General features: G+C 45.1%; 1 protein-coding gene and 1 long non-coding RNA gene across 4 annotated transcripts; both read left to right on the top strand.

Moving 5' to 3' along the window:
• Positions 1–47,066: 47,066 nt before the first annotated feature.
• LOC106610785 (AT-rich interactive domain-containing protein 1B) lies at positions 47,067–278,253 on the top strand. 3 transcript variants are annotated; one of them, XM_014210355.3, is made up of 22 exons: positions 47,067–48,691; positions 80,536–80,727; positions 101,148–101,297; positions 114,731–114,853; positions 195,693–195,948; positions 205,531–205,617; positions 210,217–210,429; positions 220,953–221,268; positions 239,322–239,468; positions 247,160–247,278; positions 257,386–257,489; positions 258,691–258,852; positions 259,007–259,216; positions 259,507–259,717; positions 271,757–271,901; positions 272,081–272,259; positions 272,778–272,904; positions 273,014–273,133; positions 273,243–273,318; positions 273,444–274,341; positions 274,459–274,589; positions 274,815–278,253. In XM_014210355.3, exons 1-22 carry the CDS (start codon positions 47,435–47,437, stop codon positions 276,726–276,728), a joined length of 7,137 nt encoding a protein of 2,378 aa, XP_014065830.3. In that variant the 5' UTR covers positions 47,067–47,434; the 3' UTR covers positions 276,729–278,253. The 3 variants fall into 3 exon arrangements, with proteins under 3 accessions (XP_014065830.3, XP_014065828.3, XP_014065832.3); XM_014210353.3 differs by having other exon boundaries at positions 101,145–101,297; XM_014210357.3 differs by lacking the exon at positions 239,322–239,468 and having other exon boundaries at positions 101,145–101,297.
• Positions 173,830–181,720, top strand: LOC145857998 (uncharacterized). The gene is made up of 2 exons (XR_014378703.1): positions 173,830–177,815; positions 178,397–181,720. It is a non-coding gene; the product is annotated as an uncharacterized LOC145857998 (long non-coding RNA).
• Positions 278,254–288,358: the final 10,105 nt, after the last annotated feature.

Raw genomic sequence — 288,358 nt, 5'->3', positions numbered from 1 at the left:
ACCAGTTGGGAAATTCATAGATTAGGGCCTAATGAATTTATTTCAATTGACTGATTTTCTTATACAGTATTAACTGTAACTCAGTAAAATCTTTGAAATTATTGCATGTTGCATTTATATTTTTGTTCAGTATATTTTCTATAGTCAAAAGTGGACTTAGGCATCAATAGGTGACCTTTTTAGAAAAAGTAAGTTCTCCAATGTCTTTACGGGTAATATTGGTGTATTACAGTATTTTCCATTAAAGACGGCCGTCGGCTAATCAGCCGGTTACAGATATATTTTCAACCGGCTACTTTTTCCACTTTTTAACTAGGCTACTTTTCATTTAAAATGTTCAATTCACCAGTCTGTCGAGCCCTCTAGAATGAACAATATGCATCTTCTAGCAATCTATTGATAGGATAGGTGCCTGTCAGTCACAAAGCGAGCGATGACAGGGAAACGCAGTCTGCTGTCGGTCCCACCTCCCGGTACAATTTGTGTGTGCTGTGGTTGGTTGGAGTCACATTTCTTTACACAGAGGAGGGAGAAAGCATGATGCTCATGAATTTGCATGTGCCATGTACAGTAATGTGGTAACCTAACGTAGCAGGCGTTAAAAAAACACCTGAAACTAGATCCCCTACATACTAGTCTTAACGAGATTGGGAAAACTGTCGAGAGGTTCTCTTCTGCACTGCTCAACCAATCCAGTAAATGGGGGGGAGGAGTTAAGATGGAGTGTCGCCTTAATGTCCAAAAGCAGAAGATGAGTCACAGGCTCTCTTTCCATTTCTCATGAAAACCGGAACATCCGGTCGTTGGGGGCTCTGGCTGGGCCACTCAAGGACATTCAGAGACTTGTCCCGAAGCCACTCCTGTGTTGTCTTGGCTGTGTGCTTAGGGTCGTTGTCCTGTTGGAACGTGAACCTTTGCCCCAGTCTGAGGTCCTGAGCGCTCTGGAGCACATTTTCATAAAGCATCTCTCTGTACTTTGCACCGTTCATCTTTCCCTCGATCCTGACTAGTCTCCCAGTCCCTGCCGCTGAAAAACATCCCCACAACATGATGCTGCCACCACCATGCTTCACCGTAGGGATGGTGCCAGGTTTCCTCCAGATGTGACGCTTGGCATTCAGGCCATAAAGTTGGTTTCAGACCAGAGAATCTTGTTTCTCATGATCTGAGTCCTTTAGGTGTCTCCAAGCGGGCTGTCATGTGCCTCCTACTGAGGAGTGGCTTCTGTCTGGCTACTCTACCATGAAGGCCTGATTGGTGGAGTGCTGCAGAGATGGTTGTCCCTCTGGAAGTTTTGTCTATCTCCACAGAGGAACTCTGGAGCTCTGTCAGAGTGACCATCGGGTTCTTGGTCACCTCCCTGACCAAGGCCCTTCTCCCCTGATTGCTCAGTTTGGCCGGGCAGCCCTATGAAGAGTCTTTGTGGCTCCAAACTTCTTCCATTTAAGAATGATGGAGGCCACTGTGTTCTTGGGGACCTTCAATGCTGCAGAAATGTTTTGGTACCCTTCCCCAGATCTGTGCATCGGCACAATCCTGTCTCCGAGCTCTACGGATAATTCCATCAACCTCATGGCTTGGTTTTTGCTCTGACATGCACTGTCAACTGTGGGACCTTATATAAACAGGTGTGTGCCTTTTCAAATCATGTCCAATCAATTGAATTCACCACAGGTGGACTCCAAGTTGTAGAAACATCTCAAGGGTGATCAGTGGAAACAGGATGCACAAGAGCTCAAATTCGAGTCTCATAGCGAAGGGTCTGAATTCTTATGTAAATAAAGTATTTTTGTTCTTTATTTTTAACAAATGTGGAACATTTCTAAACCTGTTTTCCCTTTGTTATTATGGGGTATTGTGTGTAGATTGATGAGGACATTTGTTTATTTAATCCATTTTAGAATAAGGCTGTAACGTAACAAAATGTGGAAAAAATCAAGGGGTCTGAATCCTTTTCCATTTTTGTGTATTTTATTCCTCTTTTTAAACTCTGCATCGCTGGGAAGGGCTTGTAAGCAAGCATTTTACGGAAAAGTCTACACCAGTTGTATTCAGCACATTTGACAAGTAAAATGTGGTTTGATTTCTTGTGTTCATTTAAGTATTTGAATGACATAATGTCTGGCCTTTTCAAATCAAGGGCAGTCACAGACTGCTTATAATTAAAGAATAATAGTAATTTTCTGAGTCTAGCACGGAGACATGAATATGCAGCAACTTCTTCAGCTCAAATCGAAATTATGCTTATCGGGTACCTCACCTCACAGAAGGTGAGAGGTCAGTCTGAGCAGGCAGCCAGCATTTCTCTACATAATTGAGAGGAGTTTTGAATTAATTGTATAATTAATCTTGTCAATTTAAGTTACACAGAAGTCTGACCCTGAATTAGGCAGTCTGGAATATTCCAAATTGCCTTAATGTGAAATCTGGCTCCATAATGCACTTTGTTCTCTCATGATGAAATGAGGCAAGTTATTAGCAGAGATAAAAAGTGCATGCTGTAATAACCAGTTATTAGTCCTTATCACGCTGTGCCTTTATGTGATTCATTTCCTCACAAAGTAATTCAAGTATTTTTTTAAAGGACGGCTTATTTTATTAGGTCTATGTACATAAATGAAAGTCAAAAATAATGTGCTGGAATTTATGAAATACAAACTAAATGTAACATTGAACAAGATGAAAACTTACAAAAAAAACTTTGCAGAAATAATAGATTACTTTCACTGTGTTTGTTGAGTAAAAAAAAGTGCTAGAAGTGTTGTCTGCTCCACCTCCTCTCTTTCTGAACATACTTTATGGTTCTTTAGCATGTACACCATGTCACTCAAGTTTCATATCAATATTCAAACCCTGCCTACATCCTCTTCCCCCTCCAGCCCTGGCTCCCAGCCCTCAGTCTGGACCAGGAGAGAAGAGAGCACTAGCAGGCTGCCTAGCGGTTAAGAGTGTTGTTCCAGTACCCGAAAGGTGGCTGGTTCGAATCCCTGAGCTGGCAAAGTGGAAGAATCTGCTGTTCTGCCCTTGAACAAAGCAGCTAACACCCAACAATATGTGATGAATTGGACGTTGATTAAGGCAGCCCCCCGCACCTGTCTGATTCAGAGGATTAAACGCGGGAGACACATTTAGGTTGAATGCATTCAGTTGTGCAACTAACTATGTATCCCTTCCTCCCTTCCCTGTGGAGGGGGACTCAGCAGGGGCAATAAAAACTCAGCATGCGAACACCCTGTCTGCCTAAACGACACCCATTATCACCTGCTTAGCAGTGATGGAACACCACTTGTTAGGCCCTGTGGCAGGCAGGCAGCTTCAGAGTTCTGGGAGGGAGGCAGGCAGGGTCACATTAGTGCCTGGATCTCTCTGGTCATATTGGGTTTCTGTATTTTGGAAGCCCGTACTATACCACGGGAAACTCAGCACCCCTTAAATTTAACAGCCTCCATAATGTGGAATCATTATCTCTAATGATGCACTTGTGTTAACTGTCCGAGTTTTGGTTTTTGAGGGAAGGCTTCTGCAAACCCACTGGGGGGGGAGATCATTAGATATACTGGTGGTGGCCAGGCCTCAGTGCAAACTCTCCAAGCAGTCTGGATTCTAAACTGTGTGTGTTGTAACTGTGGGTACACTGAGTATCACATGCTTCATTGAACATTTTATAGGACACTTGGCTCAATAGTCAGTTCTCACCGGTATCTCTCCGCCAAATCGGTTACTGCTCAGTGTATTGAACATTTATATATGTCAAGGTCAAAACAAGGTCTTAACAGCATGTCACACATCACTCAATCAAGTATAATGTTAGAGTCCAGTAGGGCTGAACCCATTTAGTCGACTGGTCTATTTTTTGGTCGATAGGCTGTTGGTCGACCTAGATTTCTTTAGTCAATCAGTAGCAAAACAACAACAACAAAATATCATTGTGTACAAGACACCTCTCTGATTTGCACTGAGTGGACTGATCCGTTGTGGAGTCCATTACTATAAGATGTGCTACTATGGTTATATTACGTAGGAACAATGGTGCAACACTAATACAAATAATATTATTTTATAACAAATTCTCCCCCGTTGGATAGTGGTTGCTGTCTGCGGTTCTGAAACACATCACTGCGCTGTTGAATGTTGCTATGTGCATAATAGCAAAGATAACCAGTATATTGGTGTTGAGAACAATGCGGCGGAGACAGCAGCGGAATGAGGAGATGAGAAAACAGCCCTTGTCTTATTGTCTAAGAAAGGTGAGGAGAGAGGAAACCCCAACTTAAATAGGTCTATAATCAATAGCCTAACTGTTAGATGTGCCTGGCTTGGGACCTCCGGGTGGCGGGCCGGATGCATGCAGGCTGACTTCTGTCTCCAGTTGTACAGCGATGGGACAAAACTGTAACTACCAATTGGGGAGAAAAATGGGTAAAAAGTACTACTACTACTAATAATAATAATAATAATGTGCCTGGCTTTATAAATCATGCATATATATCTACCACAGGTGCTTAGTGTCACCGTAATTGGGGAGGACAGGCTCATAGTAATGGCTGGAACGGAATAAATGGAATGGTATTCCATTTACTCCATTCTAGCCATTATTATGAACTGTCCTTCCCTCAGCAGCCTCCTGTAATATCTACAGTGTTTGTTTAATAGCCTACTGATTCCGTGAGCACCAAGCCTCACACAACAACATGTCAAGTAAACGATTTCACAAATTCGCTGTTTTAAATCTTTGCTTTGCTGTAATAAAGGCTTTACACGTTTTTTAGTTGTTGTACATTTTCAGAAAAATAACATTTATTATAATAATAATAATAACTCTCCCTTTTCTTGACCTCCTTATTGTTATTATTGTTATTCTAATAATAAGTAATGTCATTATCATTAGTAGGCTTAGTATAGCAGCCTTGTATAACCACCATGGAGCTGTAGGCCTAAGAGCGCATCCTCTTTTGCATGTTATTTGGGCATTAATACGAGTCACATATCAGTTTGCAAACAATGTAAAAAATATATATATTTTTGATTTCTTAAGGTAGCTCCTAGCTCAGTGTTTTCTGTGGTGGCGGGCCAACCAGCGAAAAATACAGAGCGTAGGGGTTGGTAATGTTCTCTACTTGCACCGTAATTGGCTCAGTGTTTTGTCACTCGTGGGGACACTACGTCGTCGCAAAATCTACGGGGAGAGCTCGAAAATTCAAGCCCCTTGGGTGCTGCTATAGATTTACATTAGAAGTGCCAATCCAAGAAGGCTCAAGGTCATTGGCCACCGATAAAATGACATCAAATCACGGTATATCTACCGTAGCTTTGATTGGACTGATCATGTCAACATCATACTTTCAAAATCTTAGCTAGCAAGCTAGACAAGCAGTTATCATCATGAATCATCATGAATCAAGTCGACAATCTACTGGCAAATCCTTTTCAATCCTTGTCATATGAAGAGAAATTATAGATAAAACGTATCGGGGCTCATCGGCCACTGGACATAAACATTACACAAGTTGGAAATCGAAAATTCAACAATGAGTGGTTTGGAAGGAGTCAGTGACTAACTGCAAGCATTGCAAAGCAATCCCTAGCCTGCTATTCACTGGAGAGGGTGTATGGTCTAAGTCTGGGTTTAAGAGTCTATTTTCTAAGCTTAAAAGGATAAACATTCACATGCAACACCATGGGCCAGAAAAGGTTGAATACATTGGCCATGTTGTCAACCCAGCATGACTTCTGCTGCATTCAAAACAACTGGAACCTCAGAACTTGGAAATCTCAGACTTCAATGAGTTCCTTGATGAAAACCTGCTCCAGAGCGCTCAGGACCTCAGATTGGGGTGAAGGTTCACCTTCCAACAGGACAACGATCCTAAGCACACAGCCAAGACAACGCAGGAGTTGAATATCCTTGAGTGGCCCAGCCCGGACTTGAACCTGTCAAACATCTCTGGAGAGACCTGAAAATAGCTGTGCCGCAACGCTCCCCATCCAACCTGACAGAGGTTGAGAGGATCTGCAGAGAAGAATGGGAGAAACTCCCCATATACAGGTCTGCCAAGCTTGTAGCATCATACCCAAAAGGACTCGAGGCTGTAATCGCTGCCAAAGGTGCTTCAACTTAGGACTGAGTAAAGGGTCTGAATACTTATGTAAATGTAATATTTCCGTTTAAATGTTTTTAATAAATTAGTAAAAAATTCTAAAAACCTCTTTTTTCTTTGTCATTATGGGGTATAGTGTGTAGATTGATGAAGGGGAAAAAAACAATTGAATCATTTTTAGAATAAGGCTCTAACGTAACAAAATGTGGAAAAAGTCAAGGGGTTTGAATACTTTCCGAAGGCACTGTATGTATACTGTGGCTAAGAAAGTAATACTAAGTGTCACGACTTCTGCCAAAGTCGATGCCCCTCCTTGTTCGGGCAGTGCTCGTCGGTCGACGTTACCGGTCTTCTAGCCATCATTGATCCATTTTTAAATTTCCATTGGTTTTGTCTTGTCTTCCTACACACCTGGTTCCAATCCCATTCATTACATGTTGTGTATTTAACCCTCTGTTTCCCCTCATGTTCTTGTCAGAGATTGTTTGTTGTTATTTTGCTCGTGTTGTTGGATTGGTGCGCGACGGGTTATTGTACCCATGTTTATTTTACTATGTACTTTGGTTTTGGAGTTTGTTTTTACTTTATTAATCTACTCCAGTTACACCAAGTTTGTTTCTCCTGCGCCTGACTTCCCTGCCACCTACACACACGATGTGACACTAAGTGTATGTTGTGTAGTAAGCTGGTAGTAGTTCATGTGCCTCACCCTAATAATTTGGTCCCTTTCCCCCTCATAACTTAGCCTACTGTTCTGACTTGGTGGTGCAGATGTAGCCGATAGCCTGTTTTAGAGAAATGTCATCATCGAATATTGTAAGAGCTTTCATTGTCTGCTTATATGCCCCCTTTATTTATCCTACGGGTCTGACTTGGTGTACAGGGAGAATACTGTAAGAATGGCCCACATTCTGAATTCTGTCACTGTACATTTCAAAAGTTCTGAACAATAGATTTATTGACTACGTTCGTCTTAGCTCGCTCAGTAATGTATTAATCGAAATTACGGGTTGACGCTCATCGTTCCCTTATGCCATAGTTTGTACATTTCAATTGTCAGTAGAAACCACATTTGTTTAAGCAAGTCAGCCATATCAGCTATGTTTTTTTCAAAGGGAGTAAATGAGGCTGAATGAACTGTTTCGCTGCCAGACAAGGCTCCGCTGATAGCCAGGTGTAGCGGTTGTAAGGATTCACTCCATGGTAATGAAACGAAAGATCTGCTGTTGGGACAGATTTATGTAGGCCCTAACAGTTTGTGGGCACCGTTTGTCACTGTTATAGTGCAATGAATTATTGTTTAGTGTTGTGTTGTGTAGTGGCTTTGCTGGAATGCATGTCAACATTTTGGGGGGAATTTGTCCCACCAAGATTTACATGCTAATATCGTCACAGTATATGCTACTGTATCAAACAATCATTCATTTGTTCATGTCATCACACAGAATAGGAGTTGTTTACTGATTTGAATTGCAATCAAGCATTTTAGTTTTAAAATAAAATAAAGCGAGCCTTAATTAATTAGCTTAAACAAGAATTAAACCGTTTCATTTCAGAAATTGCATTCACGAATGAATGCGACTGTTTTTAGTCTTTGCTGTAATAAAGACTTGACAAAAAAAACACAAGACTCTCTGGTATGCTTATAATGTATTTAGTGTTGTTTACATTGTTCCAAATGGTCAGAAAAATTATATTGTGATCTATACAGCACCTGTTTGGCACGCATATGTACTCAGCGCTTGCTCCTTAACTTATTTTTCTTGATCTCCAGTATTTTCCACAACTAGTCAAATTTATTCCACACATCTGACTTCCCCTTTACCTCATGAGCAACCAGTAAACATTCCTCCATTTCTGCATCCATTTTGCTGTTATAGTGTTTGGAGTTTGTTATAACCAATTTATTGATGTGATTATGATATGTTATAAGTCGGGCCCTACTGGTCACGTAAAGAGAGCAAGGTTTGAGGGAATATGAAATGTTTTTCCTAAACAAATGAGGGACTTCAATATCAGAACCTTTCAGTCAGAAATGGCTGTAATTATGTCGCAGCTTCAGCAACAAGCACAGCGCTATAAACACTGTTGATGTGTGGTGGTCGCTGCAGCAGGGAGGAGAGAGAGACAATGGGTGCTAGTCACACAGTCACTCAGTGTCTTTTTTTAAACACAGCGCAGCAAGTCTGAGCCAGGTGGCACAATGAAATCAATTGCTGGTCGGACTCCCACTAGTCATTTGTGTGTCTTAATTATTTAATCAAACAGTGTGCTTAAAGCATCAGACAAGCTCAGTGAATATAATGAATTTGATTAAAGCACATAGGATGTGTCTATATATGGAAAAATACACGTTTAAAAATGTGGACCGATTGATTGGTCGAAAGAACAGATGATTCTTGGTCGACTAAGATTTTTTTGGGTCGGGGACAGCACTATGGTCCAGCACACTGCATGACAATTCCAACAGGCAACCTATTACCTGTGGAGGGGTGTTGGAAGGTCAGTAGAACCCTCCATTATGCTGGTTGTCATAGGAAGCCTAAAAGGGTACAACTTTAGCAGAGGGAATGGCCTGATATATATGGCTGATGTTGTTTTATAAGTCAAGTCTTATACAAATCTACTAATTGGAACCTACTGATTTACTGTATGTTTTACTGTGTTTTACATCAATGCTATTGTTTATCTAACTCTAATGACAATGATTTGAATCTGTATAAAAAATGTATGCACAGTCGTCTCTCTCCTGGAAAGCTTGAAGCCCCTGGGGTAGGCCTATCTGCAAGCATTTTTATTTTTTTATTTTTATTTATTTCACCTTTATTTAACCAGGTAGGCAAGTTGAGAACAAGTTCTCATTTACAATTGCGACCTGGCCAAGATAAAGCAAAGCAGTTCGACAACATACAAAAACACAGAGTTACACATGGAGTAAAACAACATACAATCAATGATGCAGTAGAAAAAAAATAAAAAATAAGACTATATACAATGTGAGCAAATGATGTGAGATAAGGGAGGTAAAGGCAAAAAAATGCCATGGTGGAAAAGTAAATAAAGTATAGCAAGAAAAACACTGGAATGGTAGATTTGTAGTTTGAAGAAAGTTCAGAGATAAAATATAAATAATATGGTGCAAAGGAGCAAAATAAATAAAATAAATAAATACAGTAGGGGAAGAGGTAGTAGTTTGGGCTAAATTATAGATGGGCTATGTACAGGTGCAGTGATCTGTGAGCTGCTCTGACAGCTGGTGCTTAAAGCTAGTGAGGGAGATAAGTGTTTCCAGTTTCAGAGATTTTTGTAGTTCGTTCCAGTCATTGGCAGCAGAGAACTGGAAGGAGAGACGACCAAAGGAGGAGTTGGCTTTAGGGGTGACCAGAGAGATATACCTGCTGGAGCGCGTGCCACAGGTGGGTGCTGCTATGGTGACCAGTGAGCGGAGATAAGGGGGGACTTTACCTAGCAGGGTCTTGTAGATGACCTGGAGCCAATGTGTTTGGCGACGATTATGAAGCGAAGGCCAGCCAACGAGAGCGTACAGGTCGCAGTGGTGGGTAGTATATGGGGCTTTGGTGACAAAACGGATGGCACTGTGATAGACTGCATCCAGCTTGTTGAGTAGGGTATTGGAAGCTATTTTGTAAATGACATCGCCGAAGTCGAGGATTGGTAGGATGGTCAGTTTTACGAGGGTATGTTTGGCAGCATGAGTGAAGGATGCTTTGTTGCGAAATAGGAAGCCAATTCGAGATTTCACTTTGGATTGGAGATGATTGATGTGAGTCTGGAAGGAGAGTTTACAGTCTAACCAGACACCTAGGTATTTGTAGTTGTCCACAAATTCTAAGTTAGAACCGTCCAGAGAAGTGATGCTGGACATGCGGGCAGGTGCAGGCAGCGATCGGTTGAAGAGCATGCATTTAGTTTTACTTGTGTTTAGGAGCAGTTGGAGACCACGGAAGGAGAGTTGAATGGCATTGAAGCTCGTCTGGAGGGTTGTTAACACAGTGTCCAAAGAAGGGCCAGAAGTGTACAGAATGGTGTCGTCTGCGTAGAGGTGGATCAGAGATTCACCAGCAGCAAGAGCGACATCATTTATGTATACAGAGAAATACATAATACAGAAGCATAATTACATGTTTTTACGAAATTACCTTGCTACGTCCGCTCTTTTGTCGTTCGATTTAGTTACGGCAGTAGCATGAGAAAATAAGCGGTAAAACATCTCCTTCAGTCAGTTTGTGTGGATGCCAGCTGTATGCATTTTCAAAGGGGCTTTTTATGCTGTGACGTACAGTACCGCTGAACTGTTCTCCATAGATGCCATCTCTCTCTGGGAGAGAACTGCTATCCCAGCAGAACACTGTCACCCAGAATACAGATGGACAATCTGTCCTTGTGCACTTCTGAAGTACACTCACATGGATAGCTCTATCTTGTAATGGGGAATGTACTTTCTTTCCAGAATATGAATAAAATACATAGCGTTTCCATGAGAATATATATGAGAAAGTTTTGTTGTTCTGTCTCTGTAGTCTGTGCCAGTCCTTCTCTCCTCCACCCAGTGCTTAGTTCTCACACAGGGTCTGCTGATAGCTCATAGCTGTGGTTTGCTCTCCTCAGGCCAGGGTGAATAGTTTCCTCCCTCTTCTTAAAGAGCGCATCAGGACCTTATTTAGGCCCTGTGGTAGAGAACATCATCCCAGGCTGAGAATCCAGGCACTGTGACCCAGCATGTCTGCCCCGTGACCACTGGCATGTTGAGAACAACCTCTCTCCCCTCTTCCCTTACGACATCCAGTGCTAATTACGTATTATTCACATATTATGCCCATTTTATTCCCAAACCAGGCACCCTGCTGGTATCCATTGGAATCACAGTGCACCTAACTGTCTTTGGCTTTATTTTTCTCTTTTGTGTTCTCTTCGATTGTTCTGGGAAATCTTGTAAATGCAAATGGGGCCAAATAGAATGTAATTGCTGCTGTGTGATGATTAGGAGAGCAAAATACTGATTTCCCAACCGTAGGGTCAGCCCGGGTTTAATTAGGGGAAGCACAATCAGTGTCAATCCTCTCGGTCTCCTGCATGCCTGCCTGTCTGCCTGCCTGGTCCGTGCCAGTACAGTCACACTCCCTTCAAGAGGGTCGCAAGAAAATGGCTGCTGAAATAAATAGGAAAGGAGAGCAGCAGTGGCCTATTTTGTCCTCAACAGGATTGTTTTGGAAATTGAACTTCTGGAGAAGCAAAGGCCGGTCTGCTGGAAGAGTTCAGGGGTAATGAACAGGCCTGTCTGATGGAAGAGTTCAGGGGTAATGAACGGGCCGGTCTGATGGAAGAGTTCAGGGGTAATGAACGGGCCTGTCTGATGGAAGAGTTCAGGGGTAATGAACGGGCCTGTCTGATGGAAGAGTTCAGGGGTAATGAACGGGCCTGTCTTATGGAAGAGTTCAGGGGTAATGAACGGGCCTGTCTGATGGAAGAGTTCAGGGGTAATGAACGGGCCTGTCTGATGGAAGAGTTCAGGGGTAATGAACGGGCCTGTCTGATGGAAGAGTTCAGGGATAATGAACGGGCCTGTCTGATGGAAGAGTTCAGGGGTAATGAACGGGCCGGTCTGATGGAAGAGTTCAGGGGTAATGAACGGGCCTGTCTGATGGAAGAGTTCAGGGGTAATGAACGGGCCTGTCTGATGGAAGAGTTCAGGGGTAATGAACGGGCCGGTCTGATGGAAGAGTTCAGGGGTAATGAACGGGCCTGTCTGATGGAAGAGTTCAGGGGTAATGAACGGGCCGGTCTGCTGGAAGAGTTCAGGGGTAATGAACGGGCCTGTCTGATGGAAGAGTTCAGGGGTAATGAACGGGCCTGTCTGATGGAAGAGTTCAGGGGTAATGAACGGGCCTGTCTGATGGAAGAGTTCAGGGGTAATGAACGGGCCTGTCTGATGGAAGAGTTCAGGGGTAATGAACGGGCCTGTCTGATGGAAGAGTTCAGGGGTAATGAACGGGCCGGTCTGATGGAAGAGTTCAGGGGTAATGAACGGGCCTGTCTGATGGAAGAGTTCAGGGGTAATGAACGGCTTGTCTGATGGAAGAGTTCAGGGGTAATGAACGGGCCTGTCCGATGGAAGAGTTCAGGGGTAATGAACGGGCTTGTCTGATGGAAGAGTTCAGGGGTAATGAACAGGCCTGTCTGATGGAAGAGTTCAGGGGTAATGAACGGGCCGGTCTGATGGAAGAGTTCAGGGGTAATGAACGGGCCTGTCTGATGGAAGAGTTCAGGGGTAATGAACGGCTTGTCTGATGGAAGAGTTCAGGGGTAATGAACGGGCCTGTCCGATGGAAGAGTTCAGGGGTAATGAACGGGCCTGTCTGATGGAAGAGTTCAGGGTTAATGAACGGGGCAAAATAGAAAAAGGTCTAGCTACTGTACAGGCTTAGACATCCCTCTTTTTAAGAAAAGCTGCTTGTGAAAGGCAGTGGGGAAGCTGAATAGGACAGTCTAACAAAGGACTAGTGTCATCAGACTGAATATCATACATTTTTTGTATACTTGCCTATGGTTAATGCAAACAAATTGTGCACAGCAGGACAATAAATAATTTTACGGCAAAAAAAACATCAAGAAATCCCCTAATACTTCTCCTCTCACTAATACACATATTGAAAACAGTACCGCTAGGACCCAGGTGCACAGATGAGTGAGAACCGCCAGGTAAAATGACTGTGACCAATCTTCATGATTATCCAATCAGTGTTCTGAAACGTCAATTGTTCCCAGTCGATAGATAATTAAGGGGGATAATTGGCGGTGTATACTCTGTGGACACTAGAGTTGGTGATGTTCCATGCCTTGCCTCAGCATCCAACTCACGGCATTCTGCCCTGCTCCCCGCCTGCCCCACCCTCCCCTCTTTTTTTTCTTTCTTCATTTTACCAGGCAGGTCAATTAACAACACATTCTTATTTACAATGACGGCCTGGCAAGAGTCAAAAGGCCTTTGGCAGGGGGTGAGGTTTGAAATAATGTGTAAGACAAGCTGGAAAACCTAGACAGAACACACTTGGCAACAGCACAGATACATCAGCAGACAGACCGTGTAAACAAAGCATCAAGATAAGAGAGACACCACCATGCTGCATCAAGATAAGAGAGACACCACCATGCTGCATCAAGATAAGAGAGACACCACCATGCTGCATCAAGATAAGAGACACCACCACACTGCATCAAGATAAGAGACACCACCACGCTGCATCAAGATAAGAGAGACACCACCACGCTGCATCAAGATAAGAGAGACACCACCACACTGCATCAAGATAAGAGACACCACCACGCTGCATCAAGATAAGAGAGACACCACCACACTGCATCAAGATAAGAGACACCACCACACTGCATCAAGATAAGAGAGACACCACCACACTGCATCAAGATAAGAGAGACATCACCACGCTGCATCAAGATAAGAGAGACACCACCACGCTGCATCAAGATAAGAGAGACACCACCACACTGCATCAAGATAAGAGAGACACCACCACGCTGCATCAAGATAAGAGAGACACCACCACACTGCATCAAGATAAGAGAGACACCACCACACTGCATCAAGATAAGAGACACCACCACACTGCATCAAGATAAGAGAGACACCACCACACTGCATCAAGATAAGAGAGACACCACCACACTGCATCAAGATAAGAGAGACACCACCACGCTGCATCAAGATAAGAGAGACACCACCACACTGCATCAAGATAAGAGAGACACCACCACACTGCATCAAGATAAGAGAGACACCACCACACTGCATCAAGATAAGAGAGACACACCACCACGCTGCATCAAGATAAGAGACACCACCACGCTGCATCAAGATAAGGGAGACACCACCACACTGCATCAAGATAAGAGACACCACCACGCTGCATCAAGATAAGAGAGACACCACCACGCTGCATCAAGATAAGAGAGACACAACCACACTGCATCAAGATAAGAGAGACACCACCACACTGCATCAAGATAAGAGAGACACCACCACACTGCATCAAGATAAGAGAGACACCACCACGCTGCATCAAGATAAGAGAGACACCACCACGCTGCATCAAGATAAGAGAGACACCACCACGCTGCATCAAGATAAGAGAGACACCACCACGCTGCATCAAGATAAGAGAGACACCACCACGCTGCATCAAGATAAGAGAGACACCACCACGCTGCATCAAGATAAGAGAGACACCACCACACTGCATCAAGATATGAGTGGTAGGTACTGTAGCCTAGCGGGTAAAAGCATTGGGTCAGTAACTGAACGGTCGCTGGTTCAACTCCCCGAGCTGACTTTTTGAAAAATATGACTGTGCCCTTGAGCAAGGCACTTAACCCTAATTGCTCCTGTAAGTCACTCTGGATAAGAGCGTCTTCTAATTGACTAAATTGTCAATCAAATCTATTAAATGTCTGGGCTTTGGTAAAATGCCTCTGTAGCATTAGCCTGGAAAAAGACTGAGTAATTGGACTGTAATTCCTTTCCAGCTATTAGCCCGTCACAGTTTGCTGTTCGTCTTGTTTCTCGCCCCAACCGCCTTAATTCATTCATTCACAAACAAATCACATCTCGGCCCGGGCACCTCAAGTTCTCGTGACAAAATATGGGCTCTCATTTGGCTTAATAATTTGTGGGTTTGTCAAGTTTTGTTTACGCTCCGAGGAACAGCTACTGCATGGATCTCGTATATATCTGGCCCAACGAGGCAAATCAGTTGTGCTGTATTGATTTAGATTGACTGTGCACTCCTCCACCTCTCCACCACACCCCTCTGCACCTCCTTCCCCACACAGTATGCATTCATCTGGGCTTAGCCCTAGCCTTCAGACTGGCTCTTATTCAAAATCTCGCAGCTCCCGGGACACAATTCAGTCCCCATCATTCAATATCCCCATTATCAGACTCATTAGTTCAGTCATTGTTTTGCTCTCATTAAGGAGAGATCCATCGTCTCGGACGCCTCAGAATTAACATGTCACCCCACTGCTGCTTCTGAAATATCAGCAATACGCTCTAAGCATAGTCTGAGCACATCCTACTGTGTGTGTGTGGTGTGTGTGCCACGTCGACCTTGAGTTTGCTGACATGCAGGCCTCTCTAGAAACCTGCTGACACACTTCATGCATGCAGATGTGTATACCCCCACCCCTCACACACACACGCACACGCACACACACACACACACACAGAATTGCACAAACATCAACAGTAAGACAGGAGATGGCGGGCAGTGCAGGTTTAAGATGCGAGGCTGGTCCTTGTGTGTGTGTGTGTGTGTGTGTGTGTGTGTGTGTGTGTGTGTGTGTGTGTGTGTGTGTGTGTGTGTGTGTGTGTGTGTGTGTGTGTGTGTGTGTGTGTGTGTGTGTGTGTGTGTGTGTGTGTGTGTGTGTGTGCTGTGTGTGTGTGTGTGTGTGTGTATCGATCCTGTGAGGGCTCTCATGCCCCTTCCCCAACAGTGGAGGCTATTCATCATGGAGGACATGACTGGGGGCTGAGCCACCTCTCTCTGTCAGGGTAAGGCCGATCTGGGCTAGGCTGGACTGGGTGTTTCACAGGAGCTGGCTGCTGACATGGACTGGCCCACTAACTCATCTCAGAATGCACTGTCATGTGTTAACTCGGTTTCTGTTATTTGTGCACGATGTGGGTTTACTTTAGTCTAATGTAATTGGAACGTGGCATTGAAAATCCTTCTCAAAGAACCATCCTCCTTAATGCCCTATGTCTAAAAAGAATAGAGTATATTCATTTTGTCTTCAGCGTTATTTTGCTTGGATTTACTGTATGCATGTCTCCCGCAGTCCCTTCATCACAACCTGCCACACCTTCGTAGTCTGTCAGGCTCTCCCAGAGACGCTTTGATTGCTAGCGTCTTCAGGGGCCACAGGGAGACATTTGTCTTGCCTGTACACAGCTGGCCCAGGGTTGGCGGTGATGAGGACGGAGCAGAGCGCAGAGGGAGCGGAGCGTGGCCCGGCGTCAGATGTGTTCTAAATAACTTTGACAGAGGAGTTTTACTGTCTCTCAGGGCTGCAGCTAATCTGATGTGAGGGAATGACACGCTGAGGCAGAGACAGGACACAGACAGAGAGAGATAGAGGCAGACATTCAGCTGGTGGGAAATCTGCCCTCTGAATCTCTCCATCTCTCTCGCTCTTTCCAGGCTCGCTTCCTTTCCTGCCTCTCCCTCTCCCTCGCTCTACAGATGATTTGGGAAGTTAGCCTTTCCCTTCCATTTATGAAATTGATCACGTATTTTCTGTCTCTCTCTCTTTCTCTCTCTCTCTCTCTCTAGACGCTCAGCTGGTGGGAAATCTGCCCCCTGAATAGGATTGCAAAACTACTGGTAATTTACCAGTTACCGGAATATTGGTCAAATTTGGTAATTATCAGGTAATCTATCTGTTAACTTTGGTAATTTATACTTGAATATGTACTCATATATGGTATACATTTTTTATATACTTGTCCATATTGTACATGAATTTCCAGTGGATAGACCATATGGTTCATGAGAAAATAGCCTAATTAATTAAAAAAAACATCTAATCAACAATGGCATTATTTTGAATTAACTCTGAAACTCTTGACTTTTTTCAAAACTGCCACCAGTTTGGAGCCAAAACATTTACAACAAAGACATATTGACAGTAAAATAAATAAATATATCAATTCCATTTCATGCTGAAACCCTCATATTTAACATCAATAGTATCCACTAAGTTGATGGTTTATATTTGGGATAATGTTTAACCGCTTTGTCATTCTATTGTTTATTTAAAAATCATCTTATTTTTGTATTTTATATATTTTACATGTGATAATGGCACAAAGAGGGCCAGAGATAATTAGACACCTGTGATAATCTGAAGTGCCCAAAAAGGTCACTAGATGTCATCTGATAAAATTCCCCCAAAAACTTGAAAGTTACCAAAATGATGGTTGTTTACTGGTAAACTTTTAAAGTTTCCAGTAATATACCCTCCCTTTGCAACCCTACCGCTGAATCTTTCCCCCCTCTCCCTTTCTCTTGCCTCTCGCTCTTTCCGGGCTCGCTTCCTTTCCTGTCTCTCCCTCGCTTTACAGATGATTTGAGAAGTTAGAGCCTTTCCCTTCCCATTTATGAAATGATATTTTCTCTCTCTCTCTCTTCCTCTCCTCTCTCTCCCCATAAGTCCATGTGTATCAGTGTTAATGTTGACACTTTATTTATTTATTCTAGTCTTATTCATTTTGACAAAAATATCATTAAGTCTTATTCACATTTTTGTCATTTGAATAATTATATTGTCAAAAGGACGAAAATAGTGGGCCATTTTAGTAAAATAAATGCCCTTTCATTTTAGTTACATTACATTTGTATTGCCTCATCAACCTGTAGTAAATATACATTTCTGTCCATGTCCGAACACCCATACTAGCATACTACAGTGCATACTTAAACTGCATACTATGTACTCATCGTCGCATACTATTTAACACGTACCGTTTAGTAAAAAGTATGCAGTATGCCACGACCCCAACATAGTTGCAATAAGCAATAAAAGTAACAAATTACAATAGTGAGGGGGTACCGATACAGAGTCAATGTGAGGCGGCACCGGTTAGTCGAGGTAATTCAGGTGATATGTATATGTAGGTAGAGTTAAAGTGACGATTAGTGATGCACCCCAGGTTATTGGTGAAATTTAAGTAGCCTAGTACACACACCAAAACTTTAAAATCAAAAGGCTATTGCACAGAAAAACGTGGACAGTGCAATGCAAATTCTGAATAGCTGGACAGCAACATAATAAACTGAAGCACTGATCATTGAGAACGAGACCAGAATGATTGTTAAGGCTTGATCCATACATGTAGTAATTCAATAGGTAGCCTAGCCTCCAAACTAAAACAATCCATATTTCCTAATCAAAAGGCCTGATTTACATGACATCAATAACGCAGCCACATTCCGAGTCCCCGCAGCCGACACATTCTGAAATAAAAAGATGGTTTAGTATTTCATTTAAAAGCTCTGACGACAGCAAAGAGAACAAGAAACCCTTTTCAATGAGAACAGAAACAAGACTTCTGTTTTCAAAGATGTAGCCTACGATGCAATACTCATGATCATTTTAAGGAGAACAAAAACTACTTAGCCTGCATTTGAATACCACCGCAGAAGTTTTGCTATTTGCCATCTTCCCAATTAAGTAGCCTAGTTTTGTTGTTTGGCTAGTTAAAGAGAACTAGGGCCTATCACTCGCAGCCCACCTCTCCAATGCATTCTGGAAAAGTGTGCATCGAATTCTACTAGACGAAGAGCTGAAATGAGTATAACATCCTGGCTTCTAAATCATACTTGATTTTTCGACAAACAAATACGAATTATATTATATAAGAATTATCTTGCCATGTAAATTTCCAATTCAGCCAGAGAGAGAAAGAGAGAGAGAAAGAGACACACACAGTGAGACACACACAGAGAGGGATATACACAGAGAGAGAGAGCGAGACGCAGGGAGAGAGAGACACACAAAGAGAGAGAGAGGCACACACAATGTGAGAGAGATGCACACAGAGCGAGAGAGACAGAGAGAGAGAGAGAGATACAGACAGAGAGATAGACAAAGAGAGAGAGACACACAGAGAGAGAGAGACACACAGAGAGAGAGAGAGACAGAGACACTGAGAGAGAGAGAGAGAGAGAGAGAGAGAGAGAGAGAGAGAGAGAGAGAGAGAGAGACAGAGATAGTGAGAGACACAGACAGTGAGAGACACAAGACAACAGACGGTAGTATGGGTTACCGCAAAGTAGTATGTGTTGCACCTCCATCACTCGGTCGAGTCATTGCCATTGTTATCAACAACGTTCCACAGACGCCGCAGCCACATAAATGTCCAAAAGTAGAACAGGAGCTAATGACTGTTTCGCCCAGTGATGTAGTCGAGTCACTAAACCTCGAGTCCGAATCGAGTCCCAAGTCCCCTGTGATTGAGTCCAAGTCCGATTCACCAATGGTTGAGACATGTGTCCTGTTCCAAGTGCTCAAGTCTGAGTCACTGGGTCCACATTAACTCAAAGATATTTACCCAGTCAGATATAGCATAGTGGCAAGAGGAATTTAGTCAATAAATAGCTTGCTATTCCTTTCTTTCTGTGCCACCAAATGTTTGCACATAGGCTACTGGCAATGTACCAGGGCCACGTTCAGTTGAAAAACCTTCTTGAATGTTGCAGATAGAAATACCACGAATAGGGACGACATTATTCCTTATTCAACATGCCAAAGGCATGTTTGTTCTACATAGCATATTTCTATCTGAACTTTCCAAAATGTTGCGTCCTGCTGAATGCGCCCCAGGTTGTTAGCTATAGCTAGCTAATGAGGTAACATGACTGAATAGGGTGTAGCCTAAACAAATGGTGAACGTTCCGGTCCACAATTAGCCTAGTTTTAGAACGGCCCGCAATGTGCTTTATAAATGCAAAATGCGGCCCACCAAAGCACCATAGAAAGAAAAAACTGCATGGTATTATGGGCCATGTCTTTTGAACGGTAGCCTAACAGCAAGAATCAAGCCATTTTCGCTGCGGAAAGACTCCGGGCTGCGGGCCGCCGCCAGATATTCCAGGCTGCGGGCCGCCGCCGGAGACTCCGGGCTGCGGGCCATCGCCGGAGACTCTGGGCTGCGGGCCGTCGCCGGAGGTTCCGGGCTGTGGGCCGTCGCCGGAAGCTCTGGACTGGGAACTGTCGCCGGAAGCTCTGGACTGGGAACTGTCGCCGGAAGCTCTGGACTGGGAACTGTCACCGGAAGCTCTGGACTGGGAACTGTCGCCGGAAGCTCTGGACTGGGCAGGCACACTGGAGGCCTGATGCGTGGGGCTGGCACAGGTGGCGCCAGACTAGTAACACGCACCTCAGGGCGAGTGCGGGCACAGGATGAACTGGGCTGTGAATACGCACTGGTGACACAGTGCAAAGCGCCGGCGCAGGATATCCTGGACCGAGAAGGCGAACTGGAGACCAGGAGCGCTGAGCTGGCACCACCCTTCCTGGCTGAATGCTCAACCTAGCTCGGCAAATGTGGGGCGCGGACACAGATTGCACCGGACTGTGAATGCGCACTGGCGACACAGTGCGCATCACCGCATAACACGGTGCTTGCTTCTTCACTCTCTCCTCACGGTAAGCACGGGGAGTTGGCTCAGGTCTCCAACCTGACTCTGCCAATCTCCCCGTGTGCCCCCCCCCCCCACAATTTTCTGGGGGGGGCTGCCTCTCACACTTGCCTCGTGGCTGGTATAGTGCCTCGTAGTATCGCTGCTCCACTCTTGCTGCCTCGATTTCCTCTTTAGGACGGCGATACTTCCCAGCCTGCCTCCAGGGTCCTTTCCCGTCCAATATCTCCTCCCAAGTCCATTTGTCCTGCTGACCACACTGCTTGGTCCTTTGGTGGTGGGAGATTCTGTCACGGTTGTCGTAGGAATGAGCGGACCAAAGTGCAGCATGTGTGTCGTTACACATTTTATTTATAGTGTGAAACTATGCAATACATAAATAAACTGAATGACAAAAAAAAAAAAAAAACGTGACGCAGAGGTGAAACATACACTACTCAAAATTAATCTCCCACAAACCCAGGTGGGACAAACACCAACTTAAATATGACCTCCAATTAGAGACAACGATGACCAGCTGCCTCTAATTGGAGATCATCCCAAACACAGCCCAACATAGAAATACAAAACTAGAACAACCCAACATAGAAATACAAAACTAGAACATACAACATAGAAAAACTAAACTAGACAACCCCCCTGTCACGCCCTGACCTACTCTACCATAGAAAATAACAGCTTACTATGGTCAGGACGTGACATGGAGACTTGGCTATGTTGGCTACAGAACCTGTATAGCAAATGCAGTGGGAAAAGTGATAGGGTTGAGCGAGATTACAAATTCCAAGACAGCCTACTTTCCTATAGCCTACTCAAGCTAGAGAAAAACATAACTAGATAGACTGTTTAACTATTAAACTCAATGCTGCTATTGTTTTTAATTTTGTAAATCCGCTTGTATTTCTTAACCAGGCAAAGGCTAGCTAACTAGAAGGCTGGTGGTGATTGGTTAGCTAAGGCGAAGCAAGAGAGTCGCCTGCACGATGTGTATAATCGGAGGCAGAGCCGGAGCAGCACCTGTCTGCCCACACTCATCGCTTGCTCCCCCGCAGCTCACCAGCTGATGTAGGCTGTGTTTGACAGGTGTGACACCGCCTTCCCACAGAACTGCACTGAAAAATAGGTGTTTGACAAATATTATTGTCAGTATTTTTGTTGACGAAGTTAACACTGTTGTAGATGTACCCTCTCAGCAGACTCTGAGAGTCAAATTCCATCCAGAGAGAGCAGCTATGTGGGGAGTTTTTAAAATTCATAGCAGGGTAATCCTTTCTCCCCATGGGATGACTGGCCCTGACATTCCCCCTGTATCACCGCCGCTCGCCCTTAATCCGCACCCGTGCCCTCGTATCACAACTAAGGACAGGCTCTGTGGTTTTAATGGCTGAAGTATTGTCATTGTGTGTCTGTGGTTGGTGTGGTCAGACAGGGAGATTTAAAGGACCTTGAGTGCCTGTCTCTGTTTGCATGACAGACTGTTTCAGGGCATGTGTTAGAGGGCAAAGGGAGAATTATGGTTTTACATTAAATGGGATGACAGAGGCTGTCTGAATGACAGAGGGAGAGACTCAATTGTGTTCGTGTGTTTGTGAGCGTCTTTCAAGCTTGAGTGTATATGTGATGCACACACAGAGAGAGAAACTGAATGAGATGGTGAGCGCAAAAGAGAGAGATGCCTGTCCTTGTGCCTCCTCTCCGCTCCTCATGCATCATTACCTCTCGCCAGCAGGCTGCTCCCTGGGAGTCTGTGAGGAGAACTGTCCTCCTGCAGACGGGCCGGCCTCAGCACTGCCCTCCAGAAATTAATCAACACACAAACCCCATGAGCACCTCCAACGGACAGACTGGCCACCATGTCTACGCACGCGCCTGCAAATTAGACAGTCCACTTCACAGTGGAGGAGGGGACGACACGAAAAAGTTTGATGGGGGACAACATTTTTCTTGCAAGTGAAGAGAGAGTGGACATTTACAGTAAAGTGAGTACACAGGCAAACATACTGTACCTCTTGACAAATCCATATTCAAGACAGCTGAGTTCAGATCTCCCTGAAGTGATTGATTACCAATGGTAGAGTGCGTATGAATCGGCTTGTCTGTTTTAAACCTGTGACAGACTGCCAGGTGTGCCCTCACCCAGGAGACATGCCCAGGGTAACCGGGCAGAGTGCATGTATGCCAGTTTGGGTACAGAATGACTTGTCATTGACAGAGAGAACGTGAAGATCCCTGATGCCTGTTGGTGACATGTTCTGGCTGACTTCCCTCTCCGTCTCGATCCCCAGGTCTGTATTCACACTGAATGTATAAGTGACCTCGTGTCTCCGGGTGATGGACTCTCTGGCAGGAGATCAGAATATGAAATGATTATATTATTAAAGCTGTACCTTTGACATTGTCCTCTGGTAATACGTCTGTTGCAGCTCATTTTTCTAGCATTGATTTAAATGCATGCAGCTACTCTTATCAGTGATCTGAAACTGTATCCCCAGACATCATGTAGGAAAGACATTGGCTAACTCATGTTCAAGTTTAGAGTTTAGTTTGGAGAGATTATTAGTCACACGCACAGGGTCACAGATATAATTGCGGGGCACACTGAAATTCTTAAGCTCTGAGCTCCAACAGTGCAGGTCAAAAGAAGAGAATGGGACAATAATATAGATCTGTAACAATGATGAATGGGGCGGCGGGGGGGGGTAAAAAGCTATTGGCCAGTCTTTCAGTTTTTGCCATGATGCTCCTGTACTGCCCGCATCTGAGTTATGGAAGCGGGGGGAGAACCGGTTGTGGCTTGGGTGGCTGAGGTCCCTGATGATCTTTTTGGCCTTCCTGGGTCACCTGGTGCTGTAGGTGTCCTGGATGTCTGGCAGTGTGCACCAAATGGTGCATCCGGCTGAGCGTACCACCCTTTGTAGAGCCTTAAGGTCAGCAGCAGTGGAGTTGCCGTACCAGGCTGTGATGCAACCTGAAAATATGCTCTCGATGGTGCTCCTGTAGAACACTATGAGGGCCCTAAGAGACGGGACACATTTCTTCAGTCTCCTGAGGTTGAAGAATCGCTGTCGTGCCTTCTTCCCCATGGTGTCCTTGTTGATTTACCCTTCCAGCTCCTCGGAGATGTGTATTCAAAGGAATTAGAAGTTTTTGACCGTCTCCACAGTGGCCCCGTTGATGAGGATAGGGGCGTGCCCAGCCTGGTTCCTCCTGAAGTCCACAATCAGCTCCTTCGTTTTGCTGACGTTGAGGGAGAGGTTGTTTACCTGGCACCATGTCGTCCGAGTGACTATCTCCTCTCTGTAGGATGTCTCGTCGTTGTTGGTAATCAGACCTACTACTTTCGTGTCGTCAGCAAACTTGATGATGGAGTTGGAACAGTGTGAGGCCACACAGTCGTGGGTAACCATACGGAATTGTTATATATGGAAAAATACTGTATGTATGTTACTTATGTTTTAAATGGGCATATATGATGAAAACACACAGTGCATTCGGAAAGTATTCAGAACCCTCAACTTTTTCCCCTCATCAATCTACCCACAATACCACGTAATGACAAAGCAAAAGCACTTTTTTCAACAACAAAAACCTGAAATATCACATTTACATAAGTATTCAGACCCTTTACGCAGTACTTTGTTGAAGCACCTTTGGCAGTGACTACAGCCTTGAGTCTTCTTGGGTATGACTCTATGCTAAGCTTGGCACGCCTGTATTTGGGGAGTTTCTCTCATTCTTCTCTGCAGATCCTCTCAAGCTCCGTCAAGTTGGATGGGAGCGTTGCTGCACAGCTATTTTCAGGTCTCTCCAGAGATGTTTGTTTGGGTTCAAGCCCGGGCTCTGATTAGGCCACTCAAGGACATTCAGAGACTTGTCCCGAAGCCACTCCTGTGTTGTCTTGGCTGTGTGCTTAGGGTCATTGTCCTGTTGGAAGGTGAATCTTCGCCCCAGTCTGAGGTGCTGAGCACCCTGGAGCAGGTTTTCATCAAGAATCTCTCTGTACTTTGCTCCGTTCATCTTTGACTCAATCCTGACTAGTCTACCAGTCTCTGCTGTTGAAAAACATAACCACAGCTGCCACCACCATGCTTCACCGTAGGGATGGTGCCAGGTTTCCTCCAGACGTGACTCTTGGCATTCAGGCCAAAGAGTTCAATCTTGGTTTCATCAGACGAGAGAATCTTGTTTGTCATGGTCTGAGAGTCTTTAAGTGCCTCTTGGCAAACTCCAAGGGGCTGCCATGTGCCTTTTACTGAGGAGTGGCTTCTGTCTGGCCACTCTACCACAAAGGCCTAATTGGTGGAGTGCTGCAGAGATGGTTGTCCTTTTGGAAGGTTCTACCATCTCCACAGAGGAACTATAGAGCTCTGTCAGAGTGACCATCGGGTTCTTGGTCACCTCCCTGAGCAAGGCCCCTCTCCCCCAATTGCTCTGTTTGGCTGGGCATCCAGCTCTAGGAAGAGTCTTGGTGGTCCCAAACTTATTTCATTTAAGAATGATGGAGGCTACTGTGTTCTTGGGGAACTTCAATGCTGCAGAAATGTTTTGGTACCTTTCCCCAGATCTGTGCCTCGACACAATCCTGTCTCGGAGCTCTACGGACAATTCCTTCAACTTCATGGCTTTGTATTTGCTCTGACATGAACTGTCAACTGTGGGACCTTATATAGACAGGTGTGTGTCTTTCCAAATCATGTCCAATCAATTGAATTTACCACAGGTGGACTCCAATCAAGTTGTAGAAACATCTCAAGGATGATCGATGGAAATAGGATGCACCTGAGCTAAATTTCGAGTCTCGTAGCAAAGGGTCTGAATACTTATGTAAATAAGCTATTTCCGTTTTTTAATTTTAATACATTTGAAAAAATGTCTAAAAACCTGTCACTTTGTCATTATGGGGTATTGTGTGTAGATTGCTGAGGAAATTGTTTTATTTAATACATTTTAGAATAAGGCTTTAACATTACAAAATGTGGGAAAGTCAAGGGGTCTGAATACTTTCCAAAGGCACTGTATGGTAATACACTACATTACCAAAAGTATGTGGACACCTGCATTCCAAAATCATGGGCATTAATATGAAGTTGGTCCCCGCTTTGCTGCTATAACAGCCTCCATTCCTCAGGGAAGGCTTTCCACGAGATGTTAGAACATTGCTGCAGGGACATGCTTCCATTAAGGCCTGGCTAGCAGTCGGCATTCCAATTCATCCCAAAGATGTTCGATGGGGTTGAGGTCAGGGCTTTGTGCAGGCCAGTCAAGTTCTTACACACCCGTCTCGACAAACCATTTCTGTATGGACCTCGCTTTGTGCACGGGGCCATTGTCATGCTGACACAGGAAAGGGCCTTCCCCAAACTGTTGCAGCATAATTGGAAGCACCGAATCGTATAGAGTGTTATTGCATCCTGTAGCCTTAAGATTTCCTGTCACTGGAACTAAGAGGCCCAGCCCGAACCATGAAAAACATCCCCAGACCATTATTCCTTCTCCACCAAACTTTACACTTGGCATTATGCATTGGGGTAGGTAGCATTCTCCTGGCAGTCGGACTGACAGATGGTGAAGCATGAGTCATCGCGTTTCCACTGCTCGAGAGTCCAATGGCGGCAAGCTTTGCACCACTCCAGCCAACGCTTAGCATTGTGCATGGTGATCTTGGGCTTGTGTGCGGCTGCTCGGGCATGGAAACCCATTTCATGAAGCTGCTGATGAACAGTTATTGTGCTGACGTTGCTTCCAGAGGCAGTTTGGAACTCAGTAGTGAGTGTTGCATCCGAGGACAAACGATTTTTACGCGCTTAGGCACTCGGCGGTCCCGTTCTAGGAGCTTTCCTAGACGTTTCCACTTCACAATAACAGCACCTACAGTGGACCGGGGCAGCTCTAGCAGGGCAGAAATGTGATGAACTGACTTGTTGGAAAGGTGGCATCCTATTACGGTGCCCTGTTGACAGTCACTGAACTATTCAGTAAGGCCATTCTACTGCTTATGTTTGTCTATGGAGATTGCATGGCTGTGTGCTCAATTTTATACACCTGTCAGCAACGGGTGTGTCTAAAATAGCCAAATCCCCTAATCTGAAGGGGTGTCCACATACTTTTCTATATAGTGTATATGTATCCACACATATTGGTACATATATGTTGAAATATACAAGAATTGGCTGTATTCAAATGTTTATTCCTTTTACACAGAGTACAAACCATTATGAACCTGCTCTTTCCATGACATAGACTGACCAGGTGAATCCAGGTGAAACTATGATCCCTTATTGATGTAACTTTTTAAATCCACTTTAATCAGTGTAGATGAAGGGGAGGAGACAGATTAAAGAAGGATTTTTGAGACAATTGAGACATGGATTGTGTATGTGTTGCTTTCAGAGGCTGAATGGGCAAGACAAAAGATTGAAGTGCCTCTGAATGAGGTATGGTAGTAGGTGCCAGGTGAACCGGTTTGAGTGTGTCAAGAACTGCAATGCTGCTGTTTTTTTTAACGCTTAACAGTTTCCCGTGTGTATCAGCAACGGTCCACCACCCAAAGGACATCCAGCCAGCTTGACACAACTGTGGAACGCATTGGAGTTAACATGGGCCAGTATCCCTGTGGAACGCTTTCGACACCTTGTAGAGTCCATGCCCTGATGAAATGAGGCTGTTCTGAGGACAGTTCAGCCATTTGACTGTTTTCAGCAGTTCCCACAGATGAACTCATGAATCTCATTTTTATGTCTCTGCCTGCAGTTTGAAGATGATTGAAGTTAACATATCGTTAGCTTAGCACAATTGCTGGAAGTCTCCCGGTATAGTAGCCAGCAGATGCCCATGCGCTCACAGACGCCATAGTGAGACAGATACAACACTGCGATCTCTATGCGACAATGGGACAGAGAATGAGGACGTGGATAGAATCTTGTTTCCTATGATTATCAGTTAAATTAACGATTTATAAAATATTGATTACTATGTAAAGCTTTGTAAGACTATAAATGACCAACCACCGAGCTTTGGAGTACTTAGAAGGTGAAGTGTACATCGGCTGATGTAAAAAGGGCTTTACAAATATATGTGATTGATTCATTGATTGATCTAGTTCCCTGTTTTTGAGAGGAGCAGGCTACTGTGGGAGACTTCCAGTATTTGCACTAAATTAACGATATGCTAACTTCAATCATCTCTAAACACGCATGCAAAGACAACCTAAATCTCAAAATCTCGCAGTATCCCTTTAAGCCATGTCAGTGTCTGGAATAATATCCACCATTGTTTCTGCCATGAGTCATTTATTAGTTATATTAGTTTTATAACAATATCATGACGATACCCGCACACTGTCAAAGGCTCATTTGCAATCAATGAACAAAAACCTACTCACCAATTACTGCAGTCACTTTTTCAGGATCCAGTCAGTCTTTTTTCTCCCCGTTTATCTTTACCACCTACAATTGTTCAAATGAAATAAGATCAATGTGTCAAATAATTATCCAAAGTCATAATGACACAGCCAGATATTTACATTTGAGTTAGGTCTGAAGTAAAGATACCTTAAAAGAAAATTACTCAAGTAAAAGTGAAAGTCACCCAGTAAATTACTACTTGAGTAAAAGTCTAAAAGTATCTGGTTTTAAACGTACTTAAGTACAGTTGTGGAAAAAGTACTCAATTGTTGGGTGTCAGGGAAAATGTGATGGGGAAAATGTGATGGAGTAAAAAGTACATATCTTCTTTAGGAATGTAGTAAAGTAAAAGTAAAAGTTCTCAAAAATAGAAATAGTAAAGTACAGATACATCAAAAAAATACTTAGGTAGTACTTCAAAGTATTTTTACTTAAATACTTTATACCCCTCATACATATAGTGATTTTCATATAGCGAGTAGAAAGGCCATTCACATCCGAAATAGTGTTGGTTTGCGTGAACAGCAAGTAGCCTCTTTTCACAGGCGATGTATCTCCGACACAACACCTGTTACGTTCGTCTGAAGGATGAGACCAAGGTGCAGCGTGGTAGGCAAACATTTTTTCCTTTATTAAACTGAACACCGTCAAAACAACAAAATACAAAAACAAACGTAAAGTTCTGCAGGCTACACAGATACCTAACAAAAACAAGATCCCACAAAAACCCAGTGGGAAAAGGCTGCCTAAATATGATCCCCAATCAGAGACAATGAAAGACAGCTGCCTCTGATTGGGAACCATATCAGGCAAACATAGAAATACAATAATCTAGAATGCCCACCCAAATCACACCCTGACCTAACCAAATAGAGAAATAAAAAGGCTCTCAACGGTCAGGGCGTGACAACACCTGTTATCCTTATATGTGCATTCTAAATTGGAGACCCCTCAAAAAATTACCCAATGTGATTGGGTCTTCAAACTTGGAGACAAAATTCTACTGAGCCTGAGAAAACTACTCCCTCACCCCAAAGGCCAAGCCCCTCCTAGCCATGATCTCAACAAAACGGAGCTGCTCTTCCTCCCATGGAAGGCCTGCTCGTTCCAAGACCTCTCCATCATGGTTGACAACCCTGCCCTCCAGACGTTCTTTGGGACAGTAATGTTCGAGACAGGGTGAATTTCGATCGGCAAAACACAAATAATTCACACAGATGCTGTAAAAAACTAGAAAGGACTGTAACTAACTACACTGAACGAAAATATACATGCAACATGCAATAATTTCAATGATTTTATAGTTCATATCAGGATACATTTGTTAGGCCTAATCTATGGATTTCACATGACTGGGAATATGGATATGCATATGTTGTTGACAGATACCTTTAAAAAAAAGTAGGGTCGTGGGATCAAAAAAACAGTCACTATCTGGTGTGACCACCATTTGCCTCTTGCAGCACGATACATCTCCTTCGCATAGAGTTGATCAGGCTGTTGTCCCACTCCTCTTCAATGGCTGTGAGATGTTTCTGGATATTTGCGGGAACTGGAATACGCTGTTGTACACGTCAATCCAGAGCATCCCAAACATGCTCAGGTGGATGGATTATCTTGGCAAAGAAAAAATTCTCACTAACAGGGGTGTAAACTAATTTGTGCACAACATTTTTGAGAAACAAGCTTTTAGTAAGTTCAATTGCTTGTCTTCCAGTGCTGTATATCTTTGGTAAAGGCTTGGTTATAGTTATATTGTAAACCATTCTAATGGCTTGTCTTCCAGTGCTGTACGTCTGTGGTAAAGGCTTTGTTATAGTTCTGTTGTATACCATTCGATTGGCTTGTCTTCCAGTGCTGTACGTCTTTGGTAAAGGCTTTGTTATAGTTCTGTTGTATACCATTCTAAAGGCTTGTCTTCCAGTGTTGTATGTCTTTGGTAAAGGCTTTGTTATAGTTCTGTTGTATACCATTCTAATGGCTTGTCTTCCAGTGCTGTATGTCTTTGGTAAAGGCTTTGTTATAGTTCTGTTGTATACCATTCTAAAGGCTTGTCTTCCAGTGTTGTATGTCTTTGGTAAAGGCTTTGTTATAGTTCTGTTGTATACCATTCTAATGGCTTGTCTTCCAGTGCTGTATGTCTTTGGTAAAGGCTTGGTTATAGTTCTGTTGTATGCCATTCTAATGGCTTGTCTTCCAGTGTTGGGTGTCTTTGGTAAAGGCTTGGTTATAGTAATGTGGTATACCATTCTAATGGCTTGTCTTCCAGTGTTGTGTGTCTTTGGTAAAGGCTTGGTTATAGTTCTGTAGTATGCCATCATAATAGCTTGTCCAGTGCTGTCTCTCTTTCCTGGGTGTTCCTACAGCCTCTCTGTTCTGGTGGACTGGATGGACACGGGGGAGTCGCCTTTTCTTTTCACCACCACACTGTGCAATTTAAACCTGCCTCGGGCATGTAGATATTATTCCCCAGTGATAAGAACCAAAATTAATGGAAATTGTTTTCGAGGGATCATTATTACCATTCTACTTTGGATGTGTTTTTTTCTTCTTCATATCACCACAGATTCTCTTCACTACTCTTTTTCTTTTTTCCCATTTGAGAAATGTACGCAGATTTTCCTGTTGGGGGTGGGGGTTGAGGAACCATCGTGTCTGCATGAGCAAATATGAATTATTATACTGATAATTAGTAATTGTGCTATCACTTTTATTTAACTTTCTAACTTATATCATCATGCCAGTTTGGTCAATGCTCAAAGTTATACAGTGTGTTTAGGAGCAGTCATGAACATTTAATACCTTATTTTTAGGTTGTGTTTTCCCTTCTACTGTGAGTGCATCAATGCATATAGCAACACATCATCCTCATGTCAGGCGATGGAATGACATTCCCTCCATACTGCTCTATGTGACACCTCTGGCTAGATAGATTAAGAGGCGTCTTTGCTCAAGGCCTGCTTGGGAAAGGGTAAATATCACCCTTGTTCCTGTGGCAGGGAAATACGCTATTTAAATGGTACGTAATATAATTGACATTTTCCAGTTCATTATGCAGCCCCTGACCTTCAGGATATATGACTGGGATCGTTCTGCAGCGTGTGTACTCACACTTCCCTCTAATGGGAAAAGTTTGACCTTGTCAGAGACGCAGGGAGGTCAGGAATGAAGGAGGCTGTGCTTCACTTCACTCTAGAGAGAGAGGAAGTAAAGAGGACGTAGTGGATGAGAAGATATCAATAACACCTAGAATACCCTTCCTTGAGAGATGTTACATGGCCAAGACATGCAAACATGTAATTTATTATGGAATTAAGTAGGTTTGATGGTACCAAAATGTCAGTCAAACACACATTTTAGACAGTTGTAGCATTCTTATTACAGTATAATAAGAAAATGATGTGTAAATAAATACAGTACCAGTCAAAAGTTTGGAATCAAGTAGTAACCAAAAAAGCGTTAAACAAATCAAAATATATTTTAGATTTTAGATTCTTCAAACCCTTTGCCTTGATGACAGCTTTGCACACTCTTGGCATTCTCTCAACCAGCTTCATGAGGTAGTCACCTGGAATGCATTTCAATTAACAGGTGTTCCTTAATTTGTAGAATTTCTTTCCTTAATGCGTTTGAGCCAATCAGTTGTGTGGTGACAAGGTAGGGGTGGTATACAGAAGATAGCCCTATTTGGTAAAAGACCAAGTCCATATTATGGCAAGAACAGCTCAAATAAGCAAAGAGAAACGACAGTTTCAAGAACTTTGAACGTTTCTTCAAGTGCAGTCGCAAAACCATCAAACACTGGGGCGGCAGCGTAGCCAAGTGGTTAGAGTGTTGGACTAGTAACCGAAAGGTTGCAAGATCAAATCCCTGAGCTGACAAGGTACAAATCTGTCGTTCTGCCCCTGAACAAGGTTCCTAGGCCGTCATTGAAAATAAGAATTTGTTCTTAACTGACTTGCCTAGCTAAATAAAGGTAAAACAAAAAACACTATGATGAAACTGGCTCTCATGAGGACCTCCACCACAGGAAAGGAAGACCCAGTGTTACCTCTGCTGCAGAGGATAAGTTCATTAGAGTTACCAGCCTCAGAAATTGCAGCCCAATTAAATGCTTCACAGAGTTCAAGTAACAGACACATCTCAATATCAACTGTTCAGAGGAGACTGCGTGAATCAGGCCTTCATGGTCGAAACCACTACTGAAGGACACCAATAGTTATTTATACTTTTACTTTTACTTTTGATACTTAAGTATATTTAAAACCAAATACTTTTAGACTTTTACTCAAGTAGTATTTTACTGGGTGACTTTCTCTTTTACTTGAGTCATTTTCTATTAAGGTATCTTTACTTTTACTCAAGTATGACAATTGGGTACTTTTTCCACCACTGGCTGTACATCTGAATAAGATTTCATTTTGAAATGATTGTAATTCTCTGGTGTGAAGTGTCTAGTATGTTTGACCTTGATCTTGGTTGGTGTCTGTGTTTGTCTGTTTGTGTGGTTGTGTACAGAACTAGGAAGATTATGCCTATTGGACCAATAGTATCTTCGTTCATTCAACTTCAAATTCATGTCATTGTCGTGTGTGTAGATGGCAGGGAAGTCAGGCGCAGGAGAAACCAACTTGGTGTAACTGGAGTAGTTTAATTAAGATAAAACAAACTCCAAAAACCAACGTACATAAATAAAATAACATGGGTAAAATAACCCGTCGCGCACCAATACACGAGCACATAACAACAATCTCTGACAAGGACATGAGGGGAAACAGAGGGTTAAATACACAACATGTAATGAATGGGATTGGAACCAGGTGTGTAGGAAGACAAGACAAAACCAATAGAAAATGAAAAATGGATCAATGATGGCTAAAAGACCGGTGACGTCAACCGCCGAGCACCACCCGAAAAAGAAGGGGCATCGACTTCGGCAGAAGACGTGACAATTCAACTGAACAAAATCTTTAACTGAATTTTCCTGTTGCAACAGCCGGGTCCTCCGGGGACGACCCGGAGGACGAGGTGCAGGGCGATCCGGATGGAGACAATGGAACTCTCACAGCAGGGAAGGATCTAACACATCCTCCACCGGAACCCAGCATCTCTCCTCCGGACCGTACCCCTCCCAGTCCACGAGGTACTGAAGGCCCCTCGCCCGACATCTCGAATCCAGGATGGATCGAACGGAGTACGCCGGGGCCCCCTCAATGTCCAGAGGGGGCGGAGGAACCTCCCGCACCTCTGCCTCCTGGAGCGGCCCAGCCACCACCGGCCTGAGGAGAGACACATGGAACGAGGGGTTAATGCGGTAATGGGGGGGAAGCTTTAACCTATAACATACCTCGTTCACTCTCCTCAGGACTTTAAATGGCCCCACAAACTGCGGACCCAGCTTCCGGCAGGGCAGGCGGAGGGGCAGGTTTCGGGATGAGAGCCAGACCCTGATGAGAGCCAGACACCGGGGCCTCACTGCGGTGACGGTCTGCGCCAACTTTCTGGCGCAGTACGGCTCGCTGAAGGTGGACGTGGGCGGCGTCCCATGTTACCTCCGCGCGCCGGAACCAGTCGTCCACCGCAGGAGCCTCGGTCTGACTCTGATGCCAAGGAGCCAGAACTGGCTGATACCCCAATACACACTGAAAGGGGGAAAGGTTAGTGGAGGAGTGGCGGAGTGAGTTCTGGGCCATCTCTGCCCATTGCACGAAAGCCCCCCCCCCCCGGCCGGTCCTGGCAATAAGACCTCAGAAACCTACCCACATCCTAGTTAACTCTCTCCAACTGCCCGTTACTCTCAGGGTGAAAACCTGAGGTAAGGCTGACCGAGACCCCCAGACGTTCCATGAACGCCTTCCAGACCCTTGACGTAAACTGGGGGCCCCGATCAGACACTATATCCTCAGGCACCTCGTAGTGCTGGAAGACGTGTGTAAACAGAGCCTCCGCAGTCTGTAGGGCCGTAGGGAGACCGGGCAAAGGGAGGAGACGACAGGACTTAGAAAAACGATCCACAACGACCAGGATTGTGGTGTTACCTTGTGAAGGTGGAAGATCGGTTAGGAAATCCACCGACAAGTGCGACCACGGCCGTTGTGGAATGGGTAATGGTTGTAACTTACCTCTAGGTAGGTGTCTAGGAGCCTTGCACTGGGCGCACACTGAGCAGGAGGAAACATAAACCCTCACGTCCTTAGCTAAAGTGGGCCACCAGTACCTCCCACTAAGACAGTGCATCGTCCGACCGATCCCAGGATGACCAGAGGAGGGTGACGTGTGACCCCAGTAGATCAATCGGTCGCGGACCACAGACGGAACGTCCAGATGCCCAGCTGGACACTAAGGGGGAACGGGCTCTGCACGTGACGCCCGCTCAGTGTCCACGTCCAGCTCCCACACTACCGGTGCCACCAAACAAGAGGCTGGGATTATGGGAGTGGGATCTATGGACCGCTCCTCTGTGTCATACAGCCGGGACAGTGCGTCTGCCTTAACGTTCTGGGAGCCTGGTCTGTAAGAGAGGGTAAACACAAAATGGGTGAAAAAAACGGCCCACCTTGCCTGGCGAGGATTCAGTCTCCTCGCCTCCCAGATGTACTCCAGATTGCGGTGGTCAGTCCAGATGAGAAAAGGGTGTTTAGCCCCCTCAAGACAATGTCTCCACGCCATCAAAGCCATGACGACAGCCAACAGCTCCCAGTCCCCCACATCATAGTTTTGCTCCGCCGGGCTGAGCTTCTTAGAGAAGAAGGCACAGGGGCGGAACTTAGGTGGCGTACCCGAGCGCTGAGAGAGCACAGCTCCTATCCCAGCCTCAGACGCATCCACCTCCACTATGAATTGCAAAGAGGGATCTGGATGAGCCAAAACAGGAACCTAGGTAAACAGAGCCTTCAGTTGCCTAAAAGCCCTGTCCGCCCCGGCCGACCACTGCAAGCGCACCGGACCCCCCTTCAGCAGTGAGGTAATGGGAGCAGCTACCTGTCCAAAACCCCGGATAAACCTCCGGTAGTAATTGGCATACCCTAAAAATCCCTGCACCTCCTTCACCGTGGTGGGAGTCGGCCAATTACGCACGGCTGCAATTCGGTCACTTTCCATCTCCATTCCTGATGTGGATAGGTGATACCCTAAGAAGGAGAAGGACTGTTGAAAGAACAGGCATTTCTCAGCCTTGACATACAGGTCATGCTCCAACAGGCGACCAAGCACTCTGCGCACCAGGGACACATGCTCGGTGCGTGTAGCGGAGTATATCAGAATGTCATCGATATACACCACTACACCCTGCCCGTGCAGGTCCATGAAAATCTCGTCTACAAAAGATTGGAAGACTGATGGAGCATTCTTCAACCCGTACGGCATGACGAGGTACTCATAATGCCCTGTGGTACTAAATGCTGTCTTCCACTCGTCTCCCTCTCGGATACGCACCAGGTTGTACGCACTCCTGAGATCCAGTTTGGTGAAGAAGCGCGCCCCGTGCATTAACTCAATTGCCGTGGCGATCAGAGGTAGCGGGTAACTGTACCCCACCGTGATTTTATTGAGACCTCGATAATCAATGCACGGGCGCAGACCTCCATCCTTCTTCTTCACAAAAAAGATAATCGAGGAGACAGGTGAAATGGAGGACCGAATGTACCCCAGACGCAGGGATTCGGAGACATATGTTTCCATAGCCACCGTCTCCGCTTGCGACAGGGGATACGCGTGACTCCTGGGAAGTGCAGCGTCTACCATGAGATTTATCGCACAATCCCCCTGTCGATTGGGTGGTAATTGAGTCGCCTTCTTTTTACAGAAGGTGAGATCAAAATCGGCATATTCGGGGGGAACGCGCACGGTGGAGACCTGGTCTGGACTTTCCACCGTAGTAGCACCAACGGAAACCCCTACACACCTACATGAGCACTCTCGTGAACAACCCGTGAGAGCCCTCTGTGGCCAAGAAAAGGTGGGGTTATGACAAGTTAACCAAGTTAACCGTGGTGCTGGTAGACCCAGCACCACGGGATACGCAGGAGTGTCAATAAGGAAAATACGAATTTTTTCCTTCTGACCCCCCTACGTCACCATACTCAAAGGAGCTGTGGCCTCCCTGATAAACCCTAACCCTAATGGTCGACTATCTAAGGTGTGAACGGGGAAAGGCACATCCACGGGTACAATGGGGATCCCTAAACTCTGAGCAAACGCTTGATCAATAAAATTCCCAGCCGCGCCTGAATCTACTAGCGCCTTATGCTGGGGACGCGGGGAAAAATCACGAAAAGTGACAGACACAAATATATGGGCAACAGAGGGCTCTGGATGAGAATGGTGCCTACTCACCTGGGGTGGCGCCAGAGCGCCCTGCCTGCTACCTCGATTCCCAGAAGAACCTACCCGGCACCGACCAGCAGTGTGACCTCTGCGGTCACAGATGGTGCACGAGCGGGAACCCCTTCCGGTCTCCCTGTGCACCCTCCCTCCCAGTTCCATGGGTAGAGGAGAGGGGGTGCGGGAGGATGGAACCACCAGACCCCGATCTGGACGTCCGCGAGCATCCAGCAAGTTGTCCAGCCGGATGTACAGATCCACCAGCTAGTCGAAGGTGAGGGTGGTGTCTCTGCAGGCCAGCTCCCGACGGACGTCCTCACACAGACTGCAGCAGTAATGGTTGATCAGGGCCCTGTGATTCCATCCTGCACCGGCTGCCAGGGTCCTGAACTCCAGGGAAAAATCCTGGATGCTCCTCGTCTCCTGCCTCACGTGGTAGAGGCGCTCACCCACCGCTCTGCCCTCGGGTGGGTGGTCGAAGACTGCCCGAAAATGGCGAGGGAACTCCTCATAGCGGTCCAACGCCGCATCTCCCCCTCCACACACAGCGCTGTGGCTCTCCCGGTGATGCACGAGACGAGGGCGAAACTCTTCTCACGGTCTGATGGAAGTGGGTGGACCGTGGCCAAATAAAGGTCTAATTGGAGGAGGAAACCCTGGCAGCTGGCAGTACTGCCGTTGTACCCCTGAGGCATGGATAGACGGATTCCACCGGGTTCATGTCCGGGGTATCTTCTCCTGCTGACTTCATAATTTTGGTCAGAGATTCTGTCATTGTCGTGTGTGTAGGTGGCAGGGAAGTCAGGCGCAGGAGAAACCAACTTAGTGTAACTGGAGTAGTTTAATTAAGATAAAACAAACTCCAAAAACCAACGTACATAAATAAAATAACATGGGTAAAATAACCCATCGCGCACCAATACAAATACACGAGCACATAACAACAAACAATCTCTGACAAGGACGTGAGGGGAAACAGAGGGTTAAATACACAACATGTAATGAATGGGATTGGAACCAGGTGTGTAGGAAGACAAAAACGGATCAATGATGGCTAGAAGACCGGTGACGTCGACCGCCGAGCACCACCCGAACAAGGAGGGTGTCACGTCCTGACCAGTTTAGGTATTATTTGTATTGTAGTTTGGTCAGGACGTGGCAGAGGGTACGTGGCAGAGGGTTTCTGTACAGCACTTTGAGATATCAGCAGATGTAAGAAGGGCTGTATAAATAAATTTGATTTGATTTGATTTGTTTTATGTGGTTTGGGGTGTGTGTGTGTTGTATTTAAAGGGGGTTTGATTTGTTAGTTCCGGTTTTTGGGTTATGTTCTATGTTTGTATTTCTATGTTCTTTCTAGTTCTTTGTATTTCTATGTCTAGGTTTGGGTGTGGACTCTCAATTGGAGGCAGGTGTGTCTATTTTCCTCTGATTGAGAGTCCTATATATAGGTATGTGTTTGGGGTTGTTAATTGTGGGTAGTTGTATTTCGCACTGCTAGTATTATTTTAGCCTGTGAAACTGTCGGTCTGTCGTTCTCTGTTTTCTTGTTTTTTCTCGTGTTCACAAATAAATATAATGATGAGCACGCAACCCGCTGCACCTTGGTCCTCTTTCTCCTAAGACAGCCGTGACAGAACTACCCACCAAACATGGACCAAGCAGCGGAGGAAGGAGCAACAACAGGTGAAATATCGTGAGTCATGGACTTGGGAGGAGATTCTGGCCGGAGAGGGCCCATGGAGGAAGTCTGGGGAGGACCGGAATCGCTACTGGGGAACACGGCTGGCGAGGAAGCCGGAGAGGCAACCCCAATATTTTTTTTGGGGGGGGCACACGGGTAGGTTGGCTGGGCGAGGATTAAGTCCCAAGCCAAATCCCCGTGTTTTTTCCAAACAACCATTGACTGGACAGGTCCCGTGCTTTGGGGTGATGGGTGCTGTGATGAGGCCGGGTATTTTCAGGCCGGTACGCACAGTACCAGCGCCATGCATGTGCCAGGGGAGAGTGGGCATCCAGCCAGTAGGGGTGATGCCAGTCCTGCGCTCGAGACTGCCAGTGCGCCTCTACGGTCCAGTGTTTCCCACTACACGCACTAGCCCTGAGGTGCGTGTCTCCAGGCTGGCACGTCCAGTACCAGCACCACGCATCAAGCTTCCAGTGAGTCAGCCCAGTCCAACTCAGCCTGTTCCCGCTCCCCGCACTAGCCCGGAGGTACGTGTCCCCAGGCTGGTACCTCCACTACCAGCCCCACGCATCAGGCTTCCAGTGCGTCAGACCAGGCCCGAGTGTCCGGCAACAGTGCCTCGTCCAGAGTGTCTGGCAACAGTGCCTCGTCCAGAGTGTCCGGCAACAGTGCCTCGTCCAGAGTGTCCGGCAACAGTGCCTCGTCCAGAGTGTCCGGCAACAGTGCCTCGTCCAGAGTGTCCGGTACCAGGGGAGATGGCCAGCGATCCGGAACTGAGTGAGTCTGCCTACGACCCGGAACCGAGTGAGTCTGCCTGCGACCCGGAACCAAGTGAGTCTGCCTGCGGTCCAGATCAGAATGAAGTTTACTGTAACTTTGAACTATGTGAGTCTGCCTACAGCTCGGAACCGCGTGAGTCTGCCCGCGACCCGGAACCGCGTGAGTCTGCCCGCGACCCGGAACCGCGTGAGTCTGCCCGCGATCCGGAACCGAGTGAGTCTACCTGCGGTCCGGATCAGAATGAAGTTTACTGTAACTTTGAACTATGTGAGTCTGCCTACAGCTCGGAACCAAATGAGTCTGCCTACGGCCCGGAACTGAGTGAATCTGCCTATGGTCCGGAGTCAAGAAAGTCTGCCTACAGTCTCGAGGACAGTAGGCCAGAACCTGAGCCACCTCCAGTATAGGTGGGTTGGGGAGGGGGGGTGTAGCACAGGTGCCGTCGTTGACGGCAGCCACCCTCCCTTCCCTCCCTTTAGTTATGGGTTTATTTTTATTTATTTATTTATTTTATTTTTTGAGGTGCATCACGTCCTGACCAGTATAGGGGTTATTTGTATTTGTAGGTTGGTCAGGACGTGGCAGAGGGTATTTGTTTTATGTGGTTCGGGGGTTATGTGTATTGTAGAGGGGTGTTTTATTTATGTATTACTGGGTTTTTGTGTATGTTCTGGGTTTTGTATTCTAGGTCGTATTTTCTACGTTCTGTCTAGTTTAGTTTTTCTATGTTTAGGTTTGGGTGTGGACTCTCAATTGGAGGCAGGTGTTTCTATTTTCCTCTGATTGAGAGTCCTATATATAGGTATGTGTTTGGGGTTGTTAATTGTGGGTAGTTGTATTTCGCACTGCTGGTATTATTTTAGCCTGTGAAACTGTCGTCTGTCGTTCTCTTTGTTTATTGTTTTTTCCATGTTCACATTTACTTAATAAATAATAATGATGAACATGCAACCCGCTGCGCCTTGGTCCTCTCTCTCCTACGACACCCGTGACAGAGGGGCATCGACTTCGGAAGAAGTCGTGACAATTCAACAGAACAAAATCTTTAACTGAGTTTTCCTGTTGCGTTTGGTTGTATTTTGAAATACTAAGACTCTCACTTATGGATTCAGTGTTAAATCCATCTCTCTCTGTCTCCAAACTTAATGAAAGAATAATCATATTGGAGTCTTTCATGGATTAGGGCATTTTGAATATGACTTGCAATCTCTCCCATTTGTATGAAACACAATGATGTCCACTGGCCGCTCTGTAGAGATAATCTTATTACTTGGTCTTCTTTTGTTTTTAGCTCCCTGCCTTTTATTCTTTATTAAAACATTTTGTTGCATTAAACATGCTAATTTGTAACTGTGCGTAATTGAGGTCCTGCTTTTAAAAACCTCTCCACATTTGTCAGAAGATTATGAATTTCATCCTGTGGATTACATTTTGGTAGAGTTCAGTTCCATGAAATGGACTTGGTTCCAATTATTTATAAGGCTGTTCAAGCTTATTAACGTAAAAAGAGCATTTGTCATAGCCAAAAGCCTTGTCATACTAAATGTGATGGTGTGCCATTTAGACTTCATTTCCCCTTTGGTTTAAATAATTGAGTTCAGTTCTGGTTTAGGGTCCAGATAACAGGTGGATGTTGATGATTTGCAGGTTGGCATTCTCAAACCGATCAGTTGATCAACATTCAGAAGGATCACGTCAACACTGTAGCTTGTGATCTTTGTCCCAAACATCTATACTTGTATGTGACTAGCTAGATTTGAAGTTGGCTAGTCCAGAATGGAGTGGCCAGCGTCCTATGGATGTTTGAACTGGTTTAAAAACAGGTATTACACAAAAGTCATTGATCATTGTATATTTTTATTTCATGGGTCTTAGATGTTAGGAAATCGGCGATGAATGTGACTGGGAGATGATAGCTCATTTTCAAACGGAAAAATAATAAGATGAAAAACGTCATATCTGGTGAGGACGTCAAAGCGTCTAGCTGGGTGTGTTGTTCAGGTTGTCTGTCTGGTTCACGTTGCGGCTTAACAAATGTTCATATGGATCAGGGAATCTCTCTATTCAAATATTGATCAACTTTAGATTTTGTGTCAAAACATATTTAAATTTTAACACCACCGCCCTGTCTCCTGTGGAGGGATGCCTCTCTTCCTGGTTGTCACTAGAGGCGGGGAGCGTGCAATTTCCTGATACCAGACTGCTTTCATATCCTTGGTGACATAAGTGCCAGTGTGATACAAAGGGGCTCTTTTTTAATTGTTTGGACAGATCACTCAGGGGAGAAGTCTTTGATTATGTGTGTTGGCAGAATAGGCACAGGCTTGCTGAGTGACTGTAGTGTCTGCATGTCGGCCTGCTCCTCTGCCACTCTGCTATCATTGATTGTGATAGGTTGATTGTTTCAGTCCTCCTCGCCATGGCTAAAGGGAAGCCATAGCCCAACCCCCTGACACAGTGGTGTTCATGGGCCTTCTCTTAAAATCATTTACATTAGGGAAATGAAAATGTCATGTTCTAAGAATGAACCAACTGGACTTACTTAGTCTATACTCAATTATCAGTGGGCCTAATTATCAATCTCATTTTGGATGAAACGGCTGACTGAGAAGACTGAGTACTGTATATGAGAAAAGGTATGAGAGCGTACCTAAAGATGAAGGCTTGTGAGTAACATGTGGTGTTTATGTCGACACCTGTTGATGCCCTATAATCCCTCCTGTCTGTCTGTCTAATAGGAGAGAGCGGAGCGGTCCATGTCATTAGTATTCTAACAGCTGAGCCCGTGTATTGGCTCTTTGCTCTCTTGTCTCAGCAGCACTGGGGAATGATTAGGTTGACGGGCAATAGGCGACGACACAAGAAAGCAACAACCCCTCCTCCTCTCTCCTCCGCCACCACTCCCCTCCTTCCCTTCAACGCATCAGCCTCAAATTACCCACTTGGCTCTGAATATTATCAGGCCAATCGTCTCTGTTGTAATTACAGTATCTGTGTCGCCTAGCCTCCATTAGCCTAACAAAAGGGCCTCAGAATCAGGCCACTTTCGGCAAATAACGGGAGCACACTTGACTTTTATGGAGAGATGGTCCCTCACATCTGACGCCATTGCCGAACAAAAAGCCTTGAATGCCTGGCTGTGGCTGGTGAAGTCTTCGGTGCTACCGTGAGTGAGGCAGACAGTGGGATTTAAACTCTGCTCTGGATGTACTGCAGTGCACACAGAGAGGCATCGGTATTGTACAGTAGGCCTCATACAGTGACAGCATTCTCTCCATGTTCTTTCATTCGTTTGACAGCAACACAAAAACAAATATCATCAAACTGTATCCTGGGCTAGCGGAGCTTGTATTTCAATCGCACTGTGTTAGACGCTGCGTTAGACGAGTTACTTTCTCTCAGGCTACGGAGGACACATTTTGTATTCTGAAGCGTGCCGTGTGTTTGATCTCAGCCATATCCCTAAGACATCATTGTGTAACACCGTAAAAGCAGAGGGATACAGACCGTATGAAATACCAAGGAAGTTATTCATAAATATCAGATGAGATCAAAACAGCCGCTTGCTCTCCTGCGGCAAGTTCCTAGGTCAAGCCATCGAGATCCCTTTGATTTGTCCCACATGGGCTGAGTGGTGGACTACACAGCAGGCCTGAAAGGAAAGTGCTCTGAAAGGATGGGAGCTCTGAAAAACATGAATCCAAATCTCAAGCAATCAAATTGTGTTCCTAATAATAAAATGGTAATAAAGCCAAAATGTTTCTATTTTGTTTCATTTTCTGATCATTTTTTAATTATTTATTATTCTTTTGTTTTGATTGTGTCCCTAGCATAAGCCCAACCTGAGGAGATTCATCTGCATGCATTCTCTCAACCCTTCCTCTCCCTCCACCACAGCTGCTGACACAAATTGGTGAAATATCACTTTGATCTTGCCTCCTGAACAACAAACAAAACACAAACCTAATTAGTTTCATTCAGAATCGTTCCAAATGCCCTGGTTTGTTATGAAAGTGCTCTATGACTTGGAGGAGTTGAAAACAGGAGTTGAAACAAGTCCCACGCCCTTGTATGGATTCTCTCTCTACAGCTAGGACCTTGACATGGTGTGTGGGCACTGTCGGCAGATGTGCCCTTAAACTGTTGCGTTACTATACGACCTTTGAACTCTAGGCTCCGTGTAGGCATGATCGCTCCAAGAGGAAAATGTAAATGAAAGACAAGTACCCATATTCAGTGTTTTTAAATCATGTCAGTAAACCATGCCTGTGAGGTATTTCACTTTGAAGTATACAGCGCCTTCATAAAGTATTCATACCCCTTGACTTATTCCACATTTTGTTTTGTTACAGCCTGAATTCAAAATGGATAAAATAGATTTTTTTCTCGCCCATCTACTATCCCATAATGACATATTGACACAAAATCTCAATACATTTCAAATTCAGGATGTAACACAACAAAATTTGGAAAAATTCAAGGGGTGTGAATACTTTCTGAAGTCACTGTGAGTATGGTATAGTACTGGATGGACTAAGCTGCAAACTCTCCCCATTACGTTTTGACATCAAAAGCAATAGAAGTTCTTCCCAGGCAGTTAAAAGTGGGCTCAGTTCGGTGGGGATCTTGTAAAGGCCGTCTTTGGATGTGTGCCTCTTGGGGGACACTTCACACAGTGCTCTGCACAGGAGTCTCTGTGAAGAGAGGACCAGTGACAGCCATCAAGGAGGGAGGCTGTGGGCTCTGCCACCTCACCGCATGGACAGGAACTCTGTTTCTCCTCTCACCATCTTTCTCTCTTTCTGTTTCTCTCCCCCTCCACTCTTCATGTGGAGAACAATTAGTGTTTGTATCGTTTGTACAGATACACTGAACATACTGAAACGTAGTCTTAGTATGCAGTATGGCACACATAGTCGCTTGTGGTCTCCCAGTCTGGTTAGGTTTTACTCACTTTATGCATTTTTTTGATCAAATAGTATGTCATGTATTGTTTATTGCATTCCACCTGCCTGGGGACTAAAGCTCCCTGTTTGTGGATGCAGACACAAACACACACATACACACACTCAGGTCCTCACTGCCTCCCTGCCTGTCCTTGCAGACTGATCAATGCAAATGCTGTTATTTACCCAACCCTGAAATTAAAAGACTATGGATCAATCTGACTCGCTTCCTCAAGCCAAGGTGTGCTCACAATGGCAAGCTGGCTTTTTACATGTGCTAAAAGACCCATAGAAACGGCTGCCATTTTATTCCTATCTCTTGCACATCGAGACACATGCAAACACCTCATACCCCTCTGTCTCCCTCTTACACATTCACACAAATGCAGGCGTGCACACAAACACACACACACACACACACACACACACACACACACACACACACACACACACACACACACACACACACACACACACACACACACACACACACACACACACACACACACACACACACACACACACTCACATACTGGCGCTGTGGAAGAGGGCTGCATCCTGAGCTGTTTTTCAGGCTGACCCAATTTCTGTGCTTGGCCAGGCAGGAAGGCTTGTGCTGCTGCTGTGCTGTGCTGTGTTCACTGCTGGGGAAGATCCCGGCAGATTCCCCCTGAACAGCCCCCAGCCTCCTGACAGACTAGAATAGTGGCATGTTATCCCCCCATGGATTCAAGGCCTACGCCTGTTTGTTTCTCTGTGTGTGTGTGTGTGTGTGTGTGTTCTCTCTCTGTCTGTCACGCACCCGCACACACACACACACACACACCACACACACACACACACACACACCCACACACACACACACACACACACACACACACACACACACACACACACACACACACACACACACACACACACACAGACACACACACACCACACACACACACACACACACACACCCACACACACACACACACACACACACACACACACACACACACACACACACACACACACACACACACACACACACACACACACACACACACACGTACACACAGACATTGAGAAATACATTAAAACCCAGATCTGTATTAATTTGGCCCCTCCCCTTCACTGTGTTTCTGTGAAATTATTGTTTCAATCTTGCTGCATCAGGAGGCCCTGAAAGTTATAAATTAAACATAAATGCAAATGCGCTGAGCCATTGTTCCTCTTCCCATTCAAACAGATCAGTGTGTCTGCGGATTAATGCGAGAACAGTGCGCTTGATAATGAGCAGAGTGGAATATTTTAGTTGTAAAGCTACCATGACACACCCAAAGCAACACTTTCATATACAAGAGCAATGTGTCATATCACCACATATTTCACCATGAACTATAATATTCTTAATGATCTGTAACACCCTCAAGATAACGCTGTTACAGCCAGATGCATAGCATAACAGATGCAGCTGTTTGCACATAAAATGTGGTGTTGTTTGCTGGATTCCGCCTCCTCGTATGCTCATGTAAGACAACAATAGGCAAAGCCGTTGTAATAAACAATACATGACACCATATGCATTGACAGCTTTTCTATCCTGACGATTTACATAGAAAATGTCCTTGCGAATCTTCACACACACACACACACACACACACACACACACACACACACACACACACACACACACACACACACACACACACACACACACACACACACACACACACACACACACACACACACACACACACACACACTCACACACACACACCAACTACACACCAACGTAAAGGTGAACTCTACCCAGGGTGTCCTAGAGTCACCTGATCAAGCTGTTTCTTCTCGGCCATCTGCTCTTGATGCTGTGATGTCTGGGCAGGCAGGCAGTTCGAAATGCTAGATAGAGTCAGGACTGTGTAGTTTACTATCGTGATCTAATCTCTGTTACTCTTTACCATATGGACCCATCAAGACTAATGGGGAAGAGACTCTATTGATGTATTTTGCTTTCACTTTTCTGCTTTCGAACGAGTGTCTGTTTGGAGTGTATGCAAGGGAGGTAAGCCTACCTTTCCATTATTCATAGTGCCATGTTATAAACAGTGCCTGAATTTCTATAAATGGTGTTTTAAACCGGGCCGTTGGAGCATTGAATGCTGATTGGCTGAAAGCAATGGTATATCAGACCCATACCACCGCTACTTGTTTACTGTTTTAATTAGTCTACTTGTGCTTACACTCTGTCTCCACCAGGGGTCTTTCTAGGTCCCTGCTGTCGATGGGAGCTGCAGATGACAGCGAGGGAGAGGAGTCTCATTCACTCGGAGCAGTCAGGTCAAAATGTCACGTTCAAAAGCTTGCAATGACATGGGATATAATGTACAGTACCCTTGCGTTTACGAGAAATGTGTTCCTCGATTGGGTGCCGTCATCCTCATCAGCGTCAATCTTCACCATTATTACCGTCATCCTCATCAGCGTCAATCTTCACCATTATTACTATCATCGTCTTCATACTTCTGTAATGAACCGTCTCCATATCTGTTTTATACAGCGTTTCCACTGTTAATAATTTTATACAGCGTTTCCACTGTTAATAATCTCATACAGTGTTTCCACTGTTAATAATTTTATACAGCGTTTCCACTGTTAATAATCTTATACAGCGTTTCCACTGTTAATAATCTATGTCAAGTGAGCTGCTCTCCCTCTACCTATGTAAAAGCCAAAGGATTCTCACATCAAAAGCTTTTACTATATTTAGCTAAATGTTACATTAAGTACATAGGCCCCGTCATTATTGTAGGGAACTATCAGGGAATAATTTACGCAATTATATTGTAGTACGAATGGTAAATGCACTCTGTTACATAGTACTTACTATTGTGAATTCTGTTTTCCAAGAAAATACAAAAAGAGGCTTACATCAGATAATCCACTAGTAGTTACTCTGTTCTAAAGGCCTGTGCACTGTCAGGTGCGACCCTTTATGTGTTAAATCGTTAGATAAATGTATACATTTCACCCAGAATAAAACAAGCTGAGAGAACAGACAAGGGAAACATAAAGGGACCTAAAAGGCAAGGGCAGTGACATCACGCATGTTTAAGTTTTGGAGCCTGTTCTACAGCAAGAGGATAAAAAGCAATGTGCTCATAACTGCTTAATGTGGTTACATTTCACATCTCGACTAGGGCAGTTACAGCGTGTGACTACATACTTATTCTGATGGCAACATTATTGCGCTCAGCAGCTCCTGTGGTTGCGTGTCTGTCTTTCAGAGCTGCAGAAACTGGATTGAGCCGAGGGAGAGTAGAGCGGAGTAGAGCAGGCAACACTCAAACCCAGATCTGGAGTTTTGGCTTGAATTTCAAATGGAGCTGCCCATCTTTAGAGCACACAAGCCACTCTGAGAGGTAGGCCTAGCCTACGTTCCAACATAATATAGGTATAAAATGAAACGTAGTATATTATGTAAGCTATTCCTCTTTTCAATTGGAATATTTCCTCCTGATACCATGCTATAATTCAACATTTGTCTATTGCAAAATAATAGTGATTTTCCTTCGATTGATAACATAGGAAACTCCAGTCCGGGTTTTCCTTGTGATGCGCGTTGGACCCTGGAGGAGGATAATAGCTGGTGGAGCCTACTCTCTCTCATGCCATGCTGGGCCAGAAGGGCTCCGGGAGACATGCACTTACCCATATCCGGGTTGGAGGAAAAAAGTTTCATTTAAACCTGGACGACAAACTTTCAGCATGATGCCTCACTGACAGCGCCACAGCCGCGGCTGTCAGCGACTCATTTCACCGCGGATTTTTACGAGCATTACAGCGCTAGAACATAGCTTCGTTTTTCAACTGAAGATTTTTTTCCTGCTTGACTTTTTCCTCTGTCTGTTTTTTGTGTGTGAGAGTGTTCTGCTCGTGGGTCAGTGTCCCTGTCTGAAATGTTTAAGTGACAATGGCTGCGCAAGTGGCATCAGCACCGACGACAACTAATAATAAGAAAAATAAATTGTCTGGCAGTTTGGGTCAAGAGATACATTCGGGGAAATCGGGAGGAGGAACTATATCGAGATCTGGAGCAATGCTTGGAGCTGGAGATGGGACTAACACAATGAATAATGTAGACCATCACCACCAAAACGAGCTCAACATGGTCAATTCAACTTCTCCGAATAACAATTCTGACACACGGGAGAAGGAGAGTGGAAATATCACAACATCGTCAAATTCGACGACCTCTCTGGAGGGAATGGAGACGGGTTTGATAGCAAACCATAAACAGAAAAATGTGAGTGGAGATCCCCCTCAGCACCTCACGCCGCCGCAACAGCAGTCACAATTTAACCCGTTTCCTCAGCATCAGCAGCGCCAGATACAAAGTAACAACATCAACAACAGCCAGGCGACAAGGGGAGAGAGTGAGAATCAGCACCACGGAGGAAAGAGGGGTGTTTTGGCGAGCCAGACAGAGCAGCAGATGCTGAGTAAAGGTGAAGGGGATCATACCTGTAAACCAGGGGAGCGAATGGGTGCCAGGTATGAACATGCCAACGTGGGACCAACGACCGACATCAGCAGCCAGCCCCAGAGCGTAGGAGGGACCAGCGCTATTTCAGAGTTTAATAACTACTATGGCACTTCCAGAGTAGGGGCCTGCTATGATCAACATGGCGGACAAAGCACTGGGATGGGGATGATGCACTCCTCGGGACCCAACAACATGGACCCAGTGCACAACTCCCACGAAGGATACCACAACAGTCAGTACAACCACTATCCTGGCTACCGGCAGGGCTACGGTGGAGCGGGCTACGGTATGATGGCCCCGTCCAGACAGGGCAGTAACATGCTGATTGGCCCTGGCAGCAACACTCCAGCTAGCCATGTCAAGGCTGCTATGGGAGCTGCTTCCTCCGGTTCTGGTGGAAGTGTTGGGGGCTTTCAGAGATTCCCAGGACACACTCAGCATCCCTCGGGAGCCACCCCAACTCTAAACCAACTGCTGACGTCTCCAAGTCCAATGATGCGAGGTTATGGCAGTGGCTATCATCAAGACTACAACAGTCCCTCTGCACAACAACAAGCTGGCATCGGCTTAGGCAAAGACATGACTTCACAGTATGGCTCCACAACCCATGGCTGGCCAGGGCAACAGAGAAATCACCCGTCCATGAGTCCTGGAAACGGAGGGCAAGGTATCAGCAGACCACAGGTGAGTACTAGTTTTACAAACTCAGCTGTAGCTCATTAACTTGAGAGGCACTCTGAGTCACACCTGTCATGAGCCGTCTGGCAGGGTTGTTGAAATGCACTAGGCCTAGGTTACATGTATTATTGCACTGTAATAACTTGTCCCTCTCGACTTCAAATAAATATGCTGTGTGCTGGTGAATATTGCACGTCTAATATTCATCGACAGGTAAAGTAATTGTAGAAGAGAATACTGTCTCGTTTCAGATCTGCTCAAGGTCACTCTTGCGAGAAAAACAATAGCCTGTCAGTCACGTATGTATGCAATACATTGTCATTCATAACATCTATTTTACACAATTAATGTATTAGTCCATGAAGCGTAAATATAGGCTTGGGAACTAAATATCATTTTGCGCGTAAAGGCGCGTAAAACGGAGTAAAATGATCATTATTAATATTTATTTGGTTAAAATCGATGCAATGCATTTGCTTACACAATGTGTTTATTATTTACCACCGACTTTTGAATTGAAGAGCTTTATTTGTGTTAGATATTATGCTATTATTATTTTTTAAATTAAAAACAATTAATGGCGTTGGAGATTCGCTCTCTTGCTGACGTGGTTGGAGACACGTTGCAAAACGCCCTCTGGAAGGACGCGCTGTATAGGCTCTCGTCGAATTATAGACTTTATTCATTAATATTGGTTTGAATTACAATAATGTCATATTGCTATCTTCAAAATGTAATATATTTTAATTATTAATCGCTGTTTGCGCAAATAGAATATCCGCTATGACTATCAAAGGCCAGACGTGTCTGTGTACCACGCTGTCCGCCTGCGCTATTGGTCTCCATCGCAAGGTTTGGAATTTGAATTGGAGGTAAAGTGGCTGTAATACTCTCCAGGCGGCTGCCTCTGAGTTGACATCAAATCTGCCATGTGATTGGCGCTCCATCTCCCCACTGGGTGCTGAGCGCTGCTAATGTAAATCGAGCTGAACCCTCTGTCCAGGTGCGCGACCCGGGGCATGGTGAGAGCGGGATGGACCATTCACAACTATGCCTACAGATAGAATGTCTTCTTCTAATAGGGCTGGTCGATATATCGAATGAATTCGATTCACTCGATTTTATGTTTTAGCGCAATGTTCCAAATTATGTTTAAATTTTTTTGTTCCAAATAAGGTTTTTCTTTTTGTTTGTTTTTATGAGCATTCTGTCTTTTTGGTCTCATCTTTGCTCCTTCTGTGCTGTGTGCACTGTGCACCTTCCCACTTGCACACAGACACCAAGCCCCTCCCTCCCCCTGCCACTCACAATAAAGATGGAGAGATAACTTCTTCCTTTCTGACAACAAGCAGTTTAAACTCCCCATTTCCGTTTTAGGTTTGGTCCGACAGAATGGGTCAAATGGACACTGAAACACAGAGACATTATTTTACAGTAATAGAGGAGAACTTAACCTTTCTAATGATACCCTTTTTATGTCTCAACCCCCAAAATGTAGAACAGAGCAGACCCTATGAAAACGAGAGTACTGTATGAATGAACATGTTGTGGAAAATTAATGCTCAGTTTCTGTTGAAAGTTAGAATAGCAGAATATACAAGGTGCCAGTTCGATATTTTATTGTGCTTTAGCGGTTTTGCTCTTGTTTTATCAGTCACTGACAGTCACTCAATTAGCCACGTCAGCTAACAATTTTTAGATTGTTAAGTTAGTCTAGCCAGTTATCTAAACTTGCAGTTATCATGGCCGAATACCGACCGGGTAAGCAGGGCACGTGCCCAGGGGCCCTGACCTACAGGGGGCACCCATTGATATTGTTAGTCACCCACTCAGATATCATGGCATAAGTTATGTGCAAAATGTGTAGAATTGCAGGAAATTTGCTTTAACGCTGCAAAAACGTACTTCCACCCCATGGCAGAATGGGTAGCAAATTCACTTTAAAACTGCAAAAATGTCTTTCTGCCCCATGGCAAAAATTTGTAGAATTGCATGAAATGTGTTATTAAATTGCTAAAATTTCTCTGTCGCATGCCAAAATGTGTAGAACTGCTGAAAACATGTTTTGAAACTGCAAAAATGTCTCTCTGCCCCATGGCAAAATGAATAGAATTGCATGAAATGTGTTATAAAATTGCTCAATTTTCTCTCTGCCACATGGCAAAATGTGTATAACTGCAGAAAACGTGCTTTAAAATGCAAATCAAATTTTATTTGTCACATGCATTGAATACAACAGGTGTAGACCTTACTGTGAGATGCTTACTTACAAGTCCTTAACCAATAATGCAGTTTTAAGAAAAATAAGAATTAAGAAAATATTTACTAAATAAACTAAAGTAAAAAAAAGGAATGCAATAAAATAACAATAACGAGGCTATATACAGGGGGTATCGGCAACGAGTCAATGTGTGGAGGTACAGGTTATTCGAGGTAATTGAGGTAATATTACATGTAGGTAGGGGTAAAGTGACTATGCATAGATAATAAACAGCGAGTAGCAGCAGTGTAAAAATAAATAAAAAGGGGAGAGTCATTTTTCTCTCTGCCGTCAAGAGGGGAGCGCAAAACAAAATATGCCCGCTTGGTGTGGGGGGGGGGGGGGCTTAAGGCCTCCAAAAGGCTAGAGCCGGCCCTTCACAGACTGTTTTTTGCTAACTGAGTTAGTCTGTGTTTTATAAATGTGCAATCAGCATAAAAATGTGCATTTATATAAGGAATTGGCAACTCGTTCTCATGCTGAGAAATAAGCATCCTCTTATCCAGGAAGGCCACTTGATTTCAATATCTTAACAAAGTGAACAAGCTATGTTGTTCAAACAGTTGGAGACAGACAGCAGGCCGTGTTCATAACAGTTCAACTGTTCTACATTGTTAGCAAATAGATCCACGTTGGCTAGACTTGAAATATAAAGATTAGCTGGTTACTCACTAGCACGTGGGCTTGTGCTTGAGAGATTGTTTGAGACCTGTGTTAAATTTCTATAATACCTGCTATAACAAGTTGGTCATTATTAGTGGATGTGCATCGTTCTGGTTAACTTTGTAACTAAAAGGGCATTTTCATAGACAGACTTGAAAGCCAGATCAGTGATTATTGCAAAAAAAGTAGGTTAAACAAAAATGATTAAATTATGCCTCCCGAGTGGCGCCAGCGGTCTAAGGCACTGCATCGTAGTCACTGCAGACCAGGGTTCGATCCCAGGCTGTGTCACAACTGGCCGTGACCCGGGAGTCCCATAGGGCCCAGCGTTGTCCGAGTTAGGGGAGGGTTTGGCCAGGGGGGCTTTACTTGGCTCATCGCGCTCTAGCGACTCCTTGTGGCGGGCCGAGCGCCTGTAGGCTGACCTCGTCGTCAGTTGAATGGTGTTTCCTCCGACACATTGGTGCTGCTGGCTTCCGGGTTAAGCGGGCGGGTGTTAAGAAGAGCGGTTTGGTGGGTCATGTTTTGCATGACTCGACCTTCGCCTCTCCTGAGCCCGTTGGGGAGTTGCAGCGATGAGACAAGATCGTAATTGGATATCACAAAGTTGGGGGTAAAATATAATTTAATTATTAGTGGGTCTTATGGTTGTGGAAGGCTTATATTTAGCCTAGGTATAATTTATTAGATTCTTCCTGACTGTTAGAAATGCAGTGTATTGACCTTTAATTGACCTTTAAAAGCTTATGTAGAGAAAACGTACAAAAAAATCTAGATCAGATTTTTAGGTCATATCACCCAGCCCTATCTTCTAAGCTATTGAATAAAGAAGAGTGGTATACAAACAGTATGCCTCTGGTTGTGTTATTATGTGTGAATGCATTTTTGTTCTCAATGATGCGCTCTGCTGAATATGACCCAGATATTTGACCCCAGGGCAAAGTGGAGGTGTAGCCTGCTCTCGGTCGGTCTCCCTCTTCCAAACAAAATGGTCAATTTCTGTAGTTCCCAGGAAGACCTGTTTGCATGGGGGGATTTGGATTACCGTTATCATTGTAGTAGCCTAGTAATTCCATAGTAATTATAGCCCATATTTTATATCTTAGACATGTCATTCAACAGATCATAAATTCTTTGTCTGAAGTAGTTTTACTACAGTCATAATTTAGGAAATGTGAAGGCCTATTTTGTGATACTCTTTATTACCACATGCCACAGTAGGTTTCATTCCAGAATTGTTACTAATATTTTGGGATGCACAACAACTGCTGTGCTATGTATCTACAATACATCACACACCGCACATTGTCATCCATTTTGTCTTACATTACAGTACAGGAAAATAATTCAAAGTCATTTGTAAGATTATGCCAGGTTTCAGAATAGCGATATGGTGTATTTATTACAATTTTCCATGCCATCCAAACATTATGAACTGCGGTGGCTATAATAATAGTTAGTCCTTGGAAGGTAATGATTGGATATGATACATACCGTAGCCGAGCTGTGCAGCCATTTAGATAATAAGCCTCTCCTTCAGCCTCAGAGAATAACGCATTTCAAATTGTAATTGGTAAATACATTTTAGTAATGATATTTGTCCCTATTATTTAAAGACCTCTGTGGGTTAAAGATTGGATAATGGGTGCAGAAAAATACACAAGATCATACACATTAATTTACAGGCAGAAGATATCTCTAGAGGATATAAATTCTAAAATATATCTTATTATTATAAAAATGTACAATATGTTATGTCCAGGTTGCTTGTAATTGAACTCAGGTTATAATGTATATATTTTCATACAATAGTATAATTAAGCAATAAGGCACGAGGGGGTGTGGTATATGGCCAATATACCACGGCTAAGGGCTGTTCTTGGGACGACACAACACAAAGCCCCGAAATGCCTTATTGCTATTATAAACGGGCTACCAACCTATTTAGAGCAGTAAAAAGAAATGTTTTGTCATATCCATGGTATACGATCTGATATACCACAGCTGTCAGCCAATCAGTATTCAGGGCTCAAATCACCCAGTTTATAATGTATTTTATTTCAACCCCAGAGAAGAGGTTGTATGTTTGCCGTTCCATATCAACAAAGATATTGTATACATGTGGAAAAACAGGTTTGTAATCGACTGTGAGCTGTACCTCAGTTCACCCACAGGGGTTTTGTGTCAGGACCAGTCTAGTGTGGATCCTCCAAATTGGCCCATGATCTGTGTTTATGCACCTCAAATTGTGTGTGTGTTTGTGTGTGTATTTGTTTGAACACGCCTAAATCAACTGTCGGCAGAATCTCTCTCTTTCAAGTTCATTTTCCCCACACTACCTCTCTTCAGGAGCTAGCTGTGTGAGGAGAACACTTTCCTCATTTACAAGCCTGTTTCCCTCTCTCTTTTCTGGCCAGCCACCAACAAACAGACTGGGACACATGCATGCACGCACGCACACACGCACACACACACGCACTACAGGAAGGTGAGCCCTAGTTGAAGCTGTTCTCTCATTTAAATGGCATTGTCCCGCATTTTCAATTACTCTGGCCAATTTGTTTGAGGAAACAGGAAGAGGAACAGAGAGCCTGTTCATGTAGTGGTCCATATACACAGGGCCGGTGCTTCATCAAATAGGTCAATCAGAACACCTTAGTCAATAAAGAAACATTGCTTATTTTATTTTCTGTCTAGTTATGCCTTTTTGTCTTCAGATTTTTTTACTCACTTATTTTCAGTAGTTTATGTGTGAGTGTGTTCGATTGTGTGTCCTTGTATGTCTGGCTTTATGTTCATATTCTTGCTTGTCTGTCTGGGCTTGTGTGCACATTATTTTGTATTTAATTGGGTGGGTGTTTGGGTGTGTGTTTGTGTGACAGCGCAGTTGGTTTCAGACAGAAGTAGCCTCGTCAGTGCTAGTATACCAGGCCAGCCTTAACTCCAGCGCTCACTCCTTCCCTTGCTCGTCCTCCATGCTTTGTTTATGCTGGTTTGTTTACATCTCAGGCTCTCCTCGCCCAGTTTAGTTCAGCCTAGCGCTGGCTGATTAGGAACAACACAGTGAAATGTTAATGTACTCTGTTGCTTCCGATAAGGGACTGATAGACGGCCCGGGTTTTCATCTTGCAGGATAAAACACAATGCTCAGGAGCGTAATTGGCAGCTAGGTTATCCCGGGACTGCCCGTGGTTTTCTTAAAATGCCAATTAATTCTGATTTGCCATAACAAAAAATTGACCAGTCATGTCGTCAACTGTACATATAATGAGCTGCTAATAAAATAATTGTAGCTTTTTGTTCGGGCCTGTGATGCACTTACAACAAACAGAGTCAAAGGTTAGCAGACAAATAACTTGAAGCAGAGCAGTTCTCTAATTATATACATTTTTAAATCGGTATTATTTTTGTTTGGGTTTTGGCTGTTTGGACCATAGGGTGCAACTTTATTCTACCCAGTATCACAGATTATTGTGAAATAGACACTAATTGCTTAAAATATATTTTTTGCATACAGTGCATTTCAATTACAGATAAAGACAGTAGGTTACTTAAGACAGAAACAATAAGAGCGAGGTTGGTCAGGGAGGATGGGTAGGTAGGTGTATAACGTGAACATCTAGCAACCCAAAGGTTGTGTGTTCAAATCTCATCATACATTTAGCTAATTAGCTACTTTGCAACTACTTAGCATGTTAGCTAACCCTTCCCCTAACCATAACCCTTTAACCAAACTCCTAAACCTTTAACAACTTAGCTAGCATGTTAACTAACCCTAACACTTTTTGATTTTTTTTAATTTCACCTTTATTTAACCAGGTAGGCTAGTTGAGAACAAGTTCTAATTCACAACTGTGACCTGGCCAAGATAAAGCAAAGCAGTGAGACACAAACAACACAGAGATACACATGGGATAAACAAACGTACAGTCAATAACACAATAGAAAAGTATATATACAGTGTGCAAATGTAGTAAGATTAGGGAGGTAAGGCAATAAATAGGCCATATTGGCAAAATAATTACAATTTAGCAATTAAACACTGGAGTGATAGATGTGCAGAAGATGAATGTGCAAGTAGGGATACTGGGGTGCAAAGGAGAAAAAAGAGCAATATGGGGATGAGGTAGTTGGGTGGGCTATTTACAGATGGGCTGTGTACAGGTGCAATGATTGGTAAGCTGCTCTGACAGCTGATGCTTAAAGTTAGTGAGGGAGATATAAGACTCCAGCTTCAGTAATTTTTGCAATTCGGTTCAGTCATTGGCAGCAGAGAACTGGAAGGAAAGGCGGCCAAAGAAGGAGTTGGCTTTGGGGATGACCAGTGAAATATACCTGCTGGAGCGTGTGCTACGGGTGGGTGCTGCTATGGTGACCAGTGAGCTGAGATAAGGTGGGGCTTTACCTAGCAAAGACTTATAGATGACCTGGAGCCAGTGGGTTTGGCAACGACTATGAAGAGAGAGCCAGCCAACGAAAGCATACAGTTCGCAGGGGTGGGTAGTATATGGGGCTTTGATGACAAAACGGATGGCACTGTGATAGATTACATCCAATTTGCTGAGTAGAGTGTTGAGTAGAGTTTTGTAAATGACATCGCCGAAGTCAAGGATCGGTAGGATAGTCAGTTTTACGAGGTTATGTTTGGCAGCATGAAAGAAGGATGTTTTGTTGCAGAATATGAAGCTGATTCTAGATTTAGTTTTGGATTGGAGATGCTTAATGTGAGTCTGGAAGGAGAGTTTACAGTCTAACCAGACACCTAGGTATTTGTAGTTGTCCACATATTCTAAGTCAGAACCGTCCAGAGTAGTGATGCTAGACGGGCGGGCGGGAGCGGGCAGCGATCGTTTTTTAGTTTTACTTACATTTAAGAGCAGTTGGAGGCCATGGAAGGAGTGTTGTATGACATTGAATGTCGCCTGGACTTTTTTTTAACACAGTGTTCAAAGAAGGGCCAGAAGTATACAGAATGGTGTCGTCTTCGTAGAGGTGTATCAGAGAATCACCAGCAGCAAGAGATGTATACAGAGAAAAGAGTCGGCCGAGAATTGAAGCCTGTGGCACCCCCATAGCAACTGCCAGAGGTCCGGACAACAGGCCCTCCGATTTGACACACTGAACTCTATCTGAGAAGTAGTTGGTGAACCAGGCGAGGCAGTCATTTGAGAAACCAAGGCTGTTGAGTCTGCCGAGAAGAATGAGGTGATTGATAGAGTCGAAAGCCTTGGCTAGGTCGATGAATACAGCTGCACAGTATTGTCTTTTATCAATGGCGGTTATGATATCGCTTAGGACCTTGAGCGTGGCTGAGGTGCACCCATGACTCACTCGGAAACCAGATTGCATAGCAGAGAAGGTACGGTGGGATTCGAAATGGTCGGTGATCTGTTTGTTAACTTGGCTTTCGAAGACTTTAGAAAGGCAGGGTAGGATAGATATAGGTCTGTAACCGTTTGGGTCTAGAGTGTCTCCCCCTTTGAAGAGGGGGATGACCGCGGCAGCTTTCCAATCTTTAGGGATCTCAGACAATGCGAAAGAGAGGTTGAACAGGCTAGTGATAGGGGTTGCAATAATTGCAGCGGATAATTGCAGCGGATAATTTTAGAAAGAGAGGGTCCAGATTGTCTAGCCCAGCTGATTTCTAGGGGTCCAGATTTTGCAGCTCTTTCAGAACATCATCTATCTGGATTTGGGTGAAGGAGAAATGGGGGAGGCTTGGGCAAGTTGCTGTGGGGGGTGCGGATCTGTTGACCGGGGTAGGGGTAGCCATGTGGAAAGCACGGCCAGCTGTAGAAAAATGCTTATTGAAATTCTCGATTATCGTAGATTCATCAGCCTTAGTGCAGTGGGCAGCTGGGAGGAGGTGCTCTTATACTCCATGGACTTTACAGTGTCCCAGATCTTTTTTGAGTTTGTGCTACAGGATGCAAATTTCTGTTTGAAAAAGCTAGCCTTTGCTTTCCTAACTGCCTGTTGCATATCGCGTTGGCTATTTGATGCTAATGCTAAGCCACATGATGATTTTGTGCTGGTCAAGGGCAGTCAATGTCACACCCTGATCTGTTTCACCTGTCCTTGTTATTGTCTCGCTTGTTTTCCCCAGTGTATTTATCCCAGTTCATCTTGTATGTTCCAAGTCAACCAGCGTTTTTTCCCGTTCTCCTGCCTTTGCTATTCTCCTTTTTCTAGTCCTACCGGTTTTGACCCTTGCCTGTTTCTGGACTCTGTACCCACCTGCCTGACCATTCTGCCTGCCTTGACCTCGAGCCTGTCTGCCACTCTGTACCTCCTGGACTGGTTTTGACCTTTTGCCGGTCCACGACCATTCTCTTGCCTACTCATTTTTGGATTAAATTCCAACCATCTGCCTCCTCTGTCTGCATCTGGGTCTCGCCTTGTATAATGATAGTCAAATCAGGAGTGAACCAAGGGCTATATCTGTTCTTAGTTCTACATTTTTTGAATGGGGCATGCTTATTTAAGATGGTGAGGAAAGCACTTTTAAAGAATAACCAGGCATCCTCTACTGACGGACTGAGGTCAATATCCTTCCAGGATACCCGGGTCAGGTCGATTAGAAAGGCTTGCTCGCTGAAGTGTTTTAGGGAGCGTTTGACAGTGATGAGGGGTGGTCGTTTGACCGCGGCCCCATTACGGACGCAGGCAATGAGGCAGTAATTGCTGAGATTCTAGTTGAAGACAGCAGAGGTGTATTTAGAGGGCAGGTTGGTCAGGATGATATCTGTGAGGGTGCCCGTGTTTACGGATTTAGGGTTGTACCTGGTAGGTTCCTTGATGATTTCTGTGAGATTGAGGGCATCTAGCTTAGATTGTAGGACGGCTGGGGTGTTAAGCATATCCCAGTTTAGGTCACCTAACAGTACAAACTGAAGATAAATGGGGGCAATTAATTCACACATGGTGTCCAGGGCACAGCTGGGGACTGAGGGGGGTCAATAACAAGCAGCAACAGTGAGAGACTTATTTCTGGAAAGGTGGATTTTTAAAAGTAGAAGCTCAAACTGTTTTGGCACAGACCTGGATAGCATGACAGAACTCTGCAGGCTGTCTGCAGTAGATTACAACTCCACCCCCATTGGCAGTTCTATCTTGGCAGAAAATGTTGTAGTTGGGGATAGAAATGTCAGAATTTTTTGGTGGCCTTCCTAAGCCAGGATTCAGACACAGCTAGGACATCAGGGTTGGCGGAGTGTGCTTAAAGCAGTGAATAAAACAAACTTAGGGAGGAGGGTTCTGATGTTAACATGCATGAAACCAAGGCTTTTACAGTTACAGAAGTCAACAAAAGTTAGCGCCTGGGGAATAGGAGTGGAACTGGGGGCTACAGGGCCTGGGTTAACCTCTACATCACCAGAAGACCAGAGGAGGAGTAGGATAAGGGTGCGGCTAAAGGCTATAAGAACTGGTCGTCTTGTGCGTTGGGGACAGAGAATAAAATGAGCAGATTTCTGGGCGTGGTAGAATAGATTCAGGGCATAATGTACAGACAATGGTATGGTAGGATGTGAGTTCAGTGGAGGTAAACCTAGGCATTGAGTGACGATGAGAGAGGGTTCATCTCTGGAGGCACCAGTTAAGCCAAGTCTCCGCATGTGTATGAGGTGGGACAAAAGATCTAAACTAAGGCATTTTGAGCGGGACTGAGGGCTTGTAGAGCTTGTGAAATAAAACAGTAAGAACTAGCCAAGACAGCAGTAGAGAGAGGCATAAAGCAAACACAGGTGTTGATCAGGAGAGCTAAGACAACAACTTTTCATGTGTATTACACGATTTTCATCACAATGCATTTCATGTGCATGCTATGCTTTTCCTTCTTTATAACGCATTTGTATACATTATACAAATTCCAATTTGTTGTGGCTAACTTTACCTAGGCTCGGGGTTAGGGTCTTTGCTAGGTAAAGCCCTGCCTTATCTCAGCTCACTGGTCACCATAGCAGCACCCACCCGTAGCGCGCGCTCCAGCAGGTATATTTCACTGGTCATCCCCAAAGCCAACTCCTCTTTTGCCGCCTTTCCTTCCAGTTCTCATAGTGTCTGTGGAGAGAGAGAGAGAGAGAGAGAGAGAGAGAGTGTAAGGCAATCGGAAAAGGATGGTAATATAGCGGCGAGCGACAGCAGCATTTGAACTCACACAGGGCTACTGAGGCATGGGGCTGACTTCAGAGACTGAGAGAGGGAGTTGTGAACAGGGGAAATGTCAGAGTATTTATAGCCCTCCATGTGAAACTTGCCCCAGCCTCTCCAAGTCAAAAGAAAGGGATGATTATACAGTAATATGTGTTTACGACCAGAGTGGTTGGTCGGGTGATTTCAGCCCCTCTCTCTCTGGTACCCTGGAGCTATCCTATTCCCCTCCAGCGGTGGGGTGCTGTGTGTGTGGCAGGCTGCCTGGCTGGCTGGCTGGCGGGAGGGGAGGGCTGGGCTGGGCTGGGCTGGGCAGGGAGCCAGGTCGGTGGCCTCACTCACCTCCCACAATCCCCCTGACCTTCACACATGCAAATTAGCCACGTGCGGCCGGTGAATGGGAGGAGAGCAGAGCACACACTACCCCCTCCTCTCAGAGGAAAAGGGATTTCTCTTTCTCTATTTCTTGTTATTGTTCCAGCCAGCCTGTCTCCCCCACTAGCCCCCTCTTGCTCCCCCTCTCCTCTCCTCTATTCTCTGATCTCCTGGGTGTTTTCTAAGCATGTGGTCCTCCAGTGGAAGGTTAAAGGGAGTCGAAAAGAGGGGATATTACCCCAGTGGGGCTGTCTCTACCTCTATATCCTCCCCTCTGCATCTCTCTCTTCCTTTGCTGCCTCTTCCTCTCTCTCTCCCTCTGCCTCAGTACAGGAGAGAGGCAGGGGGTTCATGGAGAGGAGAAAAGCGAGAGGTGTTTGTATGCTACAATATTTATACACAGAGTATATCAGTATCATTCTGACATCATCCCCTTCCCCTTCGCCCAAGGGGAGAATGCTAGATGATAGGCCGGCACTCACTTAGTGTGTGTGTGTGTGTGTGTGTGTGTGTGTGTGTGATGATCGGCACACTTCTCCGCCTGGCTGCTGTGGACTTTAGTTTGTTCGTCTGTCACATCCAGACATAGCAGTCTGGCAGGCAGTTTGTTCGTCTGTCACATCGAGACATAGCAGTCTGGCAGGCAGTTTGTTCGTCTGTCACATCGAGACATAGCAGTCTGGCAGGCTGGTTTGTTCGTCTGTCACATCGAGACATAGCAGTCTGGCAGGCAGTTTGTTCGTCTGTCACATCCAGGCATAGCAGTCTGGCAGGCAGTTTGTTCGTCTGTCACATCGAGACATAGCAGTCTGGCAGGCAGTTTGTTTGTCTGTCACATCCAGGCATAGCAGTCTGGCAGGCAGTTTGTTCGTCTGTCACATCGAGACATAGCAGTCTGGCAGGCAGTTTGTTCGTCTGTCACATCCAGACATAGCAGTCTGGCAGGCAGTTTGTTCGTCTCCATGACGTTTTATGTGTCTGATGAACAATATTCAACTGTTACTATTGTTTTGGTGACCGTATGTGAAGGTGATGATGATGATGATAATGATGATGATGATAAGGACGATTTAGAGTCTGTGGTGAGATGCAGGACTGTGTTGACCACGTCTGTCAGAACGGGCTGTCATTTCCACCAAGCAAGACTGTAATAATATCATCTAGATCCCCAACACACCATATGACACAGAAACACTGGCTGACTGGACATCAGCACAAAAGCATGAGAAAATATGGACGCCATGTCTCTGTAAAGTGAGCTCGCAAACAAACTCAGTAAACCCGTTCAAGTATTTCTGTACAATCTTGAGAAATAATTTGGGAGTAAGGGAAGGTTTTGTTTGAAAATACGCTTGCAGATAGATCAATATGTAAATTCACTAACCGGTTTGTACCTACACTGTAGTTACACTGAAAATATATTGTTTTAGCAGAAGCACCTACAACTGATTTGAAATTGAATGCAAAAGCAGAGTTTCTGGCATAGTTTGGCTAAAAGCTAACATGAAACAGAGACTTGCTGTAGCACTACCTCCCTCCGCCATACCATGCTGTGTCTTCTTGATGAACATCCATTGGTATTGTTGAATCAACATGTACAAAGGTTACCATAATGTCAGCTGTATGTTAGAGGGCATGCTGGTTGCTCTGATGTAGATGACATTAGCATAATCCATAGTTGGGCTAACAACGGGCTGCTCTGCCCAGTAGGGAGGCTGTGTCATGCTCTGGGTTAGAAGGGACCTGGGTGTATTCAGACTGATGTGGTGGCACGTGATGATCACACTCAGACACATTTGACATTTGACCTAAATGGAGTTGACTTGAAGAGAATGCTTTTAATACCAAAATCTCATTGTTTCTTTTCACTGCGTGTGTGGCTATTTGTTTATGTGTTGGAAATCACAGACATGCACATTTATCCCAGAATTCTGGAACATCCAGTGACATCGACAGAATTGCAGACATAGCTTTAGTGGTGGCTGCAATCTGAAGGGAAAGCATTTCTAGAATGTCTTGCCTCTGTCTCCCACTGTCCCTCTCATTCTCTGTCTCTCTCTCGCTCGCTCTTCTCTCTCTCGTCTTTCTCTACCCTTCTCACCCTCTGTCCTCTACTATCGCTCTCGCTCTCTTTCCTAGAATGTTGTCGACGCTCCTCTCCGTCCTCCTCCCCAGTCAGTCAGCCAGTCTTTGGCGTTGACCTTCAGCGCTGTAGTTAGTTACTGGATGACTGTGCTGCCTGCTGCACTCATTAACCATCAAAGATGAATAGTTCCATCATAGGAGAGGAGGAAATAAGACAATCAGTTCAATTAGAAATAGTTACGAGCTTGGAGGGCGAGAAGAGCAGGAGGACGAGGGGACCTGGGCTCTGGAGGTCCTTAGCCTGTTTGTGTGTGTGTGTGTGTGTGTGTGTTTGGCGAGTCACTGTGGTTTGGGGGTCAGTGGGAACACCCCTTGTTGACCTGTGACCCCTAACCCTCAGCCCTGTGGCATAATGAGCGCTTGTTAAAGAGAGGATGTTTGAAATGCCAGGCCAATGCCATCGCCTTAACGAACATCCTCACATTCCCTTCTTTTCTTAATTAGGCCATGGATTTCTATGCTGATTTGCACTTTCAATGTTTATGTAGTATGTTGGGATGTAGTAGAAATCCAGGGTCAGAGTCGTCTCTCTGTTCTTTACCAATCAGGGCCCCTTATTTGTACTCTGTTATGACTTGGGTCTGCTGTGAGATGCATTTACTTCATTTCTCCCTTCATATCTTCATCATTATGTGGTGAAATTGAAACAGCTGTACTCCTCTGGGTGTTGCACATGTAGAACGATAAAAATCATCCGCCACTTGGAGAAATGAGAGGGAAATGAGGCCGGGCACAAAGGAGAGGGCGATAGGGAAGTGATTGTGCTCCTAGGATGAGCCTTCTCCAATGAGAGCACTGCTGCTGTCCAACTGGGAAATTCAGGTGGGTCAATATTACATTGTTCAGAGTGGCACTAAGGAGCAGGAAAACGAAGAGGTTTCTGTCACTTGGCAGATCGATTAGATCGAGCAGAAGAATCTCAGATTACAGAAGAGGACACAGATGATGTCATATGTCCTAATGTATGGGTATTGTGGAGTCCTGTGAATGTGTGTTTCAGGGGTAAATAGTGCTTGAGAGAGGCCCTATTCTCCCGGTGTTAGGGTCCCCCTGCCTTCTGCCTGTGATGATGTTTAGTTGGGCATGTAGCTAGCTCTGGTTTCTGCATGTCGGGCGCCTCCGCCCCATCTATTCCCTGTTGGTTCCCTGCTCAGGCCTGTCACGTGTACCATTGGGCTAAACTATGGGCCCTGTGTGCATCCGAAAGCATTATGCATAATGGCCTTTCCACATATCATTCTCCCCGTGTTATGACACTTATTTTATGACTGCTTACATATCAAATATTTAAATAAACAGAATAGGGGCTGGTTGATGCCGAGGGGGGGAAAGACATTCATTTCCAAGCGCACAGGCTGCAGGCAGGCAGCGAGAAATAAAGAGAGAAGGGGGGGGGGCAGTGGAGAGGAGGGAGAGAGAGAGAGGAGAGAAAGGCTGCAGACGCGGAGAAGAGAAATGCTTCACTTGCCTCCAATCAAAGTGGAGGAGGACGTTTTTTTGCTTACGCCTCGCAGCGGCAGGCGGGCGGCGGCAGAGGGGCCATCCGTCAGCGTTTTTCCCCGGGCTGGGGCTGACGGCGGGCCCCAGTGGCTCATAAAAGCAGCCCAGCATAGTAATATCAATCGTGTGCCAAGGAGAGCGAGCGGGAGAGAAAGCGGAGGTAAAAACAGAATATAACACAACAATGTGTAAAAAAAGAAAGGACAGAGAGGGAGGGAAGGGTAGCAGACTGATTTATATATCTATCTTTTTTCTGGAGAGAGAGAGAGAGAGAGGCAACAAGGTCTTGTGGCTGAGCCGAGGTGTCTTGCGTCGGGAAGCGTTGGTGGCAAGCCCATTACTGTCAGGCTAATCTTAAAATAATTAATTGCGAAGTCGACGCTTTTAAAGAGTATTGTAATTGAATCCTAAATTAGGCCTGGGAAAGAGGACACGTCCTGCTTTTACTGTGAGCCTGCTCCCATTCCCTCCCTCCCTCCATCTCTCCCTCCTTCCCGCATGTGGAGGAGATAGAACGCGAGGCAGGAAATGCTAATGAAATGCATATTTGGGGGAAAAGGGCCATCTATAATTTAGATGTTTCTTTGAATTTGAATGATGTGTGAGTGCTGTGATTTATTTTACTTGTGGAGAGGATCATTCTATCAGGATTTTATTCTTGTAAACAAATGCGAAAAAAGGAGAATAAAAGTAGAGTAATAAAGTAAACAGAATGGAATGAATAAATTGAGTTTTTGTCATGAATAATTTGTGAGGGATGGAAGAGAAAGCCATGTTTCCTCAGAGAGATTGACATTTTGTTTTTATATTGTCACTTGTGACTGACTTGAAAGCTATTGGATATTGACCATAACATGAATTGTATATTATTTTGCTCTACACTCACACACCCACCCACACCACACACACACACACACACACACACACACACACACACACACACACACACACACACACACACACACACACACACACACACACACACACACACACACACACACACACACACACACACACACACACACACACACACACACACACGTTGAACTATCTGTAGACTCCAAGCCTACATCTAACTGAGGTATGTTTTGAGTGGAGCCCTCAGCCAGTGGTCCTAGTAGAGGAATGGCGGCTTGCTCAGAGCCTTTAACCTTTCTGGGAAGGGGGTTCCGCTAGAGGAACACCTGGCCTACAGCCAGTGAAATTGCAGGGCGCCAAATTCAAACAACAGAAATCTCAAAATTAAAATTCCTCAAACATACAAGTATTATACACCATTTTAAAGATAAACTTCTCGTTAATCCAACCACAGTGTCCGATTTCAAAAAGGCTTTATGGTGAAAGCACACCATGCGATTATGTTAGGTCAGCGCCTAGCCACAAAAAACCATACAGCCATTTTCCAAAGAAGGAGAGGTGTCACAAAAGTCAGAAATAGCATTAAAATTAATCACTAACCTTTGATGATCTTCACCGGATGGCACTCCCAGTACTCCATGTTAGACAATAAATGTTTGTTTTGTTCAATAAAGTTAATCTTTATGTCCAAAAACCTCATTTGAAATTGCCGTGTTATGTTCAGAAATGCATTGTCTCAAACAAACATCCGGTGAAAATGCAGAGAGCCACATCAAATTACAGAAATACTCATCATAAACATTGATATAAGATACAAGTGTTATACATACGATTAAAGATACACTTCTTGTTAATCCATCTTTATGTCCAAATACCTCCTTTTTTCCCGCATGTTTAGTCCAGTAATCCAAATGCACAAAGCACGGGCACAAAGTCTAGACAAAAAGTCATAAAAGTTCCATTTGAGTTCGTAGAAACATGTCAAACGATGTTTCTAATCAATCCTTAGGGTGTTTTTATCATAAATATTCAATAATGTTTCAACCGGACAATACTGTTTTTATTAGAAAGGAAAGGGAACGGAGCTCGCGCTCACGGCCACGCGCGTGACTAAACTAAAGGCTTTCAGCTGAGCACCTGCTTAGAGTGCTCTTATTCACTCCCCTTTCACAATAGAAGCCTGAAACAATTTCTAAAGACTGTTGACATCTAGTGGAAGCCTTAGGAAGTGCAATCTGACCCCACAGACACTGGATATTCGATAGGCATTCACTTGAAAACTACAAACCTCAGAATTCCCACTTCCTGGTTGGATTTTTCTCAGGTTTTCGCCTGCCATATGAGTTATGTTATACCCACAGACATTATTTTAACAGTTTTGGAAACTTTAGAGTGTTTTCTATCCAAATCTATATGCATATTCTAGCTTCTGGGCCTGAGTAACAGGCAGTTTACTTTGGGCACGCTTTTCATCCAAACTTCCCAATGCTGCCCCCTATCCCTAAAGAGTTTAAACTGTAAAAGCAGCTCAATGTGCTTCCATTTACCCCTGCTGCCTCCCAGATGGGCTGCCTGCCTGCCTGCACTACGACCCCTGTCTGGCCTGCTGGATCAAAGCTCCGGGACGGGGCTGCCCTCCATAAAACGTCTGCCTTCTCTGTGACTTGACAATAGTGTTGGCTTTGAGGTTAGATAGAGAGTTTGAGCTCCACGGGGAAAAATGGGAACCCTTATGGTGAGACCTAAACCATTTGTGTTGGGTGTGTAGCTTACTGCTGGGTCTGTATTGGGCGTACTGAGACTATTAGAATAAATAGTGTAAGACGGACTCCTCTCCCTATTATTCTCTTTCTATCTATGGATCAAACAACACATTCCTCCTACAGTATAAGTATTGCCAAGTGTCTGTCCACTGTCCAAGACAAATACACATGGTAAAATGAAACAGACTGAGCAGTGCAATTTAAGGATTTGCTTTGGAATTTCTCAGTGCTTTAATATGTCTATGCTTTAAAAACACAGCAATAAAATGTGTTATGGTTGAAGTCTATTAAAAGTAACAGAAATGAAGGTGATTCTTTCTGCCACCTAATTGTTTGTGCAGAGCAGGGCGCATATTGACAGTGTAAGTGTTTATGAATAAAGCATTAGTTAACTGTTCCACAGCCTTAGGCTTTAGTAGCCCTTCTTCAGGCTGAGAGGGGCCTGGGTGTGTGGTGGCTGGAGCCTGGGTGTGTGGTGGCTGGAGCCTGGGTGTGTGGTGGCTGGAGCCTGGGTGGGTGGTGGCTGGAGCCTGGGTGTGTGGTGGCTGGAGCCTGGGTGGGTGGTGGCTGGAGCCTGGGTGGGTGGCTGGAGCCTGGGTGTGTGGTGGCTGGAGCCTGGGTGGGTGGCTGGAGCCTGGGTGTGTGGTGGCTGGAGCCTGGGTGGGTGGCTGGAGCCTGGGTGTGTGGTGGCTGGAGCCTAGGAGGGTGGTGGCTGGAGCCTGGGAGTGTGGTGGCTGGAGCCTGGGTGGGTGGTGGCTGGAGCCTGGCTGGGTGGCTGGAGCCTGGGTGGGTGGTGGCTGGAGCCTGGTTGGGTGGTGGCTGGAGCCTGGGTGGGTGGTGGCTGGAGCCTGGGTGGGTGGTGGCTGGAGCCTGGGAGTGTGGTGGCTGGAGACTGGGTGTGTGGTGGCTGGAGCCTGGGAGTGTGGTGGCTGGAGCCTGGGAGTGTGGTGGCTGGAGCCTGGGTGTGTGGTGGCTGGAGCCAGGGTGGGTGGCTGGAGCCTGGGTGTGTGGTGGCTGGAGCCTGGGTGGGTGGCTGGAGCCTGGGTGGGTGGTGGCTGGAGCCTGGGTGTGTGGTGGCTGGAGCCTGGGTGTGTGGTGGCTGGAGCCTGGGAGTGTGGTGGCTGGAGCCTGGGTGGGTGGTGGCTGGAGCCTGGGAGTGTGGTGACTGGAGCCTGGGTGGGTGGCTGGAGCCTGGGTTGGTGGTGGCTGGAGCCTGGGTGGGTGGTGGCTGGAGCCTGGGAGTGTGATGGCTGGAGCCTGGGTGTGTGGTGGCTGGAGCCTGGGTGTGTGGTGTCTGGAGCCTGGCTGGGTGGCTGGAGCCTGGGTGTGTGGTGGCTGGAGCCTGGGTGGGTGGCTGGAGCCTGGGTGGGTGGTGGCTGGAGCCTGGGAGTGTGATGGCTGGAGCCTGGGTGTGTGGTGGCTGGAGCCTGGGTGGGTGGCTGGAGCCTGGGTGTGTGGTGGCTGGAGCCTGGGTGGGTGGCTGGAGCCTGGGTGGGTGGTGGCTGGAGCCTGGTTGGGTGGTGGCTGGAGCCTGGGTGGGTGGTGGCTGGAGCCTGGGTGGGTGGTGGCTGGAGCCTGGGTATGTGGTGGCTGGAGCCTGGGAGTGTGGTGGCTGGAGACTGGGTGTGTGGTGGCTGGAGCCTGGGAGTGTGGTGGCTGGAGCCTGGGAGTGTGGTGGCTGGAGCCTGGGTGTGTGGTGGCTGGAGCCTGGGTGGGTGGCTGGAGCCTGGGTGTGTGGTGGCTGGAGCCTGGGTGGGTGGCTGGAGCCTGGGTGGGTGGTGGCTGGAGCCTGGGTGTGTGGTGGCTGGAGCCTGGGTGGGTGGTGGCTGGAGCCTGGGAGTGTGATGGCTGGAGCCTGGGTGTGTGGTGGCTGGAGCCTGGGAGTGTGGTGGCTGGAGCCTGGGTGGGTGGTGGCTGGAGCCTGGGAGTGTGGTGACTGGAGCCTGGGTGGGTGGCTGGAGCCTGGGTTGGTGGTGGCTGGAGCCTGGGTGGGTGGTGGCTGGAGCCTGGGAGTGTGATGGCTGGAGCCTGGGTGTGTGGTGGCTGGAGCCTGGGTGTGTGGTGTCTGGAGCCTGGCTGGGTGGCTGGAGCCTGGGTGTGTGGTGGCTGGAGCCTGGGTGGGTGGTGGCTGGAGCCTGGGAGTGTGATGGCTGGAGCCTGGGTGTGTGGTGGCTGGAGCCTGGGTGGGTGGCTGGAGCCTGGGTGTGTGGTGGCTGGAGCCTGGGTGGGTGGCTGGAGCCTGGGTGGGTGGTGGCTGGAGCCTGGTTGGGTGGTGGCTGGAGCCTGGGTGGGTGGTGGCTGGAGCCTGGGTGGGTGGTGGCTGGAGCCTGGGTATGTGGTGGCTGGAGCCTGGGAGTGTGGTGGCTGGAGACTGGGTGTGTGGTGGCTGGAGCCTGGGAGTGTGGTGGCTGGAGCCTGGGTGGGTGGCTGGAGCCTGGGTGGGTGGTGGCTGGAGCCTGGGAGTGTGATGGCTGGAGCCTGGGTGTGTGGTGGCTGGAGCCTGGGTGGGTGGCTGGAGCCTGGGTGGGTGGTGGCTGGAGCCTGGTTGGGTGGTGGCTGGAGCCTGGGTGGGTGGTGGCTGGAGCCTGGGTGGGTGGTGGCTGGAGCCTGGGTATGTGGTGGCTGGAGCCTGGGAGTGTGGTGGCTGGAGACTGGGTGTGTGGTGGCTGGAGCCTGGGAGTGTGGTGGCTGGAGCCTGGGAGTGTGGTGGCTGGAGCCTGGGTGTGTGGTGGCTGGAGCCTGGGTGGGTGGCTGGAGCCTGGGTGTGTGGTGGCTGGAGCCTGGGTGGGTGGCTGGAGCCTGGGTGGGTGGTGGCTGGAGCCTGGGTGTGTGGTGTCTGGAGCCTGGCTGGGTGGCTGGAGCCTGGGTGTGTATTGGCTGGAGCCTGGGTGGGTGGTGGCTGGAGCCTGGGAGTGTGATGGCTGGAGCCTGGGTGTGTGGTGGCTGGAGCCTGGGTGGGTGGCTGGAGCCTGGGTGTGTGGTGGCTGGAGCCTGGGTGGGTGGCTGGAGCCTGGGTGGGTGGTGGCTGGAGCCTGGTTGGGTGGTGGCTGGAGCCTGGGTGGGTGGTGGCTGGAGCCTGGGTGGGTGGTGGCTGGAGCCTGGGTATCTGGTGGCTGGAGCCTGGGAGTGTGGTGGCTGGAGACTGGGTGTGTGGTGGCTGGAGCCTGGGAGTGTGGTGGCTGGAGCCTGGGAGTGTGGTGGCTGGAGCCTGGGTGTGGGGTGGCTGGAGCCCGGGTGTGTGGTGGCTGGAGCCTGGGTGTGTGGTGGCTGGTGGCTGGGTGGGTGGCTGGAGCCTGGGTGGGTGGTGGCTGGAGCCTGGGTGTGTGGTGGCTGGAGCCTGGGTGGGTGGTGGCTGGAGCCTGGGAGTGTGATGGCTGGAGCCTGGGTGTGTGGTGGCTGGAGCCTGGGAGTGTGGTGGCTGGAGCCTGGGTGGGTGGTGGCTGGAGCCTGGGAGTGTGGTGACTGGAGCCTGGGTGGGTGGCTGGAGCCTGGGTTGGTAGTGGCTGGAGCCTGGGTGGGTGGTGGCTGGAGCCTGGGAGTGTGATGGCTGGAGCCTGGTTTGTGTGTTGGCTGGAGCCTGGGTGTGTGGTGTCTGGAGCCTGGCTGGGTGGATGGAGCCTGGGTGTGTGGTGGCTGGAGCCTGGGTGGGTGGCTGGAGCCTGGGTGGGTGGTGGCTGGAGCCTGGGAGTGTGATGGCTGGAGCCTGGGTGTGTGGTGGCTGGAGCCTGGGTGGGTGGCTGGAGCCTGGGTGTGTGGTGGCTGGAGCCTGGGTGGGTGGCTGGAGCCTGGGTGGGTGGTGGCTGGAGCCTGGGTGGGTGGTGGCTGGAGCCTGGGTGGGTGGCTGGAGCCTGGGTGGGTGGCTGGAGCCTGGGTGTGTGGTGGCTGGAGCCTGGGTGGGTGGTGACTGGAGCCTGGGTGGGTGGTGGCTGGAGCCTGGGTGGGTGGCTGGAGCCTGGGTGGGTGGCTGGAGCCTGGACATGCATTAGGCTTTAGGCCAGCTGTCACTGATTGCTCAGCACCACCAGCCCATATTCTCATCCAGCTTGCTGATTGATTCAGAGGTCTTAAGTGATTGGAAGCGGCCTGGGCTGAGCACGCTCACCTGGGGTGGCCTGGAGAGGCTGTGGGAGTCACAGCCAGCCCATTTCCGGGGCACTCCTAGGTCGACCAGCCCATTCAGCCAGGGGCACAAGGCTTTATGAGGACAATCAACCCCCTGACGCTTTTGCCTTGTGTCGCTTGGGAGGGGGGTGACGGGGGGACCAGGTTTATTGTTACACGCACACACACACACACACACGCACGCACACACACACGCACGCACGCACGCACACACACACACACACACACACACACACACACACACACACACACACACACACACACACACACACACACACACACACACACACACACACACACACCCTCTCCAACCCCCTCTCCATCCAGCCTCAATGTCTGAATGCAGTGTGCATTGCGATCAATTCACCAGCCTGCTGTTGCCTCATCCATACAATGCCCTGGCAGTTATACACGAACAGCAGCCAGCGCATTTATGAAGGAAAATAAAAAAAAAGAATGAAAATATATTATTTTCCAATTAACTTTGTAAATTTCCCGCTGAGCTATCAGACAGTCGCTGTGAGGAGTCCGATAATGAAATCAATTTGGTTTAAATTGTTTCAGGTGACTTTTAATGAGTATCTAATAGCCGCCTGAGGATAGAAGGTCAGGATATCTGTTTGTTGTTTTAAAAGTAATTGATGGCTCCGCTGAAAACATGGATATCCAGAGAGGACTGGGCTGGGGCCCAAAACACAGAGCACGACGACATTCTGCCATTCCCCGTAGAGAATTGGTGATTCTCTTGGACCGCACCATGGCTTTGAATGCCGTACTTGAGAAGTGATGGAACGTAGTACGCCAAATGGATTGATGAATACCTAAGGGTTAAAACATTGCCATTATAATTAAGGAGCATGTTTTATACTGTGGTAGTGCGCAGTCTTCCATTTTCCTAATCCTCTACTTGAGGCCATGCTCGTCTTGCTCTGTGGTTACGGCGGCAGCTGAATAGCCTGTTTATTATTACAGCTAGACACAGAGAGGCTGATGGATGAAGGAGAGAGTGTAGTTCTGCCCAGAGGAGCCTTTAGCTTCATTTGTGTATCTATTGCTCCTCTTAATATTCACTTATGTATTTTTCCCCTTCTCTGAACACATTACCGGGGAATAGCCATTGCTAATTCATAAACACGCTTGATAATTCTGCCTCATTTATAGTTATTGGAGCCGTAAACTATTACTTCCCCTTCCAGACCATTCTATTAGCCTAGATGGTAATTCCCCTGAATAACTAGTGTATATTTAATATCAGTGTTTATGGCGGGCCTGGTCTCTAAAGAGAGAGAGAAAAAAACACTGCAGATTTTTTTGATAAACAAATACAGTGAGGGGAAAAAAGTATTTGATCCCCTGCTGATTTTGTACGTTTGCCCACTGACAAAGAAATGATCAGTCTATAATTTTAATGGTAGGTTTATTTGAACAGTGAGAGACAGAATAACAAAAAAAAAAATCCTGAAAAACGCATGTCAAAAATGTTATCAATTGATTTGCATTTTAATGAGGGAAATAAGTATTTGACCCCCTCTCAATCAGAAAGATTTCTGGCTCCCAGGTGTCTTTTATACAGGTAACGAGCTGAGATTAGGAGCACACTCTTAAAGGGAGTGCTCCTAATCTCAGTTTGTTACCTGTATAAAAGACACCTGTCCACAGAAGCAATCAATCAATCAGATTCCAAACTCTCCACCATGGCCAAGACCAAAGAGCTCTCCAAGGATGTCAGGGACAAGATTGTAGACCTACACAAGGCTGGAATGGGCTACAAGACCATCGCCAAGCAGCTTGGTGAGAAGGTGACAACAGTTACTCGCAAATGGAAGAAACACAAAAGAACTGTCAATCTCCCTCAGCCTGGGGCTCCATGCAAGATCTCACCTCGTGGAGTTGCAATGATCATGAGAATGGTGAGGAATCAGCCCAGAACTACATGGGAGGATCTTGTCAATGATCTCAAGGCAGCTGGGACCATATTCACCAAGAAAACAATTGGTAACACACTACGCCGTGAAGGACTGAAATCCTGCAGCGCCCGCAAGGTCCACCTGCTCAAGAAAGCACATATACATGCCCGTCGGAAGTTTGCCAATGAACATCTGAATGATTCAGAGGACAACTGGGTGAAAGTGTTGTGGTCAGATGAGACCAAAATGGAGCTCTTTGGCATCAACTCAACTTGCCGTGTTTGGAGGAGGAGGTATGCTGCCTATGACCCCAAGAACACCATCCCCACCGTCAAACATGGAGGTGGAAACATTATGCTTTGGGGGTGTTTTTCTGCAAAGGGGACAGGACAACTTCACCGCATCAAAGGGACGATGTACCGTCAAATCTTGGGTGAGAACCTCCTTCCCTCAGCCAGGGCATTGAAAATGGGTCGTGGATGGGTATTCCAGCATGACAATGACCCAAAACACACGGCCAAGGCAACAAAGGAGTGGCTCAAGAAGAAGCACAGTAAGGTCCTGGAGTGGCCTAGCCAGTCTCTAGACCTTAATCCCATAGAAAATCTGTGGAGGGAGCTGAAGGTTCGAGTTGCCAAACGTCAGCCTCGAAACCTTAATGACTTGGAGAAGATCTGCAAAGTGGAGTGGGACAAAATCCCTCCTGAGATGTGTGCAAACCTGGTGGCCAACTACAAGAAACGTCTGACCTCTGTGATTGCCAACAAGGGTTTTGCCACCAAGTACTAAGTCGTGTTTTGCAGAGGGGTCAAATACTTATTTCCCTCATTAAAATGCAAATCATTTTATTACATTTTTGACATGCGTTTTTCTGGATTCTTTTGTGTTATTCTGTCTCTCACTGTTCAAATAAACCTACCATTAAAATTATAGACTGATCATTTCTTTCTCAGTGGGCAAACGTACAAAATCAGCAGGGGATCAAATACTTTTTCCCCTCACTGTAGCCTCCTATCCTCCCTGGAGCAATGGAGTTATTGTTGTGTTTTTCCCTCTTTCATATGGCTGGGGCCGTCCAGCTCGGCGTCTCGTCTCTCCAGCAGCATGCCTCTCTGCCTGGCCTGCCTGGCTCTCCGTCTCTGACTGACTGGGAGGAAAGGGGAGCACATTCCTCTCGTGCCACGACTGCCCTCCCTTACATGAAATAACTGTGTGGCGGCTGAAGCTCTTTCTCAGGGTTTCTGCTGACAGGAAGTGAAGAGTCTAGCTCTCCAACACAGCGCAGGCCAGCTCCTCAGAGAGGCTGGGAGAGACAGGCAGCGTCCGCCTCCTCTTCCTCCTCCTCTACATCAATATCAGCTCTCCTGTAAGACTCCTCAGACACCAGCTAGCCGGCCAGACAGCAGAGATAGGTCTCATCATCTATTTATGTGGCTCTGAGGATTTAATGGTAGAATGAATGGGTGCATCTGCTGGCAGTGGCACTACCATTGCAGACCTGGCATAACACTGACAATTCATTACTGTTGACTGACTGGCGAGGGATACAGGATACTGGCATGGATCTGGTGTGGCGAGAGCTGGGCTGGTTGTTGGCAGAATCTTCGTCCAAGTTGTTTGGGTCCAAGCTGTTTTGAATGTGTCTCTTTCTGTTAAGTTCTTTATTTGTTTTCATTCTGTGCTGGCGTGTGTCCGTCGTCGCACACCTCTCGTTTTGTCATTGAGCTTTTTTCCCCCCTCAGTCTCAGTCTTTTTCCTGGAGGAAAAGAGTTCCTGCCATCGTCTGACCCCAATCTCTCCTCAGACAGATGAGCTCCCCTCCCCTCCCTCTCCCCCCCTCGCCCCCCTCCATCCCTCCTCTGTTGCCTGCTCTAATGACGGCTGCGTGCTCGCCGTGAGGAACCAAACGCTCAGCCACTTTTCCTTAGCGCAGGGGGGATGCGTTTGCAGACGCACAGGGATGTGTTGTAAATATTGGTGTTAAATGCGGAGGGCACTCTCACCGACTGGCACCTTAGCAGCCTCAGCATCCTAACACCAGGGAGAGCAATTACCAGCATGATCTCAACACAATAGTATGATGTTACTGCTGCTGCCTGCCTGCCTGCCTGCCTGCATGACAACACACTCTTATCTGCCTCCTCTCTCTCTCTCTACCTCTATATCTGTCTCTCGCTTTCTATCTCGTTCTATTCTCTCTCTCACTATCTATCTGGCTCTCTTTCTCTGTCTTTCTTCTTCTCTCAGTCTCTCCTCTCTCTGTCACTCTCTGTCCCTCCCTCCCTCCCTCCCTCCCTCCCTCCCTCCCTCCCTCCCTCCCTCCCTCCCTCCCTCCCTCCCTCCCTCCCTCCCTCCCTCCCTCCCTCCCTCCCTCCCTCCCTCCCTCCCCCTCCCTCCCTCCCTCTCTCTCTCCCTCTGTGATAATTTCATGCTTCTCATTCGTAGCCGGCCTTCATACCTAGCTGCCTGTGCCACCCAGAACTGAGCCTGTTGGGCTGAGCAAAGCCAATTTGCCCCGCCACGACTCCCCATGGACCATTCACACGCTCACCGCTGACATTTGTAAAGAGACGCTTTGCAGCGCGGCGAGGGTTGATGTGTCAAGCGGAATGAGATTTTGTATTTATAAAGATTCACCGACAAACTTTCAGTCCTGGGAAAGCTTGTGCTTCTTTACACTGCCGGGGAACGTGGACCACACGGTCAATGTTGTTGTCGGGTTATTTAACCGTTTACCAGCAGAGCACGGTGCAGTTACAGGCTGAATGACACAAGACCGTTCAGGCTAGTAGTTCAATATCAGTGACTGTGTAAAAGACTGGACAAGAGCTTTTACCTGTATTTATTCCAAAGAATGCATGTATTCAACATTTGCTGTCAGATTATCCTTCACTGTGTATTTTGCTGTCATCGTGACTGGGCAACGAAGAGTTAACCTGCCTGCTCCTCTCCTCTCCGCTTGATGACATCGGTATTGTCTTTGCATCCATGAAATTAATTTTCTAATCTTAGTCAGCAGGAGTGGGGAATTTGCACACATTAATATGGAAGTGGATCTCTCCTCCCCTCCCCAACCCTGCAGTCTCTTCCTCCCTGTTCTCTTCAGTATGAAACAGCGGGCCGTAACCGTCTGTGTTTCGGGCTAACGCAGCGCTTTGTACTGCAGGCACAGCTATGTGGTTTCATAGGAAGCGGCGGATTTTGTGCTTCTTTACTTGGAAAGGATGTCATTCAGATTATCTGTTGTTTCTGTGTCTGCATGTCAATTCTCAGGGGACAGGGCATGGTGCAATGGATGGAGAATGATATCCGTCTACAGTATAGCTAATTACATTAAACATCGGTGATTGGTTCTCTTTGTTTCTTGTGATGTGCACATAGTGTTATTATACTCGTATCCAGTATGATGTATGGACACATGCTCACTATGCTGTGAGGCTTGGGACTGGACCCAAGCAGCCAACAACAGCTAGCCAACAGGGCTTTTCTCTGGGTGGGCTCAGACCTCGCTCCTCTCCCTCTGGACCATCCATCCAGCTCAGCCTTGGACCAAACCCATGCCAGAGGAGAGAGGATAAACACAGGTTAGCAGCTGTGGCTGGTGCCACAATCTTTCTGTTGGAGGGAGGTGGTGATTTGGTCATCTGTGTGGAGGACAGGACAGGGATGGTCACTGTGACTGGTCTGACTGCAGTGTCGGATCCATGTGTGTGTGTGTTTGTGAGCTGGGCTGACACACACACACACACACCACACACACACACACACACACACACACACACACACACACACACACACACACACACACACACACACACACACACACACACACACACACACAGAGAGAGAAACACACACACACACACACAGAGAAACACAATCACACACACAGACACACACACACACACGCACACACAGAAACACAATCTCACACAAACACACACACATAGAAACACAATCACACACACACACACAGAAACACACACACACACACACACACACACACACACACACACACACACACACACACACACACACACACACACACATACAATCCCACCACCGCGTATAGGAGGCAAACAGTTAAATTAGCCAATAAATCTTTGATTTATGTACCCACATTCAAAATGAAATTATAATAATAACCATTAAATCATATTGCTTTTATGTCTATTTAATTTTTATTAGTAAATTCTGTTGTTTTATAATTCACATTTCACATTGTTTTGTGGGGAGTGTTTTGTTTTTGCTGATTAACAACTTTGCACATTAAAGTGAAAGACTGAAACCATTTTGAAGTCATAAAATCAGAGTCAATAGAAGTCTGAAAAGCAATTTAACAGGTTTCACCCGATACTAATTTTGCTCGTGTTCTTTCTTAATAGCTTTGTTTTGCAATAAGCTCACGAGAGTTGGAAACTGCAGGGGAGTTCATCAATTGAATTTCAGATTTAGTATTGTCTCTTAACACCTCAATTGAATGGCATGCCCAGATGAACAAAACTGAAAATACATTGGAACAAATAAAAGCAATTTTACTCTATTCCCTGTGACTGTTTTATTTACAGTCCCTTTTGGCGAAAACATGATTCAATTCATATTATTCATCTCTTTTCAAAAGTACAGATGTTTCTCCAAGGGACAAAAGTTCCTCATCGACGGTAGTCCTTTGGTATAGTATGAACTATATAGTTGACTCATCTCCAGAAATAGGCCTAGTTTGGGATGACATCTCATTTGATGGAACTTTACAGGACAGCATTGGAAAAACATTTCAATCATTTTAGGAGATGTAAAATCAGTTCAGTAAATGAAGTTATGCTGCAGCAGCCTCCATGGCTTGCAGTTACGGTGCAACTTTAAGAGGTAACTCTTAGACGTTTCAGCATTTCTCTGTCTCCTTCCAATTTATTTCTGTGTGTGTTTCCTTCCCCAATCTCAGGAGCCCTAATTCTTCGTCTTAGTGTAGCAGTGGCATTTTGAACTTGGAAGTGACACGAGGAGATTTGTTCAAGTTGCACTCAGCGTTTTGGGGAAAAGGGGACCCACTTGAGATGAACTGAGGAGGAGAGTGGAAGGAGGGAGGGAGTGGAGGAGAGGGGAGAGAGGGAGGAAGGTGCGACCTGAGTGTGTCTCATATCGGAGCAGACTGAGCGGCACGGTGCCCTGGATGTGTGGATTGAAGAGCGGTACCCTTTAGCCATTTGCCTGTCTAATTAATAGGAGTGTTAGGCAGGCAGGCAGGGAGGGGAAGGCAGACACACTGCTGCAGGTAGGGAGGCAGGCAGGGAGGGGAAGGCAGACACACTGCTGCAGGTAGGGAGGCAGGCAGGGAGGATACAGAAGTACCCAAAGTGGCTATTATGTGTTCTAGGTTTAAAGAGGGTCATGTGGATAATGATATTCCTCCAAAACAATATTGTTCCAAAAAAATGAAACTCTGAACCTCACACATTTGGGTGTACTTTATATAATAGGCTTTTATCGTTCTCGTGTATGTGTGATTATTTGGCTTTATCTAAAAATATAAATGCAACATGTAAAGTGTTGGTCTCATGTTTCATGATCTGAAATAAAAGATCCCAGAAATGTTGCAAATGCACAAAAAGTTTTGTGCACACGTTTCTTTACAACCGCAGATCACGTTGATTGGCTGGGCCTGGCTCCCCGGTGGGTGGGCCTGGCTGTTAAGTGGGTGGGCCTATGCCCTCCCAGGCCCAACCATGGCTGCACCCCTGCCCAGTCATGTGAAATCCATAGATTAGGGTCTAATGAATTTATTTCAATTGATTGATTTCCTCATATGAACTGTAACTCAGTAAAATCTTTTAAATTGTTGCATGTTGCATTTATATTTTTGTTCAGTGTATGTGGTATCCAGATAATGGGTTCTTAACCTTAAACCTTTACATCACATTGTCGTAGGAATCAGATGTTACACAGTAGACATATTGTGTTTGAGTGTATTTTTTTTACATTCTCTAAATGTTTAAATGAGTGGGAAATAGATGTAATTGCTGCAATAGTTTGTGAGTGGGCAACATATAATATCATCCAAAATTGACATTATTTTGCCATATAAAATTATTTTATAATGTGCTAATTTCCCTAATGTGGACAGTTTGTGTTACCACCTTACACATGGTCACATTTTTTACCTCATACAATTGAGTGAAATTACCTCAGATTGTTGATGTTAATATACCAGTTTATGTTCAAGATAAAACAAAACAGTTTGCTTTAAACATATTAATATCTTTGGTTTGGTACCGTTCATTTTGTTGTACGCGCAGGACTTAGAAAGCAGTTGTCATTTTCAAATAGCAAGGAAAAAACGGGGAGCTCCCTTTTCTGGCCACATGTAAATATACGGATTTGACAGTCAAGCTGTCACTCAAATGAGAGCCCTTCCACTATTTAGAACGACCTGTGGAGAGATGATTCGTTGAAATTATCCAGTAAAAAAAAGTGCTGTTTCCTTTTTCATATTGGCCATCTACCGTAAACATCTTCCCACAAGGAGATGAGTTGCTAAATGGATAGTTGGTTCTCGTCTATCGCTGGGTAGTATACCAACGTTCGTTGTGGTTTGTCTTTTAGAAGAGCACGAATGGCACATGTAACGGCAGCGAATCATCCCAGTTCCATTGGTTCTCACACAATATCAATGTGAGTGATTCATTTGTTTGTGCTATTGATTATAGAAGAACAAGCTCATCAATTCCAGCTTCAAGTGGACACTTGACTAATGTTGACACGTGTGCAGTTTTTAAGGTACTAATTGAGCAAAATACTAGTAATCTGAACACAAATCAGATCCGTATGTGTGGACAGTCATTTTCAATTTTTGTTCTTCAAAAACTCTCGACATATTTCAGCTAATCCATTATTAATGTGGACATTTCATATTCTTTTAACATTCTTTTTCAACATTGAATCTACTTAGTTAGGTCAGATCGACTGAATGAGCCCAGAAACACGCTGTGATTGGTTGATTTTGATAAATATTAGTGAAATTGTGAAAATGTGTTTGTCTTGCCTACACGTACCGTAGTAACAGTTTTCCGGGCTTTGCTCCACATACTTATACAACATATTCAGTAGCATATCTCTTTTCGATATGTGGTCACTGTGGTCAACAGGCAGGGTGAGTCGCTGGCCGTGGTCCTTAGTCTGTGGTTGTGGTAAATGTGTGGTTAGTTGGAGAGGTGATTGGTTGCAGAACAAGCTACAAAGAGCAGGCAACAGAAAACACCCATCCATCACTCCCTTCTCACAGACTATTGACTTGTTTTTTTTATATTATTTTTTTATGACATATTGCATTTACTACATAAAAGTGTTTGAAAAATCATTGTATAACTTTCCCCAACTGAATGAATGCCTTGGTATTTGCTCCGTGACATGTCTCCTGGATATTGCCCCTTGATTAGCAGCCAGGCAGCATGTGCAATTCTGCTTCTCCCAACAGGGTTGGTTCAGGCCTTATTGAGTGAGGATGTGGAGCTATTGTTGATGGAGGCAGGAGATGAGCCACACGTAGCCCCATGTCTGTCTGAGACAGACAGCGGGAACACATGTCATAAATCATCCATGATGCAGCACAGCGGAGAGGAGACATCACACTACACATAATCTGCTTTGCTCACGAATCCACAATACAGGTGACGGATTAACAGCCTGACATTTTGGCTAGGATTTTCCCGTTAACTCACCGGGATCCAGAAAAGAACCTGTAAATGTGAATGTGAAATACTTGAAAGGAATAGATTGCTCTTGGCACCTCTCTCTTTTCAGGTTCAGTGTGCTGTGTAACAGTTGTTCAAACAGAAGAAGGGTATTTGACAAACAGAAGTATTTGATATTACTGTTATATTATACCCCTGTAGTCCACTAACCAGTTCTGGATATGGACTAGATTCACCCGAGAGAACCCTTTGTAGGGAGGTCTAGGCCCAGGGGCATCAACCCTCTGGAAAGATTTGACAGTGAATCATGTATTTTGGTGCGCTCTTAACTGCATATGGTATGAATAGATTTTCTAAAAGTATTGCTATAAAAAGTGGCACTAACCCTTTTCTGTCCCTTCTCCTGTGTTCCCCCTAGGTGGCTTCCGTGGACTTCATGGCTATGAAGCGCTCCCATCTCTACGGGATGGGCAACAACCCCTACTCTCAGCAGCAGGGCGGGCCCTACCCCAGCCAGCCATACGGATCGCCCGCTACACACAGATACCCAATGGGAATGCAGGGGAGGGGCCAGGCGGGCATGGGTGGGATGCAGTACCCTCAACAGCAGGTATGTACACTATGTCCATATGAGGAAGATGCTTTAAAATTGTGCTACTGTTTTGTTGCACACTTGCTCCCTAGGGCCAGGAGTTTGCTCACTAGGCCCAGGAGTTTGCTCCCTAGGACCACCATGCGACGTACCAGGAAAAAAAACAATTTTCCTCCCTGATGGTTGACACTTGATTTGAGTGTACTTTACTACCAAGCCATGCTGTGTTCTCTGAGCGTATCATGTCATGGTACAGTAGTGTGTCAGATTGACTAGTAAGTATCTCAGTGTGATTGAGAAAGCATCCTCTGTACAATAGATTACAGGACCTGTCACAGTTGTCATAAGTAGCATTACAAGGGATATTTGTTTCTCATTTGGAACACTATCTTTTGTATTTCATTTCAGATTTAGCCCAAAGTGCCATGCAGTGCCACCGCTCTTATTTCCTTGGCTGGCATCTGGAATTGTCAGCGGTGTTCATCAATGCGTTCCCCATTGTCTCGCTCTGAAATGGGCTGTAGTGTCTGTAGTGTGATGAAACCAAACCCAGTACTGGGAAGTCATTCTAGCAACAGTCAAAATCTGTATCTCACAGCCCAGAGTTTCACTTCACTCAGATAATGATTCAGTGTTCAAAACAATTATGTGTTTCCCTGTATAACACACGCTAATCCTATTTGGTGTGTCATGACTGTCCACGAGAATCCAAATAGGTCAGATCAGTTTTGCAATGAATAACTTCAATCAGACCCTCTCTCACCCAAGAGGGGGAAGCAAATAACTAGTGGGGGTTAACAACTCATGCCCTGTTGTAAATCAAGGGAGAAGATTCAGCCCTGCGCTCTGTTTCAACAGACTTTTAACACGTTCAAAAGCGAATGCTGGAACAATATTTCTAACATAGAACTTGGGGAACGGTCAGAGGCGATCTAAAGAACACGAATGTCATTTTGTTTGTTCTTTTGTGATGTCATTAAAAATGTTACGTTTCCATACTCCACATTGTGCATGTATATATGAACAATTTTGAATGTGTTTTTGTTAAGAGTGGGATGTGATTTGAGAAGCTATAAGAGATAATTGTTTTACCTAACTTTGCACAGTGAGTAGTTACCGCCCGGAGTGAGGTCAGGGAGCGTGCCAGCCTGCCAGAACCACTTCTTTCCAACAAACTGTATAAATGATGTGTTAAGAAAAAAACACACCAGGCCAGAAAAACGTAGAGCTGCATCTGCATGTTTAAAGTGGTTTCTACTTTGAATCTCAAAACAAAGTGGAGATGATAAACTCACCTCCTGGACAATCACTGGCACGGCTGACTAGCTGTCCTAAGTAAAGTATCCTAGAAAGCGAATTTAAGAAGGACCATCCTGTTACTCTGCTCAAACCATCGACACGGCTGGCTAGCCTATCTTAAAAGAAGCATCTTCAAGAGTGAATGGAAGGAAATTCAACTCTGTAGTTCTGTTCAGGACTACACGACAAGTCATCGGATACCGGACAACTACAAAAGAGAACAACAGTAGAAGACTTGTTGGAACCATTTTGGACAATCAGAACCTTACAAGCGTGCCACAAAAAGGCCCAACCCACTTTCCAAGGCTGCCCTGTTCACCGAGAGATCCCCGGTGAACCCAGGCATTTCACGTAAATACATTCATGATTTCTTACTCAAAGCGGGTGGCGATTTGTGTGCGAAGTAAATGGTTACTGTAGGTGAGAGTAGTTTCTGAATGTACCAATGTTAAGTGGCTCTGTCCCCCTCTCTCCCTCTCTTCTTTAAACAAGCAGCCATGTTGTTGTCATTCCACTAGGGACCTGTTGTTTTCAGCATATTAAGTCTCTAGTCAATAACCGGTGCAATGTGTGTGTGTTTATCCTGTGTTCCCATTGAATTAGTAAGTAAAAAAATAATTAAACCAATTTGTGTAGTACTGAATAATAAGTAAGGCTCGAGTTTTTGCAGATGCAAGGAGGTTATGACTGTTCAGAATGGTGATATTATACGAGGTTATGATTATTAAGTTAACTGTTTATAGATGTGATTGGTAAAGACCTTTTAGAGTTAAATTTGGGAGATGGTAACTCTTAAAGAACCGCTCTCGTGGTGCCCCAGATCCTAATGAGTTAATTGTTACATGATTAATATAATCGGGTAACAATTAAAAATAGTTAGTTAATTAGATAAATAACAGTCTTCAGATGAATGTTAAAGTCAAGTCACGACAGGTGTAAGAGTGTGTGTGTGTGTGTGTTTGTTTGTATGTGTGCGTACATGCATGTGTGTGGGTCTGCGTACATGCATGTGTGTAGTGAGTTAGAGATACTGTATGTCTCAATACAGAGACTAGGACAATGGCTCAGTCAGTGTGGTTGGTTGGTTGAAAGCAGGCCAGTCTATTCTGGGTAGAATGCTCTCGTCCCCCTGCTGTACTGCTATATTTAACCTGGCCTGATGGTCTGAGTTTTAATGTGTCTCGCCAAGTTTTGTTGCCCACATAGTGAGAGGACAGATGATATTGAAGAGGACAGACAGACTTCATTCTTTCTGATTACATTTATATAAAAAATGTATGCACACATGCGCACCCACACACTCAGACCCAATGTATTATTATTATTTTTTTTACCCTTTTTCTCCCCAATTTCCAATATCCAATTGGTAGTTACAGTCTTGTCTCATCGCTGCAACTCCCGTACAGACTCGGGAGAGGCAACGGTCAAGAGCCGTGCGTCTTCCAAAACGCAACCCAACCAAGCCGCACTGCTTCTTGACACAACGCCCACTTAACCCAGAAGCCAGACGCACCAATGTATCGGAGGAAGCACTATACACCTGGTGACCGTGGCAGCATGCACTGCGCCAGGCCCGCCACTAGTGCACGATGGGACAAGGACATCCCTGCAGGCCAAACCCTCCCCTAACCCAGACGACGCTTTGCCAATTGTGCGCCGCCCCATGGGTCTCCCGGTCGCGGCCGGCTGCGACAGAGCCTGGACTCGAACCCAGAATCTCTAGTGGCACAGCCTTAGACCACTGTGCCACTCGGGAGGCCAGACCCAGTGTAGTCTGAAGTAAATGCTGTACACAGTACTACCCAGTAATCCACACTGTTCATAAAGCAGTGTAGACTGCTTTATGAACTGTGTCGTTTAGACTGTTTTCATTATTTACTCTCCCTCTCTCATGTTCAATATTAGCTCTCCACTATGTTATTCTCATTGTTGTCCCTGATTATAGCTGGACCCTAGGGTCTATCCAGCGTGTGTGTGTGTGTGTGTGTGTGTGTGTGTGTGTGTGTGTGTGTGTGTGTGTGTGTGTGTGTGTGTGTGTGTGTGTGTGTGTGTGTGTGTGTGTGTGTGGTGTGTGTGTGTGTGTGTGTGTGTGTGTGTGTGTGTGTGTGTGTGTGTGTGTGTGTGTGTGTGTTGTGTGTGTGCGCAGAGACCACGTCAGAGACTTCCTTGCTGTAGGCTGCTTCTGGCTCGCTCCGATGACATCAGCACACTCCGGCTCCACATACAACAAGATCTCATAGTTTCCCTTCGAAATTCGACGTATTATGGATGAATGTCTATTTTTGATGCATTAATTCCGCGTGGTTACAGGGTTAACTCTGGGTAGTTACTGGGTTAAAACAGAAACAACTCAGAGGGTTAAGTTTAGGTATTAATCCCGAGTGGTTAAGGTTAGGGTTAAATCAACCCGCTGTTTCCATCAACTATCATTGAGTAGTATCACGGCTTGGTAGAGCATTGTGAATTGCGGAGGCGCAGTGATCTAAGCAGTGAGCTCCGGCTGCAATCATCAGTGCTAGGCAATCGTTGACATTTTTGTCGGGGTGAGCGCCGAGGGAGGCATATAATCAACATTTTCGGGACCTTTTCGAGCGTCCGAAATCACCATATTTTTGTAGTGACCGGGCTGCCACATACACACAGGCATCAGAGACCTACTCTTGCAGAGGAGAGGGATTTTGTGAAAAAACACAGGTACACAGGCTAGCCCTCACACACATATACATGAGTGGGTAGTGGACGGGCACACTAGAGCCGGGACAATACCTGTATCGCAATATTTATTTTCATGGCAAAAATGGTTTGCTATAGCTTGGAATATAAATACATGTGACTGGATGACAACATAATGTTTGTTTCCAACATTAGGGCTGTTTTCCTAAAGAAGTTCAATCCGATTTGTGTTTTGCTTCCTTGCTACGATACTAACGAGGGTCGCGATATTGTTATCGTCCTGGCCCAAATTTCTTTTGAAAATTAAAGCTATTAAAAACGGGGTGAAAGACCATAGGGCCAGCAGATATCACAGAGACGCCACGCAGAATAATCAGACAAATAAAATGAGTTGTTATCCCTCGCTATGGCCAAGGGAAGCGTACTTCTAAATGTTATAATTACCGTAATTTCCGGACTATTAAGCGCACGTGAATATAAGCCGCAAACCCACTGAATTTAAAAAAAAGTATTATTTTGAACATAAATAAGCCGCACATGTCTATAAGCTGCAGGTGCCTACCGGTACATTGAAACAAATGAACTTTACACAGGCTTTAACGAAACATGGCTTGTAACAAAAATAAATAGGCTTTAACGAAACACGGCTTGTAACAAAAATAAATAGGCTTTAACGAAACACGGCTTGTAACAAAAAATAAAAAATTTGCAGTAAGCTTTAGTTGTCTTTTTGCACTGAGTCAATTCCTCACGCTGCTGTTTCCAACGTCTTATCATCAACTCATTAAGACCAAGCTCCCGTGCAGCAGCTCTATTTCCTTTTCCAACAGCCAGATCAATCGCCTTCAACTTGAAAGCTGCATCATATGCATTTCTCCGTGTCTTTGCCATGATGAGGGTGACAAAATGACTACCGTAATCAGAATGATGGGAAGTTTGAGAGCGCTCGATTTAATCTAAACAGTAAACAAAAAAGTTGTTTGACCTTAACCCGTTCGGCAATTTCATTGGTCTAATGAAAGCTTCATGCCGCCAAAAAACTGAGCACATCACAGAATGTGTTTTTTTGGGAAAAAAAAATTGAAAGCGGGAAAAATCCATATATTAGCCGCGTCATTGTTTAAGCCGCGAGGTTCAAAGCGTGGGAAAAAAGTTGCGGCTTATAGTCCGGAAATTACGGTATCTGAAATATTTCTGAAATATAACCAACTGAAAGTAATGAGTTTATATCTGGAGACATGGAAGCATTTGAATCATCAGATTCATCTTTACAGGATGAAGAGCAAGACAAATGGAGACTAGGCAATGAGAGAGAGGGTCAAAGAGCAAAAGAGAGCATCTTGTCTCTGATTGGTGCTGGAGCCAGGGCTGTCTGTGATGTACTGCTACATGACAAGCCTCTGACTGTCTATCCCCCATGATGCATTGTGCTCCCGGCAGGCAGAGGGCTTGGCGTGCTGTAGACAGGCGTGCTGGATGGTTGCCAGGCAACGTGATGTCACAGGCCTGCGTCGGTGGCACCCAGGATGCCCTAGTGGCTGTCATGTATCGTGTGTCTGTGTGTCTGTGTGTCTGTGTGTCTGTGTGTCTGTGTGTCTGTGTGTCTGTGTGTCTGTGTGTTGTGTTTAGGCTGAGTGTGGGTTCACCATCCAGGTTACTGCTTGTATCAGTACTCCATCCCACTATGCATTGTAGTGGATAGGTTGGCTAGGGGTTTACCTTTACAATTCATGGCCCCAGAACATCGATCCCCTCTCTCCTTTTCCCAGTGACAGTGCGACTGGGCCTGCTGTGGCAGGGATGCTTTTCTGCCTCCTGTATAAATGTCTGTGTGTGGTTAATCGCTGTTGTCTGGAACAGTGACAGTCGTGTATCCCAGGTTTAGTCCTCTCCCTGGGGGGGGTAGAGCTGCCATGACCACCCCTTAGCCTGGAGCACTCCAGTGAGATGCTGGGAAAGGACTGGGAGCTCCTACAGGTATTAAATCACTCTCTTTCTCTCACACACACACACACACACACACACACACACACGCACGCACGCACGCACACACGCACACACGCACGCACACACAGCTCCAGCCCCAGCTCTACTCAGCAGGCTCACACAGTAACCCAGCAGTGTGGCGTCAATGTAAATGTTTTGTCTCTCCCACCTCTCCTTAAAGCACAACTGAACTATGTTTTATCTCTGAAGGAAAGCCTCCGCCCTCAAGCAAATGTGGAGCTGTGTTCAATTAAGTGTTTGTGTGTGTGTATGTGTATGTGTGTCTGTGTCTTTGTGTGTCAGTGATGTGACAGAGGCAGCATTGGTCCACAGGAGGCAGAACAAACTGTGCAGGGAGCAAGGCAGAAGGACCTGTCTGATGACAGGACTAGACAGGTATGTCTTTGGAAGTGGAATGAACTTGAAAGTAAAAAGGCTGCCAATTCCACTGTAATTTCCTGTGATGTCAAAGTTGGCAGACAGAAAGGAAAAGGAATTTGAAGGAAACATTAGCGTTTGATGTGTTGGAGAGGAGGGGGGGGGGGGGAGATTGTCTGTGAAATGAAAGAGGTAAAATGTGTCAACAAACCAGGGAGGAACTATTACCAGTGGCTGCTGCTGCTTGTTCTGACAAACTGACTCGCCTCAGCCAAGTTAATAGAATCCAATCATTACACTGGAGTGGAAATGTGGCTGTGGCCAACGTCCATTCTTCCATTGGTGAAGACCTCTGTCCTTTCTGCTAGCCGTTTCTTTCCACTGCTACTTTCAGAGCTTCTCATTCAAAGAAATGTTGACTGAAGCTCTTTCCTCTCTTCTGTTCGTTCATTTAACCTATGAAGTATGACGTTACCCGTTTTCTTAGTTTCTTCCCGCACCATAAAATGTTGGATCTCACTCTCCCAGATGGGCTCCCATCACCTCTGTGCCGTGGCTATTGACTGCATGGAATTAGCCGGGGTAATTTATGGCATTGATTGAGGTGTGTTTCTGCCCTGGTGAGGAACACTTTGAGCCGCTGGAATCACTTAGGAACCTGATGGCTGTCTGGGGGGATAATGTACTGAGCGCTGGTCAGCCTGACGGATGGCTGAGAGGGACACATCAATTACACCCAGAAAGTCAGAGAAGATAGGGACCGGGGCTGGTGGGGGCCCATGGTGGGGGCTTGTGGAGGACGGTGGGGGCCAGTGGCTCTTTGAACGGCATTTTGAAATGTTGAAGGCTGCTCTTCAAAGTCCTCCCTCTCCTCCATCCATCCATCCCTCTCCTCAGGGACCAAGGGCATAATTTCCAAACCACAATTAAAACAGGAGACATTAAGAGGGATGGAGAGAAGGATAGAAGAAATTAAAGAGAGAGGGAAGGAAGGATGGAGAGAAAAGAGGACGGTGGTATGGTGCAGCTGCCAGGAGATGTATGGAGGCTGATTAATTAAGGTTCCTCCTGCTGCAGAATACATGAAGTTTCAGGATCAATTAATTAGTGGGAACCCTGCGCTCGTCAATGACTCTAATGGCCTGTTCTCATTTGTTATTTTTATTACCATACTGTTCTATATGCCCCAGCCAATCAGCCATGAGGAGCAGGACGCCATGCGTCCATTAGCGACAGATAAAAATGTCCTTGCACGTCGTCCCTCACACAGCCAATTTATTGTTTTTACATTTAATCCCAGCGTCAGTTGTATCGAGGTACATTCAAATGTTTTTGCAGTCGCTTGTGAAAAGTGTTAGAATAGGTCGGGAATTGCTCCTGTTTTGAAGCTGTCCCCATTTTTGTGGAGATTAGAGGGAAAATGCTACTGTAGCTCTGTCTAAATTGGTGAATTGAATCCAGAGATTCCACATACCCTCCCCTATGCTTTGGATTCAGATAGACTTCAAATACAATCACTAATGGTGTATAGTGGATGTACATTCACTCTGTGTATCATAATGGCCAATGACTTTCTGATAGCTGATGGCTCATTTCTCCCACAAACAACAACACTCACTGGGGTATTTTGTATTGCCTTATTTGTGCTGAAAGCCGACAAACAGCAGGACAGAATGAAAATAGTATCTGCCTTTTAGCATTGAGCCAGATGGAAAGAGAGAGTGAGAGAGAGAAGGGTGGATAGAGAGACAGAGAAGTGGAAGTATAGAGTGATTGTGTGTATAAGAGAGAGTTGGGGGGAGAGAGAGAGAGAGAGGAGAGAGAGATGTTTTATGTCTGTAGTTATGGGTAGATTTCTTTCTCCTCTAATCGGTAGTGCTAAGATTAATCTTCCTCTCGCTCCAAATTACAGATTTCTACAGTTCAGGTCTGGCTCATCAGTCCACTGTTTGTCTTGCATTTAGACTGGCTTAAATACACTGAGTGTACAAAATGCTGGCCTTCTAGGCAGAGGTCCTCTGTCAAGTGTCTGCGTTCTTTTGCCCATCTTAATATTTTCTTTTTATTGGCCAGTCTGAGATATGGCTTTTTCTTTGCAACTCTGCCTAGAAGGCCAGCATCCTGGTGTTTTGTGGGTACTGTTCAATGAAGCTGCCAGTTGAGGACTTGTGAGGCATCTGTTTCTAAACTAGACACTCTAATGTACTTGCCCTCTTGCTCAGTTGTGCACCGGGGCCTCCCACTCTTTCTATTCTGGTTAGAGCCAGTTTGCGCTCTTCTCTGATGGGAGTAGTACACAGCGTTGTACGAGAGCTTCAGTTTCTTGGCAATTTCTCGCATGGAATAGCCTTCATTTCTCAGAACAAATTTCTCAGAAGAAAGTTATTTGTTTCTGGCCATTTTGAGCCTGTAATCGAAAACACAAATGCTGATGCTTTAGATACTCAACTAGTCTAAAGAAGGCCAGTTGTATTGCTTCTTTAATCAGTACAACAGTTTTCAGCTGTGCTAACATAATTGCAAAAGGGTTTTCTAATGATCAATTAGCCTTTTAAAATGATAATCTTGGATTAGCTAACGCAATGTGCCATTGGAACACAGGAGTGATGGTTGCTGATAATGGGCCTCTGTACGCTGTCATGACGTTGGCCTGTGGGTAAGGTTTATGACCCCCCCATAAATCCCTTTCTCCCTTCCCTCTCTCTCTGACTCTACTGAAGGACTCTTGAATAGCCTTTGTTAAATATAGAGAGTCTGGGAACATCAAACAAGTGGGGGGAAAGGAACCATATTTCGGTAATAGAACCAGTTGAAAATATGCGTTGGTACTTAATGAGTATGATGTCAGTTCGGTTGTCATCTGAGACATTATGACTGATGACAGGACGACATAAACTGTATCTGTCTACATATTCTAGTTATCAGATTCACATGGAATTGTTGTGCAATTGAAATGTTTGAATATGAAACTATTTGTGAAAAGATTAAATGTAATTTTAGCTTCCAAATGAGAGAATTGGGTTTTCATATAAGGTTAGAGCCCTGCTCAATCAGTGGCCCGCCCCTGTGAAGAGACATGGGTTATAAACTATGAAACACACCCTTCTCTCCCTCCACTGTATAAGCCCTTGACGAAATGTAACCTTCTGTTCCAAGGACAATAGACAACACTCCATACGTTAAAAAGGACTAACATGTCAACTACAGAACTAAGCCAACCTCAGCGTGAGCTTTGGTTGTGAATGGTATGAACTTTGAACTCTTATTCACTAAAGAAGTGAGACATCCTAGCCATTGAGTTAGCAGCGGCCGCTGTAAACGTGGGCTAGGAAAGGACGGACGACGTATCCAGTCTATCAAACAACGACGATACTACAACGTATCAAATTTACCAACACGGCCAGCATCTACGACCAACCTACTGAAGCGCAGCTCAGAGTAAATATTTATTGCATTTTCCTTTTCCAAATGGGCAGTAATTTAGAATGCATAAGATAATGTATTTACGATAGTATAGCTGCTCCCTTTGTTCCTCAGTCTTCCGGCTCTTTCACTCAAACCCAACCCCCTCCCTTTGTGTAACCAGCCGTCATGTCGGCTCCGTCCACCAGGGACGTTTTCTGTATGACATAATTTGCATTCTGTGTATATGTAATTCTGTGTGATTAGTTAGGTATTTAGTAAATAAATAATTAAACCCAATTTTGCATTGCTGATTCAACTTGTTAGCCAGGGTTCATGAAGATAACCAAGAATTTACAACTTTCAGATGAGACTGAAATAAGGTGACGATTAATATTGACTGCTATTGATGTAAAATATTACAAGGTCTTTAAGAGTTTATTCGGAAGATAACAGCTCTATAAACATTCTTTCGTGGTGCCCTGACGTTCTAGTTAATTACATTTACATGATTAGCTGAATCAGGTAATATTAATTACAGAGAAAGGATTTTATAGAATAGCATGTCATATCACTTACTCCGGCATAGCCAAAGACACGACAACGCCTGTAGATATTCCATTATAAATCTGCCGTTTCCAGCTACAATAGTCATTTACAACATTAACAATGTTTACACTGTATTTCTGATAAATTTGATGTTATTTTAAATGGACAAGAAATGTGCTTTTCTTTCAAAAACAAGGACATTTCTAAGTGAGCCCAAACCTTTGAACGGTAGTGTACAAACGCTTTTTACGTAGTATTTACACTATCACTCGTATTTCAAATGTCACAGTGCTTTACTGGTACGTATGCTATGACGCTGGTAAAGTTGTCTCGCACACCTGCCACTCCTGCATGAGAAACACAATTCCCCAAGCTCTGGGACAGTGCTGGTCAGAAAATAAACTAGCTAGCTGATGGATGCAAACAATGTCGTCCCCCCTCCCCCAATTTGTACAAAAAAACAAAAGTTCTCCCCCAAAGATCTGCAAAAACAAAGCAAAATGATATCTGTTTCAGTAGCGATATACAGTTGAAGTCGGAAGTTTACATACACCTTAGCCAAATACATTTAAACTCAGTTTTACAGTTTTACATAATTAATCCTCGTAAAAATCCCCTGTCTTAGGTCAGTTAGGATCACCACTTTATTTTAAGAATGTGAAATGTCAGAATAATAGTAGAGAGAATGATTTATTTCAGCTTTTATTTCTTTCATCACATTCCCAGTGGGTCAGAAGTTTACTTACACTCAATTAGTATTTGGTAGCATTGCCTTTAAATTGTTTAACTTGGGTCAAACATTTCTGGTAGCCTTCCACAAGTTTCCCACAATAGGTTGGGTGAATTTTGGCCCATTCCTCCTGACAGAGCTGGTGTAACTGAGTCAGGTTTGTAGGCCTCCTTGCTCGCACATGCTTTTTCAGTTCTGCCCACAAATTTCCCATAGGATTGAGGTCAGGTCTTTGTGATGGCCACTCCAATACCTTGACTTTGTTGTCCTTAGGCCATTTTGCCACAACTTTGTAAGTATGTTTGGGGTCATTGTCCATTTGGAAGACCCATTTGCGACCAAGCTTTAACTTCCTGACTGATGTCTTGAGATGTTGCTTCAATATATCCACATAATTTTCCTCCCTCATGATGACATGTACTTTGTGAAGTGCACCAGCACCTCCTGCAGCAAAGCACCCCCACAACATGATGCTGCCACCCTCATGCTTCACGGTTGGGATGGTGTTCTTTGGCTTGCAATCCTCCCCCTTTTTCCTCCAAACATAACGATGGTCATTATGGCCAAACAGTTCTATTTTTGTTTCATCACACCAGAGGACATTTCTCCAAAAAGTACGATCTTTGTCCCCAAACTGTAGTCTGGCTTTTTTATGGTGGTTTTGGAGCAGTGGCTTCTTCCTTGCTGAGCGGCCTTTCAGGTTATGTCGATATAGGACTCGTTTTACTGTTGATATAGTTACTTTTGTACCTGTTTCCTCCAGCATCTTCACAAGGTCCTTTGCTGTTGTTCTAGGATTGATTTGCACTTTTTGCACCAAAGTACATTCATCTCTAGGAGACAGAACACGTCTCCTTCCTGAGCGGTGTGACAGCTGCGTGGTCCCATGGTGTTTATACTTGTGTACTATTGCTTGTACAGATGAACGTGGTACCTTCAGGTGTTTGGAAATTGCTCCCAAGGATGAACCAGACTTGTGGAGTTCTAAAAAAAATGTCTGAGGTCTTGGCTGATTTCTTTTGATTTTCCCATGATGTCAAGCAAAGAGGCACTGAGTTTGAAGGTAGGCATTGAAATACATCCACAGGTACACCTCCAATTGACTCAAATGATGTCAATTAGCCTATCAGAAGCTTCTAAAGCCATGCCATCATTTCCTAGAATTTTCCAAGCTGCTTAAAGGCACAGTAAACTTAGTGTATGTAAACTTCTGACCCACTGGAATTGTGATACAGTGAGTTAGTTGTAAGTGAAATAATCTGTCTGTAAACAATTGTTGGAAAAATTACTTGTGTCATGCACAAAGTAGATGTCCTAACCGATTTGCCAAAACTATAGTTTGTTAACAAGAAATTTCTGGAGTGGTTGAAAAATGAGTTTTAATGACTCCAACCTAAGTGTATGTAAACTTCCGACTTCAACTGTATGTGTCACCATCTTAATCCACCAAATTTATAAAACAGTATTCATATTTGGTTGGTGGTTGGGGACGTTCTGGTCAAGCCACTAAGCCAGAATATGAAACTTGCTTGGGGCAACATTGCTAGGTTGTTTAGTTCGCGATCTAGCTAGTTAGCTAGCTCTTTATTTTCATGAACTGAAGTCTGATTTTAATAGGAGAATAGCAAGGATAAATCAGGTGCAACTGCTTGGGTTGTGGCTGGCTGGCTGGCTGGCTGGCTGGTTGGCTGGCTGGATGGCTGGCTGGATGGCTTGCTGGATGGCTGGCTGGATGGCTGGCTGGATGGCTGGATGGCTGGCTGGATGGCTGGATGGCTGGCTGGATGGCTGGCTGGATGGCTGGCTGGATGGCTGGCTGGATGGCTGGCTGGATGGCTGGAAGCAGCAGTATGGCCATCCTTTCTCCCCTGCCTCGGGAGTTGGTATGTTGAACTACCTAGCTAACATTTTCTATCCTGCTCGTTTGATCCTGATCTTATTTCAAATGCTCACAGAGCCGTTTTCCCATTCGGTCGAACAAACGCGGTTTTGGCAAATACATGATTAGAGGCCGTTGTGTGTGTTTGTTTGCAGACCTTTGCTGACAGCTTTGACAGTGCTACTGACTGTAGTGGTGGCGCTTGGCTTGCGCATGCAAATTCTATAATATATTTTGTCATTTCACGCCTCAAATGAAAAGGTTATTTGACGCGTCAGACAGTGTTATTTGACGTGTATCTTTTGACAGACAGTGACCCGAACGTGTGACCTGCGCTGGTCACACTCCAGTTGCGCCTGATGGAACTCCACAGGTCACAATGTCAATGTGAAAATCATTTACAATGGCTTTATATGACTAAGTTAGCGTCTGCAGTCACTAATCTAGCAGTGTGTTCTATGGCAATGTGCAGTATAATCTGCAGTCCTAATGTCAACCACTAATGATATGGTGCGGTGTTTGACTAGCAATGTGTGGTTTGCGTTCACAGCGTTCAAAAGTAATTGACACAAGTTATAGCTTGCCTCTACATTCTGTATGGTGATAAAAGATAACTTTCAACGGAAGAAAATTGAATTAAAATGGCCCAAGATAACATTCTAGCATCAGTGGTATTGTTTCTCTTTTAAAATTGATTGATGCTTTGGGTCACATGTAAATGGAATTTAAGATAGCTTTCTGTGAAATTGGTTGACTCCCAAAGATTTCCAGTATTTCCAAGATATTGTGGGGGTAGAGGGTCAGAGGAGAGGTAAGGAGGTTTAAAGTCCCCCCCCCCCAGGCTTTAAAGAGACTGGGAAATCCTTCCCTCCTTCCTTTCCTAGCTGGATCACAGGCGAAATTCCTCCTCCCTAAAGACCAGGGATTATTCAAACATTTTCTGCTCATATCTCCTTTCTTTCGTCGGAGTGTTTTTTTCTCTCCCTCTTTTTCTTGGCCTCAGAATAGGGTCAGCAGTTTAGTGGGGAAAACATTTGAATCAGTGGCACCAGCCCAGAGCTTGGCGGTGCACGGTGCTGCTTACACATTACAGAGCGGTATTAACCTCTCCTCTCTCCTCAGACATCTCCATTACGGCCCCTGTAACAACACAGCCGCACCGTACAACAGCCAGTTAGCAATAAAGACCAACGATACAGCTAACTGCCTGCCCAGGTTTTTATCCATCGATTGAAGCGTGCTAGAAAAGAGCAGAGGCGCAGCACAGTGTCACACACACACACACACACACACACACACACACACACACACACACACACACACACACACACACACACACACACACACACACACACACACACACACAGCAGCAGCCTCTGAACGGAGGAAAACAGAAGCCAAGGCTAAAGGAGAACAATACAATATAACCACAGGCTGTCAAATTCCCTCAATCAATGAAATACTATTAGCTCCCACTCGTTCAGCCAGTTTCAGTCTCAGGCTGCATTCACACTGCAGATGTAGTGTTGATAGTGTCATCAGGTAAATATGAGGCCCTATCAGGCTGCAGCACTGTTGATTTCAAATGTTCAGTGAAATAGAATGGAATAACCTGCAGTATTTTATTAGGATCTGCAATGGCTGTTTCTGAAGCAGCAACTACTCTTCCTGGGGTCCACACACAAAACATGAAACATGGCATAAAACAGAACATCAATAGACAGGAACAGCTCAAGGACTGAACTACACAAATGTTAAATAAGAACAATAGAACCATAAAAAAGGTCCTACTGACAGTTACACACATTACTGACAGTTACCCCACACATCAGTACATATACATATGCCTGAGTTATTGCTGATGTGTATAATGTTGAATCATCAGTGTACATAGACGCACAAGCTTTGTTTAAAGCTAGTGGTAGATCATTAGTAAAAAATAAAGAACAGTAAAGGGCCAAGAAAGCTGCCTTGAGGAATACCACACTTGACATGTTTTACATTAGAGAAGTTTTCATTGAAGAAAACCCTCTGTGTAACATTAATGCATCAGTTACAGGTATAGGGATAGGGAAAACTCTGGGCTCATGTTATAGACTACAATTAGGGCTCAGAGTTTTTCTTGGTCAGTTAATGTGGTCAGAAGAAAATGGTTAATGCATTAGTAATTGCACTGGTGAGAGTAGAGACAGAGTAGAAAGGGAGAGAAGAGAAGAACAAGATGGAGAGACAGAAAAATCAAGAGAGCCAGAGAAGTGGGGTCGAGAAAAGTGGAGAGACAGAGAGAGAAGAAGAGGGGAGAGAGAGAGGAGAGGAGAGGAGAGGAGGGAGAGTGGAGATCAAAGGAGGTAGTTGGAGGTTAGTCACCTTGGCAGCCACGGTAGGCCATGTAATCTCCCTCCTCTATGTTTAATCATGAGCCCAGATTGTTGATCGCCTCAGCGGGCCGGCCGCATCTCATTTTGGGGCTCACTGCCACTCCGGCACGCACACACACTCATGCAGGGGGAAATTAAAAGGAAATCGTGCACTTATCTACCCCGGCTCCACATCACCAGCCTATAGTGCTTACTCAGAGAAACACCTAATCGTATCAGCTCCTCACCTGACGTGGCGATGCTGGCTGATGGGGCTTTCATCTAGAAGCAGCCTGATAACCTTTGTTAACAGCTCTGTCTATGAGGTTGACTCAGTACGCACACCTGGCGTTGAGAAAGTCAATGGTGTTTCATCTGAGGTCAGACTGATAACCTTTGATAGCAGCAACCCTGCTAGCTTGCTCAATGTACTCATTCTGCATTGACATGGTGTATTATTAGCCTAGCTGTACTGTAGCTTATGGTGTTGCTGGTGATGTCCAGTTCTCTTAATCTCTGGTCTCTCTCTCTCTCTCTCTCTCTCTCCCTCCCTCTCCCCACTCTCTCTCTCTCTTAGCCTCCCCCCTTCTCCCTTTCTCTCTGTCTCTGATGTGCTTGCAGTGTTGTGATCCGTAGCGTGGGTGTTAGCGTACTAATGCTAATACAGTCCTCTGTATTCCCATCATGTCTGTTCTGGCTGGTTACGGCTCCAACACCGCTCTGGTTGGTTGGATCCATATGTCACTCAAATGGGCAACCTGTGCTCTGGCAACAGCCCAGTCGCCATCCAGCCGTATCACCACGATAGAATTAAGAAAATTCTGTATATGCTCATTGGCCCAATTTAATTACAAGCAGGTTTTTCTATCCCCCCATAGGGTTCTAAATGGGTTGTCGTGGTGATGGCTGTCTATTTTCTGGCTTCGTTCTCTCATGACTTTTGTTTTCATATGTTTTTGATGGTTTGTTTGGATTCTTCTGTGGCATTGTCCATTTTTTATTGGTCTGCGTTTTTCCTGTTTGAAGCCCGAGCCTTGGATTTTATGATATCAGTACTACATTTTATGGTGAATTATTTGCGTCACAAAACATAAAGGCTGTCTGTTTCTATGAACACCCGTCTTTCATGTACTGTTAAGTTTTAGGATCTGTATTTTTCACCTTTATACGGCTGTGTGTTATTGACTGAGAGAGTCTGCAGGACTATTGGACTATTGGAACAGATACTGTGTGGTGCTTGTCTAGTCTATAACAGACATATTATCATTCATTCATATTGTACACTGAACAAAAATATAAAACACAACCATTTCAAAGATTTTACTGAGTTACAGTTCATATTAGGAAATCAGTCAATTGAAATAAATTCATTAGGCCCTCATCTATGGATTTCACATGACTGGGAATACAGATATGCATCTGTAAAATGGGCTTCACAATAGACCTCAGGATCTCATCACGGCATTTCTGTGTCTTCAAATAGATAAAATGCAATTGTGCTCCCTCAAAACTTGAGACATTTGTAGCATTGTGTAGCATTTTAAAGTGGCCTTTTATTGTCCCCAGCACAAGGTTCCCCCTCTGTAATGAACATGCTGTTTAATCCGCTTGTTGATACGTAACACCTGTCAGGTGGATGGATAATCTTGGCAAAGGAGAAACGCTCACTAACAGGGATGTAAAACAATTTGTGCACCAAATTGAAGAGAAATAAGCTTTATGTGCGTATGGAACATTTCTGGGATCTTTTATTTCAGCTCATGAAACATGGGACCAACACTTTATATGTTGCGCTTATATTTTTGATCAGTGTGGAACACTGTTAAGCTCTCAGGAAACACACCTGAATGCTAACATGAGCTTCTGTATGTTGTCTTCTCCTCCTCCTGGCTGAGCCAATCAATACCATGACATAACCACACATGACATTATTATGACAGCGTTCCTCATACTACTGTGTTGTGTAGTACTTGCCCCACCATACATAGGCCTATTATCTCTACAATAATGCCTCCTGAATAGAGGTTTAGCATAGCAACATTTCAGCTCACAGAGTAGACCTACCTATGAACACAACTAATGCAGTCAGACAGGTTGCTGCTTGTTGAGGTTTCATTCTGTCTCATCTGATCTGTCTGTCCTGTAGAAAGGAAGGGAGCAGGCAGCCCACGGTTGTCGTCATGGCTGAATCACCATGGAGGATAAGCCTCGATACCAAACCTGTCCTGTCTGTTAGCGCCTGACAGTGACTAGACAGGGAAGGATCGTCAACATAGTGTTGAGCCTGGTTCTCATTGGCTTTTATGGTGTGTGTGTGTGTGTGAATCGCTTTTAGGCTAAATAGTGTGCGTTTTGTCTTTTTCTGTGTTTGTTAATGCATGTGTGTGAGAGTCTATATAATATGCATGGTGTATGTATATGTGTGTGTTTTTAAACAGACTGAACGTGGGATGTCTCATTAAGCTCAGTAGACGCAGTGAGATCAGACACACACGTAGAACACGCACGGACACATACACACAAAAGCCATGTCAAATATATACTCAAAACATCAGAATTCAGATTCAGAAAACGTTAATGTCCTCAGAGGCAATTCATCTCGCAGCAGTCATAAAAACATATAACATCTAAAAATGAACATGTCTGTTAGGTTTCCAATATATTTGACTGTACACTTTGGACAGAATCAGGTGCGTTCTCCAAGCCACAGCATCTTTTCTACTGATATATAAATGACTAGGAAGTCGTCCAGGGTTCCCAACATCAGGCCCTGAAGATGTAACTGACCTGGTCTTTGGCCTGCTCAGGTTTCAGCCCGTTTTACCACTGGTTTATCAACTTTATGAAGAGGGTTAGGGTGGACCGTCACTCCCACGCTCATTTAAAGGATCAACTCTGAACGCTCCCACTTTGATCTGAAACAGACTCATAGTGACTGTTACGAGTGAGATCACAGTGATATCATCATCCTAAAAATAAATCAGTTATTTGTGGAGCCTGCTCATGTCAGGGAGGGACGTTTGTAATGAAAATGTTTGGAGTGTGCGTGTGTCTCTGAGAACTCCTTACATCTGGGATATTCAAACTGGGGTCCGCGGCCCCCTAGCTATTACAGGGGGTCCGCAAATAAATTATTTAAATGTTTTTATTAATATTGCTAGTAACAGAATAAACAAAACGCATTTTGAATTACATACAGTACCTACAGAAGAAAATAGGAGAGTATCTTCATTTATTTTACCCCCAATTTCGTGATATCCAATTGTGATCTTGTCTCATCGCTGCAACTCCCCACCGGGCTCGGGAGAGGCGAAGGTCGAGTCACAAGTCCTCCGAAACATGACCCGCCAAGACACGCGCTTCATAACACCTGCTTGTTTAACCGTGAAGCCAGCTGCACCAATGTGTCGTAGGGGAAACACCGTTCAACTGCCGAACGAAGTCAGCCTGCAGGCACCCGGCCTGCCACAAGGAGTCGCTAGAGCGGGATGAGTCAAGTCAAGCCCCCCCCCCCCCCCCCCCGGCCAAACCCTCCCCTAAACCGGACGACGCTGGGCCAATTGTGTGCCGAACTATGGGACTCCAGGTCATGGTGTTGTGACACAGGAATATCTTCCTTCTAATGATGTCAACATTATTTCTCAACTCCGAACATTGAGCAAAGTACACTCATTGGAGCCAATTACAGTCCTGGAGTATCTGACATAGGTTTTTAAAAAAGCACCCACGAATACCAGTCACTGTAAGTGTGGCTATCTACTAGTAAGCTTTCTTGACTTGGACATTCGTTTTTGCCAACACATGGCTAACCTTTGTTTAACATGTTAAACAGCTGCTACTAGCGAAAATGGGTTAGGGTTAATGCGTTTGAGTTAGCCTATTACATAGAAAGGTATATTAGAGTTGACGCTCCCTCTTCCAATTATAACTATCTACCAAATCTATTCATTTAAAAATGTTGATTACTTCTCCTTGCCATAATCTTTCACCTGATAAGACATAAAAAAATCTTTATGATGGGGGGGTCCCTGGTTTTCCTGGGCGGGGGCCTCTGGTCAAGGAAAGTTTGAAGACCCCTGCCTTACATCAGTTTGTACAGTTGAACTCAGGAATGATTTGTACATGCGCTGAAATTGCCACTCATGCCACATTTAACGACGGTTAACAAGCTCGTGGCCGGGGCTGAAAACGATTCAAGGAAAACATGACAAGAAAAGTGTGGTCAGACTACACTGACTGGCAGCAGTAAATGTTTGGATTTACCGTGTGATGCATGTGTACGTTTGCTGGGGCAGCTGCTCATTAGAATGTGTTACGGAAGCAGAGTTCAACATTGGGATGGAGGGATGGAGGGATGAAACGATAGATTGTAGTGGAGGGGTTGTGTTTGATGGCACGCGGGTCGGTCGGGTTGGGGAAGCTACTCGTGCATTCCAAAGACAACAGCAGTTATTTTCCTGGCTCCCATCACCACGGCATCGAGGAAATCCTCCGAGAGGAGGGAGAGAGCCTTTCATTATGTCGACATAAAGCCCAACACGGAGGGATCAACACTGGGACAATACACGGATTAGCCCAGTGGTGTTGGCACACGTTGGGGAAACTAATACACATTTATGGACACATTTCTGTGAATACACCCACAGACAAACAAAAACTCACACACACACACACTTAGTAGCCTTGTGTTAGTGTAATGAAAACCACAATGTGTCTCTGGGAATACCTAGCCCATAGGTAGTGTGAGTCTTAACTGCTCTCTCTCAGCCATGTTTCCTCTGTTACAGTTATGGCCCGGTCTGGGCTCACAGCACAGAACAACTTATACAGTCTGTCCCCCTCCCTATGTGTGTTCTGGCAGGGGGAGAGCGGATGGAGGGAGGGAGAGGGGTTTGGCAGGAGATGGGACATGCAACATTTGTGAAGACCCCAGTTGCTCTGTGACTGGAGTTGGCAGGGGAGCATGGCTAGAATGGTTTGTCACAGTTGAAACAGAGCTGCTAACATGATGTGGCCATAAGTCAACCAGGAATAGATGGAGGACCTGGTTGAAGCATAGAGGTGGGTCCAGGCTCCTTGGAATGCTCTCTCTGGGGAAGAAGGGTAAATGAATGCCTGATTGGTTGTTCCAGCAGAGGGGAGGTGCTAGCTGCTCTAACTATTGTGTGATTGGTTGTTCAAGCAGGTTCCCCCCCAGTACGGCCAGCAGGGTATGGGAGGATACAGCCAGCAGCAGCAGGGAACACCTCCAGGATCCTACTTCAGCCCCCCCCAGCAGAACCCCACCGCCCCCACACAGCCCCCCTACCTGCCTCCCCGCGCCCCACCCCAGCAGGTAAGACCTCACTTACAGTCAGAGAGGGGGTAAATGTAAAACAGACTGAGGATCAGTGTCTAAGGGACGCTTCATCTTGTTCTGTTATCCCAGAATACTTTGCTCCCACACAGACCTCTTGTGGTGTGTGTGGGCAGAGAGTCTGGCTCTGGCCCGGAGGTCTGATGAGTCGTCCAGATTATTCATATGGGCTATTTCTGGCATTTCCTGCTTCCTCTGCTTTCATTCAAACACACACTACACACCAGATCTGGGCAGAAAAGTCTTATTTTGTAGTTTATTTGAAAATACCAACTTTGGTATTTGTCAAATATAGTTTAAGGTTCAAAGTAAAAGGCTACTATTTTCTTTGATAGTCAAATACAGGTCCAGAAAAACAAATCATATTTCAAGCTATTTGAATATACACTGAGTGTACAAAACATTAAGAACACCTTCCTAATATTGAGGTGCACCAAATATTTGATGAATAACCAAAAACTACAACAGTTAGTTGAATTAGTCTAAATATATGATCATAACCCTGGTTTGGAGGGCTCTTAGGTATGATTCTCGATAGAGCCTATAGCCTAGAATTACATACAGTATCTCACAAAAGTGAGTACACCCCTCACATTTTTGTAAATATTTGAGTATATCTTTTCATGTGACAACACTGAAGAAATGACACTTTGCTACAATGTAAAGTAGTGAGTGTACAGCTTGTATAACAGTGTAAATGTGCTGTCCCCTCAAAATAACACAACACACAGCCATTAATGTCTAAACCGCTGGCAACAAAAGTGAGTACACCCCTAAGTGAAAATATCCAAATTGGGCCCAAAGTGTCAATGTTTTGTGTGGCCACCATCATTTTCCAGCACTGCCTTAACCCTCTTGGGCATGGAGTTCACCAGAGCTTCACAGGTTGCCACTGGAGTCCTCTTCCACTCCTCCATGACGACATCATGGAGCTGGTGGATGTTAGAGACCTTGCACTCCTCCACCTTCCGTTTGAGGATGCCCCACAGATGCTCAATAGGGTTTAGGTCTGGAGACATGCTTGGCCAGTCCATCACCTTTACCCTCAGCTTCTTTAGCAAGGCAGTGGTCGTCTTGGAGGTGTGTTTGGGGTCGTTATCATGTTGGAATACTGCCCTGCGGCCCAGTCTCCGAAGGGATGGGATCATGCTCTGCTTCAGTATGTCACAGTACATGTTGGCATTCATGGTTCCCTCAATGAACTGTAGCTCCCCAGTGCCGGCAGCACTCATGCAGCCCCAGACCATGACACTCCCACCACCATGCAAATGTAGCAAAGTGTCATTTCTTCAGTGTTGTCACATGAAAAGATATACTCAAGTATTTACAAAAAGTGAGGGGTGTACTCACTTTTGTGAGATACTGTACATGAGGGACATGCAGTCATCTCAACATTAGACAAACCACTTTTGCACCTTCAAAATGACTGACAAATGTATTTTCATAATGAGTGACATAAGGTAATGCAGTAACACTTGACATCCAGCTCCCTATACATTTGTAGTAACTTTGATTATTACAATAGCAATATTGTTGTTACATAGGACATTGGAAATTGCTTTATAATTGCATAATAATGTAGTTATTACATAAGTGGAGTAAGGAACAGTCAGTATTCCTCTTGTGTACAGTAGTTACAACAACTCAGTTCTTTGCTATGCAATTCAAATGCAATTACCTTTTGTCAGTTTTATGCAACAACATGCTACTAAAACGTTGCTCTAAAAGTAATTTGTTTTATTACACAGGCACAAGAACAGTTTAAAGGTAGGTGTTACTGAGAATTCTAGCAGTAACAAAATATGGCTATTAAGTGTCAAAAGGAAACTAAATACCCCAAAACTGTCTTGAATCAACTACAGCCAAGCTAGGTTGAAAATCATGTTATTTAGCATTATGAGTAAACCATTGCCCTCAACTCTGGACCTCGAAGCCAGTGCCACTGCGTTTTTTTTTAATTGTTTCCCTCTAATCAGGGACTGATTTAGACCTGGGACACCAGGTGGGTGCAATTAATTATCAGGTAGAACAGAAAACCAGTAGGCTCCGGACCTCGTAGGCTAAGAATTGAATACGCCTGATACTGTGTGTGTTTGAAAAAAGAACACTTACCCTGAGATGCCTCCCTCTGAAGTATTTTCAGGTATCATACAATTAATTGCAGTTTTCTACCTTTTCAGTGACATGTTGAACGAGTCATACATTAGCATCACAACTTATTGATACTTATCTGTACAAAATATCATGTGGTGATTGGTTTGACTTGATTATGCACACCTGGGGCAATGGCCATTCAGGAGAATGGACATTGATGAAAATGCTCCGATAGAAATGTGTCGTGTAGATCACATTCGACTGTGAGATAGATTGGAATAGTGCAGGAGATTGTGTGTGTGCTCTATTCATTCTATTTCTATCTTCAACATGCAGTTCCAGATACAGCCCTGCCATTAGTCGCCTCTGAGATCTATATTCCAATATTTTATTGAAGTAGTTGCTTTCTCAGATCTGTATTCAAATAGTTGTATTCACCTCCAAAGTAACAATTGTTCCCTTGGAATAGTTACTTTCCACAAAGCGTAGTTAAAAACTATAGTTATCCCAGTCTACCAGACAGACAGACAGACAGACAGACAGACAGACAGACAGACAGACAGACAGACAGACAGACAGACAGACAGACAGACAGACAGACAGACAGACAGACAGACAGACAGACAGACAGACAGACAGACAGACAGACAGACAGACAGACAGACAGACATGGTTGAGTCAGTGTGGAGGCGCTCCAGGATTTCAGTGAGAACTGAGTTCAGCAGGATATGGCCAGACAAAGAATGCATTCAGTCAAGGATTGCGTGTTTCTGCCCCTCTTACAACTTTGGTTGCATTTAAACTACTTTGGATTACACAGTCCAGTTGACGCTTTCTCAATGTTGTCCGCAAGGTCAACGCTCTCTTTCTCTCTCTCTCTCTCTCCCCCTCTCTTGCTATCTCTCTCTCTCTCTCTCTCTCTCCCCCTCTCTTGCTATCTCTCTCTCTCTCTCTATCTTGCTCACTCTCTTCTTCCTCCTCAAACACTCAGTGCATTAATCAAATCCTTTATCTGAGTCTCCTCTCTTCTCTCCTGGCTAGGCCTGTAGTGTCTCCAGACTGCAGGTTGGAGCAGGGTGAGGTGGGCCAGCCAAGCTCCAGGCTTTTTGGATTGAGCCAGCCAGCAAACAGCCCTCTACAGCACACACCCTCCGGACCTATGTAGGGTTCTGAAGATTTAGTGTCAAATATTTTTAGGCCATAGGAGGATGTAGGATGTAAGAAGGTAGGGGGTAAAGATGGCTGATCATTTCTGCAAGGTTACAATATAAAACCAACCTGTGTGCGAGCGTGTGTATGTGAATTACAGTAGAGAGAGTACCACTGTTGCCACCCTGATGTCATTGTGGCAGTGTGAAATCCTTGTCTCATGTCAGCTCCCAATCATAAAAGAAAGGTCAACGTTTGACCTTTTCACAGCTTTCTGTGCCGATCAGTGGAAACACACAAACACAAAGCACTGTGAGAGAGATTAGGATGTTATTGTGGTTGTGCACCCTCTCTCATGACCTCTAGTTACCAGAGGAGGGAAGTTCCACCCTGTGTGATTTGGGTGGTGAGCTGTTCCACTCCATATCTATTAGGCAGGTGAAAGGACATCCTTCACTTGATTGAGTGATTGCAGCTTCTCTGACCATCATATTTGCTGTGAAACCCAAGGTTCCTACAGAAACATGACTATTATCCTTCTTCTATATCCCCCTGAAGGGGAAGTGTGCTCTTTATTGGAGTGTGTTTCACTGGTATAACCCTGGTGATTGTAGAAAGTAGAAAGGCTTTCTGGTTCTGACCCGTCAAAGCTGTTACTTCAAGAACATCTCAGAAATGCATCTGTCGTGATGAAGGGGAATGAAAACCCTGGGTCTTTGTTATATTCTCAAGCAATTAAAGGTGCAATATGCAGAAATCGCTCCACCATTTCCTGGTTGCAGAAATTATAATAGTTACAGTTTATGTGACAAAACAAGCAATGTATAGTGTAGAGAATCATTGTACCATCTAAACCGCTGTTAAATATATTTTCACTAACCAAAAATATTGTATTTTCAGCTGTTTGAAGTTGGTGTACAAAGCCAAAAGAAATGACGCAAAAACGAAACTTAAGAACGGGAAGCAGAGAAATTGCTCACATAGAACAGATCTTCTTAGCCTTGCTTTCAATGGGAATGACAGATCTATAACTCACATTTCTATGTGAATTTGGTCAGGTCACCCAAAAAGTTACATTGCAGCTTTGATGAATTGCTGTTAGAACTCATAATAGCAGTTTCTCTGTCTGAAGGGTTGCTCACCCATCTCTCACCTGTTTTTTGCTGTCTGTCAGTAACTGGTCTTTGTCTTTGTCCATCAGTTTTGTTAACACAATACATGTTCCTCTCTGCCTACTTTGCTAGGAAGGCGATTCTCTTTGTGTGTGTGTGTGTGTGTGTGTGTGCGTGTGTGTGTGTGGTGTTTGCATGCGTGTGTGTGTGGTGTTTGCGTGCATGACTGTGTGTGTGTGTGTGTGTGAGACTGTTTGCTCAAGTGACTGTGTGTGTGTGTGTGTGTGTGTGTATGTGTGTATGTGTACAACTGTGTACTTGCTTCCTCGGCATATAGACACCTTTTCCTTTCCCATTCTTTTATGTTCCTAGGTAGCTAGCTGGTATAGTGTGTAGTGATTGAAACATCCATGTCCTGTTCCTATCTAGGGCCCTTATCTAACTGAAGGAGGCAGAGTGTGACAGGACTACTCCAATGTGGGGATTTGTCATGTTGTTCACAATGTTACCAGGCAGGGTCATCGATTGGTTACACCTTAAGCGCTGTCACTCTCAGGAGTGACACACAACGATTTCACCAAGGAGAATTGTACTGCATTGCCCCTCATTTCTTCAGTGAAAGTGTCCAGTCTGTTCCTCTGTGAGACTGCTGATCTCTAGGGCTGTTTCCTGTTTCCTGTATTACACCCAACTACTTCCTGTTGTCTCTCTGAGGGGTTTTAGCTCCTCTGCTCTGCTCTACTCTGCTCTGCTGTACTCTGCTCTGCTCTACTCTGCTCTGCTGTATTCTGCTCTACTCTGCTCTGCTGTACTCTGCTCTGCTCTACTGTACTCTGCTCTGCTGTACTCTGCTCTGCTCTACTCTACTCTGCTGTACTCTGCTCTGCTCTACTCTGCTCTACTCTGCTCTGCTGTATTCTGCACTACTCTGCTCTGCTGTACTCTACTCTGCTGTACTCTACTCTGCTGTACTCTGTTCTGCGCTACTGTACTCTGCTCTGATGTACTCTGCTCTGATGTACTCTGCTCTGCTTTACTCAGCTCTGCTTTGCTCTGCTCTACTCTTCTCTGCTCTACTCTTCTCTGCTCTACTCTTCTCTGCCCTTCTCTACTCTGCTCTGATGTACTCTGCTCTGCTGTACTCAGCTTTGCTGTACTCTACTCTTCTCTGCTGTGCTCTACTCTACTCTGATGTACTCCGCTCTACTCTGCTCTGCTCTACTGTACTCTTCTCTGCTGTACTCTGCTCTACTCTGCTCTGCTCTACTGTACTCTTCTCTGCTGTACTCTGCTCTGCTCTGCTCTACTGTACTCTTCTCTGCTGTACTCTGCTCTGCTCTACTGTACTCTTCTCTGCTGTAGTCTGCTCTGCTCTGCTCTACTGTACTCTTCTCTGCTGTACTCTACTCTGCTCTGCTCTACTGTACTCTTCTCTGCTGTACTCTGCTCTACTCTGCTCTGCTCTACTGTACTCTTCTCTGCTGTACTCTGCTCTGCTCTGCTCTACTGTACTCTTCTCTGCTGTACTCTGCTCTGCTCTACTGTACTCTTCTCTGCTGTAGTCTGCTCTGCTCTGCTCTACTGTACTCTTCTCTGCTGTACTCTACTCTGCTCTGCTCTACTGTACTCTTCTCTGCTGTACTCTGCTCTGCTGTACTCTGCTCTGCTGTACTCTGCTCTGCTGGGCTTTATTCTGCTTCGCTCTGCTGTGTTCCCATCTCTCTCTCTCCTCTATCACCTAATGACACGAGGTTAATTAAAACACATTCACAATCGCTGGCTGCTCGCCTTCATCGCCACCATCCACCGGTCTGCCACCGCCAGTTTAATCATGACCGCTGATAACGCGTCGCCCAGCGCACCGCACCCGAGGACGCCACGGCAACAACTGACTGGGAGAGGGGGAAGGGAGGGATGGAGGGCCATTCAAAGTTCAATGTCATTAATTGGTCAGCATTTGAATATTAGCTAAGAACGGTTAATTAACTGGATCATAAAAGCGCTGCTACGATCTGGAGAGGGGTGGACGGAGAGAGAGAGGGATGCCTGGGAGAGAGAGGGAGCCGGGTGCTGGGCGATAAGAGAGACCCATCCGTGGTAAAGGTCTGGCCACTGTAATTTGCGGGAGCTGCTTTAATTGTCGTAACCTTTTAAATGGCATAGTTTATCAGAGTCCTCTAAATGTCCCTGCGTATCGCTAGGCGCCAGCGCCACGGCAACCAACACAGCGCTCCCGTTGGCTGCCCGCAACAAGCACTTAAACCTGATGAGTTTAGAAATAAAGGAGAAAGGGAGAAAAACGGTTGGTTCCATTTTTTATTTTTTTTGTCAGTTGGATTGTGTTTTTAGTTGTGTGTGTTTTCACCTCTCCGCTGACTGACACTTGCTAATTGCGTGACTGGAATGTGCCACCGTGTTTTTCTGATTTATGTTTGTTTGTACCATTGTGATTCAAATGCAAATGGTAGGTGTTTTTTTGAAGGGTCAGGACAATCTTAATCACGCTGGAAAGGATAGTGTTTAGTACTATGCACCCCAGGGGCCTCATTTAGCACAACAATTGTTAGAAATGCCACTAAATGTTCCAGCACACAGAGTTTTGAAAAATACACGGATGCACACAGAATTGTTGGACAATCACTGATGAGACTGCCAACAGTGCTATTGTTCTGCCATCCTTGAACAAGGACAACAACGTCTGTATGGAAAACAGTACTAGTTTTGGTGAATACTATATTTCCCTTACCCACATAGACACCAGGTTTCTGGCATCCATATATCATTCCTCGTTGTTTAAATGAGGGACAGAGCCAGCGGGAAGGACAGGGGCCTGTTCTGAATGGTCCATCTGAGGTCTGTCTGTCTGTCTGTCTGTCTGTCTGTCTGTCTGTCTGTCTGTCTGTCTGTCTGTCTGTCTGTCTGTCTGAAGGGATCAGAACACAGAGAGACAGTCTCATCTGATTCCTCTCCATAGCTGAATGACAAGTCAGAATACAAGCAGTACCAATGACATGTTCAGTTAATACAGTACTGTCACATCAAAACTGCTCCCAGGGGGATATGAGAGAGAGAGAGAGAGAGAGAGAGAGAACTGATATTATTACGGGACGGGGGACGGGACGTGGGGGGGGGGGGTAGTGTGTGTTCCCTCTAGTGGGGGTTTTGTGATAAAGGTCAGACGGATTGGTGCACTGCTCTGGGCTGCTGGTTGGTGAGAATCCAATCTGAAGGACATGGTAGTAGAACAGACCTGGACAAATGGATCAATTAAAATCCCAGGAGAGGAGAGGAGGAGGTCCCTCCCTGGCTGCTTCTCTGTCACTGGGCTGGGTGATGGTTGGAGAGACAGGCTCTGCAGCTACAGCATACACGCACGCAGGTATGCACACATGCACAGAGACACACACACAATGGCACACCCAGTCAAATACAGTCAGATATGTGTTTGTGTGTGCAGACACGTATCGTTTGGAAAGAGATCACCACATATTAGCCTTTACACTAAACAAAAGCTGTGAAGTCAATCTGTCAGTCAGTCTGTTTTTATTCCTACTAGAGAGACTGCTGTATTGTCTAGCAGTCCTGTCTGATCCAAGCTGCCAGTTTATAAGCAATCTAGTTGATTTTCTGCATTACAAGCCTTTATAAAAGCTGGCAGTTTCTCCCTGGCAACTCCTCTCTCTCTCTCTCTCTCCCTCCTGTATTATTGTTTAGCTGGCTGATTGCTTAAATGATGGCGTCCCAATCCGAAGTGCCATTGTTGTCTGTGCTAATGACGTGCAGGAGCCATGAATATGGATGGCCTGCATCTCCCTCTCCCTCTCCCTCCCTCTCTCCCTCTCCCCTCCTCTCTGCTGCCTGCCTGCCTGTCTTTGTCTGTCCCTGTTCCCTGTTCTCTGTCGTGTCTCTGATGTGCCGTACTTTGTGTACACAGACGCGTGTTTGTATTTTTAAACGCCGCGATTTTCACGTCCACAGCTTTAAATATGAACGCTAAAAATACACCCCTCAAGAACTATCAGGAACAGGCGCGTGTGCGCGTGCACACACACACACACACACACACACACACACGCAGCACGCGCGCACACACACACACACACACACACACACACACACACACACACACACACACACACACACACACACACACACACACACACACACACACACACACAATAAAGCAGAGATGAGAGGTACCATCAGCTAGCCAGTGTGTGATTCAACACAGCTTGGCTGTTGGAGGTGTCACTGTCTCTCTGTGGCACTCCCATCACTCCTCGATGTCTCCTGTGTAGTACAGTATGTCTCCTGTATAGTACAGTACGCTGTTCTCCTGTGTAGTACAGTACGCTGTTCTCCTGTGTAGTACAGTACGCTGTTCTCCTGTGTAGTACAGTACGCTGTTCTCCTGTGTAGTACAGTACGCTGTTTCTCCTGTGTAGTACAGTACGCTGTTCTCCTGTGTAGTACAGTACGCTGTTCTCCTGTGTAGTACAGTACGCTGTTCTCCTGTGTAGTACAGTACGCTGTTCTCCTGTGTAGTACAGTACGCTGTTCTCCTGTGTAGTACAGTACGCTGTTCTCCTGTGTAGTACAGTACGCTGTTCTCCTGTGTAGTACAGTACGCTGTTCTCCTGTGTAGTACAGTACGCTGTTCTCCTGTGTAGTACAGTACGCTGTTCTCCTGTGTAGTACAGTACGCTGTTCTCCTGTGTAGTACAGTACGCTGTTCTCCTGTGTAGTACAGTATGTCTCCTGTGTAGTACAGTACGCTGTTCTCCTGTGTAGTACAGTACGCTGTTCTCCTGTGTAGTACATTACGCTGTTCTCCTGTGTAGTACAGTACGCTGTTCTCCTGTGTAGTACAGTACGCTGTTCTCCTGTGTAGTACAGTACGCTGTTCTCCTGTGTAGTACAGTACGCTGTTCTCCTGTGTAGTACAGTACGCTGTTCTCCTGTATAGTACAGTACGCTGTTCTCCTGTGTAGTACATTACGCTGTTCTCCTGTGTAGTACAGTACGCTGTTCTCCTGTGTAGTACAGTACGCTGTTCTCCTGTGTAGTACATTACGCTGTTCTCCTGTGTAGTACATTACGCTGTTCTCCTGTGTAGTACAGTATGTCTCCTGTATAGTACAGTACGCTGTTCTCCTGTGTAGTACAGTACGCTGTTCTCCTGTGTAGTACAGTACGCTGTTCTCCTGTGTAGTACAGTACGCTGGTCTCCTGTGTAGTACAGCATGTCTCCTGTGTAGTACAGTACGCTGTTCTCCTGTGTAGTACAGTATGTCTCCTGTATAGTACAGTACGCTGTTCTCCTGTGTAATACAGTACGCTGTTCTCCTGTGTAGTACAGTACGCTGTTCTCCTGTGTAGTACAGTACGCTGTTCTCCTGTGTAGTACAGTACGCTGTTCTCCTGTGTAGTACAGTAAGCTGTTCTCCTGTGTAGTACAGTACGCTGTTCTCCTGTGTAGTACAGTACGCTGTTCTCCTGTGTAGTACAGTACGCTGTTCTCCTGTGTAATACAGTACGCTGTTTCTTCTGTGTAGTACAGTACGCTGTTCTCCTGTGTAGTACAGTACGCTGTTCTCCTGTGTAGTACAGTACGCTGTTCTCCTGTGTAGTACAGTATGTCTCCTGTGTAGTACAGTACGCTGGTCTCCTGTGTAGTACAGTATGCTGGTCTCCTGTGTAGTACAGTACGCTGTTCTCCTGTGTAGTACAGTACGCTGTTTCTTCTGTGTAGTACAGTATGCTGTTCTCCTGTGTAGTACAGTACGCTGTTCTCCTGTGTAGTACATTACGCTGTTCTCCTGTGTAGTACAGTACGCTGTTCTCCTGTGCAGTACAGTACGATGTTTGCCGCTTTTCTATCTTGTGGTGCTCACTATCTCCCATTCGAATCTCATTCTCCTTATCTTTCTACCCCTCTCTGTCTCTTCCTATCTCTCTACCTCTCTTTTTCTCTCTCTCTCTCTCTCTCTCTCTCTCTCTCTCTCTCTCTCTCTCTTCCCCTCTGCCTCCTCTCCTCTCTCTGTGTGTAGGGTTGACAGGCATGGGGAGGTTGCCCAGTGGAAACCAGAACTGGCTCTCCTCAGGGGGCCAGGGATGCGCTGGGGCCACGGGGCTTTTTAAAGACGCACAATTAAGCTTCATTTTGTATGAATATTAATGGCGTTGGTGGCAGATCTGTAAGAGATCTGCGAAGGTGTGGGAATGACTTATTCATCTGGTAGTCATGAGGTGCCTGGCAGGAGAGAGAGAGAGAGGGAGTGAAGAATGGAGGGATGGAGGGAGAGAGAGAAGAGAGGAGAGGGCCATGCCGCTGACAGAGATAGCCTTTCTACTGGGGTAGAGGAAGAGAAGGTTTGTTTTTCTTCATTTGTTTAATTCATTTATGAATGCTCTCTATCCATCTCCAAGCCCTTAGACAAATAGCCTATTGACCAGTTGCCAGTCTATATATGCAATTGTAACCGATGTGAAATGGCTAGTTAGTTAGCGGTGGTGCGCGCTAATAGCGTTTCAATCGGGTGACGTCACTCGCTCTGAGACCTGAAGTAGTTGTTCCCCTTGCTCTGCAAGGGCCGCGGCTTTTGTGGCGCGACGGGTAACGATGCTTCGTGGGTGTCAGTTGTTGATGTGTGCAGAGGGTCCCTGGTTCGAGCCCAGGTTGGGGCGAGGAGAGGGACGGAAGCTAAACTCTTACACAATATTACCTCATGTTACGCAGCTCTACACACGGCTGTCTGATATCATTTAAGTCAGTCAGATTCCTGCATTCCCTCATGTACTTCCAACGCTTCTCTTCAATACCCCCTTTTCTATAACTCTAAGATGAAGCCTTGTTAAAAGCAAGCTCTGTGTGTGTGTGTGTGTGTGTGTGTGTGTGTGTGTGTGTGTGTGTGTGTGTGTGTAAAAACAGGATTAAGTATAGCTCCAGGCGTTCGGTATGGAGTGGATGATATTCTAGCTGGTCATCATAACTTCTAAATTAGTTCAGAAATAGGATTTTCGAGACATTGACATAAAAAATACATAGAGCAAAATGAGACTAACCTCACCTTGGCTGTGCTCATTGATTCTCTCTCTCTCTCTCTCTCCCTCGCTCTCTCTCTCTCCCTCGCTCTCTCGCTCTCTCTCCCTCGCTCTCTCGCTCTCTCTCCCTCGCTCTCTCGCTCTCTCTCCTTCTCGCTCTCTCGCTTTCTCGCTCTCTCTTTCTCTTTTTCTCTCTCTCTTTCTCTCTCCCTCGCTCTCTCGCTCTCTCTCCCTCGCTCTCTCGCTTTCTCGCTCTCTCTCTTTCTCTCTTTTTCTCTCTCTCTTTCTCTCTCCCTCGCTCTCTCTCTTTCTCTCTCTCTTTCGCGCTCTCTCTCCCTCTCTCTCTCTCTTTCTCGCTCTCTCTCTCTCTCTCTCTTTCTGTCTATAGCAACAGTAAAAGCAGATGATCATGTCAGGACTTAAACACGAGCCTAATGTTACTTTGACCCAGTTGTCACAGCATTCCATTCGAGTAAATACATATCACACTCTCTCTCTCTCTCTCTCTCTCTCTCTCTCTCTCTCTCTCTCTCTCTCTCTAAATAATTGACTAGTGTTTTCAGTAAAGTGAATGTAGTGATGCGTGTGTGCCTGTGTCCGTCTGTCTATCTGCCAGTGTGTACACTAGTGGAGTGGTGAGTGTGGCCAGACCAGTCTCAGGATGTCTGCATTAAATACTTTTCAAGTGGATGACTTCCCCTGTTTTTCGTCTCTGTTTACCTTGGGAGGTGCTGTGTGTTTGTGTAAGGAACATTGCTGTGTGTTTTTACAGGGAGAACAGCTGTATATTTGTGTAAGGGGCATCGTGCTAAATGAAGGGTTGCCGCTGGCGTGGGATGTAATAAAGCTTGTAGGTTGGCATGGTGCCAGTGTAGAGTAGAGTGTACCCTGGTCGAACAACACACCCAGGCCTGCCTAGTGCCCCGTCCAGGGAGGCTCTATGTCGATAGGCTTCACCACCATAGTACTAAATATATAGAACCACGTCTATTGTTTGGGAATCCTCGGCCTCGCTGCTGTTGTGGTGAATGACCTCCTGAGGTTATTCAGAGCCACTTAAGTCATGTCAAGAGATTGTACAGACGATGTGTTTGTGGTGCCGGCAGAGAGAGAGGTAATCCTGTAGCCCGGATAGAAGCATCCTTCCATTGTCCTGGTGGCTGTCTGATAACTGAACTCCATGTAGGATGAGCTGACTACTCAATGAAAGGAACTAAATTAGAATATTACATTTTTATCTCTGGAAAGTAAATTGGTTTACAGACTTAATCTGGTTGTGATTATAGTTAAGAGAGAACTATTTGGGGGACAGGGTGAAGGTGTGTTTCTCAAGATATCAGATTTGGTGGAATAGACTACTGTTGATGGGGTGTTTTGGTGTATGCGTTTGTGTGACAATAGATTCGCCCACGCTTGTGTGTCCAGCAGCACTCAATTAAATCCTAATTACAGTCTGGTATTATTGTCCTTTATTTACTTCTATCTATCTGGTCCACTGTCTGACTGGGGGACGCTCAGCTCCACTCTGCCTGTATACCTAACACACACACGCACACGCACACACACACGCACGCACGCACGCACGCACGCACGCACGCACACACACACACACACACACACACACACACACACACACACACACACACACACACACACACACACACACACACACACACTGTCCCTGAGGTTTCAGAGCTTGACAGGCATTCAAGCCTCCTTCACAGCTGGTTTAAACATGGAGGGAGGCTAGCTCATTTTAATTCATCATGTGCAAAGCCGCTGTTAGAGCTCTGCTTCATTCCTCAGACCCCTGCCCCCTGAGACACACACTCTAATGCATGATGTCATTTTCTGTCAAACCCTCCCTCCCCCATCATTTTTTTTCTCTCTCTCTATATACTCTATTCCACTCTTTCTCATTCTCTCTCTCCTCTCTCTTTCTTCTTTCTCTCGCTCTCTTGCTCTCTCTCTCTTTCTCTCTTTCTTTGTCTTTCTCCCTCTCTCTCTCTCCAGGAGGCTCCGCAGGAGAGCTACAGAGGCAGCACCAGGAGTCAGCAGCATGTCCCAGGGAATTCTGGGAAGGCCAACCTTGAGGACATGGGTCTGATCCCGCAGGACCGCCCCTCCAGCCTCCCGGTGAGTGACAGCTCTCCCAGACAATCCCCACCATTACTAAAGTGTCATATAGGAGTGTCACTTAAAAAAAAAAGGCCCCTTATTTGAGTGCGTAAAATATGCAAACACAAATTGTATTTGTGTTTAATAAAAGAAACAGAGGGGGAAGAGAAAAGCACAGTGCACACTGCAACCTTTCTCTTCCCTCCGCTTCCTCTGTGCTCCCTGAGCTGTCAGTGCAGGATTGGTGGAGAGCCCTGTCACTCAGGGTGGGATCAGAGCTACGCTCTTCAATCAAACGATCCGATTCCCTTCAGGCTCCTCTTCCCCCTCAGTCTCTGAGGGCAGACCTAGATTTCACTGCCCATTTCAGATCTAATGCCCACATTAACACTACGCCACTCTGTTGTGTGTGCACTGCCTACATAAGTAGAAATGGGCAGGCTCTGCTACACTAAGTATTGTTAGAGTGGAGAGGAGAAGCGGAGAGGACAGGAGGGGCGAGAAGCAGAGAGAAGAAAAGAGGAGGGGGGAGAAGTGGAGAGGAGAGGAAGGGAGTGGAGGGGGAGAGGAGAGGAGAGCAGAGGAAATGGGAGGATAGGAGGGAGGAGAAGCGGAGAGGAGAGGAAGGGAGAGGAGGGGAGAGCAGAGGAGAGGAAAGGGGAGGAAAGGGGAGGAGAGGAGCGGAGAGGAAGGGAGAGGAAGGGAGAGGAGAGAACAGGTGTGCTAGGGTAATATTCTGAGCTGGATCCTGCCTTATACACTCATTTGATTGAATTACAATGACCCTTGTCAGTGCAATAGTCTCTCAGCTAGTCAAGATGGAGGATGTAGTTCAACACAGGCACCATCAGGCTCACATTCCCTTCTCTCTTCCTCTCTTCCTCTCTTTCATTTACTCTCTTTCTGTCCCTATCATCTCCCGCTTTTCTCTCGTTCTCTCTCTTTTAACCGTCTCCCTCTTTACGGAAGCGTAACCCTCTGCTGTCTCTGTCTGTCACATGCTGCCTGTTTTACCTCTCTCTCTCTCTCTCTATCACCCTCCTTTCTTTCTCTCTGATCCAATATCTCACTGCCATTCCCTAGCTCTCTCAACATTGTCCCTCTCTTTCTCTCTCTTGAAGCATTCCCCCTCTCCCTCCCTCTCCTCTCTATGTCTCTGAACCTCCATCATGAAAGGTTTTTTTGTAAATGAGAGATTGCGTTGATGTGTCAGTGTGTACCCAGAGTGTCTCAGCTCAGCCTTCACTACACTACCAGGCACATCACATCAGTACACATTATGTTGCTTTAATCCCAGCTTCGCCTCAGAGCAATTTCTGGACTATTTCCAACCATAGAAATAGATAGACTAGATGTTAATCTGCAGGGATGTTTGGCAGGTGTATTTTGTTTCTAGAACGCCCATGCGTTGGTTTACTCTTTGTGTGTGTGTGTGTGTGTGTGTGTGTGTGTGTGTGTGTGTGTGTGCGCGCGCGCATCTACTCAAGCCTGTACACTTATTCACTTTTAGCTTCACTTTTCGCAGTGGTGTTGGGTTGATCTCTACCTTGTGAGAGCAGCTTCCAGCCCTGACACCTGAGGCTGTGCTCCAGTGAAGCCTGTTCCTCTAGTCTAGTCTGAGCTTTCACACGCTGCCTACTGTAGCCTTGCCGTTCCAGTCAGTACATGTTGCCCTGCTCTCTCCTCTCCTCCCCTGACAGCCAGCCAGTCAAGCAGTCAGCCTGCTCTGTACTGTTTCCGTGACAGGGAGTGGAGGCGAACCATGTGGAAAGAGTGGGAGAGAGGGGGGGGGGGGGGGGGGGGGGGGGCAGGGAGAAGTGAGGCAAAATGGACTCAGACACCTTTGAATCACAAGTTGTATGAAATGTGTAGGTTTTAGGTGTAATGTTTTCTTCAAATCCTAGACAATGTGAGTAACACACAACTTCCACATTCCACACACACATGGTGATGTGATGCTCCGACTGCGGTGGTCTCAGCCAGACTTTCATGAAACAAAAGAGAAAAATAGAATGACCACTCTCTCTCTCTCCCTCCTCCTCTCCTCTGTTTTTCCCACTGCTGCCTGGATCATGATTGACAGGGCGCAGCTGGGGAGGCCGATACCCCTGCTCCTTAAACACACACTTCACACACTTCACACACACACTCACACACACACACACACACACACACACACACACACACACACACACACACACACACACACACACACACACACACACACACACACACACACACACACACACACACACACACACACACACACACACACACACACACACACACACACACACACTCCCCCTCAGTCTGTGTGTGTGTGTGTGTGTGTATGTGTGGCACCAGTCCTCCCCCCCATGGTGTGTGTGTGTGTGTGGCACCAGTCCTCCCACCCATGGTGTGTGTGTGTGTGTGTGAGAGAGGAACATGCCATGCCTGCTCCTTATTCTCTCGCCGTGTTCTCCCTGTGTTCTCTTCAGAGCTGTAATGTCACAGAAGGGTTAAGGCTCTGCACTGTGGCCCACTCAACCCCACTGCATGCTGGGAAGGGAGATAAAGGGAGTGAGGGAGGAAGGGACAGAGGGAGTAGTGCATCATACTGTATCCAGCTACCCAGTTAAACTGCTCCTCTGCTGCCTACTCTTAGTCTACTGTCAAATACTGTACAAGGGTTAGAAAAGAAACACTATTGTTTGTATATTACACACACAGTATTTTCCTAAAATCAATATTCTGTCAAGTGCATTTTGCTGAACTCATGCAGACATATTTTCTATGTTTTGTGCACACACATGGCTGCTGTCGCACACTTTGTACCCAAGTCTTGCTCCAGGCCAGACATGTGAACCTGGCTTTACTTAAAAGGCACCCTGGCTGACTTGCTTCTGAAGGGTTACTACTTGAGCTTGTTTCGCAGCGTTTAGCTTGGCGTCAGTCCCTCTGCATCAAGGATTCATTGCTTGTGTGTCCACCAGTAGGTGGTTGATTGTCGAGTATTGGGTTGTTGTGTGTGTGTGTGTGTGTGTGTGTGTGTGTGTGTGTGTGTGTGTGTGTGTGTGTTAGGGTTTCCTTTAGGAAATTGTGGCGCAGGACACCGGCAGCATTGTAATTTGCCCGGACATTTGAGAAATTGACCGGACCCATATGCATTGGGTGGGTAACCTGATTAGGGCGTCCACCCACGGCGCTCAGAATGACTTAAATCACATTTCAATTATGGTCATTCATAGTAACAGAACATGCAAGTTGAGGATGCGACTGTGTGCAGTATTTCGTACCAAATTCGTTTGCGTACTTTGAAGACGTTAGAATATCTGTCCACATGTACTTTTCCTCAGCCAACAAGATGAGTAATGAACAGCAAAATCACTAGCCTATGTCAATTTACTATCCCCCATAGTAGAAAAGTTGACCTGTTCTATTGGTCAGCTTGATGAGAAAGAAATAGCCTGTTCCAAACAGACTCTGGGACAGTTGTGGGATGATAGAGCCCAAATTCATACATCCAGTAGGCCTAGGCAAAACCATATATATTTTTTAAGCAACAGATTTAGCTTAACGTTTAGCTTAAACTGTTGATAAACTATTATTCTTTCACATTATAAGCGCAGCAATGCGCACAAGGCAGTAGGCTACACGCAAGTGTTCGTTCCATAATACGAATGGGAAAACACTGTTGTCGAAGCGCACCGCACATGCGAGCGGTTTCATGTGACAGAGATGGAAATATCAGTTACAAATGTAGAAAGAGGGGAGATCTAGTATGCAACAACTAGCATGGGTTGCTAGTATGACTAGGATTGTGCCTTTGGCTACTGGACAACGAAAGAAAGTTTATATAAAATAATTTCCTCCACGGATATCGTCTGATTTTGGCTAGGTTACTTTGAAGCAAGGTAAGAAATTCATAATATGTAGTAAAACGTTCAGGTTTCAAACAATTAAGAATACGTTTTCAAAGTGCATACTGCCCCCAGCTCATTGCAAAGTGGTGTGACGCGCTGATGAAGCCTGCCTTCCGTTGCCTATGCGTTTGCTGTTCGAGATGCTGTAGCTCTTACACTGTCTGACAGATTTTCCGCTCAAAGGCCATCTGAATGCAGTACGTGTGTGATAAATAAGATATCTAAAGAATATACTGTACACACTCGCCAATTTAATTCCATGAAATGATGCAAATGAATCTATAGACTGTTAAGCATGACCAGTCAAATGTATTTCCATCGACTGGCATTTCCGACAATGAGTAGGCTTAAAACCATAATTTCATAATGGGATTTTTTATTTTTCTCCTGGACAATTTGCCAGCGCCATTTTTATTTCTCGGCGTTTCGATTTTTTTTTATCCGCCAAAAGCAGATAAACCCTGGTGTTTGTGTACGTGTGTAAGTGAATTAAGTGTGTGTGTGTGTGTGTGTGTGTGTGTGTGTCTGTCTGTGCGTGTGTGTGTGCAACAAGATATCACAGTTTCCCTTAAAAATTCGACGTATTATGGGTGAACTCTATTTTCCACGAATTAATTCTGCGTGGTTACAGGGATAATTCCTCGTAGTTACTGGGTTAAATTAGAAACAACTCAAAGGGTTAAGTTTAGGTATTCATTCTGAGTGGATAAGGTTAGGGTCATGGTTTGGGAAAGACTTCAAATAAAATAATTCTAAACGATGTGCTATTACCATCAAGTATCATGAAGTATTCTCAAGTATTCTTGCTGGAGCATTGTGAACTGTGTTGGCGTAGTGGTCTGAGCAGCACGCTCTGGCTCTGAGCAGCACCAGTTCAGGGCTGGACACTTGTTTAAAAAAATGTTGCTGAAGGCATATAAGGGGACCTTTTTTGAAATCACTGTCTATTTCTAGTGATCAGTCTGGTGTGTGTGTGTGTGTGTGTGTGTGTGTGTGTGTGTTTGTGTGCAACAGGAAGTAGCAGAGCATCAGTCCAGGTCAGGGGTGAGCCTGTTCATCTGTGGAGGAAGACTGTAAACTCAGGACCTATCCCCTTCGCTCTGCTGAACCCTAATACAGGACACACACACACACACTATATATATTTCATTTCTTCAGAGTGAGGCAAGACAGAAACAGAGAGGGATGAACCTGGTTAAGCAAACACAGCTCAGCTCTACTGGCGCCTCTATACTACCCCTCACACCAGAGGAGAGGAGAGGGGAGGGGAGGAGGAGAGTGGGACGAGGAGACTGGACTGTAGCACCCACTCAGATCAAGGGGAACAGTTTAAGGCCAACTTGAGAGAGAGAGAGAGAGAGAGAGAGAGAGAGAGAGAGAGAGAGAGAGAGAGAGAGAGAGAGAGAGAGAGCTGTAACTACTACCCAGAACAGACATACAGTGCCTTGCAAAAGTATTCATCCCCCTTGGCATTTTTCCTATTTTGTTGCATTTCAACCTGTAATTTAAATTGATTTTTATTTGGATTTCATGTAATGGACATACACAAAATAGTCCAAATTGGTGATGTGAAATGAAAAAAAAAGTATTGTTTAAATTGTTTGTTTTTTTAAGAATCTGAAAAATGGTGCGTGCATATGTATTCAGCCCCTTTGCTATGAAGCCCCTAAATAAGATCTGGTGCAACCAATTACCTTCAGAAGTCACATAATTAGTTAAATAAAGTCCACCTGTGTGCAATCTAAGTGTCACATGATCTGTCACATGATCTCAGTATATACACCTGTTCTGAAAGGCCCCAGAGTCTGCAACACTGCTAAGCAAGTGGCACCATGAAGACCAAGGAGCTCTCCAAATAGGATAGCGACAAAGTTGTGGAGAAGTACAGATCAGGGTTGGGTTATAAAAAAATATCAGAAACTTTGAACATCCCACTGAGCACCATTAAATCCATTATTAAAGAATGGAAAGAACATGGCGCCACAACAAACCTGCCAAGAGAGGGCCGCCCACCAAAACTCACAGACCAGGCAAGGAGGGCATTAATCAGAGAGGCAACAAAGAGACCAAAGATAACCCTGAAGGAGCTGCAAAGCTCCACAGCAGAGATTGGAGTATCTGTCCATAGGACCACTTTAAGCCGTACACTCCACAGAGCTGGGCTTTACGGAAGAGTGGCCAGAAAAAAGCCATTGCTTAAAGAAAAAAATAAGCAAAGACTTTTGGTGTTCTCCAAAAGGCATGTGGGAGACTCCCCAAACATATGGAAGAAGGTACTCTGGTCAGATAAGATTAAAATTTAGCTTTTTGGCCATCAAGAAAAACGCTATGTCTGGGGCAAACCCAACACCTCTCATCACCCCGAGAACACTTTCCCAGAGTGAAGCATGGTAGTGGCAGCATCATGCTGTGGGGATGTTTTTCATCGGCAGGGACTGGGAAACTGGTCAGAATTGAAGGAATGATGGATGGCGCTAAATACAGGGAAATTCTTTAGGGAAACATGTTTCAGTCTTCCAGAGATTTGAGACTGCCCCAAGAGACTTGCAGCTGTAATTGCTGCAAAAGGTGGCTCTACAAAGTATTGACTTTGGGGGGTGAATAGTTATGCACGCTCAAGATTTAAGTTTTTTTGTCTTATTTCTAGGTCTGTTACACAATGAAAAATATTTTGCATCTTCAAAGTGGTAGGCATGTTGTGTAAATCAAATGATACAACCCCCCCCCCCAAAATCCATTTTAATTCCAGGTTGTAAGGCAACAAAATAGGGAAAATGCCAAGAGGGGTGAATACTTTCGCAAGCCACTATAGAGAGTGAGAGCTGTAACTACTACCCAGAACAGAGAGAGAGAGAGAGCTGTAACTACTACCCAGAACAGAGAGAGAGAGAGAGCTGTAACTACTACCCAGAACAGAGAGAGAGAGAGAGAGCTGTAACTACTACCCAGAACAGAGAGAGAGAGAGAGAGCTGTAACTACTACCCAGAACAGAGAGAGAGAGCTGTAACTACTACCCAGAACAGAGAGAGAGAGAGAGAGAGCTGTAACTACTACCCAGAACAGAGAGAGAGAGAGTTGTAACTACTACCCAGAACAGAGAGAGAGAGAGAGCTGTAACTACTACCCAGAACAGAGAGAGAGAGAGAGCTGTAACTACTACCCAGAACAGAGAGAGAGAGGGAGAGAGAGAGAGCTGTAACTACTACCCAGAACAGAGAGAGAGAGGGAGAGAGAGCTGTAACTACTACCCAGAACAGAGAGAGAGAGAGAGCTGTAACTACTACCCAGAACAGAGAGAGAGAGGGAGAGAGAGCTGTAACTACTACCCAGAACAGAGAGAGAGAGGGAGAGAGAGCTGTAACTACTACCCAGAACAGAGCGAGAGAGGGAGAGAGAGCTGTAACTACTACCCAGAACAGAGAGAGAGAGAGCTGTAACTACTACCCAGAACAGAGAGAGAGAGAGAGAGCTGTAACTACTACCCAGAACAGAGAGAGAGAGAGAGAGAGCTGTAACTACTACCCAGAACAGAGAGAGAGAGAGCTGTAACTACTACCCAGAACAGAGAGAGAGAGCTGTAACTACTACCCAGAACAGAGAGAGAGAGAGAGCTGTAACTACTACCCAGAACAGAGAGAGAGAGAGCTGTAACTACTACCCACAACAGAGAGAGAGAGAGCTGCAACTACTACCCAGAACAGAGAGAGAGAGAGAGCTGTAACTACTACCCAGAACAGAGAGAGAGAGAGCTGTAACTACTACCCAGAACAGAGAGAGAGAGAGAGAGCTGTAACTACTACCCAGAACAGAGAGAGAGAGAGAGCTGTAACTACTACCCAGAACAGAGAGAGAGAGAGAGAGAGAGAGAGCTGTAACTACTACCCAGAACAGAGAGAGAGAGAGCTGTAACTACTACCCAGAACAGAGAGAGAGAGAGCTGTAACTACTACCCAGAACAGAGAGAGAGAGAGCTGTAACTACTACCCAGAACAGAGAGAGAGAGAGAGAGAGAGCTGTAACTACTACCCAGAACAGAGAGAGAGAGCTGTAACTACTACCCAGAACAGAGAGAGAGCTGTAACTACTACCCAGAACAGAGAGAGAGAGAGCTGTAACTACTACCCAGAACAGAGAGAGAGAGAGAGCTGTAACTACTACCCAGAACAGAGAGAGAGAGAGAGAGCTGTAACTACTACCCAGAACAGAGAGAGAGAGAGCTGTAACTACTACCCAGAACAGAGAGAGAGAGAGAGAGAGAGAGAGAGCTGTAACTACTACCCAGAACAGAGAGAGAGAGAGCTGTAACTACTACCCAGAACAGAGAGAGAGAGAGCTGTAACTACTACCCAGAACAGAGAGAGAACACACATCTAGAGGAGAGAATCAACCAGAGTCTATGGTCTGTTTAGATATAGTTTAGAGGCTGTTTATACAGAACATTGGCGTAAAACCCGTACAAAGTGTATTTATAATTATTTGAAAATATTTTAAGTTGACAGTAATACTATTTCACAATTTCTGATATATCACATGCCTTACTTTTATAATTATGCCTCTACTGCCATTTATTCCAATTATAGATGGGCTTGGATTTCTCCCTGACCAATATGGCTGCCATTTTCAGTCCATTCTGTAACTTTGAGGGTTTCTATACTGTATCCCCTCTAGAAATTCAATCCCCTCCTGGGATTGACATTCAATCTAGACATTCAATCCCCTCCTGGATCAAGATCCCTGTTGCCTAAATTGTTGTGTGCGTAAAAAATTATATATATATATATATACACTGTATATACAGTTGAAGTCGGAAGAATACATACACCTTAGCCAAATACATTTAAACTCAGTTTTTCACAATTCCTGACATTTAATACAAGTAAAAATTCCCTGTCTTAGGTCAGTTAGGATCACCACTTTATTTTAAGAATGTGAAATGTCAGAATAATAGTAGAGAGAATGATTTATTTCAGCTTTTATTTCTTTCATCACATTCCCAGTGGGTCAGAAGTTTACATACACTCAATTAGTATTTGGTAGCATTGCCTTTAAATTATTTAACATGGGTCAAACGCTTCGGGTAGCCTTCCAGAAGCTTCCCACAATACGTTGGGTGAATTTTGGCCCATTCCTCCTGACAGAGCTGGTGTAACTGAGTCAGGTTTGTAGGCCTCCTTGCTCCCACACGCTTTTTCAGTTCTGCCTACATATTTTCTATAGGATTGAGGTCAGAGCTTTGTGATAGCCACTCCAATACCTTGACTTTGTTGTCCTTAAGCCATTTTGCCACAACTTTGGAAGTAAGCTTGGGGTCATTGTCCATTTGGAAGACCAATTTGCGACCAAGCTTTAACTTCCTGACTGATGTCTTGAGATGTTGCTTCAATATATCCACATAATTTTCTTTACTCGTGATGCCATCTATTTTGTGAAGTGCACCAATCTCTCCTGCAGCAAAGCACCCCCACAACATGATGCTGCCACCCCCGTGCTTCACGGTTGGGATAATGTTCTTCAGCTCGCAAGCCTCATCTTTTTTCCTCCAAACATAACGATGGTCATTATGGCCAAACAGTTCTATTTTTGTTTCATCAGACAAGAGGACATTTCTCCAAAAAGTACGATCTTTGTCCCCATGTGCAGTTGCAAATCGTGGAGGCGGTTTTGCAGTAGTGGCTTCTTTCTTGCTGAGCGGCCTTTCAGGTTATGTCAATATAAGACTTGTTTTACTGTGGATATAGATACTTTTGTACCTGTTTCCTCCAGCATCTTCACAAGGTCCTTTGCTGTTGTTCTGGGATTGATTTGCACTTTTCGCACCAAAGTACGTTCTTCTCTAGGAGACAGAATGCGTCTCCTTCCTGAGCGGTATGACGACTGCGTGGTCCCATGGTGTTTATACTTGCGTACTATTGTTTGTAGAGATGAACGTGGTACCTTCAGGCGTTTGGAAATTGCTCCCAAGGATTAATCAGACTTGGAGGTATACCATTTTGTCCTGAGATCTTTGCTGATTTCTTTAGATTTTCCCATGATGTCAAGCAAAGAGGCACTGAGTTTGAAGATAGGCCTTGAAATACATCCACAGGTACGCCTCCAATTAACTCTTATGATGTCACTTAGCCTATCAGAAGCTTCTAAAGCCATGACATTTTTTTCTGGAATTTTCCAAGCTGTTTAAAGGCACAGTAAACTTAGTGTATGTAAACTTCTGACCCACTGGAATTGTGATACAGTGAATTCTAAGTGAAATAATCTGTCTGTAAACAATTGTTGGACTTGTGTCATGCACAAAGTAGATGTCCTAACAGACTTGCCAAAACTATAGTTTGTTAACAAGAAATGTGTGGAGTGGTTGAAAAACGAGTTTTGATGACTCCAACCTAAGTGTATGTAAACTTCCGACTTCAACTGTACATTTTTTGAAATAGCACCCCGTGTGTGCACTTTGGGTAATACCGTATACACCAGTGTGGTACAGAGACGGTATGAACATCTGGAGACTGCCCAACATACGTGCATGTGTGTGAATGTCAGAGTGGGGCTGGTGTAAAACTAACGCCTTGTAAACTGGAGGTGACATGAAAGAAGAGGACGGATAGAGAACCACACACACACACACACACACACACACACACACACACACACACACACACACACACACACACACACACACACACACACACACACAGGAGAACAAGTGAAAAAGCAATCCCCTTCCAGCTGGTATGGCAGCAGTGTATGTATTTCACTAGAGTACAGGGACATACTAACACTACTGGCTTGGGTAATAGGCCATGTTCTCAGTTCCTGCCTTTGTCTGTGTGGGGAATCCCAGATGGGATGGCTGGGTGTGGGGTGGAGTCAGTTGTCTTTGTGAGAGAGGTAGATGAAGATGGAGATAGTACCCTTATCTCCTCTACCACGCTCCCCCTCTCTCTTGTTTTCTTCAGCAGGGAATAGCAGGCTATGTCCAGAGGTACCAGTGATATCCTCTCTGGTCGTACTCTAAATATACTATACTCCCCCCCAGTAGAGGTATCAGAGTGATTCGGTCCACCTCCCCCAGGAGAGGTACCAGAATGGTTCAGTCCACCTCTCCTCCATTTTCCCAACAGCAGTCTTTCAGTCCACCTCTCTACCATTCTCCCCCCAGGAGTGGTTCAGTCCACCTCGTAACCTTCCTGGATATTTTTATAATTCATCATCAGCTGCCTGCCAGCTAGCGCCCGCATCGAAATATTCTCACCACTCAAACTGGCTGTTGGAAGTCTGAAATTACATCTGTCTTTGAAGTTGGGCACACTGTTAGGGTTGCTATAGCGACAGGGATGGGGAGGGGGACTAGCGACCTCCTCGGGAGGAAGGATATGCATGAGATACGCAGTGAATTGTCCTGATGGTGTTATTGTGATATTATTACCATCTCATAAGTGCCTATTGTTACTTGTTAGGTTATTAGTGGTTGACAACATTTGTCTTCCCCGGCACGCACACTTCCTGCCTGACATTCTCCATTAGATCCATTAAGCTCTGGATCTGACGCCTGGATGTCTTTCTTGAGACAAAAATACAACTTCTTACCAATGTTGTTTTATTGGTGGTATGCGTAATCGCACGCACGTACGCACGCACGCACGCACGCACGCACGCACGCACGCACACACACACACACACACACACACACACACACACACACACACACACACACACACCACAGACTACCCCACAGTTTGTTTGAGCTCCTAATATTCCACTAACAAATGGAATATTACTGTGTTTTGCTGTGCTGGTGATGCAAGGGGGCTGTGGATGAGAAAGAGGCAGGGTTGTGGCGAAGGGGTGGAGGATGAGAGAAAAGCCTAATCTAAGACCTAGTACTCTATGGCTTTTGATAGAGAGAGAAAGAGCGAGAGGGGGAAAACATTTAATGGCAAAGCTCGACCAAATTTGTTTCGCCGCAATTTGTATGTTCCCTGCCTGTAAGGAATCATAAGAGCATGAGACAGAGAGAGGGAAAGAGTGAAAGAGCGAGGGATGTGCTAGAGGTGGTGAGGGGAGGAGAGGAGAGAGGCTGGGGGGGGGGGTGAAAATAATGTTCCATTAATGCAGAGCGGAGCTTGTGCAAGTCCCGGCGCCAATCTGCATTTCCCCAAAGTCTCAGCGTTATACATTTTTCATGAACACTGAGCGGGAATTAGCGACGGATTGCTGCTGCATCTCGCTCCTCGTGGTCTGAGGCTATGGAGAGAGGAGAGAGAGGGGGAGAGCGACAGAAGGGGGGGTTAGAGTGAGCGAGGAAGGGGGTGTAGAAAGAGTAAGAGGGACAGCAAGAATGAAGTAGAAGAGGGAGAAAAGAGAGAGGGATGAAGGGAGAGATGCCCTTATGGATGGCTGGTGCAGCTCCATTGTACCAGCAGGGTACTCAGGTTGTTCTCTCTCTCACTCACTCACTCACTCACTCACTCACTCACTCACTCACTCACTCACTCACTCACTCACTCACTCACTCACCACTCACTCACTCACTCACTCACTCACTCACTCACTCACTCACTCTCGCGCTCTCACTCTCACTCTCTCTCTCACTCTCGCGCTCTCTCTCGCTCTCTCTCTCACTCACTCTCGCGCTCTCTCTCTCTCTCGCTCTCTCTCTCACTCTTGCGCTCGCTCTCACTCTCTCTCTCTCACTCTCGCGCTCTCACTCTCACTCTTGCTCTCTCTCTCTCGCTCTCTCTCTCACTCTCGTGCTCTCTCTCTCTCTCTCTCGCTCGCTCTCTCTTGCTCTCTCTCTCTCTCTCTCGCTCTCTCTTGCTCTCTCTCTCTCTCTCTCGCTCTCTCTCGCTCTCTCTCTTGCTCTCTCTCTCTCTCTCGCTCTCTCTCTTGCTCTCTCTCTTTCTCTCTCTCTCTCTCTCTCTCTCTCTCTCTCTCTCTCGTCTCTCTCTCTCTTGCTCTCTCTTTGATTGAAATGTTACTATTCTTTGTGTGCTAAGGGCTACTAGAGTCCAGGCCTGTGCTGCTGGCTGCCTATACAGGGTGCTACGGATTGGAGCTGGGAAGGTATGGATCTAGGTCTAGGGGCTATAGGGGCTATACGCGTATGGCAGGGGTGTAGGGGAGATGTTTTGGTAGTTTGACCTATAACCCCTTCCCCACAGAGAGCCCGTCCCACAGTGGCCCCCTAGTGGCTGTGCAGCTGCGGCCCTTGTCAATCACCAGGCAGTGCATTGTGGGAGTTTGACTACTGCTCACCAGATAGAAACACAATTAGAGGTGTTTTCTCTCTCAGACAACACACTAAAGACTGGGTTGTTGCAGGGGAAAGTGACTGGGAATGTTTTTCGATCTGTGTCGAGGGGAGCATCAAGGAGTGCTGAACACACACACTCAAACACCCAGATTTGGACTGCTTGATGCTTTTCTCACAGTTGACTTCACACAGCAACATTACAGTACTGGCTCAGTGCCACTTTCTCTGCAGTTTCCCACAATGCTCTCTGTGCAGGAGATGATTCTGTAACTGTAACATGTCAACACACACTCACTAGCACTGAGCGATTAAACATTTGTTATTTTTCCATTTTTAAACAACTAATTGACTGATGTCGGTTCAGTTATTTGAGTTCCATTTGTTTTGTTTTTTCTTTCTGTGAGCTCAATGCGCAATTTTGTCAGACAGCACAGGCAGCAGCTCTATAAAGACGATGACTTGGAATGAAATAATAGTCATCAAATAAAAGAAATGTAACACACAACAACGGAAATATTTTATTAAAGTAAAGTAATGATGGTTAATAAGTGATAAGCAGTAAATGGACAGTCACGACCATCATTGGACTTTTATTCATTGTTTTATTCTGTGTTGTTACAGCATTCACCCCACATAATGCATAGTGCATTTAATGTCAATTTGTTTTTATCTAAACCAAAATCGAAAAAAAAAGGTGATCATTTTTATTATAATCGAACCGAAACCAAACTGACCTTAAAAAAAACGCTAATCGCTCAGCACTAATCCACGGACACCACCGGCAGCGTTAATGCATAGTCTCACTGCCGCTCCCGTCCTAGTGTGCAACAAGAAATCATATGGTGAACGCTGAAACAATGCAAGCTTTAGAAAACAGCATGTTTAAATCTTTTTAAGAAGCATTTAATTATCCTCCAACCATGACTGGCGACGCCCGCAGCCTCCGAGGCCGCACCGCACACACACCGCAGGCTCACCGTACGGCCTGCTGGGACGGCCACCACACCTGCAAGGCATGTCTCTCTTAAGTACCTCACACAAACACACCTCACATACATACAGGCATATGGAAGGGTGCACTCTATCTGTACGGTGTCTCAGAAAGGATCTCTTTTTTAAACTTTAAATTCATCATCTCCAGCACCACCCCCAACATCAACATATGTGAAAATGGCGCATTTCTATGACGTCATCGAGCAATTATTAGGTCATTAATAAGCAATTGCAATGCTTAGGCAATGCTTAGGCAATGCCTTCTCATAATTGGTTAAAATCACACGATGCACACCGATGATGTCATTGGAAATAGTTATTTTCCTGTATTTTATTTACTACAGAACAGAGAACCATTTTCACATCTGTTGATGTTGGGGTGGTGCTGGGTATGAAATGTTCCTTTAATATAGCCTACTCCTGTGTCCTCACTATCTACTAGTGTCTACAGGACTGACAAATGTTTTTCTCTGGGATTTTCTTTGGACTCGTCTCAGTCTCCGTGTAGATGATGTGTGAAATCATGTCTGTAAAGAGGCCAATTAATGCCAACTTATCTGCTGTCACCACGACACACACTGACACGCAGGGGGACAGGGACTGTCACCACGACACACACTGACACGGAGGGGGACAGGGACTGTCACCAGCAGCATGGAGTGTGCGACTCAGAGCTGTTCCTTCGCAGCCTCTCCTGACCTTCGGAGTGTGACCGTATCCAGCCAGCTCTGGTTAGGCAGCCACCCAAGCATAGGATTCTGGCCATGCCCTGGCTTCTCTCTTCTCGCCTTGTCTCCTCTCCCCCTTACCCCTCCCCTCACATCCCCTCTGACCCCAATATCATCCAGACATGGTCTATAGGGGAAGAATGGGTCTGTTATTACGGCTCCTGTCTATCTGTCTATAAACCCTCTCAAACACTGCCTTATAGCTGGGTGCTGATTGATGTGGAGATTGGATGTGGTGTAGTCTCACCAGCACCGCACACACACACACAGGCAGTATGATCATGTTTTCATACTGTTTTACCCACTTTATATGTATATACTGTATCCTAGTCATGGCTCTTCCTATATACCTATTGCTGTACATACCTTTTCTATTAATATTCTGTCCATACTGTCTCTACACACTATTATATGTACATATACAGTACCAGTCAAAAGTTTGGACACACCTACTCATTCAAGGGTTTTTCTTTCTTTTTTTTCTTTTCTACATTGTAGAATAATAGTGAAGACATCAAAACTATGAAATAACACATATGGAATCATGTAGTAACCAAAAAAGTGTTAAACAAGTCAAAATATATTTTAGATTTTAGATTCTTCAAAGCAGCCACCGTTTGCCTTGATGACAGCTTTGCACACTCTTGGCATTCTCTCAACCAGCTTCACCTGGAATGCTTTTCCAAAAGTCTTGAAGGAGTTCCCACATATCTTGAGCCTTTTTTGGTTTATAAAATGAGCTCCAAAAGTATTGGGACAGTGACACTTTATGTTGTTGTTTTGGCTCTGTAATCCAGTTCTTTGGATTTGAAATGGTACAATGACTATGAGATTAAAGTGCAGACTGATTTAATTTGAGGGCATCTTCATCCATATCAGATGAACTGTTTAGAAATTACATCACTTTTTGTACATAGTCCCCCCATTTTAGGTGACCAAAAGTATTGGGTTAAATTCACTTATGTGTATTTAAGTAGTCAAAAATGTAATATTTGATCCCATATTCCTAGCATGCAATGACTACATCAAGCTTGTGACTCAAACTTTTTGGATGCATTTGCTGTTTGTTTTGGTTGTGTTTCGGATTACAGTGCATTTGGAAAGTATTCAGACCCCTTGACTTTTTCCTCTTTTGTTACGTTACAGCCTTAATCTAAAATGGATTAAATAAAACATTTTCCTCACCAATCTACACACAATACCCTATATTGACAAAGTGAAAACATGTTTTAAAAATGTTTGCCAATGTATTAAAAATAAAAAACCGAAATAGCTTATTTACATAAGTATTCAGACCCTTTGCTATGAGACTCGAAATTGAGCTCAGGTGCATCCTGTTTCCATTGATCATCTTTGAGATGTTTCAACAACTTAATTGGAGTCCACCTGTGGTAAATTCAATTGATTGGACAGAATTTGGAAAGGCAGCACCCATGTCTATATATTGTCCCACAGTTGACAGTGCATGTCAGAGCAAAAACCAAGCCATGAGGTTAAAGGAATTGTCCGTAGATCTCCGAGACAGGATTGTGTCGAGGCACAGATCTGGGGAAGGGTTCCAAAACATTTCTGCATTATTGAAGGTCCCCCAAGAACACATTGGCCTCCAGCATTCTTAAATGGAAGAAGTTTGGGACCACCAAGACTCTTCCTAGTGCTGGCCGCCGGGCCAAACTGAGCAATCAAGTGAGAAGGGCCTTGGTCAGGGAGGTGACCAAGAACCCGATGGTCACTCTGACAGAGCTCCAGAGATCCTCTGTGGAGATCGGAGAACCTTCCAGAAGGACAACCATTTCTTCAGCACTCCACCGATCAGGCCTTTATGGTAGAGAGGCCAGATGAAAGCCACTCCTCAGTAAAAGATACATGACAGCCCGCTTGAAATTTGCCAAAAGGCACCTAAAGACTCTCAGACCACAAGATTCTCTGGTCTGATGAAACCAACTCTTTGGGCTGAATGCCAAGCGTCACGCCTGGAGGAAACCTGCCACCATCCCTACAGTGAAGCATGGTGGTGTCAGCAGCATGGTGGTGGCAGCATCATGGTGTGTGGATATTTTTCAGCGGTAGGGACTGGGAGTCTAGTCAGGATCGAGGGAAAGATGAACGGAGCCAAGTACAGAGAGATCCTTGATGAAAACCTGTTCCATAGCGCTCTGGACCTCAGACTGGGGCGAAGGGTCACCTTCCAACAGGACAACAACCCTAAGCACACAGCCAAGACAACAAAGAAGTGGCTTCAGGACAAGTCTCTGAATGTCCTTGAGTGGTCCAGCCAGAGCCCGGACTTGAACCCGATCAAACATATCTGGAGAGACATGAAAATAGCTGTGCAGCGATGCTCCCATCCAACCTGACAGAGCTTGAAAGGATCTGCAGAGAAGAATGGGAGAAACTCCCCATATACAGGTGTGCCAAGCTTGTAGCGTCATACCCAAGAAGACTTGTGGCTGTAATCTCTGCCAAAGGTGCTTCAACAAAGTACTGAGTAAAGGGTCTGAATACTTATGTAAATGTGATATTTCAGTTTTGTATTTTTAATACATTTGCAAACATTTCTAAAAGCCTGTTTTTGTTTTGTTATTATTGGGTGTTTTGTGTAGATTGATGAGGGAAAAAACCGGTTTAATACATATTTGAATATCGCTGTAACGCAACTAAATGTGGAAAAAGTGTCTGAATTCTTTCCAAATGCACTGCATTTTGTGCCCAATAGAAATGAATGGTAAGTAATGTGTCATTTTGGAGTCAAAATGGCGGGGGAATGAGCCATTCTACCCGATGGAAATCTCCTGTGAGCTCCATGTATCAGCGTAAATCCAGCCGGCCGATACAATTTGATTTGGGCCAGATTACAACTGTTTTGCTGGACGCTATATATAGCAGGCAGCTTTATAGGAAATACATCTGTGTGTGTGTGTGTGTGTGTTTGTGTGTGCGTGCGAATGTGGGTCAATGCATGCGTATGTGTAAAGTGTGTGTGTGTGTGCTTGAGCAGCCGTTTTATGAGACCGAGAAGGTGATCTACCGCTTGCATGTAAATATCAGAATCGGAAGAATTGACGTTCGCGACCTTCCCCTATCTGCAAGCGTAGCCAATTCCATTACACCTTATCGACATCTAGATTTAACCAACCTATCAGAATAAATACAAATTGAAACGCGTAGTGGCAAGTGAAAACATAAGCAACCCTGTTACATGAATACCCATTCAGTTTGGTTTAATTGTTTTTGTTTCACTACAAGGCCTGGTCCTGTGTGTGTGTGTGTGTGTGTGTGTGTGTGTGTGTGTGTGTGTGTGTGTGTGTGTGTGTGTGTGTGTGTGTGTGTGTTTGTGTGTGTGTGTGTGTGTGTGTGTGCAGCTTCAGCCAGAATGAATGGTGTTAATCCAGTACAACATGGACATGAATGCCCATTATACAACAGCCAAGACGCATGGCTCACTGTGTTCCGCTAATGGAGGACACCTCTCTGAGAGAAGGTTGGAGAGGCAGGGAGGCTACAGGAGAGAATTGGAAAGTCAGGAGGAGAGCGGGAGGACGGGGGGAGGAGAGGAGCAGATGGGGAGGAGGGAAGGTTAGGAAGAGGGAGGGAGGGGAGGTGTTGGTGTGCTTTGGATCAGGGCCAAGGGTGACACCTGTTGTTCAGAGGCAGAGAGTTCACATAGTTTGATTTGATTGATTAGGATCCCCATTAGCAGACGCCAATGGCAAAAGCCAGGCTTACTGAGGTCCGACACATAACGAAAAAGACATCACAGACAAAAGACTTTACAGTTTGAATACAGTTAAAACATGAACATGTAGTGTGTGTGTTTACATCTATCAGTTCCACATACATGTCAGTACACACAACCAGTAGGTCACATGGGGGAGAGGCGTTGTGCCGTGAGGTGTTGCTTTATTTGTTTTTTTGAAATCAGGTTTGCGGTTCTCTGTTCATTTCATATTTTGTGGTTTTGAAATTATTCCCAATATATTAGATTGTCTTTAGTCCTCTGGCAGTTTTCACTTTCTGGCCGAGCTTAATTTTCTATTACCTGTTGCTCTTGCTGTCTGTCCTTCAGTAAAGTGACCGTCTATTCAGTCAGGGGATAGGCCATGGACGAACAACCAATGATGTGTTGTGTTGTTAGCGAGTGAAACGTCCTCTCCCAGGTGACTTTGGGAGGTTAATACCCAGACACAGACTCTGCCTTGCTCTACCATCTCCAGTAGTTTACGAACCACTTCAATCACAGACACTTCTGACTGTCTGAAGCGAGAGAGAGAGAGAGAGAGAGGGAGGGAGGGAGGGAGGGAGGGAGGGAGAGTGAGAACACTGGCCTGGCTTTGATAATGTTCTATACTAGTCTTTCATTTCAGTCTTTTTTTTCGTCACACAGTTTCTCTGTCTGCTAGGCTTTTCTCCCCTGTACTTATTCTGTCTCCTTTCTTCCACTTCCTGTGTTCTTTTTGAGCCTGTCTCTTTTTCCTTCCTTCCATCTCTCTCTCTCTCTCTCTCTCTCGCTCTCTCTCTCTCTCGCTCTCTCTCTCTCTCTCTCTCTCTCTCTCTCTCTCTCTCTCGCTCTCTCTCTCTCTCTCTCTCTCTCTCTCTCTCTGTCTCTCTCTTTCACTCTCTTTTTCTGTCTCTTTCTCTCCCTCCTATGCATTCGTCCAGTTTTATAAGTCGGACTGTGGTAGTTGTGACAAGGTAGTCTGTGCCAGTATAATGCAGTAGCTTTGTTCTCCAGTCCGGTAGTGCCACAAATAGGGCCCCCATTCGCAGTATCAACAGGTCCTGAGAAGCTTGTATCTATCTGCCATCGATAAAGCCTCTCAACAGCTGAGCCCTGTCTCTTTCAACCCCCCTTGTGTATGTCTGTGGGGGGAGGTCTTGTAAATTGGGCAATCTCAAGAACACTCACAGCACAAAAGTTGTTCTTAACCCACTGTTTTAAGGTGTATATTTGAGTATGCTTTAAAATGCCTGTTTATTTCACCCTGCACTTGTTTCCTCTCCCCTCCCTCCCTGTGTGGGAGTGTGTGTGTGTGTGTGTGTGTTCCCTGTGTGTTCTCATTGTCTCCTGTACCCTGGGGCTGTGGTTGTTAATCCAATAGAAGAAGGTGAGCTTGTCTCCTCCTCTGACACCTCCCCTCAGTCTTCCTCAATTACATCCAGAGCAGGAAGCACATTTGCATTGTATTACTGCTTTAGCTTGCATCATCACATCTGTCTCCACGACAACCGTACATAGCGCACCCTATGATCACATTTAATCTGCAGGCCCAGCCGTGCTGCACTGCCACGGGTTGACCTGGTTAACTTTGCATATTTATTTAACGTTATATTTGTTTAATAATGCATAGCGTGCGAGCGGGTGTGACGGTGTCAGTGGGTGTGCAGGGCTCGACGGGAGGCCCAGGCACAGAGACAGCAGGATCCAGGGCTCTCTCAACCCTCCCACCTCCAGCAGAAACCTAGTTACCTCAGTAAATACCAGGCCGGTCAAGCGTGTGTGTGTTTTTATATGAAACGCGTCTGTGTCTGTGTGTGTTTTGTCATCGTACTGTGATTCCTTCTCTCCCTCTTTGTGTGTCAGACGGGAGTGGTGTGTTTTAGTGTTCCCTCTTCAATGTTGTTTCTTCCTCTCTGCTCCTCTATGGAGCGCTCTTGAAAGCAATTAGAGGAGCAGTAGAGAAAGGCAAAAGGGCTCGGAGTGAAGCTCCACCGCTGCCTCTCGACACACACACACACACACACACACACACACACACATTACTCTAAAACTTTAGACCATTCACACAAAGTGGCTTTCAGAAAAACTGTAAGAATTGAACAGTTAACGCCACTTGTTTGGCTGGATAATTCCTGAGTAGCTCAGGCCTCCAGTAAAGCCCTCATCTTGGACCCTGGTGTGCTGAGTAGTGAATGTGTGAATACTGTGGAAGGAAGAAGCCTTGAGAGGAACCAGACCCTAGAGGGGAAGCCAATCCACTTCAGAGTTACAGATGACTGTGTCTCTAACTAGCCCACTTCATCTTTCTTTAACCCCCCCCCCCCCTCTCTCTCTATCCCACGTCCCACCCATCCCCACTGTCTGACAAAAGCAGCAGAACAAACAAATGGCTTTAAAGCTATTGCATTATTAGGACATGTTAATGTGTGGCGTTCGTGGAAACAGTGTGAGCGAGGGGTAATTTCGAGGCTGTGATAGCGGAGAGAGAGAGAGCGGAGCAGGGACTGAAGGCAGGGAGCAGAGGCAGGCAGCGCTGGGCTAATGGCACCCAGACTGCTCCTCTAAGGCAGCACATCCATTACAACACACATTATTGCCACATAATGGCTTATTTGTTGTCTGGAAAAATTGCCAAGGCGTCTGTATGAAAGAGGAAAGAGAGAGTGACAAAGTTGGAGAGAGAGACGAGCGACGGGGAGGAGGAATGCAGCGCCTGGGATGAACTCAGATCATTTGGAATTGAGTTACACAGGTTATGATTAGTTTCTTATCAAGTTGTTCTTTCTCTCCCTCCAGCCGTAGTTAGTTTAGATGTCATGATGACGTCTTTAATGACAGGGGGAAGTTGTCTGTCTCTGATGATTTGTTTTGGGTGAGAGAGGATATCTGTCATATGGTGTGATCACAGGATTGAGTAAGTTTTATCCATGTTTACGGTTATGTTAGTTCTCCAACCGCAGCGAGGAGTTATGGGATAGGTGAGTGGAGATGGGCGTAGGAGTCTCTGAGCCTTCGGGAACAACCCGGGTACTGTCTGACAACCTAGTCTGGCACTGTCTGACGCACGCTCGGCATTGTGGGTGGTCTGCCCTTCTTCTGCACTGTCCCTAATTATCTGGAGAGGAAAGACAGACTGGTAACTAAACCTAATGATACACACACACGCAGACACAGACACACACACACACACCATCCGGAACTTTGTGTTGGAGACTGTTGTAACCATATAGATCTTATTAAATTACTAAAGTATAATTCTGTGGTTGTAACTTTTACACAGAGGAGTTTAGCCAAGCCTGCAGGTTGACGTTTATTGCGAATAATCTTGTCCTGTAGGCAGAGCTGAGCGATTTCCACTAGATCGTCCAGCTGCAAAGGCAAAATTGACTATATACTGTAAAAATGTATGAAAACAAAAATAAGCTTTTTCATTTAAGGTTAGGGTTAGGCATAAGGTTAGCAGTGTGGTTGAGGTTAGGGTGAAGGTTTTATGACTTTATGGCTGTGCCAGTTACTGACTACCCTGCAGAGCTGCCTCCAGTGCACGAGTCATCCCAATAAATGCCATCCCGCCTCCCCCTCAAGAGTTCAACTTCATTCTAGTGTTACAGTGTATCATTGTATTCTCTCAATCCATTCAGCAATGTTACTGCCTCTTGTTGACATTTACATTTTAGTCATTTAGCAGACTCTCTTATCCAGTGCGACTTACAGTTAGTCTTATAGAGTAGAGCATCTTCTAGTGGCCTGTAGCCAGCTCCAACACACTCATATACATATCTCACAAACACACACAAGTATAGAGAATGTGGCTCGCAATAGTCGTTTATGTATGGTACCCTATATACAAGCATGAATTTACATAAGCCAGAGTACACTCTTCGAAGTAAAGGACCCTGGAAGAACCTTTTGTGGTTTAAAAAAAATGGCCACACATTGGGAACCTTTCCAGTTCAAAAAGGTTCCTTGAGGTCTTTGAGAAACCCCTGTGTAAAGGTTCAAACCGGAACCTTTTTGTGATGGGAGGGGTTCCGTTTTGAACATTTTTAATACTATATTGTAGAGGTGGCAGCCTATCAGAAGATTGGAGGTGTGGCTTATTGGAGCTATGGCTTTCAGATAGTTCTTTTTGGCCACCCTTTAGAGTAAATGTCATTCTTGTTCATCAAGTTTGTACACTGCAAATGAAAATGTTCCCTGAAATGTAATGCCTATTGAATATTCAAATACTGTATAATATGAATAATATCAACATTGCTGATTACATGTAGTAATAAAGTGGTAACTCTTCCAACATTGGGATTTGCATAGGCTCTTGAGGTACTCATACACCTCTGTTAGCCTCATTGAAGCTACAAAACTGTCAGTGTTCAACCTTAACATGTGATAACAATACAACAGAACAGACAAACAGGAAGGAAATGTACATCCCTTGTCTAGCAATGGTTCCTTAAGTACCTCCAGGGATTCCTTGAGCATCTCCAGTGTTCCTCAAGTCACCACTAATTCTATGAGTGTATAGGAGACACTTGATTAAACAGCATACAGGAACTCTCTCAGGCTTACACTGAAATTGGCAGAGACAGAGAGTTGGGGTAAGATGGGGTGTCTGATTTGGTTTGTATGTGTTTGTGTTTGTGTGTGTGTGTGTGTGTGTGTGTGTGTGTGTGTGTGTGTGTGTGTGTGTGTGTGTGTGTGTGTGTGTGTGTGTGTGTGTGTGTGTGTGTGTCTGTGTGTGTGTCTGTGTGTGTGTCTGTGTGTGTGTGTGTGTGTGTGTGTGTGGCGTCGGTCGGGGAGTAGTTCTAAAAGCATGTGGTTACTTGCGAGAGTAGCGTGGGTATGTGTTGGGGGGTAAATGATGTGGAAATCTAATTCACCTTCAAGTGTCCTTATTTTTTCCCGTTTTGCCTTCCTCCTTCCTTCCTTCTGGCTTTGAACGCGCTGCCGTGCCGACTTCAAAGGCAAGCATCACTCCCTGCGAGTCTGTGTGAATGTGAGTGAGTTTGTGTGTGGAAGAGAGAGAGAGTGTGTGTGTGTGTGTGTGTGTGTGTGTGTGTGTGTGTGTGTGTGTGTGTGTGTGTGTGTGTGTGTGTGTGTGTGTGTGTGTGTGTGTGTGTGTGTGTGTGTGTGTGTGTGTGTGTGTGTGCTGTGAATGAGGAACGACGGAGGGGTTTAGATGAGAGGGGACGTCTCTCCACTCGTCTAATGCTACACTGTTCATCAAAGTCAGACGGGTAGAGGAGTCCACGTCCTTCCTTCCCTCTTCTCCTCCGTCTCTCCTTCCCTACTTCTCTCCTCTCCTTCTCTCCCCAATTAAAACGATGCTGCCTGGAGAACGTGTGTCTGTGTGTGGGAGGGTTGTTGTTGGTTTAGGTAGGAGGTGGTTGGGTGTTGATTGACAGACCTGACACCCCCAGTCAGTGTGAAGTGAAGGGGACATGTCTCTCTGTGTTGGCCATAGAAGCCACACTATGCTGTCGTCACAACCCCTTAAAGGTCTCAGGGACATGCAATCAGACTGGAGGAAACAGAGAACGGAGAGATGGAGGGATAGAGAGAAAGAGAGAGAGGGCCCTTTCCTTCCCCTCTCGTCCTGAGAGGCCAGAGTAGTGCCGCAGAAGCGATAGGACTGGAGGCCGTAAAGGTCGCCTCTTTTTTTTCTCCTCCTTTCTCCCCTGTTTCCTTTCCTCGCTCTCTACCAAACGATCTCTACTCAAACTCCCTGGCAAATTAATTTCACAGCGCTCCGGAAAGGTGTTTGTGTGTGAGGCAGAATCCATTTCTCAATATTACTCTAGGCCTAGTTCTCCTCTCCTCTCCTCTCCTCTCCTCTCCTCTCCTCTCCTCTCCTCTCCTCTCCTCTCCTCTCCTCTCCTCTCCTCTCCTCTCCTCTCCTCTCCTCTCCTCTCCTCTCCTCTCCTCTCCTCTCCTCTCCTCTCCTCTCCTCTCCTCTCCTCTCCTCTCCTCTCCTCTCCTCTTCTCAGCCATTATAAGTGTGTTATAATAGTGTTGCTATAACTTGATGTACTGGTGTACTGTTGCAGGTGTGTTCCGAGTTAGTTTGCTCTAAGTTACTGTGCTGTAAGTTACTGTGTGTTATAAGCTGTAAGTCTTTTCTAAGTTATGTTATTCTAATGAAAGTGGGCCAGTGGGAGATTGAGTGGTGATTATGCGCCCGGTGAAAAGGTGTTCATAATTCCTCAGTGTCTCGCCGCCCACGATACCACCGCCATTTTTCTTTTATCACAGCTTGAAACCTCAGTCAAATCAGCCAGGAATACAAGTAGAAAAAAATGGTCTGGGTTGTAAGGTATCACGCATCGCATGCACACACACACGCGTACAGACACACGCACGCACACACACACGCACGCACACACACACACACACACACACACACACACACACACACACACACACACACACACACACACACACACACACACACACACACACACACACACACACACACACACACACTTGGGAACAGGGAACAGGGAGTGGATGAGGCTGGAGCTGAGAGGTCATTTGGCGCTCTGCAATTTCACCTGTAATTGTCGAAATGGGACGGTAGCGTCCCACTAATCCGCAAGAAGTTAACTGCACTGGGTGTTCGTCTGTCTCTATCCCGCTACAGTGCTTTTAACAATCTGTGGCGTTAATTCTATCTTTTTCCCTGTTAATCACACTGTTTCCTCCATTTTATTTTGCTTTCTCTGTTTCTCTCTCTCACCATGTGTAAAATATTACCTTCCTCTCTTTCCCACCTCCTCTGTCTCTATCTTGATCCTTTTTCTTTCCTCTGAAACTGTTGTCTATCTCAATCCCATCTCTTCAGGAAGCCCTGCTATTTCAAAATCAAATCAAATCAAATTGTATTTGTCACATGCTCCAGATACAACAGGTGTAGACCTTACAGTGAAATGCTTACTTACAAGCCCTTAACCAACAATGCTTTAAGAAGTTAAGAAAAATAAGTGATAAAACGTCTTAGGGATAGCCCCTTTTTTTGAATTTCCGCCTAAATGTCATACCCAAATCTAATTGCCTGTAGCTCAGGCCCTGAAGCAAGGATATGCATATTCTTGGTACCATCTGAAAGGAAACACTTTGAAGTTTGTGGAAAAGTGAATTGAATGTAGGAGAATAACACAATAGATCTGGTAGAAGAAAATACAAAGAAAAAAACAACCGGTCTTTTTCTACCACCATCTATGAAATGCAAGAAAAAGGTCATAGTTCTAGCCATCACTCTGGTTGTAATTCCGATAGTGTCCACAAGATGGAAGCAGTGTATGTGCAAAGTGGATAACTTGAAGTATGACTGACTTTTAGTGTGTAGTCCCCAGGTACATTTGGGCAAATCGTGAAGGAGACATTCGCAGGCATATTCCATTTTTCTGCAAGAATATCGTCAAATCTGTATACTTGGACTTTGATTTAGCTTTCCAAGTATTAGTAGCCATATTATAAGTTCAACATTTGCAAAATAATTTTTGTCCAAAATGAAAAGGCCTGCTGTCGTACAAGGTTAGTAGCTACATTTTACGACATATACATGGTTTCCAGATACTCTCGTAAAGCCCAACTCATTGGCTATCTAGCTAGCTTTGTTTGACCCCGATTGGTGCTTATTTGACAAAGTTACAGTCATTCAAGTGATGGCCGCCCGCGTCATCGGCGTGCCATGAAGGCATCACACTCTGACCAAATATGGTGTCCTATAGGATATACTATACCCCTAATGAAATAGTGAAGTCTTGTTACCTTCTAGGATCTCTGAGGAATAGATACGAATGTGATTTGAGTAGTTCAAACAATGTTTAGGGTGAGATTTTTACAGATTCCTTTCTTTGCAAATTGAACGAGTGGAAATACAAAATCGATCATGCATGCTATATGGACCTTTTTAGGATGTGAAAAAGGATTTTATCTAACAAAACGACACTTCATGTTATCTCTGGGACCCTTTGGATGATAAATCAGAGCAAGATTTCAGAATGTAAGTACACATTTCACTTTCAGAGGTGAATTTATCTAACATATCGCGTTGAAAAAAGTGTTTTGTTGTTAGGAGCTCTCCTCAAACATAGCATGGCTTTTTTCCCCAGTAATAGCTACTGTAAATTGGACAGTGCAGTTATTTTAACAAGGATTTATGCTTTCAGCCGATATAAGACACTTATGTACTGACATTTCTTGTTTCTCTAAAATCTGTGATCTTGACATTATGCGCTGCATGATTTACAACTGTCCTGTTGACGGAACACCAATCCTAAAGAAGTAAAAGTAAAAAATAAAAAATAAAAGTAACAAATAATTAGTAAGCAGTAAAATAACTACAGGGAGGCTATATACAGGGGGTACCAGTACAGAGTCAATGTGCGGGGGCACCGGTTAGGCGAGGTAATTGAGGTAATATGTACACTACCGTTCAAAAGTCTGGGGTCAATTAGAATGTCTGTCCTTGTTTTGAAAGAAAATCACATTTTTCGGCCATTAAAATAACATCAAATTGATCAGAAATACAGTGTAGACATTGTTAATGTTGTAAATGACTATTGTAGCTGTCACGGGTGTCGTTGGGTAGAGATGACCAAAACGCAGCAGGAATGTGGATGCTCATCTTGATTATTTATTAAATAAAGTGAACACCAAAAAACACCAAAAACGAAGAACGACAGAAGACAGTTTAACAGGCTATAATAACAACAGCAGTGCTAAAGACAACTACCCACAAAATCCCCAGGTGAAAACAAGCATCTAATATATGACTCCCAATCAGGAACAACGACGTACAGCTGTTCCTGATCGGGAGCCACACAAACCACACAGAAATAGACAGACTAGAAAACCATAGAAAACCAACACTAGAACATATACTCAAACCCCAGACTACATAAACCAAACACCCCTTTAATAACACACCCAACCCCAACCATACAAAACAAATACCCTTCTGCCACGTCCTGACCAAATATTAATACAATTACTCCCTCTGCTGGTCAGGACGTGACAGTAGCTGGAAACGGCTGATTTTTAATGGAATATCTACATAGGCCCATTAGAAGCAACCATCACTCCTGTGTTCCAATGGCACGTTGTGTTAGCTAATCCAAGTTTATCATTTTAAAAGGCTAATTGTTCATTAGAAAAACATTTTGCAATTATGTTATCACAGCTGAAAACTGTTGTGCCGATTAAAGAAGCAATACAACTGGCCTTCTTTAGACTAGTTGAGTATCTGGAACATCAGCATTTGTGAGTTCGATTACAGGCTCAAAATGGCCAGAAGCAAAGACCTTTCTTTTGAAACTTGTCAGTCTATTCTTGTTCTGAGAAATGAAGGCTATTCCATGTGAGAAATTGCCAAGAACCTGAAGCTCTCGTACCACGCTGTGTACTAATCCCTTCACAGAACAGCGCAAACTGGCTCTAACCAGAATAGAAAGAGGAGTGGGAGGCCCCGGTGCACAACTGAGCAAGAGGACAAGTACATTACAGTGTCTAATTTGAGAAACAGATGCCTCACAAGTCCTCAACTGGCAGCTTCATTAAATAGTACCCGCAAAACACCAGTCTCAACGTCAACAGTGAAGAGGCGACTCCTGGATCCTGGTCTTATAGGCGAGTTGCAAAGAAAAAGCCATATCTCAGACTGGCCAATAAAAATAAAAGATTAAGATGGGCAAAAGAACACAGACACTGGACAGAGGAACTCTGGAGTGGGTCTAGGGTTTCTGGGGTAATGGTGTTGATGTGAGCCATGGCCAGCCTTTCAAAGCACTTCATGGCTACAGACGTGAGTGCTACGGGTCGGTAGTAATTTAGGCAGGTTACCTCAGTGTTCTGGACACAGGGACTATGGTGGTCTGTTTGAAACATGGCATTACAGACTCAGTCAGGGAAAGTTTGAAAATGTCAGAGAAGACACTTGCCAGTTGGTCAGCGCATGCTTGGAGTACATGTCCTGGTAATCCGTCTGGCCCTGCGGCCTTGTGGATGTTAACCTGTTTAACCTCTCTAGGGTAGGGGGCAGTATTTTCACATCTGGATAAAAAACGTACCCGATTTAATCAGGTTATTACTACTGCCCAGAAACTAGAATATGCATATAATTGTTTGATTTGGATAGAAAAGACCCTAAAGTTTCTAAAACTGTTTGAATGGTGTCTGTGAGTATAACAGAACTCATATGGCAGGCAAAATTCTGAGAAGATTCTGTACAGGAAATGCCCTCTCTGACCATTTCTTGGCCTTCTACACTCTCTTTGTTGAAAACTGAGGATCTCTGCTGTAATGTGACACTTTGTGATGCTCCCATAGGCTCTCAGAAGGCGGCAGAATGTTGAATGATGACTTTGCAGCCCATGGCTGAAAAACAGTAGCGCATTTGGTAAGTGGTCGATCTGAGTACAATGAGACGGGAGCGCGCGTGCACGTGAAGAGTCCATTTTAGATTTTGAGTCTTTGAACGAAAACAGGGTTTCCCGGTCGGAATATTATCGCTTTTTTACGAGAAAAATCGCATAAAAATTGATTTTAAACAGCGTTTGACATACTTCGAAGTACGGTAATGGAATATTTAGAAATTCTTTGTCACGATACGCGTCCGCGCGTCACCCTTCGTCACCCTTCGGATAGTGTCTTGAACACAAGAACAAAACAGAGGATATTTGAACATAATTATGGATTATTTTGAACCAAAACAACATTTGTGGATGAAGTAGAAGTCCTGGGAGTGCATTCTGACGAAGAACAGCAAAGGTAATCCAATTTTTCTTATAGTAAATCTGAGTTTGGTGAGTGCCAAACTTGGTGGGTGTCAAAATAGCTAGCCCGTGATGGCAAGCTATCTACTCAGAATATTGCAAAATGTGCTTTTGCCGAAAAGCTATTTTAAAATCGGACACCGCGATTGCATAAAGGAGTTCTGTATCTATAATTCTTAAAATAATTGTTGTGTTTTTTGTGAACGTTTATCGTGAGTAATTTAGTAAATTCACTGGAAGTTTGCGGTGGGTATGCTAGTTCTGAACGTCACATGCTAATGTAAAAAGCTGTTTTTTGATATAAATATGAACTTGATTGAACAAAACATGCATGTATTGTATAACATAATGTCCTAGGAGTGTCATCTGATGAAGATCATCAAAGGTTAGTGCTGCATTTAGCTGTGGTTTTCGTTTTTGTGACATTATATGCTAGCTTGAAAAATGGGTGTCTGATTATTTCTGGCTGGGTACTCTGCTGACATAATCTAATGTTTTGCTTTCGTTGTAAAGCCTTTTTGAAATCGGACAGTGTGGTTAGATTAACGAGAGTCTTGTCTTTAAAATGGTGTAAAATAGTCATATGTTTGAGAAATTGAAGTAATAGCATTTCTAAGGTATTTGAATATCGCGCCACGGGATTCCACTGGCTGTTGAGTAGGTGGGACGATTTCGTCCCACATACCCTAGAGAGGTTAAAGGTCTTACTGACATCGGCTACGAAGAGCGAGATCACACAGTCATCCAGAACAGCTGATGCTCTCATGCATGTTTTAGTGTTACTTGCCTCGAAGCGAGCATAGAAGTAATTTAGTTCATCTGGTAGGCTTGTGTCACTGGGCAGCTCGTGGCTGTGCTTCCCTTTGTAGTCTGTAATAGTTTGCAAGCCCTGACCGGTTAGAGTCCCGCTCCTTGAAAGCGGCAGCTCTACCCTTTAGCTCAGTGCGGATATTGCCTGTAATTCATGGCTTCTGGTTGGGTTATGTACGTACGGTCACTGTGGGGACGACGTCATCGATGCACTTATTGATGAAGCCAGTGACTGATGTGGTGTACTCCTCAATGCCATCGGAAGAATCCCAGGAACATGTTCCAGTATGTGCTAGCTAAACAGTCCTGTAGCTTAGCATCTGCTTCATCTGACCACTTTCATATTGACCGAGCCACTGGTGCTTCCTCCTTTAGTTTTTGCTTGTGAGCAGGAATCAGGAGGATAGAATTATGGTCAGCTCTGCCAAATGGAGGGCGAGGGAGAGCTTTTTTTCCGCTCTGGTTGCACATTTAACATTAGATAAAACGGATTTAAGTTTCTCTGCATTAAAGTCCCCGGCCACTAGGAGCGCCACCTCTGGATGAGCGTTTTCCTGTTTGCTTATGGCCGTATTCCGCTCATTGAGTTTGGTCTTAGTACCTACATCGGTTTGTGGTGGTAAATAGACAGCTACGAAGAATATAGATGAAAACTCTCTTGGTAAATAGTGTGGTCTACAGCTTACCATGAGATACTCTACCTCAGGTGAGCAAATCCTCGTGCACCAGCTGTTGTTTACAAACATACATAGACCGCCACCCCTTGTCTTACCAGAGGCCCCTGTTCTATCCTGCCGAAAAAGCTTAAAACCCGCCAGCTGTATGTTTTTCATGTCGTCGTTCAGCCACAACTCTGTGAAACAGATTGTATGTTGGCTAATAGCACCGATGGTAAAGGGAGATTTCCCGCCCGGCATCGGATCCTTACAAGGCACCCAGATCTTCATCCCCGATATCTCCGTCTCTTTCTCCTGTGAATGACGAGGATGAGGACCTTGTCGGCCGTCTGAAGTAAATCCTTCCCTTCTGACTCGTTGAAGAAAAATTATTCCTCCAGTACGGGGTCAGTAATTCCTGTCCTGATATCTAGAAGCTCTTTTCGGTCAAAACACACGGTGGCAGAAACATTATGTACAAAATAAGTTATAAATAACGCAAAAAAACACACACAATAGCACAATTGATTAGGAGATCGTAAAACGGCAGCCATCTCCTCCGGCGCCATTATAATGGGAGCCCTGCTTTTTCTCCCTGTCACCTCTCCATACATCTCACTCAACTCTTCCCTCCACGCCTCTCCCCTTTCCATCTCTCTCCTCTTCCCTTCCTGTCCTTCCATGACTCAAGGAGCCCTGCTCTCTCCTTCTCTCCTCTACATATCTCTCCCTCAAGCTATCGCTCTCCTCCCTCTCTACTCTCTCTCTCCTGCCCAGGAGACTGTATGTAAAGGTCATCCCTGCCTGACATTTTCAGAGGCCTCATAGATTTTTTTCACTTCTTATTTCTCATATTGATCCCCTCATTCCCCCTTGCCCTTAACCCTCCTACCAGAGACCAAGGGCCGACTTCAACTCCGGGGGTCAACAAGCTCCAAATAGCTTTTTCTCTTTTCTCCTCTCTCCTCATCCCCTCACATCAGACATGGCTGTGGAATATGAGATGGAGGGATGGAGGGAGCAGGAGGAAAGGAGAGAGAGAAGGAGAAAGAGATGTAGACTTGACTGTAAACTACATTTGGAGGTATCAGTCATCTCTCAGTCTATTCATAGGCACAATTATAGTGTGTGTTGATATTCTAAATAGTTAGTGTGTGACTCAAAGCTTGGGTTTTCTGGCTGTGTGCTTGTCTGAGGGAGGTAGAGAGAGAGAGAACTGAGAGAGAGAGAGAGAGAGAGAGAGGGAGGAAAGAAGGAGCGAGACAACTGAGAGGGAGTGATAAATAGAGAGCGATAACTGAGTGAGAGAGATGGGGAGGAGAGAGAGAGAGGGAGGGAGAGAGCGAGAGATGGGGGAAGAGAGAGAGAGAGAACTGAGAGAGGGAGGGAAAGAGAGATGGGGAAGAGAGAGAGAGAGAGAGGGAGGGAGAGAGAGATGGGGAAGAGAGAGAACTGAGAGAGGGAGGGAGAGAGAGAGATAGGGGAAGAGAGAGAGAGAGAACTGAGAGAGGGAGGGAAAGAGAGATGGGAGAAGAGAGAGAGAGAACTGAGAGAGGGAGGGAGAGAGAGAGATGGGGAAGAGAGAGAGAGAGAGAACTGAGAGAGGGAGGGAGAGAGAGAGATGGGGGAAGAGAGAGAGAGATGAGGGGAAGAGAGAGAGAGAAATATGGTGCTCATTGTCCTGTTCCTCAGGCTTGCAGTTCCTTCCTCCTCCAAAAGAAGACGTCGTCACGAGACAAGTTGTGGTGAATAAAATGTCCAAAATAAGTAGTATAAACAAAAAAACATCTCTCTGATATGATAATGTTCCCGCACTTTTTTTGTTATTATGCTAATGTATTGGGCCGCATCAGTAATCACTTTCTAGCCTTCAGCTAGAGGTGGAAAAAACATAAAAACAAAAGCTCTAAACAATGCAGAGGTGTGTGTGTGTGCATGCGTGCGCCCGTGTGAGTATGAGCGTTCTGTGCTCCCTTCATCTCAACCACTGGGCTCTGGGCTAGAGAGAGATAGATAGCTACAGTAACCTAACGAGCCCCAAAGGTCCCAGATCAGCCTTTAACAATATGTCACAGGCTGCAGGGGGAGGTCAAAGGGCTCGCTGCTGATTCTGTTACATCCAGAGAGAGGAGATGGCCCCCAGTGATGGTCAGAGAGACAGATGGTGCTACAGTAGTTCACCATGGCACCAGAATAGCTAGTGCAGTGTTTCTCCTATTCTCCTACTATTACCTAGGTGGGGCAGGTCTCCTTGTGGATGTATCCTCGATTAAAAAAAATAAAAAAAACGGAATTTCAACTGAGAATTTTGTGAAAAATGACAATCTTCTGTTTGAGCACGTCATGCCTCCTTTGTTCTCCTGTCTTTATAGTGCACTCAACAGACTGGCTCAGGTAACCGTGTTGTACGACACCAATTGTGTGTAAAGACACATCTATGTAAGAGAGAAAGTCATGGAGAGAGAGAGAGAGAGAGAGAGACTGGAGAGAGCGAGTGAGAGAGAGAGACTGGAGAGAGCGAGACTGGAGAGAGCGAGAGAGAGAGAGAGAGAGACTGGAGAGAGAAAGGGAGACTGGAGAGAGAGAGAGAGAGCGAGTGAGAGAGAGAGACTGGAGAGAGCGAGACTGGAGAGCGCGAGAGAGAGAGAGAGAGACTGGAGAGAGAAAGGGAGACTGGAGAGAGAGAGAGAGAGAGAGAGGAGAGACTGGAAGGAGATGTGGGACTCCTAGGTGAGGTATAGGCAGGGTTTCAGGTCTCTACTGAGCAGGAAGTAAGCCATGCCTCCAAATCACCCATCAATCACCAAGGATGACACTCCCACGCACACACGCATGCAAAAGCACACTCAAACAAGTGGTTTTTCAAATGCTGTATAATGACAGTGTGAGGGTGTATCATGTAGCAGTAAGGGCTAGGTGCGTGTGAGCACTAATTGTGTTGCATGTGGGGTCTTGAAGAGAGCGTCGGACGCGTCTTAGCCTCAGAGCAGAAACAACAGGAGAGATAAACCACACTGAAACGGTGTGCCTCTCAGGGAAGACATCACAGCTCACTGAATATAATAATGGCTCCCTCTTTTTCATCTGAGTGTATTTTGTCAGGCCCTATTCAGTGGACCTTATATTCTAATATATTCTGATATTCTCTCTCTTCTTTCTTCACCCCAGCCTTGTTCCAATAATTCAGCTTGTTTTCCCTCTGCTCACCCAATTTGAGTTCAAAACAAGGCCTCGGAGACCCATTTGTTTACCCGTGTTTGGGTAAGACCTTGATTTTTGGGATGTTTTCAAAGGCAGGTTGGTGAATTAATATTTCTCCCCCGACTGAACACGGATTGTTGCGGTGTCTTGAAATTGGAAGGTATTTTTATACATTTGTATTTTTGTTTGACTGCATTTGTGTCATTGTGAGTGAGCTGTTCTCAAGTCAGCAGGACAGTGGAGAGGAGATTGCTGTTACAACGCCATTCACTGGACTGCCGTTCACAAATCCTCCACTGTGCCTCGTACACGAGAGAGAGAACAGGCAAACAGTAAAGTGCCATCCCACTATCCCTGGACAAATTGGAAACAGCCTCTTCGGAGAGGGTTTATAGGAGAGGTAAAGGAGGCAGGAGGGTTGTCCCATTTGTTTAAATCACAACAACATCACTCGAGGCTTCCGCTGCACGGTGAAAAGAGAATAATATCTAAAACAACTGTCTGGGATAGCCAGTGCTCGTATGTTTCTGCTGTAATAGCCAGGCTTGTTATCACAGAGCTGTTCTGAAGCTAACTGGGATTTAGACTGGGATAGGCCTCAGGCTGAGAAGGACCAGAGAGAGACAACAGAAACATACAAGTGATGAGAGAACAACAGAAAGGCAGCAGCTCAACTGATCTCCCTAGACAGGCTTGTATTGGATACATCTCAGGGGTGTCATTTCTCACAAGCTATAGTACGCACACAGTCCTCTGCCCACAGCCCCTGACCACAGCTAAACAGTTAAACCCCTTCATCAACAACCTACTACCCATCATAGTGTGTGTCATAGAGCAACTCGCTGTGGTTAGCCCCGCAGAGGAGAGCAGGCCTGGTACAGAGGAGTAGAGGCAGGAGATGTGTTTAGACTGATGGATGTGTCCTCTCTCAACTCTGCTCTGCTTCTGTCTGAGCCACACACTCACACTGGGTTACTGCATGTTACACACACACACACGCGCGCGCGCCGCACACTCCTCCAGCGGGCATGCTGTTAGTGTGACATAAGTGATTATTGTGGTATGTTTTCTGTGCTGCAGCACCTGGGGTAAACCCTCTGAAAGGTGACTCAGCCTCTGTTTCTGTCTGCCTCCCAGCCTCTCGCACCGCTCTCACGTAGTCCTCACTCGTCTGGCTCACATCCACTCGCAATATCCCTGTAACAGAAGTATCTGTGCGTGTCTATGCATCTTGATGTGAGCTACAACTGTCATGACTCTGGTCATCATGATGAGCCTTAATAACAGGCCTCTGATCAGGCATGTAGTGAGAGGAAGGACGTGTGTTCTCTTGTTCTCGAACATGACTCTGACAGGACGCCTGTGCTCTTTGCATAGAGGAAGACTGAGGGCCTTTGTTCTTGCAGAATATCAATGACACCAATTAGTGGATGTATGTCTTTGAACCAGGGAGAGACAACAGAAACACAAGTGATGAGAGAACATCAGAAAGGCAGCGGCTCAACTGATCTCCCTAGACAGGCTTGTATTGGATACATCTCAGGGGTGTCATTTCTCACAAGCTATAGTACGCACACAGTCCTCTGTGCTGAAGCAACATCGTTTTGGAACAAGCTGTTAGAGCGTTGGGTCAGTAACCGAAATGTCTCTGATTCAAATTGCTGAGCCGACGAGATGAAAAATTCTGTCGATGTGCCCTTGGGCAAGGCACTTAACCCGACTTGCTCCTGTAAGGCACTGTGGATACGAACATCTACTAAATGACTAAATTGTAAATGTTATCCTGTCAGTTGTCATTATTTCCACCCAGTATGACTGAGTCTCAGGCTGAAGGTAGAAGTTTCTCCAGATCTACGATCAGATATTATTACAAACGGGTTGCAGGACAATTCAACCTACTATACTTAAATCAAATCAAATTTTATTGGTCACATACACGTATTTAGCAAAATGCTTGGGTTCCTAGCGCCAACAGTGCAGTAGTATCTAACAATTCACAACAATACACACATCTAAAGTAAAAGAATGGAGTTAGGAAATATATAAATATTAGGACGAGCAATGTCGGAGTGGCGTTGACTAAAATACAGTAGAATAGAATACAGTCTATACATATGAAATGAGTAAAGCAGTATGTAAACATTATTAAAATGACCAGTGATTCCATGTCTATGTACATGGGGCAACAGCCTCTAAGGTGCAGGGTTGAGTAACCAGGTGGTAGCCGGCTAGTGATGGCTAGTCATGGCCTTGAGATAGAAGCTGTTTTTCAGTCTCTCGGTCCCAGCTTTGATGCACCTGTACTGACCTCACCTTCTGGATGGTAGCGGGGTGAACAGACAGTGGCTCGGGTGGTTGATGTCCTTGATGATCTTTTTGGCCTTGCTGTGACATCGGGGGCTGTAGAGTGTATGGAAGGAGGTGGTTGTGGATGGCTTCAGCAATTTCGAAGGAGTAATAATGACATTTAGAGAGAGAAAGCAAGAGAACGTTTTTCTCCAGTGAGAACTGTCTGTCTGTCTGTCTGTCTGTCTGTCTGTCTGTCTGTCTGTCTGTCTGTCTGTCTGTCTGTCTGTCTGTCTGTCTGTCTGTCTGTCTGTCTGTCTGTCTGTCTGTCTGTCTGTCTGTCTGTCTGTCTGTCTGTGTCTGTCTGTCTGTCTGTCTGTCTGTCTGTCTGTCTGTCTGTCTGTCTGTCTGTGTCTGTCTGTCTGTCTGTCTGTCTGTCTGTCTGTCTGTCTGTCTGTCTGTCTGTCTGTCTGTCTGTCTGTCTGTCTGTCTGTCTGTCTGTGTCTGTCTGTCTGTCTGTCTGTCTGTCTGTCTGTCTGTCTGTCTGTCTGTCTGTCTGTCTGTCTGTCTGTCTGTCTGTGTCTGTCTGTCTGTCTGTCTGTCTGTCTGTCTGTCTGTCTGTCTGTCTGTCTGACTGTCTGTCTGTCTGTCTGTCTGTCTGTCTGTCTGTCTGTCTGTCTGTCTGTCTGTCTGTCTGTCTGTCTGTCTGTCTGTCTGTTTGTTGTTGATGGCTTTATGCTTTACACATGCTAATAGAATGGCTCCATTGACTTCCTTCTTACTCTTGCAGATCAAATTGTGCCCTTAGACCAGTAATAATTTCTGCAGACTTCCTATCAGAGGCCCAGACGTCTTTCCTCCCTCCTTCCTCCTGCGCTCTTCATTATAGAGCCTCTCTCGGCTGTCTGTTTGTGCTGGAGGCTGACATGCCGGCCAAATGAGACTCAGGGCCATGGGCTGCCCCTGCCCCCCTCTTTCTTTCCCCCTGTCTCTTTCTCACTGTATCCTTATCCTCACCCTTACTTCCTTCCTTCAGGTCCCTTCTCCCCTATCCCCCTATTCCCCAGTCCCTCTCTCCATCTCTCCCTCTATTTCTCTCCCCCTATCCCCCCATCCCTCTCTCCCTCCCGCCTCACGAAAACAATAGTCTTCCAGCAGCAGCTACGGTCTGTGTTGCTGGGTTCAGCCCGTTCCCAGCCCGTTCCCAGCCCATACACTCTCCATGCAGGCAGATGGCAAGGCCTGAGACAGGGAGGATAAGAAAAGCATCTGGTCTCTTTTACTCTGCCTGTCCCTCCTTTCTTGCCCAACCCCAGGGATGGGACAATGCTTTGTGTTGGTGGCGCCTCTCTCACCCAGGCCTGATAAAAAAAACACTGGGTAAAGGGGTGTGTGAGTGTGTGTGTGTGTGTGTGTGTGTGTGTGTGTGTGTGCGTGCGTGCGTGCGTGCGTGCGTGATGTACTGACAATGGAGATGCACAAGAAATGTTTATTGTTGAGTCACAAAATTCTGTCTCTATCTACCATCTTTCTCTCTCTTCTCCTCCTCTCGCCATGAGTGCTCCAGGCAATCATATTGTATGTGTCTGGACTGTAACTTTATATTTACAGATCAGTTTTATCCAGTAATAACACACACACACACACACACACACACACACACACACACACACACACACACACACACACACACACACACACAGATAAATCATCTGCATGCCACCTGTGGCTGGGCACCCTGGCACGTGGTTGGCAGTGAGTCTGTCATTAAGAACCATGCCAACCTAGAGTTATTAGTTTTGATCCCATGATTCATCTATTATGAGAGCCTGTAAAGCCACCATGATTGAGGCTATCACTGACTGTGTGTGTGTGTGTGTGTGTGTGTGTGTGTGTGTGTGTGTGTGTGTGTGTGTGTGTGTGTGTGTGTCCTTACCACAACAAGCATGAGGAAAAAAATACATGTGTTTTTTGGACACATTTATAAACAAATCACGTGAAAAATGACACGTAAAAAAAAAAAAATTAAATGTATTTTTAAGCATGTCAGACCAGGTTTTTGGACAAGTATGGATTTTCACGTCAGTTTTTTTGCATTTATTTTTGTCATATGAACAAATCGCGTGAAATAATTGTTTTAAGCTCCACATATGAAAACAGCTACAGTTGAAGTGGAAGTTTACATACACGTTAGCCAAATACATTTAAACTCAGTTTTTCACAATTCCTGACATTTAATCCATAAGCCAAACAGTTCTATTTTTGTTTCATCAGACCAGAGGATATTTCTCCAAAAAGTACGATCTTTGTCCCCATGTGCAGTTGCAAAACGTAGTCTGGCATTTTTATTGTGGTTTTGGAGCAGTGGCTTCTTCCTTGCTGAGCGGCCTTTCAGGTTATGTCGATATAGGACTCGTTTTACTGTGGATATAGATACTTTTGTACCTGTTTCCTCCAGCATCTTCACAAGGTCCTTTGCTGTTGTTCTGGGATTGATTTGCACTTTTCACACCAAAGTACGTTCATCTCTAGGAGACAGAACGCGTCTCCTTCCTGAGCGGTATGACGGCTGCGTGGTCCCATGGTGTTTATACTTGCGTACTATTGTTTGTAGAGATGAACGTGGTACCTTCAGGCGTTTGGAAATTGCTCTCAAGGATGAACCAGACTTGTGGAGGTTTACAATTGTTTTTCTGAGGTCTTGGCTTATTTCTTTTGATTTTCCCATGATGTCAAGCAAAGAGGCACTGAGTTTTAAGGTAGGCCTTGAAATACCCCCACAGGTACACCTCCAATTGACTAAAATTATGTCAATTAGCCTATCATAAGCTTCTAAAGCCATGATATAATTTTCTGGAATTTTCCAAGCTGTTTAAAGACACAGTCAACTTAGTGTATGTAAACTTCTGACCCACTGGAATTGTGATACAGTGAATTATAAGTGAAATAATCTGTCTGTAAACAATTGCTGGAAAAATTACTTGTGTCATGCACAAAGTAGATGTCCGAACCGACTTGCCAAAACTATAGTTTGTTAACAAGACATTTCTGGAGTGGTTGAAAAACGAGTTTTAATGACTCCAACCTAAGTGTCTGTAAACCTCCGACTTCAACTGTATTTTACATGTGAAAATTCGATTTCACATGTGAAAATTCGATTTCACATGTGAAAATGTGATTTCTCATGTAAAAATGCAAATGTGACGTGTTTTTTTTGTAAGGGAGGGAACACTATCAGTTGTAATCCCAGAGGCACAGTCGCTGCTGTCTCCTTTGAAGTCGGAATGCAGAAACAACAACTCTCCTCTTCCTCAACACGGAAGGAATGGCGTCACTCTGCTGGCTTGGGTTTAATGGAGGGAGATTCTGGAATTTAGCTTCATAGGTTTTGTTTGATTCTTGTTGGAATTCTACTCTGTGGATGGATCTTGGGTCTGGATCCTGAGCCAGTCTAGGGGGACCCTGTAGGAATGAAGTCTGGGTGGGTTCCCCTTCTAGATTTGGCACCAAGTGGTCCTAGACAGCCGTTGAGGTCCTGGGTAGTGACCAGAGTGATGGGCCCAGAGGAGGCAGACAGGCTGAGCTGAGGGTCTGTATCTGGGGGTCTTAATTTAGCTCCTCTCTCAGCCTTACCCTCTGGAAGACTACTCATGTTTCCTGTAGACAGGCTTAATGCCTTAAAACTGCGCATTACGTTTAGTAGCTGTCCTTAACCGACTACATCTTTACTTAGAGAGAGGAGGAATGGACACCAACGTTTTACAGTCAATACTATACTGTATCTTCACATAAGGCAGAAAGCAGGTTTGAGACACGTTAGAGACACTCTCAGATGTTGGCATATGATTTCACTTTCCAAGGAAGTAAATGATCCATACATATAGATAATATTACCCGGTCATGTGTTTTGAAATAATCGTCTAGCACCCTACGTAGAGGACAAATGAACAATACCATGTTACATCATGCATGGGAATATCACTTTAATATCACTCAATAAAACCCCAATGTAATGTAATCCCTGTCTGTTTAGATATGCTCCCTGTAACGACGGCTGACCCCTTCTTCAATCTGCTTCTAATGCTTTGTTTCCCCCGGATACTAATGACAGCCTTTCTCCCTCTCTCAGTCCCTCTTCCCCCTCCAATTAAACACATAACCAGAGAGTGAAGGAGGCAACAAAGGGAATAGATGAATGTAGGTGGCAGCCCAGCTGCCTGTACTGTCTGTATGTTAGGCAGAAAACATCCTCCTCCTGTTTCTAATGTGTACTTGAAGCAGAGGAAAGGCAAGGCATTGACACTACCCCTCGTTCTCTTTTTATTTTTTATTTCCTTCCATGATAAAAGCCTGAGTTCCGTTTAGATGTTTAAACAGGCAGCTCCACAGACAGCCGTGCTGTGGGTGCATAATTAAGGACCCCTGCTCTATTGAGTGTCCAGTCGCGTCTCGGAAAAGAGACCCAAGCTGCAGTCTCCCGCTCGCTAGTCTGGAGTCCCCTTCTGCTGGGCTGGGCCCCCTTGCCTGTCTCTCGCTCTCTCTCCTTTTTCTCCTTCACGTCCTCCCTCCCTCCCTCCATATCTCCCTCCCTCGCTTTCTCTCTCCGTTCTGCGCAGCACGTAAGGCCCTGAGTTAATCATTCATCAGCATGACAACCTATCTATTTTTATTGGTGTGGGGGACTTTTCTCGCGCTCTATCTCTCGCTCCCTCTCTCCTTCCCCCCCCCCCCTTTCTCTCTTGCTCGCTCACTCGTTACACTCACTCCAGAGGGAGGGGGAACAGATAGAGGAAGGGGGATAGAATAACTTTGTCCTTGTTTTGGTTATGTGATGGGATAAAGAAAGAGAAATATTTAAATTACAATTGAATGAAGCAGCCGGCGGGGAAAAGAAATGAAGGAGACGAGAGAAGAAAAAGACCTAGAGAGAAAAGAGGCAGGAATGAGTGAAGGGAGAGAGAGAGAGAGAGAGAGAGAGAGAGAGAGAGAGAGAGAGAGAGAGAGAGAGAATTTAAAGAGAGATATGATTAAAAGGTCTTTAGGGGGATGAGAGCCCGGAACTAGTTTCCTACTGAAGACTGGTTGTAATAAATAAAACATTTCTGCAAATATGCCGCTGGTGCGCTGTGCTGCAGCGTCACCACGGAAAACACAGAGACAGAGAGAGAGAGAGAAAAAGAGACGCAATGGAATTCGGTGCTGAAACCAAAACTAAAATGTTTGGTGGGGAAAAGCACACAAGAAAAGATTACAGCTGTCCTTTCATGTTATTTCTCTCTATTTCCCCTCCTCTCTCTCCCCTTCTCGCCCCCTCTCTCTTTTACTGTGTTCTTAGCTTTGGAGGTTTTTGTTTCAGCGCTTCTAAAACAGTCTCTCCCCTCCCCTCTTCTGCTCTCTCCCCTCTCTCCTCTCTCCTCTCCCCTCTTCTGCTCTCTCCCCTCTCTCCCCTCCCCTCTTCTGCTCTCTCCCCTCTCTCCTCTCCCCTCTTCTGCTCTCTCCCCTCTCTCCTCTCCCCTCTTCTGCTCTCTCCCCTCTCTCCTCTCCCCTCTTCTGCTCTCTCCCCTCCCCTCTTCTGCTCTCTCCCCTCTCTCCTCTCCTCTCTTCTCCGCTCCTCTCTCCTCTCCCCTCTCCTGCTCTCTCCCCTCTCTCCTCTCCCCTCTCCTCTCTTCTCCACTCCTCTCTCCTCTCCCCTCTCCTGCTCTCTCCCCTCTCTCCTCTCTCCTCTCCCCTCTTCTGCTCTCTCCCCTCTCTCCTCTCCCCTCTCCTGCTCTCTCCCCTCTCTCCTCTCCCCTCTCCTGCTCTCTCCCCTCTCTCCTCTCTCCTCTCTCCTCTCCCCTCTTCTGCTCTCTCCCCTCTGTCCTCTCCCCTCTCCTGCTCTCTCCCCTCTCTCCTCTCTCCTCTCCCCTCTTCTGCTCTCTCTCCTCTCTCCTCTCTCCTCTCCCCTCTTCTGCTCTCTCCCCTCTCTCCTCTCTCCTCTTCTGCTCTCTCCCCTCTCTCCTCTCCCCTCTCCTCTCCTCTCCTCTCCGCTCCTCTCTCCTCTCCTGTGTGTGTGTAGTATTTTGAGACAGACTGTTCTGGGCTGAGTGTAGAGAGAGCACAGCCTTTCCTGGCCTGGTCCTAGACTCTCTCTGTGTGTGTGTGTGTGTGTGTGTGTGTGTGTGTGTGTGTGTGTGTGTGTGTGTGTGTGTGTGTGTGTGTGTGTGTGTGTGTGTGTGTGTGTGTGTGTGTGTGTGTGTGTGTGTGTGTGTGTGTGAAGCAAACAGGCTAGAAGCACGAGGCACACAGATGTGCTTATGGGAATCCAGAGGCATGGGGTGCTCAGAGGGATGCACACACACACACACACACACACACACACACACACACACACACACACACACACACACACACACACACACACACACACACACACACACACACACACACACACACACACACACACACACACACACAGGGACAAACCAGAGACACATTCACCCTCAGAGATTGGGAGGAAGGACACACAGCAGACACAAACACACACACACACACACACATGCGCACACACACCCCTCCATCGGGACACAGTTGGGAGAATGTCAGATCGCATCTTTACAGTCTTCGTGCAGCTAAAAGTACTGACATATCAGCCATGAAAGATGGTCCAATGTAAGGAACGGTATGTCTGCCTATGGCGGTGTGGAGAAAGGTTCTGTTTATAGTACTAACAGTAGAGGCTTTCACACACAGACAAGACACTGGAGCTGTATTCAGTGTATTCAGTGTTTTTGGGGATGGCTGTATCTCTTAACCTCATTGGTTAATGTTGAGTGACGCCGTCTTAATAAAAAGACCCCCTATCCCCCCCCATCCCCCCCCCCACCCCCTCTATTCTAATATACTTAAAGACAGAGAGAAGGGTTGTTTATCATCCCATCTACAGTCACATCTCCACAACCCGCATTCTATCCCTTTAACTCCCCCTTCCTTCCCTCGCTTCTCTTCTCCTCTGTCTTCTTTTTTCATTTCACTCTCAGACTCGATGCGTTGCAACTCGTTCGTCGTAATTAAAATGAGTCCAAGGGGATGGAAAATGAAGGAGAGAAGAAGTGAGTGAGACAGGAAGAGGGATAGGCTCAGGCTGGAAGAGGAAGGGGGGGCGAGAGGAAAGAAGGAGATGGAAAACACAGAAGGAGGAGAGAGCGAGAGAGAGAGAGAGAGAGAGAGAGAGACACACACTGGCCTGGCTTTGATAAACTCTGTGTTTAGCAATGGGTAATACGTACAGTATTACCCATAGTGCTTCTCTGATCCTAGATACTGTCTGGGTGTCATGTGTGAACATGATCAGTACCTCCTTTGTATGAAAGTGGGACATCTACTGTGAATTTCAATGGCACCATAATGATCCTCCACTTATTCAACATCACAGAACAGAATAGAACAAGCCCTCTAATAACTACTACCAGGGAAATCCACCAATACTGTTTAAAATACAAGTAATTGCACTAAAGTATTACAGCATTACATCCTATTTTAAATGAATGAAGTAATCGTTGTATTTTGCTATAAATAATATATCATGTATGATCCCTGTATCTCTACGCGGTCTTAAATGTATAATTACAGTGATGTCACATAGTTAAGTGCACCATATTAATATCGCTCCTCTCCCTGTGTCCCCTGGAATCTGTCCTTCCTTGGCTTCATCTCGACATAGGTAAGTGCTTTGTACTGTGTCACAATATTGCCTGGTATTGTTAATGCTGGGACATGACACTGTCTTCAGTGCTAGCTAGGGCATGTAGTGTTTCCATACCATGTGACTAGTATGAAAACCTTTACTATAGCATAGAGTAGTGGTAGAGAGAACACACTTTCTTACAGAGACACACACATACACACCTTCTGTGTATAAGCACTCGCTCAAAGATAATAAGTCTCGCTCAAAGAGAATAGGGCTTCTTAGTGGCTTTGGCAGACTTGGCACCTTTAATGTGTGCATGGGAATGAGAGAAAAGGGGGAGGGAGAAAGAGAGAGAGCGAGAGAGAGAGAGAGAGAGAGAGAGAGAAAGAGAGCGAGAGAGAGTCACCCTGCCACCTTCGCAGTGTGTAACTGAAGGTTTCTGTGATAGTACTGAGCTGGTGAAGAATGTGTCTTTTGAGTTGAATTGGGTTCCATTCCCTGCTCAGTGTGTCCCTCTGAGAGCTCCATACATGCCTTATCTGCCTGCAGTGGATGGGCTCCACAATAGTCAGAGTGTGCATGCACGCACACACACACACACACACACCTCTCTTTGGAGCTATGAATGTAGTCCACCTCAGAGAGAGCGTGCGAGTGTTCACTATCTGCAGCTCCAGACTGCTCTGTTTTGTGTTTCTGCCCTTGGATGTTTTTTCCAAGGTTTGTTGACTAGACAGTGAAAGTGACCACCTTAGTTGCCACTTGAAAGCACATCTCGAATGTGCCTCCGCACAAACACCCATTCCCAGCAGCCTGTTCTACATTCACCACACACACTCCCAACACCCCAACACCCTAAAGTAGGCTGTTCGCTCCTGTGTGGTAGATGGACCATTAGTCCTCCACAGGGCCTTATCCCTCTCTCTACTCTGACACTACACCCACTCTACTCTGACACTACACTCTCTCTACTCTGACACTACACCCTCTCTACTCTGACACTACACTCTCTCTACTCTGACACTACACTCTCTCTACTCTGACACTACACTCTCTCTACTCTGACACTACACTCTCTCTACTCTAACACTACACTCTCTCTACTCTGACACTACACCCTCTCTACTCTGACACTACACTCTCTCTACTCTGACACTACACGGTCTCTACTCTGACACTACACGCTCTCTACTCTGACACTACACGCTCTCTATTCTGACACTACACTCTCTCTACTCTAACACTACACTCTCTCTACTCTAACACTACACCCTCTCTACTCTGACACTACACTCTCTCTACTCTAACACTACACCCTCTCTACTCTGACACTACACTCTCTCTACTCTGACACTACACTCTCTCTACTCTAACACTACACCCTCTCTACTCTGACACTACACTCTCTCTACTCTGAAACTACACCCTCTCTACTCTGACACTACACGCTCTCTACTCTGACACTACACTCTCTCTACTCTGACACTACACCCTCTCTACTCTGACACTACACGCTCTCTACTCTGACACTACACTCTCTCTACTCTGACACTACACTCTCTCTACTCTGACACTACACTCTCTCTACTCTGACACTACACCCTCTCTACTCTGACACTACACTCTCTCTACTCTGACACTACACTCTCTCTACTCTGACACTACACTCTCTCTACTCTGACACTACACCCTCTCTACTCTGACACTACACTCTCTCTATTCTGACACTACACTCTCTCTACTCTGACACTACACTCTCTCTACTCTGACACTACACCCTCTCTACTCTGACACTACACTCTCTCTATTCTGACACTACACTCTCTTTACTCTGACACTACACTCTCTCTACTCTGACACTACACCCTCTCTACTCTGACACTACACTCTCTCTACTCTGACACTACACCCTCTCTACTCTGACACTACACTCTCTCTATTCTGACACTACACTCTCTCTACTCTGACACTACACTCTCTCTACTCTGACACTACACCCTCTCTACTCTGACACTACACTCTCTCTATTCTGACACTACACCCTCTCTACTCTGACACTACACTCTCTCTACTCTGACACTACACCCTCTCTACTCTGACACTACACTCTCTCTACTCTGACACTACACTCTCTCTACTCTGACACTACACTCTCTCTACTCTGACACTACACTCTCTCTACTCTGACACTACACTCTCTCTACTCTGACACTACACCCTCTCTACTCTGACACTACACTCTCTCTACTCTGACACTACACTCTCTCTACTCTGACACTACACCCTCTCTACTCTGACACTACACTCTCTCTACTCTGACACTACACGCTCTCTACTCTGACACTACACTCTCTCTACTCTGACACTACACCCTCTCTACTCTGACACTACACTCTCTCTACTCTGACACTACACTCTCTCTACTCTGACACTACACTCTCTCTACTCTGACACTACACCCTCTCTACTCTGACACTACACGCTCTCTACTCTGACACTACACTCTCTCTACTCTGACACTACACTCTCTCTACTGTGACACTACACTCTCTCTACTCTGACACTACACCCTCTCTACTCTGACACTACACGCTCTCTACTCTGACACTACACCCTCTCTACTCTGACACTACACTCTCTCTACTCTGACATCTCTACTCTGACACTACACTCTCTCTACTCTGACACTACACTCTCTCTACTCTGACACTACACCCTCTCTACTCTGACACTACACTCTCTCTATTCTGACACTACACTCTCTCTACTCTGACACTACACCCTCTCTACTCTGACACTACACTCTCTCTACTCTGACACTACACTCTCTCTACTCTGACACTACACTCTCTCTACTCTGACACTACACTCTCTCTACTCTGACACTACACCCTCTCTACTCTGACACTACACTCTCTCTACTCTGACACTACACTCTCTCTACTCTGACACTACACCCTCTCTACTCTGACACTACACTCTCTCTACTCTGACACTACACGCTCTCTACTCTGACACTACACTCTCTCTACTCTGACACTACACCCTCTCTACTCTGACACTACACTCTCTCTACTCTGACACTACACTCTCTCTACTCTGACACTACACTCTCTCTACTCTGACACTACACCCTCTCTACTCTGACACTACACGCTCTCTACTCTGACACTACACTCTCTCTACTCTGACACTACACTCTCTCTACTCTGACACTACACTCTCTTTACTCTGACACTACACGCTCTCTACTCTGACACTACACTCTCTCTACTCTGACACTACACCCTCTCTACTCTGACACTACACGCTCTCTACTGTGACACTACACTCTCTCTACTCTGACACTACACTCTCTCTACTCTGACACTACACCCTCTCTACTCTGACACTACACTCTCTCTACTCTGACACTACACTCTCTCTACTCTGACACTACACCCTCTCTACTCTGACACTACACTCTCTCTACTCTGACACTACACGCTCTCTACTCTGACACTACACTCTCTCTACTCTGACACTACACCCTCTCTACTCTGACACTACACTCTCTCTACTCTGACACTACACTCTCTCTACTCTGACACTACACTCTCTCTACTCTGACACTACACCCTCTCTACTCTGACACTACACGCTCTCTACTCTGACACTACACTCTCTCTACTCTGACACTACACTCTCTCTACTCTGACACTACACTCTCTTTACTCTGACACTACACGCTCTCTACTCTGACACTACACTCTCTCTACTCTGACACTACACCCTCTCTACTCTGACACTACACGCTCTCTACTCTGACACTACACTCTCTCTACTCTGACACTACACTCTCTCTACTCTGACACTACACCCTCTCTACTCTGACACTACACTCTCTCTACTCTGACACTACACTCTCTCTACTCTGACACTACACTCTCTCTACTCTGACACTACACGCTCTCTACTCTGACACTACACTCTCTCTACTCTGACACTACACTCTCTCTACTCTGACACTACACTCTCTCTACTCTGACACTACACCCTCTCTACTCTGACAGTACACTCTCTCTACTTTGACACTACACTCTCTCTACTCTGACACTACACTCTCTCTACTCTGACACTACACCCTCTCTACTCTGACACTACACGCTCTCTACTCTGACACTACACTCTCTCTACTCTGACACTACACTCTCTCTACTCTGACACTACACCCTCTCTACTCTGACACTACACTCTCTCTACTCTGACACTACACTCTCTCTACTCTGACACTACACTCTCTCTACTCTGACACTACACTCTCTCTACTCTGACACTACACGCTCTCTACTCTGACACTACACTCTCTCTACTCTGACACTACACTCTCTCTACTCTGACACTACACCCTCTCTACTCTGACACTACACTCTCTCTACTCTGACACTACACTCTTAGGATTAAAGGAGTCTCAAATAACCTTTTGGGGTTCAAAAGATTGCCACAAAGGTTCTTTGAGGAACCCCTGTGACATATATATATATATAATGATTTACCTTTTTAATAATATATTGTAGCGGCGGCAGCCTATCAAAAGATTGGCGGCATGGCTAATTGGAGGCGTAGCTTTCAGAGTTATTTTTGGCCACCCGTGAGAGTAAATGTCATTCCTGTACCATCATAATATGTCTGAACACTACAAATGTACTGTAAATGTCCTTGAATATTAATGCATATTACATATTCTGATTTATTACCATTGTTGATTACACATAGTAATGGAAAGTGGAAACTATTCCAACATTGGGATTTGCATAGGCTCTTTAGGAACTCATACACTTTTGTTAGCCTCATTGAAGCGAGGAATCTGTCAGTGTTCAACCTTAACATGCGATAACAATACAACAGAACAGATGAACAGGAATAACATTTACTCTCACGGGTGGCCAAAAATAACAATGTGAAAGACACTCCCCTACTAAGCCACACCTCCAGTCTTCTGATCTGATCCCCTAGGTCATATCTTAATAATCCTGCATCAATAACCCGGCATCAACAATTTATTTTTAATGAAAACAACCCAACTGACCCAATGCCTGCAACCCAGCAGTTTGGTCATCCAAACAACCAAGCATTTATAAGAGTGTAGGCTAGGTTGAAGATACTGTAGCTAGGCAGCGACCTAAGCCAACACCTAATAATTATCATCATAAACAAACCTCATTACCATCACAATAAACTTGTTGTAATTAAAACAGGAGGCTACTATTAAATAATATATTTAGTTTGACAGACAATCTTGTATGATTCACCATTGCTATTATAATAGTACTCATAAAGGAATGGGTAATTGTTTACAAGTTGCTAGCTATCCCATGAAGCCCTCACTGAAAATGACATGTTTTCATCTTCTTCTGAGTCTGCAATAAAGTTCCTCCAGGAACCCTTTACCACATTTAAACATAAATGGTTTGTCCAAGAACCCCTCAACTAACCAAAGGTGCAAATATTAACCTATTGACTGCAATGGTTCCTTGAGGAACTCCAGGGTTCATTGAGAATCTCCAAGGTTCCTCAAGTCACCCCTAATTCTAAGAGTGTAGGGAATTGACTGGTCTACCATAGCTTTTTCCCTTTGATCAACACTCAGGCAATACTACACAGGGAATATTTTTCAACATTTTCAGAATTGGCTCTATCCTTCTTTTTACCGTGGCAGACAATTTTTTCTTCCCTTCTCTCCCGTCCTTGGTTTATTTCCCCAGGCGGGCCGGAGAGAAGAAGTTTGTTGGCCTTTCTCAGTGGCAGGATCTCTGGTTTAGGAGGAGAATCAGTCACAGTTACACATATTGGATTAGAGGGCGATGGAAACTGAATTGAGTTTGTCCTCCCTCCCTCCTTTCCTACTCCTCTCATGGGGTAGAGGAGTAGAACGGAGGGATGATATTCTTCTTTTTACTTCTAGCGTTTTCCTCCATCACCCCTTTTCCTCATGTCTGTAACCTCTGCCGATCTCTGTCCCAGGGAATTTGAGGGTGGGCCCAAGGCACGGGGGAATCCCTCTATTGGCCTGGTGTAGGAGACTGTCCGGTGAGACAACGAATGAGATCCTTGACCCACAGTGCAACTCTAACTGCCTACAAAAAGTATTCTGTCTGTCTGGGGGTCTCCAGCCTGGTGTGTTAGCCTGGGGGTCCGGGTGTCAGGGAGGGGACAGAGATAAATGTCGGCCCATCACCACTGATCAGATTAGGGGGTCACAGAGGGTTCCCTGTCTGGGCTGGGGGTCTTACTGTCTGAGGCCTTCATCTATCTTCAACCAATCATCTCTGACTTTCACCTCTGGACTGGTGTAATTGACACATGGGCTATAATGCTATAATCCTGGGATCCCTCCTCTTGACGTTCATACATCATTGACATTTAGAGGCATTGCTGTAGTAATTTCCCATTCAATTCCATTCGATTCAATACAATGTCATTCTCTATAGCTAATTCCACAGCGTGTAAATGGCCTTGTCACCCTGTGAATCCTCCCCCCTCAGTCAGTCTCATTCAGGCCATTAGATAACATTGAGTTCCAGTCAGTCATTCTCAGTGAGCCCAGTGTGAGGGTAATCCCTCTACTCACTGAGAAGTGACCATACGTATCATGACTACATTATGCCTCTCTGCTCTGCTCCTCCTCAGACCTACAGTGTACAGCTGTCAGCCTCTCTCTTACGCGTTATGTCGTTTTCTCCCTCTCTCTCTTATTGTCTCTCTCTTTCTCTCGCTTTCTTTCGTTCTTTCTCTCGCTCTCTCTCGCTCTCTCTCGCTCTCTCTCTCTCTTACTAATTTAAATATCTTTTCCTTCACATGTTCCTCTTGACTCATTTGATTATCTTCTTACATGTCTGACCTAGTTCTCCTGGCATGTTTAACGTGTTTGAGATGTCTGGGGTCCTACACAGCGGTCATGGTCTTAGCCATGACATTCTTTATGTCAGAAACGGACATATTTATTGAACCTTTTCCCCTTCAGGAATGTTTTTCTGCCTCTTAGTAGGGAACTATTTCTGGTCTATGATGAGCCAGGCCTTAGTGTTGATACACTCTTCGAAAAAAGGGTTCTTCAAAGGGTTCTCCATATGGGGACAATGGAAGAACCCTTTTAGGTTCTAGATAGACCCTTCTTTTTCTAAGAGTGTGTTGTTGGTTTGGATTGGTTTGACTTGATTTATGGTGTGTATTCTGTTGTTGGTGAATCATGTGTGTGCGTGTGCGTGTGTGTGCGTGTGCGTGTGTGTGACAGTGTGACAGTGTGCGTGTGCGTGTGTGTGTGTGACAGTGTGCGTGGGCCAGTGTGTGAGGTCTGCCATAGCTGGCTCTGTATGACAAGCTGGCCAGGAGTCAAAGAAGGGAGGCAGAAGGGGCATCTGGCTTGGAGCCATGGCCGGCGGCCATGCCTGCATGAAGAGTGGAGAGAAAAACAAGTGCAATTGAAGAGAGAGAGAGAGAATCCCCCATTACTCCCTCGCTCATTGATCAGCGGAGGAGAGGAGGAAAGAGGCGAAGGGAGAAATAATGATATGGGCTTAATTATGGATTTTGATAATCGACATCAAAGATAATGAAAGTCTTGGAGACTTCCCACAACTCTCCAGTGCTTTCTAGAACTGATCCCCCGATCATCTCTTCCTTTCTTCATTTCTCTCTCCTCTCTTTTTCCTTCCAGATAGTACTAGCAAATGTACGTTCCGTATGCGTCAGCTTTGAAAGGCTAAAACATTCTTTTTTAAGATTACCACAATGAAGTTATTTTCAACCTTCATTCTGAAAGAGAAGCTATGTTTCTAACTCAGGACTGTCTCAGACCACAGATATACGCCACATGACCAAAAGTATGTGGACACCTGCTCGTCGAACACCTCATTCCAAAATCATGGCCATTAATATGGAGTTGGTCTCCCCTTTACTGCTATAACAGCCTCGTAAATATATTTACATTTAATGGGACCACCTGTATGTAAAATGTATGCCTGCATAACTGCAAGTCGCTTTCAATAGAAGCATTTGCTAAATGGCATATATAGAGTACACTAAGTGTACAAAAGAGGCGCCCTCAAGCCGGTGTGCCTGGCACCTACCACCATACCCTATTCAAAGGCACTTAAACCCGTCTCCTCCCCTTCAGCTACACTGATTGAAGTGGATTTAACAGGTGACATCAATAAGGGGTCATAGCTTTCACCTGGATTCACCTGGTCAGTCTATGTCATGGAAAGAGCCTGATGTTTTGTCCACTCCGTGTATGTTATGTATAGTATTCTATATTATGTGTTTATTCTACTTACCATATCAACAATTGGTATTTCATATTAGGCCAGTTATGTGCTTTGAAATGTCTGGAAACTGTTATCGTCATAATAAAAGTATTATTATTGCCCTCTGTGTAGGCGTGTCACACATGAGTATTGGGGAAAGGTTATGCACAGGGTTAATGTACAACTGTGTGTGTAAATCTGTATTCAATGGAGGACTTTATTTCACAGTGAATCAACGAGGATTAGAATGCAGATGCTTGTGCTATTCTGTGTCTGTCTGCGTCTGTGTGTGTGTGTGTGTGTGTGTGTGTGTGTGTGTGTGTGTGTGTGTGTGTGTGTGTGTGTGTGCTGTCTGCGTCTGTGTGTGTGTGTGAGTCTCTAGGCCCGTGCATGTGTATGTGTCAGTGTTTTTCTGTGTGTGTGTGTGTGTGTGTGTGTCCTCAGAGAAAGGGGATCAGTGAGAACAGGTCTGTGGTAATGAAGCTGGGAGCCGGGTCCTGGTCCTTATACCCATCTTGTCAGCCGCAGTAATAATCTGATACATCATTACAGTCCCGGCCTACACAGGGCCTCCACAGCACACGCTCAGCCCATGCTTCACTCAATGGCTTTTTAAAAGGGCCCGTCCTTGAGCGCCAGCGAGCCTCTGGAGTGGCTGCATATTAAAAACTTCCCCTCTCCGTCCGCTGTGGAGCGCCCTCCTCGCCGCGACACGCCACCGAGCTGCGAGGAGAATTCATAAACGTGCAGCCTCAAACGGCAAGGACCAGAGAGGGCAAACAGGAGAGTCTCTTCTCCATCTCTGTCTCTCTCTCTCTCTCTCTCTCTCTCTCTCTCTCTCTCTCTCTGTCTGTCTGTCTCCTGCTGGGGCAGAGTGTGTAGAAAAGACTGGGCGCCGTGTGGCTTTACTGTTCCCTCATAAAACACAGACATACTAACACAGGGCCTCTCACTGGGCTCCTTACAGCTCCTTATACTGCCACTTACTGCCTTTGACTGGGGCCCAGCCGCCTGGCTGTCTGAGGAGAGGAGGGGGGATAGGGGAAGAGAGGAAAGGAGAGGAAAGGGGGGAGGAGGGGGGATGAGAGGAGAGGAGAGGGGATGAGAGGAGAGGAGAGGAGAGGAGGGGGTAGGTGAGATGTGTAGAGGAATGGAGGGGAGGGCGGGGAGGAGAGGAGGGGAGTGGAGCAGGGGGTAAGTAGGGGAAGGGAGGAGGGGCGGTAGGGGAGGAGTGGAGACAAGACGAGGATAGGAGGAGAGGAGAGGAGTGGAGGGGGGGGTAGGGGAGGAGTGGAGACGAGACGAGGATAGGAGGAGAGGAGAGGAGTGGAGGGGGGGTAGGGGAGGAGTGGAGACGAGACGAGGATAGGAGGAGAGGAGAGGAGTGGAGGGGGGGTAGGGGAGGAGTGGAGACGAGACGAGGATAGGAGGAGAGGAGTGGAGGGGGGGCAGGGGAGGAGTGGAGACGAGACGAGGATAGGAGGAGAGGAGAGGAGTGGAGGGGGGGGCAGGGGAGGAGTGGAGACGAGACGAGGATAGGAGGAGAGGAGAGGAGTGGAGGGGGGGCAGGGGACTGGGGAGGACAGTAGTTCATAAAATGCTCATGGCTGTTGTATCTCCTACCATTGGATTGTGTCTGTTCTTTAAACACAGACAGCGCCTCCAATCGATCCTACCATAGAGCATCATCCACTATTATGAGACAGGCTTGTCAGAGTGTGTCTGAGATGGCCAGACGTACACACACACACACACACACACACTCAGAGAGCTGGCGTGCTGGGCCTGCTAATCAATAAGGGATGGAGCGTAAGTGGGAGTGTTATGTGTGGGGACAGAGCTCACAGCATGGCAGACCTAAAGGATATGACAGAGAGAGGGTAACCGGGGCAGGACTGCCGGATGAGTGGAGACGTCACCCAAGAATGGCAGGAAGCGACAGTGATGTGAGAGGAGCAGGCAGGGAGGTGGTGGTTGGGGGAGGAGGGGAGGGGAGGAGGGTCAGGCAGGCATCCACTTTCGTTGTTCATCTCTGACAACTATTTTTCTGCTCTCTCTCTATCCCTTTCTCTCTCTCTCTCTCTCTCTCTCTCTCTGTCTCTCTCACTCGCTCTCTCTGTCTCTGCATGGCTCTTTGTGTTTACCTACGTGTCACTGCTTTAGTGCAGTGCTCCTCTCTTCTCCTCTCCTCAGCGAGCTGAAACACAGTGAGAAACGCTCAGCTCTGCAGCTCTCTACTCTGCTCTCCTCTACCATGAACCAGGCCTTGAATGCCAGCCAGACAGTCCATCACCAGCCCTGCAAATTACACTCAGTCTCCCCTGAAAGTCCTTCAAAAGTGCTCTGGTTGAGTGCATGACGCTGAACCGCACTTTCTTGCAGCGGGAAGAAGGATCAAGTTTTTGACATATTTGTAAAAAAAAAAAAACCCTCAGCAACCAACTTGATAGATTCAGCATTCGCCTTTGTAAATGTTGTGGTTTTATCTTTGTGTGTGACTCCAGTCTCTGGCACTGTGTCCAGTTTTTGGGAGGAGGTTGATTACATGTTGGATTGTGGTCACACTAGTGACAGAGGATGTTTCATCCCTGTTTCTCCCACATTTTAACACGCACTGCATTTAACACAGGGATGGAGCGTAACCATGGTGTATGAAAGTTAGTGTTAGTGGGAGTGTTTACGTGAGTGTTAGTGGGAGTTAAACTAAGTGTTAGTGGGAGTTAAAGTGGGTGTTAGTGAGAGTGTTTACGTGAGTGTTAGTGGGAGTGTGGTCCAGTCTTTACTGCTGTAGGTGAGACAGCTGGACAGGCCAAATCAGCCAAACCCAGTTTGTTGGTGACTGTGAAAACGTATGAAATTCAGATGCAAACCAGGGCTTTGGGGAAGAAGAATGAAATATACGAGTTTTTCTACAGCAGATGAACGGACAGGACCTGTGTAGATCTATATTCTTTCAGGAACAGCCTTACTTCTTAGAGGTACTCTGTTGACTTGGTGTTAGAGGGACGTATGTTCCCATTTCAGTTAGACTGGAATCCTCTCTAGCCTAGTAGTGGACCTGTCTGGGACAAAATGGTGGCTAAACATAGACTTGTCAAGGTGTTTCCTTTTTGACAAAATTCCCGGCCTGTGTTGGCTGAATGGCCTGCATGTGTCACCTAGGCATGTATTCCTGATATAGGGTATAAATATACAGTACTCTGCTTCAGTCTGTCCTCACAGTCCACAAGTGTTGTTCAAGGTGAGAGCTGTTAACTGTTCTCTTTCACTTCTCTGTCACTACTACCCTACCTCTCGCTTTCAACCCTCCCTCTCTCGTTCTTTTACCCTCCCTCCCCCTTTCTTTCTCTCTCTCCGCTGTGCTCCCCTCAGCTGTCAGCTCACCTCTGTGCTACAAGGTATTACTCCCCCTCCTAATGTAGCCGCGGCGCTGGTGTGTGTGTGTGTGGGGGGGGGGGGGGGGGGGGAGTCTCCTGTGTCTGGTCCTTTCATGTGTCACAGAGCTAGCTGCACGGCCCATGTTTGCCAATGAGGCGGCTACGCTGGAGCTAAGCTAGGTTAAGCCTGAACGCCGCTTCGCTGTGCGCCGCGATGCCGAGCCTGTTTTAGCAGGCCTGGAAGAGACAGACAGAGAGAGAGAGAGAGAGAGAGAGAGAGAGAGAGAGAGAGAGAGGCCTCTCACCCGTCACTCACGCACCACATCACACACTTCACACACACACATGCTCAGGGGATGCAGGATAAAGCCATGTGTGTAATATGCATTTATGTATTGTATGTGAACAGGTTTTTAAACTCACTAGCTATTGTAGGCTGTTTTTCATTTCGCCATTTTTTAGGTTATTTACTTTTCTTTTTCCCATTATTTTATTGAATAATTTCGATTGTTATGGCAAGGTAATGTTGACTTTGTTCTTGTGTGAGGCTGGTGCCGTACTGCTATTCTGTCCTCCCCTCCCTCTATCCCCCCTCTTTCCCTCTCTGTTTCTCCCTCCAGTGTGTCGCGCCTTTATTGTTCCCCCTTCTTTATGTATTAGCATCCTGCATGCGTTCCGTGGCGCTTGCTGAATATGCAATGAAAGCTGTGGGGTCATTGGTCTCTGCTCATTTTCATAATCTGGAATATTGAGGGAGGGAGGCTGAAGGGCTGGAGAGGAGGACTGAAGATGTCCCCTCTTCTTTCTTTGATACATGTTGTTCTCCTCTTCTCTCCCCTTATTTTCTCTTCTTTTTTTATCCTCTCGTTTTTCCCCGCTTCTCTTGTCTTTTCTCCCCATCTTTTCCTCGCCTCCTCTTTTCTGTCTGCTCCAGTGGGAGGAGACGAGAATAAAAGAGAAATGGTTTCTCCTTATTCTGTCAAGTGGATCATCTTAAGTCATTCATCTGTTTACTTTCCCCATCTCTTTCTGTCTGTGTCTTTGCATTGTAAATGGGAATACACCTTTAGAATTTGACATGTAAAATACACAAATAATACAGAAATTCACACACACACACACACACACACACACACACACACACACACACACACACACACACACACACACACACACACACACACACACACACACACACACACACACGTAGAAGAGATTATTTTAAATAGTGTATTTTCATTTGAACGTAACATTTCATTTGATCAGGAACACACCATAAACATAAAGGAAGTAGCACAACAACTAGGCTATATGGCTATAAACATCCTTTAGAACTTCCTGTCCAGCCCCTGTTGTCACGGTTATTATTAACCAAATCAGCTTGGAATGCCTCTGCAGGATAATTCATTAATGTATTCACTAACTTCTGTTTCATTAGTGTCTTTGTTTACTGCGTTAGCTGGAGGTGTCTGGATAAAGATCGGTAAACACTGGGTTTGTGTTTGGATCCTCCAGGCCTCCGTAGCTCCCTCAGTGGTCTAATCTCTCCAACCAGATAGGTTTCCTGAGGGCCCCATCTCCTCTGCACCTCCTCTGCATCTCCTCTGCACCTCCTCTGCTCCTCTGTGTCCGTCTATCCCCACACCAGACCAGTCCAGAGCAGACCAGAGCAGACTAGAACAGTCCAGTCCTTGGAGCCTCCAGGATAAAACACAACACACAGCTCTAGGGGTCAATAGAAGTGACCTCTCTGGATATGGACAGATTGTTGATATAAATCCTCTGTGAGGTTTGCTATTGCCTGGTGTTGATGTGTTTTAGCACTGAGATGATTGGGGTCTGGAGGCCAGATGGTCAAGGAGAGGTGAGGCGAGGCTTAGTGAGGGAATGTTTATTGCATCTTTGTTGTACTGTGATCTGTAGCTTATGTTGTATACTTGGTTGGTTTCTGCATTTTAATGTTGGTTTATTTAAATTCACCTCCTCCTCCTCATTGAGCTTGAAGTGTGTACATGTACACAATGATTTTTTCACAATAACACATACACGCTCTCCTCTCTCTCCGTCTAATCTTTCTCTATCTCCTCCTTCTCTTTCGTGTCGCCTGAGAGCAGGTGTCTATCCTCTCCCTCTCTCCCATGTTACCCTCTCACTCTAGACCCCTCTCCCCATGTCTCGCTCCCTCTCTCCCATGTTACCCTCTCACTCTAGCCCCCTCTCCTCATGTCTCGCTCCCTCTCTCCCATGTTACCCTCTCACTCTAGCCCCCTCTCCTCATGTCTCTCTCCCTCTCTCCCATGTTACCCTCTCACTCTAGCCCCCTCTCCTCATGTCTCTCTCCCTCTCTCCAATGTTACCCTCTCACTCTAGCCCCCTCTCCTCATGTCTCTCTCCCTCTCTCCCATGTTACCCTCTCACTCTAGCCCCCTCTCCTCATGTCTCTCTCCCTCTCTCCCATGTTACCCTCTCACTCTAGCCCCCTCTCCTCATGTCTCTCTCCCTCTCTCCCATGTTACCCTCTCACTCTAGCCCCCTCTCCTCATGTCTCCCTCTCTCCCATGTTACCCTATCACTCTAGCCCCCTCTCCTCATGTCTCCCTCTCTCCCATCCCTCCTTTCCTCCCTGTCTCTCCTTGACTCCCTCTCTCCGGAGCTACAGGGATTTGACTCTAACCGGCCCTGGCGCCCATAATGAAACCAAATCTATTTAAAGCCAAAAGCGATGCAAGTTTTAATTTCCTATTCCAGACAACCTTTTTGGCTACACAGCATTTCACATCCACTTAATAACTTTTACCCCTCCACCACCCTCCTTCCCTCCATTCCTGCCTTCGTCCCCCTCCTCCCCCTCCTCCCCCTCCTCCCCCTCTGTGTATTTCTCTTCTAGTGGGCCCTTATTGGCTGCAGAGGAGAGGAGAGGCGCAGGCTGCCTCTTCAAGGGCAATATCTGTCAAATGATTCCCCAGTGAAATTAAGATAGAAGCCATGAGAGAGAAAAGAGATGGGGGGGGGGGGGAGATAGCAGCCAGCGTTCCTTTTCTTCTATCGCTCTCAATTCAATATCATCTCACAAAACAAGTTAAAGATAGATCTGGAGAAGGAGTCTTCATGCTTTTTACATCTCAAAAGGAGGAGCTGGAAATGAAAGATTAGTGTGAAATGGGAAAAAGGGACTTTTTTGTTGTTGTCAGGACCAAATACAATGAATGTTTTTTTACATGATTGAATAGGGATCTATTTGTTTACACACGGAAACACACACACACACACACACACACACACACACACCACACACACACACACACACACACACACACACACACACACACACACACACACACACACACACACAGTATTACTGAAGCCATTCGTTTGTCTTGTTTGGTGATGTAGCCGAAATTGCATTTGAGACGCAGTTATCTGATATTTGGTGGTATATATGGAGTGTCCTATGAGATGAGAAATGTCTCCTATTCCAAGCTATACAGGGATCTGGTCTGGTATAAGGGTTTAATAAACCGGTCTTCGATGTGGAGTCAGTCAGTCACTCTGGGCTGTCAGTATGCACAGCGCCATCTGCTGGCTAGGACAGCTACTGCCACCATCAAACAATGGCTCTAAACAGCAGCCATTCACTTTAGTACTGCAACATCAATACAAAGTGTTTTCCTGTTTCATTTACAAAATGTATGAATGCCAGTTCATAATTTGACAGATGTCATCAAAACAGTTGATGCTGATAGCCCATAATAATATAATTTCTACCTTCTGTAATTATTGAGGGTAATTTAAATGTACAGCTGATCTGTAAATGTCCAGAATTAAATGAACATTTTCCAATGTGTCATCTGTGTGTTTTAGGCCCCCAGCACCAATGATAAATGCCCTAAGCACTGTGCCAATAGTCACAATGTGATAGGTGTAAGCAATAAGGTGAATGCACTTCGAAGTAAATCTCAGCTCTGTTCAAAGTGTCACGGCTGTTGTAGGAAGAAAAGGACCAAAGTGCAGCGTGTGTGTCGTTCCACATTTTATTTAATCTGTGAAACTATGCAATACATAAAATAAACTGAATAAACAAAATAACAAACCGTGACACAGAGGTGAAACAAACACTACTCAAAAATAATCACCCACAAAACCCAGGAAGAAAAACCCCTACTTAAGTATGATCTCCAATTAGAGACAACGAGGACCAGCTGCCTCTAGTTGGAGATCATCCCAAACAAACCAACATAGACATACAAAAACTAGAACCTAATAACATAGAAATAGAAAACATAGAAAAACACAAAACACCCCCTTGTCACACCCTGACCTACTCTACCATAGAAAATAACATCTTACAATGGTCAGGACGTGACAAAAAGTCAAGAAAATCTTTTGGAGTATCATTAAAACAGGTTCAGGAGTATCATTAAAACAGGTTCGGGAGTATCATTAAAACAGGTTCAGGAGTATCATTAAAACAGGTTCAGGAGTATCATTAAAACAGGTTCAGGAGTATCATTAAAACAGGTTCGGGAGTATCATTAAAACAGGTTCGGGAGTATCATTAAAACAGGTTCAGGAGTATCATTAAAACAGGTTCAGGAGTATCATTAAAACAGGTTCGGGAGTATCATTAAAACAGGTTCGGGAGTATCATTAAAACAGGTTCGGGAGTATCATTAAAACAGGTTCGGGAGTATCATTAAAACAGGTTCAGGAGTATAATTAAAACAGGTTCAGGAGTATCATTAAAACAGGTTCACCAACATTAGACGACTATACAGAACACCCTTGGCTGAGATAAGTGAATCCAATCAATGATGAGAATACGCAGATCAACTGATACCTGACACGGACATGGGGGCGTGGCAGGAAGATCGATGTACCATGAACCAATAGGTTGTGAGTTCAAGTCCCAGTGAGGCCATGTTGAACGTACGTCAAATATGTAAGTTGAAAATACTGTTTGTGATTATCCCTAAATGGCTCAGCGATGTGATGTGTAATGCATTTTTCTTTGGACACATAAATGTTCCTGCAACGTTCCCATGAAAAGCATTCAGAACATTCTTATCATAACTTCTGAGAACATGGTAGCCACATTCTAGTTGACATTAAGAGAAGGATCTCTTGGAAACATTCCTTGCCCATCACAGCAACATTCCTATGAATTGACCTAATGAGACTCTTTAGGGAACGTTCTCCAAACGTTTGTTGTTAGCTAGGTCTCTTGTTCCTGTAAGAGGAACAATCTCAACGTCAGTGTCATTGACACGTTTTTCCTGAAGTGGCGTCCCAGGCTGCTTCTCATGCTTGCTTGCCAAGTCCATCCTCGAATTCCTATGTGTGATACATGCAGCGATACAACACAGCCGCAGAGAGTGAGAGAGGAAGGGGGGGGATGCAAGCGAGTGAGAGAGAGAGTGTGTATATATCTTAACACTACGCCCCCGAGGTGAACTGAAATATACAGCCCTGTGACAGTACACTACTAAGACATTGCCATAAAATCATACCAGACCGTCTTTTTATAGTCTGGCTCCTCAGCCACACACACGCACACACACACACACACACACACACACACACACACACACACACACACACACACACACACACACACACACACACACACACACACACACACACACACACACACACACACACACACACACACACACACACACACACAGCAGAGTGAGAGGAAGAGAGGTCTGGGACTGGGAGGAGACGTGTGTTCTTGAACAAACGCTGCTCTCTCTCTGGTATGAACAGATCTGTGTGTCTGACGCCGTTTCATCTCTTGTGTTATTAAATCAGCCTCTCACGGGTGTCACCTCTCCTTTGACAACGCTTACATCAGCCATGGTGTCCTCTGATTGGCTCAGCCACTCTAGCATATCACAGATAGTTAGTTGATTTCTCTGTCGGGTGATTGTTGGATGAGAACGGGCCAGTGGGGTCGTCATCAGTCTTCAGTTCCTCAGAAACATCAGTTTGAATATGGAAACTAAATGGTGGAATGTTATCTATGTTCCTCTAGTCTTCTTGGGATGTCTGCCATGGTTCTGGCCAATATTTCACTTTTTTCTGCCCCATACCGAGCTCTCTCAGTATTGTGTAACCAGTTTCTGTTCTAGAAAGTTTGTCTTGTCCTGTCTGGCGTCCTGAAGTTGTCTTTTCTGTCACTCAGCTTTCAATGCGGGCTGTTACATCATGTTTATCATCATTCTGAACACTGAAAAGTTCAAGAGAGAAAAATATACTGGAGAAAAAATATGTATTAAAGACAAGTATAGAGGAAAAATATCAAAGTGTCCAAGACAAAATGGCACAACTTTTGGGCTAAGACACTGACATGTTTTGTGCGGTTTGGTTTTGATATTTATTCTGTTTGAGAGACCGTAGTCCTTTCTGTTACATACATGCATGCCTGCTTCATGGGCTTTATACTCCTTCTTATGTACCATTCTTCTATTGTCAGCTTATGATTTCTCATCTTACAACATTTATCACTTTATTATGCCATAAGTACATTATATTGTATTTTATTTTTCTTGACTTAATTGTACATTTACTTGTCTGTTTTTTTGTTGTTGTATTCAACAATATAGTTGCCTTGCCAAAAAAAAAAACATTTAATGCTGCGTATTTTAAGGGCAATGTAATATTTATTAATGCATTATTCATAGTGTAAGGCAAATCAAACACATGCATTCATTTCTCTCTGTGTGTTGGCCTGTTATTAATAAATGTTATATATCTAGGCCTAGGGCTGTGGCGGTCACGAAGTTTCGCCAGCCGGTGATTGTCAACCAAATAACTGTAGGTTTCACGGTAATTGACCGTTAATCAACATAAACACATTTAGCATCTCCTGGTTTCCACACATAGCCTACAAGCCACTGATGCAGACCTTTGGAACATCTACATTTTAAAAACTCTAATAAATCCATGTAATATAGCCTACACCTTCACAATAAATCCATTACTTATTTTAGACCGGTCTAATGTAGCAGGATATGATGAACATTTAGAAATTCTATTCTGTTCGAAAGAACAGAATGGCATACTCTGAGTTGTCCTTATGTTAGGTCCTGATCTGGCTATGCCAAATGGCTGTGGGCTACACTAGTTCATTTAGCAGACAGGATTTGCTTAGAATTCCGTGGCATTATTTATGTTATCATGTAGTATGGAGAATACAATTGAACAACGCTGAATAAAATATAAATATTTTCTCCAAACGATTTAAGGGAGTGTGCACATGCAGCTTTCAGGGCCCTGAAAGATTTCTCACAACTTTGACAGCTCTGTCAATGAGATCAGGACCACAATATTAAGGTAAGAAACTGTATACAATTCCTATTTATGTTGGTAATTATAATATGTCTATTTTAGAGTATTTTTTACGATTGTTAATTTGAGTCTGTGAAATGAAATTGTGATCATAAGCCAAGTAGCGTTAGACAATCAGCCAAAACGAGACACGGTAGCTAGCTAAACCTAGCTACTTGAGTTAGCTATTTTCTTGTATTTTTGATGTAAATGTTTTCATTCATAACTGTACAAAATAAAGTACAAATATTTACAATTTGAAGAGGTATTAGGTATGACCTAGCTAAAATGAACTGGCTAAAGTTAGTGATTAGACATGAACCTAGCTACTGTAACTAGCCAGCCAGGCAGAAGAGAGGGCTGCTGCAGGATTGCAAAATGTATGATCCCCATATATCTAGCTAGCTAACTAGCTACATAGCTAGATATCTAGATATATTATGACATTTTTATCTGTGATAGCTATGATTCCTAAAAATAGTAAGCCTACTGGCTGTTGTTGATTGCAAGAATTCATGTAGCAAAGCCTTACCCTGATAACTTGTACATTTCCCTTCCATTCATGATTCCCTTTTCATGTGCTGAAGGGTCATCGCTACTTGGGGAAGATGAGGATGAAGAGGAGGAGATTGAAATGGAGGAGCCGGAGGAAATTTGGACACTGTGTGGGACTATCAGCTCTCACACCTTTATGAGGAGGACGACACAATGGACATGTCACCTGTGCTCCATTGTGACAAGGATAGGCAGGGGCTGGAGAGACTGGACAACATGCTCATGAGGCTGCAAACAGGGCTAAGGGACAATCACAACCTCGCAGGACAAATACATAGATATACATACCATACATAGCTAGCTAATCTTCACCCAGTAGCTCAGCTTGCCACTGGTCATTTCCTCTTTCTTGCATGCTTCTAATTCTGACTCTTTGTGTTAGGCTATAGGCCTAGTGCCGTGGTCACCAACCGGTCGATCACTATCGACTGGTCGATCTCCAAGGCATTTCTAGTCGATCTCCAAGGCATTTATAAACATTTCTGTAAAAAAAACGAAGAAAAAGCATCATCCTGTTGGTGGTAGGTGCACCCGATTTAGCTGCCCTGTGCGCCGGGTAGAAGTGTTCCGATTGTGAACCATTTCATGTTTCTGAATGTACAAACTCTGCTTTCCCGGCGGACCCGGAGAGCAAATTAAGTGCACTATAGGCAGTAAAATAAATCTACAACAAAGTTGATACTGTGAACATGTTTAAAACCATGACTAGAGAGAGAGTCAATGAATACAGCAAAGAGCTGCTGTTTAAGTTCTTACTCAGCACTGTCAACACTTTTTAGTCAACACTTACAGTGCCATCGGAAAGTATTCAGACCCCTTGACTTTTCCCACATTTTGTTAGGTGACAGCCTTATTCTAAAATGGATTAAATAAAATATTTTCCTCAGCAATCTACACACAATACCCCATAATGACAAAGTGAAAAAGGTTTTTAGAAATGTTTGCAAATGTATTAAAAATAAAAAACGGAACTATCTTATGTACATAAGTATTCAGACCCTTTGATATGAGACTCGAAATTGAGCTCACCTGCATCCTGTTTCCATTGATCATCCTTGAGATGTTTCTACAACTTCATTGCAGTCCACCTGTGGTAAATTCAATTGATTGGACATGATTTGGAAAGGCACACACCTGTCTATATAAGGTCCCACAGTTGACAGTGCAGGTCAGAGCAAATACCAAGCCATGAGTTCGAAGGAAATGTCAGTCGACCTCTGAGACAGGATTGTGTCAAGACACAGATCTGGAGAAGGGTATAAAACATTTATGCGGCATTGAAGGTCCCCAAGAACACAGTGGCCTCTATCATTCTTAAATGGAGTAAGATTGGAACCACCAAGACTCTTCCTAGAGCTGGCCACCCAGCCAAACAGAGCAATCGGGGGAGAAGAACCCGATGGTCACTCTGACAGAGCTCTGACCTCTGTGGAGACGGGAGAAACTTCCAGAAGGACAATCATCTCTGCAGCACTCCACCAATCAGGCCTTTATGGTAGAGTGGCCAGACGGAAGCCACTTCTCAGTAAAAACACATGACAGCCCGCTTGCAGTGTGCCAAAAGGCACCTAAAGACTCTCAGACCATGAGAAACAAGATTCTCTGGTCTGATGAAACCAAGATTGAACTCTTTGGCCTTAATGCCAAGCGTCACGTTTGGAGGAAACCTGGCACCATCGCTACGGTGAAGTATGGTGGTGGCAGCGTCATGCTGTGGGGGATGTTTTTCAACGGCAGGGACTAGGAGACTAGTCAGGATCCAGGCAAAGATGAACGGAGCAAAGTACAGAGAGATCCTTGATGAAAACCTGCTCCAAAGTGCTCAGGACCTCAGTTAGACTGGGGCGAAGGTTCACCCTCCACTAGGACAACGACCCTAAGCACACAGCCAAGACAACGCAGGAGTGGTTTCGGGACAAGTCTCTGAATGTCCTTGAGTGGCCCAGCCAGAGCCCGGACTTGCTTCAACAAAGTACTGAGTAAAGGGTTTGAATACTTACAGTGCCTTCGGAAAGTATTCAGACCCCTTGACTTTTTCCACATTTTGTAGTTTTACAGCCTGTCAGGTGCGTCGTAAGAAGTGGACCAAAACGCAGCGGGGATATGAATACTCATCTTCTTTTATTAGATGGAAATCAAAACAAAACACTATTACAAAAACAACGACGAAAAAACAGTCCTGTAAGGTGCTCTGACTATACAAGGAACAACTACCCACAAAACCCATGGAAAAAAACACCCCTACTAAATAGGACCTTCAATTAGAGGCAACGAGGAACAGATGCCTCCAATTGAAGGTCAGCCCAATAAACTAAACATAGAAATATAAGAACTAGAACAAACATAGAAATATATTAACATAGATCATAACCCAAAAACCCCGAAACACACAAAACAAACACACCCCTGCCACGTCCTGACCAACTACAATAACAAAATGACCCCTTTTCTGGTCAGGACGTGACACAGCCTGAATTTAAAATTGATTACATTTACATTTTTTTTCCCACTGGCCTTCACACAATACCCCATAATGTCAAAGTGGAATTATGTTTTTCGAAATGTGTAAATTAATAAAATGTCTTGAGTCAGTATTCAACCCCTTTGTTATGGCAAGCCTAAATAGGTTCAGGAGTAAAATGTTGCTTAACATGTCACATAATACGTTGCATAGACTCATTCTGTGTGCAATAATAGTGATTAACATGATTTTTGAATGACTACCTCTTCTCTGTATCCCACACATACAATTATCTGTAAGGTCCCTCAGTTGAGCAGTGAATTTCAAATACAGATTCAACCATTAAGACCAGGGAGGTTTCCCAATGCTTTGCAAAGAAGGGCTCCTATTGGTAGATGGGTGCAAATAAAAAAGCAGACATTGAATATCTCTTGAGCATGGTGAAGTTATTTAATTACACTTTGGATGGTGTATCAATACACCCAGTCACCAGAAAGATACAGGCCTCCTTCCTAACTCAGTTGCCGGAGAGGAAGGAAACTGCTCAGGGATTTCACCATGAGGCCATTGGTGACTTTAAAACAGTTACAGCATTTAATGGCTGTGATATGAGAAAACTGACGATGGGTCAACAACATTGTAGTTACTCTACAATACTTACCTAATTGACAGAGTGAAAAGAAGAAAGAAAATATTTCAAAACATGCATGTCACGTGTGCTCCCTCTCCGGCTTCTAGGTCCCGTCACCATCGTTACGCTCACCTGTGCGTCATCACTCACATGGACTCCATCACTTCCCTGATTACCTTCCCTATATATGTCACTCCCTTTGGTTCCTTCCCCAGGCATTGTTTGTGTTTCTTGTTTTGTTCATTAAATGATGTGCTCCCTGAACTTGCTTCCCGATTCCCAGCGCACTCTTTACAATGCATCCTATTTGCAACAAGGCACTAAAGTAATACTGCAAAAAATGTGGCAAGCAATTCACTTTTTGTCCTGTTATGTTTAAGGCAAATTCAATACAATACATTACTGAGTACCACTCTTCATATTTTCAAACATAGTGGTGGCTGCATCATGTTATAGGTATGCTTGTAATCATTAAGGGCCTGGGAATTTTTCAGGATAAAAAGGAAATGGAGCTAAGCACAGGCAAAATCCTAGTGGAAAACCTTGTTCAGTCTACTTTCCAGACGGTGGAAGATAAATTAACCTTTCAGCAGGACAATAACCTAAAACACAAGACCAACTCTGCCCTGGAGTTGCTTACCAAGAAGACAGTGTATGTTCCAAGTTACAATTTTGATTAAATCTACTTGAAAAGGACTTCTACAAAGTATTAACTCAGAGGTGAGAATACTTATGTTAATTCGATATTTATTTATTTCATTTTCAATAGATTATCTAAAATATCTAAAAACATGTTATCACTATGTCATTATGGGGTATTGTGTGTACAGTTGAAGTCAGAAGTTTACATACACTTAGGTTGGAGTCATTAAAACTCGTTTTTCAACCACTCCACAAATTTCTTGTTAACAAACTATAGTTTTGGCAAGTCGGTTAGGACATCTACTTTGTGCACAAGTATTTTTTCCAACAATTGCTTACAGACAGATTATTTCACTTATAATTCACTGTATCACAATTCCAGTGGGTCAGAAGTTTACATACACTAAGTTAACTGTGCCTTTAAAACAGCTTGGAAAATTCCAGAAAATTATGTCATTGCTTTAGAAGCTTCTGATAGGCTAATTGACATCATTTGAGTCATTTGGAGGTGTACCTGTGGATGTATTTCAATGCCTACCTTCAAACTCAGTGCCTCTTTGCTTGACATCATGGGAAAATCTAAAGAAATCAGCCAAGAACTCAGAATAAAAAATTGTATACCTCCACATGTCTGGTTCATCCTTGGGAGCAATTTCCAAACGCCTGAAGGTACTACGTTCATCTGTACAAACAATAGTACGCAAGTATAAACACCATGGGACCACGCAGCCGTCATACCGCTCAGGAAGGAGACGCGTTCTGTCTCCTAGAGATGAACGTACTTTGGTGGGAAAAGTGCAAATCAATCCCAGAACAACAGCAAAGGACATTGTGAAGATGCTGGAGGAAACGGGTACAAAAGTGTCTATACCTACAGTAAAACAAGTCCTATACTGACATAACCTGAAAGGCTGCTCAGCAAGGAAGAAGCCACTGCTCCAAAACCGCCATAAAAAAAACAGACTACGGTTTGCAACTGCACATGGGGACAAAGATCGTACTTTTTGGAGAAATGTCCTCTGGTCTGATGATACACAAACAGAACTGTTTGGCCATAATGACCATCGTTATGTTTGGAGGAAAAAGGGGGAGGCTTGCAAGCCGAAGAACACCATCCCAACCGTGAAGCGGGGGTTGCAGATTCATGTTGTGAGGGTGCTTTGCTGCAGGAGGGACTGGTGCACTTCACAAAATAGATGGCATCATGTGGCAGGAAAATTATGTGGATATAAATCAAATCAAAATGTATTTGTCACATATACATGGTTAGCAGATGTTAATGCAAGTGTAGCGAAATGCTTGTGCTTCTAGTTCCGACCATGCAGTAATATCTAACAAGTAATCTAACCTAACAATTTCACAACAACTACCTTATACACACAAGTGTAAAGGAATGAATAAGAATATGTACATAAAAATATATGAATGAGCGATGGCCGAATGGCATAGGCAAGATGCAGTAGATGGTATAGAGTACAGTATATACATATGAGATGAGTAATGTAGGGTATGTAAACATTATATAAAGTGGCATTGTTTAAAGTGGCTAGTGATACATTTATTACATCAATTTTTTATTATTAAAGTGGCTAGAGATTTGAGTCAGTATGTTGGCAGCAGCCACTCAATGTTAGTGATGGCTGTTTAACAGTCTGATGGCCTTGAGATAGAAGCTGTTTTTCAGTCTCTCGGTCCCGGCTTTGATGCACCTGTACTGACCTCGCCTTCTGGATGATAGCGGGGTGAACAGGCAGTGGCTCGGGTGGTTGTTGTCCTTGATGATCTTTTTGGCCTTCCTGTGACATCGGGTGGTGTAGGTGTCCTAGAGGGCAGTAGTTTGCCCCCGGTGATGCGTTGTGCAGACCTCACTACCCTCTGGAGAGCCTTACGGTTGTGGGCGGAGCAGTTGCCGTACCAGGCGGTGATACAGCCCGACACATTATATATTGAAGCAACATCTCAAGACATCAGTCAGGAAGTTAAAGCTTGGTCGCAAATGGGTTGTGGCAAAATGGCTTAAGGACAACAAAGTCAAGGTATTGGAGTGGCCATCACAAAGCCCTGACCTCAATTCTATAAAAAATGTGTGGGCAGAACTGAAAAAGCGTGTGCGAGCAAGGAGGCCTACAAACCTGACTTAGTTACACCAGCTCTGTCAAGAGGAATGGGCCAAAATTCACCCAACTTATTGTGGGAAGCTTGTGGAAGGCTTCCCGAAACATTTGACCCAAGTTAAACAATTTAAAGGCAATGCTACCAAATACTATTTGAGTGTATGTAAACTTCTGACCCACTGGGAATGTGATGAAATAAATAAAAGCTGAAATAAATCATTCTCTCTACTATTATTCTGACATTTCACATTCTTAAAATAAGTGGTGATCCTAACTGACCTAAGGCAGGGAATGTTTACTAGGATTAAATGTCAGGTATTGTGAAAAATTTAGTTTAAATGTATTTGGCTAAGGTGTATGTAAACTTTAACTGTAGATGACAGAGAAAAAATATAAATGTAATACATTTTGCATCCAGGCTGTAACACAATAAAATGTGGAATACTGTAAGTCAAGGGGTATTAATACTTGCTGAAGTCACTGTATATGTGTTTAATATACTATTCAGATAAGAAAGTGTCTGATCACAGAACATTCAATAGAATTCTAGAAAAATACCACCGGTCAGTTAAAACGGTTGTAAAAAGTTAGGACTAAAAGTAAAAGTTAGGACTATTCTGATTTCAGATGACCAAACCTTACAAAATAATAAAGACTCAATATGCTCTTTTTTTGGTTGTTTTTTTGTAAATGGCAGTTCGGGAAAAAGCATATAAGATACACATTTTCGCAGGTGTTTTTTCTTAACTGTTTACCATTTGATTGATGGGGTGCTATTGCATGTCGTATCATTTGAAAGGGCAGTTTCTCAGCTTTCAAAATATGTAACATGTTTTTATATATGGTTTGGTTCCAGCAAATTCTGCTCATTAATGTATGCAGAGGTAATAGTCTCAGTAAATTCAGGAATACCAAAACCCTCCTACCAATTATGCAACAATGCCAATATGGTGATTTACAGTTGCTGGTGTTCTAAACGCCTAGTGTTACCTTCCTCCTTTAATGAAGGAAAGGAATGTGGTGGGCTGGAGGGTCTCTCACACTCCCTCTTTCCTTCTCCTCTCGCCCCCTCTTCTTCTTACATCAACAGAATCCCCACAAATGAGATATTTCCTCAAGAGGAAAGGCTGGGGAGCAAGGTCTTCCTCTGTTTGTCTGTCTCTCAAATGCAATGGAAGGCTCTGGGGTGTTTTCTCTCTTTCGTATCTCTGTCACTCGCTCTCTCTTTCGCTCTGTATTTTCTCAACTTGAGTTTTAGGCTGGAGGGAACCCGTGGTGAATTGTTCTAATGAAAGAGACAGAGGAGGGGAGAGAGAGTAGGAAAGAGGGAAGAGAGAAAGGAGGGGAGAGGGCAAGGGCATCCTTGACTGCTGAAAAGAAACAGCGAGAAATTGGGTAGAAAAACAAGAAAGACTAGTTGGGAATGAAAACAAAACATCTCCAATTAAGGGAAACTTTAGTTTCCTGGTCATGGACATTCAGTCACAGTCTCTGTTGTGAATGGATGATGAATTACCCTCGCTTTTCCCTTTGATGCTAAACTCCTGCAGTTTCTACCACCTACATTGTTTTCCTCTCAATTCTCTACATGCGTGCATATCTGCCTATCCGTCTGTGCCGGTGTGTGTGTGTGTGTGTGTGTGTGTGTGTGTGTGTGTGTGTGTGTGTGTGTGTGTGTGTGTGTGTGTGTGTGTGTGTGTGTGTGTGTGTGTGTGTGTGTGTGTGTGTGTGTGTGTGTGTGTGTGTGTGTGTGTGCGCGTGTGCGTGCATGTGTGTGTGTATAACACAGCAAGCTTGATGTAGAGAGCATCTCCCTCTCTGGGCTTAGAGACAAGGAGCCAATAGATATTTGGAGCCAGCCAGGCCTAACTAGCTGTATTTATGATGATATGCAGGCAGGTCACAATGTGATATCTCTCACCAATCCACCAATCGTGTATCGATCGGCTTGGTCTGCGGCCAAGTAGCGCTGATGGATGACCGAGGCAGCCACTCTGACAGCAGGCATGTCCAATCACACCAGTTGGGGATGAGTTTGCATCGCACCAATCAAATCAGCCGCAGCAGCCCTAATTTTTATCACTGTCATTTTGACAGTGATGCATAACGCAGAGAGAGAGTTGCCAGCCAGGGAATGAGGGGAGCTCTGAGGCAGAGGAAAGAGTGAACGGAGGGGGGGGGTGGAGAAAAGTAAAGCCCCCGAAAACAAGTGGAAAAATCTGAAGTTTTCCTCCCTGGCCTAGCCGTGTGAACGCTGTTTCCAGTCTGCTGCCTCTCTCTCTCTCTCTCTCTCTCTCTCTCTCTCTCTCTCTCTCTCTCTCTCACTCTCTCTCTCTCGCACTCTCTCTCGCACTCTCTCTCCGTCTGTGTAGCGTCTCATCTTCAAATAGATTTTTTATTTGTTTTTATGCATACTCTTTATTTGACCTTCCTGTCTCTGCCTTGTCTTGCCTTGCTAAACGCTAATAGATTGCATCCTTTCTCTGGAGGTTAAATCGGAAACAAATAAAAAATTCTCATCCTTTCACGTGTGTTTTTTTTTTTCTTCCATCCTTCCCTTTCTTTCTTTCCTTCTCTTTTTTCCCCTCCTCCTCTATCAAGTTGAAGTGAATGGCGCGTCATTGTGCCTTTCATCTCAGAAAGGCGATTGAGTGCGGCCCAAAACCACAGAGGTAATGTTGTCTAGTATTGAACTGCATAGAGCTGAGGAAATACAAAGGCTGGGGAAGGAAAAGCTGAGGCAGTGCACAAAGGAAGAGTGCTACAGGAGGGATCTAACCTTGTCTGGCTCTGATGTTCCTCTTTCTACTTTGTACTGTAACACTGCCAGCCTTACCCATTACTGGCACCAAAACTGTCTTTATTTTCCTCTCTCACTCGGGAGAGATACATATGGGCCAATCGGAAGTTCAAACAGTAACAACGCGCTCACCCTGCCACTTGTTTATATGGACTTTGTTTACAAACATTGGAGTAAAACAAGCTTACATTTGGGGCTCTGATGGGGTGTGAACACTGAACTAAGCTCATGAAGCATTTAGACGTTATATACGTCAAGAATCAATGGCAGTTGTAATTCATTAATTAACAGTCTACAAAATGTATATAGAAACTGCAGATTGCCCCCTTTAAATTATCTGGAGAAAGTCTGTGCATAGTACTGTAATAAGGGCTCAGAACACGTGCTAGTTGGTTGGTAGGGAGAGAGTTGGAAAAACAAAAGACAGAGGACGAGGGCATGTGAAATTTGAGCAAACTCGGACTGGACTGTAGAATAGTATTACAGAGCAGTAGGTTAAGGTGTAAAGTCTGCCCCACCTCTCTTACCTCACCCCCTTTCCCTCCCCCCTCCCCCTCTACCCCCAGTTGGTCCTGTTGGTGTGCCAGGGTCGGGTGATTACCGGCACTCTCTCCCAATTATGGGCTGATTATTTCGGTGTGCTCTAATTGACTGGGGAGATATGCAAATGGATGTCATTTGGGATGATAAAGGCTCCACGGTGCAGGATGCACTGCATTATTTAGCCGTGTGGCTGCTATGTGCGGCGGGCGGGCTGGGAGGCAGCGGCACGGCGTGAAGGATGTGGCGGGTGCTTTAATTGCTGAGGAGAGAGAGGTTAAGCTGAATGAGCAGTTGAATTAGAAATGAGGAATTTGGCAGTTTTAATTATTTCTTTATTTGATGTTCCCCCTTTCGCTTTCAGTTCTTTCTCCCTCTCTGGAGTGAGAGGAGGGGGGGTGGGGGGAGTATGGCAGAGCTGAATACCATACATAAAAACATTAGTAGATGCAATAAGTGTAAAACAAATAGGTGCGTAGGGGTGGGGTGAAGGGGTGGAGGGGAGTGTGAGTGGTCTGCTTGTGCATTAAACCAGTTAAGAACCTTTGTGGTTAATAAAAAAAACATTTCAACAGCTCAGACAATAATGGCCTGCCTGGCCTGTCGACTCTCATGAAGCCGCCCGCTTTTAAATGGAAGACTGGTACATTTAAATAAAAACGGTTTGGCGGTATACAAATGACCCGGCCGCGATAAGACTGCAGGGGGGGTTGTATGGTGGCAGCCTCGACCTCGATATACAGTAGGGTACAAACATTTATCCAGCGAATTAAAGGTTGAGCTGTGGAGGGGTACTTTATCGTAAGTCATTATTCAGAGAGACAGTGAAGCAGTGCGTTAAGTGAATAGGGCCGGCGTGTGTTGAGCACTCGTCCTGCTCGGCCCGGCTCTATCGGACTCTGTCGTATTATCAGGGGGAATCATAGTGAAACGCAACACTAATCCATTGGTTTGAAGACAAGCGCCACCAGATTTGGGCCTCTTTGCAGGCTTACGTGTAATAGGGCTTCAAACGGGTCCTCCAAACAGACTCTTCATATCTCCACAATACTGAGGCTTAGAGAGGGATAGTTATGACTCTGCAAGCTGACTATCAGCCCAACCACAAATAACACTAATGGGCTAGTTTTAGCATTAGTCCTCTCACGCACACCAGACTGGAAACTCAGACCAGGCGGTAGGCTATCTGGCAGCCCTATAAGCCTGAGGATGGTAGATTTGCTCAGGGCATGTGTATGGATAGTACAACAAGGAGACCTTGGCTTCTAGGGGGATGGTGTATGTCTTTGGATGTATGTATTTAGAAGTGAGAGAACTTGGGCTAGAAACCTCATTATGTTAAGTACTAGTATCTAAAGAGGACATGTGTTTTTTGCCTGTGTGTTGGTGTTGAACATCTAGACCAGGTATTCCCAAACTGGGGTACGCACAATGCCATCGGGGTACGCCAAATAAAAATGTGATTCACATTTAAAAAATATATATATATTGTTTTTTTTCACATTTTCAAACAGTACATTTATATTTTCCAACGGGGTTATACATTTGTGTGATGTTTTTTTCTTGCCTGAGAAACCTTGTTTCACTGCCAAAAATACAATTAAAACATCTAGTGTTCAGCGAAATAACAACACAATGTCAAATACAGGTAGCCTAGTCAAATAATTATCATCCAATCACATTAACAGTTACTCTCTCGCGGGAAACCTTCACTTTTGCACAGACATTTAGAAATGCGATTGCCTGTGCTTTGTGCAGCCATTGTAGTGGAATAAAAAAAGCACACATTGCTTTCTCACACTGTGTCTCTGCTGCAACTTTAGAGGCCCTGACAAGTTTGTTCTCTCTCTGCTTTTCTTTGGGACAACAAAGAGAAAAAACTCTTGCTTGAACATCAAATAAATGTGATTTGAAACATAGTAATGTCCCTCAGATTGGCTCCAATAGTCCTGATGTGGTTGGCAAAACAACCGTCTGTAAAACACAGCCATGTCCCTCAGATCCTAGTTCCTAATATGTTACCTGATCTGGAGATATAGACAGGGACAGGAGTTCCTTACCAGATTACTAGTGAATTCTAGTGAGTTCAGCTCTTGGTCGACTTGGTTTAATCGCTGGTGTTATTGCACAGAGACACCTCTGAGATGTTCCATTAAGACATAAGAGGGCTTGGGCTGCATGGGTGGTCGTTAGGACACCCAGCCAGCTATGGAGATGTGTGGTGGAGTATGACTTCCCATCAATGCCAACCTCGAGGCCACGACACAATAGACAACAGGCGCTGGGACATTGAGGAGTGAGGACAGTGAAATGACTGTTGTCTGGCCCATAATGATCAGAGAGTTGTCTGAGCAAAGAGTTCTGTCAATCAGCATTATGCCCAGGTGGTTTGGAGCCTGTGGCATACCAGGCAAGTCCCCTCAGATCATTCAAATGAATCATCAGCATTTCCACCACAACCACCAGTATCATCACCATCATCACCACAACCACCATCACCATCATCAGCATCATCATCATCACCATCATCACCACAGCCACCAGCATCATCACCATCATCACCATAACCACCATCATCAGCATCATCATCATTATCACCACATCCACCACCATCATCATCACCACAACCACCACCATCATCATCACCACCATCATCATCATCACCATCATCACCACAACCATCATCATCACCATCATCATCATCACCATCATCACCACAACCATCACCATCATCAGCATCATCGTCATCACCACAACCACCATCATCATCACCATCATCACCACAACCACCATCACCATCATCAGCATCATCATCATCACCATCATCACCACAGCCACCAGCATCATCACCACCATCATCATCACCACCATCATCATCATCACCATCATCACCACAACCATCATCAGCATCATCGTCATCACCACAACCACCATCATCATCACCATCATCACCACAACCATCATCACCATCATCAGCATCATCATCATCATCACCACAGCCACCAGCATCATCACCATCATCACCACAACCACCATCATCAGCATCATCATCATTATCACCACATCCACCACCATCATCATCACCACAACCACCACCATCATCATCACCACCATCATCATCATCACCATCATCACCACAACCATCATCATCATCATCATCATCACAATCATCAGCATCATCGTCACCATCATCACCACAACCATCATCATCATCATCATCATCACAATCATCAGCATCATCGTCATCACCACAACCACCACCATCATCATCACCATCATCATCATCATCACCATCATCACCACAACCATCATCATCATCATCATCATCACAATCATCAGCATCATCGTCATCACCACAACCACCACCATCATCATCACCATCATCATCAGCATCATCATCATCACCACAACCATCACCATCAGCAGCATCATCGTCATCACCACAACCACCACCATCATCATCATCATCACCACAACCATCATCACCATCATCAGCATCATCATCATCATCACCACAGCCACCAGCATCATCACCATCATCACCACAACCACCATCATCAGCATCATCATCATTATCACCACATCCACCACCATCATCATCACCACAACCACCACCATCATCATCACCACCATCATCATCATCACCATCATCACCACAACCATCATCATCATCATCACAATCATCAGCATCATCGTCATCACCACAACCACCACCATCATCACCACAACCACCACCATCATCATCACCATCATCATCAGCATCATCATCATCACCACAACCATCACCATCAGCAGCATCATCGTCATCACCACAACCACCACCATCATCATCAGCATCATCTTCATCACCACAACCACCACCATCATCATCATCATCACCATCATCATCATCACCACAACCACCACCATCATCATCATCTTCACCACAACCATCACCATCAGCAGCATCATCGTCATCACCACAACCACCACCATCATCATCACCATCAGCATCATCGTCATCGTCGTCACCACAACCACCACCATCATCATCATCATAACATCATCACCACAACCATCAGCATCATCACCATTATCATCTCTCTCTCTCTCACTTGCTCAGCTTGTTTCCATCCCATGCAAACACATGTACACATCTCTCTCCCTAGCCTGTCTGAGCCTATGCCAGAGATGTCCTGTGTAGCTGGGAGTGTTATCATTGCGTTAGTCTCCCCCCGTCTCTGTATGTGGTATTTAATAGCACCTTGAGAAGGGTATTACAGTGAGCTCTCTACATGGGGCATCCCATTACCCTCCACTCCCCCACTCCCTCCCTGACACACAACCGTTCAGAAGATAATTTGCATGGCATTTCAACTCAGGGTTTGGGGATGAGAAAACATCTTATGTGTAATAGCGTTTCCACTTAAATTCCACTGCTCCGTAGAAAGAGGCGGCAGCAGCACAGCAGTCCGAAGGCAGTAACGAGGACTGTGGGTCCATGTGTGAGAGAGAGAGTCCCCAGTGGGCTCACAACAGACAGCTATTAGACCTAATTACAGCTGTCATCGTTCTATTTACTCAGAGAAAGAGAGGAATAAGCCTTCTGTACTGTACGAGTCCACTAAATCAGTTTTAAATACCAGTGGGTACAGTGGTTGAGGCTTTGATAGCAACATCATGGGTAATTAACATTGGGATCTTTGCATTTTAAATGTAACTTTTCCCCTCCATTAGAGTTTCCCCTCTTATGTCACTGCAGGCACTTTGAATATCAGCGTTGAACCTTCTCACGCCCTGTGTTAGGGTGTCTCACCAACTGGAAAGAGTGAGAGAGAACCCTCCCCATCCACGCACAAACCCTCCACCATCCCACACCCTCCTAGCCCACCAGCCTCCCTGTCTTCCCCGCTGCTGTGACTCTGTGACTGGGATGAGTCAGCAAGCCTGTCTGGCCTGGTGGCAGGGTGTTGGCAGGAGGGTGGCAGGGGGACACTGGGGGTGGAAGCCGTAGTGGCAGGGGGTGGCTGGTGTGTCCAACAGCAAGGTGACACGCTGGACAGCACTGCCCCAAGAGCCTCTAACCAGAGTTGACAACACCAGCCCTGCATAGCCCCAGCCCTCTGCTCCGGTCCCAGCTAGCTACAGTCTCTGACCTAGCTCTAGCAGCAACTACAGTCCCAGTCTCTGCCCTACTACCAGTCCCAGCACTACCCTACCACTTTTGTTAGCGCTTGTGAGAAAGCCTCCCCTGCCCAATACAGCCATGCTGGTTCCCCCTGCTCCAGGCTTGGGAAAGCAGTTTGAATGTGTGCCTTGCAGTATTGTGTGTGAGGAAGTTTGAGGGTCAGTGCTCTCTCTCTTCCTCTGGTCCACAGACAGGAAGCTATGGTGTGTTACCTGACTCCTCCCTGTCTAGACAGTGTGACCAGAGAAACCTGGCTTGCCTGGCTGGCCCACTCTGCCTGTTCCTTCCCTTCCCAGCAGCAATCATTAATACACATCTCTGCCCAATCAGGGGGGACATCCAGGGGATCAGTGGGAAGCAGGCAAGACCCACTGCTTACTGAATGACAGGGGGATTTCTCCCACTCAGTCAGAGCATGTTAGTCTGGTGGTATGTGCGTGTTTGTACTGTGTGTGTTGGCTCGGCTGTCCCCTCAGTGCCCCTGCCTGTCTGAGTCTGACAGGCTGACAGCCTCAGAGAGGGAGAGAGAGATGCCAACACCCCAGAGGTGAAGGGTCACAAAAGACTGCCTCTCTAACATAGTGTGAAACATCTAGATAGGAGGTCATTACGTGGGGGTCTGGCCATCTCAAAATAAGTGGTTATTATCACCTCAATATTTTCTTATTATTACAATTACATGCTTCAGAGGCACATTAAGTAATACAAGATGCCAACTGGGAGTAGTTGACAGCTATTTGGAGACTCAATGCACAGAGCAATTTGTAGCAGAGAGGCAATAAATTGGATTTGGGCCACTTTGGAATGGGCCCCAGCTAGCTTGTTGGGTATTTGGATGGGTGCTGGCTGGGCTGGCTGTTCACTGCTGTAAATATCACTGTGGAGAGTGTGGAGGAGTAAGCAGCATCTGGGCTTCTTCACTGTTCATCTGTGGAAGAAGCTGGTCTTATGGGCTCTCTCAGTCAGAACACTGTTCATCTGTGGAAGAAGCTGGTCTTATGGGCTCTCTCAGTCAGAACACTGTTCATCTGTGGAAGAAGCTGGTCTTATGGGCTCTCTCAGTCAGAACACTGTTCATCTGTGGAAGAAGCTGGTCTTATGGGCTCCCGCGCCGCTCTGGGGGCTGGCAGGCCTCCGCGGAACACTGTTTAGATGTGGTCAACCATGAGTGTAATCCAAACCGGTCAGTCCTCAAATCGTCCAAATTAATGATATGCTTTTCTGCCCAACGGTTATTGGAGAACTGGCGACTGGCAGGTAATGTAATTATTCACAGTGCTTTCCCCGTTTTTAATTGGCTCTTAGGTTAACAATATGTTGGATGTCACACTGGATTCACCTGTTTGGAAAGCTGTCGCCATGGTTTCCCTGTTTGCAGGACCCCACTGTGTCAAATGGCACACACCTGCGGTCACCTGTGACTGCCTCCTCAGAATAACAGCTCTGCTTATTGGTTGAGACAGCCTGTGACATCATCCAGCTGAGAGAGAGAGAGAGAGAGCGAGAGATAGAGAGAGAGAGAGAGAGAGAGAGAGAGAGAGAGAACTGTGTGTGCTGGACTGATGATGCCATGTGACAGCCTGGCCGGGCAGAGCGGTCGGGTGGGCAGTCACAGAGGCATGACGAAAATAGAAGCTTGTGCCACCACAGATGACTAGTTCACAACAAGACAGTCATTTAGTACCGTTTGTCACCAGGAAATCTGCTTATTGGTGCTCATTTTAGAAGCCATGTTATAAATACTGACAATATGCCACAATGCTTTAGTAAACAAATGCTTCAATCACCATGTTCTGCTTTAGGAAACAATTGATCACAAAATACATACCATACTTGTGAAAGAACCACAGTTGTTTGGTTCATCTTCAGCTGTTACCATTAAAACAGGATTTTCACTATGGCCATTTTAGGAGACACGTGAGAGGTGGCTGTAGTAAGTGTAGGTAAAAGGTCGTGGAGGAGAGATCCTGTGGGGCCTGACTGACTGACGGTGGTGGGTGGATAGACAGACCGATATGTAGCTCGCTACAGCGTGTGGCGTGTGGTCCACGTACCGCATCAGCCACCAGGGGTGTCGGTGGTGGACCTCCCTCAGTGCAGCTACAGCTGGAGAGATGTGGTAATGTGTGTTGAAGAGGCAGACATCACACACACACACACACACACACGCACACATACCCACACGCACAAATACAGACACGCGCACACGCACACACACAACACCTGGACCATCTACCTCCCCCCCGCTCTCTCTCCCTTCACCCTCCTCTTTTATCAGACTATAGTTCAGCAGTTTGTCAGCATTAATAGGGGATTCCCTGGAAAAGATTCAGATGGGGGAATACCCACAGCCAATCAGTACCCTCCCCCCCTCCCTCCCTCCCTCCCGCTCCTCCCTCTTCTTTCTCTCCCCACAGGGGATGTGTGTAATATGAACTCACCATGAGTACTGGCCCATCATACACATCACATAGAACAGACTGTCTGACCTACACCATCAAGGCACTACTGCTCTGTTACACAATGTTTTGCATGTCGTGCTTGTTCAGTTACACTGAGTATACCAAACACCAGGAACACCTTCCTGATGTTAAGTTTCACCCTCGCCATCAGAACAGCCTCGTCGGGGCATGGGCTCTACAAGCATTCCACGGGGATGCTGGCCCAACTTGGCACCAAACCGGTGCGCCTGGCACCTACTACCATACCCCGTTCAAAGGCACTTAAACCCGTCTCCTCCCCTTCAGCTACACTGATTGAAGTGGATTTAACAGGTGACATCAATAATGGGTCATAGCTTTCACCTGGATTCACCTGGTCAGTCTATGTCATGGAAAGAAGCAGGTGTCTTTAATGTTTTGTACACTCTGTGTATATCATAGACAGGGGTTGGACAAAATACATCACAGCATTGAATAAGCTTTGCTCATCATTGCACTCACCTACCATCTCCTCTGTCTCTCTCTGTTCCAGGACCTGTCTGGCTCCATAGATGACCTCCCTACAGGGACGGACGCTGGTCACAGTTCAGCCGTCAGTGCTACAGGCTCCACCAGTAGCCAGGGGGATCAGAGTAACCCGTCCCAGTCACCCTTCTCACCCCACGCATCACCCCACCTGTCTGGCCGAGGCAGCGGCCCATCTCCCTCTCCTGTTGGCTCCCCCGTGGGCTCCAACCAATCACGCTCCGGCCCCATCTCCCCAGTTAGCGGCCCAGCCACAGCACAAGGTAAGCCTACAGCAAATCATTTCACAGAAAGAATCCCTGAACATCATACTGGTGATTTACCGTCTGTTCAAATCTCCTGTTCTGGTATTATGACACCCTGTAGGAAATTGATCAGAATAATGATGTTCTTTAGAAGTGGTCATTTCAAGCTGACCCATTTAGCTGATCGATGTGGTTTCCTTGGTCCACTTTCTATTGGAAATCGTTTGTCATTTATCTTCATTTTGAAAAACATTTTAGATGCACAGGTACAGATGGTTGCCGTTGGCCTCTGTGTTCTTCCTTTCGAAACAGGACGCCAAAATAAGACAAGAGCAGACGCCTGTGTGAGGATTCCGGGCCGTGTCCCCCTGGAGGAATAGCTGAGCGTTAGTTTAGATAAACAGTGAGGTAACGGGTGGGAGCGTGTCGGACAGGCCTTGGACAGGCCAGAGTGACACAAGGCTATGAGATGTGGACGTGACCCTGTCTGCCCGCCCCTCACCGTCTAACCACAGCCTCCGCTGCTCTTCCTGATTGAGGCCTGACCGGCACGTCTGCGGCTCTCAGGCCCGTCAGTCACGCTGACGAGGCGGGACAAATGCGTGAGCTCCTGAGGCAGGCGGGTGGTTCCGGGAGGACTGAGCTTGTGCTGGAGTGATTGACGCTAATGAAAAAGCAGGACAGCCGCTCCCGAGGCGGACGGCAGGAAGTGAGATGGAGAGACGGGAGGTGGATCTCATCGGAGGGACAGGTGTGATTAATACAGTATCAATAAATATTCTCCCCTCATGCGGAAACACATCCTCATAGAGACAGGATGTTAGTCTGCCAACAGCTGCTAGGGTTTACCTGTTGTAGCTCATAATAATGGCCGGAACGGAGCAAATGGAATGGCATCAAACACCTGGAAACCACATGTCTGATACCACTGACTCTGCTCCAGTCATTACCACAAGCCTGTTCTCCCCAATTAAGGTCCCACCAACCTCCTGTGGTTTATACTATCACTTCTAATGAGAAATACCAACACCAGGCATAATGCTGTGTATGCGAGGGAGAAACACTGAGTACTACTGTTGTTGTGATATGAAGATTTGATGACTTTCTCCTTACTAGCAGGTCCTAGTTGTGTGATTTCTCTTACCTGCAACCTGCCTCCTTTCTAAACACACCGATAAAAGGCATCTGCCTCTGTGCAGAATGTGGCTGACTGGCTGGCCCTAGCCCTTGAGTTCAAGGGTCACTCTTCCATATCAGTGGTGCAGAGTAGCATGGTCCAGTCTGTGGAATTGTCACTGGTCAGGTCTGCTCTACTGCACACCACTGCGCTTTGACCGTGATGTGACCAGGGCTGTGGTTTATCGCCCTCAGACGGCGGCTGTCAGCCCTGCCTCGGTTACCGGGACAATGCACATGTCACACGGCCGAGCGCTCACGGGACACTTGTCACCCCTGACAATGGTCAGAGAGGAGAGCAATTTCACAGTGTCAGCCTTTCATCTGTCTGTCACACCCACTATATACACCTTCACACGCACGCTCTTGCACACACACTGGCTGACAGTGCACATGCAGCGCACACCAAATAAATGCACATGCTCGCACAAACACACTTACACACGCAATATGCACGCACACAGACGCTACGCATGATTTTCGCACAGACACACACACACACACTATCATCTGAGTGATAGACAGTACAGACAGAGAGAATGGTGTGTGCGCCGCCTTAGAGACAATCACGCCTACAGAAGGACATATTGATCTTGGAGTCGTAGAAAGACTCTGGTTCCCCTGGCGTCACGCTTTTCATTTCTCCTCCTCTCCTCTCCAGCCCTCTCTCTCTCTCTCTCTCTCTCTCTCTCTCTCCCTCTCTCTCCCCCTGCAGTTTCTCAGTCTCCGTGAAGCAAAATAGAATAGACTGTAAAATGATCTTGGGTTTCCTGGCATTTGGATTCTCCTCGAGCCAGGAGGAGGCTCACACAGCAAATTGATTTTCCTGTTGCGCTAGATTTGTGACAGTCATAGCAGAAATCACATTGCTCAGCACCAATGTCTCTAAACCAATTCGGAGCACCCCGCATTTTTCGGCTTCGGGGGGACGCAAACGGCATTACTCTCGTCTGTATGCCAGGCGGAATGGGATGCGCGTTGAGGAAATCCATCAGTCGCTCTGAGCGCACTCAGTACGCTGTGAAGGATGAGGAGAAGGAGAGACTGTGGGGCTTTGCGAGACACCCAGCGTCTCATCACTGAACAATATCTCTCTCCACTGCAGGTTATCAAAGCCTCTCTCTCACAATCTCTAGTCAAACATTGCAGTAGGGATGGAACTAGTGATCCCTCATCCCCTCTCTCTATGATTCCGTTCACTTTGATGCTTGTATGTTCTGTTGTTCAGGAGTGGTGACAGACAGTCTTAGGGCGACGCAGCCTTTCTCCTTGTTCTCTCTCTGATCACCATGGTGATGTAACCCTGTGTGTGTACGGGCCTCAGGGACCAACTGATGAGACTGCCCTTTGACCTCCAAGACTGTACTGTGCAATGCAGGAAATCTAAAACGTGTATTTTGAAAAGGCACCGTAAGAGGTTTAAAAAGGCCTCGTAACTTTGTAGTTTCCACTTTGAAATTTAGACTTGATTTCCCCTTACGAAAAATGTATCAACCCCTACAAAATGTCCACTATTTTCCTGCTATAGCAAACTAGATCAAATTTACAAACCACATCTGTAGTAGGAGAGTGACATTCTTTTAGGGATATTTGTGTGTGTGTGATGATGTTTTTGTCACATACACCAGACACAGGGTCAGCCATAGTAGTACGGCGCCCCTGGAGCAAATGCTGGTTAAGTGCCTTGCTCAAGCGCACACTGACAGATTTTTTTTTCACCTTGTCGGCTCGGTTATTCAAACCTGCGACCTTTTGATTACCGGCCCAACGCTCTAACCGCTAGGCTTCCTGCCACCTTAGTAAGTGTGTAGTTGTATATGAAAGCTGCAGTAGATCCACTCACTGTTGTATTACTACTAATGGACTCAGACCACATCCTCACTCCCTGATGACCCAACACGGCCACTGCTTGAGCTGCCCGCCGTACAAAATCAAATGCCTGTCTCCCTTTCCCTTATTCTCCTCCAAGGTCCATCAAGGTCCATCTAGCATTGCCACAGCTCCGCTCAATCCCTCCTCCTCCCCCAGCCCGCCTCCTCCACTGCCTCATTTTCTTCTAAAAACGTGATTGAAGCGTTCTGACGAGCGCTTGCCTTGGAGAGTAAGCTGTTTATCTGTGCCCGCTTGAAGTGCTTCCAGGGCTAGAGGAGCTTCCGAAATGTCAGGGCGAGTCACGGCGTGAGAGAGAGAGCATCTATGGTTGGAGGAGGAGGAAGAGTACAGACCTATCAGGTCTGGCGTGGGTACCCCCCCCCCCCCCCCACACACACACACACACACACACACACACACACACACACACACACACACACACACCGCCCCTTTCTCCTCCTCTCAGTCTTCCTCCAGTGCTCCACTAGCCAGCCACATTAGCTTTAATCATAACGCATGTAGGCTTAGGATAGGGGTGTGTGTGTATGGTAATTAAGATGTTGCAGCAAACACAGCTGATAGACTGGGTTCTGTGAGGTCTGGAAAGATCAGAAATAAATCATTGAACCAATGGGAGATGCAACTGAGCATCCATGTTGGCTTAATCACTCATAACAGAGGTGTATTCCTATTGTGATACAGTACAAGGAAGAAACCAAAAAATGCAGACGCGAAACATTGCTCTAGACAAATGCTACGGCTATTAGATGTGAAAGTTAGCCCAGACCCCTTCGTTTTAGTTGGGGTGTGGCGCAGCGTTAGTGAGTGTACTTCCAGCGGTAGTTCCAATGGCCAGTCCCTCAGTGGCTGTGTGTGTGGAACACTGCCTCTGGCCGTCCCTCTGTCCCCTCCTGAGTCAGCACAGCACTGGAGCATGCTTCCCACTGAATCCCCCTCTTCCTCTCCTATGCCTTCTTCTTTCTCCCTCCCTCCTTTCCTCTCTCTCTCTCCATTTCTCCACACCCCTCTGGTCTTAGGGAGCTTGGCCTCCTGATGGTTGGTACAGTACAAAGTGTACCAACCGCAGGATAGCCTGCCTGTTAAAAGGAGAATCAAAATGCTAGCTTGCTGTATCGGCCTTTTAGAGAAATCCCGTTCTGCGCTGGTCTGGCTGGCTGAGTGGAACCTGGAGCAGTGTGCACAATTATTTTTCCTGCAGCAGGCAGCATGGTACACTGACTGGCTGTTCTGGCGCTGTTCCCCCCCTCTCTGTCTAGCTTTTACCTTGAGCTGCACTTTTCCTCCTCCTTGCCATACCTCTCCCAGCCCAGCTCAGCGCTAGCTTAGTAATGAGGTCCATGGGAGAGCGTTTTCCCGCCCCAGCACTTTCCCCCGTCTCCTACAGGGAGTGGTAACTCACGTTTGCCGGTAGCCCCAGGTTGGAAAATCATTGACTTATGCTCATTGAGACCTAAACCACAATTATTGCTACCCGCTGTTTACGGCTTACAGACCCCAACCACACACTAGCATTACCGTGTGTGTGTGTGAGTGTGTGTGTGTGTGTGTGTGTGTGTGTGTGTGGAGCCTGCAGGGTGTATTCTACCAACCTGAGGGGCTGCTGAACAAGCCCCTCTCCCTCATTCTCCTGTCAGTCCAGTAGCACTCAGTGCTATTAATGAACTCACTCAGAACGGCTTCTGTTCATCCAACTGTGTGTGTGTGTGTGTTTGCGCGCACCTCCCTTTCATCATCAAATACAGTGCTCAGTGGGTCTGAGCAGACGTCGAATCTGCATGGGATGCGCCACGCACTCCGAGGCTTAATATTGGCAACCCTGAAAAACAGAGGGGAATATGACCACAGGTGTGTGTCTTTGAACTCAGTTCAGTGGCATTTGCGTTTGAAACTCTTCAAAAAAAGCTTCAAAGAAGAAACCCCTGTCTTCAAAGGGTCTTGCATTGCCCTAACAATCCTTGCCGAGGAATATTTGAACGTTTACTGGGTTTTAGTGGTAGCATTATCTAAAAACGCATGAACTCCATTGCTTTTGGCCTCTCACTTTCTATCGTGGGAAAAGTTGTTCTTGTTAAACATTTCAAAATGGAAATTACAATACTTTTTTATTTTACTCCTGAACCACTTCAAAGACACTTGGCTCTCATTTGTAGATATCTTACTCTCCTTCCTGTTCACAAGTAGTGGTGGGTTTTCAAACAAGCAGTTATTTCCTCTCTAACTTCTGTAGTGAGTTAATGCAGCATACTGTACCCATATACTCTTAGTTGATCCACGAACTTCGTTACGCTTGAAATGTACACTGTGTGTGTACGTGTGCGTGTGCGTGCGTGTGTACACTGTGTGTGTTCCCGTGAATGCTCCTGACCTGTGAGTAACAGCTAGGTCCTAGGTGAGAGCGATAGCGAGGTGTAAATTGCTCCTGATGCTGTTTGAGAGAGAGAAGGGGAGAAGGAGAGGGAGAGGGATAGCAAGCCAGCCATTGTGCTCCACCTGATTGACAGAACTTTTAATTGTGTTCTGGAGCACCTGTGGATGCCCCACCCCCCCAACCCATTCCCTTTCCTCGTGCCAGTAACACAGAACCACTCCTGTTGTGGGAAAAAGCCTCCAACAGTCACGTCTTTCAAGCTACCCTCCACATGCTATAGTCACTTTCGGTTAGCACAAGCAGACATGTGAACAAACACTCTAATGTTGCCAGTCATTGGTAATAAAGATGCTGTGTTGGAGAGGCAGTGGAATGGGGGATTAAGGTAAAGCCTGCTGACATTTAAACCTGCTTCTCTCTGCAACGGAGGCAGCGCTGAGGCAGGAGGCTGAGGAGAAAAGCCTCCTGATCGTTGAATTATTAATCAGACTCAGTCTTACACGTGCTGCCAGGCCTTCTGGACTGTCTGTTTGTTTTATTCTCAGATGATTATTCAATGGAGCTCATTAAAAATGAAGGTGGAGGAGAGGAGAAGAGAGGAAAGGAGAGGAGAGGAGAAGAGAGGAAAGGAGAGGAGAAGAGAGGAAAGGAGAGGAGAAGAGAGGAAAGGAGAGGAGAGGAGAAGAGAAGAAAGGAGAGGAGAAGAGAGGAGAGGAGAGGAAAGGAGAAGAGAGAAAAGGAGAGGAGAAGAGAGGAAAGGAGAGGAGAGGAGAGGAGAGGAGAAGAGAGGAAAGGAGAGGAGAAGAGAGGAGAGGAGAGGAAAGGAGAAGAGAGAAAAGGAGAGGAGAAGAGAGGAAAGGAGAGGAGAGGAGAGGAGAAGAGAGGAAAGGAGAGGAGAAGAGAGGAGAGGAGAGGAAAGGAGAAGAGAGAAAAGGAGAGGAGAAGAGAGGAAAGGAAAGGTGAGGAAAGGAGAGGAGAAGAAAGGAAAGGAGAGGAGAGGAAAGGAGAAGAGAGAAAAGGAGAGGAGAAGAGAGGAAAGGAGAGAAGAGAGGAAAGGAGGTGATTTCTGGTACTGAATTCCATTCTTCTTGCCCTCTTCTCCTTTCTATCCTTTTCCTTACATCTTCTACTTATCTCCCTACTGTACTCTCCCCTCCTCCTCCCTCTTTCCTCCCACCTCTTGTCATTCTCCTCCCCTCTATAGGCTGTTGTCTCCCCCCCTCTCTCTCTCGCTCTCTCTCTCTTTCTCTCTCTCTCTCTGTATCTACATAGGGATGTGGAGAGTGCAGTGGAGGATAGGGGGGGCTATTCACTATGCATGCCCTCACCCCCACTGCCATCCCACAGTTACACACACCACCCTCCCACCCGCTCAAACATGATGTGACAATTGTAGCCCATTGTAGCCCCCTCACCGACTGCAGCAGGCCTGCCTGGCTGGGAGAGGAGATGGGCACGAGGGGAAAGGTGACCTTGCAGAGGGGGTGTTGTCACGGGTCACTGGGACTGTAAACGTCTCTAACGTGCCCCCGGTGCGACAGCAAAAAAGAAAAACTACGGAAACATGTGCTGATTGTGGTTAGCCACACAAGGGCTGAGCCTGTCCACCCTGCTTTTCCCCATATTCCCCTAGCCCTCTGAGGACCGGGGACATGACTCTTCATGCCCCTCCTCTTAGTTTACCCTACGTCTTCCTCTGGCTGGCTGGTGTGGTGGAGGCTGAGGAGAGTGATGTCCTTTTGTTATTGTAGTGTTAGTGCTGCATTGAGGTTTCTCCTTCCTGGAACAGGGTGACACACTCGCTAATCCAACATTCTCTCTTCCAAGAGTTGCTGCTGGAGAAACTTGTGGTGGTGTGTGTGTGTGTGTGTGTGTGTGTGTGTGTGGGGGGGGGGGGTTCTGTATCTCTGTGTATGTAAGTGTTAATGTGTGTATGTGTGGGCAGGCGGGTGGATGGAAATGTTGTTTATGCAGTTTATGCAAAGTAATTACGTTGACTTAATTGGGTTTGTTTACGTGGAGTGTGTGCCACCTCCAGTCATGTATTTACCGCTGTACACAGCGACCATCTCATCTGTGCTCTATGCATCGCTCTCTCTCTCTCTCTCTCTTCACACGTACAGCACAGAGAACAGTGCGGTCTCTACACAGGGCTTCATGTACACTGAACAAAAATATAAACATATTTTATATTAAAATATAAAAATGTAAATGTAAAGTGTTGGTGCCATTTTTCAAGGTCACAGAAATTTTCAATACGCACAAAAAGCTTATTTCTCTCATATTTTGGGCACATATTTGTTTACATTGGTTGTTGGTGAACATTTCTTTTTTGCTAAGATAATCCATCTACCTGAGAGGTGTGGCATATCAAGAAGCTGATTAAACAGCGTGATCATTACACAGGTGCAACTTGTGCTGTGGACAATAAAAGGCCACTCTAAAATGTGCAGTTTTGTCACACAACACAATGCAACAGATGTCTCAAGTTGAGGGAGCGTGTAATTGGCATGCTGACTGCAGGAATGTCCACCAGAGCGGTTGCCAGAGAATGAAATGTTAATTTCTCTACCATAAGCCACCTCCAACATGAGAATGTGGCAGTACGTCTAACCGGCCTCACAACCGCAGACAGCGTGTATGGCGTTGTGTGGGCGAGCGGTTTGCTGATGTCAACGTTGTGAACAGAGTGCCCCCATGGTGGCAGTGCTTTATAGTATGGGCAGGCATAAGCTACGGACAACTTACACAATTGCATTTTATCGATGGCAATTAGAATGCAAAGAGATACTGTGAAGAGATCCTGAGGCCCATTGTCGTGCCATTCATCTCCATGTCTCAAGGATCTGTAAACAATTCCTGCAATCCTGGATAAAAGCGTCTGCTAAATGGCATATATTATTATATTCATGTCCCAGTTCTTCCATGGCCTGTATACTCACCAGACATGTCACCCATTGAGCATGTTTGGGATGCTCTGGATCAACGTGTACGACAGCGTGTTCCAGTTCCCGCCAATATCCAGCAACTTCCCACAGCCATTGAAGAGGAGTGGGACAACATTCCACAGGCCACAATCAACAGCCTGATCAACTCTATGAGAAGGAGATGTGTCGCGCTGCATGAGGCAAATGGTGGTCACACCAGATACTGACTGGTTTTCTGATCCAGCTCCTTTAATTTTTTTTATTCCCAGTCATGTGAAATCCCTAGATTAGGGCCTCATGAATGTATTTCAATTGACTGATTTCCTTATATGAGCTGTACCTTAGTAAAATCTTTGAAATTGTTGCATGTTGTGTTTAGAATTTTGTTCAGTATAAATATACTTTCATTTGCTGTTCATTTTCTGGTTCTGTTTAAAGGAGAGCATTAGCCACACGTTCCCCATATTTTGGAACAAAATGTTGTTGTCATGAATGATTCGTTTTTTTCTCCATTGGTTCAAGTCTTCAGTAGCAGAGGGAGGTGTACCTGTTTTACCTTCCTCTGGGTTAAATCAATCCACAAACGTCCATCTTCCGTTCCCCTAATCAGCCCCGCTGGTCTGTAACGGATTTCTAATGCACAAGAGGAGCATCAGGGATCAATACACCTCAATGGCTTTGTTTATATTAGGATTGCCCTAATTACACTGCTTCCGTAAGAGATCCGCACAGTGATGACTGGTTCTATGTTGCACTGTGCTAAGAGACATTTTCATGGGCACACATGCTCATTTGCTATGTTATGCGGGCCTCTCTATTATCTTTTTATAAATCCGGGACAAAGCCTTTTTAATTGAATAACCTCGGAGGAGGATGAAATGTGGATAGAGGGAAATAGAATTAGACAGAGACTGAATCCTTTACCTGTGTGTCCCTCTATAGTAGAACATGTCATTTCAGGGCAAAATTGATGTATTGAGAATAATTATCTGTGTTTGACTCATCTCACCTTGGTCTTTGTGAAAGGATGATGAATCCATTTCAGCCAAAACGTTTCTTTGTTATTAGATTACAATGAAGGTAACTGTCACAGATTATACAGTACAGCAGCTCGGCTTATGCTTTCCGTCAGTTTACTGAGCGGTGTTACCCTAAAACATGTCCCCTCTCTTTTTGTGCTGATAATATTATATATAGAATATATATCATATTCTGTCCTCCTGTGTTTCTTTACAGGGTCCCAGATGCCCCCCCAGATCCCCGTCAACATGTCGGATGTCCCTCACTCCCCCTTGACGCAGTCCCCCATGCCTCAGGAGAGGGGTAAGTCTGACCACAAAGTGTGTGCGTGTATGTACATGCATATGTGTGTGTTTGTGTGTGTGCGTGTGTGTGTGCTTGCTTGCATGTTTGTGTGTTCTAGTGTATTGTGTGTGTGGTAATTGCAGATTAGTCCTAGGTTAGTGCCCACCTGTGTGTTGAGCAGAGTTGTGGATCTGGGCTGAGTGGAGCAGTAGTGGAGGGGTCTGAGGACAGAGAGTTAAGCCTCTTACAGCCCTGGCTATGGTAGTGAGAAGGCATTAGCCTCCCTCTCAGTGACGTTGGCATTGTTCCCCAACACTCTCTGGGAACTGGCAGACAAAGGCAGGACGTGACATCATGGCCAGAGGTACAGGGTGTTCTATAGCTGGGCTGTTAGCAGGTACAGGGGTTGGGACACACACACACAGGCAGGTACGACAAACACACACATACACTCACACATTCCTTAGAGGGGGTCAAACGTAATGACGTTCCCGCAATGCATGTTCTGATCCAGTGAATGATTTATAATAGACCGATGGCTCAGTGGGTACAGAACAAACACCTCACCAGCGGGTTCCCAGGGAGTGGCTGGTGGAGAGGTGATGTATTACTGGATGAGAGGTCAGCTCAGGTCATGGGAACCATTCTTGGTTAAACCTTAACTGTTACTGTCTGGAAATCACTAAACCCTATGTTTTGGGAGTTTGTGTAAAGGAGGTAGGACTAGCATTAACATGGAGTATTATGCTCCTCTACAGCTCACCAAGGACCAGTTATCATGAGAGAGAGAGAGAGAGAGAGAGAGAGAGAGAGAGAGAGAGAGAGAGATATGTGGGACCTCCTAGGTGTGGAGTGTGTGGAGCAATGCAAAGCTGTTGCATTAAACATAACTGTAATGCTCGGCTCTGGCTTCACGTGACCCTGGAAGCACAGTGGTTAACATACTGTGATGCTTTTTAGAATATAAGAGTAAATCCCATGGTCCAAGTGGCTGCTCCTAAGAGGCGCTCTCATTTCCATGAATACTGTTGAATGTACTTTTTCACTCCCTCTCTCCCGTTGCTGCTAGTTGTTGTTGTCCAGCTAAGCTCTACTCTCTTTGCCAGCCTGGCTGGGGAGGGAGGGGGGGGGGGGGGGGGAATCCTTGAATGCGTTATTTGCTTTTAGCAACTGTCTGCACAATGTTCCTCTCTCCATCCCTTTTCCAAACAATTTACACAGTGTTTTTCAGAATCCATTATGATAATGGAGGCAAAACATTAGAATAATGTCCCCCTTAAACCCATGCTCGCAGTCTAAGCACTTTCAGGCCTCCCCTCTCGCTCTCTCTTCCTCCCTCCCTCTCTCTCACAGCCTCATCACATGCTCTCTCACTCTCTCAGCAGAATAGGCCAATATGGAGGAAGACAAATACTCTTGCCATCTCTGGCCTGCTTTTAACAACCCTACTCAGTAAAGAGCTGGACTGTAGCGCTGTATAGCCTCTCAGTGTAGTGGATCTGTGTGTGTGTGTGTGTGTGTGTGTGTGTGTGTGTGTGTGTGTGTGTGTGTGTGTGTGTGTGTGTGTGTGTGTGTGTGTGAGCCAAGCCGAGCCCAGCGCAGCCGATCCATTTAAAGCTGATCTAGGATATTAGAGAAGGCCTCTATCTCTTCTGATTGGCTGCAGCGCCAGCGACCTTTACCATTCGTGGCAGATTGGAGACCTTTTCTGTGGCTTCGCTCTCAGGTTTAGACTGTAATGAAATGGCTTTCAGTGATAATAGTGAATCCCTGTGAGGATCACTTCAAATGTCAATTTGAATGGTGGAGGGAAGCTGAGCTGAGAGCCTTTTCCATCAATTGAGAACTCATGGTTCCTGGAACAGCTTAGAATTACACAGCAGTCATGGTTAAATCGCTGTCTTATTCCCCAAGTGCAATTTCTGCACACGTACACACACACACACACACCGTTTTTTCAGCCGACAAGGTGAAACATCTTTTGATGTGCCCTTGAGCAAGGCACTTAACCTAATTGCTCTAGGGTCGCCGTTGACCCCATTCTCTGAGTTGGAATATACACTGCGTGCACAATTATTAGGCAAGTGAGTATTCTGATCTTATCATTGTTTCTATTCACATTTTCCAACTCCAAACCATATAAACTTGAATGCTTATTGGATTTAATCATTTTCAGGTGATATGTATTTGTGTAATGAGGGAGGGTGTGACGAAAGTGAATAACACCTTATATCAAGGTGTGCATAATTATTAGGCAGCCTCATTACCTCAGGTAAAATGGGCCCAAAAATACATTTAACTGATACTGAAAAGCCAAAAATGTAAAATGCCTTTCAGACAGACACCCTTTAAATAGCTAAACTATTGAGGCGTGACCACCGGACATTCAAACGTTTTGTTGCGAATAGTCAACTGGGGCGCAAAAAAAACGCATGGGGAAGAAAAGGCGTAAATTATCTGCAAAAGACTTGAGAAGAATGAAACGTCAAACTACCAGGAACCCATTATCCTCCAGTGCCACCGTATTCCAGAACTGCAACCTACCTGGAGTGTTCAGAAGTACAAGGTGTCAAGTGCTCAGAGACATGGCCAAGGTCAAGAAGACTGAAACAAGACCACCACTGAATAAGGTTTTATGGACAGATGAAATGAAAGTGACTCTTGATGGACCAAATGGATGGGCCCGTGGCTGGATCAGTAATGGACACAGGGCACCACTTTGAGTCAGGTGCCAGCAAGGTGAAGGAGGGGTACTGGTATGGGCTGCTATCATTGAGGATGAGGTAGTTGGACCTTTTCGGGTTGAAGATGGAATGAAACTCAACTCCCAAACCTACTGCCAGTTTCTGGAAGATTCTTTCGTCAAACAGTGGTACAGGAAGAAGTCCTCAGCATTCTAGAAGGCCATGATCTTTATGCAGGACAATGCTCCTTCACATGCATCCAAGTACTCCACTGCTTGGCTAGCCAGCAAGGGCCTCAAAGATGCCTGAATAATGACCTGGCCCCCTTCCTCACCTGACTTAAATCCTATTGAGAACTTGTGGGCCCTTCTCAAACGTGAGATTTACAGTGATGGAAGACAATACACCTTTTTGAACAGCATTTGGGAGGCTGTGGTTGCTGCTTCAGTGAAAATTGATTGTGAACAGATCAAGAAAAAGACAGACTCCATGGATGGAAGCCTCATGGCAGTTATTGAAAATAAGGGTGGCTATATTGGTCACTGAATATTTTTGAAAGGCCAAAAATGTTATATAATTGTCATTTTGTGTTACTTATCTGTTACACTTACTCTAAAAATTGAGAATAAACAAGTGAGTTGAGAGAAATTATTTTTGTAATTTAGTTGCCTAATAATTGTGCACACTAATAGTTACCTAATAATTGTGCACACTTAAATATTTGCCTGAGAAAGACAAAACTCACTTTTCCTTTGTTAAACATTCAGGTTTGAGGTTCAATAACATTTTGGATTGACTGAGAGCATTGTGTTTGTTCAACAATAAAATGAATCCCGAGGAATACAATTTGCCTAATAATTGTACACGTGGTGTACAAAAAACAAATTTCCATTTCACACATGCTTACAATATAATACACACGTGTACATGTGTGAAACAGGACCAATATAAGCACGCACCAAATTATTGTGATTATTATAATGACACAACACACACACACACACACACACACACACACACACACACACACACACACACACACACACACACACACACACACACACACACACACACACACACACACAAAGCCCAGTCGATTTTGTGTGTGTGTGTGTATCGGTTGTTCCGCTGGCTGTTCCAGTCCTATCGATGTACAGTGTATCAGAATATACGGCCTTACACACAATGCACTGCCAGCTTGCCATACTAACAATCTGATGACTATCTTCGAGTAACAAGACCTAAAGACATTATAGAGGATTATAGTATAGTCAGGCTCACCCCTCTACACCCAATCACAGCTTTAGAGGGAGGTTAGGAGAGAAACAGATGCGTCAAGTCACCTGTTTGGCCCTGCATAAAGAGTGGATCTTTAACTCTTTACAGAAAGGAGGTTTGTGTGTGTGTCTTTATGTGTGTCTACGTAGGCTGCAATACTCTTAAGCACAGTCCGTTGTCAGTGCTGTCTCTCTGTGTGTTCCAGGCTTTATGCAGTCCGTTGTCAGTGCTGTCTCTCTGTGTGTTCCAGGCTTTATGCAGTCCGTTGTCAGTGCTGTCTCTCTGTGTGTTCCAGGCTTTATGCAGTCCGTTGTCAGTGCTGTCTCTCTGTGTGTTCCAGGCTTTATGCAGTCCGTTGTCAGTGCTGTCTCTCTGTGTGTTCCAGGCTTTATGCAGTCCGTTGTCAGTGCTGTCTCTCTGTGTGTTCCAGGCTTTATGCAGTCCGTTGTCAGTGCTGTCTCTCTGTGTGTTCCAGGCTTTATGCAGTCCGTTGTCAGTGCTGTCTCTCTGTGTGTTCCAGGCTTTATGCAGTCCGTTGTTAGTGCTGTCTCTCTGTGTGTTCCAGGCTTTATGCAGTCCGTTGTCAGTGCTGTCTCTCTGTGTGTTCCAGGCTTTATGCAGTCCGTTGTCAGTGCTGTCTCTCTGTGTGTTCCAGGCTTTATGTCCAACATGCAGAGAAACCAGTCTGGCTCCCAGTTTGCACCACCACCACCTCAGTCTGGGCCTTCCATGTCCCCTCACCCCTCTCCTGGTCCTGGTCCTGTAGGACAAATATACCCAGGGATGGGGCCCAGGCCCTACCTCCAGGGTGGCTCCAGTGGCCCCTACGGACCCCAGGGATCCCAGGCAAACCAGTATGGACCCCAAGGTAGGAGTACGACAGCTGTTGTTTCATTATACTTATCTACCTTTACACTATCTACGCAGTGGATTCGGCTATGTCAGTCACGCCTGTTCGTGACAGGTGTATAAAATCGAGCACACAGCCATGCAATCTCCATAGACAAACACTGGCAGTAGAATGGCCTTACTGAAGAGCTCAGTGACTTTTAACATGGCACCGTCATAGGATGCCACCTTTCCAACAAGTCATCTCATCAAATTTCTGCCGTGCTAGAGCTGCCCGGGTCAACTAAGTGCTGTAATTGTGAAGTGGAAAAGTCTAGGAGCAACAATGGCTCAGCCGCAAAGTTGTAGGCCACACAAGCTCACAGAATGGGACCGCCGAGTGCTGAAGCGCGAAGCGTGTAAAATCGTCTGTCCTCGGTTGCAACATGCACTAACGAGTTCCAGACTGCCTCTGGAAGCAACGTCAGCACAAGAACTGTTCCTCGGGAGCTTCATGAAACGGGTTTCCATGGGCGAGCAGCCACACACAAGCCTAAGATCACCATGTGCAATGCCAAGCTTTAGCTGAAGTGGTGTAACGCTCACCGCCATTGGACTGAATCATGCTTCACCATTTGGTAACCCGACGGCCGAATCTGTGTTTGGCAGATGCCAGAAGAACGCTACCTGCCCGAATGCATAGTGCAAACTGTAAAGTTTGGTGGAGGAGGTATAATGGTTCAGGCAGGCTCCTTAGTTCTAGTGAAGGGAAATCTTAACGCTACATTTGTGGCAACAGTTTGGGAAAGGCCCTTGTCTGTTTCAGCATGACAATGCCCCTGTGAACAAAGCAAGGCCCATACAGAAATGGTTTGTCAAGATCGGTGTGGCCTGCACAGAGCACTGACCTCATCCTGTCGAACACCTTTGGAATGAATTGGAACGCTGACTGCGAGCCAGGCCTAATCGCCCAACTTCACTAATGCTCTTCGAGGCTGAATGGAAGCAAGTCCCTGCAGCAAAGTTACAACATCTAGTGGACAGCCTTCCCAGAAGAGTGGAGGCTATTATAGCAGGGGGGGACCAACTCCATATTAATTGCTATGATTTTGGAATGAAATGTTCGACGAGCAGGTGTCCACATACTTTTGGTCATGTAGTGTATATAACAGGACAGTTAGTAACTTTGGTATACAGTAAGAGTAGCTCATGAGTAAGAATCCCTCTAAATGGATCCACTTACTAAGGAATGGCATTAGTATTTCCATATTCAACCAGCACTACTTGGCAGCCACTTAAGACATTTTATGTTGTGGACCTTGACATAAATGTCAACTCTCTACATAGTATTTTAAGGAAACAATAGCATGGAGCTGGTTCTTTCTCTCTTTCTTTCTATCTCTCTCTCTCTTTCTCCCCCCCTCACTATGGGATTAAGCCATTCGTCAGAATATTCATGAAGCACTTGAACTCTAGACGCTACCCATGCCTATATCATTATTGGATTAAAGACAGATTGACGTGGCAGACCCGGCTGATAAAACGTGTTTTCTGAGCTGTGATGATGCTGTTCAATCCATTACTGGGGTCAGTATTTTTAAGTTGCCCACAGAAATGGGTTGGAGTGTTTTATACTGCCCACCAACGTCATTAAAGCCAATGAGGAGGTCAGTTTGATGTTGTCATCTTTTGACCTGTGGTAGACTTGTGGGAAACAGTAGAGAGGATATTTCTAGTCTGAGAGTGCATTTCAATCAGACCCACATTGCAGTATTCGTACCATAGTCTTTCCCCCTTGGTCAAATAAAATCACAGAATGGTTTGAAAAAGGAGTCATAAACTGTGTTTGAATACTCATACTAACCCCACTAACCGTACTATTTGTGACATAAATTGAGTATATAGTGTACTTATTGGTCATAGTATGGATATACTGTAGTTAGTATGCCAAATGTTCCCGGATGTTGTACTACATTCGCCGAAACTCTATTTCCGTGCTTTTAGGGCCCATAATGCAATTCTTCCAAAAATGTGCGTTGCTTCACAACATTTTCAGATTGAAAGAAAATGGCGGAAAATATGCTGCCTGGAAGTCCGACGAGAGCGGATACAAATTCATTGCTTTAACTAATTATGGGAACATGTTAAGAAAATGTTGAGCAATGTATTAAATAATGACTTTTCAAATAAGTTACGTTACACGTTATGTTGGCTGACAATTTGTAAGCTACGCTATCCTTTGGAACCGCATTGCATATCATTACAGCAGTATGTGCCGGTATGTTAGCTAGCTACCTAACGAGTTGGCTACTAAAACATCGAACTTGCCAGTTCTTAGCTTAGCTAAGTGGTATAGTCGTTGTACGTTCTCAATGGACATTGTTAATTCGGGTGTGTTTATACATTTGTTCTGGCTACTCTCATTTGAGTGTGCCAGAGCACAGAATAACTGATGAATTTACGAACACAACAACCGTTGAATATGGCCGGTTTGAATATGGCCGGTGTCAGTAAACGTTGGCAAAAAAGCGGAATTAAATTGTTGCCAGCACCACAGTTACAGTCACCGACACTCTGGATAACATGAAAACAGCCTAACCAGCTCTGCTAGTGTGAGTAAAATGGTCAGAGTGAGGTGTTCTCTCATTTGTGTCTGGTAGTAGCTAGCAAGCTAACCAACGTTAGCCAATTAGCTTGGGTGCTTGACTGCCGTTGTAAGGTCAGAACGCTCGGATCAACCCTACTCCTCGGCCAGAGCATCCAGTGTGCACTTTGAAAGCCCCGAATTTACGAACGGACAATCTGACAACGCTCTGAATATACGAACGGCCCCAGATTGAATTTACGAACACACCCAAAGTTATAATATGTCTAGCTAGTAATTTGTTATGATAACAAGCTAGCAAGGGGTTGCATAGCAACAGCATCAACTTCCAGTAGACAGGCCTGGCGCTAGTACGCTCAACTGAAAGAATACAATTCTTTTAAAGTATACTAAAATGAACTAATAGTATGTAGTACATACAGTACCAGTCAAAAGTTTGGACACACCTACTCATTCCAGGGTTTTTCTTTATTTATACTATTTTCTGCATGGTAGAATAATAGTGAAGATATCAAAACTATAAAATAACACATGAAATCATTTAGTAACCAAAAAAGTGTTAGCCACCCTTTGCCTTCATAACAGCTTTGCACACTCTTGGCATTTTCTCAACCACCTTCATAAGGTAGTCACTTGGAATGCATTTCAATTAACAGTTGTGCCTTGTTAAAGTTCATTTGTGGAATTTCTTTCCTTAACCCTTTCACACGTACCGTCACACCGGGTGTGATCGTTCTACAGTGGTCCCTGAAGCGTACGATCACACCCCGTGTGATTAGAACACTCATTTAGAACGGCCAGTTTCGAATGACACAACAATCAGCATTTGAGCTGGCCACACTTTTTTCAGAAACTATTTACACAAACACAGTCCTTACAAAGTTATCTCCAGAATGTGAGCAGTTTATTTTTGGATGCAATGTTCAGATATTCACAGAAGTGTATATATAACACAACACAATCATCCTAACCGGAAAAATGTAGGCTACATTTGTCCTAGCGCTAACTGAGGAAAGATTGACGCAACACAAGCAGTCATATTTTCTAACTCTCGGCTGACATAAACTACAATATGAATTAGCTAATAGCAATTACTATGTATAATTAATCACATCACGGGTGAGCTCACCATTGATCGAAATAATTAGGTAAAACGCTTTCTAGAAATCGAAAGTTATCCGACGATTAGTTTCAGCGCACAGCCATGCATTTTTCCCTCACAGAAACCGAAGATAATAAGAGAAGACAAGATGAGTTTGGTCTGTTTGTTTGCATGTTGAAGGGGTGTCATCTACCGTCTTTCACATCCCACCATTCATTTCCGGAAGTCCTCAAAAAATGAGTTAACTCTTACTCACCTCATTTTGTTATAACATCTTTGGTCAAACAGACGATTACGTGAAACCCAGAATGCATTGTATGTCAACAAACATGGCTCCATACACATAGCTGGAATTAGCTTAGCTCATCATAATCAGTACAGCCTTCAAAACATTATTTTACACACATACTATGCGCCCATTACAATTTATGCAAAAATCGGAACGCATGATTTATCACGAGTAATTGAAAAACGTGAATAAAATACTAAATATATAAATAATACCACACAAAACATTTTATGATAGTGATTTATTGATACAAATGGCGTGTGCAGGCAGTCAATCACTGTAACCTCTCACTCCCACTCTGAGCCATTCAGTGTTGTTGTTTATGTAACAATCACATCCTGGAATGGAGAGAACGTTCGAACATCACGTGCATAAAAAAACTCACGCTGGGGCGACCGTTAGAGATATTTGGAACTCACACGTGAATTAATGCGTTTGAGCCAATCAGTTGTGTTGTGACAAGGTAGGGGTGGTATACAGTAGATAGCCCTATTTGGTAAAAGACCAAGTCCATATTATGGCATGAACAGCTCAAATAAGCAAAGAGAAACAACAGTCCATCATTACTTTAAGACATGAAGGTCAGTCAATCTGGAAAATGTCAAGAACTTTAAAAGTTTATTCAAGTGCAGTTGCAGAAACCATCAAGCGCTATGACGAAACTGGCTCTCATGAGGACCACCACAGGACAGGAAGACCCGGAGTTACCTCTGCTGCAGAGGATATGTTCATTAGAGTTAACTGCACCTCAGATTGCAGCCCAAATAAATGCTTCAGAGTTCAAGTAACAGACACAACTGTTCAGAGGAGACTGTGTGAATCAGGCCTTCGTGGTCGAATTGCTGCAAAGAAACCACTACTAAAGGACACCAATAAGAAGAGACTTGCTTGGGCCAAGAAACACGAGCAATGGACATTAGACCGGTGGAAATCCAAATTTGAGATTTTTGGTTCCAACCGCTGTGTCTTTGTGAGAAGCAGAGTAGGTGAACAGATGATCTCCACATGTGTGGTTTCCACTGTGAAGCATGGAGGAGGAGGTTTGATGGTGTGGGGGGGCTTTGCTGGTGACACTGTCAGTGATTTATTTAGAATTCAAGGCACACTTAACCAGCATGGCTACAACAGCATTCTGCAGCGATATGCCATCCCATCTGGTTTAGTGGGACTATATTTGTTTTTCAACAGGACAATGACCCAAAACACACTTCCAGGCTGTGTAAGGGCTATTTGACCAAGAAGGAGAGTGATGGAGTGCTGCATCAGATGACCTGGCCTCCACAATCCCCCGACCTCAACCCAATTGAGATGGTTTGGGATGAGTTGGACCGCAGAGTGAAAAGCAGCCAACAAGTGCTCAATATATGTGGGAACTCTTTCAAGACTATTGGAAAAGCATTCCTCATGAAGCTGGTTGAGAGAATGCCAAGAGTGTGCAAAGCTGTAATCAAGGCAAAGGCTGGCTATTTTGAAGAATCTAAAATCTAAAATATATTTTGATTTGTTTAACACTTTTTGGCTACTACATGATTCCATATGTGTTATTTCATAGTTTTGATGTCTTCACTATTATTCTACAATGTATAAAATAGTAAAACATTAAGAAAAACCCTTGAATGAGTAGTTGTGTCCAAACTTTTGACTGGTTCTGTACTCATTAAGTATGTAGTATACATTATGTTGGTATGGGTATTCGAACACAGCTATGGTCTGTGATCACTTAATTTGACCAAACACTGTGTATTATAAGTTATAGTGTGAATTAAGTGTATTTTAAACCAGTAACCTGTCAGATATGCTGGCTATCGTTTCCCCGGTCAAAAAGTCTTCCAAAACACACCAGTCCATTTCAGCGCTTGGTGGGAAAAATTCTTAGAATAGCTCTTTGCAATTAAACAGGCTCTTAGAGTTGAGTGTTCTCTATCACGGCTTTAGAAAGCAGCAGTCACTCCCATATCTTTGCATCTGCTTTTGTGTTTAGTTCCCCTGGGTGTGCACCAAAGGATATTTGGGGGTATTAGTAATGTGTGCTCTAATGTGTCGCTGTGATGAAGGCACCGTCCATGTGTGTGTTTTTCTAATATCGCCGAGACCCTGACATTAGTTCATGTTGATTAATAGCTCTAATGCATGTGGTATTTGGCCTCTCTCCACCCACTCTTATGTGCTAATGTGACTTAGCTGGGATGACAGCCAGTGGCTGAGGCAGAACAAAACTGAAATATAAAAAGTCTGGAGTCGGATGAGCGTGAAACGCTGCACAGCTGACAGGAGGGATGTTCTTGCCAGTGACAAGCCAACCCCTCCACCCCCATACACTCTAAAGACAGAGTACACACACATACACACGCTCTTCTCTCTCTTTTCATTTTCTCTCTCTCAACACACAAGCACACAGACCCCCCCTGAGGAACATGTGTGTTGGAGTGGGTCCATGGATCCCCAGGCGGTTGCAGTGCCCTGGTGGTGGGGGTGCGGTGTGGGCTCTGGGCCCTGGTTTTGAAAGGGTTTGTTCAGACTGGTGTGTTCAGGCTGGTCTGTTCAGGCTGGCCTGTTCAGGCTGGGCTGCTCAGACTGGTCTGTGTTGGCTGGGGCTTGGGCTGAGGTGAACAGGCCAGGCAGCTGCTGCTCATTGTTCTTAATGACGGCTCCATCTGCTTCCCGTCTCTCCCGTGCCACAAAATTACTAACCCATTAAACCAACATGGAAACGCACTCCAAGTTCCTGATCCCTGCACTCTGTTTTTCTTGGCCAGTCTTGGCACTGCTAGAAGATCCAAGCCTCAGGCTGTGAACAACTGAACACACATCAGTGTGTGTGTATCACCAATACCCACTCTCTTTCTACACTCTAGCTCTCTCTGTATCTCTCTCTCTCTCTCTCTCTCTCTCTCCCTCTCTCTCTCTCGTCGCTGACACACACTGACACGCTGAGCTTGTACTCTGGCTAAGAACATGAAAACCGTCTCATGTTTCATTGTGTAACTTAAATGCGACAGCATTTGTCTCTTATCAAGGGACAGGATACTACAACCTTCAGGTCAGCACAAGGAAATCCACCTACCTCCTCTCTACTAACGCAATGAGGTACAGCATCTGGGTTGACCACTTACAATGTTTAACTACGAAATATGTTGACCGCCCTTTGAACCCCCTTTCAAACACAAGAGGCCCAAGTTCTTCAGCATGATCTTGTACAGTTTGTTGATACCAGGCTCTGTTAAAGTGCCTCCAGTTGTTCCCGCAGCTGCTCTGCAGACGTGCTCTATAAGCCATGTACACTACAGTAGATACAGACCTGAGCTATGTGGAGTGCTGTAAGACAGAGTCAGTGAAAAGAGGAAGAGCCTGCTGTGCCTCTCCCACAGCTAACATCCCACTCTCACCCCCACCGCTCCAAGGTTAAGTACCCCACTGGTAATAGCCATGCTTTCGACAGCAGTTTGTGAGCCTGGGTGCTTTGCTGAGCCCTTCTACCTTATTTGGTAAAAGGAGAGCTCAATCCCACAGAGCCGCAGGGGCAGTGGCGGTTTTGGGAAATGGGTTGGACCGAGTACGGAGCCCTGAGGTGCTCCGTACCTGCTGCACCACAGACGCCCTGCTGAGAGAGATGCTGAGGTGGCTCTGAGAGGATCTACCTGGGGCCTCGGGCCAGAAGAGAGGGAGGGAGGGCGAAGAGAGCGAGAAAGGAAGGTGGGTGAGAGGGAGGGAGAATTTGAGAGAGTTTCCGAGAAATAGAAAAGGGGGGAAAAAAATCACTTTTACCCATAATTCTTCTCTCCAAAAGAAAGCTGTCATGCCCCGCATTTGTTTGTGTTCAGCAACATACTATACTGTTTGTTTTTAACGTTAGCTAAGCAACTCTGGCCATTCTCTATGTCCTGCAGCTGTAGACTACTGCTGTGTAATCTGCGTTACGTTCCTGAGTGATGGAGTCCACAGATTCCTGCCAAAGCCAGGGATTGGTGAGCCGGTTGTTAGCAACGCTGCATCCAGTCTGCTGAGGAAGCAGTGTCTGTAATCTGTTCGGTCACAGTCCTCCTTTTCCCGCAGGAGTGTGGAGATTAAATACAGCTTGGCAACAGCGCCTCAGAATGCATGACCATGCCTGGAATTTCCATGTAATTGGTATCACACCGCAGTCCTCTCGCTGCCTCTCTCTGTCGGTTATAAATACCACACCTCCCAATGGCAACCGCAGCCTGAGACGGCAGGGAGGGCTGGGTCAGGAGAATAGTAAAGTATGGAGGAGAAATTATATCTCTCTGCCGCTTTTTCTCTCTGTTTTGCTTGTAAATGTGCCTAAACAGCAAAAGGAGCGGATAAACCTGATGCTTAGGTGTGGGTAAAAGTGTGCTGTGTGCTGTGTAAAAGTCTGAATGAGGACGAGAGGCCCCGCAGAGCAGCCCTGGATCATGTAGTGGTATTCTGGGTAAGAGATGGGCCCCTCAGTGGCTGTAGAGAACAGAGCGGAGCAGGGAGCGGCAACACTACTCCCCCCTGAAGTAGCACCCTGACATGGCACCAGCTGCATTACCAGCCATCTTGGAAATTAACTATTATCACGCTGAAGAAAAACACCTCACAGGAAAGCTGAATGTAAATCTTGTCCGCCTGAAAAAAGCCCCAAAAATGTGAATAAAACCAAGATTTTTTCTCAAACAGCTGCTTCAAGTGTATCTCTGGTCCCCCTAAACATAGCTCTTAAACTGAAGATAGTCTCTTAAATGTCAATACAGTATGATTGATGAACTCTGTGAAGAACACATGTCCACTTTTATGTGATCCTTCCTCGTCCATACGACTCTCACGGTGACGTTTGTGGAAGTGTAAACCACAGCAGATTAGGAAACCCTAGCCCTCATGGAAACTTCACAGGCTCTGCCTCTTGCTCTTTTCTGATTGGCAGCCTGGATGCTAAAGATGGAAAAAACCCAGTTGGAATATCCAAATGGGCCTCAATGATGGGCCTCACACCAAATGGGCCTCACACAACAACACACACACACACAAAAAGAGCACTGAGAAGCAATGGAGCAGAGCCAGAACCCAAACAGTGTGACTGGGGTTCAGCAGCTGTATGGTGTGGGCCGCTGACTGAGGCGTTTCAGATGCAGCACGTACTGTACAATGAGGAGGAGATGGAGGACACCACAGGACAGATGATTCCCAGGGTTCTCAACAATGTCACTGCTGAAAAGAGAGTGGAATGGTACTGTGCCTCACTGCATATACACACACGTGCACACACACATCCACAAACACCCTATCTATCCATGTTTGAATATATCCTCCTGTTCTTGTCCTCCTACCATCTTTTTCTTTGAACGGTTCCTTTCTTGGAAAGTTGGCGATGAGGCCCCAAAACCCTTGACAGGTGTCAACTGTGTTCCAAATCAGCCAGACTCCCCAGATACATATCTGGCACTCTACATTTCCTGCTACACTACATTTCATCACACTTTCTGGGCAAATTCAACTGGAGCAGCAGATTTTCATGGGAAAGACTTGTTTTGATTTTATATAAATCCCATCTCCGGGGGAGCTCTTTTTTCTGTTGGACTCGCAGGCTTACGTCATAAGGAATGTCTTTCCACTGAAGCAGCTCGAGGACACCAAAAGCTATTTCCATTTTTGGAGTCTGTTCCATGCGCGGAATATTGTCATTGAACTTTCCTCATTCAGGTTTAAAGGGACTTGATCCCCTTTTCCAGACATATTCTCAGAGGATTAAGCTTTGCGCTCCGACTAAAGCACTCTTAATCAAATCAAAATAAATAGCCCCCTTCACAAAAGGGACTCCACATTTTCTGTGTGTGTGTGTGGTGTGTGCGCACATGCATGCATGTGTGTGTGTTTTCTTGAATGTTTGTGTTTGTGACTCCTTTTCCAGCTGGCTCTGGAGTGTGTTAAGCCAAAATGTAGGGGTTTAAGTGTGCGTGAGGAAGGCTTGTGCCATTATGGCTGCTGGGGCAGGAAGAAAGCCTTTACTGCAGATTACAGTGGCTCTCAAGTGTTTCTAAAAGTCAAGCTTTGCAATTGTTCACATGGCGATTCAGCATCCCTCCCCTCCCATAGATGTCAAATCTGCAGCCAATATATCAATGGCAATGGCTTCAGTATAACAAAGAACTGTATTCACAATTGCATAGATACACCCTACAGAGGCTATTGAGTCAAAAGTGTAAGGATGTAGTGTGTCAGTAAAGCTGTTTCATCTGACATTTGCTTCTATTTCACATATGATGTTGATTTTTCTATCACAGTATAATCCTTGTGCTGTGACGTCGTAGCTACATAATGTCATAATATGGTCATTTAGCAGGCGCTTTTATCTAACACAACTTACAGTTGACTGGTAAAGCATGTATAGAAAGAGTATCCTTGTGTGCCAAGCCTCTAGGTTCTCCTCTGCGGTGGATGCAGAGCGAATGAGAGAAAATGACTACATGAAACTAGCATAAGATATATAACTGTCACTTTATTCATGCTGAGGGATGAACTTACTGTTATCGTTAAACTGGCCTCTGCTAACTCCCAGATGTTCTATTTCTCCTCTGTCCTCAGGTAACTACCCACGTCCACCCAACTACGGCGGAACCCCCAGTGCCAACTACAGCGGCCCCGGCCCTGGCATGACCAACAGCCTGGGTATGAATGCCAGCAGCCCCATGCACGGCCAGGGTCCCGGGCAGCCCATGCCCATGGGCCGCAGTCTTGGCGCGGGCAGCCGACCCTACCCCAACATGGCCCCCAGCTCGCCCAGTATGCCCCAGCCGGCAGGCCCAGGGATGGGCCCTCCTTCACTGGGCAACGTCAACCGCAAGGCCCAGGAGGCAGCCGCTTCCGTTATGCAGGCCGCAGTCAACTCTGTACAGAGCAGGTGAGATGACATGTTCGTTTTCTTCACCAGTGGTCTCTCTGATGATGTGTGTGTGTGTGTGTGTGTGTGTGTGTGTGTGTGTGTGTGTGTGTGTGTGTGTGTGTGTGTGTGTGTGTGTGTGTGTGCGAGGTGTGGGTGCGAGTGTGCGAGTGTGCGAGCGTGCGTATGTGATCTGTGTGTGATCTGTGTATGAGAGTGACATTGATAGACAGAGAGAGAAGAGGAGAGGAATTGGGCAGAAGGCTGAACACATTACTGCAATGTTCCAGTAAAAATACTTTATTTGGAGAAGAGACTATTTTTACTACCCCCTGAAATAGTCTGCTAAAATGTGTGAGCACAGGGCATCACTCACTCACTTATGTCACTACAGAGACTTTGGGGCTTTACGCTCTTCGGACTAAAGTTTCAGTGCGTAGTTCTCTATGCTCAAACTGTGGGGAGATATAGAGGAGCATTGTGTGCCATGGAACTCATTCAAATAAATCTCTTCTTGTTTAATACTAGAGGACAGTAAGAGCTTCATATAGGACAGGGTTAAACAACCGGCCGAATTTGTCACACGGGTAGTTTTATTTGACCCCCCAAGTTTTCTGAGCAATATATATATATATATATATATATATATATATTTTATTTTTTGTATTTTTTTTTATTTTTTATTGTTGGACATAAAATACTGTAAAAAAACACCAGGAAATCAACTACAAGTGATTTTAATTTAGGAACTCTGTTTCCAAGTAATCCCACGCATAATAGAGATACGTGATCGTATACAAATGGAAGCAAAGTTTGACATTATTATGTTTTTAGTCAAATATGATATCTGTTTGAGATTCTTGCGGTCATTTTGCAGTCAACAAATGATTTGTAATTATGTTCCGTTCCCCCGTCCATCCGCTTAAGAAGAAATCGGCCCGCGGCTGAATCGAGTTGATGATCCCTGATGTAGGGCTTCTATCTATCTGGAAGGCATTAGAAGCACAATCTCGCTGGTGAAATTATGTCCAATGGAATATTGTGTTAGAGACTGAGTAGCAGTAGAAAAAAAAACAGAGTCGTTATAATGAACAACGATGCACTACGTTACCTTGGAAAACACTTAACAAGATTTCAAGTGATCATAACATGCCCTTCACATGTACAACACAACACCAAGCTACTTAGGAAACTCAACAAACACTTGGAGACCAACATAAAAAGCAGCATTATGAAGAACCTTGACACATATCAAGCAGTACATATTTATAGGGCCGGGACGATACCAGTATCGCAATGTTTTTTCCATGGCAAAAATGAAAACACGAAGCAGACCTTACTCTTTGGTCCTTTAAAAACCTGCTGTATAAAATAGTGTGTGCTATTGTAAGGTTCTATATTTATTTTCTTAGTCAACCTTGTGTTCTTGAACGTAGCCCTGTTTCTTTGTGTTCTAGAACGTAGCCCTGTCTTTCATTTTTGTTCATTGATTTCACCTGCGTTAGTTACTCAGCTGGTCTCATCAGCTCCTTATTTAGTTCAGTTCATGCTGTTTGTTCCTTTGTGAGGTATTGTTCGTTTTGACTCTACTAAGCCTTTTCCGAGCTCGTTTGTGAGAACCAGTTATAGCCTTCAGTCCTAGTTTTGATTCACCTGCCTGTTTGCCTACCTGTGTATGACCGTTGCCTGCCTGTGACCACGGTTCCTGCCTTCTGCGAAATAAACACCTGCCGCGCTCTGCGAGTGAATCTACACCTTTTTCTCCCCGAGTATTCATTACAGCTATAGCTTTGAAAATAAATGTGCCTCTGGAGGACAACACAATGTTTGTTTCCAACATTAGGGCTGTTTTCCTAAGTTAAATCCACTTTGTGTTTTGTTTCCTTGCTACGATACTAACGAGTCTCGCAATACTGGTATCGTCCCGGCCCTACTTATTTATGTACTTACAGTATTTATGCTAAATGGAATGGGTAGATGGGTGTTATTTAGCTAGTGTGCTTGAGTAATTTAATGTGTGAGTGCTTCCCAGAGCAGGGCAGATTTGTGAGGAGGAAGTGGTGGGATTGTGTGTGGGCAGTAAACTCTGGCTGAACCCTGTCTTGGGAGTATTTGTAAACATGGACCAGTCTTTAAAATGGTAGGAGGAACAGAAGTGGTCATATTGAGCAGCTTGGGGCTTCGCCTTCTGAAGCAATGCAGACGGGCGGAGGCCAATCACCAATGCTTCTGCTGAAGTGGCCTTGTGAATGTGTATCCCTATTTATGTACAGAATATCGTTAATTGAAATGAGTTTCGGCCTCCCCCAGGTTCTCTGCAGGCTGTTCCAGTGGCTGGGAGCATAGTACCTAAAGGCTGTCTCTCCATGCCTCTTGGTCCTAGGCTTTGGGATAGTAAAAAGGCCAGTGCCAGAGGATCTGAGGGACCTACTGGGTACATAACTCAAAAGCATATCTGACATGTATTGGGGTTCAAAATCGTGGCTTGATTTAAAAACCAATAGAAGAATCTTAAAATGTATTCTAAAACTCACAGGCAGCCAATGCAGCCTTTAAAACCAGTGTTATATGTGCTCTCTGTCTGGTCTTGGTCAGTACCTGTGCTGAAGAATTCTGTGTATTTTGCAGTTGACCAATGGCTTTTTTGGGTAGACCATACAGGAGAGCATTACAGTAGTCAAGCCTGCTGGTAATAAAAGCATGGATGAGTCTCTCTGTATCAACCTGAGAAACGGCCACACCTTGGCAATGTTCCTCAAGTAGTAAAAAGCTATTTTTGTCACATTCCTACTGTGTGATTCGAAATTAAGAATCTAAAATGACACCTAGGTTTTTTTACCTGGTATTTTATCTTTATTGCCCGTGAATTAAAATGTGCGGCCAGATTCTCTCCCTGTGCTTTGGCTCCAAGTACCTCGGTCTTGTCTTGATTTAGCTGGAGGAAGTTGTGAGCCATCCAACTATTTAAATCACTTATACAATCTAATAATTTATCTGTGGAGCTAAAATCCTCTGGTAACACAGAAATGTAAAGTTGTGTATCGTCTGCGTAGCAGTGAAAATCAATGTCGTGCTTCTGATAACGCTGCCAAGGGGTAAACCGAACAGTACCAGACCCAAATTCGAAACCTTGTGGAACCCCACTTGTGATATCTATTTTCTCTGAGTTATGTTCACCAAGGGGGACAAAAACTCTCGACCGGTTAAATAGGTTCTAAACCAATTTAGAACTGAACCAGAGAGGCCAACCCACCTCTCCAGTCTGTCCAGAACGACATCATGGTCAACAATTGTCGAATGCAACACTTAAATCCAAGAGTACATGAACAGAAAGCTGTTTGGCATCTGTGTTGGCTCTAAGATCATTTACCACTTCAACTAAGGCTGTCTCTGTGCTGTGTTGGGCATGAAAACCAGATTGGACTTTTTTTAAATACAGTTGGCACTTAAAAAAACATTTAGCTGTTTGAAAACCAATTTCTCCAGAATTTTGCGTAAGAATGGAAGGTTGGAGATTGGCAGAAAATTGCTAGGAGCTGAAGAATATAGATTACTTTTCTTCAGAAGGGTTCACCAACAGCAGTTTTTAGTGCAGTGAGGAAAGTGCCTGTGAACAGGCAGTGATTAACAATAGCCTTCACTTTTTCAGATATGCAATTAAAAACTGTTTTGAAGAAGGTGGTGGGGATAGGATCGAGAAGGCAGGTAGAAGGCTTGTGATATCGCTTTCCTGAGCACGTCTGTGCCAACCAGGGAAAATACATCCAGATTGTCTTTGCGTGGTAGGCTGACTGATACCCAGCCTAATGTTGGTTATCTTATCTCTGAAATATGCCGCAAACTCATCCATCACATTTCGATGTGGAGGAAAGTTCACATAGGTTTGCGGGAGTAGGATTTATCAGGCCATCGATGGAGGAGAAGAGCACTCAAATTATTCTGATTATTAGTGATCAAGTTAGAAAAATGAGCCCGTCTGGTATTTCTAATTGCCTTGTTATATATGCCAAGTTGCTCTCTCAGAATAGCATAATGGACCAGATAATGGTGATCAGATAAAGCAATGTCAACAATAGAGAATATGTCAATAGAAAGCCCATGGTAATAACCAGGTCCATCTAGAGTATGGCTGTGGTTATGGGTGGGCACAATAGCATGTTGGATAAAGTCCATAGAGAATGAAACAAAACACGTTTCATATTTAAATAATTAATAAATAGGCCTACAATAATAACAGTGAAAAAAAAACAAATGATTATAAAATACGAGAAAAGAAACAAAGGGGGAAAAAAATGCATCCTACCTGAATAGTGAGTTGCACCGCAGCCTGCATTTGGCCGTGCCAACATTCTGCTCATCTTTGTCCACTACAATATGACAACTTCTCAATATGGGGGACATTCCCCTGGTAGCAAGGCTCCAGACCAACATTTTCCTTTTCAGTTAGTGGCACCAGCCCATGATTTGGTCGCACAAATGTATTTTCAGGGCCTATCGTCTTCTAAAGTCATTTACAGTGTTTTATTAAAAGTGTTACAGACTACTGAGATGGTATTGAGGAAATGCGTTGTTTCATTTACATTTACGTCATTGCTTGTCCTATGTTTCATCATCTTGTGACGTGATTACACATTTTAATGTGCAACCTAATCTAGAGATTGTCATGCATTTTGGATAGACACTTATACTATTGTTTTTATATTTTACTGTCAAAATAGGGCTGGATTTGTATTAAAAAAAAATGTCAATAGAGATGAATTTGACTGCATCTTTATGTGCTCTAAGGTCACAGGCTGATTTATTTGGGGCTAATTCACCACCTGAGGAAGTGGAAACTCAAAACACATTAGCTAGATCATGAACTCTAAAGATAATACCCACTCGTAGTAGTCATGTACATTTCATGTAAAAAAAATAAAAAATAGCCTACCGTCCAATACTTTACTTACACTTTATTGAGTTTAATTCTACAGGTACAGTGCACATTCATCAATGTTTCAGGAAAAGTGCCAACCGCAGTCCCTGGGCAGGTTATGAAAAACGATTACAATAACAATACAGACAACATAGGACAAGCAACACCTAGCACGCAGACAGAGAATAGTACAAAAAAAATACATAAAAGCAACAAACAGTGTTTACACACCTCACAATATACATACATACATACATACACCGTACAACAGATAACATGGAAAGCGGCAATACACAGCTAGGGATTATGTTCACAAGTCTGATTGGCCTTTAGCCATGTCTTTATGTGTTTTTGTGAAGGTGTGATAGGTGGTGCAGCTACGTGTGTCTGGTGGCAGTGTGTTCCAGACATGGGAAGCTCTCGCAGAGAAAGCAGATTATCTGAAAGTGCTTTTCCTTAAGGGAACTATACAGTCACCTCTCACGGCAGATCTGGATCTGTTGCCGTGGGTTTGGCTTTTCTGTTTAACAAAAGTACTAAGTGGGGCAGAGTTAGGCCATTTAGGATCTTGAAGACAAATGAAATCAAAATCAAATCAAACTTTATTCGTCACATGCGCCGAATACAACATGTGCAGACCTTACCGTGAAATGCTTACTTACGAGCCCTTAACCAACAGTGCAGGACAAGACAAGGAGCTTATGCTTTCTGAGGATGTAACAGTGATGATGTTTATTGGGCTTTCTATCAAGCACTTTGAGAGCCTGTTTGTACAGTAGACAGAGTGAATTGGTTTTAATGTTGTACGGCAAGCTTGGTCCCAACTAGTCAAGCAGTATGTTAAGTGAGGGAGTATCTAGCATTGAAGTACAGCTTTGCTGCCTTTATAGTCAAACAATTTTATATGTATTGGAAATTAGCTAGGTTGAATTTGGTTATTTGAGTTACCTTTTTAACCTGCTTTTTAAAAGAGAGGTTGGAATCAAATATGGTACTTAAAATCGGATACCACCTGGAGCTTGTCCTCTGATACTTAAGATATCTGCCTCAGTAGCGTCATTGCTCGCTCTGACACACTGGGTTCTGCCTCTGAGGTATGATTTCATCCATCTCAAGGCATCTGGGGAAAAGTTGAACTTGGGCAGTTTTAGTGATGAGAACCTCATGGTCAACAGTATCAAAGGCTTTCCTCAGGTCTAGAAACACAGCCCCAACAACATCCCCTTTGTCCATTTCTGTGGTGTGGTTCGCTCTTAAGCCAAACTGCATGGGTTGTGAAGGGGCTTGTTGTTGAGGTGGACAATCAGTTGTTCTGCTACACACTTTTCAGTAACCTTCGACACAACAGGTAGTATACTAATGGGCCTGTAGTTACTCACGTCAGCAGGGTCACCTGATTTAAAGATGGGTGTTATTATGGCTGACTTCCAGACCCTTGGAAACACCCTCTGACCAATAGATGTGTTGGTGACCTTAGTAATGGGGCCAGTGAGTGACTCTTTGTAGTTGTTGAAGGTAGAGTCCAGCCCAAACACATCTTTGAGTTGAACGCTGTTGCTATTTTGCCTGCATCCTGTGTTAAACTGCCATTCACATTGATTTCTAGTCTTTTTGCAGTGTTACTATGGACTGAATTTCCCTTAGCTTCACAATTATGTTGCTAAAAAAAGTTGGCCTTGGCCTGTCTGATTTCTTTCATCACCTTCTTTCTCAACATGGTAAAACCTATGTCTGTCATGCTCTAATTTGGACTTCCGCGTTGTTTTTAGGTCATGGTCTTGTTCTTTCATCAGTTTCCAGATTCTCTATTTAGCCAAGGAAGAGTGCTCTTTTGGCCAGGTTTGGATTTGGTTTTCTTTAGGAAGTCATTTATTGTAGTCTGGATTGTGGATAGAAACATCTGACTGTCAGCTTCCACGTTTGTATAGGACAGAAGATCATTCCAGTTAATTCCCTTAAATCATTTAATTCAGCCTTAGGTATCCTGAGCTGATCAGGTTTTCTAACAGTAGAGAGGTTAAACCTGTTCAGTAGAGAGGTTAAACCTGTTCAGTAGAGAGGTTAAACCTGTTCAGTAGAGAGGTTAAACCTGTTCATTAGAGAGGTTAAACCTGTTCAGTAGAGAGGTTAAACCTGTTCAGTAGAGAGGTTAAACCTGTTCAGTAGAGAGGTTAAACATGTTCTTGGAAATCTTTCTGGCTATGAGTGTCAGATTATGGTTAGACAGCCCAGTAATCATACTGAATGATTGTCACTCTCGCTGGTTTATTACTGAACACCAGATTAATCTGTGTTTTAGAAGAAAAAGTCATACCGGGTGGCCATTTAACTATCTGTGTAAGGTCAAAGGTATTAGTGATCCATTTGAGGATTTTCATAATTAATGTTGAAATCTCCCATTAAGATGACCTCTATCCCAAAATCACATTCCCTAAGCATGTTATTAAACTGATAAAAAACACTCTTAAGGGTGGAAGGTGGTCTGTACACTCCAATAAGTTTAAAATATATTTGGGGGGACAGTTTAACGTTTGGCCAATATATTCTAGTTCGTTATCACGTGACCAATCAATTTGTTTACATCGGATATGTTCTTTAATTTAAATCATCGTTGTAGCCAGGCTAGGGCTGTTGCGGTGACCATATTACCACCACGGGTCATGAGTCATGACCGCAGTAAAATTCCATGTCCATCTCCTGTAATGCACACTGAATTAAAATAATGCACTCTGGACATGCGTTAGTAGTACCCAATTCGCTAACGACCATCAGGTCCTAATGGCCTGCTACTCAGGGTTCTATTGTCCCTCCATCAGGTCCTAATGGCCTGCTACTCAGGGCTCTGTTGTCCCTCCATCAGGTCCTAATGGTCTGGTATTCAGGGCTCTATTGTTCCTCCATCAGGTCCTAATGGTCTGGTATTCAGGGCTCTATTGTTCCTCTATCAGGTTCTAATGGTCTGGTATTCAGGGCTCTATTGTTCCTCCATCAGGTCCTAATGGCCTGCTACTCAGGGTTCTGTTGTCCCTCCATCAGGTCCTAATGGCCTGCTACTCAGGGCTCTATTGTTCCTCCATCAGGTCCTAATGGTCTGGTATTCAGGGATTTATTGTTCCTCCATCAGGTTCTAATGGTCTGGTACTCAGGGCTCTATTGTTCCTCCATCAGGTTCTAATGGTCTGGTATTCAGGGATCTATTGTTCCTCCATCAGGTTCTAATGGTCTGGTATTCAGGGCTCTATTGTTCCTCCATCAGGTTCAAGTGGTCTGGTACTCAGGGCTCTATTGTTCCTCCATCAGGTTCTAATGGTTTGGTACTCAGGGCTCTATTGTTCCTCCATCAGGTTCTAATGGTCTGGTATTCAGGGCTCTATTGTTCCTCCATCAGGTTCTAATGGTCTGGTATTCAGGGCTCTATTGTTCCTCCATCAGGTTCTAATGGCCTGGTACTCAGGGCTCTATTGTTCCTCCATCAGGTTCTAATGGTCTGGTACTCAGGGCTCTATTGTTCCTCCATCAGGTTCTGATGGTCTGGTATTCAGGGCTCTATTGTTCCTCCATCAGGTTCTGATGGTCTGGTACTCAGGGCTCTATTGTTCCTCCATCAGGTTCTGATGGTCTGGTATTCAGGGCTCTATTGTTCTTCTAACTACTCTGGCGTCAATGCAAATAAAATCTAAAATCACATCACACACTTCTCATCAAAACAGTAGGCCTATCTTACTTTTAAAACTCACCTCACTGTGATGATCAATTTTAAGAAAAATTCTTATGTCTTTAGTACACAATTGGTCTAGCCTATGCTCCAAAATTAAACAAATTCTAGTAATTGTCTTTTTGGCTGAGGCAGTTGGTGTTTTTGAGTTGTTCCTGTGGGCGCCCAATGGAACACACATCGTGTTGACGACGACCATAGTTGGCACGCTGAATATGGATCTCACCCCGATCACATAGTAGTTGGGAATCAGAGCCTTCACATACGATGCTGCTTATTGTTTTGTGCTGTTGGACACAGGAGTATTTGGTGTCCAGGTACTTGTAAGTCCCAACACAGTATGTATGTTATGCATACTGGGTGGACTGTTTACCTTATGCTATGCTCCAATCTTTCTACTCATAAGTCCGGGCCAGAATGTATAGGCCTAGGCAATACTATTGGTTCATTGATTGTGCAGGGTGGCTTATGGTTAGCCTACAATCATAGTGAATTTGTATTTTATTTTGAATAGCCTAGTAATAGGGCATTTTTTATATTTTCATAATTAATAGGCTGACTCATTACCTTTATTTTCAAAATATCTCACCACTGTGTGTCTTCATCTCCTCTTTCTCCTTCATTACTTTCTTGAAGAGAGGGTCTGTCAACATTTTAATATGTTTCGTTGTGAAAACATGTTACTTGGTTTCCAAAATGAAGCACTGGGTAGCTGCAGGAACAGGGTTGGAGAGCCCATGGCATACAGAGTTTGGGCGGAATATCACCTATTGCACAGTGAGAGTCAGGCATGCTTCTCAAACAGTTGATGCTTGGAGTGAAATAACCGGAGAGTAGCCAACCAGGCATGATTGAAAAAACAAACCGGCAGGAAAGCGGCCGCTATTTGCTATTCATACGGATGTCTTTTTTCCCCTGCCCCTGTTCCTGCCCATTTGATAATGGGCCATTCTAAATTGAAACTAATTTTACATATTAGTAAAGATAAGATTCAATTGAGAATACTCTGGAGTAGTGGAAACGCGTTCTCTGGAGTGATGAATCACACTTCACCATCTGGCAGTCCGACGAACAAATCTGGGATTGGCAGATGCCAGGAGAACGCTACCAGCCCGAATGCATAGTTCCAACTGTAAAGTTTGGTGGATGAGTAATAATGGTCTGGGGCTGTTTTTCGTGATTCGGGCTAGGCTCCTTAGTTCCAGTGAAGGGAAATCTTAACGCTATAGCAGACAATGACATTCTAGATGAGTCTGTGCTTCCAACTTTGTGGAAACAGTTTGGGGAAGGCCCTTTCCTGTTTCAGCATGACAGTGCCCCAGTGCATAAAGCGATGTCCATACAGAAATGGTTTGTCGAGATCGGTGTGGAAGAACTTGACTGGCCTGCACAGAGCCCTGACCTTAACCCCGTCGAACACCTTAGGGATGAATTGGAACGCTGACTGCGAGGCAGGCCTAACCGCCCAACATCAGTGCCCGACCTCACTAATGCTCTTGTGGCTGAATGGAAGCAAGTCCCCGCAGCAATGTTCCATCATCTAGTGGAAAGCATTCCCAGGATAGTGGAGGATGTTATAGCAGCAAAGGGGGGACCAACTCCATTATAATACCCATGATTTTGAAATTCGACGAGCAGGTGTCCAGTCCACATACTTTTGGTTATGTAGTGTAGCTTAGTAGTTTTCGATAGGTGTTGGAGGAATTCTGTTTGTTTCTTCCAAGCGATTCAGACGAGTAGGGAGCAAGGTAGACTTGGCCATTATTCAGGACATCGAGGTATGATATTTACTGCCCACTCCCCCCCACCCTTTCGATCCATATGCAATCACAATGGCCAATGCGCATTCCGCGTTTCGTATCTCAAAGCCATATCAAATATTTTTGTAGTTGCTATTGAGCTCATAAGTGAGAGTTGAGCAATAAAAAGTATACCTACAGAAAGATGAGAACATCCTATCTCCATCTGTGACAACAGGACAGCTGTGTTTTCCCAGCAATTGGATTTAAAAATGTTATACAATCAGAAGACTTTTCTTTCTCCCTGAGCATTTTTTCCACCGGGAAAGAAAGAGAGAGTAGCTCGCTCGACACAGCAGCAGGCCCCAGCCTAACAGGTACAGGGGCAGGCAAGCGGACACTTTTATTACAGGATTCATGAAGATAATGTACTTTAATGTTTGGCCAAATCATGGTTTTAGCCTTCTAAAAAATAGCACGTTTTTAGTTTGGTGAATGAATGTGCAGCCCGCACCGATGCAACCAATACATACAGCCAAGTCAAAGGGTTGCAAAATGTGATGAAATGGTCGCAGTCTGGAGCCCTGCCTTGTAGGCTTTTCACCATATGCATACTCTAACTTTTGTTTTACTTCAATTAAAAAGGCCTCCATCTTCGCAATCAACAGTAGCCTGGACCAAGGGAATTTTTACTAGGAAGTCGGAAGCTGAAGTCGGAAGTTGAAGTCGGAAGTTTACATACACCTTAGCCAAATACATTTAAACTCAGTTTTTCACAATTCCTGACATTTAATCCTAGTAAAAAGTCCCTGTCTTAGGTCAGTTAGGATCACCACTTTATTTTAAGAATGTGAAATGTCAGAATAATAGTAGAGAGAATGATTTATTTCAGCTTTTATTTCTTTCATCTTATTCCCAGTGGGTCAGAAGTTACATACACTCAATTAGTAATTGGTAGCATTGCCTTTAAAATGTTTAACTTGGGTCAAACGTTTCAGGTAGACAAGCCTTGCAAGCCTCCCCCTTTTTCCTCCAAACATAACGATGGTCATTATGGCCAAACAGTTCCATTTTTGTTTCATCAGACCAGAGGACATTTCTTCAAAAAGTACATTCTTTGTCCCCATGTGCAGTTGTAAACCGTAGTCTGGCTTTTTTATGGCGGTTTTGGAGCAGTGGCTTCTTCCTTGCTGAGCGGCCTTTCAGGTTATGTCGATACAGGACTCGTTTTACTGTGGATATAGATACTTTTGTACCCGTTTCCTCCAGCATCTTCACAAGGTTCTTTGTTGTTGTTCTGGGATTGATTTGCACTTTTCGCACCAAAGTACGTTAATCTCTAGGAGACAGAACGCGTCTCCTTCCTGAGCGGTATGACGGCTGCGTGGTCTCATGGTGTTTATACTTGCGTACTATTGTTTGTACAGATGAACGTGGTACCTTCAGGCATTTGGAAATTACTCCCAAGGATGAACCAGACGTGGAGGTTTTTCCTGAGGTCTTGGCTGATTTCTTTTGATTTTCCCATGATGTCAAGCAAAGAGGCAGTGAGTTTGAAGGTAGTCCTTGAAATACATCCACAGGTATACCTCCAATTGACTCTTATGATGTCACTTAGCCTATCAGAAGCTTCTAAAGCCATGACATCATTTTCTGGAATTTTCCAAGCTGTTTAAAGACACAGTCAACTTAGTGTATGTAAACTTCTGACCCACTGGAATTGTCATATAGTGAATTCTAAGTGAAATAATCTGTCTGTAAACAACTATTGGAAAAATGGCTTGTGTCATCCACAAAGTAGATGTCCTAACCGACTTGCCAAAACTATAGTTTGTTAACAAGAGTGGTTGAAAAACAAGTTTTAATGACTCCAACCTAAGTGTATGTAAACTTCTGACTTCAACTGTATATACTGTATTCTATACTATTCTACTGTATCTTAGTCCGTTCCGCTCTGACATCGCTTGTCCATGTGTATATAGTCTTAATTAATTCCTACTTAGATTTGTGTGTATTGGGTATATGTTGTGTGTATTGTTAGATATTACTTGTTAGATATTACTGCACTATTGGAGCTAGAAATACAAGCATTTCGCTACACCCGCAGTAACATATGCTAATCACATGTATGTGACCAATACAATTTGATTGGATTTGATGTATACCTATTTTTATTCCCAAATCTTTATTATTGTCTCACACTTCATCTGGAATAAAAAAAAATGAAGGATCTGCAAGCTGTTCCTGCAAAGGCCTAACCCCTTAGTGGGCATGGCCCTACCTAATTTCCAGTTCTATTATTGGGCTGCCAACTTCTGTGTAATTCAGTACTGGATCCGTGCAGATACCCCACATATCATTCCAGCATGGTTGAAGATATAATCTTCCTCATGTATGCCATCCTCACTGGCTGCTTTGGCACATTCCCCTATTCATTCTGCTACTTCAAGTTATTTTAGTAAAAATCACTTTCAAGATCTGGAACCAGTTTAGACGTCACTTTGGTTTGCAAACCTATTCATTAAGGGCCCCTCTACTCCATCCATCCCTATTAGATGGAACCTTCTCCATGTGCTTCAGCCTTGGCATCAAATCATTCGATGATTTGTATATTGGCGGCACGTTTGCATCGTTCCAACAACTCTCAACTAAATTCCACCTTCCGAATAGTAATTTATTTAGAAGTGTGCAGCTTTGTCCATGACATGACCTCTCAATTCCCCACTCTTCCTGTTGGCCCTCCCACTGATGCATTTGTCACACCATCCCCAACAGTAAAAGGTATTATTTCTTATAGCTATGATCAAATGTATTCTCTTCACAATCCTTCATTCGCAGCTATTAAAACTTTATGGGAACAGGATCTAGGTGATGAGTTTACTGATGATACAGTTGAAGTCGGAAGTTTACATTAGCCAAGTAAATTTAAATTCAGTTTTTCACAATTCCTGACATTTAATACAAGTAAAAATTCCCTGTCTTAGGTCAGTTAGGATCACCACTTTATTTTAAGAATGTGAAATGTCAGAATAATAGTAGAGAATGATTTATTTCAGCTTTTATTTCTTTCATCACATTCACAGTGGGTCAGAAGTTTACACACACTCAATTAGTGTTTGGTAGCATTGCCTTTAAAATGTTTAACTTGGGTCAAACGTTTCAGGTAGACATCCACAAGCTTCCCTCAATAAGTTGGGTGAATTTTGTCCCATTCCTCCTGACAGAGCTGGTGTAACTGAGTCAGGTTTGTAGGCCTCCTTGCTCGCACACGCTTTTTCAGTTCTGCCCACAAATTTTCTATAGGATTCAGGTCAGAGCTTTGTGATGGCCACTCCAATACCTTGACTTTGTTGTCCTTAAGCCATTTTGCCACAACTTTGGAAGTATGCTTGGGGTCATTGTCCATTTGGAAGACCCATTTGCGACCAAGCTTTAACTTCCTGACTGATGTCTTGAGATGTTGCTTCAATATGTCCATATAATTTTCCTACCTCATCATGCCATCTATTTTGTGAAGTGTTAATAAGAAATTTGTGGAGTGGTTGAAAAACAAGTTTTAATGGCTCCAACGTAAGTGTATGTAAACTTCCGACTTCAACTGTACATGGGAAGGTATTATGTACCGTGTCCACTCCTCTCCTATTTGTGCCAAACATGTTTTAATCTAATGCAAAATCCTACACCGCCCTCACTGGACTAAACTCAGGCTTAGATCTATCCTGATGTCGACCCTGTTTGCGACAGGTGTTGGCAAGCTCCTGCCTCATTAATACATATGTTTTGGTCCTGCTCTTCTCTACATAACTATTGGTCTGCCATCTTTGATACAATATCTAAAGTATTACAAGTGCTTTTTGCTCCTACTGCCATAACATCATTATTTGGGGAAATACCTGAGACAATCTGGACCCTCTCTTTCTAAAATGATCTGCCGCAATTGTTGCAACCCCTATTACTAGCCTGTTCAACCTCTCTTTCGTATCGTCTGAGATCCCTAAATATTGGAAAGCTGCCGCAGTCATCCCCCTCTTCAAATGGGGAGACACTCTAGACCAAAACTGTTACAGACCCATATCTATCCTACCCTGCCTTTCTAAAGTCTTCGAAAGCCAAGTTAACAAACAGCTCACCAACCATTTCGAATCCCACCGTACCTTCTCCGCTATGCAATCTGGTTTCTGAGCTGGTCATGGGTGCACCTCAGCCACGCTCAAGGTCCTAAACAATATCATAACCGCCATCAATAAAAGACAGTACTGTGCAGCCGTCTTCATTGACCTGGCCAAGGCTTTCGACTCTGTCAATCACCGCATTCTTATCGGCAGACTCAATAGCCTTGGTTTTTCAAATGACTGCCTCGCCTGATTCACCAACTACTTCTCAGATAGAGTTCAGTGTGTCAAATCGGAGGGCCTGTTGTCCGGACCTCTGGCAGTCTCTATGGGGGTGCCACAGGGTTCAATTCCCGGGCCGACTCTCTTCTCTCTATATATCAATGATTTCGCTCTTGCTACTGGTGATTCTCTGATCCACCTCTACACAGACGACACCATTCTGTATACTTCTGGCCCTTCTTTGGACACTGTGTTAACAAACCTCCCAACGAGCTTCAATGCCATACAACACTCCTTCCGTGGCCTCCAACTGCTCTTAAATGCTAGTAAAACTAAATGCATGCTTTTCAACCGATCGCTGCCTGCATCCGCCCGCCCGCCTGACTAGCATCGCTACTCTGGACGGTTCTGACTTAGAATATGTGGACAACTACAAATACCTAGGTGTCTGGTTAGACTGTAAACTCTCATTCCAGACTCACATTAAGCATCTCCAATCCAAAATTAAATCTAGAATCGGCTTCCTATTTCGCAACAAAGCCTCCTTCACTCATGCTGCTAAACATAGTCAGTTTTACGAGGGTATCTTACCGATCCTTGACTTCGGCGATGTCATTTACAAAATAGCCTCCAACACTCTACTCAGCAAATTGGATGTAGTCTATCACAGTGTCATCCGTTTTGTCACCAAAGCCCCATATACTACCCACTACTGCGACCTGTATGCTCTCGTTGGCTGGCCCTCGCTTCATATTCCTCGCCAAACCCACTGGCTCCAGGTCATCTATAAGTCTTTGCTAGGTAAAGCCCCGCCTTATTGCAGCTCACTGGTCACCATAGCAACACCCACCCGTAGCACGCGCTCCAGCAGGTATATTTCAATGGTCATCCCCAAAGCCAACACCTCCTTTCCTTCTAGTTCTCTGCTGCCAATGACTGGAACGAATTGCAAAAATCACTGAAGCTGGAGACTTATATCTCCCTCACTAACTTTAAGCATCAGCTTACCGATCACTGCACCTGTACACAGCCCATCTGTAAATAGCCCATCCAACTACCTCATCCCCATATTGTTATTTATTTTTTCCTCTTTTGCACCCCAGTATCCCTACTTGCACATCATCATCTTCACATCTATCACTCCAGTGTTAATTGCTAAATTGTTATTATTTCGCCACTATGGCCTATTTGTTGCCTTACCTCCCTAATCTTACTACATTTGCACACACTGTATATAGATTTTTCTATTGTGTTATTGACTGTACGTTTGTTTATCCCATGTGTAACGCTGTGTTGTTGTTTGTGTCGCACTGCTTTGCTTTATCTTGGCCAGGTCGCAGTTGTAAATGAGAACTTGTTCGCAACTGGTCTACCTGGTTAAATAAACGTGAAATAAAAAAATATATAAAAAAAATACTATAACACTACCAAAATACACATCTGACTTTGTAGCCTTTGTGAGTTTGTTGGCAAGAGGGTTGATTTTACTTCTGTGGAAGTCGCCCTCTCCTCCCTCTCATTTTTTGTGGATTGAAGATGTCTTACACTTTAGTAAATTGGAGAAGATAAAATATACCCTACTAGGGTTTTTCTGCCAATTCTACCGAATGTGGCAACCTTTCTTTACCTATATAGAGACACTGCAATTTCCCTCTACTCTACAGTAAACTGCCTACCTAAGCTTTGTATTTAATTGATCTACCTTTGTGAGTGTTTAATATTAGCCTGTCTTATTATTATAATTCTTCTATTCGTTTTGAAGACTAGCCATGTTTTATTTTTTTGTGCACTTTTTTGTTTCTAATGTATGTTTTGTTTTGAAAGTATTACTTAAGTATTTTATATTTTTATATGGGCGTATACATTTCTACCTCATTCAAAAAGCATGTTCCTATGGTATATCGAATGTATAAAACCACGAGTGCAATGTACTGTACTTCAAACATTGTTTACTATAACTGTGTAAGAAAATACCAATAAAAAGTTACAAAAAAATAAATAATAATAAGTATCTCGGTCTCAATGCGATGGAGATGATGGCAAGGGATGAAAGTTGTCCTTGATCCGGTTTTGACCAGATGCTGTTGTGGCTGGTATAATGAGGACCAGCTGCATTAACTTTGTCACCTCTGGGATTTGTCTCGTACCATTTGTGAACTGTACAATCCAACAAGATCAGCATTAAGTTTAACGAATACTTGGCATATTTTGACAGGTTCTCGTTTGCTGGTGTCAAACTTTTGTGACATTGTTTAGATTTTTTTCCAGTCCACTAAGCCAAGGAAATTAAGTTCACCAAAGTGCTCAAACCTGGCTCTCATCTGAACATTGTTATTGTCCAGAATGTTGTAGTAAATTCGCCCCGTTTACGACGAGTTTCGCTTTCTGCCAGGCCCAGTTCATTGCATTTCTGCTCGATTCGCTCATAGAAACTATCAAAGTCTTGTCGCTGCAGAAACTCATATCCATCACTTTGTTCTGCAGAACACGGAAGTGCACGTCAGTTTAATTGAAAATTCCTACAGTAGGAGCATGTTTAGTATTAATTAGCTAGGGCTTTCAAAATCTTACGGTTCTCTTTTACCTTGGCATTGTGCATGCTGATGTTCAAGCTCCGTTGTTCATTCAATGCCAGATCTATCCGTGAGCTGCCAAATGTCTTAAGAGCTATCTGGCTTTGGATGTGACACCGATTTCACATGCTTGTTGAGTGCTATATGCAGTAACTGTCTCTTGTCCACACGCTGTCGCTGGTGGAGAACAGCAGGCGGGAAGCAGTAGAGTTGGCTGCTAGCAGCGCAGCCACAGAGCCAGTCTTTCCGTTGATAACAATCAGATTGAAATGATCGTGTTATTTTCTGTCCCTTCCTTTGATGTAGGTTCCTAAGCTCAGGTGTTGGTCTTCCATTCCTTATCACCCCCTGTTAAGCTAGAAAATCAACTTTAAAAACTGTTTCCGATGCAATATGTTAGCCATTCTGATCAGCTTACTTTAACTAGTTGTAAAATGAACGTAACAGCCAAAAGGCGGCTGATGACGTATGACGTCCACAGGCAGGAGCGAGCCCGGCCTATCCTCCTGCCTATCCCATTACTTTTTTCACTCCAATACGCATTCACATGTATTATTTGAGTGCAATAATGAATGGGACATATTGACCCATGAAAGACAGCGAAGCTCTCTGCCTGCCTTTCGGCGTCCGTTAGCTGGCAGTATATGGTAGAAACACGCATGCGCAAGTCATGTCAATATATATTGTTTATTTATTTTCACAGGGTAGGCACTGACCACACGTCACTGTAGTGTTCCCTGGGTTGACTTAATGCCGTTTGTTTAGCACTTTCCCTCAAACTCTTGTTTCCCTCTGCAGTAGACCTCCCTATGTGAGGTCCCCAGCCCTCCACACCTCTTCTGGACCCAGTCCCCTGCCCCCTGTCCCCACCACACCCACCCCTCCTCCTCCTCCTCTCCAACCTCCACACCCCAACTACAGCACCCCTCATTCTCAGCAACACGGGTAGGTCAACCAAGCACCATCTCCAAACCACTAACCCTAACCTGTTACTGTTCAGCCTGAAAATGTGCTCATTTGATGCTCATTATGGGTGATATTGCACCTACCTGACACCTAAACTAATCTGGCCAAAGATAGCATCACTGGCTGAAATTGCTTATGAGGGATTTCACTGGCTGCTAACTGCTAACCTGTGTTTAGCTTTCTGTTGCCAACTCTTGCTAAATTTGCATGGCTCTCTGAACTCCCTTTCAACCCCCAAGCAATATGTTGTTTTGTGCAAATCTGGTGGTTTCAACCCTCTTGACATTCATGATGTTTAGTTTGTTCAGAGGCCAGCCATACCGTTTTGATGACCACCACAGTGCACCATTCATCCCGTGGTGGGATATCAGAACTCTAAATAGAACTATAGACAACGGCCTGCCAGTTTCAGTTGAATCTCGACATCGCCCGTAAGTAATATCACAAAAAAAAAAAAAAGAGTTCCCTTATGTGGCTTTCTTTTGAGAGTGAAACTGAGAGAGTCAGCATCATCCCCCCCAAGCGTGTTAATAATGACAAATGAATCCCTCTCCATGTTGAATTTGTTAACATGCATTTCTCTGTGGAGAGAGCGCCCACCATGGTCGATGGTGATGCATCATGGGGCCGGTTGGCATTTGGAGAATCCTGTGTGTGTCTGCGTCGGTTGACACTGTGATTAATGGTCAGGGGAGCGCTGCAGACAGACTATGTAAATGCTGAAGGAGCCATTAACAGACATCTTCACTGTCAATAACAAGTGGCACAACATGATGCATACTGCTGGGGCAAATCCCAAAGCCTGTCAATCTCCACTGTCATTCTACCAGACACCCAGACATAGGCCCACGGTGGGGGAGGCTGGCGGGGGAGGGCGGGAGGCATTGTCTTTGCCTACCTGACTCTCTTAACCACTCCACCACAGTTTTTCTGTCATCCTCACCTGTCCCCTCTTTCAGCACAGTTACCCACTCTCTCGCTCTCCCTCCCTCCCTCAGCCCTGTCCTCTTTCTTTCTCATCACCCTCTCATCCAGGCCTTCAGAAATGGTCTCTTCCAGTTGCTCTCCTAGTCCATAATATAGCATGCATACAGTTGAAGTCGGAAGTTTACATACACTTAGGTTGGAGTCATTAAAACTCGTTTTTCAACCACTCCAGAAATGTCTTGTTAAACAAACTATAGTTTTGGCAAGTCGGTTCAGACATCTACTTTGTGCATGACACAAGTCATTTTTCCAACAATCGTTTACAGACAGATTATTTCACAATTCCAGTGGGTCAGAAGTTTACATACACTAAGTTGACTGTGCCTTTAAACAGCTTGGAAAATTCCAGAAAATGATATCATGGCTTTAGAAGCTTCTGATAGGCTAATTGACATTATTTGAGTCAATTGGAGGTGTTCCTGTGGATGTATTTCAAGGCCTACCTTCAAACTCAGTGCCTCTTTGCTTGACATCATAGGAAATCTAAAGAAATCAGCCAAGACCTCAGAAAAAAGAATTGTAGACCTCCACAAGTTTGGTTCATCCTTGGGAGCAATTTCCAAATGTCTGAAGGTACCACGTTCATCTGTACAAACAATAGTACGCAAGTATAGACACCATGGGACCACGCAGCTGTCATACCGCTCAGGAAGGAGACGCGTTCTGTCTCCTAGAGATGAACGTACTTTGGTGCAAAAAGTGCAAATCAATCCCAAAACAACAGCAAAGGACCTTGTGAAGATGCTGGAGGAAACAGGTACAAAAGTATCTATATCCACAGTAAAAAGAGTCCTGTATCGACATAACCTGAAAGGCCGCTCAGCAAGGAAGAAGCCACTGCTCCAAAACCGCCATAAAAAAGCCAGACTACGGTTTGCAACTGCACATGGGGACAAAGATCATACCTTTTGGAGAAATGTCCTCTGGCCTGATGAAACAAAAATAGAACTGTTTGGCCATAATGACAATTGTTATGTTTGGAGGAAAAAGGGGGAGGCTTGCAAGCCGAAAAACACCATCCCATCCATGAAGCACGGGGGTGGCAGCATCATGTTGTGGGGGTGCTTTGCTACAGGAGGGACTGGTGCACTTCACAAAATAGATGGCATCATGAGGGAGGAAAATTATGTGGATATATTGAAGCAACATCTCAACACATCAGTCAGGATGTTAAAGCTTGGTCGCAAATGGGTCTTCCAAATGGACAATGACCCCAAGCATACTTCCAAAGTTGTGGCAAAAGGGCTTAAGGACAACAAAGTCAAGGTATTGGAGTGGCCATCACAAAGCTCTGAAATCAAACCTATAGAAAATGTGTGGGCAGAACTGAAAAAGTGTGTGCGAGCAAGGAGGCCTACAAACCTGACTCAGTTACACCAGCTCTGTCAGGAGGAATGGCCCAAAATTCACCCAACTTGTTGTGGGAAGCTTGTAGAAGTCTACCCGAAACGTTTGACCCAAGTTAAACAATTTAAAGGCAATGCTACCAAATACTAATTGAGTGTATGTAAACTGCTGACCCACTGGGAATGTGATGAAAGAAATAATAGCTTAAATAAATCATTCTCTCTACTATTATTCTGACATTTCACATTCTTAAAATAAAGTGGTGATCCTAACTGACCTAAGACAGGGGATTTTTACTCGGATTAAATGTCAGGAATTGTGAAAAACTGAATTTAAATGTACTTGGCTAATCTGTATGTAAACTTCCGACTTCAACTGTACTTACACACATGCTGTGAATACTAGGTCCCCCTCCATAGAATGGCACTGTATGCAAATACTTTGTGTCTCTCAGTCTGTCCCTAGATGTGGAGATGGTCGGCAGGTAGCCTAGTGGTTAGAGCGTTGGCCTAGTAACCGAAAGGTTGCTAGATTGAATCCCGGAGCTGACAAGGTAAAAAAATATGTCATTCTGCCCCTGAACAAGGCAATTAACCCACTGTTCCTAGGCTGTCATTGAAAATATGAATTTCTTATTAACTGACTTGCCTAATTAAATAAAGGTATACAAAAAAAAAATGGTCTGAGGCTGGCTGAGAATGCAATTAGTGCTGTCTGATGGAAACACAGAGGGAAGGAGAGAGTGTGTGTGTGTGTGTGTGTGTGTTAGAGGGCAGCTCTACTGACTCTTCCAGCTGACTTTGAGGAGGCAGAGAGCTGACAGCCCCCTGCTCTGCGGCTGCACGTGCATGGTGTTGCCATGGAGAAAGCAGGAAGGGAAGGCAGGGGGACTGATTTAGGAGGATTGTGGACCTCCCCCCCACATCTCCTATTGTTTATCTCTGTTTCTCAACCCTTGTTCTGTTTTGTTCTCGTCCTCTGAACAGCTGAGGAAGATTAAGGAGAAATTGGAGCGAGCTGAAGGCTCTGAAACACTGTGTTTAGTGTTTACTCTTTTATAGTCCTGATTCTGATCTGAGAGCAGCATTGTGAAACATTTAAACCTCTTGTTGTCTGTCTGAAAACAAGCGGCCAACAGCCTGAACCTTGTCCCTGGGCTCGACTACTCTAGATTCATTACGCAGAGTGAAAAGAATGCGGAACGAGCAGAGCAAGGCCACTATGATATCCTGTGGCTGGAGGGGGATCTGTGATTACATCTAGATAAGTGTGATGGGGATGCTAGCTAGTGTTTTCCCCAGTCCTCAGAGATGTTCCCTTAAGTGCTTTGAATTATACATGATTTCCCATTTTCATGATCAAATCACCAAAACACCCACATTTGGTCTGATTGGCTGACATTTAGAACAATATTATGTTTGTATCTTAAAGACTGTAAACTTGCTGTCAGTAATGTAAGTCTATCAAAGGCACTTGGGTTTGAATCGGGTTATGTTGAGGTTTTAAGTTGAGATGATACTATTGCACGGCTTGTGACTTGGTTTGGATCAATGATCGGAAATAGGAGTAAAGTGTCTTGGGTGAACACTGGTGTTGGGATTTGGAGAACAGAACCGGAGAGTAGTATTAGGAAGCTAGGTGTTGTCCTGGCTCTGTTGGCTGAAGACAGAAAGTATTTTTTCAAATGACTTTGGTAGCTGTCCCTGGAGCTACAGAAACACGGCTTGTGGAAAATAAGCACTTAGAGAAAAGCATGCTTAAAAGAAAAATAAATTAAAGGAAATGGAAAGAGAGAAAGCAAGAGAGAAGAGCGCTTAGGGGTAAATCCTCGCCAAATAATTCATTTCTGACCTCCTTAGTAAGTAAATTTACTAAATAAATAAGAGCTGCTTGAATGTCAAGAATGCATTGCTGTTGCCGGCAGCGTTGTGGCTCACAGGCAGCCTTGGCATCAGCTCCAGCTAGGCTTTAATAAATGGCTTCTCTCCCTTCAGAACTGTTTGATGTAAAGGGGGAGGGGGGCTTTTCTCAGGATTTAATATGTTAAAAGGCTGTCCTTTCATTCATTGTTTTATTTTTGATTCTGTTTGGGTTGAGTCAGGTAGGCAGGCGCTAGCTGAGCTGGCTGCTTGGAATGGAGCTGTGGCTGAGAGGGAGCTGCCTTGAGAGCAGATTGTGCCCATATATAATTCATATTGTTCATACCCTCCCACTGACTACACCATGCAGACCCCTCTCTCTCTCTCTCTTTCTCTCTCTCCCTCCCTCTCTCTCTCGCTCACTTTCGCTCGCTTTCTCCCTCTCACCAGGCAGGGTTGATGGAGGGTGGTGGGGCTGGGTAATGATAGGGTCTGGATGGTGGCAGTACTTTAGTACCCCTATTTTCTCCTGCCACACTGAATTCACTCCCTGTTGTAACAGTGAGTGTTTGCAGTGGACAGGCAGGAAGGGGACTTTGACACTGGCACTGTAGTGCTGGTCTGGCATGGAGCTGTCTGTGTGACTGCAGCTGGCTGTCTGGCACCCGGTAACCATGGCAGCCCTTGGCAACGGCCCTCTCTCCCTTTCTCTCCCCAGCCGTGCTCAGAGACAGGCCTCCTCAGATGTCCTTCACACATGTGGGCAGAATACTAAGGACAGACAGCAGAGTTCCATGCAGGGGGATGAGGGGAGACAGAGAGACAGGCAGGCAGGGAGGGCGACACGACTGGGACTGGGACTGACTACAGGGCTAGTCATTTAAATAGAACAGTGATTACTAATCTGTTTATCTGCTGAAGTGATTCAAAGCACATATTATTTCCCTCAGAATATTTAAAGAGGCTCTAAATGTGGCTAACACCTCATGAGAGCATTACTCATAATGGTTTGCGCTAGTAGTAATGCTCTAGTGTTTTCTGCCTTTCTTGTTTCTGGGCTAAAACTAAATCCACATTTTATGGTTTATTTTATTAGTTTTTCCTGACTTCATCTGGCCACATTCATGCTACAACTTGCTGGCTCACAGATTCATTTGAAAGCAGTGTCAAATCAGCAGTATCGTTTTGAGAAGCAGAGCACAACAAAGCAGCTGTGTTCTCCCACACAACACAACACAACACAACACAACACAACACAACACAACACAACACAACACAACACAACGAGAGAGAGAGAGAGATCGAAAACAATAGAGGGTGGGGCTGGGTTTGATCCTTCTCATTTAGAGGCGCTCAGATTCCCCTCAACCGTCCCCTAGCTCAGCTAGCTCAGCTCACGATACAATGACTACTGGATGGTACAGCCTGTGCTGTGAGCTGGAAATACGCCCCCCCCCCCCCCCCCCCACAGTCTCACACTCCCTCTCTCTTCACTATCTTTTCCTCTCTCTGCTCTCTCATCTCTCTATTTATCCTCTCCCTCTTGTTTTTCTCCTTTTTCGCTTTCTCCCACTCCCCTCTTGCTGCGTTTCCCCTCTCTTTCCCTCTCCATCCTTCCGTCTCTCCCTCCCTTTCTGCTTTCCCCTTTCCCCTTTTCCTCTGCGGCAACAGGTTTTTTTTTTTCCCCCAGCGAAGGTGCCCGAGAGCAAGATAAATGTGCTGTGCCTTTTTTGATAGCAGCACATGCATACATTAAGTGTGATTAAACGGCCTGCGTTCCCTCCATCAACTGTTTCCTAATGGGCTTTTTTTATTACATGAATTTGTAATAATGGACTAGCCTCACAGTCAAACTCCACTTTCTTGTTGTTGTTGATGTTTTTTTATTCCATTATTCTCGTCAGCACTGGCGCTGGGATTTTTTTTATTTTTATGTGGGGCGATGTAGGGTGTAGATGCAGTAGGGAGAAATAGCACTTTACGGAACTGAAACGATATACTCCGACACGACGTGGCAATGTCACCATGTTAGCTACCGATTGTGTTGAACTCTTTGAAGTAACAGAAAGCACCCAACGATACCACGTTATTTCCTTGGAAATACGCAGCAAATCCCAAACAGTACTGTCAAATAAAGTGCTGCCAAGAAAACAGGCAGGATTTGATTGATATCAGTGTATGTTGTTGTCTGTGAGCCATGGTTTTTCCTGTGAGCCAGGGCCCATAGAGGGATTACATATGTATCATCACACATGCTCTATGACTAATTACATCTGTGAGATGAGATTATTGGGAGGTTTATCAAACCCATCCCTCCTCATCCCTCCTTCTGCCTGGTTAGTCACTGTCACACATCCAATACATTGTTGTCCTCCTCTGCTTGGGGAAGTTCAGCTGACTGACTGACACAAATCCCATTGAGTGTTTATTTTTATTTTTTTGTCCTTGTGATCACAGTGTTGAGATGAATGTAGGATGTAGGATTGCCCTCCAGACAGATATGCAAGGGTTGTACTATGACCTTGTCAGTGTGGCATTTTAACACAAAGCTGACCCCACTACTGCTACTACTACTACTACTACTACTACTACTGTCAACCCTTTACTCCATGTTCCTTAAATACCCTTTCTAGTCTGCTCTACTCTCTCTCCACTTCAAGGAAATGATCCACCACAGATGAGGGGATCTTCTGTACTCCTACCTCTCTCTCTCTCACTCCCCCCTCTGCCACTTCTCTCACTCTCCTTTTCCTGTTCTCTCGTTATCCTAGGGATTATTTGGACCAGCAGGAAGTAGAGATGGTCCAACTGCTATCCATCCTGGTGCGCTGTCTGTTGAGTTGGTACAGGGCTGATACAGAGCTAGCATTGTACAGGGTACAGGGTATGGAGCAGTGACGGTGACCGTCTGTCTGCTGTGTGTGACGCTGGTTCAGCAGGTTGCTGATAAGCCCTCTGATGTCCTCCCAACACGCCGTGATGCGACGAGGCACGGAGAAAGAACGGGATTGATTTCAGCCGTCGCCATAGCAACAAATAACATGATCCTTTCCAGAAGCACACCTTAATTAGTTAAATTATGACTTTGTGGGGAGAGGAGGGAGGGAGGGAAGAGGGCTGAGGAGAGGAGTGGTGGGGGATTTGCAAGGGATGAGAGGAAGGATAGGAGGATGAAACAGCTTTCTATTCGGCTGTTACTCACACACACACTTGCTTTTAAAGAGAGATTTGGTTTTTTTTCTAGGAAATGTGCCCATACATTTTCAGGATGATGGTTTATACAGTACTGAAACGTATGGGCATATCCTCTGACTGGCATGGCCTTATAGCTTTGCAATAGAGGCAGAAAGACTAATCTATTACAGAGTATTTTCTACTACCATTTCAAAAGCCAACTAATTGCTCTCCACACCGAGGATCTGGGCCCAGTCTTTCCTCTCTAACCAGCTCTTGTCTCTCTCTCTCTCTGTGTCCCAGACAGGGCAACTACCTAGGCCCTGGCATAAACCAGATGGTGCCCCCCATCAACCAGTCACAGGGCAACAACTCAGGCATGGGCACGCCACAGGGTCCACCCTACAATATGCCACCCTCAGGTAAGACCTGGACAGGCCAACAAGGTACCCAACAGCAACCAAAGTAGTGAACAATTGTCTAAAATGGTTGTGAGATTAAGTTGAGTCTTCTATAGCCTTCAGTTTGACAGACTTCCAACAACAAATCAAATCAAATGTTATGTATCACATGCGTCGAATACAACTGGTGTAGACTTTACATTTAAATGCTTGCTGACAAACCTTTTACCAATGATGCAGAGTAAAAAAAGAATATAAAAACAATAAAAATAAATATATACAGTACCAGTCAAAAGTTTGGACACACCTACTCATTCAAGGGTAATAGTGAAGAATAATAGTGAACATCAAAACTATGAAATAACACATATGATATCATGTATTAACCAAAAACGATTGTTCAAGTTAGCCATCCTTTGGCTTGATGACAGCTTTGTACACTCTTGGCATTTTCTCAACCAGCTTCATGATGTGGTCACCTTGAATGCAGGTGTGCCTTGTTAAAAGTTCATTGTGGAATTTCTTTCCTTCTTAATGCGTTTGAGCCAATCAGTTGTGTTGTGACAAGGTGGGGGCGGTATACTATGGCAAGAACAGCTCCGTCATTACTTTAAGACATGAAGGTCAGTCAATGTGGAAAATTTCAAGAACTTTGAACGTTTCTTCAAGTGCAGTCGCAAAAACCATCAAGCGCTATGATGAAACTGGCTCTCATGAGGACCACCACAGGAAAGACCCAGAGTTACCTCTGCTGCAGAGGATAAGTGCATTAGAGTTACCAGCCTCAGAAATTGCAGCCCAAATAAATGGTTCACAGAGTTCAAGTAACAGACACATCTCAACATCAACTGTTCAGAGGAAACTGCGTGAATCAGGCCTTCATGGTCGAATTGTTGCAAAGAAACCACTACTAAAGGACACCAATAAGAAGAGACTTGCTTGTGCCAAGAAACACATGCAATGGACATTAGACCAGTGAGTCAAAATGTGAGATTTTTGGTTCCAACCGCCGTGTCTTTGTGAGATGCAGAGTAGGTGAACGGATGATCTTCGCATGTGAGGTTCCCACCATGAAGCATGGAGGAGGAGGTGTGATGATGTGGGAGTGTTTTGCTGGTGACACTGTCTGTGATTTATTTATAATTCAAGGCACACTTAACCAGCAAGGCTACAGCTTTCTGCAGCGATATGCCGTCCCATCTGGTTTGCGCTTATTATTTGTTTTTCAACAGGACAATGACCCAACACACTTCCAGGCTGTGTAAGGGCTATTTGACCAAGAAGGAGAGTTATGGAGTGGCTCCCGACTGACACAGCGGTCTAAGGCACTGCATTGCAGTGCTAGAGGCATCACTACAGACCCTGGTTCGATACCGGGCTGTATCACAACCGGCCGTGATCAGGAGTCCCATAGGGCGGGCACATAATTGGCCCAGCGTCGTCTGGGTTCAGGAAGGGTTTGGCCAGGGTAGGTCGTCATTGTAAATGAGAATTTGTTCTTAACTAACTTGCCTAGTTAAATAAAGGTTAAATAAAAAAAATATACTGTGCCTTCGGAAAGTATTGAGACCCCTTGACTTTTTCCATATTTTGTTACGTTACAGCCTTATTCTAAAATGGATTAAAGAAAAAAAACGCAGCAATCTACACACAATACCCCATAATGACACAACGAAAACAGGTTTTTAGACATTTTTGCAAATGTATTAAAAATATAAAACACATACAGTGGGGGATCCTCCTGTGTAGTTCTGGGTCAAATACTTATTTCCCTCATTAAAATACAAATCATTTTATAACATTTTTGACATGCGTTTTTCTGGATTTTTTTGTTGTTATTCTGTCTCTCACTGTTCAAATAAACCTACCATTAAAATTATAGACTGATCATTTCTTTGTATGTGAGCAACCGTACAAAATCAGCAGGGGATCAAATACTTTTTCCCCTCACTGTACCTTATTTACATCGGTATTCAGACCCATTGCTATAAGACACGAAGTTGAGCTCAGGTGTATCCTGTTTCCATTGATCATCCTTGAGATGTTTCTACAACTTCATTGGAGTCCACCTGTGGTAAATTCAATTGATTGGACATAATTTGGAAAGGCACACACCTGTCTATATAAGGTCCCACAGTTGTCAGAGCAAAAACCAAGCCATGAGGTCAAAGGAATAATCCGTAGAGCCCCAAGTCAGAGTTGTGTCGAGGCACAGATCTGGGGAAAGGTACCAAAAACATTCTGCAGTATTGAAGGCCTACATCATTCTTAAATGGAATAAGTTTGGAACCACCCAGACTCTTCCTAGAGCTGGCCACCCGGCCAAACTGAGCAATTGGGGGAGAAGGGCCTTGGTCAGGGAGGTGAACAAGAACCCGATGGTCACTCTGACAGAGCTCTAGGGTTCCTCTGTGGAGATGGAAGAACCTTCCAGAAGGACAACCATCTCTGCAGCACTCCTCAGTAAAAGGCACATGACAGCCCACTTGGAGTTTGCCAAAGGGAACCTAAAGACTCTCAGACCATGAGAAGCAAAATTCTCTGATCTGATGAAAATATTGAACTCTTTGGCCTGAATGCCAAGCGCCACATTTGGAAGAAACCTGGCACCATCCCTACGATGAAGCATTGTGGTGAAAGAATCATGCTGTGGGGATGTTTTTCATCGACAGGGACTGGGAGACTAGTCAGGATCGAGGGGAAGATGAACGGAGCAAAGTACAGAGAGACCCTTGATGAAAACCTGCTCCAGAGCGCTCAGGACCTCAGACTGGGGGTGAAGGTTCTTCCAACAGGACAACGACCCTAAGCACACAGCCAAGACAACACAGGAGTGGCTTCAGGGCAGGTCTCTGAATGTACTTGAGTGACCCAGCCAGAGCCCGGACTTGAACTTGATCTAACATCTCTGGAGAGACCTCAAAGTAGATGTGCAGTGAATCTCCCCATCCAACCTGACAGAGTTCGAGAGGATCTGCAGAGAAGTATGGGAGTAACTCCCCAAATACAGGTGCGCCAAGCTTGTAGCGTCATACCCAAGAAGACTCGAGGCTGTAATCGCTGCCAAAGGTGCTTTAACAAAGTACTGAGTAAAGAGCCTGAATACTTCTGTAAATGTGATATTTCTGTATTGTTATTTGTTAACAGAGCGAGTTACTGTTCTGAAGATGGTTATTTTCATGCAGACAGCTCTGTTCTGTTATTTTTCTTGTTCCGTTGGCCCTCCTGAGAACAGATTAATGCAGTGCGCCCCTTTCTCCTGCTCTCTCTTGCCCTTCACCCCTCCACATTGTGCTAAACACACCTCGGAGAATGCAAGGCTCTATATGAAAAGAGCTTTCTGCTCAGCCTTACAAAACTAAATATCAGGCTGCATGACATTTGGAAGACTTCAAATGAATTAGAGTGCCAAGGTTCTTAAAAACTCATCTCAGCTGCCCCTGGGGTTGGTAAAAAGCTATTAGTTTCACATAGTGCTGAGCGCCGAGCTGAGAAGTGAAATAAAGGGACAAACCTTGGGACTCTTGGCATGAAGGGACACTTTCTTCTCAATAGGAAAATGCTTATTCAGTCCACACTCGGAAAGTAGTCTTCAAGATACTATTCATTTCTACCAAGAACTTTTGAAAGAAGTTACCTAAGAAATCGAAAATGTTAATACCATCTTTAAGTCTACCAGTTCATAAACATTGTAAGAGCAGAATTTATATTTGTGGTGCTGAAATACCTATTCAATGTTAGACAAAAGCGTAAGGTATATAGTCAGCAAGGCCGAGAGAGTGCAATGGTATTTCATTTAAAAGTTCATATTTTTCTCAAGCAATTCCTTCTTCATTTTTATTCGTTCATTCTGCCTTTATTCTTTTTGAGAAGAATCCCTGGAAGAGGACCTTGGCGATAGAAAGGATGTTTTCCATCTCCCCAGAGAGACAGACATTTTGATAATACTTTCTACATTATCCAGGACTGTTCTTTGGCTTCAGAACAGCTCATCATTTGGCTCTGTGTGCGCGTATTTCAGATACAAGATGTAGTACAATGGCTACAACGACTAATACCCCCATCAACTCCTTATGTACATGCTCTGTGAAGATTGCTCCTCATACACTAGGCCAGTGGTTCCCAAACTTCTTCAGTTACTGTCGCACCAACTGAATTTTGCTCTGCCCGGAGTACCCCTGAAGTACCCCCACATGTACATTTAACCAGTAGACCTATGGTCTCATCAGTCTTCTCAAGTACCCCCTGTGGATAGGCCAAGTACCCCCAGGTGTGAACATCCATTCATTATGCACTCATATGTTTCATTCAAAAGTTTGGCTGGTGCACTCATGATGCACCAATGCCAGAGTAGAGTAGAGTCCTTATTATCCCAGAGGGACAATTCACTCATGATGCACCAATGCCAGAGTAGAGTAGAGTCCTTATTATCCCAGAGGGACAATTCACTCATTATGCACCAATGCCAGAGTAGAGTAGAGTCCTTATTATCCCAGAGGGACAATTCACTCATGATGCACCAATGCCAGAGTAGAGTAGAGTCCTTATTATCCCAGAGGGGCAATTCACTCAGATGCACCAATGCCAGAGTAGAGTAGAGTCCTTATTATCCCAGAGGGGCAATTCACTCAGATGCACCAATGCCAGAGTAGAGTCCTTATTATCCCAGAGGGGCAATTCACTCAGATGCACCAATGCCAGAGTAGAGTAGAGTCCTTATTATCCCAGAGGGGCAATTCACTCATGATGCACCAATGGTAGAGTAGAGTAGAGTCCTTATTATCCCAGAGGGACAATTCACTCATGATGCACCAATGCCAGAGTAGAGTAGAGTCCTTATTATCCCAGAGGGACAATTCACTCATGATGCACCAATGCCAGAGTAGAGTAGAGTCCTTATTATCCCAGAGGGGCAATTCACTCAGATGCACCAATGCCAGAGTAGAGTAGAGTCCTTATTATCCCAGAGGGGCAATTCACTCATGATGCACCAATGCCAGAGTAGAGTAGAGTCCTTATTATCCCAGAGGGACAATTCACTCAGATGCACCAATGCCAGAGTAGAGTAGAGTCCTTATTATCCCAGAGGGGCAATTCACTCAGATGCACCAATGCCAGAGTAGAGTAGAGTCCTTATTATCCCAGAGGGGCAATTCACTCAGATGCACCAATGCCAGAGTAGAGTCCTTATTATCCCAGAGGGGCAATTCACTCAGATGCACCAATGCCAGAGTAGAGTAGAGTCCTTATTATCCCAGAGGGGCAATTCACTCATGATGCACCAATGGCAGAGTAGAGTAGAGTGCTTATTATCCGAGAGGGGCAATTCACTCATGATGCACCAATGCCAGAGTAGAGTAGAGTCCTTATTATCCCAGAGGGGCAATTCACTCAGATGCACCAATGCCAGAGTAGAGTCCTTATTATCCCAGAGGGGCAATTCACTCATGATGCACCAATGCCAGAGTAGAGTCCTTATTATCCCAGAGGGGCAATTCACTCATGATGCACCAATGCCAGAGTAGAGTCCTTATTATCCCAGAGGGACAATTCACTCAGATGCACCAATGCCAGAGTAGAGTAGAGTCCTTATTATCCCAGAGGGACAATTCACTCAGATGCACCAATGCCAGAGTAGAGTAGAGTCCTTATTATCCCAGAGGGACAATTCACTCATTATGCACCAATGCCAGAGTAGAGTAGAGTCCTTATTATCCCAGAGGGGCAATTCACTCAGATGCACCAATGGTAGAGTAGAGTCCTTATTATCCCAGAGGGACAATTCACTCATGATGCACCAATGCCAGAGTAGAGTAGAGTCCTTATTATCCCAGAGGGACAATTCACTCAGATGCACCAATGGTAGAGTAGAGTAGAGTCCTTATTATCCCAGAGGGACAATTCACTCATGATGCACCAATGCCAGAGTAGAGTAGAGTCCTTATTATCCCAGAGGGGCAATTCACTCATGATGCACCAATGCCAGAGTAGAGTAGGGTCCTTATTATCCCAGAGGGACAATTCACTCATGATGCACCAATGCCAGAGTAGAGTAGAGTCCTTATTATCCCAGAGGGACAATTCACTCATGATGCACCAATGCCAGAGTAGAGTAGAGTCCTTATTATCCCAGAGGGACAATTCACTCAGATGCACCAATGCCAGAGTAGAGTAGAGTCCTTATTATCCCAGAGGGGCAATTCACTCAGATGCACCAATGCCAGAGTAGAGTAGAGTCCTTATTATCCCAGAGGGGCAATTCACTCAGATGCACCAATGCCAGAGTAGAGTAGAGTCCTTATTATCCCAGAGGGGCAATTCACTCAGATGCACCAATGCCAGAGTAGAGTGGCCTTATTATCCCAGAGGGGCAATTCACTCAGATGCACCAATGCCAGAGTAGAGTAGAGTCCTTATTATCCCAGAGGGGCAATTCACTCATGATGCACCAATGGTAGAGTAGAGTAGAGTCCTTATTATCCCAGAGGGGCAATTCACTCAGGATGCACCAATGCCAGAGTAGAGTAGAGTCCTTATTATCCCAGAGGGGCAATTCACTCAGATGCACCAATGCCAGAGTAGAGTCCTTATTATCCCAGAGGGGCAATTCACTCATGATGCACCAATGCCAGAGTAGAGTCCTTATTATCCCAGAGGGGCAATTCACTCATGATGCACCAATGCCAGAGTAGAGTCCTTATTATCCCAGAGGGACAATTCGCTCAGATGCACCAATGCCAGAGTAGAGTAGAGTCCTTATTATCCCAGAGGGGCAATTCACTCATTATGCACCAATGCCAGAGTAGAGTAGAGTCCTTATTATCCCAGAGGGGCAATTCACTCAGATGCACCAATGCCAGAGTAGAGTAGAGTCCTTATTATCCCAGAGGGGCAATTCACTCAGATGCACCAATGCCAGAGTAGAGTAGAGTCCTTATTATCCCAGAGGGGCAATTCACTCAGATGCACCAATGCCAGAGTAGAGTCCTTATTATCCCAGAGGGGCAATTCACTCAGATGCACCAATGCCAGAGTAGAGTAGAGTCCTTATTATCCCAGAGGGGCAATTCACTCATGATGCACCAATGGTAGAGTAGAGTAGAGTGCTTATTATCCGAGAGGGGCAATTCACTCATGATGCACCAATGCCAGAGTAGAGTAGAGTCCTTATTATCCCAGAGGGGCAATTCACTCAGATGCACCAATGCCAGAGTAGAGTCCTTATTATCCCAGAGGGGCAATTCACTCATGATGCACCAATGCCAGAGTAGAGTCCTTATTATCCCAGAGGGGCAATTCACTCATGATGCACCAATGCCAGAGTAGAGTCCTTATTATCCCAGAGGGACAATTCACTCAGATGCACCAATGCCAGAGTAGAGTCCTTATTATCCCAGAGGGACAATTCACTCAGATGCACCAATGCCAGAGTAGAGTAGAGTCCTTATTATCCCAGAGGGGCAATTCACTCATTATGCACCAATGCCAGAGTAGAGTAGAGTCCTTATTATCCCAGAGGGACAATTCACTCATGATGCACCAATGCCAGAGTAGAGTAGAGTCCTTATTATCCCAGAGGGGCAATTCACTCAGATGCACCAATGCCAGAGTAGAGTCCTTATTATCCCAGAGGGGCAATTCACTCAGATGCACCAATGGTAGAGTAGAGTCCTTATTATCCCAGAGGGGCAATTCACTCAGATGCACCAATGGTAGAGTAGAGTCCTTATTATCCCAGAGGGGCAATTCACTCAGATGCACCAATGGTAGAGTAGAGTAGAGTCCTTATTATCCCAGAGGGACAATTCACTCATGATGCACCAATGCCAGAGTAGAGTAGAGTCCTTATTATCCCAGAGGGGCAATTCACTCAGATGCACCAATGGTAGAGTAGAGTCCTTATTATCCCAGAGGGGCAATTCACTCATGATGCACCAATGCCAGAGTAGAGTAGAGTCCTTATTATCCCAGAGGGACAATTCACTCATGATGCACCAATGGTAGAGTAGAGTAGAGTCCTTATTATCCCAGAGGGACAATTCACTCATGATGCACCAATGCCAGAGTAGAGTAGAGTCCTTATTATCCCAGAGGGGCAATTCACTCAGATGCACCAATGGTAGAGTAGAGTCCTTATTATCCCAGAGGGACAATTCACTCATGATGCACCAATGCCAGAGTAGAGTAGAGTCCTTATTATCCCAGAGGGACAATTCACTCAGATGCACCAATGCCAGAGTAGAGTAGAGTCCTTATTATTCCAGAGGGACAATTCACTCAGATGCACCAATGCCAGAGTAGAGTAGAGTCCTTATTATCCCAGAGGGGCAATTCACTCAGATGCACCAATGCCAGAGTAGAGTAGAGTCCTTATTATCCCAGAGGGGCAATTCACTCAGATGCACCAATGCCAGAGTAGAGTAGAGTCCTTATTATCCCAGAGGGGCAATTCACTCAGATGCACCAATGCCAGAGTAGAGTCCTTATTATCCCAGAGGGGCAATTCACTCAGATGCACCAATGCCAGAGTAGAGTAGAGTCCTTATTATCCCAGAGGGGCAATTCACTCATGATGCACCAATGGTAGAGTAGAGTAGAGTCCTTATTATCCCAGAGGGGCAATTCACTCAGATGCACCAATGCCAGAGTAGAGTCCTTATTATCCCAGAGGGGCAATTCACTCATGATGCACCAATGCCAGAGTAGAGTCCTTATTATCCCAGAGGGGCAATTCACTCATGATGCACCAATGCCAGAGTAGAGTCCTTATTATCCCAGAGGGACAATTCACTCAGATGCACCAATGCCAGAGTAGAGTCCTTATTATCCCAGAGGGACAATTCACTCAGATGCACCAATGCCAGAGTAGAGTAGAGTCCTTATTATCCCAGAGGGGCAATTCACTCATTATGCACCAATGCCAGAGTAGAGTAGAGTCCTTATTATCCCAGAGGGACAATTCACTCATGATGCACCAATGCCAGAGTAGAGTAGAGTCCTTATTATCCCAGAGGGGCAATTCACTCAGATGCACCAATGCCAGAGTAGAGTCCTTATTATCCCAGAGGGGCAATTCACTCAGATGCACCAATGGTAGAGTAGAGTCCTTATTATCCCAGAGGGGCAATTCACTCAGATGCACCAATGGTAGAGTAGAGTCCTTATTATCCCAGAGGGGCAATTCACTCAGATGCACCAATGGTAGAGTAGAGTAGAGTCCTTATTATCCCAGAGGGACAATTCACTCATGATGCACCAATGCCAGAGTAGAGTAGAGTCCTTATTATCCCAGAGGGGCAATTCACTCAGATGCACCAATGGTAGAGTAGAGTCCTTATTATCCCAGAGGGACAATTCACTCATGATGCACCAATGCCAGAGTAGAGTAGAGTCCTTATTATTCCAGAGGGACAATTCACTCAGATGCACCAATGCCAGAGTAGAGTCCTTATTATCCCAGAGGGACAATTCACTCATTATGCACCAATGCCAGAGTAGAGTAGAGTCCTTATTATCCCAGAGGGGCAATTCACTCAGATGCACCAATGCCAGAGTAGAGTAGAGTCCTTATTATCCCAGAGGGACAATTCACTCATTATGCACCAATGCCTTTTAAATGAACTGTCCCCTGCAAATCTCACTTTTAAAGGGGAATATTCTGTTAACTTATGTCCAAATAATGTTGTTGACTCGTTCTATACTCGCGTATTTGTGGTCAAAGCATAAATTGGAGAAAAAACACCAAAATAACACCTCAAACTTGTATCTCAAACAGACCGTTTATTTTATTTTTTTGCTATTTCCTCATAGAGTATGATGTCATACTCCTGTGGAGGATGAGCTGGCCATCAGCGGTCTAGAGGAGGATGAGCTGGCCAATCAGCGATCTATATTTTTTATGACCGGTATACGCCCACACCATTCTGTTGTTGTGGTACGCCCACACCATTTCAACACAGAAAAACAGCTTTTTAACATACTTAAATAAAGCATTTTGGAAGGAAAACTTTCACTCATACTGTAAGTAATAACAGGTCATATTTCATAGAAATCTGGAAACACTGTAAATTTACTTTAAAATGTGTGAAAATCTTTAATTGATTCTTCCCTCCATTTTCTTCTGTGTAGGGCCCATGGGGATGGCTGGGGATGGGATGGTAACTCCTGTTGGGAAGCAGAAAATGGATGGCAAGGAGGAGAGCATGCCCACCAATGAACCTCCCAGACCCAAGGTACAACTTCTCTCTCTCTCTCTCTCTCTCTCTCTCTCTCTCTCTCTCACTCGCACTCTCACTCTCTCACTCTCTCACTCTCACTAATGAACCAAAGGCATCTGATCAGCATATGCTGCATTAGCACAGCAGGCATCATATTGTTTTCTTGCCATATTTAATAATTTGTTCAACACTTACAGTTCATAATGTTTTCTTGATCTGTTTTTGTCATCAACTCTGTTCCTTTTGATGTGTTGGCAGCTATAGCTGCAAAGAGGTTGTTTAGAATCCTGCACACATCCACACACACTGTGCTTTCACTCCTCGCCACAGCCCAACCCACTATAATGCTGACTGCTCACTTCTCTCAAATGAAGCTCAGCTCAGCAACAGCTTTGCACTTTGGCTCTTTGCATTCCTGCCTTTTGGTTTTGCCCCCATCGTTTCTGTGAAAGGCCCTGTCTTTGTTGATAGTAGTGGTGGGTGTTGAATTATTGAAGGCAGTCAGAGCTGTGTGAAGACCCCCAGAGTTCCCTTAAGAGATGATGTGTCTGTACTCTGTAGTAACAAGACAAGGCCTTAGTCCCCCTGCTCTGGCAGATGAGAGAGAGAGAGAGAGAGAGAGAGAGAGAGAGAGAGAGAGAGAGAGAGAGAGAGAGAGAGAGAGAGAGAGAGAGAGAGAGAGAGAGAGAGAGAGAGAGAGAGAGAGAGAACATGTCATGGTTCTGCTGACAAATGCAATCTGTCACTGAAACACTCAAACACATACCTACCTACCTGTACACAGAGCACTTGTTCCCTGCATTCTGAGTAGTCTTTCTTTCTTTCTTTCTTTCTTTCTTTCTTTCTTTCTTTCTTTCTTTCTTTCTTTCTTTCTTTCTTTCTTTCTTTCTTTCTTTCTTTCTTCTGCTGTGTCTCTCTTTCTGGTTTGCTGAGTGTTTTTGATGCAGGCAGCTGTTCGCAAGAGGCCTTTTAGAACATACTGCAACTCACTTTTTGTTTACACACAGTAGTGGTTGGGGTGAAGGAATGGGTGAGAAAAGAACAGAGCAATATGAAAAACAGAATCCATTCCACTCTGTCTCCACCACTAACACTCACCACAGTGCTCTCTCTCTCTCTCTCTCTCTCTCTCTCTCTCTCTCTCTCTCTCTCTCTCTCTCTCTCTCTCTCTCTCTCTCTCTCTCTCTCTCTCTCTCTCTCTCTGTGTATGTTACAGGATGGCTACAGTGGATCCCAGTGTGTCTCCCAGCCCACCACCCCTGGTGCCATGCCTGTCCCCTCTCCCCTGTCCCCCAGCCCAGCCAGCCTGTCCTCCTACCATGGGGATGACAGTGACAGCATTAGCAGCCCCGTCTGGCCAAAGACTCCCTCCAGCCCTGTATGTGACACTCTTCCTTACATTCCAACCAGTATCTTCCAATGTTTTATTTCTTGTTGTTTTCTTTCTTCAGCATGATGACTGATGTGAGTAGTTGTGTCAGTTTGCAAGGTTGGAGCTAATTCCATATATCTCTCCATCTCTTCCGACTCAGAAGCCCAACTCGTCCACCATGACTAACGAGCGAATCACACGTCTGTATGATATGGGCGGGGAGCCGGAGAGGCGTGGCTGGGTGGACCGCTACCTGTCCTTTATGGAGGAGAGGGGTACACCTGTTCCCCACCTCCCTGCCGTGGGCAAGAAGCCCCTGGACCTCTACAGGCTGTACATGGTGGTCAGGGAGATAGGGGGTCTGGCCATGGTGAGAGACAACCACGGAGTTCATTTCATTGTGTCTTACAGGACTGATAGACACTGCTAAGTGTTTTTCTCATGTATTGCAGGACTGAAAAAATGTTGCACTATACACTTTCGATGTGGTTGATTAGACTCGTCAATATCACTTATCTGGTAGTCGCTTTGAAGTGGGACAAAGAAACTGGTTAGCAGTTACAAGCCAGGATACATACAGCGGACTAACATGCCATTGTATTAATGCTCCTGTCTCCCTCTCCGTCCCCCCTCTCCTCCCTACCATCCTCTCCCCTCCAGGTGAACAAGAACAAGAAGTGGCGAGAGCTGTCCACCAGTCTGAGTGTTGGTACCTCCAGTAGCTCAGCCAGTTCTCTGAAGAAGCAGTACATCCAGTACCTGTTTGCCTATGAGTGTAAGGTGGAGCGGGGAGAGGACCAGCCGGCCGACAGCAACACTGGGACTGGGGGGGACAACAGGAAGCAGGCCAAGGTGCAGCCGCCCTCTCCTGGTAAGGACCGGTACTTATGATGATGATGATGATGATGATGACGGTGGTGGTGGGGGTGATAAGGATGTTGCGTAGACTGTCATTTTGGCATGTAATTGGAAGATTGAGACTTTTCATGCAAGCAGTGTGTACGGACTTCATGTATAGTTTTGTGTTCCTTTTCGTGGACTGATAATGTGTCTTGGAAGAAAATCAAAACAAGGTTTACTGAGGTCCCCCTGATATTATCACCAGTTACAGTACCTCTAGGCAGATATATGGCTTGATTTGATTACAGCATTAGAAAGGTGAAGCAATGTAATTTTGGGTAATGCTACTTGCTATGCTATTTATAAGACAAAGTATTTGTTTTGCATGTTGTCCCTGACACTGTGTTTCTAAGCACAATTACTGTGCTCGGCTAAGGAGAGAGCTGGAGCGTAAAGGTTGCGTCTCTAATTCAGAGTGTTGATGAGAAAAGGGACCCTGACTTTTAAATGGAACACCAGCGCCTCACCTGCCTGAGTCACACCAGACTGCTTCTGCTAAGAGGGTGGAGGAGAGCACCTGCCTTCACCGCACAAGCACACCACACCCACGCAAATGTAAAGGACATTACACTGCTTGCTTAGTGAGTGCCACTTCAGTCTGATTCGGCTAACACTGAGGCTCGAACCCAGGACCTTGTCTTTTTCACATGAACGCCCTCCCAAAGAGTCTCTCCAGTCCCGCCACGTGAAAAGCTAGCTATACGGTGGCGCAAGTGGGGACTCTTCAGGCTGAGTTGTACGTTTCACACATCCCCATGTGCTACACAGACACACCTCTTGCATATGTCTGCATCCCAGCCTCTTAGCCACTTGATGGAGACATAACCTTCTGATATGAATATTTACCTTCATTTTGAGCCAGGTCAGTGTGTCTACACTGAACCAAAATAGAAACGCAACATGAAACAATTTCTAAGATTTTACTGAGTTAAAGTTCATATAAGGATTGAAATAAATATATTAGGCCCTAATCTATGGATTTCACATGACTGGGAATACTGGGACATTTTCAGCTTCCTGGAATTTTGTGCAGATCCTTGTGACATGGGGCTGTGCAAAATGAAATGGCACGACAATGGGCTTCAGGATCTCGTCACGGTATCTCAGTGCATTCAAATTGCCATCAATAAAATGCAATTGTGTTTGTTTTCCGTAGCTTATGCCTGCCCATACCATATCCCCACCGCCACCATGTTCACAACATTGACATCAGTAAACCGCTCGCCCACACAACGCCATACACGCTGTCTGCCATCTGCCTGGTACTGTTGAAACCGGGATTCATCCGTGAAGGGCACATTTCTCCAGCGTGCCAGTGGCAATCGAAGGTGAGCATTTTCCCACTGAAGTCGGTTACGACGCGTAACTGCAGTCAGGTCAAGACCCTGGTGAGGACGACGAGCACGCAGATGAGCTTCCCTGAGACGGTTTCTTACAATTTGTGCAGAAATTATTCAGTTGTGCAAACCCAACGTTTCCTTAGCTGTCTGGGTGGCTGGTCTCAGACAATCCCGCAGGTGAAGAAGCCGGATGTGGAGGTCCTGGGCTGGCATGGTTACACGTGGTGTGCGGTTGTGAGGCCGGTTGGACGTACTACCAAATTCTCTAAAATGATGTTGGATGGGGCTTATGGTAGAGAAAAGAATATTCAATTATCTTGCAACAGCTCTGGTGGACATTCTTGCAGTCAGTATGCCAATTGCATGCTCCCTTAAAACTTGAGACATCTGGGGCATTTCGTTGTGTGACAAAACTACACATTTTAGAGTGGCCTTTTATTGTGCCCAGCACAAGGTGCACCTGTGATATGATCATGTTTTTTAATCAGCTTCTTGATATGCCACACCTGTCAGGTGGATGGATTATCTTGGCAAAGGAGAAATGCTTACTAACAGGGATGTAAAAACATTTGTGCAAAACATTTGAGAGAAATACGTTTTTTGTGCATATGAATGATTTCTAGGATCTTTCATTTCATTTCAGTTCATAAAACATGGTACCAAAACTTTAAGTGTTACGTTTATATTTTTGCTCAGCATATTTCATGGAAATAGAACATACACTGAAATTGAATAACATGTTTATCAGTTTCATATCACACAATTTCGAATCTGAAATCTTTTGGACATCAGAGCAATGTTGAGGGAATCCTATTTGAGTCAGAAAAGGATACGCATATGATAGGTAATATGTACAAAACCTTGCAGAGATCCTATCCAACTGACAATCTCTTAGAAAAAAATATAAACTATTGAAACCAAGACTTAAAAAGAACTGATATTGTCACAAGATGGAGCGTTGGAACATAACTAACAAAATTACAGTTAATTCAAGTTAGCTTCATTCTACAGCACAACGACAGAGCCATGTTGTAAGTGTAAAACTAACAATGATTCACTAATGAATGCATTCTGGGAGTGCTATAAAAGTGGTGAGATACCAATGGGCTGGACTCATTTAAAAAAAACGTTAACTTAAAAACTGGAAATGAATTGATCCTCCATCGTTAAGACAGTGGATGAATCCAATGTATTATTATTCAAATATTGAAAAAATGAGGGCTTCAGAGAGAAACAAAATAGCACCATTTAAAGCCATATGGCATAAAGTATTACATCAAGTATTACAAGCACTAGAAATATCCAAAGGATGAAAAAAAAAGTTTTTTTATTTTTTATTATGAGACAAACAAGATACATGTTGGTCTGAACAAGTATGACACCATTAATGTTTATTGCAGTGATGGGAAAAGTACCTAATTTTCATACTTGAGTAAAAGTAAAGACACCTTTAAAAGAAAATGACTCAAGTAGAAGTCACCCAGTAAAATACTACTTGAGTAAAAGTCTAAGTATTTGTTTTTAAATATACTTAAGTATCAAAAGTAAAGTATAAATCATTTCAAATGTCTTATATTAACCAAACCAGACGACACAATTTTCTTGTTTTTAAAATGTACGGATAGCCAGGGTCACAGTTCAACACTCAGACATAATTTACAAACAAAGCATTTGTGTTTAGTGAGTCTGCCAGATCAGAGGCAGTAGGGATGACCATGGATGTTCTCTTGATAAGTGTGTGAATTAGACACATTTTACTGTTCTGCTAAGCTTTCAAAATGTAACGAGTACTTTTGTGTGTCAGGGAAAATGTAAGGTGTAAAAAGTACATTATTTTCTTTAAGAATGTAGTGGAGTAAAAGTAAAAGTTGTCAAAAATATAAATAGTAAAGTAAAGGACAGATACCCCAAAAAACTGCTTAAGTACTTTACACCACTGGTTTGTTGAAATGTATGTACGTCTGAAGCTAGGATTCCATCCTATTGTTGACAGATTTTCATGCGAATATTCTAAAATCTGCAGAAAAACAATATGCGCATTTTCCCACCTGAGATGTGTTACCTTCAAATGTACTTGTTGCGGTTAAAAGGCTGTGCGGGATGAAGTAGAGCACACAAAATGTACTTTTTTGCTTAAGTTTTCATGTACTGCATAAAAATCTAAAGTTCATTGCGTTTCTATTGTATTTTGAACTCTACGGATAGTTCTGACACAAACTGTTGTGTTAAATGGCACATGTGCCGACTCTGGTCTTGGCACGTGCGCTTTAGCCAGCAGCTAGCAGATACAGTGCGGGTTACATGAAGAGATTATTATGGATAAGAGCAAGATTGTTTGTATTGTCAAACGGCAGTCAAGTATCGATCATCATGCCACCAGAATAACACCCTCGATATTTATTGGAAAGGAGCATCAAGATCACTGTGACTTTCACCACCCTGTGAAGTTCATAGGTTATTTAATCTATAGCCTAATAAACTGCATGGTTTCCTTAGTCGTAGTGGGAGGACCACACACCTTATCATCGCGTGACTCCAAGTTTACTTTGATATGATCACATTTTATTGGTCACATACACATATTTAGCAGATGTTATTGCGGGTGTAGCAAAATGCTTGGGTTCCTAGCTCCAACAGTGCAGTATTATCTAACAATTCACAACAATACACACATCTAAAAGTAAAAGAATGGAGTTAAGAAATATATAAATATTAGGGCGAGCAATGTCTGAGTGGCATTGACTTAAACACAGTAGAATACAGTTTTTCAGTTGAAGTCGGAAGTTTACATACACCTTAGTCAAATACATTTAAACTCAGTTTTTCACAATTCCTGACATTTACTCCTAGTAAAAATTCCCTGTCTTAGGTCAATTAGGATCACCACTTTATTTTAAGAATGTGAAATGTCAGAATAATAGTCGAGAGAATTATTTATTTCAGCTTTTATTTATTTCATCACATTCCCAGCAGGTCAGAAGTTTACTTACACTCAGTCAGTATTTGGTAGCGTTGCCTTTAAATTGTTTAACTTGGGTCAAACATTTAGGGTAGCCTTCCACAAGCTTCCCACAGTAAGTTGGGTGAATTATGGGCCATTCCTCCTGACAGAGCTGGTGTAACTGAGTCAGGTTTGTAGGCGTCCTTGCTCGAACATGCTTTTTCAGTTCTGCCCACAAATGTTCTATGGGATTGAGGTCAGGGCTTTGTGATGGCCACTCCAATACCTTGACTTTGTTGTCCTTAAGCCATTTTGCCACAACTTTGGAAGTATGCTTGGGGTCATTGCCCATTTGGAAGACCCATTTGCATCCAAGCTTTAACTTCCTGACTGATGCCTTGAAATGTTGCTTCAATATATCCACGTAATTTTCCTACCTCATGATGCCATCTATTTTGTGAAGTGCACCAGTCCCTCCTGCAGCAAAGTACCCCCACAGCATGATGCTGCCACCCCCGTGCTTCACGGTTGGGATGGTGTTCTTCGGCTTACAAGCCTTCCCCTTTTTCCTCCAAACATAACGATGGTCATTATGGCCAAACAGTTCTACTTTTGTTTCATCAGACCAGAGGAAAGTACGATCTGTGTCCCCATGTGCAGTTGCAAACCATAGTCTGGCTTTTTTATGGCGGTTTTGGAGCAGTGGGTTCTTCCTTGCTGAGCGGCCTTTCAGGTTATGTCGATATAGGTCTCGTTTTACTGTGGAATCTGTTTCCTCCAGCATCTTCACAAGGTCCTTTGCTGTTCTGATTTGCACTTTTCGCACCAAAGTACATTAATCTCTATGACGGCTGCTTGGCCCCATGGTGTCTATACTTGCGTACTATTGTTTGTACAGATGAACGTGGCACCTTCAGGCGTTTGGAAATGTCTCCCAAGGATGAACCAGACTTGTGAACGTCTACAATTTATTTTCTGAGGCCTTGGCTGATTTCTTTTGATTTTCCCATGATGTCAAGCAAAGAGGCAGTGAGTTTGAAGGTAGGCATTGAAATACATCCACAGGTACACCTCCAATTGACTCAATGTCAATTAGCCTATCAGAAGCTTCTAAAGCCATGACATCATTTTCTGGAATTTTCCAAGCTGTTTAAAGGCACAGTCAACTTAGTGTATGTAAACTTCTGACCCACTGGAATTGTGATACAGTGAATTATAGGTGAAATAATCTGTCTGTAAACAATTGTTGGGAAAAGTACTTGTGTCATGCACAAAGTAGATGTCCTACCCGATTTGCCAAAACTATAGTTTGTTAACAAGAAATTTGTGGAGCGGTTGAAAAACGAGTTTTAATGACTCCAACCTAAGTGCATGTGAACTTCCGACTTCAACTGTACATATGAAATGAGTAAAACAGTATGTAAACATTATTAAAGTGACTGGTGTTCCATTTAAAATGACCAGTGATTCCATGTCTATGTACATAGGGCAGCAGCCTCTAAGGTGCAGGCTTGAGTAACCGAGTGGTAGCCGGCTAGTGATGGCTAGTCATGGCCTTGAGATAGAAGCTGTTTTTCAGTCTCTCGGTCCCAGCTTTGATGCACCTGTACTGACCTCGCCTTCTGGATGATAGTGGGGTGAACAAGCCGTGGCTCGGGTGGTTGATGTCCTTGATGATCTTTTTGGCCTTCCTGTGACATCGGGTGCTGTAGGTGTCTTGGAGAGCAGGCTGTTTCCCCGGTGATGCGTTGTGCAGACCGCACCACCCTCTGGAGAGCCCTGCGGTTGCGGGCGGTGCAGTTGCCGTACCAGGCAGTGATACAGCCCGACACGATGCTCTCAATTGTACATCTGGCCAAGCTGTTGTGCCTTCTTCACCACACTGTCTGTGTGTGTGGACCATTTCAGATTGTCAGTGATGTGTATGCCAAGGAACTTGAAGCTTTTCACCTTCTCCATTGCGGTCCCGTCGATGTGAATAGGGGCTTGCTCCCTCTACTGTTTCCTGAAGTCCACGATCAGCTCCTTCATTTTGTTGACGTTGAGGGAGAGGTTATTTTTCTGGCACCACTCCGCAAGGTCCCTCACCTCCTCCCTGTAGGCTTTCTCGTCAATGTTGGTAATCAGGCCTAGTTGAGGATCGTATCACCTTCACTACTGTTTTGTTGTCTGCAAACTTGATAATTGAGTTGGAGGTGTGCGTGGCCACACAGTCATGGGGAACAGGGAGTACAGGAGGGGGCTGAACACGCACCCTTGTGGGGCCCCTGTGTTGAGAATCAGCATAGTGGAGGTGTTGTTTCCTACCTTCACAATCTGGGGGTGGCCCGTCAGGAAGTTCAGGACCCAGTTGCACAGGGTGGGGTTTAGACCAAGGGCCCCGAGCTTAATGATGAGCTTGGAGGGCACTATGGTGTTGAAGTCTGAGCTATAGTCAATGAACAGCATTCTTATATAGGTATTCCTCTTGTCCAGATGGGATAGGGCAGTGTGCAGTGCGATGGCGATTGCATCGTCTGTGGATCTATTGGGGCGGTATGCAAATTGAAGTGGGTCTAGTGTGTCAGGTAAGGTAACGGTGATATGATCCTTAACTAGCCTCCCAAAGCACTTCATGATGACAGAAGTGAGTGGTACGGGGCAATAGTCATTTAGTTCAGTTACCTTAGCTTTCTTGGGAACAGGAACATTGGTGGACAACTTGAAGCAAGTGAGGACAGCAGACTGGGATAGAGAGAGATTGAATATGTCCGTAAATATGTCCGTAAGTTCCAATTTGTGAAAGTCTGCACATGCTCTGAGGACGCGGCTAAGGATTCCGTCTGGGCCGGCAGCCTTGCGAGGGTTAACACGCTTAAATGTCTTACTTACGTCAGCCACAGAGAACGAGAGCCCACCATCCTTGGGAGCGGGCCGCGTCGGTGGCACTGTGTTATCCTCAAAGCAGGTGAAGAAGGTGTTTAGCTTGTCCGGGAGCAAGACGTCGGTGTCTGCGATGTGGCTGGTTTTCCCTTTGTAGTCCGTGATTGTCTGTAGACCCTGCCACGTATGTCTTGTGTCTGAGCCGTTGAATTGCTACTCCACTTTGTCTCTGTACTGACGTTTTGCCTGTTTGATTGCCTTACGGAGGGAATAACTACACTGTTTGTATTCAACCATATTCCCAGTCACCTTGCCATGGTTAAATGCGGTGGTTCGCGCTTTTAGTTTAGCGCGAATGCTGCTATCTATCCACGTTTTTTGGTTTGGGTAGGTTTTAATGATCACAGTGGGAACAACATCTGTATTCCTGTCTGCGCGATGTACTGAGAATCCAGCTGGCTGTATGGACGGGGACAGTATATCCGGAGAGAGCCATGATTCCGTAAAACAGAGTATGTTACAGTCCCTGATGTCTCTCTGGAAGGAGATCCTCTCCCTGAACTCATCTACTTTATTGTCCTGGGACTAAACATTAGTGAGTAAAATACTTGGAAGCGGTGGATGGTGTGCATGCCTACTGAGTGGGACTAGAAGTCTACTTCGAATACCTCTTCTCTGCCGGCGGTGTCATTGAGCAGCCTCTGGGATAAGTTCAGTTGCCCAGGGGTGTACGAACAAAGGATCCAATTCGTGAAAGTCGTATTTCTGGCCGTAATGCTGGTGAGTTACCGTTGCTCTGGTATCCAAAAGTTATTTCTGGCTGTATGTAATAACACAAAAAACTATCTGGGCTAATAATGTAAGAAATAACACACAAAAATATAAAAAATACTGCAAAGTTGCTTAGGAGCTAGAAGCCGAGCTGCCATGTCTGTCGATGACATCTTGATGGTTATTATATCAATATTTTGTCATAAAGGCGTTTCCACCGCCATTCCTCGCATAATACATTTTTCAGACACAAAAAGATCCCACCATGTCGAACGAACAAATTATCTGGGGTCATTTATAAACTTGTACTGAAACTTTGTGTTTCCATCACAGCTGTCTGATTTGATTTTATATGGTACGACTTTACTCGCATAAAAACTGTGGATGGAAACGTGGTTTGAATGTTTTTGTCTTTGTTCGTCTTTTTTTATGTTGAAGGTTGGGCTTTAAGTCCCAACCAACATCATGTCTAGTTCAGTGAATCCATGTCTAGTTCAGTGAATCCATGTCTAGTTTAGTGAATCCATATCTAGTTCAGTGAATCCATGTCTAGTTTAGTGAATCCATGTCTAGTTCAGTGAATCCATGTCTAGTTCAGTGAATCCATGTCTAGTTCAGTGAATCCATGTCTAGTTTAATGAATCCATATCTAGTTCAGTGAATCCATGTCTAGTTCAGTGAATCCATGTCTAGTTTAGTGAATCCATATCTAGTTCAGTGAATCCATGTCTAGTTTAGTGAATCCATGTCTAGTTCAGTAAATCCATGTCTAGTTTAGTGAATCCATATCTAGTTCAGTGAATCCATGTCTAGTTTAGTGAATCCATGTCTAGTTCAGTGAATCCATGTCTAGTTCAGTGAATCCATGTCTAGTTCAGTGAATCCATGTCTAGTTCAGTGAATCCATGTCTAGTTTAGTGAATCCATGTCTAGTTCAGTGAATCCATGTCTAGTTTAGTGAATCCATGTCTAGTTTAATGAATCCATGTCTAGTTTAGTGAATCCATGTCTAGTTTAATGAATCCATGTCTAGTTTAGTGAATCCATGTCTAGTTTAGTGAATCCATGTCTAGTTCAGTGAATCCATGTCTAGTTTAGTGAATCCATGTCTAGTTCAGTGAATCCATGTCTAGTTCAGTGAATCCATGTCTAGTTCAGTGAATCCATGTCTAGTTCAGTGAATCCATGTCTAGTTTAGTGAATCCATGTCTAGTTCAGTGAATCCATGTCTAGTTTAGTGAATCCATGTCTAGTTTAATGAATCCATGTCTAGTTTAGTGAATCCATGTCTAGTTTAGTGGATCCATGTCTAGTTCAGTGAATCCATGTCTAGTTCAGTGAATCCATGTCTGTGAAATGTTAAAGCTGCAACATGTAACTTTTTGGGCAACCCAACCAAATGTACATAGAAATGTGAGTTATAGATCAGTCATTCTCATTGAAAGCAAGTCTAATAAGCAGGATATCTGTTCTATGTGCGCTTTTTCTATGCCTCCCATTCTGAAGTTCGTTTTTGTGTTTTTTACTTCAAACAGCTGAAAATACAATATTGTGGTTATGATAAATATATTTCACAGTGGTTTAGATGGTACAATGATTATGATTGGTTGAAGTGGACAGACAATAGTCTCCATACTTTGCTCTAACACAGGAGAGACCTCATATTGCCCTATCTGTATATCTGTCTATCTGTCTCTTGACACCCACTATCCCTCTATCTATCCACTCATCCACTCTGCTGCTCCCAGGTGCCTGCTTGGCTGGCTGCTTCACTGACTAACGCTATATATAGCTGACAGCTAGGTGATGATATTCCAGAGTAGGGAGAGCTGTTGAGCAGCCAAGATGGGAGGAGGGGAGGGGATTTCCCCTGAGAATGATTAATGAGGGTGGAGTCATGGATATAAACAACTCTAACCTCCAGTCAACCTCTATTCACACTCACACAAAGCCTATGAGCCAGCGCTTTCTGTCTTATGTCATCCACCTCTACACACATACACACTAACACACATCTCTCCCTCTAAATGTGGAGTAGAGGGCACTTGAGTTCACGCACTGTAAATGTCCCCTCCCGCCCACTCTCCCTCCTAGTGTTGCCCTGCCTGTCTTTCTGCCTGCCTCCCAGTGTTTTTCTGTCTGCCAGCCTATCTGTCTGCCTGTCTACCAGCTGGGATGGGAATGCTGTTAAAACCTTTACCTGCAGTGGGCTAAATCAGTGTCACACATAGTGTTTCTGGGTAGTCTTAAACAAATCTACTTTGATACAAAAGTCTACATCTCACACACATGGTTATGGGCTTAAAAAGAAGACACCTGTACCATGTCAGATATAGAGTTAAAATGTGTTCAATTTTTAGTTTGTATCCCAATATTACACTTTTATATCACAGAAGACTGAAATATAACAAAACCATTTGACATAGAAACACCAATTAATTATGAAATGAATTATAAAATGATGAAGAATATGTATAACATCCCATAAGGCCACTAGGTCAAATGACTGCAGGAAAGGGCTACCCGCCAGTAACCCCTGGTTCTAGTGTTTACGTTCTGAGTTGCTCCACGTGTGTGTTTGGCCCCTGTCTATGGAGCAGAGGGGATATTCTGGGAAGAAGAAAATCCCGAAGACACTCCCCTTCTATGCACTCTCTCCCTTTCTCCCTCCCTCTCTGTCCCTCAATCCCTCGCTCCTTCTCACCCAGCCCCACTGCAAGCAAAGCCCTCGGCTCAACCATCAGTCCAACTCCCCCTCCTTTCCTCGCTCTCTCTCTAATCTGATGTGGAGGCAGGGGGTATTGTTGAATAATTCAGAAGTAGCATGAATTTTTAAAGCCATTCTTTATTCCTGTTGGAGGCGTGCGGTGCAGAGAAAGGCCATGGAGGCCTGTTTCAGAGGAGCTGTTTTACTAAACGCTCATTAGGATTCACAGAACCAGCCTCTCTTATCTACTAAAACTAGCCATCATGTTTTCCTTCATTCCTACTTGTACGCCTTTCACTACTTTCGCTTTGTAGGGTTTTCATGTGTAATGTGGCGTGGCATTACATAGTTTCTTGTGTTGTTACAGACCTTCAATAATTTCATATTCCCATGCACTGAAAAATTCATAGCCATGGCTTCATATGATTTATGCATCGTATGATATGATACTAGCTTCATATCATGTTAGCATCTTAACCCCTATTTGGAGTGAAGTGCAGTATGGTTGGGCGACTGGTACAGTAGTCTCTCTCTGATATACCGTAGGGAGTGCACAATACAATACAGTATAGCCTGCATGTGGGTGAGCCTCGCCCCTACAGACACCCCCCTTCTATGTTAACTACGGCTGTGCCCCCAGGCGTACCCTCCTAATGAACCCCTTACCGAGTTCACTCTGCCAAAAATGAAAAACAATCTTCAGAAAGCTGCCAAATAAAGCTCTCCACAGCGACTGCGGCGAGTTCCGCACCATTCTCTCCAATGAGCAATTCCCACAGAGATCTTCGCTTCCTCCTGTTTCCCTGTCTTCTTCCTCCTCCTCCTCATCCCCTTCTTCTTCTCCTCCTCTTCAGCCCCTTCGTAGCAGTCCCTGCGTTCCCCCTCTACTCTTGGCAGGCAGGCGCTGAGGCTAGGCTAGTGTTATTGCCGCCCGCGATGGGAGTTTGTGGTTGTTAGTGAGATAGGCCCCAGCGGGCCCTCAGATAGGCTAAGAGGATTTGGGGGAGCTGGCTCCCCTGCCTGGCCTCACATATATATCACCCCTGTCGATGGCTGTGTTGTGGCTGTGGCCTAGCGTTCTGTCAGAGGGCCACCCTGCCTGCTACAGGTTAACATGGGGGAAACAGGAGAGGCCATCTTTCCAGGCCATCTGAACCGGCTTCATTTAGAGAGGTTTTGGCCTCAGAACCCCCTCATTTCCCCCCGCCTGCGCCCGTTCCTCGGCCCTCTCTCTAAATCTGCCTGGTCTCTATGAGGATTAAAGAGGCTTGGCGAGTTGCCATAGGCTGGCAGCGTGAAAGTGCTACTCACTCAATACTGTTTCAATGCACTCCACAGGAGATTCCCTATTCATTTATAACCATCTCTCTCTCCCTCTCGATCTAACAGCTAACTCAGGGTCCCTGCAGGGCCCCCAGACCCCCCAGTCGTCAGGCAGCAGCTCCATGGCAGAGATGTCAGGTGACCTGAAACCCCCCACCCCAGCCTCAACCCCCCAGGGCCAGGGCCAGGTCGCCCCCATCCCAGCCAACAGGTATGCCATGACCCATCATTCAGGCACTCCCGCTACTTCATATCATGTTAGCAACTTAACCCATATTTGGAGTGAAGGTTGGGAGTGAACTGAGTATACATACTGTACCTCAGTATCTCGGTATGTATGTGAAATTGTCTAGGTCCTTAACTTTTTACTTCCTGTCCCTCTGTCTCCAGGAACAGTGTGGTCAGCGTGCAGGACCCGTTCTCTGAGGTGAGCGACCCGGTCTTCCAGAAGCGTAACTCCCTCCCCCCGGGGGGCCCTGGGGGACCATACCAGCAGGGGGTCAACATGCCCCCTGACATGATGATGAGGGTGCAGTATGAGAAGGACCCTTTCGCTGGCATGAGGAAGGGTGAGTAGACCATTGACCCAGGCACTGGCACAGACTTACCACTGTGCCGTACACAGCAATAAGCTGATGAGTTGTACAAACATGGCAGATGCAGAGCGTTGTCCTGTGACTGGAATATAAAGGCTGTTTTTCACATGAGATTTTCCTTTATGGCATTTATGAGTCCCTCTGATGTCTTAGTGTATCTTGTCCCAACTTCATCTTTGTTTCCCCCCCCCCTACATTTCCCACCCGTCTTTCCGAGCAACACCTGTTTTTACCTACTCATTATCTGGTCTCTCACCTTTGAGACCAGAGGATGGTTAGAGTTTAGAAGCTGGCATCTAAAAAAAAGTTGTGAGTGAATAACAAAGCTTGGTTAGCATCACAGCACATTGCAGCGTCTCCTGATCGTGCTGATGATTATTAGTAGGAGACTAGTGCCACCTAGTGGATGAACCATTACACCAGCAACACTATACACTGTGTTTCCAGCATTCTATCCATTCGTACTGTGTTCATCTGGTCTCTCTCCACAGTGGCAGGAGGGGATTCCTACATGCCAGGCCAGATGCCCAGCGGTGGCATGCAGGAGATGTATGGCAGGCCTCCATCAGGGATGGGCCAGCGTTCCCAGTACCCATACGGACCAGGCTACGACAGGAGGTAAGCATAGGGGCACTAGACACCTGAACTGATCAGCCATAGATTAGAAACCAATGTTGCCTGGTTTATGTTTTCATGCAAACTGACGGCTTGTCTGTCTGTCTTTCAGACCAGACCATGTGATAGGGATGGAGGGGAGCATGGGCACCCCCGGGAGCCAGAGCAACATGGGACCTTCCAACAGCGAGGGCAGCATATACTCTCCCAACAGATACCCCTCCCAGCTTAGGTGAGGAGCACATCTTCAAAATGGAACTGAAGAAATTATATTTCATAGAGAGGGAAGTTCCCTCTCTTTTTATAATTGAATGATCACTTCCTTCTGTTATTTCCTATAGACATGAGGGTTACGGGCAGCAGTACCCTGGCATGTCATATGGAATGCACCCCTCAGGGATGTACCCACAACAACAGGTGAGAGACAGACACTAAGGAGCTCATTGATCTGGCCTCATGATGCAGGTGTAGCAGAGTATAGTTGAATGATTGGTTTAGTATTGAACAAAAGCATCACCTTGATATCTTCTGCTACTCCACAGGGTTACAAGCGCCCCATGGAGGGCATGTACGGCCCCCCAGGCAAGAGGCACGAGGGGGAGATGTACGGCCCCCCAGGCAAGAGGCACGAGGGGGATATGTACGGCCCCACAGGCAAGAGGCACGAGGGGGACATGTATGGCCCCCCAGGCAAGAGGCACGAGGGGGAGATGTATGCCATGCAGTACGGCAGCCAGCAGCCTGACATGTACAACCAGTACAACACTGGTTATTCTGGTCCTGAGAGGAGGCCCATGCAGGGCCAGTTCCCTTACCCCTCCCCCTATAGCCGAGAGCGCATGCAGGCCTCTGGCCAGGGGCAGCACCCCCAGCACCCCATGGGTCCCCAGATGATGGCCGGGGGGCCACCCTCCAACAACGGAGTGGAAGGACCCCAGGGGCCCAACATGTGGCCCTCCAGGACAGACATGGGTTATCCCTACTCTAACAGACAGGGTGCACCCTCCCAGGTACCGCCATACGGTCCTATGGGGAGAGGAGAGGATATGGAGGGCCGACCCATCCAGGATGGTCAGTGGCTCGGGCACGGAGGCCATCGCCAGTCCTCCTACATGTCAGGTGGTATGACCCCTATGTCCTCTCGCCAGCCCCCTTCTGCCTACCAGACCTCCCCCTCCATGGCCAACCACCTGCCCCGAGCCCCCAGCCCCGGCTCCTTCCAGCGCTCCATGGAGGCACGGATGTCCCCCAACAAAGCTGCCTATATGGGCTCCATGAAGATGCCAGGCAAACCAGGCATGCCCATGCCAGGGCAGGGTAGTGGGCACCCAGGCCAGGTCCCACCTAACCTTCGGAGAGACCTCAACTACCCTCTAGGATCTGTAGAGGCCACCATGCCCCTTCTCAAGCCCCGCCGCAAAATTACCTCAAAGGACACTGGTAAGAGATTACCAAGTCCTTTTATTTGCTGTCGTCGTCAAACCAGCACTGTTATTATCTTGATATCTGTGACAGGTATTACAATCCTCTCTCCCCTAACCCCTGTCCTCTCCACAGGAACCCCAGAGGCGTGGCGAGTGATGATGTCTCTGAAGTCAGGCCTGCTGGGTGAGAGTACGTGGGCCCTGGACACCATCAACATCCTGCTGTATGATGACAGCACTGTGGCCTCCTTCACCCTCGCACAGGTAACTGGAGACACTCTGCACACTCTTCTCTTATTGTTGTTCTCAACCAATCCAGGACTGAGCCTTGATGACAGTCTGAAATGATTTACGTTTAGTAATGCTTGACAGTTCTCCACCCCAACACAAACCAACACATCTTTATCAGATTACACTGTAAATATTAAGGGACGCTAAAGTGCTTTAAAACCAAAGCCCTGATGTCATGTGTTATTTTGTTGTCTGCAGTTGCCTGGCTTCCTGGAGCTGATAGTGGAGTACTTCAGACGCTGTGTGATGGAGATCTTTGGCATCCTGGAGGAGTATGAGATAGGGACCATCGGCCAGAAGACCCTCCTGGGGCCTGAAGCCTGTAACCAGGGGGAGGAGCGGACCTCTGAACCTGAGATGGACTGTGAGGCCAGCCAACCAGAGCCTGAGCCTGAGCAAGAGGTGGAGAGGGGGGAGGGGGAGAAGGGGGAAGTAGAAAATGGGGAGGACAAACCTGCTGACATCACAGAGAAAATGACAGTGGAACTGATGTCACCTCCCAGTGCAACGGAACCAGCCCCTGAGGGAACGAAGGAGGAATCTGAAGCCGAGGTGAAGGTAAAGAAGGAAGAGGGGGAGAAAGAACAGGAGGGAGAGAAAGAAAAAGGGATAGAGGAAGGAGATGGTGAAAAGCCCACCGAGAGTAAGGAAGCCACAGCTGAAAGTAAGGAAGACTGTCCTAATCAGTCAGAGCCAGAGCCAAGGCCACAACAGGCCAGCAAGTACGACAAGTTTCCCATTAAGATCCTGCACAAAGAGGACCTGATTGAGGACATGACGGAGCAGCTGGCTCACATGACAGAGTTCACTAGCGGACTGCTCCACTGGCAGGTAGGCGGGGGGGATTCCACGGCCCACATCCAGACCCACTTTGAGCGCAGGGGAGAGCAGCCTGACAGGACGGAGGGAGAGAGAGACGAATGTGCCATTCTGAATAAAGAGCAGGAGACTGACTCAAGGACAGAGGAGAAGGGGAATCGTATCACCGCCACCATCGATGACATACTGTGTGCCCGGCTCGAGGCTCTGTCAGAGGGCCACCCCACCCACTCTGCCCCCACCTACCCATTCAGGCTGCACCAGGGCGGGGGCCACAAGCACATCACCCTGCTGGAGGACGAGCCCCGCTGTTTGAACGAGGCTCCCCTCTCCACAGCTTCTCCTTGGCAGGACTCCCTGGCCAAGCGCTGCCTCTGTGTGTCCAACATCCTCCGCAGCCTTTCCTTCATTCCTGGGAATGACTCAGACATGTCCCGTCACCCAGGCCTGGTGCTGATCCTGGGCAGGCTGCTGCTGCTCCACCACCAGCACCCAGAGAGGAAGAGGACGTCCCCTAGCTACCAGAGAGAGGAGGTGCAGGAGCGGGGCCTGGCCTGCAGTAAGGATGAGTGGTGGTGGGACTGTCTCACTATACTCAGGGAGGACACCTTGGTCACCCTGGCTAACATCTCTGGCCAGCTGGACCTTTCCCTCTACCCAGAGACCATCTGCCTGCCCATCCTGGATGGCCTACTCCACTGGATGGTGTGTCCCTCTGCCGAAGCCCAGGACCCCTTCCCCTTGGCCGCCCCCCACTCCCCCCTAACCCCCCAGAGACTGGTGCTGGAGTGCCTGTGCAAGCTGAGCATCCAGGACAACAACGTGGACCTGCTGCTGGCTACGCCACCGTTCAGCCGCCAGGAGAAGCTGTATGCCACCCTGGTGCGCTACGTGGGTCAGCGTAAGAACCAGGTGTACCGCGAGATGGCCGTGGCCACCCTCTCCAACCTGGCACAGGGAGACTCCACGTCGGCACGCGCCATCGCAGTACAGAAAAGCAGCGTGGGTAACCTGATGGGCTTCCTGGAGGATGGGGTGAGCATGGCCCAGTACCAGCAGAACCCCCACAGCCTGCTGCACATGGCCCACCACCCCCCCATGGAGCCCCCCAGTGTCAACATGATGTGTCGGGCTGCAAAGGCTCTGCTGGCTATGGCCAAGGTAGAGGAGAACAGGCCAGAGTTTGTCTTGTATGAGGGCAGACTCCTGGACATCTCCATCTCCTCTGTGCTCAACCCGGGGGTAGCCAGCATTGTATGTGAAGTACTCTTTCAGTTTGTTAAAAAATTATGACAGGAGGATAGACAGGCCGGAGCCAAGAGATGGACAGAGAGACGATGAGATGAAAACGTTCTTCTGTGGTTTTATAGTTTTATTTCAATTAAATGGAAGAAAGTTTATATATACATATATATAAACTTTCTTCCATTTAATTTAAAAAAACAAATATATATATAGCTCCTCTGCCCCAATTAACACTTTGGTTTTGGGATTTGAAAGATGATTTTAATACAAATATTTAATACCTGCTGTTGTTTAAATGTTGTATATTGTTTGAAGACTTTTGTTTGTACTTTTGTTTTGTTTAACCAAAGCTGGTGCCAGATTTTGGAGAGGATTCTTTCATTTAATTTTTCTCTTTTAAATGTTTTGGAATTTTATAAATGTTTAAATCTGTATGTATCATGTATGGTTTGTTTTGTTAACAAAGCACAGATTTATTTAAATTGTGAGAGATATTGCACATAGAACTTTTCTTGCCACACAAAAAAGGAACATTGATTTTACACAAACACGTAAATGTTTCCATCGCTGGAGAAATTGTGCAATAGGACTAGTGCAAGTTGTCTGTTGAGGGCAACTAAAAGATGTGAATCTTTTTTTAAACACTTGCAATATGTGATTTTGACCATGGGTAGGCAGTGTTGCATCAGCCAATCAAAAACATTTAAAATATTGTCCTAATTTTAACTGTCAAACGTTTGACTTGCTTCATTGTTGTCAATCATTACTACTACATCTGGGAGTCAATTTTCACAAAGGAACAATATCTTAAGCACTTGCATTTGTTTGATTTCCTTTTTAACCCATGTTGGCGCTATGTATGTATCTATATCTATATCTATATCTATATATATATATATATATATATATATATATATATATATATATATATATATATATATATATATATATAGACTTATGTACATTGGACACTACTTCACTCTTTTTTTCAGTTTTGGTTGATTCTCTACATTCACTATCAAAAATAGTGTTATTACAAAGTGATGGAAGTTTCTGATTATTACAACAACTACTTTTGTTATTGGTAAGATGTGTTATTGTCGTTATACATATTTTGTTATTGGGGTCAAATATTTGAACAGAGGTTGTATAGGTCTCTCTCTGTATGTATAAAGTTCCTGTACTACGCATTGTAATATAGCTTCAAGCTGATCAAAACAATATTTGGTAATGAAATGTGGAAATGCCAGGGTCAGGGATAACTAGCTGATGTTACAGAAGACTTGTGAACATATTTATTTTCTTTTATGTCCTTCATTCATGTAAATTGACATATTTTTAAGCCAATGTAGTTAAAAAATAAAACTCAGAAAAGAACCCACAACACACACACAAGGTCTGACAACCCTTTTTTTCCCTTCTTACTCAATAACTACCTTTGATTAATTATAAATCTTTATACTCTGTGTTCCACATGTTATGAATAAAATGTACACTGACTATTGTTAAGCACCGGGAGAGTTGCATTGTGTTCAGACAATCTTAGGATAATAAAACAAACATCAACAACTTACTATTAGTGTTTCTCAAATTGAAAACACAGCGAGAAATGTTACAATCCCTGCTGTTCTTCTGAAGCCCACCTGTAAAGCAACACTGCAAACTGGCCTAACCTCATCATTTGAATGATCTACACACTCACCAACCACAATCACAACCATGAGAAATGGGATGAAATCAAATGAAGGGTTGTAAGGGTTATACAGGTAGGACTGCTCTACGTGTTTCAGGCCACGTTCTCTGTATATCCAGTATGCCTCCTCTAACTCAGGAATATTGTGACTGAGGACAAGGCTCCTGACTTCACCTCCATCATTCCTTGTGGACAACATCACTGAGAAGTGTAGGGGGTCAGGTAAGGAAAACAGCCTGTACTTTGGAGTTGTTCAATCTGATAGCACCCCTTACGACATATTGTATCTATTCACTCCAGTTTACCGTGCAGACAAGTCCGAATTGGACAGAGAAAATCTGTTTTTCAAGCTTACCGTCTGTGGTTATTTGTTGCTCAAATAAAGCACCTAGATCTTTGTCAGGATTCTCATTTGCCCTCTGGATGAGGGTTGATGATCTTCTGTCTTCCTCTGACAGATAAAATCTATTTTAAACTGCCTTAATAACAGCCTTCCACTTCCTGCCTTTAGACTGACATGGATGGCAAGACACAATCTTATGAGACGTCTTCGTCTCATTTTAGGTTTGATTTCAAAGGGGATTATTATAAGGATTCTTATGCGAGCGAAACTCGAGAAGCAGATAAGCACCCACGGTATATTTGTTGTATAGTAGTGCCTGTGAGGTACTTTGTGTACCTCAAACTTCCTTCCTTGCAATTCTCTAACTACCTGTCCTTTGGCAGTCTGTGTTGATTGATAGTGAGCAGATAGTCACATTTGAATGAAACACTAGGATTCAGAGCCCCATTTAGAATACCTTAGTTTAGAATGTAGAGCATGGTACAAAGATGTCAGAACATGGGTAGTTGTTCTGTAAATGTATTTTATTTTAGCTGTTTTCTTTCACTCAGGGCCCACCACAGCATCAGGCCTCCCACACACTGCTTCTGAGTGGCTTAGTCATAGCTCTGACAGCCAGGCTAGAAGTGGTGCCAGAGCTACTGCTGGTCTGGCGGGCTCCCTCCCACCTCTTACCAATACTGGAGACGGGTGAATGAGTGTTGGGTAAAGGGAGTTCTGACACTTTCAACATAACACAACGTGTCTGTGTGTGTGTGCACGTGTGTGTGAACATTTGCATGTGTGTGGCTGTTGAATAGCTTGTGGGGATAATCAGTCTGTGAAATGGGGATTCTTTGTATATTTAGTTGACTGAATGTGTGTCTGAGCCCCAGTTCATGTAAAGGTCATTCTATCATCACATCCTCCCCTATTGATTATGTTTCACAACTCTGATACTGAATGGACTTGGTTGTGTCACCAACCATCCTCTTGTAAGACAATTTTCCCTGAGAAGATGTCCACATTGGCACGATGTGGGCCCAATGCAGTCTAAAATATTGGCTCCATGTAGGCTGCCGATGCGCCTTATTTATGAAATGTATTTATGAAACTTTGAATTCAATGCATAAATTACAGAATTTTCAAGCCTTAAAAGGTATTTAGGGAACGTGATACATTGTATCAGAAAGACAACCACGTTTTTTCAATCATACATATATTTTTTAAAAGAGAAACTGTTTGTCATATGTCACATGCACTTAAGTATTTTTTAGACTTCATCATTGGCAGTGTACAAGGTTTAAAAAAATTGGGCTTCACCAAACAGAACCCTTAAACTGGACCGACACTGAATAATGGTCGCACACAAAATAACTGTGTACAAACCACGCCCCCATATATTAAAATGAGCCCTGCCTCTAGCTGGGTTTGGTGTGGGCTAGCCTGTGTTGGGCTAGTTTAAACTAGCCTGTGTTGGGCTGGTGTGTGATTAGTGTAAATTAGCCTGTGCTGGGCTAGCCCATGTTAGGCTAGTGTGGGCTTGGTATGGGATAACCCGTGCCCACCTAATACCCACATGGGGCCAATGGGGTCATGTTTGCTGGGTTATCCTGCCCTTAGTAGTATGTAACAGAAAATGTCCCTGGACATTTTGTTCTTAAGAAAGGGATATCATATCGAGTCATATAAATCAAGCTTCATCCACATGTCAGGACTTGCTGTGACTCCAGGATTTAAAGTGTGAACTCTTGGATTAAGGGTCAATAGAAAGCATTGAAAACATCCATCATTCGGCACAGATTAGGTTAAGTATGAAAGTGCATGCAACAGCTTTATCCACTACGTCAGTCTCATCATATACAATTAATATGATGTAATCCACTACTATGAAAGTATTTTGGATTACAGCATCCATATGCTGTTAGATTGGAAATATGTTTTATGGCACTACCTCCTGAGACTGCTGCTCAATATACACAAAGTATACCAAACATTAGGAACACCATCCTAATATTGAGTTGCACCCCCCTTCCTCCTCCCCCTTTTGTCCTCAGAACAGCCTCAATTCCTCAGGGCATGGACTCTACAAGGTGTCGAAAGTGTTGCACAGGGATGCTGGCCCAATGCTTATGGAATGCAGGATCACACAGAACTTTTGGAAAAGCTAGAGAAGGAAATTGAACTTGACGAGAGTGAGGATGAATTAAATATGGTGGCAGGTGCAGTGATGAGCGCTGAGAGGAGCTGAGTTTAGAGGGAAGTGGTGTGATGAGGAAGGTTGGCGTCAAATGCAAAAAGAGGGATACGTGCTCCAGTAGTTCAGAGATGGAACTTGATGAAAGTGAGGGTGAAGTGTCTGCGCTCAGGACCGCCGAGTTCGAGCCTCGTCGATGATGACAAGGATGATTCTGGCACAGTGGGAGTGAGATTTGTGGAGAGAATAGATCCTTGTATTCTTGCTGATCCATATGTGCTGTCAGGTTGGGGACTGTTGAGTCGGTGAAAGTAATACAAAGTGGACTCGTGATGATTTATTGTTTCTTCCATCCAGAGAGATGCAACTCGGGACAAGAACTGTGATTTGCTTTGCTTGCCGGAGCAGGGCGCCGTTGAAAAGAGCGATAACGGGAGCAGTATTAAGTTTTCTGGTGTCTGTGACGCCCACCGATTGGGTAGATACAGACCCAATGGAGAGCATGGTGAAACGGAGAAGACATTGTCTGTCCTGCTGAGTTGTTGATGCAGAGTCTCTGCCCAACAAGGTCAAGTTAGGATGTGTTAGTTATCCCGTCAGAGATTTTGATCCGAAAATACTACAGTGTTATAGGTTCCAAGCTTATGGTCATGTTGGAGCCGTGTGTAGGACGGAGATTCCTAGATGTGTGCAGCATACAGGAGGGCATGAGACGAAGGAATGAGTAGTATCGGTGGAGAAAGTTGTGTGTGTAAGCTGTGAGGGTGCCCATGAGGCTAGAGATCTGAGGTGTGCGGTGAGAGAGAGGCAGGTTGAGGTTGCTAGAGTCAGAGTACTACAGAAAGTGTTGTATGCTGAAGCAGTGAAGAGAGTGGGAGAGGAAGATGGGTCCAGGGTGAGGGATCCTGAGAGGATTCCTGTGAGTAGTCAGAGACCAATAGAGAGGGATGGGAATATGTGCTTGAGTAAGTTGGGTTTCTTAGCATTCATAGCCATGGTTGACAACTGTACTGCAGAAATGGAATGTAAGTCACAGAAAATAGAGGTTGTGGTGGCAGCTGCAGAGAAGTACTTGGGCTTGTGAGGTTTTACTGCAGAAGATTTGCAGAGGGCGTTAAGTGGTAGTGTTCTGTCCTCGCAGACCATGACTGGCCTCACACTTCAATACAGTAGGTGGTGGTGTATGCACCTAAAAATTGGATGCGATCCTCCAACCCAATCTCAAAGAAGAAGAAGGGATCATAGCTTTCACCTGGGTTCACCTGGTCAGTCTATGTCATGGAAAGAGCAGGTGTTCCTAATGTTTTGTACACACAGTGTATACTGTATGTAAATGATACAAGTGTATGTAGCCACATTTCACTATGAACATAAAATTGTAATTCCAATGTGTTGTGAATGGGAAACCTGTCGCAATATCTTTAAATCAAATCAAATTGTATTGGTCACATGCAGCGAATACAATAGGTGTAGACTTTACCGTGAAATGCTTATTTACAAGCCCATTCCCAACAATGAACAGTTAAAAAGTAGGACAAATATTTGCTAAATAAAAAGGAAATAGCAACACAATATAATAACAATAACAAGACTATTTACAAGGAACACCAGTATCGAGTAAATTTGCAAGGGTACGAGGTAGTTGAGGTAATACAGTATGTACATGTAGCACAGGAGGTTGGTGTTACCTTAATTGGGGAGGATGAGCTTGTGGTAATGGCTGAAGCAGAATGGGTGGGTGAAATGGGTGAAATGGTATTAAATACATGGTTTGATGCCAACCCATTTGCTCCATTCCAGCCATTATTATGAGCCATCCTCCACTCAGCAGCCTCCACTGATATTTTTTTCAATGTAACCTATATTTAACTAGGCAAGTCAGTTAAGAACAAATTCTTATTTACAATGACAGCCTACACCGGCCAAACCCGGACAATGCTGGGACAATCGTGGGCCGCCCTATGGGACTCTCAATCATGGCCGGTTGTGATACAGCCTGGATTCAAACCAGGGTGTCTTTAGTGACACCTCTAGCACTGAGATTCAGTGCCTTAGACCACTGCGCCACTTGGGAGCTCTGTAGGTAGGGGTAGAAGTGACTAGGCAATCCGGACCATGCAACTAGGGACAAGAACTGTGATTTGCTTTGCTCGCAGGAGTGGCACAGATCCTGAGTGGCGCAGATTCTGAGTGGCGCAGCAGTCTAAGCCACTGCCTCGCAGTGCTAGAGGCGTCACTACAGACCCTGGTTCGATCCTGGGCTGTATCACAACCAGCCGTGATTTGGAGTCCCATGGGGCAGTGCACAATTGGCCCAGCGTCATCAGGGTTAGGGGAGGGTTTGGCTGGGGTAGGCCGTCATTGTAAATAAGAATTTGTTCATAGCTTGAATACTGACTTGAATAGTCAAATAGTCAAATAAAAAAAATCAGGATATATAATAAACACAGTAGGTGTGTGTGATGGAGTGTCAGTGTAGTATGTGTAGGTAGAGTCTAGTGACTGTGCATAAATCCAGTGCAAGAGAGTCAGTGCAAATAAAAGATGAACAAATATCTAATAAAGGGGGTCAATGTAAATAGTCTGGGTAGCAAATTGATTAACTGTTCAGTGGTCTTATGGCTTGGGAGTATAAGCTGTTCAGGACCCTTTTGGTTGCTGTGCGATAGCAGAGAGAACAGTCTATGACTTGGGTTTCTGGAGTCTTTAACATTTTTTTCCCGCCTTCCTCTGACACCGCCTGGTATAGAGGTCCTGGATGGCAGGGAGTTCGGCCCCAGTAATGTACGGGGCTGTACGCACTACCCTCTGTTGCGGCTTGCGGTTGGATGCCGAGCAGTTGCCATACCAAGCTGTAATGCAGCCTGTCAATGGTGCAACTGTAGAACTTTTTGAGGATCTGAGGCATACAGAATGATGCATTGGCTATGTGTAACACTGAGAGTCGATTGAACTTTTCTATTCTCAGAACCCCATTAAGATGCTTTTAAAAGCCACTCTTTTGCACACAGAGATTGTCATGAAAAGCAGGTTCCTGAGAAACTGGTTCCTATGCTCTCTCTGAGTCTATTTCTCATTGAAATATACTTCAGCAGCAGTAGCCTAGTGGTTAGAGCATTGGGCTAGTAACTGAAAGGTTGCAAGAGCTAAGGTATAAATCTGTCATTCTGCCTCTGAACAAGGCAGTTAACCCACTGTTTCTAGGCCGTAAATGAGAATTTGTATTTAACTGACTTGCCTGGTTAAACAAAGGCAAAATAAAAAAATCCTCACCACTGATAGCCCTGTTGATAATATACAGTGCATTTGAAAGTATTTTACATTTTGTTACCGTACAGCCTTATTATTATTATTTTTTTTAATCATATTTTTTCTCTCATCAATCTACACACAATACCCCATAATGAAAAAAGCACAAAAAGATTTTTATACAGTGGCTTGCGAAAGTATTCACCCCCTTGGCATTTTTCCTATTTTGTTGCCTTACAACCTGGAATTAAAATGGATTTTTTGGGGGTTTGTATCATTTGATTGACACAACATGCCTACCACTTTGAAGATGCAAAATATTTTTTATTGTGAAACAAACAGGAAATAAGACAAAAAAAACGGAAAACTTGAGCGTGCATAATTATTCACCACCCCAAAGTCAATACTTTGTAGAGACATCTTTTGCAGCAATTACAGCTGCAAGTCTCCTGGGGTATGTTTCTATAAACTTGGCACATCCAGCCACTGGGATTTTTGCCCATTCTTCAAGGCAAAACTGCTCCAGCTCCTTCAAGTTTGAATGGGTTCTGCTTGTGTACAGCAATCTTTAAGTCATACCACAGATTCTCAATTGGATTGAGGTCTGGACTTTGACTAGGCCATTCCAAACAATTTAAATGTTTCCCCTTAAACCACTCGAGTGTTGCTTGAGCAGTATGCTTAGGGTCATTGTCCTGCTGGGAGGTGAACCTCCGTCCCAGTCTGAAATCTCTGGAAGACTCAAGTATTTCCCTGTATTTAGCGCCATCCATCATTCCTTCAATTCTGACCAGTTTCCCAGTCCCTGCCGATGAAGAACATCTCCACAGCATGATGCTGCCACCACCATGCTTCACTGTGGGGATGATGCTCTCGGGGTGATGAGAGGTGTTGGGATTGCGCCAGACATAGCGTTTTCCTTGAAGGCCAAAAAGCTCAATTTTAATCTCATCTGACCAGAGTACCTTCTTCCATATGTTTGGGGAGTCTCCCACATGCCTTTTGGAGAACACCAAAAGTGTTTGCTTATTTTTTTCTTTAAGCAATGGCTTTTTTCTGGCCACTCTTCCGTAAAGCCCAGCTCTGTGGAGTGTACGGCTTAAAGTGGTCCTATGGACAGATACTCCAATCTCCGCTGTGGAGCTTTGCAGCTCCTTCAGGGTTATCTTTGGTCTCTTTGTTGCCTCTCTGATTAATGCCCTCCTTGACAGGTCTGTGAGTGTTGGTGGGCGGCCCTCTCTTGGTAGGTTTGTTGTGATGCAATATTCTTTCCATTTTTTAATATTGGATTTAATGGTGCTCCGTGGGATGTTCAAAGTTTTGGATATTTTTTTATAACCCAACCCTGATCTGTACTTCTCCACAACTTTGTCCCTGACCTGTTTGGAGAGCTCCTTGGTCTTCATAGTGTCGCTTGCTTGGTGGTGCCCCTTGCTTAGTGGTGTTGCAGACTCTGGGGCCTTTCAGAACAGGTGTATATATACTGAGATCATGTGACAGATCATGTGACACTTAGATTGCACACAGGTGGACTTTATTTAACTAATATTGTGACTTCTGAAGGTAATTGGTTGCACCAGATCTTATTTAGGGGCTTCATAGCAAAGGGGGTGAATATATATGCACACACCACTTTTCAATTTTTTTGAAACAAGTACTTTTTTCATTTCACTTCACCGATTTGGACTATTTTGTGTATGTCCATTACATGAAATCCAAATAAAAATCAATTTAAATTACAGGTTGTAATGCAACAAAATAGGAAAAATGCCAAGGGGGTGAATACTTTTGCAAGGTACTGTAAATGTCTGCAAATTTAGAAAAAATTATAAACTGAAATATCACATTTACAAGTATTCAGACCCGTTACACAGTACTTTGCTGAAGCACCTTTGGCAGCGATCACAGCCTCGAGTCTTCTTGGGTATGACGCTACAAGCTTGGCACACCTGTATTAGGGGAGTTTCTCACATTCTTCTCTGCAGATCCTCTCAAGCTCTGTCAGGTTGGATGGGGAGCGTCGCTGCACAGCTATTTTCAGGTCTCGCAAGACATGTTCGATGGGGTTCAAATCCGGGTTCTGGCTGGGCCACTCAAGGACATTCAGAGACTTGTCCCGAAGCCACTCCTGCGTTGTCTTGACTGTATGCTCAGGGTCGTTGTCCGGTCGCCCCCAGTCTAAGGTCCTGAGCTCTCTGGAGCAGGTTTTCATCAAGTATCTCTCTGTACCATGCTCCGTTCATCTTTTCCACTGAAAAACATCTGCATAGCATGATGCTGCCACCACCATGCTTCACCGTAGGGATGGCGCCAGGTTTCCTCCAGACGTGACGCTTGGCATTTAGGCCAATGAGTTCAATCTTGGTTTCATCAGTCCAGAGAATCTTGTTTCTCATGGTCTGAGACTCCTTTAGGTGCTTTTCGGCAAACTCCAAGCAGGCTGTCATGTTCCTTTTATTGAGGAGTGGCTTCCATCTGCCCACTCTATAATAAAGGCCTGATTGGTGGAGTGCTGCAGAGATGGTTGTCCTTCTGGAAGGTTCTCCCATCTCCACAGAGGATCTCTGGAGCTCTGTCAGAGTGACCATCAGGTTCTTGGTCACCTCCGTGACCAAGGCCCTTCTCGCCCGATTGCTCAGTTTTGCTGGGCGGCCAGCACTAGGAAGAGTCTTGGTGGTTCCAAACTTCTTCCATTTAGGAATAATGGAGGCCACTGTGTTCTTGGGGACCTTTCAATGCTGAATACATTTTTTGGTACCCTTCTCCAGATCTGGGTCTCGACACAATCCTGTCTCAGAGGTCGACGGACAATTCCATCAACCTCATGGCTTGGTTTCTGCTCTGACCTGCACCGTCAATTGTGGGACCTTATATTGGCAGGTGTGTGTCTTACCAAATCATGTCCAGTCAATTGAATTTACCACAGGTGGACTCCAATCAAGTTGTAGAAACCTCTCAAGGATGATCAATGGAAACAGGATGCCCCTGTGCTCAATTTTGAGTCTCATAGCAAAGGGTCTGAATACTTATGTAATTAAGGTATTTCTGTTTTCGCTTTGTCATTATGGGGTATTGTGTGCAGATTGATGAGGATCTGTTTTTATTTAATCAATTTTAGAATAAGGCTGTAATGTAACATTTTTTTTTTTTAATTCAAGGGGTCTGAATACTTTCCGAATGCACTGTACCTATGTACTGTATGTCCAATGACTCAGATAGAGAGTTCTGATTGTAGGACTGTGGGAATGATTGAGTGAATCAAGCCTGAACCCAGGCATTGTTTAGACTAGGAGAGGTGGAGGAAGGCCGTGGTGTGTAGGTGGTACAAGGGAGTCAATAGCAGAGGTGTGGACTCGAGTCACATGACTTGGACTCAAGTCAGACTCGAGTCACAAAGATGATGAGTTGCAACTCAACTTTGACTTTAACACCAATGACTCGTGACTTGATTTGACTTGGACTTGAGTCTTATGACTCGACCTGACTTGATACCCTCCCCAAGCCCAAATATTACAAATTATGCTATTAAAAAAAAGTGTGCAGCGCATCAACTCTTCTTAACGGATTACAGTTTGAATCGGACAGCAGCCAATCAATTTCCAACTTTGTTCGACATTTGAAGCTGCACAAAGAACGGTAAGTCGTGGCTAATATAGCCGACAGCTATACATTTTATTACTTTACTGGTGTATCATGTAGGCTAACATAACGTTAAATCAATGAGCCTCCACAAAGTCAGTCAGTGCGGGAACGTGATCATTGCACCCAAGATTGAGCTACAACTGGCTAGGCAGTTGGTAGCCTAAATCCTGCCTGATGTTACTGCTGTTCCTAAAACCATTGACGTATGTTAGTTAGCCTACTGTAACCACATACAGAGAGAGAGTGTGTGTGTTTAAGGTTGGGCGATTGTGTACAAGCCTACATCGCCCGATTGAGCCCCATAGCGATCCTCGATTGTTGATCACTATTGGGGGGGGGGGGGGGGGGGTGTCTTTCTCATGGCTAACCATGTATTCCCATGGACATATAATGTTTATTTGGAAAGTAATACAGTTTTTTTTAAGCATTCATGATTTGCGTAAATGTAATAAACCATTACTCTTGTTAAAAATATGAAATGGTATGACATTTGGTGAAGAGCACATTATGACTTGTTTAGGACTCGAAACTCAAAGTTTAGGACTTGATACTTGACGTTCTTGACTTGAGACTTG

The sequence above is a fragment of the Salmo salar genome, chromosome 09 (assembly GCF_965601325.2).
Source record: "Salmo salar chromosome 09, fSalSal1, whole genome shotgun sequence".
NCBI classification, from domain to species: domain Eukaryota; kingdom Metazoa; phylum Chordata; class Actinopteri; order Salmoniformes; family Salmonidae; genus Salmo; species Salmo salar.
Note: the sequence above shows the minus strand (reverse complement) of the source record. Positions and strands in the feature narration are given on the sequence as shown.

Coding starts and splice junctions, on each gene's coding strand:
- LOC106610785 (XM_014210353.3), top strand. CDS start 47,435: ATGGCTGCGCAAGTGGCATCAGCACCGACGACAACTAATAATAAGAAA. Junction 239,469..247,159: donor CCTCATTCTCAGCAACACGG/GTAGGTCAACCA, acceptor TCTGTGTCCCAG/ACAGGGCAACTACCTAGGCC. Junction 272,260..272,777: donor TTTCGCTGGCATGAGGAAGG/GTGAGTAGACCA, acceptor CTCTCTCCACAG/TGGCAGGAGGGGATTCCTAC.